This window comes from Lepus europaeus, chromosome 19 (genome assembly GCF_033115175.1).
Source record: "Lepus europaeus isolate LE1 chromosome 19, mLepTim1.pri, whole genome shotgun sequence".
In the NCBI taxonomy this organism is placed as follows: Eukaryota; Metazoa; Chordata; class Mammalia; order Lagomorpha; family Leporidae; genus Lepus; species Lepus europaeus.
The window spans coordinates 2,012,258-2,300,615 of NC_084845.1; the positions used below are offsets into that span (position 1 = coordinate 2,012,258).

Here is a 288,358-nt window from a genome sequence, read left to right on the forward strand (position 1 = left end):
TCTTGAGTTTTTGTTGTGAAAACAGTCTGAAGTGAATTTCAGGAGATCAGACCAAATGCCCCTTCCTCTAGGCAGCAGTTATATTATATATAATTATGTCATTATATATTATATTACATATTTTATTAAGTAATTAAATGTGGATAAGGTAAAACACAAACATAATATTTACCATGGTAACAGTCTTTAAGTGAATTAAATTTATTTTCACTTGGTTTTTCAACCACCACCACCATCTATTTCCAGAGCAGTTTTCATCTTGTAGAAACTGAGCTCTGTGCCCATTCACCAGTAACTCTCATTCCCTGAGGCATGCAGCCATTGGCAACCTCCATTGGGCTTTCTCTGCGTGCATTTGATTACTCTCAGTATTTCACACGAGTGGGCTGATATATTATTTATCTTTTGTGACTGACTTATTTCACTTAGCATAACATCTTCAAGGTTCACCTGTAGTATAGCACATGTCAGAATTTTCTTTTGAAGGGTGAGTAATATTCCATTGTGTAATATTCCATCTTTGGAGCATTGTAAATAGTGCTGCTTTGAATAAGAATGTGCAAATGTACCTTCAACAAACGGTGTTTTTGAGACCCTAGTCTATAAGAAGTTCTTCTGCCCCTGTGGGCCTCGGCCCCAATGGTGCTTCTCGGAACAACCTATTAACTTGTGTGTCTGAGTCAGGGTGTTCTGTCACACGAGAGGTTGATGGACTGAAGGATGGAATTCTTTCCTACTCATCTTTGTGCCCGAGACTCCAAGAACAAACAAGGCCTGAAATTTGGAAAGAAATCAGTCAATTCATGTTGCCCCAAAGGAGGACGGTTCAGAAGCCGACTTTGCTGTCTCTCCTCCCCTCCAGCTTCTACAGGGCATTGCCGAAAAGTATTTCAATGCACTCCTCCAAATCCTCAGAGACCAAGGAGGTCTCCGAGGTCTAGAACTCTGGTGTAACTTGGCCGTCTGCCTCTTCAAGTGTGGATGGCGACACAGAGGATCAAGGGGGTGGGGTGGGGAGAGCCTGGTTCAGGATTAAGTACAGCTCTTTGCAAGATTGGACTAAAAGGCTGCTCTATTCCTGGAATAAACCCCTCTGGGCAGAATCCGAATCCGATTGGGCTTCTGAATCTCCTCCAAGTGCAACATCAGCCAGAAAGCATCTGTGGCACTATCAGGTGAGGAGCAAATGCTGATCTGTGGAGGTGAAGAGGAGGAACAACAGAAGGACCCTTCTTTTAGAGAACACACCAGGCATACCAGGTACTGAGGCTCAGTGTTTTGAATCTCTGAAAACTCGGGAGTAGTGTGTGTGTGTGTGTGTGTGTATTAGATCCAGCTCTCTGCTATGGCCTGGGAAAGCAGTACAAGATGGCCCAAGTGCTTGGATCCCTGCGCCCACATGAGAGACTAAGAAGAAGTTCTTGGCTCAGCTTCTGGCTTCAGATCAGCCCAACTCCAGCCATTGCAGCTATTTGGGGAGTGAGCCAGCAGATGGAAGACCATCTTCTATTGCTTTCCCAGGCCACATCAGAGAGCTGGATTGGAAGTGGGGCAGCTGAGACTCGAACCAGTGCCCATATGGGATGCTGGTTCTGCGGGCGGGGGCTTTATCCCCTGTGCCACAGCGCTGGCCCCTGATCAACTATTTTTAAACTTCCACATATGAAAGAGACTATGCAGTATTTGTCTTTCTATGTCTGGCTTATTTCACTTAACATAATGATCATTACTTCCATCTGTTTTGCTGCAAATGTTAGGATTTTGTTCTTTTGGTGGCAGAATAATATTCCATTGTGCAAGTAAATCACACTTTCTTTACCCATGCATCCATCAGTGGACACCCAGGCTAATTCTGTATCTCGGCTCTAGTGAACGGTGCTGCAGGGAATGGTATGAGTGCGGGTGTCTCTTTTATATATGATTGATTTCAGTTCCTCTGACAGTGTATCCGGGTAGCTTGATAATGTGGTAACTCTGTTCTCCAGAATGACTGTACTCATTCGCATTGTGTTTTACCTTTTCTGTGAGAAATCCTTAATTGGGAAACAGATAGATCCACTCCTCCAGGACTCACAATGGTCTAAACTTTTATAGTCACTCACTATGTGGATATATTCTAAATTTTACTGTCAATAAACCTGCGAGAACAATGAAAATATCGCATTGTGCTGATCTGGAAACGGAGGTTCAGAAAGATGAGGGAGCAGCCCAAGGCTTCATCACTGGGCTTTGGTCTAGCTTCTGCCTCTTAGAGAAAGGCGATTGCACTCACAGCTAGGAAAGAGTCACCACAGTGCAAGTTCTGCTTACAGCTGTGAAAACTTTGGTATGTTCACGTCAGCTCCCCAGCCTGTTGGATCAGTGACTAAGAGTGAACTGAATTTTGAGCCGAAGATTCATATGTCTTTCATGATCCATATGCCTTTGTTTTAACCTTAAGATTAAACTTTTCCTAAATCTCCAAATTGACTTTTCAGGAAACTCTGATTTCCTGAATAAAATGATAACAACTAACTCTTGCTTGCATGCAGATCCTGGGCTTCCTGCGTACAACCATAAGAGAATTTGTCTCAAAACACCTTTCGTCCTTAATATGCTTGTGCAGAGTAGGCATATTCTTATGTTGCACAAATCTCTTTCTCATTATTTATGCATACCAATATTTAAGTTCCTGAAGGGTAAACTCTACTAGAACTGAAGATTTAAAAAGCCACTGGGGCACTAGGGAGTGAATATGCATGAGGCTTTAATTCCATGAGAGCCCATTTTGTATCCCGGTTCTGATAGTCGTTACTTTGCATCTGAAGCAAAATACTTACTTCTCTGGGCTTGGTTCTTTACTTACTGCAAAAAGAGGAATAGCGATAGCTTCTTAATGGAGGTTTTGTGGGGTTTTAGAAAGCTAACGTTTGGAAAACACAAAGGAGTTTAGTCCATGGTGTAGCATTTATCACCATGGCTGCTGAAATCTTTAGAGAGGAGGTAACTGTGCACAGTGATTCAAGTTTGTCTAAATCTTGCTCCCATTTCCACTTTTGGCTGTATGACCTTGGGCAAGACACTTTCACTTTCTGACTTTCCATTGTTTTCCTTGTAAAATAAGGAAAGCAACAGAATTTTTTATGGACGCGGGAGAGAATGGAATAGAATAACACATAGTTGCTATCATCGTAATGCTGAAAATCAAAGGAGGGACTTAGGAAATCCTGCGATGGCTGGCACGTTTTTAGTTGTTGCAGAAGTATGCAAATGTCTTGAAATTCTCACAATCTATGTGAGCTAATCTTTAAACTCACTTCTTTCCTCACCTCCTTCTGCTCTTGTTGCTCACTAAACACAGTTTTGAAGGCCTCCTCGAGATCTGTGATGCCTGCATTTACTGCTGAGTCCAGCGTTTTCCACTCGCTACTGCCTGCATGCAGGAGGCTGCTCCCCTCAGCACCCCACACTCCCTTCAAGTCACCTTCTCAGGGTCAGCTTTTCTCACAGCTAGAACTCATGTAGCCAGTTGCCCCTCACCATATACGTTCTCTAGATTTATGTTTGAATTTAGTCTTTGTATCATAAATCCTATTTCCACCTATGGATTCTGAAACCCAATGGAACAGGCACGTGGCCATTAAGTGCCCAGCACAGCCATTTCTCAATCAGATGATGTTGTAGGTTCGACCCCACCGGAGTGTTTGTTATGAATAAATGAGGTAACGCGTGGGCATTCTTAGCATGGGGCCAGGTGCATATTAAGTGTCAAATATATTGCAGTATTGCCTACAAGCCTTAGTGCTTGTTAAATGGACCCCAAACTATATCACATCACTTTGTATCCAGGCACCACACAGTGTGAAGTCAGATTATTTCCTGGTAAACTCTTCACATTGGTTCATTTATTTTCATCAAAATGTAGTCCTCACACCAGACACTGTATTGCGCTGGCTCCATGATCCTTATGCTATCGTGGGAGAGCAGAGCAGATCTCTAGACAGGGACTGATAACCACAGTGCATCCACACAAGGAAATACTCTGCCTCTGCTTGGAAGAGAAATTTCAGCTCTGTGATGATATGGAGTTCATTTCAGTACACATTATTGGTGAAAATGTTGAGGTGTGGAATGCATGTGTGCTACCATGCACATCAGACCCCTATATTGATATGAGAGAGTTCTGAAGGAATTGTCTCTTGAGTTGCAGCCAGAAATTGGGTTGGGAAATTGCACATTTGAGTAGCAAGGATGTGAGCAACATTTACTTGAATTTTTTTTGGTTTACTGAAAATGTATTACATCTCTCCTGTGCAACAGAACCAAAAAAATAACTGTCATATGTCCATTTTCTGACACAAAGAAGGGGGTTTGATGAATCTCAGATGATTTTGTGAGAAAATTATATACTCTAGTTTGTATAAAAATTTCCTCTATAAGCCTCAGCTTCCTCAATTATAAAAATAGACAAAAAATATGGTAGTGGATATGTGATCATATAGATTGAGAAAATATCTTCACAGGTATCCATTTGCTGTACACAGAGGAAACGGTCCTTTTGTTCTCAAATATTACCGTTGGTGACCCACAGAATATAATACAATTGTAGAAAATAATATTGGATTAAAGAAAGAAGAACATATTTTAAATTAAGAGACCTGACAGTTTTACTCTACTTTGTAAAACTCTTGAATTGCTGTGAGGAGTATAAAAAGGAAAGAAAAATAATCTAAATAGATCATCATCCTGCAAAGCTGAAAGGAGAATCATCCTAGTTTCTTACTTAGTTTACTAAATTTCAATCCATCCTTTCACTAATTTTATGAGAAGCCAATACTATTCTCTCAACTTGCAAATGGCCAATTTTTTCCCTCTAAGGTCACAGATTTAGTAAGAGCAGTAACTAGAATAACCAGGTTCAAATTTGTCTCATGAACCTACAGCACCTCTCCCCCCTTAATGGTCAGTTTCTAGCAGAAACACACTGGTTTCTCCAAACACTGTGCATATCCTTCCAACTTTTTATTTTTACGACTTTGCCTCTGCACAAAACAGATGCCAACTGTGTTGTTTGCTTCTCTGCAGATGGAGAGGTCCCTGGAACTGGCCAATACGACCAGGGTCCAGCAGTTTGTCTTGCTGGGTTTGTCCACAAGGCCAGAGATAAGGGACGCCCTGTTTGCCATCTTCCTGACTCTCTACCTGCTGACTCTCTTGGAGAATGCACTCATCATCTACCTCATCTGCAGCCACAGTGAGCTCCACAAGCCCATGTACTTCTTCCTGGGCAACCTCAGCGGCCTGGAGATGTGCTACGTGTCAGTGACCATGCCCAGCCTGCTGGCGGGGCTGTGGACTGGACCCTACCAGGTGCCCTTCACAGCCTGCATGACTCAGCTGTTCTTCTTCATTGTCCTCATCTGCACAGAGTGCACCCTCCTGACCTCCATGGCCTATGACCGCTACGTGGCCATCTGCCGCCCTCTGCACTACCCACTGCTCATGCGGCCCCAGGTCTGCCTGGGCTTATCTTTGTCCTCATGGCTTGGTGGGCTGGTGGTCTCAGTAGCCAAGACCACATGTATAGCCAGCCTGTCTTACTGTGGCCCCAATGTCCTCAACCAATTTTTCTGTGACGTCTCCCCTCTGCTCAACCTGTCCTGCACCCATGTGGCCCTCACAGAGCTAGTGGACTTCATCTCTGCCATCGTCATCTTCTGTGGAACTCTGCTAGTCTCCCTGGCCTCCTATGCAGCCATTGGGGCGACTGTGCTCCGCATGCCCTCAGCGGCTGCCCGGCGCAAGGCTTTCTCCACCTGTGCCTCCCACCTGGTGGTGGTGGGCATCTTCTACTCGGCAGCTCTCTTCATCTACTGCCGGCCCAGCCGCATCAAGTCCATGGACCTCAACAAGGTGCTGTCAGTCATCTACACGGTGGTCACACCCATGTGCAACCCTGTCATCTACTGCCTGCGCAACAAGGAGGTCCACGCAGTGCTGCGGAAGACTCTCAACCGTCCTTGACTCTGGTCTTCCAAACCTTGAACTCTCACTTTCTGATTCAAATCTTACATCACTCTCAGACACCTTAAATTACCTTCAAGGACAAGTGAGAAAATGTTTTGCTGCACAATATGCAGTGAGCACAAACTGAGCAGTAAGTAAATCCAAACTGCCAAAGAGAAAAACAAGGAAAAGTCTAGGAGAAAGCACAACACCCAAGATAAATTACAAGTATCTGCTAATCCCCACGAAGAGATGTTTAACCTAGCTTCCAAAGCAACAAATCTATGTTTAATATGAATATTTAATTTAATATGAATTTTAGTACTACACTTCTTATTCCTACAGGACTAATAAAACTTATCCAATGTATCTGCAAGTTCTCACAAATACAGATAGACACATGTCTAATATTCATTGTCTGTAATGAAAAAATCAAAAGCAGCCTAAATGTTCACAAATATTGAATGGTTTAGATGATAGTATGTAAACTATGAGATAAACAATCTCTTCTTAAATAAAAATAAATGTACTTGTGTGTTTTGACATGGAAATAAAGGAAAGGCAAATTAATTAAATTAAAATCAACAAACACATTATAAAATTTTTCACTTTATATTTTCTTGACTTTATTACTATATTAAGATATAGTTGGCAAATAAAGTTCCATATAGTCAATGTATACTGTGATGATTTGAGGTACATGTATATTGTGACATGCCTACCATTCAAGCAATTTCCACATACATCACCACACAAAGTTACTTTGTATGGTGATAATACATAAGGTCTACTATCACATAAGATGTAAGGTATACATTATTCATAACAGTAGACTTCATGCTCTACATGAGTTTTAGAAATTTTTTTACCTCCTAATTGCAAGCTCATGCTCTTTAACTAATATCTTCTCATTTTTCCTACACTCCAATCCCTTGCAGCCACTGCTCTACTCTCTGCTTCTAAGAATTTGATTCTTTTAGATGTTATATATATGTGAGATTATGTATTTTTTTCCCTCTGGGTTATTTCACTAAGCATAACGTCCTCCAGTTTGATCCATGATGTCACAAAATAGATGTTATCTTCTTTTGAGGTAGAATAACATTCCAGCAATATTCCAATATTCACAGGTTCCTTACTCATTCTGCCAATTGACAGATAATGAGGTTGTTTCCACTTTGGCTATTGTGAGCAGTGCTGCAATATCATGGGAAACCAGATATCTATTAAATATATTGGCTTAATTGTCTTGTATATATACCCACTAGTGAGATTTCTGGTTTATATTTTCTGCTAGTTCTATTTTTATTTTTTTTATTTTTTTTTTTTTATTTTTTAACTTTTATTTAATGAATATAAATTTCCAGTGTACAGCTTATGGATTACAATGGCTTCCCCCTCCCATAACTTCCCTCCCACCCACAACCCTCCCCTCTCCCGCTCCCTCTCCCCTTCCATTCACATCAAGATTCATTTTCAATTCTCTTTATATACAGAAGATCAATTTAGTATAAAGATTTCAACAGTTTGCACCCACATAGAAACACAAAGTGAAACATACTGTTTGAGTACTAGTTATAGCATTAAATCAAAATGTACAGCACATTAAGGATAGAGATCCCACATGAGGAGCAAGTGCACAGTGGCTCTTGTTGTTGACCCAACAAATTGACACTCTAGTTTATGGCGCCAGTAACCACCCTATGCTCTTGTCATAAGTTGCCAAGGCTATGGAAGCCTTCCAAGTTTTCCGACTCTGATCATATTTAGACAAGGTTATAAAAGACAGAGTGAGGATAGTAACCAATGATCCTAAGAGTGGCATTTACCAGGTTTGAACAGTTATACAGCATTAAGTGGGGAAGAGGACCATCAGTACACACAGGTTGGGAGTAGAGCCATTGGTGGTAGAGTAGAGGTTATGATTACAAAGGAAAGAGGCCCAAGTGCGCTAGACAAGGTCTAGAACAAAGGACAGAGTCATTATTAGAGGAGCTAAGAAAGGTGCTGTCTAAGCTACAATTAAGTTTTCTGATTGAGAGGCAAATAGAACCTGATAGAAGGGGCTTGATAATAATCTGGTGGGCTTTAGGCCTTGTAAGTTAAGAGGCCCAGACCTATCTATCTCTTCACATGGGGTATATCCTAAGGGAGGTGTGAACCTCCTAGGGGAAGGCACTCTGTTGACTTTCATTACTTGGCTGGCCTGGGAGGAGAGCTGGCCAGGTAAAGGCAGGGGGCATCTCTAACAAGAAATTTACAGTTCTGCCTGCAATGTTGCTGACCCTACTTGACCATACCCTCAGCTGCGGTGGTCACTTTGGAAGTTGGGCTGAGTGAAGGGCTTTTCAGCTTAGAGCCAATAAGATCTGTGGCTCTGACCTGGGCATCCTTCGACTCCAGGGCAGGTCCATTTCCAGTGATCCAACTCTTGGCAGAGCTGCCAGGGCTCTTCACAAGCTGACTTCTGCTGAAGCCCATGCTTACCACATTGAAAGCCACTGCAGTGGACTGGCCTGTTGGGTCTCCTTGAGGGCGGATCACTGTACAGATCAGCCATTAATAGGCCTGCCACCCATTGCTTCTGATGCCTAGCTTTCTTTTCCTCCTGGTTTGTGTTAAAGCAGGCCAGAGGATGCAAGTCAAGGGAGTGCCTGTAACCCATCTCTAATCTTCAGTGGCCTGAACTACAAGTCTATAGTCACAGGCATGTTCTGTAGAAGTTTTTCTAAGGTAGACAATGCCCATGAGGAAAATTATATTCTCACTTTAAAACTTTCTTTCCCTTTGGTCTGAAAGGGAGGTTTTTTCTACTTACTGTATACTTCGCTGATGGCGAAGTGAATCTAGCTATGAGATTATTATTTAAGTTCTTATTTTGGCTATGCTATTACAGAAAAATGTTAGCCATCTCTTTTATAAGGTCTAAAGATTAAATTGTGCGTCCTACAGATTCCTTCATAATAGAATTAGTTTCCTACCTTGAAGAGAATAGAGAAATGAAAGAATAAGTTGGGCTTAGAATAGAGAAATGAGGGAGCAAGTCCTAGATCGCTTGCTGACAATAGCAATGTTACCTGAATACTTAGCAAACCGTTTCAACCATTAGATTACAACTTAAGAAAACATTTACCAGAAGGTCCAATGCCTTCTATAAATTTTAAGAATCATGTATTTGAAAACACCTCTTAAATATCTAACATGGTGTAGTTTGTTTAGCCAGTAAACTTAAGCACAACCATCTAAAATGTTTTTAGTTTCTTTCTACCAACAAGTTTAAAACATATGATACACAGATTCAGGTCACACGAATTAAAATGTATCTTTGATTGATTTTAGCAGCTTAAATTTATGGACAATCTTATCTATAAGCCATTTAAAATAAAACTCTTAATAAAATTTCCTATGTGGACATACAATATGTACACACATATAACATAGCATAATAGACCAATATAGCAATTCTAATAATAGCTTTTAAAATCTTTAACTCTTTTTGTAGATTGCCAATTGATTTGAATTGCTTTTTGTTGTTAGATTACTTTAACACATTGCTTTAACAGAGCATCAGAGTTTAATTCTATGACAAAGAGAAATTTTGCTTTCTGTGATTTTTTGCTGTGAGGTTTCCTTCCTTTACCTTCTTTCATATTGGTGACCATGTTTCTGTGTTTCTGTGTGTAACACATCTTTAAGCATCTTTTGTAGGGCAGGATGAGTGGCAACAAATTCTTTCAGTTTCTGTTTGCTATGAAAAGTCTTAATTTCACCTTCATTCAGAAATGAGAGCTTTGCAGGATATAATATTCTGGGCTGGCAGTTTTTCTCTCTTAGTACCTGGGCTATATCTCGCCATTCCCTTCTAGCTTGTAGGGTTTCTGATGAGAAGTCTGCTGTGAGTCTAATTGGAGATCCTCTGAGAGTGATCTGACGTTTCTCTCTTGCACCTTTTAGAATCTTTTCTTTATGTTTCACTGTGGTGAGTTTGATTACGATGTGTCGTGGTGAGGATCTCTTTTGGTCATGTTTATTAGGGGTTCTATAAGCTTCCTGTACTAAGATGCCTCTGTCCTTCTCCAAACCTGGGAAATTTTCTGCTAGTATCTCACTGAAAATGCCTTCTAATCCTTTCTTCCTCTCCATGCCTTCAGGAACTCCTAGAACCCGAATATTAGGTTTTTTAATAGTATCCTGTAGATTCCCGACAATATTTTTTAGATTTCTAATTTCTTCTTCTTTTCTTTGGTTTGCCTGTTTCCTTTCCTGTTCTCTGTCTTCTAAGTCTGATATTCTCTCTTCTGCTTTGCCCATTCTGTTTTTAAGGCTCTCTAATGTGTTTGTCATTTGATCTATTGAGTTCTTCATTTCAGTGTGGTTTTTTGTCACTATCACAGTTTCATGTTCTACTAGTTGTTTCATTTCATTTTGATTCCTCCTTAATATTTCATTTTCACGAGAGAGATTTTCTATCTTGTCCATTAAGGATTTCTGTAGTTCAAGAATTTGTTTTTGAGAACTTCTTAATGTTCTTATCAATTTTTTGAAATCCGTATCTTGCATTTCTTCGATCTCATCATCTTCATAATCTTGAATTGGGGTGTCTTTTTCATTTGGGGGCGTCATAGTGTCTTCCTTGTTCTTGTTACCTCGGTTTTTGCATTTGTTGTGTGGCATGTTGGAGATATTTGGTTTCTTTACTGTGGTGTTTTTTCTTGTTACACTATGGCTCTATATTAAGTGGACTGTCTGCTTTCGGTGGAGCCTTAGAGGCTTGAGATAAGTGTGGACTGAGAGCTGGGTTTGGTTCCTCAGGGTTAAGGGTGTGTCAAAGATGACACTCCCAGGTTAGGCGTGGTAAATCTCTTTCTTTTTTTTTTTTTGCTTCAAAAGGGAAGTAATTCCGCACAGCTGAATGTAATTGGAGGTAGTTAGCAGGTAAATGATATACCCACAGGAGCCAGAGATCGGAAGCTCTTTCCCAAGGACCACACAGGGAATCTCTGCTGCCCTCGTTGTGGGCTCCAATTCTCCTGCAGTCTCCCACTGGATTGCCAAGTTAGATCCTAATCTCCTGTTATTTCACCCCTCCCCCCAGAGTCAGGTTTTTCTGCTAGGCTCAGGGCTGGTGCAGACCTGAGGTCGCCCTGCTTATGACGTATGTCCAAAATGGCGCCTGCTCTTTGTCTTGCTCGCCTTTGAGGGGTGAGCGGAGAGAAACTCGTGTCCGTATCGGTTACTTTTTTTTTTTTTTTTCCCTCTCTCTCTTCTAGTTAGCCTGGTGAACTTTTCCCCACGGAGTTTCAAGCCTCGTTCCCTCTAGTCTCCTCTTTCTGCTTTCCCGCTGGTGTCTCAGGCTATTGAGATTCGGCTCACCTCGCGTTCCAGCGCTGGTGCGTTTAGTCTGCCGCTGGTGTCCCGAACTTGGGCTCCCACGCTCTCCACGCAGGTCCACTGTGAATCACTAGTTCCGGAAGAATTTCCGCTGCTGTTTCTTCCCCTACTCTTCCTTGACCCTGCAGTATCTCCACTTTTATTAACCTGTGTGTCTTGCTGAACTATCAATGTGCTCCTTCCTATTCCGCCATCTTGCCGCTCCCCCTGCTAGTTCTATTTTTAATTGTTGGAGGAGATATCACACTGTTTTCTATAATGGTTGAACAAATTTACATTCTCTCTAACAACACACAGTGGTTCCAATTTATTCACATCCTCACCAACATATTTTATCTCTTACCTTTTGATATTTAGACATTTAATCCTTTTTGAGTTGATTCCCATGTATGTTATGAGTCCAATTTAATTGTTTTGTGGGTGGAAATCTAGTTTTCCCAAAACCATTTATTAAAGAGACTATCCTCCCTTCCCCATTGCGTCTTCTTGATGTTCTTGTCAAAAAGTAATTGATTGTTTATTTCTGGTCTCTCTTTGTTTTCTTTTGGTCAGTGGTCTGTTTTCACATAAATACCATGCTATTTTGATTAGTGTAACTGTGTAATATAATTTGAAGCCAGAAATATAACATTCAGCTTTGTTTTTCATTTTCTTTCTCCGTTTTGAAGTTAATTTATTTTTACTTTTTAATGAACACATAATTGTACATGTTGATGGGGTACAGGGTTATATTCAACACTTACACTCAGTGTGTACTGACCAAATCAGGGTAATGAGCATTTCCATTGTCTTATCTTTTGTTTATATTTTTCTTTCTCAAGATTGCTTTGGCTCTTCAAAGTCTTTTGTGGTTTCATACAACTTTTTAAATTACCTTTTCCGTATCTGTGAGGAATCTCATTAGAATCTGGATAGAGATTTCATTGAATATGCAGATAGCTTGGGATAGTGTGTGAATATTTTGATATTTTTAATCCTTCCAATCCATGAACATGCTATGTCTTTACATTTGTTTGTATCTTCTTAAGTTTCTTTCATTGATGTTGTATAGTTTTCAAATTATAGATATTGTTTAAATTTATTCCTGGCTCTGTCATGCAATGGATAGTGCATTGGACTTCTAAATTTATTCCCATATATTTTATTCTTTTTGATGTTGTCATAAATGGGATTGTTAAAATTTCTTTTTTGGATAGAACATTACTGGCATAAAGAACTAGAACTTCTTTTTGAGTGTTGATTTTGTAACCTATTTCTTTCCTGAGTTCATTTTTAGTTCTATCAGTGTTTTTGTTGGAGTCTTCAGGATTTTTACATATAGGATCTTGTCATCTGCAAGCAGGGACAATTGTACTTATTCTCTTTTTTGAGATAATTTTTCATAGTAATGCTAATGAATACAAAGAGAACAGATTCAATGTAGTTAATAGATACATCTAAAAATATAAAAATACTTCCTTCCTCCCTTCCTTCCTCCCTCCCTTTCTTCCTTCTTTTCTTTCTTTTTGTGATAACATATTTTTAATTTACATTGTAGTCAGGGGCTTAATGCTCTGCTAAACAAAGAGTTCAACAAATAAAAAGTTAAAAAGCCCTAATTCAGCGACAATATAGGCGAGAGCTATAGACAATAATCAAATGAAAATATAACAATTTTCCCCATATACAATAAATTTTAAAATAATGATAGGACCTGTACTGTGGTACAGTGTGTTAAAGCCCTAGCTTGCAACGCCAGCACCCCATATGGACACTGGTTCGAGTCCTGGCTGCTTTTCTTCCTATCCAGCTCTCTGCTATGGCCTGGGAAAGCAGTGAAAGATGGCCCAAGTCCTTGGACCCCTGCACCCATGTGGGATACCCAGAAGAAGCCCCTGGCTCCTGGCTTCGTATCAGCTCAGCTCTGGCCATTGCAATCATTTGGGGAGTGAACCAGTGGGTGGAAGACCTCTCTCTCTGTCTCTACCTCTCTCTGTAACTCTGTCTTTCAAATATATAAAATAAATCTTAAAAAAAGTAATAACAGATAATTAAAACCATTGGTTAGTCAAAGATACAAAACAAAGTTTGATAAAACTCTATGTCTTCCACTTCCTTTTCATGTCTGAATGCTCTTGCTCGTATTTCCAGTACTGTTTAACAGAAATGGTTGGAGCGGACATCTTTGCACTGTGCCAGACTTGAGAGGAAAAGCAGTTTTCCTCCACTGATTACACTACCACCTGTTATATTTCAATAAATGACCATTCTTTTGCTAAGGAACTTTTCTTCTATACCTGTTTTTTTCCTGAGAGTCTTTTATCAGTAAATGTTAATGAGTTTTGTCCAATGCTTCTGCTGTATCTGCTGAGATGTTCATGTGTTTCATCCTGCTAGTGTGGTGTATCACACTGATTTGCATTTGTTAAACCAAGTTTGCATCTCAAGCATAAATCCACATGGTCATGGGATATATTCTTTTCGGGTTGGTAAATAAATTTGACTTTGTTAGTATTTTATTGAGGATTTTTTACATCTATTCTCATTAGGGACATCAGCCTGTAGGTTTCTTTACTTGTCTTATCTTTGATTTGGGCATTCAAGTGATGCTGGCTCCATAAAAAAGTTTGGAATTACTCTACTTCCATTTTTTTCTGGATGACTTGAAAAAGAATTGATACTAATCCATTGAACATTTGAGAATTCAGTCATGAAGCCGTTTCAGCCTAGGTCTTTCTTTGTTTGGATATTGCTGTTTGAATTATTTTGCTTGCTTCAGCCAATTTTTTCCAGACTTATTATCAGTAGGTGGTTAGTGTCCAGTAATTTAATTAATTTCCTTTTTATAATCAAGCTTTTAGCATGCGGTTGCTCATAATGGTTTCTGATGATCCTTTTTATTTCTGGTATGTTCATTGTAATGTCTTGGACTTGTTGTAGCATGCAAGAGAATGTCCCTTTATTAAAAGATGGTCACAGAGGCTGGCGCTGTGGCATAGCAGGTAAAGCTGCCACCTGCAGTGTCAGCATCCCATATGGGCGCCGGTTCAAGTCCCGGCTGCTCCACTTCCAATCCAGCTCTCTGCTGTAGCTTGGGAGAGCAGTATAAGATGGCCCAAGAGCTTGGGCCCCTGCACGCATGTGGGAGACCCGGAAGAAGCTCCTGGCTCCTGGTTTCGGATCGGCACAGCTCCAGCCATTGCAGCCAATTGGGGAGTGAACCAGCTGATGGAAGGTCTCTCTCTCTCTCTCTCTCTGCCTCTCCTTCTCTCTCTCTCTCTCTCTCTGTAACTCTGACTTTCAAATAAAAATAAATGAATCTTAAAAAAAAAGATGGTCACAGAAACCAAGACCTGGGTGTTGTCTCTATTCATTGCTCCTAAGATGTCAGTGTTTCTAGATCTCTCAGGAGACAGACATAGGAAATACAAGAATACTTCAAAAAGTTCATGGAAAATAAAATTGAAAGATTACTTTGGTGTAAATTTCTTTGAAATCTGTGCAGTCTTTTCATAATACACAGTTTTCGTGAACCTTTTGAAGATCATTAATGTGCAGATATTTCAAAAATTTTAGCACCAAAAAGTGTGCATATGTGAACATAAAAAACAGATTTGTACACATGATTATATATACATTATACACATGCATATTTGAAGTACACTCTCATGCATATGCATATCTAGAAACTCTCAAACATGAACACATATTTCTCATTACCAGTTCCATTTCAATACCACAGAGTATAATATAATCTTCTCTCTTTCCTATGCTGTAACTCCTCTCACTTTATCTTTGAGAAACCTGATCTCCATTATTTTTAATATTTAATCATTTTCTCAGGTTTAGAACTTAGACAAACTCATTGAGAAATTTCTAACTCACACCATTTGGAAAAACAAACCTAATAACTAGAGTTCAATATGTGTTTTCAGCTCTTTTTCTGTAAAATTTGCACACAGCAAAATATACTAATCAAAATTATGTAATTGAATAAGTTTTGAAAAAGGTATGCACATATACACATATAATACATAGGACATTTATTTCATTTAGGAAACACATAAATGCACAAAGACAGTTCTTGCCTCCTTTTCTAAGTTATCATATAAATGGAGCCCCAAATATGTACTCTCCTTTAAACTTTCCATCACCATATATCTGTGAGATTTATCCATATTGCAGTCTGTATCATTGGTTTATTTTATCACTAAAATGTCAACTTTAGGTTTATAGTTGTCCGGTATTAAGTACATTCAAATTGTTGTCACAATCAATCCATCCATCTCCAAAACTTTTTATCTTCTTTCAAAACTGAAACTCTGTCCATATTAAATAATAACTCCCCATTTCCTATGGTTCCCAGCCACTGGCAAATACCCTGGCACTTTCTCTGTGAATCTGAATGCTTCAAGAACCTCATATGAGTGGAATGATACAGTACTAGCTTTTGGTGATAGTTTAATTTCATTTAACATGATGCCTTCACTGTTCACCCATTTTGTAGCATATGTCAGCATATTAAGGCTGAAGATTATTCTACTATATGTGTATAGTAGAATGGTTTTGTTTTTCTAGTCCTCCATTGATGGGTACATGGGTAGTTTATAAATTTGGCTATTGTGAATAATGCTATCATGAACAAGAGGTACAAATATCTATTTGTGTTTCTCTTCTAAATAAGAAGCACTTTATGAGCCTTTAGCTTCTACCAGAAGATTCTCTGTTGTGGTCCTCAGTTCTATCAGAGCTCTATCAGTGTTTTTCAAAATGAATTAAAACTTGGTGTATAGTTCCATATTGCTGTTCTCCCCTACACCTAAGATGGATCAGCTGAATGTTAGAGCTGTTTTGAGCTAATGTTAGTACTCCAGGATCAAAGCCCAGGGACTCATGTTGTGGAAGAAATTAGCCAATACATGCTAACTTGAACTTGGGATGGTTTAGAGGCAAATTCTACTTTGCTACCATTCCCCTTAAGGCTCTGAAGAGCATGGGGGAAAAAAAAAAAAAAGCTTTCTTTTCCACTCCTTATGTAACTCCACAGAGACAGGATAGGTCTCTGAGACCCAGAGCTCCTGTTTAACCTCACCTCCCTGTCTGTTTCTCACAGTGTGGACAGCCAACTCAGCAACTCAGTGGATTCAGAACCACAGAGAATCAAGAGTGGCACGCGTTTGTGTCAGGACCACGGACAGCTCCTTCCACAGTGTACTGAAAAGCTGTTCTTTCATTCTGGGCAGAAACTGAATCCACCTGGGCATCAGAGTCTCCTCCAGGTGCAGCACCTGCCAGGAGGGGTCTGTCCCCATTGTCCTTCCACCATCGGGTGAGGAGAGCAAAGGCTATTCTTTGGGGGTGAAGACAAGGAGCAGAAAGAAACTTTATAGAACACCCAAGGTAAACCAGATACTGACTTTAAATACTTACACACATTAACTAATTTCATACTCAAAACACCTGATGAGGAAATATCAGCATTACTGCTTGTCTGGTTTATGTGTTAATCACAATGCATGGCTAATTCAAGTGGCTTCTAGAGGCTCGTACAACCAGAAAGGGAAAGATATTCTGTTTATCGTGCCTATCTGACTACTGACTACAAAATTCTTCCTATTAATTCTATTTTCTATAATACAAAGTGTTCTCACATGTAGTAGCTACTATTACATGGAATATATTAATTCTAAGGGAATAACCATCAATCCTTCATACAGTATGCAAAGAAGTACCAAACAGACTAAACAAATCGCCTAGAGTTATGGTGCTTCAAAGTTTTCAAAATTCTTTGAGGCCAAAACCCAGATTTTTTCATGTTTGTGTGTATGAAGCTCCTGGCATTCTAATTTTCTTTGTGTACAAATGCATTTCTTGGTAAGTGTTTGTGGAATTGACAACAGGATTAAAATCCAGTCGCATATAAATCCTAACCTGATGCGTTAACCTCCACATTGTATTCTGTCTGCTTCTTCAGGAGAAAAAAAATACCTACTCAAAGTAGGAATGATTTTTAGTGTTGTTCTTTCTAATTTTTATTAACAATAATTGTACATATTTAAGGGATGTAATATGCCATTTCAATATTTGCATAAAATGCATACTGATTAAATCAGTGTAAACAACACTTCTCATTTAACATTACCTTTTATTAGAGCCTTAGAGCTCCTTTCTTCTATTTCCTCACAAAATATCTAGATTGTTGTGAACTACAACACCCCCACTGCACTGTGTAACACTAGGAACATTCTTTTTCTCTAACTCTGATTTGACCCTTATAATCTAAATGCTCCTTATCCCCCTACCTCTTCCAGCCTCCAGTAATCACCATTCCGTGTTCAAATTGAGTTTTGTTAGTTTGCATACATGCGTGAGAATGTGATGTATTTGTCTTTCTGTGTCTGGGATATTTGTTTAACATGATGTCCTTCAGTTCCATACATTTGTCTGTGAATGATAGGCTTTTGTTCTTTTTATCTCTGAACTGTCCATTGTGAATATATATAACACATGTTCTTTATCCATTCATCTGATGATGGGCACCATGGTTGATTCCATATCATGGCTATTGTGAATAGTACCTAAATAAACACGGTGGCATAGGTATCTGTTTCATATAATGATTTAATATCTTTGGATAGACACCCATAGTGTGATTATTGGATCATATAGCAGTTCTATTTCTAGTTTGTAAGAAATCGCCACACTCTGCTATCTCACATCCCAGTTACTTCTCCTTTGTCTACATTCTCATTGGATTGTGTTACTTTCTGTCTTTTTTGATAATAGGAATTATAACCAGGTAAGGTGATATATCATTGTGGTTTTGATTAATATTTCCCTGAAGGCTAGTGATACTGATCATTTTTCATATGTTTGTTGTCTGTATTTCTTTAGAGAACTGCCTATTCAAGTCCATTGAATAATATAAAACTCAGACATGAAGAGGTTAAGTAGTCTACTCAAGGAACAGAACTAGAAAATACCACAATGTAAATCCCTCTGAGTTATAATCAGGCCTTATTCATCACTTTGTCTCCAGTTTAGCTGGTGGAAGTATTGACAGGTAGGAGCAGTAACTGTGTTCAGATTTTGTCTCACAAATCTACAGTATCCCTCCCGCTCTCTTAACAATAAGTCATCAACAGAGAATGAGCTAGCAAAGTCACTGGGCTCTTCAAGCACAGTGGACACACTCCAAGATTTATTTTATTATTGTACCTTTTCAGGAATCAGAATTCAACAATTTTATTTTCTTCTACATAGATGGAGAGGTCTCCGGAGTTGGCCAATGTGACCAGAGTCCAGCAATTTGTCTTGCTGGGATTTTCCACGAAACTGGGTATAAGGGACGCCCTGTTTGCCATCTTCCTGACTCTCTACCTGCTGACTCTCTTGGAGAATGCACTCATCATCTACCTCATCTGCAGCCACAGAGAGCTCCACAAGCCCATGTACTTCTTCCTGGGCAACCTCAGCTGCCTGGAGATGTGCTACGTGTCGGTGACCATGCCCAGCCTGCTGGCGGGGCTGTGGACTGGACCCTACCAGGTGCCCTTCACAGCCTGCATGACCCAATTGTTCTTTTTTGTCTCTCTCATCTGCACAGAGTGCACCCTCCTGGCCTCCATGGCCTATGACCGCTACGTGGCCATCTGCCGCCCTCTGCACTACCCACTGCTCATGCGGCCCCAGGTCTGCCTGGGCTTATCCTTGTCCTCATGGCTTGGTGGGTTTATTGTCTCAGCAGTAAAAACAAAATGCATTGCCAGCCTGTCTTACTGCGGCCCCAATGTCCTCAACCAATTTTTCTGCGACGTCTCCCCTCTGCTCAACCTGTCCTGCACCCATGTGGCCCTCACAGAGCTAGTGGACTTCATCTCTGCCATCGTCATCTTCTGTGGAACTCTGCTAGTCTCCCTGGCCTCCTATGCAGCCATTGGGGCGACTGTGCTCCGCATGCCCTCAGCGGCTGCCCGGCGCAAGGCTTTCTCCACCTGTGCCTCCCACCTGGTGGTGGTGGGCATCTTCTACTCGGCAGCTCTCTTCATCTACTGCCGGCCCAGCCGCATCAAGTCCATGGACCTCAACAAGGTGCTGTCAGTCATCTACACGGTGGTCACACCCATGTGCAACCCTGTCATCTACTGCCTGCGCAACAAGGAGGTCCACGCAGTGCTGCGGAAGACTCTATCCTGGCTCTGATCCTCATCTTCCAAGCCTGTGCTTCTCACATCCAGATTCAAACTGCAATCCGTGTGAAAAGATGCTTAACCTAACTCACAAAAGAACAAATATTTAACAATCTCATGAGCCTGGATGTGTCCACAGTACTGATAAGATAATGTGTACAAGGATATTGTTGCATAATTGTTTGCAATAAAAAAATTAGGAACAACTTAAAATTTCACTGATAATGGATGGATTGAATGTTATTTGATATACATTATGTGATAACCCTTGATCTATTTTAAAAGAAATCGATGTTTATGAATTGATTTGGAAATGCCAGAGTACTTCAAAAAGTTAATAGAAAATGGAATTAAAATGCTAGTTAATCTTGATGCACAAACGTTGACATCTGTTGTCCAAATAATGAGTACCGAAATTAACTAGATTGAATGAGTATGTTCCTAATGTTACACAGTATAGTGGGTGGCTATAGTTCATAATAATCTATTGTAAATTTTATAAGAAAATAGAAGAAAGAAGCCCAAAGTTTCCAAAAATAAAGTAATATTAAAGAAGTGGAAATGTTGGTTGACCGGACTTGATCAATATACATTGTATACATGTATTGAAAATGTTGCTCCCTGGCCCATAAACATGAACAATGATTATTAATTAAAGAAGAAAAATATTGAGATCCATGGGTAGTTTTCCCACAGGATTTCGCATGAAATGGGAAACTTATAAAACAGAATGCAGAACTGTCATATTTTTATATGACTTGTTTCTTCACTTGTTTTCTGGGGAAATTAGTATCTTTTGGGAGACTTGGATCAAGTGCCCTTTTGTTGTGCGGCAATTTACATTATATGAGTAATTAAATTTGATTGAGATAAAGCATAACATTTACCTAAGATCACAATCATTTTTATGTGCATAGCTACTATTTACACTGCTGTGCAATCATCACAATTCTTTTCCAAAATCCCTTTCACCTGGCACAAGCGAAACTCTGGCCATTAGACAGCAAGACTCCATTCCCCCCTTCTCGTCTGCTGGCAACGACTGTACTTCCTAGTTCTATCATTTGAGAATTCTGTGAGTGGAATGATTGTTTTTCTCTTTCTGTGATGACTTGTTTTACTCATTATAATGTCTTCACGATTCATCCATTTCATAGCATGTGTGAGAGCTTCCTTCCTTTTTAAGAGTGAATAACATTGTATGTTTCTGTGTACGCCACATTCAACTCATCAGCTGTCATCTACCTGGATAGTTTCCACATTGCGATGCATGTTACTATGTACATGGTGTACAAACATCTGCTGTGTCTGATTTCAATGAGCAGCGTTTTCCGAGCACCAAGTCTGTTCTAAAAGCTCTCTGTTGTGGTCCTCAGCTCCACTGGTGCTTCTCCAAACAAATTATAAACCTAGATTCCATGCTGGTGTGCTAAAGCACACACAGAATTGATAAACTGATTTTATTTATCCTGATACCCAACCCGAGCACCTTGTGTTTGGAAAGACACTCTCAGTGCGTGGGGACTTGCACTGCAATTTGCTTGGAGGCCAACTTGCCTCTGTCCTTCTCCCATCAGCCTCCTTAGAGCCCCGGTTTAATAAAAACTTTCTTCTCCTTCACTTGCTCTAATCCACAGAGATCAGAGAGGTCTCTCAGGGCCAGAGCTCCTGTTTAACTTACCCTTCTGTCTCCTTCTCAAGTGTGGCTAGTCACTTCAGTAGCGCCTGGAATGCAGAACCACAAAGAGAATCAAGGGGCCGGGGACAGTGTGGTACCTATTCCAGGACCAAGGAGAGTTTCCTCCGAGGCACACTGAAAGCCTATAGTTCTATTCCTTGGATCTCCTTTGGGCAGAAGCTGAATCCTCCTGAGCTTGAGTCTCCTCCAGGTGCAGCATCAGACGGAAAGGATCTGTGCCCACCGTCTTTCCACCATTAGGTGAGGAGACCAAACGTGATTCTCGGGAGGTGAAGACAAAGAGCAACAGAAAGAACATTTCTTTTGTAGAAAACTCAGGGATACCAGGTACAGACTCTAAATACTTTAGAGATATTGACTGATTTAACTCCCAGGAGTGGTAGATAGATACAGGTATATATGGCATATGTAGGTCAAGTGGCTTCCTAAAGACCCTAACGGTAGAAAGGGAGGGATAGCCTCGTAGTCTGACTTGAAATGCTTTCAACCACAAGTGTTGCCACTCCAAAGAGATCTGACATGTGATGGATACTGATATATACAGTCAATCAATTCTAAGGGGGTAACAGTCACGTTTTCATTACAAAGCAAAGGGGGATGAAGTATATTTAGTAACTTTCCTAGAGCCACACTGCTTCAGTGTTTTTAAACTCTTTGAGGCTAAAATCCAGGTTCCTTCATGCCCGTCTGTCCACTGGTCCTGGCTCTGCTTTCTTTGCCTACAGCATTTACTTGCTATGGAGTGGAGGTGGGATTAAAGTCTGTTAAAGTCTTTTTTCCAATCAAGAGTCTGCTTTTATGAGAGAAACCCTGGGTTTCATTTAGGATAAGAGGTTTCAAACCCATATAACATATAACTTCTAAGCACAAGCCTTTAAATTCACAGTGTGTAACCCTCCTCTCCTAACAGATAAAATATTTTAAGGTATAAGAGGATTGTCCTTGATTTGGAAATGCACAACTCAAGCCTGAAAGGGTTAAGCGCCCTGTTCAAGACCTAGAGCTAGAAAGCATCATGGCCCAGATTCCTCACAGAGCAGTAACCAGATCCTGTGCACACAGTAACTATGCATCTGAAGGATTCAATTAACCATGTCCCTCATGCCTTTGTTCATAACCTTAAGATCATTTCCCCAAATCTCCAGCTCCGTGGATCTCTCAGATGTAGAAATTCGAATTCTCTGTAATGAGAATAAAATGGCAGCAACAAACTCTTACATAATGAAACTCCCATTTATAACACCTCAGAGGTTCTCTCTCAAAACTCCTTTCATCCTTTATATCACTGAGTACTGTAGGAATCTTTCTCCTAAAAACGTGTCACAAATATGTTCTTGTTGCTAGTTTTTCCAACTCAGTATTTGAACAGGATATGTGAAAATGATCTGACTTAAGTCACAGGAAGGGGGTATGGAATTTTGATCCAATTAGACTCCAATTTGCATCCTAGTTCTCATACTATTACTCTCTGTCTTGGAAAAGTTGCTGATTTCTTGAACTTTGTTCCTCACCTGTAATACCAAGACGACAAATATATCTTCACGGTGGTTTTTTGAGCTTTAAAGAGCTAAAGATTGAAGGCATAACACAAAGCTACACAAAGGAAGAGCTTCCTAAATAATCATTGTTATTACTGCCACAACAATTTAGTTTATGATGCTTCCATTTAGAATACTGAAAATCAGAATTATAATAATAAGAAGAAAGCATGTGAGATATAAGAATTAGAATTAGTCCAAGATTTCTTCCCAAAACATGGGCAAATAACTTTTATTGTTAACCCTGAGTTGTCTTTCTTAGAGCATTTTGAGAATTTCCTTGAATTGGGAGAGAATGGGGGCGGAGGGAGAGAGAAAGATAATTAGAATGGAAAACTTCAATGAGCGCTCTCTGAACATCCATAGCTGTATCCCAATCTGTAGTCTGAACTCCGAAATATCAGCCTGGAGTTGTCCAGGAGAGAGTGGCCAGGTGGAGCGAAGTACAGTGATTTTGTTTGTTGGGGAACAGTTTGTTGTGCAAAACTTTGCACATGATAAATGGGCCATTAATTAGGGAGTTTCCCCCAGAGCAGGGGCTATGTTAAGAACCAAAACACAAATATGTGAGTACGGGGGAGAACCAGGTTCATGTGGGCATCAGAGGGAGGTTCCTTGCAGCTTCAGACCATTGCAAGTGCTGCCGTCTTGTTTGGAATATTCTTCCGCATTTAGTCCCACGTTGGGGAGCATCTGTCGCCTCGTGTTACACCTTCAATCATTTTGGCATAAGTAACCTTCTCCTATGAGCTCTTATGGGCTCAGGATATGTTTCTTCATGGTTCCAAGCCCTTCTGAAATTTCCTAGTCCTTCTTGTTGTTCGCACGAGTACCTCTATCTCACAAAGAGCCTGCTCCTCACAGACAGCTGGTGTTCCTGGATCTCACCCATGCAGTCCCAGTGCCAGCAACAAAGGGAACTCAATAAGTGGCCTCCAGTGAATGCAGAGGACGAAGCCCTCTACTCAGAAGGACTCTCCAGGTTGGGTTACTTAAGCTCTCCGATCCCCAAGCCTCAGGTGTGGAAGTCTTTTCTGGATCCTCTGATTTGGCACAGTGCTGACGGCCACCCCAGCTGACTTTTTTCTCTGTTCAGTTTGCTCCCTGCTGTGTAGTTTATGCTAGTGACTAGGTTGTATAGCAAGTTCTGGACACAGAGTTGGAGTTCAATGTATAGAAATTTTCATTAATAGATTATGTGCCTCAGTTTACATCAGCAATTTCTTGTCTGAATATGAAGAAAATCATATATGAGAATATACAATCATATAGGTTTGGCACAATAAATGAAATGTCCAGCCTTATGCTGAACAGTGCACCAACTTTTCTGCAATTTGGACTGGACACTGCCTCTTTCCCTTCTTGAACGTTACCAGTTATGACTCGCAACATAATATAATTCTATAAATTAAAATAGAATTAAAATAAAACATTTTTTAAACAAGACAGCTTTCAAGCTAACTCTACTCTGGATCTTATAGAATGGCCTGAATTCATTTGTGAATGATAAAAGATAAAAACTCTGAAGAAATCACATTTTACAAAACAAGCACAGCAATCATTCTTATTTCTAATTTGTTCTTAGGTATTGCTCTCTACACTTGATTTATTATAGCAAACTCATGGGATGGAAGTGTTACTCTGCCAAATTTCCTCAGTGGAATTGTTTGTATAAGGTCATAGGTTTAGCAAGAAGAGCACACAAAGAACTCAGACATCTGAACTCACGCTGAGTTTCCCCTACGAATATGCAACATTTCCCTCTACAACAAAAGAATTCCAAAGAAAACCAGTTGCCAAAGGCACTTGGTCTCCAAGCACTGTCAGAATAGCCTCAAATTTCAAAACAAAAGTTGTGAAGTTGCACATGTTGCACATGTACACCCTACGCGGCTTCCACTATTGTTAACATATATTAGAGAAGATTTGTCACAGTCAATAATCCACTCTCGGTTTTGCCCGTTATTAACATCTCATATTAGTATGATATACTGTCACAATTAATGAATAAAACCCAGCTGTCCCCTAAGCCTTCCACCACCCCCAGCCTCTAGTAATCAGCATTTTACTACTGTGACTTTACAGGAAACAGAATGTTAACAACTTTGTCTCCTCACAGATGGAGAAATCCCTGGAATTGGCCAACATGACCAGAGTCCAGCAGTTTGTCTTGCTGGGTTTGTCCAGTAGCCCGGGCATAAGGGACGCCCTGTTTGCCATCTTCCTGACTCTCTACATGCTGACCCTCCTGGAGAACACGCTCATCATCTACCTCATCTGCAGCCACAGAGAGCTCCACAAGCCCATGTACTTCTTCCTGGGCAACCTCAGCGGCCTGAAGATGTGCTACGTGTCAGTGACCATGCCCAGCCTGCTGGCGGGGCTGTGGAATGGCATCTACCACATTTTCTTTGTGGCCTGCATGACTCAGCTCTTCTTCTTCATAGTCCTTGTTGGCACAGAGTGCATCCTCCTGGCCTCCATGGGCTATGACCGCTATGTGGCCATCTGCCACCCACTGCACTACCCACTGCTCATGCGGCCCCAGGTCTGCCTAGGCTTGGCCATGACTTCGTGGCTGGGTGGGCTTGTAGTATCTCTGGCCAAGACCACATGCATTGCCACCCTGTCCTACTGTGGCCCCAATGTCATCAACCACTTTTTCTGTGATGTGGCCCCTCTGTTGGATCTGTCTTGTACTCATGTGGCCCTCACTGAGCTGGTGGACTTTGTCTCTGCCATCGTCATCCTCTGGGGTTGCCTTATTCTGACTATGACCTCTTATGTGGCTATTGGTAGGGCTGTGCTCCGCATGCCATCAGCTGCTGCCCGCTACAAAGCCTTCTCCACCTGCGCCTCCCACCTGGTGGTGGTGGGCATATTCTATTCAGTCACAATCTTCATCTATGCCCGTCCCAGCCACATGGAGGCCATGGACCTCAACAAGATGCTCTCTGTCATCTACACGGTGGTCACACCCATGTGCAACCCTGTCATCTACTGTCTGCGCAACAAGGAGGTCCAGGCAGCTTTCTATAAAACCCTGCACTGGTCCTGAGGTTGACCAGCTGACCAGCATCAGGAGAGATTTCAAGTTATCAATATCCTACTTTTTTATTTAAATATAATTCACAAGTTATAAATTTCATCTTTTCAACATGCACAATTTAATGGCTTTTTGAGTATATTCACAAGGTTGTGCAAATATAATCACTGTCTAATTCTAGAACATCTTCATTATCTCTACCACCCATAGCCCTAAGAAACCACCCACCTACTTTCTATGAGGGTTGAAGTAAAAATGGTATCTGCTATGTCAAAATGTATGAGCATTTAACTATGATCAATATTGGTTAACTGCTTTGCATATAATATGTCTCAGTGTACATTTCCATACAAAGAGTGTGTTTCCTCCACGTCTTACAACTTTGCATCTTCTCAGATGATTTCTTTTTCATTTTGATATGTATGAATTTTACTTTGATTTTCATTTCTTTACAAGATGGTAGAGGTGACTATAGCCTAAGCTTGTGGGTCATGTTGGTTACCTTTATTTGAATGAACTACTAGGTTGTCTTTGTCCAAATAGCTTTGAATAGGCATTTTTGTTACTCAATAACTTGACCATATCATAATCTTTTTGCTCCATGATAAATTTATAAAGAATGCAAGGGCATTCAGATTCTTAAGGATTTTTTTATTTATTAACAAATAACCCTTCTAAAATGTGCCCATTTATTCTCTCTCTGAAAAAAAAAAAAAAGAACATGCTCATTTCCCTTGAGGTATCATTGACATAATTTTAATAAAAGTTAAAAGTATTTCAGTCTGAACAAGTCATTCCATTGAAGGTAACTCCATTAATTTGTTTTCTTTTATGTTTATTTATTTTGTTATACAAGGGCATTTTTTTTTACCATTAATTCACATAGTACAACACATTAAGGACAGAGCTCCTGCATGGGGAGTAAGTGCACAGTGACTCCTATTGTTGATAACAGTATCTTAAAAGTTAATGGAAATATAATTAAAAGATGAGTTAGTTTTAGTGAAAAATTTCTTGAAATCTATACATATTAAGAGTCTTCAAAAAGTTCATGGAAATGAACATTATAAAAAAAGCACACGTTTCAAATTTTTTACCAAGTTAATTAATTAATTGCATTTTCCATGACACTTTTTAAGCACCCTAGTAAAAGTGACACAATCTTAATACAAAATATTCAATATGTAAAGTAGAGTATGAGCCCCTGTGACTCCATACCCAAAAATTCCTGCTGATAATAGTTGATATACCCACTCTCAGATTCTTTTCTGGGTGTATATTAACAGAATAACATTTTAATAATTATTATTTCATCACAAGTTTACAAAATGTTAACATACTCATATAATCGCTTCTTTTATTTTTAACCCAACAACCTGGCTAGGACATCTCTCATGTCAGTAACCACAGGTCTAATCTAACCTCTTTCATGGAGGCATATTATTGCACAGTATGTATGTAACATTTAAATGGTCTCCTGTTTGTGGCCACTTGAATTATTTCCAATAATTTCCCCAAAACATTGCCTATTCCAAATTTCTCAATTTTGCAACAAGTATTATATATATGTAAGTTATGCACCATATAATTATATACATACACATCTATGAATACAATAGTTTTATTGTGTAACTAATAGACTGCTGTTTTCGATTTTTAATTTCCTGGATTAACAGATGTTGCCAATCCTTTGTAGCTGATCAACCAGTTATATTTCCTTGGCAATAGCCTTTCTGGTCATGACCATTTTCATTTTGGAATATTTCCATTTTTTAAAAGCCATGTTCCGGCCGGTGCCGTGGCTTAACAGGCTAATCCTCCGCCTTGCGGCGCCAGCACACCAGGTTCTAGTCCCGGTTGGGGTGCCGGATTCTATCCCGGTTGCCCCTCTTCCAGGCCAGCTCTCTGCTATGGCCCGGGAAGGCAGTGGAGGATGGCCCAGGTCCTTGGGCCCTGCACCCACATGGGAGACCAGGAGAAGCACCTGGCTCCTGGCTTCGGATCAGCACAATGCACCGGCCGCAGCGGCCATTGGAGGGTGAACCAACAGCAAAAAGGAAGACCTTTCTCTCTGTCTCTCTCTCTCTCTCACTATCCACTCTGCCTGTCAAAAACAAAACAAAAACAAAAAGCCATGTTCCTCCAGTTTCTTTTCTTTTTTTTTTTTTAAGATTTATTTATTTATTTGAAAGTCAGAATTACACAGAGAGAGAAGGAGAGATAGAGAGAGATCTTCCATCCGCTGGTTCACTCCCCAGTTGGCCACAATGGCTGGAGCTGCGCCAATCAGAAGCCAGGACCCAGGAGCCTCCTCTGGGTCTCCCACATGGGTGCAGGGGCCCAAGGACTTTGGCCATCTCCACTGCTTTCCCAGGCCATGGCAGAGGGATGGGTTGGAAGTGGAGCAACTGGGACCCGAAACAGCACCCATATGGGAGGCCAGCACTGCAGGCGGTGGCTTTACCTGCTACACCACAGCATCAGCCCCCCTCCAGTTTCCTATTTGCCTTTAAAATTTAGGTATGTGTTTCAGGTGATGAAAATTTTCGAACCAGGAGTGAGAGGGAGTCAGTTCTCAGCAGAGCTCAGCGAGGGTGGCGGGTCTTCTGCAGCACTACGTGGACCTCCCTGTTGCGCAGGCAGTAGACGATGGGACTGCACATGGGCGTGGCCACTGTGTAGATGACTGACAGCATCTTGTTGAGGTCCGTGGATGCCGTGCGGCTGGGACGGGAATACAAGAAGAGGACCACTGAATAGAAGACGCCCATCACTACCAGATGGGAGGCACAGGTGGAGAAGGCTTTGCAGTGGGCAGCGGCTGGTGGCATGTGGAGCAGGGCCCTTCCTATGGCCACATAGGAGACCAGAGCAACGAGTAATGGCCCCCAGAAGATGACAATGGCAGAGACGAAGTCCACCAGCTCTGTGAGGGCCACAGGGGTGCAGGACAGGTTGAGAAGAGGAGAGACATCACAGAAGAAGTGATTGAGGATATTGGGTCCACAGTAAGACAGGCTGGCAATGCATGTGGTCTTGACCACTGAGACCACCAGTCCACCAAGCCAAGAAGTCACGGCCAAGCCGAGGCAGACCTGGGGCCGCATGAGCAGTGGGTAGTGCAGTGGGTGGCAGATGGCCACGTAGCGGTCATAGGCCATGGAGGCCAGGAGGGTGCACTTGGTACCAATGAGAGAGATGAAGAAGAAGAGCTGAGTCATGCAGGCTGTGAAGGGCACATGGTAGGGTCCAGTCCACAGCCCCGCCAGCAGGCTGGGCATGGTCACCGACACGTAGCACATCTCCAGGCCGCTGAGGTTGCCCAGGAAGAAGTACATGGGCTTGTGGAGCTCTCTGTGGCTGCAGATGAGGTAGATGATGAGCGTGTTCTCCAGGAGGGCCAGCAGGTAGAGAGCCAGGAAGAGAATGAACAGGCCACCCCTTACACCTTGCCTGGCAGACAAACCCAGGAGGATAACATCAGGGCCACTGGACATGTTGGCCAATTCCATCTAAGAGAAGAAGAAAAGAGGTTTGTAAAGACCCTGCTCCTAGGGTCGGCGCTGTGACTTAGTGGGTAAAGCTGCTGCCTGCAGTGCCGGCATCCCATATGGGCGTCGGTTCGAGTTCCAGCTGCTCCACTTCCAACCCAGCTCTCTGCCATGGCCTGGGAAAGCAGTAGAAGATGGCCCAAGTCCTTGGGCCCCTGCACCCATGTGGGAGACCCAGAAGAAGCTCCTGGCTCCTGGCTTCAGATCAGCGTAGCTCCGGCATTGTGGCTAACTGGGGAGTGAACAAGTGGATGGAAGACCTCTTTCTCTCTACTTCTCTTTCTCTCTCTGTGTAACTCTGACTTTCAAATAAATAAATAAATAAATAAATAAATAAATAAATCTTACAAAAAAAGACCCTGGTCCATGCAGAAGTGCAAAGATTAAGTTGGGTGGACTGTATGTGGTTGGGTTCCAATGGAGATGACATAGATTTGCTGTTGGTTAACTATTGTCAGGAGGGATAATGGGAAGCAATTGAGCAAATTGCAAATCTGGAAGCAGAGAACTTATACTTTTATTCCCCAAGTTTAGAATCTTAGGCAACACATTCAAACTTTGGTATCCTTATCTGTGAAGTAGAGGAGAAATATATCCCAGTAAAGTTTTTAATCCTTATGACTACTAAACACAGTAATCGTGAGAAGATACTTCTTAATGTAAGGAATATTTGTTATTTTCTCACTTTTGTGAGGAAATAAACTTTTGATCTTTCTAGGTTGGTTATCTTTTGTTTTTCTCAAAATTTCCCAGGACTCAAGGAGTTTTCTGTACTATTTTTAAAGATTCATTTATTTATTTGAAAGCGAGGGAGAGGGGGTGGGGCAGGGAGGAGAGAGACAGACAGACATCTTTCATCTACTGATTCACTCCCCAGATGTCCACGACAGTCAGGGCTAGGCCTGGTCAAAGCTGAGAGCCAAGAACTCCAGCCAGATCGTCCTTCTTTACTCTGAGGCACACACATAATTGTGTGAATTTTTTGGAAGAAATTTGCAACTGTTTATGAGGAAAAAGTTCCAGCTACAATAGTTTTTCTAAAAAGAGGGTCTGTGCTGTGGCTCACTAGGCTAATCCTCCACCTGCGGTGCTGGCACTCTGGGTTCTAGTCCCGGTTGGGGCGCCAGATTCTGTCCCAGTTGCTCCTCTTCCAGTCCAGATCTCTGCTGTGGCCCAGGAAGGCAGTGGAGGATGGCCCAAGTCCTTGGGCCCTGCACCCGCATGGGAGACCAGTAGAAGCACCTAGCTCCTAGCTTCGGATTGGCGCAGCACGCCAGCCATGGCGGCCATTTGAGGGGTCAACCAACGGAAGGAAGACCTTTCTCTCTGTCTCTTTCTCTCACTGTCTAACTCTGTCACAAAAAAAAAAAAAAAAAAAAAAAAACCAAAGAGGAATTTCCTCCCTGAATCTTTCTAAAAACAACTCCCTTAAGAAAGATAACATATAAGGATACTTCAAAAAGTTCATGGAAATATGTATTATGAAAAAATATGCACATACTTAAACATTTTTACTCTTATAGTTTTTTTTTTTCCAAAAACGAAAGAAACTGAACATGTTGAGCATCAGTTGTGTGCCTTGGGCCGGGTTCTCTAAACATATAGAAATCTTTTCTTTTTCACGACCTTAGAACCAAATCAGCATCCTTTTCTCCCTTCATACACATGACTGGACTGAAGTTCACAGGCAACAAGTAACTTATTCAAAGGGCTGGGTGGTACCACTAGGGTCTTTACTTCTGCCGTTAACACTGGGGATTCACCTTGACTTTGGGTGACTGACATGAGGATTAGACCGTTTCCCTTAGCATATGTAATCAATAGTAGAGAGCTAGTCAATAGATATCAGGTATCAGGTGCCTGAAACAAAGCAATGAACAGAACCAACACTGGTGACTCTTACATAATGAGGGATAGAGAAGACAAAAGAATAAATATAAAGATAAGGAAATTTCAGTCTCAGACTTAGAACAGGGACTAGTCGGGGCTGGGAAGGATCATGGGAAACAGAATAGAGGGGGTTTAGATACCTTGTACTGAAGCAAAGGTAGATAAACATAATAGGTTCCAGTGTTCGCAGCAGAGCAGGTGACCACAGTCCACTGTAATGTGGTACCAAATGGGCTCCAAATGTGAAGAAGAGATACGGAAACGAGCATGACCACTGTTGGACTTCATCTGTTTGCATTGTATGCATGTGTATGAAATGTGGCCTGTGCCCATGAAAATGTACAAGTAGTACATGTTAATAAAAGATGAAAATAAAATTATTTCCATAATCTAGAACTCTCCCCCAAAACCCCAAATTTGTCTAAAATATTATGTCAGATGCCATTTCTAGCAACACTATGAGGTGTCTTTTTAAGGCTATCCCCATCAACTCCGGGGAGTACAAACTTTTCATCTGTTGCCAGTCTGATGGGCAAACATGTTCACAGAAACTTTATTTATGACATAACTCGTACCCCAGAACAGCTGAGAAGAGAATGAACTTTGCACTAAACGGTCCATGGGTAGTCTTCATGGAAAAACAAAATAGAAAGGAGCTCCTAAGTTTCAGTCATAATGTATAAGAAGGGGAAATGCTGACTTCCTTAATATGATCGCTATACATGGTATACATCTATTGAAATGTTGTCCTATAGCCCACATATGTATAACTATTTTTAATAAAAAATCAGTAAAAGCTTTTGTAGTAAAGTTATCCTCTAAAAGAAAATTGAAAACCTGTATCATACCACATGCTCAAAGAATCTATTTCAGGTGAATTAGAATTGTAAGCATGACGGTACGGTTAAACCTATAGAATTTCAGAAAACAATGTGGAAGTGTATTCCCATACCTTAACTGTTTTGAAAACAAAAACCCTAAAGTAAAAGAATTTTAACCTTGTTCACTTTAAAATTTAAAAATTAAAATGATTGAAATAAATTCTGATGTCCACAAATCTTAAGTCATAAACTAAAAAATATGTTTCCAATAAATATAATAGTAATTCAAAAAGCTTATGGAAATGTAATTAAAAGATAATTTGGTGCAAAAATAAAATAAAATCCATGCATACAAGTTGTTTTCAAAAAGTTCATGCAAATGCATATTATGAAAAAAATGTATTTCAAAAATTTTTACCAAAATTAATTTATCTTTTAAATTCACTTTCCACCAACTTTTCAAAGTACCCTCATATAAGTGACAAGGGTTCACCATATATAATCAATTAATAAATTTTTCAATGTAGAAGATAGTTTTTTAGTAAAAAAAAAAAAAATGGACAAAAGACCTAGGTATACTCCCCACCAAATAGTAATTAAAGACAGAACACATAGAAATATACTCATCTCATCAGGAACCAAGGAAAGGGAAAATAGAGCCAATGTGAAATACCATTTCATACCCACAGAATTGGTACAAATGTAAGCATCTGAAAATATTTAGTTTAACTATGAGAACTTTTGTAAACTGCTTCTCGGAGTCTAAATTGGTATGATAATAGCAGAAATAAATTCATAAAATTTAAATAAATAAACAAATAAAATCAGAAATAAATTTTAAGAATGTGATATGTCTCAAAAATTCTGTCACAGCATGTGCCCAGAATCATGTTTATAGCAGCACTATTTTGCTGGCATAAAAGAAAACAAAATCTGTAAATAAACATCCAAGCTACCCAATAATGCAATTGTTAAGTAAACTGTGATCCCTTAAATAATGGAGTAGTATTCTGTAAACACATGAATGAATCGCATCTAACATCACCGATGATTCAGCTTCAGAAATATAATCTTGAACAAAAAGAAAGTTACAAAATATGTAAACAATATTATTAAATGTATATAAAAGACAAAGTATGCAAAAGTCCTTTAAAACATATTATTAGGAAATACAAGAGCCGTTAAAAGAGATAAGGAGAATGACGATGGACTGAAACTCGGGACGGAATTATTTCTTATGGTGGAGGAGCTGGGTGGGATAGGCATACAGAAAGCTTCTCCTATAAGTAGCGATGTTCTTTATATACTATACCTGTGTTTCACATTTCCATTGATATTTATATAATATAAAAGTCATTTTAAAATGTAGCTTCTACAAGTGTTAAGATTCATATGTACACCAGAGACATTTGTGACTAGCATCTCGCTAGCTGGGTGACCACAAGCAAGACTCTTAAACTCCCACGGCTTAAATTCCCTACTACTTAAAATGACAACATTTACATCAGGAATAAGAAGACAGTACGCAGTTATAGCTTTGATCTGTTGCCTGCCTCCTGGGTACTGGTCAATTTACTTGAGGTAGAGCATAGCACATTCCAGGATCTTTGCCATGGACCATCAAGAGACATACTTGTGGTGGTGAGCCACAGAGACACAGCTACACAATCACCACATTTACAAACAACGCAGAAATTTAGGATAGCAGTGCTTACCCGTATTTTATGTGAATCCCTTTGATACTTCCTTTTGTTCTCTATCCCCTGTCATTTTAAGGGTTAGTATTGACCGATAGGTTGACTTCATGAATCTCAGTTTGAAATGGACTGCCATCAGCTTACGATCAGAGCCTTGAAATGAGGCTGAACTGATTCTAGCCCGGGATCTTTCTACAATCTAGAGAAGTGCTCTGGTCTTCTGGCTGACCTTCATCTCCTGTGTGGATCATCTGGGGATTAATTAGTCTCTATGGCACTGGCAGTGTCCAGCATCCCAAGGTGTCCTAGGGAACGTAGGATTTGTCTTCCTTTCTTCTTCCCCACATAAAGTGTTTGTAGCTTCTTAGCTCTAAGCTAAGGTGAAATGAGTCTTGCTTTTCCTCCCTGAAAGAGACTCTGGGAACAAAAATACTTACTTTCTGCCCATGGAAACAGGTGAAGGTGCTGGTGACTTGAAGAACTGGGTAATGCATTCACCGACCTCCAACCAGCTCATAAATATTGAGAGAAGTTGGTCCTGAGGATTGATTTATCCCCTTGCCTCCCCTCGTTCATCTGCTCTGTGCTCTCTGCGCTGCCAAGAGAGCTCTGTCCTGCGTCCAGCTGCAAGCAGAAGGACCCACTTAAATCCAAGAGATGGACCTCAAAGGGCTATCCTAATCTCTGTGGGCTTAGAGAAGTAGGGAAGAGAAAACTTTTCATGAATGTGTACTGGGACTTGGGAAGGTGGCTTAAAGGTAGCATAGCTTCCAAGACGGTCCTCAGGCATTTGGAGCCCTAACAGGTGCTGGGACTTTGTGTCGGAGGTTGTCATTACAAACTTCAGGAGATTTAATTTCTGTTTTCACTGTAGCCCCAGGATGCTGACCATAAAACAGGAAGTTACAATATCTTAGAGCAACTGACAAGCAACATGTCAGTATGCAGAGGAGGGGAATCTGGAGATTTAAAAAGAAGACATATCATAGGTGGGAGAGATGATGTCATTCCTCAGAAATGTTTCAAGATTCCCTCTGCTTGGTGTAAGACAAGAAGAAGCAGGTAAACAGAACAATGCACAAATTCATTCTACCAGAAAAGTAAAATGCTTCCTTCCCATGGCCTGCTGGGTGTTTAAGCTCCCACGGTGGCATTCAACAATAAACATTAGATGCGTGCAACACAAATTTTCTTCTCCACTCAATAGATATTTTCTCCACTTTGAAATACCCAATGCAAATTTGTATTGTAAAATTAAATTAATTGTCAAATTTAATTTTTGGTCTTTTCCTCTTTGTCCAATCAAATGAAATAGATTTCAAATCATATGTCCATATTTCTAACATAGCTTTCTCTCAGGAACAATATGCACAGTAAAAAAATAAAATAAATATAAACATAAAATATAAAAATAAAAATATAAAATATTTAGGAGCAAATTATATGACTCATATCCTTCCCAGCATATCCTCTTATCCTCTAATCTTAGAGGGTCAGTTTCCACACATTTGACAAACTCGTAAGTGTATATCCGTATCTTTTCTTACGATCACACGCAAAGTGCATTTGTGCACTTTTCTGTATGTACTCACAACAGTCTCCCTGTCCAGAGCATTCTCTCCCAGGCCCCCACCAAATAATGCCCATGACTCCCTCAAGATCACATTGCCTCCTTAGAGAGGTCTTCATCAATTTCCCCATTTTCCAGATACCAAGAATGACCCCCTGTCCTCTTCTGAGATGGCCACACGCTGGCACGGAAACGGCTCCATCACTAGCAGTTACTCAGAAACTAGACTGAGTGCATGGCTCCAAACCAAGCAATAGAAGGTGGAGCGTGAAAACCTCAATTTGAATTCCTGACCTCCCCGTGAAGCGTGTGTGGCCTTGGCCTCCATCAGTAAAAGGGTGATGCTGAGGTCCAGCTGGAAGAAATTTCTTGAATACCCAACCCTTTGTCTTGTGGGGGCACCTGTTATGACTCTTTATACCTATTAGGTGTCAGCAAGTTGTAGCCATTGCTATTATTGGTATGTGTTAAATGAGTGCTGCATCTCAGAAGTGGGGTAAAATTAAATATCTGTAAGATCTGGCATAGGGACACAGGAAATGCTGCCAATGAATGTTAAGACTTCTTGACCCTAGGTCTAAGCACTGCTTAAACTTAAATATATAGCTTTTGACCCTTTTATTTGAACACTTACTTACTTTTCTTCCTCACCACTAGACTGGGAACTCATTCAAGGCAGGGCTAATATTTCATTTCTGTGTTCTTGAGGCCAAACAGGTGCCTGGTTCATGGTAGATGTTTGGAGTTTTTCTGGTTCGGAATTTAGAAGTCAAAGACCAAGAAGAAGGTTCTGCTTTAACATGATTAATTTTGGCTTGGAAATATTTGATCATGAACCATAGAGGGATTCTGACACAGTAGTCGGGGAGCAGAGTCTTGCAGGTGAACACCTGAAGTCAAGCCTCCGAGGAATGGACTAGAAGTCACCTGTGAATGAATATTTGTATATTTTTCCAGTTTCTGTCATTACAAATACTACCGCACTAGACTTCTTGGCACAAGTGTCTTTGGCCCTGTACAGAAATGCAATATATGCCAACAATCTCATGGGAAGATGGAATTAGAAGATAAGTTTATTTTGTGCAAAAATTTTTGAAACCCATGCATAGGTTTTTCAGAATACAAATTTTTCAATAAATTTTTGAAAACATCTCATAATTCTAAAAGACACATACATAGAAAAAATGTAGGGTTAACTGGTCACTAGGTATTTATATTTTTTAAACATATTGCAAAATTGAAATTGAGAAAGATTGTTTTGCTTTGCACTCCCTTCATACACATCTAAGAATGCCAGACTTATACCCAGTCAACTACACTGGTTCTCCCAAATCTTTTCAATATTTTTTTATCTCATAGGTAAAGATGACAGCATTGTTTTCATGTGCATTTGTTTGCTTTTGATGATGTTACAGTCAGGAAAACCCTCCCTCCTTCACAAGCCACTGGACTGCATCTCCAAGATCCCTAGCATGTTGGTATGACAATGTGACCAAGTTCTGGCCAATGATATGCGAGGAGAGAGATGTATGGAGATGCCAGGCCAGGTCTTCAACCCTTAGGTGGTGCTACTCATGGGCCATGAAATGGGTAACATATGCAGTAGATAAAGTTTGACCTCCATGGGTAGTAGTGAAATGAAAATTAAAGTGGCAAGTAACACAACAAATTGAAAAAAATATATAATTTGATAAGACTAAATACTGATTGATTGTGGGGAAAATGCAATCTTTCTGACTGTGGGAACACAAATGTAGCCAAAGCATTTTACCTCTAAAGATTATATTTTAAATTCTCATATACAATGAGAGAGGAATTACTGTCTTATCTTCATGCTACAGATAACTCTGCCTTTTTGGAAAAGCCCTCTGCTGAAAAAAAAAATTCCTGGTGCACTTCTAGCTTTGTCTTTACCTACATCAAATCAATGCTGCCATTTATATTATTTTACTCATTTTAAAGAAATGACGTGAACATGAAGAGAGGTTGGGACATTAGGGAGACAGGAGAGGATTCAATGACCTTGCTGATCTGCCTTCTACCCCGGGTGCCAAGGCTCCGGCCTGGGGAGGGCTCCCTTGGGTCTGACCTGGATTATGCTCCTGGACATACTCATGCCTCCTCTTTCCATGGGGATCCTCGTGCCTTTCACAGGCTCAGCCAGCTGTGTACCAGCTTTTTCCGGCCAATGCTGATCGCCCCTGGTTTGTGTTCTTCCTCAGTTCTTCCATTCTCGGTTGCTCCTTCCCAAGTCATGGAGCAGTCATTCTGGCTCTCAGTGCACACACAGTGGAGATTGGGATGCTCTACCTAATGACTGCAACACTTGCTGGGGCGGGCACTGTGGCGTAGTGGGTAAAGTTGCTGCCTATACTGCCGGCATCCCACATGGGTACCGGTTCGAGTCCTGGCTGCTCCACTTCCGATCCAGCTCTCTGCTATGGCCTGGGAAAGCAGTAGAAGGTGGCCCAAGGCCTTGGGCTCCTCACCCATGGGGGAGCATGGCTTCGGATTGGCACAGCTCCGGCCATTGCGGCCAACTGGGAATGGAAGACCTTTCTCTCTCTACCTTTCCTTCTCTCTGTGTAACTCTTTCAAATAAATAAATAAATCTTTAAAAAAAAAAAAACAAAAAAACACTTGCCTCCCCTAGATCTTAGAACTGTTCTGTTGGCCGGCTCCGTGGCTCAACAGGCTAATCCTCCGCCTTGCGGAACCGGCACACCGGGTTCTCGTCCCGGTTGGGGCGCTGGATTCTATCCCGGTTGCCCCTCTTCCAGGCCAGCTCTCTGCTATGGCCCGGGAAGGCAGTGGAGGATGGCCCAAGCTCCTGGGCCCTGCACCTGCATGGGAGACCAGGAGAAGCACCTGGCTCCTGGCTTCGGATCAGTGAGATGTGCCGGGCACAGCGGCCACTGGAGGGTGAACCAATGGCAAAAAGGAAGACCTTTCTCTCTGTCTCTCTCTCTCTCTCACTATCCACTCTGCCTGTCAAAAAAACAAACAAACAAACAAACAAACAAAAACAACAAAACTGTTCTGTGTGGCTCCATCCTTGGCTGAGAGTTGGCTGATCCCTTGTTAAGAACTATGAAGAGCTGATGCTGAGAAGATTAGCAATCATAACCTCAATACCTCCCTTAGTGAGACTTAGCCTTGATAATCTACATAAAATATGTTGTGGCGAGTCTCGAGTTCAGCAAGTTCTCCGGAAGCTATTCGTTTATTCAACTAACTTTAGTAGGCACCAGGCATTGCTCTTCCATGCAGGCTTGAGGGGCTCCATTCTTGTGCAGAGCTCTCATTCTGTTCCTCCTCTTCATGTTGTGTGAACTGAGGACCTCAGAAGACTGGGAGAGGGAGAATTGTACTGTGCATGAGTTTCAGGGCCATCGGGCGCCACAGAAAGTTTTCTGTGTTGAAAGGGAGAAAGGGCGCCATATTCCCAGCAGACGAACAGCCCCCCCAGTCACCCACACAGGCAGAGCAGGAGACACCCAGGTAACGTGCGATCGAGGGCAGCTGAAACCAGAACATAATTTGTCTTCTTGATTTCCTGCTTAAGGAGACTAAGCTCCATCTAATGGGCAAACGAGACATCAAAGTGACTTTTAGAATGGCAAGATAAATTTGTATTACGAAAGGAACATAAGCTTACACAGAAATTGGTAATGAAAAGTAGATCACTGCCAGGGTCTTCACACAGCAGTGACTATCAGCAACGTTTCACGTGCGGATTTCCAAATGTTCACACCGCACGTACGCACACGCGCGTCGCTTCTGGAAGATTAAAACACACTTACATTGTACATGCTGGTTCTGAAGCTGACTTTTACACCTCATCACACATAATTGGCATCTTTCATGGAGTCGATGAAGATGACTTCAAATAACACTCTAGAATTTTTTGTGTGGATGTGCTATAGTTTAAGTCTCTATTGTGAATAGAGCCTTCTTCCAATATGTCTCCATTACAAAACAAAACATTACAAATATTTTCACAGCTGAATTGCTGCAATTATGGTAAATTATTTTCTTGGCAAAAATTACTTATAATTATATTCCTTATAATTATATACATATATAATTATATATTATTATATATTATATATTATATAATATAAGATTATTATATAATATATTACGTATATTATATATCCTTATAATAATATATATAATTCTTATATTATATTCCTTATATAGTATTCTTACAAGGTTCACATACAATGTGATTTTTAAATATATTGCCAAAATGCCTCATACAACTTTCAGTTAATAACTTTTATTGTTACAGAAACTTCCAAAATATGTTCTAGTGCTCCCTAAATTTGTTAAATGTTTAGTTACTTGTTTTCACCCACTTCAAAAGCAGAGTGACAGAGAGACAGAGACACACAGAGAGATAGTTACAGAAAGAGGTCTTTGATCTGTGAGTTCACTTCCCAAATGCCTGCAGCAGCCAAGGTTGGGCCAGGCCAAAGCCAGGAGCCTGTATCTTGATCTGGGCCTCCCATGAGTGTAGAAGAGACACAAACACTGAACCACCACGGAATGCCTCCCAGGCTGCACTGCAGGAAGCCTGGCTGGAATCAGAGGCGCTGGGACAGAACCAGCACTCCAGACCGGATGCAGCTTTTCAGGTAGTGGCTTACCCTGCTGCACCACAATGTTCACCCCTGCCTGAATGTGTGTGTGTGTGCATCTCAGAAAAACACACGCATACATTCACAGACATCTGGAGGGTTTCTGATTTTAAGTAAATATTTTATTTAAAAATTTCCCTAAGATTTAATTTTATTTTACAAGTATACTTTCATGAAAATACATATACAATTCTTCTTTAATAACTTCTTACTGTCTCACAATATGGAGGCACTATAATTCATTCAACTATTATCTTATTTATAAATATTCACATTCTGTGCAGTTTGGGCTAATTAAGACATTGCTACAGCAAACATGCTTCTACATACAATTTTATGGACCAGTGCTTTTAATATCCCTCTGAAATTCTTGAAATGTGGAGATACTGAGTCAAATGTTTATACTGGCAGCAGCAGTGTATAAGAGGGCTAACTTTCAAAGTTTCCTCAGTTTTAGGTGTTAACAAGCATTTGAAATTTTCCTAATCTGATATATTGATGGTGTGACTTGTATTTTGTGTCTTCCCCTCATACCAGTGAAGTTACTAGGTTAATTGATCATTTGCATTGTTTCATCTATAAATTGCCTGTTTGAAACTACCCTATCTGCTCATATACCTGAAATATTGTAAAATTTTATCTTAAAAAATTTTTTTAAAGATTTATTTTATTTATTTGAAAGACAGAGTTACAGAAAGAGGTAGAGAGAGAGAGAGAGAGAGAGAGAGAGAGAGAGAGAGGTCTTCCATCTGCTGATTCACTCCCCAGATGGCCCCAACTGCCGGAGCTATGCCGATCCAAAGCCAGGAGCCAGGAGCTTCTTCTGGGTCTCCCACATGGATGCAGAGGCCCAAGGACTTGGGCCATCTTCCACTGCTTTCCCAGGCCATAGCAGAGAGCTGGATCAGAAGAGGAGCAGCCAGGACTTGAGCCGGTGCCCATATGGGATGCTGGCACTTCAAGCCAGGGCTTTAACCCACTGTACCACAGCGCTGGCCTCAGTAAAAATTTTTAGAAACAGGGTGCCCCTTATGCCCAACTCCAGGGACATCTCCATCTAAGAAAAAATGCAAAATATTGTCTACATCTACATCGATCTCTCTACATTTTGCTTCCCCCTAGATGCAGCCATTATCTCTTGGCCAAAGCAAACAACCTCTTGTTGGGAGCGTCTGCTTCACAATTCTTTAGGGAGAAGATTTTTGAAGATTTATTTATTTATTTTGAAAGTCAGAGTTACAGAGAGAAAGAAACAGAGAGAGAGATTTCTTCCCCTCAGAATCCTTTTGTTTAAGGTATACAAACTTCATGCATTTCATAAATACAACTTTAGGGACATTTAAAAGTAGAGTACCATCACTTTGGAAAACTGCTTGGCAGGTCCTCAAAAAAGCTAAACATAGGGTTAACATACGATCTAGCAATTCCACTCCTGGGCACAAAGTTAAGAGAATTTGAAGCAGATGTCCACACAAAAAGTGTGCACAAATGTTGACGTAACATTAGTTCACACTAGCCAAGAAGTGGAAATAATACAAAGAGCCATCAGCCGCGGAATGCAGAATGTCAGTTATCTGTACGACAGAATATCAAGGGCTCTACAAGACAGTGAGGCGCTGATAAGGACGAACTTCAAAACCATCTGCTAACTGAAGAAGCCAGGCAAAACATGTCGTCCATTATCAGTTTTTATGAAATGTGCAGAACAGGCAAATCTATAATCATATAAAGTGGATAGATTTTTTTTTTTTTGACAGGCAGAGTGGACAGTGAGAGAGTGAGACAGAGAGAAAGGTCTTCCTTTGCTGTTGGTTCACCCTCCAATGGCCGCCACAGTCAGAGCTCTGCGGCCGGCACACTGTGCTGATCCGAAGCCAGGAGCCAGGTGCTTCTCCTGGTCTCCCATGTGGGTGCAGGGCCCAAGCACTTGGGCCATCCTCCACTGCACTCCCAGGCCACAGCTGAGAGCTGGACTGGAAGAGGAGCAACCGGGACAGAATTCGACGCCCCAACCAGGACTAGAACCCAGTGTTCCAGTGCCGCAGGCGGAGGATTAGCCTAGTGAGCCGCAGCATTGGCCAGATTGTTTCTTAAGGCTAAGGATGGGTGACCGAGTGCAGTTACTGGTCTTTCTATGTGTATGGGTTCCTTTTGCAGATGGTGAAATGTTCTGAAGTTAGGTAATAGTGAGGTTGCACACAACTTTCTGAACATGCTAAAAAACACTTAATTACACATGCTTAAAGGGTGAAATTTATGGTATATGAATTACATTTTGATAAAAAAGTAGGATATTGATAACTTGAAACCCCCCCATGCTGGTCAGCTGGTCAACCTCAGGACCAGTGCAGGGTTTTATAGAAAGCTGCCTGGACCTCCTTGTTGCGCAGACAATAGATGATGGGATTGCACATGGGTGTGACCACTGTGTAGATGACTGACAGCACCTTGTTGAGGTCCATGGCTTCTATGCGGCTGGGACGGGCATAGATGAAGATTGTGGCTGAGTAAAAGATGCCGACCACCAGCAAATGGGAGGCACAGGTGGAGAAGGCTTTGTGGCGGGCAGAAGCTGATGGCATGCGGAGCACAGCCCTACCAATGGCCACATAGGAGGCCATGGCCAGGAGCAGGGAACCCCAAAGGATGACAATTGCAGAAACGAAGTCCACCAGCTCTGTCAGGGACACGTGGGTGCAGGACAGGTTGAGCATAGGGGAGACATCGCAGAAGAAGTGGTTGAGAACATTGGGGCCACAGTAGGACAGGCTAGCAATGCATGCTGTTTTGATGACTGAGACCACCAGCCCACCAAGCCATGAGGACAAAGATAAGCCCAGGCAGACCTGGGGCCGCATGAGCAGTGGGTAGTGCAGAGGGCGGCAGATGGCCACATAGCGGTCATAGGCCATGGAGGCCAGGAGGGTGCACTCTGTGCAGATGAGAGAGATGAAGAAGAACAGCTGAGTCATGCAGGCTGTGAAGGGCACATGGCAGGGTCCGGTCCACAGCCCCGCCAGCAGGCTGGGCATGGTCACCGACACGTAGCACATCTCTAGGCAGCTGAGGTTGCCCAGGAAGAAGTACATGGGTTTGTGGAGCTCACTGTGGCTGCAGATGAGGTAGATGATGAGCGTGTTCTCCAGGAGGGTCAGCACGTAGAGAGTCAGGAAGACAAGGAACAGGGCGTCCCTTATGCCCAGCTTGGTGGACAAACCCAGCAAGACAAATTCTTGGACTCTGGTCGTGTTGGCCAGTTCCAGGGACTTCTCCATCTAAGAAAAAATGCAAAATATTGTCTACATCTACATCGATCTCTCTACATCTTGCCTCACCCTAGATCCAGCCATTATCTCTTGGCCAAAGCAAACGACCTCTTGTTGGGGGCGTCTTTTTTGTAGTTCTTAATCTAGCGGCTAGCGGGTTCTTTCAAAATCATGTATCACATAGGAACACTGCTCTGATTTAAACTCTTCCTGGGGCTGACATTATTCCCAGAATAAGCAACTTCCTTCTCAGGACCTTCAGTCCCCAGTGTTCTGGCCCCTCCTATTGCGTCATGTTTAAGTAGCAACCTGCTCCCTCTTCTCCCATCTGCTGCCACCCCACAGCACCCCTCCTCACTCAAATGCGCACAAGGTCCTGCCAACCTTCCACTACTATCACCGTGAACTTTCATTATGTTCTCAGAATATCCGCAAAAACACATTGAATCTGCTAAAAACTAATTAAAAATTTAAAAAAAAAAACATAAAAAATACTGTGGAAAGATGACCATAATATTTTTTCATCTATTTATGTTCCTTTTGTAGGAACCTTTTAACAAAAGCTTCCATTCTTCTCAGTACTCTGGAAAGTGGGCATCATTTTCCTCGTTGCTTAAGATGAGTTTCCAAAGACAACAAACAAAAAGAGAGGACGTTGGAGCTTTTCAGATCAGCTCTCCCCAGTCCCGCTACCCAACACAGTGCCTTGCGTGAGATTGTATTATTTATGAAAGGGGAATACATGACTTGCAATGAATGGGGAAAGGTCATTCAACTTTGGGCTGTGGAGATGTGGGTGTCTGGCTTACACTGAAGATGGGGTGCTGGGCCTGCGTCTGGGCTCCACTCTCAACTCCAATTTGCTGCTAATACACAACTTGGGAGGCAGCAAGTGATGGCTCAAGTAGTTAGGTCCCCATTATCCATGTGGGAGACCTATATTGAGTTCCCAGCTACTGGCTTCAGCCAGACCCAGCCTTGTGTCTCATAGTGAATTTGGTAGTGAGCCAGCATGTGAAATATCTCCCTCCCTCTCATAAATAAAAAAAAATTAAACGTTCACTTGTGGGCCAGCAGCATCAGCATTACCTGGGAGGGAGGTAGACAGAAATGCAGAATCCAGATACCACACTCCCTGCCTGCCAACATGGAAAATCAGAATTCTAACAAGCCCCCCAGGTGACATCTATGCACATGAGAGTTTGAGAGACTCCAGTACAGAAGAGAGGGAAAACTCCCAGGCTGTGGCCAGTACCACGCCCTAGCCACACAGAGGCTCATGAGGACAGGAGCTTCCTGGTGTGGCGGTCGCAAGCCTGAACACATACGACTTAACTAATGTTTGCAGTGGGTATAGTGAGTATCTACCATTCGCCAGGTGTTTTACCCAATTCTCTCATTTAATCCTTAAAATGACATTGAAAGAAAAGTTGTTTTCCCATTTTATGCACTTTACATTTTGGTTGCTTGAATTTAAAAGCGTTTTAGCTTATCTATGTCGAAATGGCAAGCGTTCAATTGGTGTCAAGAGACGTACAGGGAAGGATAATTTCCCTTCCATTTCTATTCTACTTTGCAGAAGAAACTCTTCTTACTAATGTCTTGCATATGTTCCCTGAGGTATCCTCTCCTTAATCAAAATTATATGTGTGAATTTTGTAAAATTTGTGTGAAAATGAAGAGAAATTACATGCAGTACATACGCATGTATGAATAATATATTTACATGGGTGTGCTCTTTTCCCATTTGCACAAAAGTTTTGCACACTATATACCTTGTTCTGCATCTTGCACTATTTGACATAATATATGCATATACTGGATCCTGTTACATTTAACAAGCATTTTCTGCAATGTTCTTTGAATATCTGCAGTTAGTGGTTACATCAATCTTATTTACTAGTCACTCATTGCCATCCACAATGTCATGCAAATAGTCTTGTGCGTATCTCTATGTGCATTTGAATAAACATTCATGGAAACCAGCCCAAGAAGTGGAGTTCTTGTCATCATTTATGCTCATTTAAACTTTTGAGAGATAGAGCCAGATTTCCATCCGCAAGAAGTTGTCTGAGTCACATCACTACCCAGAATATAACACAGTGCCTCTTTCTCCACATCTCTATAATTAATGTATACTACCTACTTTCTGATCTTTGCAAACGTGATCAGTAACAGTAACATCTGTTGGTGGTTTCCAATGTATATTTGCTCAGTATTTGTGCTTAAAATTAATTTGCAATTTCTTGTCCTTTTCACTTTATTTCTTGGGTTGAGTTTTCTTAACAATGTGTTACCATAACTGTGTTAAATAGAAAGAACTGAGTCTCAAGGGGCTGAGTCATTTGCCTTGGCTTTTGTGATATGAAAATGAAAACGCTGAAACTGTCACTGAAGACAGGGGCTGCCTGGGTGCCTTCTGCTTCCAGGGAGTGGGGGAGGGTCCTAGGGAGCAGCTGGGATGCTTATGATTGGAGTCAAGAATGTGTGGGAGGGAATGGAGACAATGAGAGGTTTTCTTCATAGGATTTCAGACTGTTGGTCCTGGAAGCATCTTCCCAACTATCTATTCCAACTCCCTAAAAGGGAACAAGTGTAGAAAATGAGGCTCAAGCCAAAACAAACAAACAAATAAAACAAAAAACCTATTCCTGCTGAGAGTCTCTATAGCCTTTTTCCACCATTGCTGTCTGAGTTTTTCTCTCTTTCATCTTTAACATGAGCTTTGGGTTCTAATCCCCATGGAATTTCTGTCTCCAGATATTCTACCTTCAACTCTAGCAAGCCAAGCCCCTCAGCATTCCCAATCACCGATTTCTCCATATAGACAATAGGGATTAGTATAACCTAACTCACAGAGCTTCTGCAAGGATCCCAAGCAGAGAGGGGATGTGTCTTGTGGGTTACAAATGGAGATTTACATCCTGGAGTCATGTTGACCTGGTTACCCACTCTCCTGAGCCTCAGTTCTCTCGGTTCTAAATCTAACTTCACAGAAGGTTAAATGAGGCAGTGAGAGTAATACACTTAATGTTCAACTGAAGTTTGCCCCTGCAGTCCGATGGAGGTGGAGCTGGAAGAAGTGTCTTCCCTGGGCCCAGAGGACCCTCAAGCCGAGGAAGCTGTCGTTGGCCAGGCGTGTTCAGCACTGGGTGGTGGAGCTCCCTTTGGTTCTAAACAAAAGCCTCCCCACTGCCCTCTTCCCTTTGTCTTTCCTTCCTCTCACTAGAGCTTCCCAGCTTCACTTCCTCCCTGCTCCTTCTTCTGTTTGTCATTCCTCCCTTGTCCCTTCTCCAGACCTGACCTTACAGGAGGTCTCTCACGACTCAAGCCTCACAACTGGTTATGCTAGATGCCAAGAGGTGGGTGGGGGGGGTATTTTCTTATCTTCCATAAGAACAAATAACTTAATTTTAAGAAACCACTTTGAAATCCTTTAGTCCAGAACCAGAGTACTCAAGCACTAAAAATGTTGATCAAGTATCCACAGTGTACGACCAACCATGACAGGCAGAGCACAGTAATGTGGAGATGAACAGGACCTGGTCTGCTCAGGGAGTTTTCTGCCTGCCACTCTCTCATTGATCGACTTGGACACGTTAGTTAACCTCTCAACAGCTTCTTCGGAAAACTATAGTGAAGGAATTATCTGCATCTCAGATTAGATAGCGCCTTCACTGTTAAATTAGAGTCAGACTGGGCTCATTATTCATAATGATTGAATTTTGTCCTGCGAATAGATGAATTATCTTTATAATATGTATACTAGTTCATTAATCTAGATTGCAAAGCATTTTGGTGTAGGGGTTACTGCTTACATATGGCAAGAAAGAGAAATTGAAGCTTGAAGAGGTGAGGAAATTTGATCAAGATTATATAGTTTGCAAGTGGAAAATACAGAAATCAAACCTCAATCTACCCAATTCTGAAACAAGTGGTCTTTTCTCTCGGCTCTGCTGTCTCTCTCTGAACACGTGGCACAATTTGAATCCATACAGTGAAGCTATCCTTTTGCCTGACCCACTAAATGGGATTTCAGTGCTGGCATATTAACCAAATCTGTCCTACGAGGAGGGAGTCACACCAGCAACGAGCTAGGCAGGGTATAGGTTTCAGGGCCTGGTAGTTACTTCCAAAAAGAACGGCTTGGCAAATCTCAGGCAGGATCTCACATGTGTACTGATATTGAAGGGTTAGTAGAATTCTGAAAGTTAAAAAATGGGTAGAGTAACGGACAATCCAGGAAGAAGGAACCGCATCAGCAAAATCACAGATGTGTGACCGCATTTTGTCCAAAGCCATTCAACTAGTTGGGAATGCCAGGCTTCCATCTCCCAACCCAGACACCCTTTCCAGCCATTCCTGAGAAAAATGTCCGTGCTACAGGAAGAATTAGGGCTTTCCAATCACAAAGATCTCGACTCAAACCCCAAACCCTCGGCTGCTGAATTGCATGAAACCAGGCGTTTTCACAAACTCTTACTGAGCCCTGGAAATAAGCCCTGCATGTATGACTACGTCAAAGGATCACTAGGAGGTTAAAGCAGAAAAGAACAACAGAAAGCATCCACAAAGTGCCTGGCAGAGATGGTTTCACTGCAAGCTCCATTTCCTTTTTCTCATCTTCTCCTTCTCCCTTCTGTCTTCCCCACCGCCCCACAAACGGGCCTTCCGGTTATCCTACCTGAATAGTGAGGGGGAGATGGCAGGTCTGCTTGGTCCTCCTTCTCTGGTCCGTGGTCAGACGGCCTGAGCATCCACACTGGGACACAGTTTTCAGAAATGGAATCAGTGGGACCAGTGCATCTCCGTGAGCCCACCCCAGTCTGGAAGGACCTTGCCTCGCTCTGAGCTCAAATCCTTCCTCTGACCTTCACTCCTCCACCCACCACATGCTCTGAGCTGAGTGTTGTCTGGGCACTGACAAGTTGTCTCTGACCTCATGGAAGCAGAGGGGCTGGTTTAAGCCAAGCTTAGGCTCTCTGAGACTTGCCCTAATCTCCGTGGAATTAAATAACAGAGAGAGAGAGAAAAAAAATGGGAATTTTTTCTGAATCTATTGGGGTTGAAAGAAGAGGGCAAAGGAACTGTTAACTTGTGTTGCATCTTAGGTTGTATTGGTAGGCGTGCACTGACACTGTACTGCGTGACGGAATGTGTTTTCAATGCTGTGAACATGACAATGACTCAGACTTTGCTCCTGCTTCCAGAATCCATGGTTAGGGCAGGTACAGAAGCAGATCAGAGTCAGATACTGAAAAAGCAAGGAAGATGGGAATTGACAGATGTTCTGGGGGATATGGTAACTGAACTGAATGTTTAGGAAATCTTCTGAAATTATCTTCATTCAACGTAAGCTGAGAAATACTCCATGTGTACACTGTAGGTCATACTTAAGATTTTAAAATAAACACTCTCCTTGTTGCATTCTGTACAGATACAGAATAGAATATGCTAGCAAGTCACTTCTGGCCCCACACAGTGTGGATCCAAGCTAATGTTTCCTTATTTGCTATGGTTCTCCACTGCTCCAAACGCCTCTCCATGCTAAAAACTCCCTGTTCACTCACATACTTCTGCATCTTGGCTCAGCCCGATCCTCTGCTGGATGCCCTCCCCTCTCCCCTTTCCCACCAGAGAAATGTGACCCAGATTTGGAAGCTGAGTAGACTGGAGAGCTTATTGTTTGTTTCCTGTATCACTGACTTCAATCCCTACCTTTCTCTTTCTTTTGAATTAAAAAAAAAAAAAGTGATAAACACCCCAAAGCTAAGTGTTCAGTTCAGCAGCACTGAGTTCATTCACTTGTCCTGCAGCCATCAGCACCCATCTCCTGGGTGATTTTCACCTTGCAGATCTGAAATGCTGCACCCAACAAATAATAATTCACAACTTCCTCACCCCTGCTTCTCCCTGGCAATCACCATTCTGCTTTTCCACCTGTGAATGTGTCTACTCTAGATCCCCCATGCAGGTGGGATCCTACTGGATTTTAACTTTTGTGACTGGCATATTTTATTTAACATAATACCCGGGACTCATCCACGTCAGAGTATGAATCATAAGTTTCTCCCTTTTTAAAAGCCAACTAACTTTCTATTTTATGTACTTATCTCTTTTTTATTCACTCATCTGTCAGCACACACTTGGGTGGCTTCTGCCCCTTGACTGTTGTGAATAATGCTGTGTGAACTATGAAGATACTTCAAAAAGTTCATTTAAATAGAATCAAAAGTTCACTCCGGTGCAAACAACTGAAGTCCACCCTTAGACTTTTCATAATATGTGCTCTCCACAAACTCTTTGAAGATTACTTTTCTCTCTTTGAGATAATTTTAATTCTTCTGTGGCTTCCTTCCCTTTTTGGTCAGTGCTACCTGGGGCTACTTGAAGTTTTTAGATCGGGAGTCTGCAGGGCTGCACCTAGACTGTCGGCAGTGGAGAAGAGAATCGGGAGCCCCTCGTTGGCACTGGCGAGGGAAATCATGGTGGCTGGTCCTGCCCAAAGGCGCTCAGCTCAGCCAGCGCAGTCAGGGAAACAGGCATTCATACGGCAAACTGCCTATCGGTCAACTAACCGTGAGAACGGGTGCTTTTGAGAGACTCAAGTCAGAATTCTGGATGGATACTACTTTGTGGAAAAGCGTCTCCTGTGATTATCTTTTGCATTAAATGTAGTTTGATCTTCATGCTGTAGCAGGTGAGAGTTGGCACGGATTTTCTACTCAGCCAATACCTACAGGTGCAGTTGGAGAAAGTTTTTAATTTTTTCAACTATAAAAACATGTATTTTTATCAGAAGTGATTATAATGAAAATAAATTCAGGTAGACTATCCCTAATCATACAGTCCAACATTTGAAATTCTTTGATACCATGAGTGGAAAATTCCATGACAAGGAACTGTTCCCTGCTCAGAATTATTTAAAATATCATATGAAATTACCTTTGGGCTATGTGTATAAGGTTGTGCACGAAGCATAAATGAACATAACCATAAAATCTGTGCTTCATTAGTAATCTCACACACATTACCAACAGTGAATGAGGAATGGGACACTCTTAAGACTTGACTAGTGCCTGAATATTTGCTTTCTTCCCTCATCACGTGTCGAAACTTCAATACCCAACGTGATGGCGTTTGAAGATGAGGCCTTGGGGAAGCCAGCAGGGTTCAATTAGGTCGTGAGGATGGGGTCCTCATGACTGAGTTATGTTGTGTTCTGGATTGCCCAGATAGAAAGAACCAGTGAGACTCACCATAATGCAAAGAACAAAGGGACTTTATTTGTAGGTCCAGCATGCTGGGGCCGCAGCTTCCCGTTCGGTGTAGTGCTGGGAGACCAAGACCCCTTCTCTTTGTTCTCAGGGTTTTTATAGTTCCCAGGCAAACAAGTATTACGTTCGCATTCCTTCCTTCCCCTGGCCCTGCAGGACCAAGGACGGCCCACCTTATTGGTTGCCTCCACCTGGTCCTGCGGACTGGACCAAGGACTGCCCGGTGTCAGGTTTCATCTTCTCACCCCAGGCGCATCCTGGGCCTAGGCAGTTTTTTTGTCTTGTGAGAAGCCTGTCATGGCGTGGCTCTGGCCTCTCACAGTTAAAGCCCTTATGCAAAGAGGAAGAAACACGAGAACTCCTCTTGCCATGTGAGGACACAACAGGAGGTGGGTGTCTGCCAACCAGGAAGCAGGTCTCCTGGTTGAACGAAATCTGGCACGTGGAGCTGGGAGCTCCATCCTCTGAAGTGTGTGAAATGAACACCCACTGTCTAAGTCGCTCAGTCTGTGATGTTGTGTAAGACTGTGCTGCCCTAAATCCTTGAAGACAGGATATTGTCTTAGCCATTTCTTAAGTGTGGAACTCAGATTAGGCCTACTAAGCATTGGAAGGGGGGGAGGGAGGGAAGGAGAAATGCAGGACATTACTGGGGGGGGGGGGCGGTGCTGTAGGATGAGCACAGCTCTCAGTACTGGGAATTGGGTCTGGAGAAGCAGCAGGAACCCCCAGCTCTGGATGCGCCCAGCAAAGTCCATGCACTGAGGTTGGCCTCTTCCCCATTCCCCCCCTTTCAGGAGGACACTTACCACCTCCTAGCCTTGTTGGCACCACCGCCTAGGCATGAACAAGTTGTCCTATAAGATTGGGAAGACCTGCAGGATGCCTGGGGGCTAGCTCCTAAAGCATGAAGGAATGCTGTTTTTTTTTTTTTTTTTTTTAAGATTTATTTGAAAATCAGAGTTACAGAAAGAAGGCACAGAGAGAGAGAGAGGTCTTCCATCTGATGGTTCACTCTCTAATTGGCTGCAACAGCCAGAGCTGTGCCGGTCTGAAGCCAGGAGCCAGGAGCTTCTTTCATGTCTCCCACACAGGCACAGGGGCCCAAGGACTTGGGCTATCTTCTACTGCTTTCCCAGACCACAACAGAGAGCTGGCTAGGAAGTGGGGCAGCCAGGACTCGAATTGGTGCCCATGTGGGATGCCGGCACTGGGGGCTGCGGCTTTACCCACTATGCCACAGTGCTGGCCCCAAAAGAATGCTGTTCCTAAAAGTTTCTGCTCCATATCCCTTTTAGGGATGTAAAATAGCTTTCCCCTCTGCCACTCTCAACAGAGAAAAAATAGTGTTGCTGTAGCGTCTGTTCAGGTCTCCCTCTGCCCATCCTGATCCCCACAGGCAAGTTGCCCTAATAAAATCTTTGATTCTTTATGGAGTTTCCTAATGCGTGCACTGACCTCAAGATTGCTTCTCCATTCAAGGGGCATTGCTTTCTCCCCTGTCGTTCAGAAACCGGCTCCAGGGACGAGAAACGATTCTGGGGGCAATGGCTCCTGCAGAGCAAAAACCTTCAGGGGCCAGGAGAAGGGCAACTGGGTGATGTGGAGACCGCACTACAGGAGTGCCCCAGTTGTCTCAGGCCATGGTGCCAATGCTTGCCGCCCCGTTGTCACTCTGAAAGGACACCTCGGGACTCCTGAGGAGACAGCGCCCTGAGAAGCGTGCCTGTACTCCTCCTTGATTCATTCTCTCTGTAAACATTCACTGGGTGACTGACACATACTAGACGTACTGACAGAAACCACAGATTTGGAGTTCAGTGAGTGGCAGATGTGAACCGTTGTGAGGAGTCAGATGGGTTAATAGGTAGTCAAGAGATCCCAATGTTGCATCCACTCAGCAGCTAAAACAGAGTATTACAAAAACCAGTGACAGTCACACATGAATTTTATTGAAAATGAGACGCAAATGAGAGACAAATGAGAGGCAAGGTAACCAATCGGGGCCGGTCACTGATCGGGACCGACACTCCTTACCAGAGTGCGGCCCCCAACAGTGGGTTACACAGGTTTTTATAGTATTCTATCCACTAGGGCTCACAATTTCGAACTGGACCCCTGGTATGCAGTGAACAATAAAAAGAAAACCAGAATATGGTTGTAAGATAACAGTTAACTATAACAAACCCAGTAACAGATCCAAGATATGATTGCAGGATAACAGTGAAGGACACGTTTCGGTCAACCTAGTTCCTGGGAATTTGGGCCCACAGAGTTTCACAAGAGACACCCTTAGTCATCGGCGAGCAAAGCTAATATGTACAGAAGCAAAAGATCTGCAATTAGCTTTTAGCTGTCACACTCACTCCATTTTGATTCTGATTCTACATCAATGAAATTTGGGGTGTAAAGTATTTGCTTCCTTCCCCAGCTGGAGCGGCATGGAGGAGGCTTCCAAGAGAGGAAAGAACCCAAAAAGTCTCATAGCATTTGGGTTTTTAAGTACAATCTTGGAGACCAAACTGTCAATCATAAAGTGGAGATTAACTCAACAAAGGACCTGAATTACAATTCTCCATCCTGTCTGGCCTGCTACTGTGCGGTAGGCAACTTCTTTGCACCTTAAGCTGCGAGCTCAGGAACAGCTCCCTTGCTATTTTCATGGTAAATCTGGAGATTCCAAGGAGGGTGGCCTGTTTGTCCTTGATTCTAATAAATACTTTTAAATCTCTGTGCCGTCTGCTTGGAAATTCTTCTTTCGTGTGAGACAAAGAACTCACACATGTCCTCAGAGATTGCCGTTGTGACAGTTCTAGAAGTGGGATGCGGAGTTGGGAAAGTCTGGGGTAGATTTCGTTTAGAGGTTGGGATGTTTACCCGCAGGAAGTGCAGGAGACCACAACAGGCCAGGTGCAACACTTTCCAAGTGCTCCCATCACAAAGTACTGCAGGCTGGGTGGTTTACATGACAGAAGTTCACTCCTGCTGTTCTGGGAGCTGGAAGTTCAAGATCAGGGTTTGGAGGCACTACAGGTGTGAATATTTCTTACAGCAGCTGCAGGAAATCAACACACTTCCAAGTGCGGTCGCCCAACGGAGTGCAGGACATCCAAGTGAAATTCTACCTGCAGAGAAACAAGCTGCTCTGGTCGCTGTCTCCTAGCAAATGTGGGACATACTTACACTCAGAAATCATTGCAAGAAGGCAGAATATGGGAGGTATTTCCCACCAATTTCTTGCTCAGCTGAGATCAAAGCTTAACTAGGTGCTGTGTTTTTGTTCACCCAAGCTGGCAATGCTGCTTCTACAGAAACTGTGTTGCAGACCGCGGCTGGAATGCGGATCTGGTTCGTGCTCCAGCAACACAGAGGGACCGAGCGTCCTCCGTGAACAGAGCTCACGAGAAGGATGACTGGGCTGAAGGCAGACATTCAGGGGCGTGGCGCCATCACCCCAGGCCAGCAGGAGAGGCACAGGAGGAGAAAGAGAGAGAGCTCCCTCCAGCTGCTGTGCCTGGAGGTGCTCCCAGACCACTCCGGAAGGCGTGCCCGGCGATGGCCGGATAAAGCCATTGTGAAGGGTCACAGAGCACAGGGGCTTCTCTGAACACACAAGCGCCCCAGCGCAGCCCTCACCTCCTTGTTCCGCAGGCTGTAGATGAGGGGGTTGAGCATGGGCGTCACCAGCGTGTAGGACAGCGACACCACCTGCTTGCTCTCTGGGGAGTAGCTGGCCTTGGGTCGCAAGTGGATGACCCCTGTGGTGCCATAAAACAGAACCACCACGATGAGGTGGGAGGCACAGGTGGACAGGGCCTTGTGGCGCCCGGTGGCCGAGGGCATCTGTAGGACTGTGGCCAGAATCAGGACGTAGGACGCGGCTATCAGACAGAAGGGCACCATGATGACCAACACTGTGACCACCAACATACAGCCCTCGAAGACCCTGGTGTCCGCGCACACCAGGCTCAGCAGGGGGGCGATGTCACAGAAGAAGTGGCGGATGCCACGCGGCCCGCAGAACGGGAAGCTGAAGAGCCAGACGGTGAGGACCAGCGCCACGGGCACCCCCGCCAGCCAGCAGGCGGCGGCCAGCAGGCGGCACAGCCGCGGGCTCATGATGGCGCCATAGCGCAGGGGCCTGCAGATGGCCAGGTAGCGGTCCCAGGCCATGGCGGTCAGGAGGAAGCACTCGGAGGTGACGCACGACAGCACCAGCAGCAGCTGCAGGGCGCAGGCGGCGGGGGCCACGCCGCGCCCGGGCCGCAGCAGCGTCAGCAGCAGGCGGGGCGCCACGTCCAGCGAGAAGCAGATCTCCAGCAGCGCCAGCTGGCGCAGGAAGAAGTACATGGGCGCCCGCAGCCCGGGGTCCAGGCCGGTGAGCGCCGCGATGAGCGCGTTGCCCAGCAGCGTGAGCAGGAACATGGCCAGGAAGAGGGGCGCGAGCAGCGGCCGCAGCGCGGGCACGTGCGCGAAGCCCAGCAGCACGAAGTCGCCGGCCAGGCTCCCGTTGGCCCAGGACTCGGGCATGGGGCCCGGGGCGCGTGGGGGCCTCGCCTGGCCGCGGCAGGAAGGAAGCCTGCGGGAGGGCGCGGAGGGAGAGGCCTGTGAGCCGCCGGGGGACTGCGCCTGCCTGGCCCTGTGCCCGTGGCGCCATGGCGCGGGCCTGAGAGCCTGGGAGGGGTCGTATGCAATGGCAGATCTGATGGTGACCCGGGTAGGGCGCCCCTGAACGGCCTGGAGACGTGGGACGAAGTCCAGTGACCACATCTGCTGGCCTGGCCGCTGCGCGTTTCTCTGATCCATGCACCAGGGTTTGTCCCACCTTGGGGCCTGGCACGTGCTGGTCCCTCCTTGTGGGACCTGCTATTCCCTGAGTCTCCCTGTGCGAGGATCTCTGTGCCCGACTTTCCTGCCTCGTCTAGCCTGTGGCACATGGAGAGCGCCTGGTACGCGGACAACGCCCAGTAAAATCCGTGTCCCTACAGGGCTGAGTCTCTTACCGGAGCAGCGGGGGGGGGGGGGGGGGGGGGGAGCGCCTTCTCCCACACAAGTGGAGGGAACTGGGAGGTCTTCCCGGGGAGGGGAGGTCTGGCCGCGGCCTTGTGAGGCCTGGGAAGTGGCCGGTTCGGGCCCTGTGCAGGCAGCTGCAGGCAAGCCTCACAAACCAGCGCGCCTGCAGCAGGCTCGTTTTTAAGTTGCTGATGTTGTAGGGCGCAAGAATGATGTGACAAATATCCAAATGGCCCTGGGCAGAACAGAACATCTCTGAATGGAGCCGAGGCAGAGAGGGGCACACCTCCGGGCGGCACTGGGGCAGGTGGGTGTGGGTGGGTTTGCCCACCTCGCTGCCCCGGGACAGAAGCCACCCTGAGCTGCGGCCAGGCAGGCCTCACTCGGCCTCCAGGCTTTGCTGTGGGCTGGAGCCGCCCTACAGCTTCTGTCCAGCCGGTTCAGCCTGGACTTGTGACCAAGTTCCTCATCCCTCTGAGCCTGATGCGGGCGCCCCCTGCTGGCCTTAGCGAGAATCGCAAGTCAGGTCAGCCACAAACCCCTCCCCCAGTGTTTCTCCGAGTCACCCCTCCCCACCTGTTCCCTGGTTGTGAATCCCCTCCGCGTGTGTGCCATGCTCAGAACCGAGCCCGTCCTGTCCTGAGACCTCGTTCCCTCTGCTCCAGTCTTCCTCCAACTGCTGCCCAGCGCTGCTTTTCCCGCGGCACCTGCGGGACCTGTGGCGCGGCTCTGAGCTGTGGGAACGAAGCTGCACGCGAAGGCAGGCCGGTGTGAGGCAGAGGAAGAAACGTGGCCTTCCCCGTGACCCAGGACACGCCTGCTTCCTGGTCCACATGGAGCTGACACAGAAGTCCACGGTTACTGTGTACGGTGAATCTGGGAATTTTATGTTCTCTTTCGCTCTAATCTATTCTTCTGTTTTTTAAAAGACTGATTTCACAGGGAGTTCTTGTTTCCTTTCCTTCTTTCTTTTTTAATAATTGAGACAACATGCTTTTAATTAACATGACAGCCAAGGGCTTAACACTACACCAAATAAAGAGACCAGCACATAAGAAGTAAGAACGTGGGGCGGGTGCTATGGCATAGTGGGTAAAGCTGCCACCTGCAGTGCTGGCAAGCCATATGGGTGCTGGTTCGAGTCCCGGCTGTTCCAATTCCAATACAGCTCTCTGCTGTGGCCTGGGAAAGCAGTTGAAGATGGCCCAAGTCCATAGATCCCTGCAAAAGTATGGGAGACCTGAAATAAGCTCCTGGCTCCATTGCAGCCATCTGGGAAGTGAACCAGCAGATGGAAGACCTCTCTCTCTCTCTCTCTCTCTCTCTCTCTCTCTCTCCCTCTCTGAAACTCTGCCTTTCAAATAAACAAATCTTTAAAAAATAAAAATTAAAAGAATGAAGTCAGAAGGCCCTAGCCCTGCAGAGGGAGGAAGGTACGTTATTGTGCACAGGGAAATGCTTATAACTATCCACATTGCACACAACAGGCCCCTCTAGGTTGACGGTTCTTGGCTGGCTGTGATTTTGTCCCCAGGGGACACTTGGCACTCTGGTGACATTTCTCTTTATCACAACTGGGGTGCTACTGACACCTGGTGGATAACAGACAGGGAGGCTGCTAACCGTGCTCCAGGTCAGACAGGAAGCCCCTCCCTCACCCTCCAACTCCAGCTACACAAATATCGATAGGATCCAGGCTAAGAAATCCTGCTCAAACTGGATTTGAGGTCCTGACCTGAAGTTTCAACAGAAACACCCCTGGGCTGGAGGGAAAGATTGGTCAATTAATCAACTGGGAAAATATATGAACGTGACCTGGGGTGGCAACTGTGGTGTGGGGCCTCGGTGACAGAAATTCAGGTGTGTTCAGCTGGGAAACGGGCGAGTCCCATCACCTGTGTGCCTGTGTTCTCACCTGGGAAGCGGTGGTAATAAGGTTTCTCCCGCCTGGAGCACGGAGTGACTCACTCCTGCCAATGCACGTTGTCTATAAGCACAAGACAGCCCCCAAGATCTTAAAGAACCAAATCCTGCCGGGATGACGGGGCAGCAGGTGCCTGGATCCTTGCGCTCCATTCCAAGCGCACAGGAGACACTCACAGTGGGAGCAGTTATAGCCCAGCACCGTGGAACAGTGTGCGGTGGTCAAAGAGGAAAAATGGAAACTATTCAGAAAGTACTACACCTACAAAAAAGAGTAAGTTGTGAAGCAAAGATGGTACCAGACAACTTACAGAAAGCAGCCACCATGGATGGGTGTTGTGGTGTAGCAGGTAAAGCCGCTGCCTGCAATCCCGGCATCCCCTAGGGGATCCAGTTAGTATCCTGGCTTGGATCCAGCTCCCTAATGGCCTGGGAAAGCAGCAGATGATGGCCCAAGTGCTTGGGCTCCTGGATCTGCATGGGAGACCTGGAAGAAACTCCTGGCTCCTGACCCCTGGCTTTGGCTTGGCCCAGCCCTGGCCACTGTAGCCATCTTGGGAGCAAAGCAGCAGGTGGAAGATCTCTGTCTCTCCCTTTCTGTAACTCTGATTCAAATAAATACATAAGTCTTAAACATTAAATGGCTACCCAGAGTGATGCTGTTTATTTTCTTCAGATGCCCTGGGTCAAAACCTGCCTTTATCAAGAGGTCCAGGCTGTCTGAGTGCATGGGGAAGTGTGGGAAATGCTGTACCTGCATTGCTTCTAGTCTGTGCCCTTGTGAAGTTAGAATGAGAAGAGTACCCACACTCTGCCTGGTGGGACTCGCCTGCAAGCAGTAGCTACCAGTTATAGTTGCCGATCTATCTACATTCCAGATAGATTGAGTGACAGATGATGGATGGATGGGGAGAGAGAGAGAGCGAGAGAGAGAGAGAGCGAGAGAGAGAGAATGAGAATGAATGAAAATCCTGGTGGATCTTTGGGGAACTTCCCTGCAGTAAAGTAACCATGGGTCTGAGAGCAATAAGACCATTTTAATACGACAAAGGCTCCCAGTCTCTTTGAGGGACCCTCTCTGCCTTGGCCACCACCGAGCCCCAAGTGCCCACCTCCATCCCCGACATGCAGAGGCGAGCTCTCTAGTTGAGAATGCTCTCGCTGGAGGCATTCCTCCTGCCGTCTAAACTTGGGGCACAGACTGTGAGTGTCCCTGTACAACACCCCATCCTTGCCCATGTCAGGGATGACAGAGCTCACATGTGGATGGACACAGCCCAGCATCTCCTGCCAGGCAGCCCCAGGCACACCTGGGATGCTCATCCGTGGGCAGAAAAGGAGCTGTGGCCTTGGCTCTGTTTGCCTAAACAGAGGTTTGTTGCAAACAGCATCAATGGTACAATGCTCCCTATGGGGGGATGGAGGTAGAGAGCTCCACTCTCCAGACAAATGCTGTGGAGTGAGACGCACAACCCTGGGCTGGTGACTTAACCCTGCAACGACCTCCGTTCCCTCATCTGCAAAAGGGAAGTCATAATGTATGTCCACGGGCAGGTTCCCCCGGGGGACATGGAAACTTGCCTTTGAGCTTGCTGCTCACTAGCTGTGACAGTGACTTAAGCTCTCTGACCCTCTCTTCCCTCCCCTGAACACTGATAATAAGCATAATAGCCACCGCTAACACTGAGTAATTGCCAAGGTCATGTACTAGCCGTGGGTACTGTGACACAGCAATTATTCAGCAGAAGTTGGTAGTTATCATCTCGTCACCCACATCACCACTGTCATTACCACCATGGCCTTCATCCCCACCACCACCATCCTCACCCTCATCCCCATCATCACAGTCACCAACACCATTCTCATCATCCTCACCCTCATCACCACCATCAAAGAATAATCACCGGTGACTCACGGTTACAAACTATCAACAATGTCTGGAGAGGGTGTGTGGTCATCTCAGCACCATGCAGACAGATAGAGTCCCAGCCCCTCGTCTGCCCAGGAGCCTGGAACCCTTTCCCTCCTCAGACGACTGCTTACCGTCCGCTTCTCAGCCCAGCTGGAACTGAGCTGGAATTCTAACTACAATCCAGATCCAGGCACTCCCGGGCAGACAGGGACCCTGGGAGCCTGGAATTTCTACTCAGGCTCTGGCCACAAAACGAGAGCGCTCAGAGGATTTTGCTCATTACCAACGCCCAGCCTCTGTGCCCCATGAGGAGGCAGGGGGGTGGGGATGTGAAACCTCTGCTTCCCTGGAGACTGTGGTCTCCTGCATTTCCCTTTCTCTGGGCTCTCCCACTCCAGGTCCCACGGGACCTCCTTCTCCAGGGCGTCCCAGGGGGGCTGGAATCTGACTGCTGTGTCACTCACGCTGCTGTCCCTGGCATTCAGGCCCCTTAGAATTTCCTTTGCCCGGCTCCCCAGCCTGTGTCTCCCCATGTCCTTGCCACATCCCTCTGTCTCCCATGCCAGGGAACCTGCACTGGGGCTGGGGAACGTGGGGACGAGGACACGGACCAGGTTCACGGACAAGAAGCCCATGGCACAAAGCTCCAGTTCTGCTGGTGACCAAATAGAGGGAACTTACGGAAGGTGTGGGAGGAGACAGGCTCATGGTGCGTGTGATGCTAAAGCCCCGGGCTTGGGAAGACAGGGCCTGGAGCAGGTGCATGTGGTTTTGGACCCTGCTTTCACCATGTCTCAGCTGTGTGACCCTGGAGAAGCTGCTTCAGCTCTGTGGCTCAGTTTACTCTCCCACAAAATGGGATTCAAATAGGGCAAACTTCACAGGGTTACTGAATGGGTTCAATCAATTGATCCTTTGAAAATTCCTGGGAAAGGACCCATAAATCGTGCTGTGCATGAGTAGCACGTGCCTGGTTCTCTTCGTGCCGCTGATGACGTTTGCTAGTGGTCCCAATGCTGCTCATCTAGCCGCAGAGCTGCGTCCCAGAACCTGCAATCTTACACAGCATCTCCTGAGCACTCAGTGGGCGTTTGTAGATTGAAGGCGTGAGTGAGCGAGAGAGCAGACTCTGGGCCACTCACAGGGCGCTCACTCTGTACCCGAAGCCCGCCAGACTTTCCCAGCTGTGAATCAGTGTAGTGAGCCCCGGACAGTGCTAACCATGGAGAGCAGGGACTAGCAGCGTCTCAGGATGGAAGGATGGCATTCCTCAAACCTGCAACGTCACCCCTTCCTACTTCTATCCACATCCATTTCCACATCTAGTCAGCAATGACATCAAAATCAATATCTATGTCGATGTGAACATGATACCCATACATTTAGATAACTACAAGTACTTGAGAAAGTTCATGGATAATGGAGATCATTTTTTCATAATATGCACTTTCCATGAACTTTTTGAAAGCCCCTTGTATGCATGGATTTCAAAAAAAATCCTGCAGCAAAATACACATTTTTCTTTTTTAAAAAAGTTTTTTATTTAATGAATGCATTTTTACATAGATACAACTTTAGGAACATAGTGGCTCTTTTCCCCATACCCCCCAGTTCCCATCCCACCTCCCTCTCCCTCTTCCATCTCCTTCTTCATTATGGTTCATTTTTAGTTTGACTTTATATACAGAGGACCAACTCCATGCTAAGCATAGCCTTCAACAATTTGCACCCACGCACACACACAACGTAGATACAGTACAGTTTGGAAAGAAAACTGGCAGTCAATTCTCATAGCACAACTCATTAGGGACAGAGGACCTACATGGGCAGTAAGTGCACAGTGACTTCTGTTAAAACACACATTTTTCAATTGCATTTCCATGAACTTTTTGAAGTTTCCTCACATAGAAATGGAGGGGGGGAAAAGGAGATGGCAAAGGAAGAAAAAGAAGATGAGCGGGGAGGGGGAGGGATGGGAAGGGAGGCGAAATTAAAGACGACGAGGGTTGGCTGCAGGAGTTCCTTATTTGCGCCTTGGCTGTCATCTAAGAGGAGGGTCACAATGGCGTCCACCTCGTGAGGTTATTCTGAAGTCTGAGTGACAGCACACAGACCCTCCTAAAAGTGCTTGACCCATGACAAGCTCTGCGTCCAGGTGACAATGGGCAAGGAACATCTCTCACTGGACAGCGGTGACAAAAGGCTGGGAGTCCCCGGATGAGATTCTGGATTTAATCCCGACCGCTGGGTCAGTCCCTCACCCCAGATCAGGCTCCGGCAAACCGTGGCCCAGGGACTAAAAGTGATTTTCACGTTGTTAAAGGTTGAAAAAGTTAAAAATAATATTTTGCGGCACATGAGCGTTATGTACAAGTCAATGTCCGTGTCCATGAATGCAGTGTTTTGGGACACAGTCACGGTTCTCTGCTGCCTCCCACAGCCACCGAGATCCTGCAGCTGGCCAGGCTATAAATATTTACCACCTGGTCAGCTGTATGTGTGCCTACAGATAAAATCTAAGGACTACATGGAATCTGTTCTCTTTATATTAATTTAAAGATTTTAAGTCAGATTCCTGACTTCCGGTTAACCAAAGGCGCGCAGCACAGCTCTGGGAAGTGGAAATGCCTGCACTCAAGAGGCGCGTCCGGCTCTGCGCTCCCAGCGCGTCCGGGTCAGCGCAGCGCGGTGCGGGTTCCCCGGAGCCGGGTGAGCGCGTAGCGGGCTGCGGCGTGGACCTCGCGGTTTCGGAGGCTGTAGATGAGGGGGTTCAGGACGGGCGTGACCACAAGGTAGAACACAGCCACCAGCTTGTGATGCCTGGCGGGGAGGGCGCTGGAGGCGCGAGGGCGCAGGTACATGGCCGTCACCGTGCCGTAAAAGAGCCCCACCACGGCCAGGTGCGAGCTGCAGGTGGACAAGGCCTTGAGGCAGCTCTTGGTCGAAGGCAGCTTGCGCACGGCAGCCAGAATCAGGACGTAGGAGGCAAGGATGAAGGCCAAAGGCACCAGGAGGATGGGCGTGCCCAGGCCGTACACCAGCAGGTGGTTGGCAGTGGTGTCTGCGCACGCCGTCCTCAGCACAGCCGGAAGCTCGCAGAAGAAGTGGTCCACCGGGGGCCTCCCGGGGCAGTAGGGCAGGCGCAGCGCGGCCGCGGCGTTGGGCACCGACAAGGCGAAGCCCAGCACCCAGGCCGTGCCGCCCAGAGCCGCGCAGCGCGCCGGAGTCATGAGCGCCGCGTAGCGCAGGGGCTGGCACACGGCCAGGCAGCGGTCCAGCGCCATGGCGGCCAGGAGAATGGCCTCGCAGCTGCCCAGGGAGATGCCCACGTAGAGCTGCGTCCCACAGCGCGCCAGGGAGAGGCGGGCCCGGCGCGCCACCATGTGCCCCAGTGCCTGTGGCAGCGTGGTGCTCACGTAGGCTGTGTCCAGCAGCGCCAGGTGCGTCAGCAGGCGGTACATGGGCCGGTGCAGCCGCTGGTCCAGCGCGATCAGCCCCACCAGCGCGCTGTTCCCCAGCACGGTGGCCACGTAGGCCAGCAGGAGCGCTGCCCACAGCAAGGGCCGCAGGGCAGGCGGGGCCCACAGCCCTAGGAGCACGAAGTCGGGGGTCCCGCTCCCATTCCAGGCAGCTTGGCCCATCCTGGGGGGAAAGCGGAGGTTAGAGAGTGTGGCTGCCTCTGGGGCTGGGGTGTCGGAGCTGGCGCTCTCTCCCCCCTCATCCGCCCAGTGGTCTTTCTCCAGCCCCTCAGCCTGCCTCCAGCCCTCAAAATCCTTGCTGCCCTCCTACCTTCGTCCTCCTGCCCGCCCTCCTCAGGACCAGCAGCTGGTGTCGTCCATCTTGGGGTCGGCTGGCCCCGGGCGCCTCCACTCAGCACCAGGGCCTGCTGTGAATGGACACACGGATAAATCTGGCCGTTGCTCTACAGCAGAGTTCTTCCAGGAAGACTGAAGAGGGCGCCTCCTCTCCTCTCCAGAATCCCAGGCTCTGCTCTGTCCGCAGCTGGGTGCCCAGGGCTGACCTCAGGACCTGGCATTGAACAACATGCTTGTTGAAAGAACAGATTGGGACCGGCGCTGTGGTGCAGCAAGTTAAAGCCTGCAGTGCCGGCATCCCATGTGGGCACCAGTTTGAGTCCCAGCTGCTCCACTTCCGATCCAGCTCTCTGCTGTGCCTAGCAAAGCAGTAGAAGATGGCCCAAGTCCTTGGGCCCCTGCAACTGCATGGGAGACCTGGGAGAAGCTCCTGGCTTTGGATAAGCCCAGCTCTGGCCATTGCGGCCATCTGGGGAGTGAACCAGTGGATAGGAGACCTGTCCCTCTCTGTCTCTACCTCTCTCTGTAACTGCCTTTCAAATGAATAAACAAATCTTCAAAAAATGAAAAAGAGAACAGAGGATCCTGTTTAGAGGGTTGGGGTTTCTCTGAAGTGTCACAGAAAAATGGTGCAGCCTCTTTGTGTGTTAGTTTATTCCTCCGTGAGACAAGAACAACCTGCACATAACTTCCAGGCTCCCTTGAAGACTGAGTTAACACACCTCAGGGCTGGCATCAGGTGCACCCAGTTAAGCTGCCGCCTGTGACACCGGCATCCCTTATCCGGCTGCTCTGCTCCAAGCTCCCAGCTAGTGCGCCTGGGCAGACAGCAGAAGACAGCCTAATACCTGGTCCCTAGACCCACCTGGGAGACCCAGCCAGACTCACAAGCCTTTGGCTTCAGCCTGGCCCAGCCGCAGTGTGGCAGCCGTTTGGGGAGAGAACCAGAGGATGGAAGATTTCCTTTCTCCTCTCCTCTCTCTGTTACCCTGCCTTTCAAGTAGATAAAATAAATCTTTTTTAAAAATGCACGAAGCCCTTAGGAAAATGCCTGTCATGTTGCTTAGGGACTTGCCGTCACACAGCTGTATTTGCAGTCATTACCCTGGTTGCTGCTGTGGTTATCACTATATGGGCATTGTTATTGTTGCTGCCATCTCAACACAATAAACCATGACCGTTTGCTATTTTTCTATTTTGTGTCAGAGCTCCTTTTGCGGGCCTGAAGAAAGACAAAACTTTCCACCGGAACATACTCTGTGCAAGGGATTTTCAAACTCGGCGAGGACGGCACCAGGCCTAGGGGCGCGTGAGGAAAACAGTACGCTCAGGGCGGCGGAAGCTTGCCCAGGTCACAGACGAAAGGCTCCAGCCTGTTTAGATGGCTGAGGGCAGCGTCCGGGGAAGAGGTTACTTAGAACACTCACCGGGATTTCTCATCAAGCAGCGGCAAAGCTTTCTCTGGGGTCCTGGAAATAAGGCCCTAATGACTGTTGTGCCTCTGAGAACGATGCAGGACGCTAGGCTCCTGGCCTCTCTCTGGTCCTTGAAGTTCTCCTGGGGCATTCGCTCCAGAGCCATCTGCTGCAGTAGCCACTTGTCTGGCCTCCCTGCCTCCAAGACTTCCAGAAGGGCCGACCTGCGTTGGCTGATTGTCATAGGTCCTTGGTCTAATGCAGTGCGGATTCCTTAATTCCTACACAGCCTTTCATAGCTCACTGCCTCTGCCTGCCATCCCCGAACCTAGCACCGGACTGCAGGTCCCACTTAGCTGTTCACCCAACTCCACGCACACTTACTAAGTGGCTGCTGAGCCCACGATGGGACCTCCACAGGGCACTGGGTGCCCAGGGAGTTCATAGATTCTACCCCCCTCTCAAGGAGACGTGATTAGCCCTAGGTTTGCAGAGTGACTGTGTGTTACAAAGACAGTGCGATGGGCAGGCGGGCCAGAGAACGTGACCCATGAGTCCTGAGGATGAGGAGCCAGCAGGGCGAAGGTCTGAGAAGGCAGTCCAGGCAGATGGACGGTGAGGGCAAGGCCCTAGGACAGGAAGAGCTGCCACTGGCGTAACACCACAGGCAGCGGCTGAAGGGCTGTGGACGGTGGACAGGCTAACGCCAAGGAAGGCAGAAAAGCCACAAGGGCCAGGCTGCAAGACACTGCCCCGGGAATCTGCCAGACGCCCCTCCTCTCAGCAGCCTCGTACCTCCTTCCACAAGCAGCTCCAGAGCCTCACTTCCCCACCCCAGGGCGTAGCCAGAGGCTTCTCTACGACGAGAGCAGGTGCGTCCAAGGTTCCTGGTGCCTAGACCCGGAAACTGAGATGACAGCAAAGTATCCAAATTGGTCTCATCACAGATGATGTTGAAGTCCTCTAACTGGTCCCGTGGAGAGCCCTGTCCCCGAGGGAGGGGGAGGCAATTACCAGACTCCCCGCCCCGATCACCCCACCGCCCCAGGCCAGGGCTGTCAGGACCAACCTGGAATCACACGAGAACCCCTAATTGGCCATCACTAATGAGGGTTTGGTGAGGGGATCGTCACCCCAGAGCACAGGCCCTGCCCAGCTCCCCTGAGACCTCTGCAAGTCCTCTCTGGATATGAGAAGTGAAGGCAGATGGGAGAGAAGCTACAGCACCTTCTCCACCTGCGGTCATTCCTCCCTCTCGCCTGTCCTCTCTCTTTTCTCCTTCTTGATCTCTCTCTCTCTCTCTCTCTCTCTCTCTCTCTCTCTCTCTCCCTCTCCCTCTCCCTCTCCCTCTCCCTCTCCCTCTCCCTCTCCATTTCTCTAAGATTCTCTTCTGTCTCCCCACAACCCATTGCCATTTCTCTCCCCCCTTTTTCTGTCTCTCTTCCCTTTGGACCTGGTCTTCCTCTGTGGCACTCTGTCCAAATGTCTCTACCAGTCTCCCTGCCGCCACATCCCTGTCCTTACTGTGTCGCCAGCCCTCTTGGCCAGCCTCTGGATTGACCTGCCCTCTCCCTGCCTCTGCCTGTAGTTCTCCCCCTGGAAGATCCAGCTCTCTGAATGTACTATGTCCCCTCCCTCTGACTTTCCCTCCCTAATTTTTCTCTCCATTCCACACATTTTGTATTTATTTCTTCTTACCTTTCCTTCAATAAAGTGTGGCTTTAGGGTCTCCAGAAACCCCACTTTCTTTTAAATTAGCACATTTCAGCATCAGTCTTCTCTAGCTCACTGGAGAAACAAGAAGAAGAACAGGCCGGCGCCGCGGCTCACTAGGCTAATCCTCCGCCTTGCGGCGCCGGCACACCGGGTTCTAGTCCCGGTCGGGGTGCCGGATTCTTTCCCGGTTGCCCCTCTTCCAGGCCAGCTCTCTGCTATGGCCTGGGAGTGCAGTGGAGGATGGCCCAAGTGCTTGGGTCCTGCACCCCATGGGAGACCAGGATAAGCCCCTGGCTCCTGCCATCGGATCAGCGCGGTGCGCAGGCCGCAGCGCGCCAACCGCGGCGGCCATTGGAGGGTGAACCAACGGCAAAGGAAGACCTTTCTCTCTGTCTCTCTCTCTCACTGTCCACTCTGCCTGTCCAAAAAAAAAAAAAAAAAAAAGAATAAGAACAAGGCAACAGTCGGTTTGGTACCTCCTGATGCCTGTAGACTGGGAAGGGGCATTGGAAATATTGGAGACATGTTTGGTTGTCACAGCCGGGATAGGAAACAGCTATTGAGAGGCCAAATGCCCAGGACAGCGCCTCCATTGTCTCCTGTCCAGTCAGTACCTGCTGCCCTCTACTGCTCTATCTTAAACTCCCGCCACTTTATCACTATCGCTTGGTTGCTACTTCCCTGATAAAGGTATCAACAGAAAGAGATTTTTAAAATCTTGTTGGACAGGAAAACAGGTCCTGTTGTTATTTGGAGTATTTCAGTCTTCAGTAAGGAATCTGAAGAAGGCCGGCACCGTGGCTTAACAGGCTAATCCTCCACCCTGCGGCGCCGGCACACCGGGTTCTAGTCCCGGTTGGGGCGCCGGATTCTATCCCGGTTGCCCCTCTTCCAGGCCAGCTCTCTGCTATGGCCCGGGAAGGCAGTGGAGGATGGCCCAAGTACTTGGGCCCTGCACCCCATGGGAGACCAGGAGAAGCACCTGGTTCCTGGCTTCGGATCAGCGCTATGCGCCGGCTGCAGTGGCCATTGGAGGGTGAACCAACGGCAAAAAGGAAGACCTTTCTCTCTGTCTCTCTCTCTCACTATCCACTCTGCCTGTCAAAAAAAAAAAAAAAAGAAAGAAAGAAAGAAAGAAAGAAAGAAAAAGAAATCTGAAGAAGCAGAAATCCAAATCTTCATATCTGTTCTTTCCACCACATGCTAATTTGGTGGAATTTAATTTAATTTCCATGGAGGCAGAACAGTACAAAAATGCAAATAAAGTAGCTTCGAAGAGTGGGGATTTGGTCTAGTAGTTTAAGAACCCTTACGGAGTACCTGGCTTTGATTCCAGCTGCGGCTCTAGACTCTGGCTTCCTGCTGGTGCAGACACTGGGAGGTACCAGGGATGGCTCAAGTACTTGGGTCCCTGTCAGCCATGTAGCTGGATCGAGTTCCTAGCTCTGGACCTTGGCCCAGCCCAGTCCCAACCATGGCTAGCATTTGGGGAGTGAACTAACAGGTGGAATCTCTCTTTGTCTCTCTCCATCTCACTCTGCCTCTCCCCTCTTTCCCTCCCTCCCTCAGCCTCTTGAATACATTTTATGAAAAGATGCCTCAGTCTCATGATGGACTGAAGGTAGTGAGCCCGTCAAGAGTCTCAGCAGTCATGGAGGACTTCCCTGAGAGGTGGCTTCTTAGTAAAGTCATAAATAGAGACAATATGGAGTCATGGAATAAACAGCAAGAAGATTTTGGGGTTGATGCATTTAAGGAAAATACAGAAAATAATATGGCTGGAGCTAAATTGTCCCCCACCATTTCAGTCCTAGAATGCTCTTCTGTCAGAATACATTCTTTCTTTCTCTGAGTTTCTTTCCTTCTCTGAGGAGTTTTGAATGTGGGATCCTCTGTGTTATTTCTGCTTTGCTTCCTTGTCCCCAAGGCTGTCTGTAATATATGACACAGGCTAGCTGATTTTGAGTGAAGAAATGAATACAGGGGACCAGCACTGTGGTGTAGCAGGGAAAGCTGCCACCTGTAGTTGCAGATCTTCCAGGTCTCCCACGCTGGTGCGGGGGCCCAACACTTGGACCATTTTCCACTGCTTTCCCAGGCCATAGCAGGCAGCTGGATCGGAAGTGGAGCAGCCGGGTCTCGAACCGGCACCCATATGGGATGCTGGGGCTTCAGGCCAGGGCTTTAGCTCACTGCACCACAGCACCGGCCCCAAGACAATTTTACATATAATTAACAATAATTGTATTCTTCAAGCAAAAATTAGTGACAAAAGTGACTTTGTTTTGTGTTTTTAAAGATCCTCTGAATGTTCTCCTTAAGAGAAAAAAGAGAAAAAAAGAGAAAAAAGAGGAAAGCTCCTTAATTCAAACATTCCCCATACCACATCAGGCAGAAAATTGGCAAAGGAAACAGCAATATATCAATGCTCTTCAAGAAATAGCTTGGAGCTTACCAACCTCCCAAAAATATGTTGATTCTCCCAGGAATTCTTGCATTTTGGAAACCATTGGACTAAGAGATATGCAAACAATAAGCATGACGCTATAAATGGAGGAACTCTGAACACACAAGAGAGGTTATCACAATGTAAGGAAGGGCCTCATCACTCATTCTCTGCGGCTGCCCTTGGCTGGGGCAGGACACCCGCCCCCACTGCCTGTTCTCACCTCACTCATCCCCAAGGACACTGAGTGTTGCTTGGCAACCAGACCAGCTCCTGCAGTCACACCTGCCACATCCTGCTCTTCTGTCCTGGCCACTTTGAACTTGAGGGAGACCCGGCCTTGTAGCCCAGCTGGCACCACAGGGACCACGAGCTCCCAGGATCAGTTTCAGCACTGGGCCCCTCTGCATGCCCTTTGCTGGCATCACGTCTTTGTGATGCTGTGAAGAAAGACAAGAGCCACACGAAAACCGACGTGCGTGGGGAAACGAGGGAGGCGTGCTTCAGCCTCATCCCAAGGTCTGAGGTGTGTACGACGCCCAGCAGACACCTACATCCACTATAAATTGTCATTCCTGAAGAATGAAGAACACTGTATCTTTAAAAAAAGCTTTATTGTAAAATCTATGTAACATGAAATCTGCTATTCTGATCATGTGCCGGGGCACACGTAGGTAAGCACCAAGCGCGTTCGTACTGTTGTGTAACCACCAGCACTGTCCACCTTCAGATCCTGTCCACCCTCCCGAACAGAAACCGTACCCGTCAGATCATAGCCCCGCACCACTGTTTTACTCTCTGATTCTTTGAATTTGACTCCTCTGGGTACCTCGTGTAGGGGGACTCATACAAGCTCTGTCCTTTCGTGCCTGGCTTAACTCACTTAGTGAAGTAGGCAGGCACACAGGTTAAAATCCATTAGATTTGTGAGCTGAAAGACCACGCTTTCGCCACGCCCCTGTGTGACCTCACACCCTACCTGGCCACACCTGGGTGCCCACTGGCCAATCAGGTTAATTAACCACTCCCCTTTGGAAGCGGGTTAAAAGCCTGTGACTCGGTATGGCCTGCTCTTCTCTTCTGCCCGGCCTCTTGCCAGGAGGGGGCTGGCTGTAGCCCTGCGCGTCCAGGGTGCGTGGCCTTCGGGCTGCCCGGCCTAGGCTTCCTGGCCTGGATGCTCCTCCACGTGGAGGGTTCCTGGTGCTCGGTATGAACCCAGATCTACCCCTCTCTCTTAGATAAAGCTCTCACTCTCCTACGTATCTTTCTCACTAAATAAAAGCCTAAAATGTACCGTGCTGCCTCGTTTATCTGTGCCGGTATTTAGGATTCTCTAAATATTAGGCAGGAACCCTCTCGGGCTTATTAATATTGGGGATTTATTAATAAGCATATGGTGATATCCTATGACACCCCAAATTCTGATAGCCTATGTGGCACCCCAGATGGCGCTTCTGGGGAATTTTAAGGGCCACATTTTTGTATATATTTTAGGGGGTCATTTCCGATATCATTAGCACAATGTTTCCAATGTTCATCCGTGCTGCAGTATGTACCAGAATATCATACCTTCTTCTTTTGCTTTCTTCCTCCTTTCAAGCATTTTATTTCAGATTAGCTTGAAATTGACAAGACAAACATTGTGGGGTGGTAATACAGAGTTCCCATACACCTCTCCCTCAGTCCCCTACGAACATCTTATATTTGCATCTTTGTCAAATTAATGAGCCACACTCGGCTTCCCTTTCTTTCCCCCAAAGCCTTTTTGTCTCTCCTGTCCCTCTGAGCCTCTCCTAACCAACACCCTGTGTTCAGGTTGAGCCAAGTTTTTCATGCTAGAAGCATTAATGTGTCTATACAACAGAAAGCAGAATTTTGCTCAGAGCAAAGAGTGACATGACGCAGCCACCGGAAGACAGTCCAGCAGGTCCTCAAAAGGCCAAAACCAGAATGCACAGAGGCCCCCAAAGTGCCCCCTCTGGGTGAATTCCCAGAACTGGCAGCAGGATCCTGCAGAGAGAGTTAAACCCCTGCTGGAGGCAGCGTTACTCACCATAGCCAAAAGCAGGAGCAACCCAGGCGTTCACCCAAGGTTGAGTGGGGAAAGCCATGCATACGGACAACGGGAGTAACCGACTTCTCGTGGGTTATAAATAAAAAACCAAGCAGGCTTTTATTCCACCGACCTGTTCCATGTTCTCGCCTTAGGAAGCTCGCCGCTCTGCTCCCAGCCAGCGAGAGCTTCTCCTCCGTTTGTGGAATGGAGGCTGCCCTGACCGGTGAGCTTGAAACAAAAGCCAGTTTGATCTGTAGCTAAATTTGCTGTCCTTTGTCTCTTGCCACTAGGGCAGTCAGTTCATAGAAGCAGAAGGTCAGGTGGCAGGCAGGGGAGCCTTGAGCTGCTGTGTAAGCCTTATGAGCCCAGTCTGATTCTGCCCCTGAAGCAGCATCACAGACCGGGTAATTTATGAACAGCAGACATTTCTCTCTCAGGCCTCAGGGTAGGAAGACCCAGATCAAGATACCAGCAGAGCCGCTGGCTGGCGAGGGCCCGCCCGCCCCCACGGAGGTGTCCGGTTAGGGAGTTTTCACAGGACGGGAGGCAGGGAAGGGCAGAAGGGACCAACCCTGCATCCCCGTCTGGTTCCCTCTGGGCCTCCTGTGAGATGCTAATCCGCTTCCAGGGATGGAGCCTCAGGGCGTAGTCAGTCACTTCCGCAAAGACCCCACCTCTCAATACACAGGATGGAACCCCACAGGAGACGGGGTTCAATCGTGCATCTGGGGACCTGCTCAGGCCCAGCAGTGACACCTTCAGTTCTGCAAGGTGCAGGGACACTGGGGACAGACAGTGAGACCAAGGCAGAACGCAAATGACTTAAAAATGAATATTGTGGTAAATATTCGCATTTAAAAAAAATTTTAAAACAAATATTTTTAAAAGTCTCAAATTCTTCATTACAGAATTAACGTTAGTGAAATATTTCTCAACAAAGTAAGTTTTAAGCTACACGTATTTTGCTACAACTGGAAATTGAAAAGGCAAAGTACTGTTTTTAAAGGCGTGCCTGTTCACTACTTTCTACGACTCAAGGTTGCCACCTAGTGACGGAAGAGACCCTGGACAATTTCATAGAAGATGAAGCAAAATCAGACCCTTTTGTTTCGTTTAATAAGATTCTTCGCAAGGTACAACAACCTCCCACAGCCGGGGCTGGCAGTGCGCCTCGGATACGTCGGTGTGTGTCGGCTCTGGCAGGATCAGCAGCCCTGGTGTGGACACGGCTTGGCAGGAAGGAGCAGACTGAGTGCAGAGGAAAATGCACACTGGCACCCCCAGCAGCCCCAGCTGTGAGTGAGGTCCTGACAACACCGGGCTCAGAGCGGGAGAAGGGGCGGGGCCAGGGTGGGTGGCTCTGAGCCCATGCCCACCCCTCCTGCTCCAGGGGACACTGCCCTGCACACCTCTGGAGGGCGATTCCAGTCCTGTCCCTTCTCCACCCTTGGCCTTGGACATTTGGGGTTTGTACAGAGTGTTTTAGCGGGGCTGATATGGGAAAGAAAGTGGCCTGAAACTCCAATTCTTTTTATTTATTTATTTATTTTTTATCTTTTATTTAATGAATATAAATTTCCAAAGTACAGCTTATGGATTACAATGGCTCCCCCCCCCCCATAACTTCCCTCCCACCCGCAACCCTCCCCTTTCCCGCTCACTCTCCCCTTCCATTCACATCAAGATTCATCTGAAACTCCAATTTGATTGTCCACGGAGCTGGTCCCCGCATCTGCCCTCAATAACACACACCACATATTCACACACACACACACACTCACACATATTCACACACACATACACATTCACACACCATACACACTCACACACATATTCACACACACACTCACACATATTCACACACACATACACATTCACACACCATACACACACATACACACTCACATATTCACACACACACTCACACATATTCACACACACATACACATTCACACACCATACACACACATACACACTCACATATTCACACACATCACACACACACACATGCACACACTCACACATTCACGAGGGGATGCACTGGTTCCCACAGGACTTGAACAACACAGAGAGAGAGTGTGGCAGGGGCCCAAGCACTTGGGCCATCTTCCACTGCTTTTTCCTAGGCCTTTAGCAGGGAGCTGGATCAAAAGTGGAGCAGCCAGGACACGAAGCAGTGTCCATATGGGATGCCGGCATCACAGGTGGCACCTTTGCCCGTTACACCACAACACCGGCCTGGAACGATTTTCCACGTACACTCTAGTACAGGCACCATATGTGCAACCATCAGGATAACTGAGTTCAGGGACCCCCTCACTGGCCTGAATGCAAACTCCTGTTGGTAGTGAGGACCCGTGTCACCCCCTCCTATTAATCTGCTCTCTGTCCCTAGGGATTTCTTGCCTGCAAAGGGCCTTCTGCGTCCGGCCTCTTGGCTCCTCTCTGCGGGAGCGACGCTGCAGTGTGGGGGTATACCACGTGCGCTTCATTCTGTCCTCTGTCAGTGGACAGAGCTGGTCTGGGCTGTTTTGAATGTCCTGCTACCTTGCATAATGCTGCTAGCAGCACACACACACTCCGTCGCTTTAGTAGCAGTTTCAACAAATTGTGGGTCTTCACTCCAAGAAGTGGAATTGCTGGGTCGCACGGCGTTCCCCTGCCTACCCTGTTGAGGGAAGGCCAAGCCCTGCTCCACACAGGCTGCACCGGCGACATCCCCGGCTTTCTCCTTGTCCTTACCACCTGCACGTTATTTCCCTTGCTCTCTGGTCTTATTGTTAGGGTTCACCCTTCTCACTCCGGGCCAGGCAGCCCCAGGCACACCACTAACCGAACACCAACCACGGTGTAGCCCCGAGCTCTTCTCTCTTCCTGGACCGGCTTCCCACTCCTCCTCCCTGACGCCCCTCCCCCAGGGCACTTCCGAGCCCCGACGACAGGAGGGACCCCTCGCTTGTAGCTCTTCTCACTCCCTGTTCACAAGGTAGCTGCCCTTCACGAATCTTCCCAGGCCTGCCCCTCCCTGTACAGGGTGAGCAGTCACCAGCTGCCCTCTGAGTTCAAAGCCGGCTTCCCAGACCCACAGGGCAGCACGCCGGTGGGGCTGTCGGCGTCCTTGGCGATCACTCTCGCTTGCCAATCAGCACGTGCGTCCAGGACACATCCGCTGCCTGGGGATGGGGCAGCCTCGGGCCTCTCCCACGCCGACATCTTCTGATGAGCAGTCAGAATGGACTTCCTGGGCCTTTGGGTTGAGGATGCTGGCAGGGCCTGGAGCAAATTCCCCTTATTCGTGGCAATAATCACCTTGTTTCGGGACACTGAAGGGTTTGCTTTGTGAGTGGTGCAGGAGCGCCACCTAGTGACCCCAGCTGGTGGAGACGCTCACACAGCAAACGCGACACACACGTGCCGTACACCCACCCACAGTCCCTCAGCCCTTTCAGACTTATTTTACTTGGCTGTAATCATCTTTTACCCAAGACCCCAGCAGCCCTGCCTGTGTGCGAGGTCAGAAGGAAGAGCTCTGGGCGCTGTGGTGCAGTGGGCTAAGCCTCCGCCTGCAATGCTGGCATCCCAAGTGGGTGCTGGTTCGTATCCTGGCTGCTCCACTTCCGATCCAGCTCTCTGCTACAGGCTGGGAAAGCAGTAGAAGGTGGCCCAGTGCCCGGAAGAAGCCCCCACCTGTGTCTGCCCCAGTGTCTTTCTGCAGGAGGCCCTGTTCTTTCTCCAGCACAAGCCAGCTGGACCCACTGAGGCAGCCACAGCCTGAGTAACAGGGACGGGACATGATGCTTCCAAGACATTGGGGCAGGGACTGCATGCTATGCCCGTGCTGGGGACCCTAATGGGCCACCTTGGGCCTGGAGAGCTGCCTGTGGAGGGGGCACCCAAACTGAAACTGGTCTGGTTTGGCTTCCACTGCTGCATAGGGCCCTGCCTGTACCCCCTGGTTCTGGGGCTGGAAGCACAAAGCATGGGTGCCAGCAGGTCAGGTTCTGGGTGGGGCCTCCTCCCGGGGCAGACGGCTGGCTGCTCCCTGTGTCCTCACACGGCAGAGAGGGCAGGCCCTTTGTCTTTCCTTAGAAGGACCTTTGTCTTTCCTTAGAAGGACGCCAATCCCATCAAAAGGCCTGCCCTGAGGGTCGGTGCTGTGGCGTAGCAGGTAAAGCCGCCACCTGCAGTGCCGGCATCCCATTTGGATGCTGGTTTGAGTCCTGACTGCTCCACTTCTGATCCAGCTCTCTGCTGTGGCCTGGGAAGGCAGAGAAGACAGCTCAAGTCCTTGGGCCCCTGCACCCATGTGGGAGAGAGACCCAGAGGAAGCTCCTGGCTCCTGGCTTCAGGTCAGCACAGTTCCGACCATTGCCACTGATTGGGGAGTGAACTAGTGGATGGAAGACCTCTCTCTCTCTCTCCCTCTCTCTCTGCCTCTCTGTAACTCTGCCTTTCAAATAAATAAACAAATCTTTAAAAGAAAAAAAAAAAAAAAGGCCAGCCCTCATGGCTTCCTCATCACCTCCCAGACTCCTACCCCCGACATGAGCACCTGGAAGTGTGAGATTTCAACATGAACTTCGGGGGTGGGGAGGGCAAGATCCTGTCCACAGCACCAGGTTCAAGCCTGTATTTAGCGCTGAGAGGTTCCTGTTTTCTGAACTTGTGTTCCCAGGAGGCCCAGGGCAGTGTCTGCAGACACCTGTGAGGGCCACAGCAGAGCGGCTACTGGAGTCCGGTGTGTGGAAGCCGGGGTGCCGCCCAGCATCCCCCCCAGGCACAGGAAGGGCCCCTGCCGAGGGTTGTCCCACCCCAAGTCTGTCATCGGGAAGCCCGGGTCCCGGGCCGAGTCCGGTCCAGCAGATGAGAGCGTCTGATTTATTTTCTTTCAGACGCAGACGCTCGTTGAGATCCAAGCAGCAGCTCCAGGAGCAGGGATGCCAGGGTTCTTGAGCCTCACCCCGCAGCCATCCCAGGTGGGAGGACCCTGGCAGCAGGAAGCCGGATTCCAAGACCCCCAGGAAAACCGTCAGAAGCGGGAGGACCCTGCAGGGGACAGGGTCCAGGACAACCACAAGAACCACGCCAGGTCAGGCTGCTGCCCAAGCCTTCACAGGCATCACGCGCCCGATGCAGCACCCGCGAGTCCACCCCAGGGCACTCATCCAGAACCACCTGGCGCACACTGGGGAGCAGCTCTCCAGGTGTGGTGAGTGCGGGGCCACCTTCAACCAGGACTCCTCCCAGACGCTGCCCCAGTGCGTGCACACAGGAGGATGAGCGGCCCTAACTCCTGCCACCAATGCAGCAAGGCCTTGAGCCGCCGCTCCCTGTCCACGCCGGAGCCCTCGAGGGAGGCGAAGCCTGCCCACAGTGGTGGCCTTGCACAGCCTGACCAGACCTGCAGGAGAAGTGGAGCTCAGAGCTCAGGGCCTCTTACAGGCCGGGCACTCCTGAGGTTGCACAGGCTGGGAGAGGGCTCGAGACCGCTGGAACGGCCTTCAACGGGACGGGCCTGGACTCAGGTATAGGAATCCGGGGGAGGAGGGCTCCAGGCCTAGCGGCTGAGCAGAGATGGAGAGGTGGGTTGAGGGGGGAAGCGCCCCAAATCCCTTCTGCAGAAGAAAGGGGAGCTCTGAGCTTGGCGACTGCAGACGGAGCTGGGCCCCTGCAGAAGCTATCAAAAGTGTTCCTGGAGTTTTGAAATGTAAGGACTGACAATGATAAGGGGAACGGGGGTTGGTATTTGGGGTCAGCACTGCCGCCGCCTGCAGTGCTGGTGTCCCATATGGGCACCAGTTCGAGTCCTGGCTGCTCCACTTCCAATCCAGCTCTCTGCTGTGGCCTGGGAAAGCTGTGGAAGATGGCCAAAGTGCTTGGGCCTCTGCGCCTGCATGAGAGACCCAGAAGAAGCTCCTGGATTCGGAGTGGCACAGCTCCGGCAGTTGGGGCCATCTGGGGAGTGAACCAGCAGATGGAAGACCTCTCTCTCTCTCTCTCTCTCTGCCTCTGCCTCTCTAACTCTGCCTTTCAAATAAATAAATAAATAAATATTAAAAAAAAATAGGTTGGTATTCGAGGAGCCCACCGCCGCGCAAGACGCTGAGGCTGCCCCTTGGTGGCAGCGTGCAGGCGCCCCATCAACCCCCTACCCTCCCTGCAGCCTTCAGAGCTGCAAGTCCCCGGCCACAGGTGCCTCCGTAGGCTTCCAGACCTGTCAATATCCCCCTGCGCCACGCTCCCCAGGTTTCGATACCAGCCTGGGTCCATTGGGGTGGGTGGGAGGGGCCGCAGCTCCACCGTGCCCTCCTCCCGATCTGCTCCGTGGAGGCCGCTGGCGGGAGAACGCCGTGAACTCCACCTCTGCCGGGCACCGGTACGAGCTGTGAAGACCAGGAGAGCGTGACCCGTGCAAGCAGGAGCTGCAGTCGGGGGAGCCCTCTGGGGAGGGGGCTCTGGGGCCCCGGAGTGTCTGCAGGAGCAGCAGCCAGGCAGCGAGAACAGCCAGGGCTGAGGTCCCGGGGCAAGCGCTCGGTGGGCACTTTCCAGTCTGGCTGGGAGGGGGGAGCAAGAGAGATGGGCGGAGGGGCCCACGCGGGCCAGACTGGCCCAGATGGCCATGTGGGAGGGGCTTCAGTGGTTTCATGGGACCTGTCTGGCCGTGAGGGGCACCACGGGGCTCCAGGGGCTTCCGTGGATACTCACATTCTCTGTGGAATGAGGTCCCAGTTAGGCCGTGGAGCCCACACGAGTGCCCACTGCTAAGCTGACTTCAGTTACTATCACAATGATCTCAACGTCCCACAGAACCGATTCAGCCCCGGGGCACTGTCTGAGCGGAGCTGATCACCGCGCCCTTGTCTGAGCTGATCACCACGCCCTTGGCTGAGCTGGTCACCGCGCCCTTGGCTGAGCTGATCACCGCGCCCTTGTCTGAGCTGATCACCACGCCCTTGGCTGAGCTGGTCACTGCGCCCTTGGCTGAGCTGATCACCGCAACCTTGTCTGAGCTGGTCACTGTGCCCTTGGCTGAGCTGGTCACCGCACCCTTGTCTGAGCTGGTCACTGCTCCCTTGTCTAGCTGGTCACCGCACCCTTGTCTGAGCTGGTCACTGTGCCCTTGTCTGAGCTGGTCACTGCGCCCTTGTCTGAGCTGGTCACTGTGCCCTTGTCTGAGCTGGTCACCGCTCCCGTGTCTGAGCTGGTCACTGCTCCCTTGTCTAGCTGGTCACCGCACCCTTGTCTGAGCTGGTCACTGTGCCCTTGTCTGAGCTGGTCACCGTGCCCTTGTCTTTGCTGGTCACTGTGCCCTTGTCTGAGCTGGTCACTGCGCCCTTGTCTGAGCTGGTCACCGCGCCCTTGTCTGAGCTGGTCACCGTGCCCTTGTCTGAGCTGGTCACTGCGCCCTTGTCTGAGCTGGTCACCGTGCCCTTGTCTGAGCTGGTCACCGTGCCCTTGTCTGAGCTGGTCACTGCTCCCTTGTCTGAGCTGGTCACCGCTCCCGTGTCTGAGCTGGTCACTGCTCCCGTGTCTGAGATGGTCACCGTGCCCTTGTCTGAGCTGGTCACTGTGCCCTTGTCTGAGCTGGTCACTGTGCCCTTGTCTGAGCTGGTCACTGCGCCCTTGGCTGAGCTGGTCACTGCGCCCTTGGCTGAGCTGGTCACTGTGCCCTTGGCTGAGCTGGTCACCGTGCCCTTGTCTGAGCTGGTCACCGCGCCCTTGTCTGAGCTGGTCACCGCGCCCTTGTCTGAGCTGGTCACTGTGCCCTTGTCTGAGCTGGTCACCGCGCCCTTGTCTGAGCTGGTCACTGCGCCCTTGTCTGAGCTGGTCACTGTGCCCTTGGCTGAGGTGGTCACTGCGCCCTTGTCTGAGCTGATCACCGCGCCCTTGGCTGAGCTGGTCACTGCGCCCTTGGCTGAGCTGATCACCGCAACCTTGTCTGAGCTGGTCACCGCGCCCTTGTCTGAGCTGGTCACTGTGCCCTTGTCTGAGCTGGTCACCGCGCCCTTGTCTGAGCTGGTCACTGCGCCCTTGTCTGAGCTGGTCACTGTGCCCTTGGCTGAGCTGGTCACTGCGCCCTTGTCTGAGCTGATCACCGCGCCCTTGGCTGAGCTGGTCACTGCGCCCTTGTCTGAGCTGGTCACTGCGCCCTTGGCTGAGCTGGTCACTGCGCCCTTGGCTGAGCTGGTCACTGTGCCCTTGGCTGAGCTGGTCACCGTGCCCTTGTCTGAGCTGGTCACCGCGCCCTTGTCTGAGCTGGTCACCGCGCCCTTGTCTGAGCTGGTCACTGTGCCCTTGTCTGAGCTGGTCACCGCGCCCTTGTCTGAGCTGGTCACTGCGCCCTTGTCTGAGCTGGTCACTGTGCCCTTGTCTGAGCTGGTCACTGCGCCCTTGGCTGAGCTGGTCACTGCGCCCTTGGCTGAGCTGGTCACCGTGCCCTTGTCTGAGCTGGTCACCGCGCCCTTGTCTGAGCTGGTCACCGCGCCCTTGTCTGAGCTGGTCACTGTGCCCTTGTCTGAGCTGGTCACCGCGCCCTTGTCTGAGCTGGTCACTGCGCCCTTGTCTGAGCTGGTCACTGTGCCCTTGGCTGAGGTGGTCACTGCGCCCTTGGCTGAGCTGATCACCGCGCCCTTGGCTGAGCTGGTCACTGCGCCCTTGGCTGAGCTGATCACCGCAACCTTGTCTGAGCTGGTCACCGCGCCCTTGTCTGAGCTGGTCACTGTGCCCTTGTCTGAGCTGGTCACCGCGCCCTTGTCTGAGCTGGTCACTGCGCCCTTGTCTGAGCTGGTCACTGTGCCCTTGGCTGAGCTGGTCACTGCGCCCTTGTCTGAGCTGATCACCGCGCCCTTGGCTGAGCTGGTCACTGCGCCCTTGTCTGAGCTGATCACCGCGCCCTTGGCTGAGCTGGTCACTGCGCCCTTGTCTGAGCTGGTCACTGTGCCCTTGTCTGAGCTGGTCACCGCGCCCTTGTCTGAGCTGGTCACTGTGCCCTTGTCTGAGCTGGTCACCGCGCCCTTGTCTGAGCTGGTCACTGCGCCCTTGTCTGAGCTGGTCACTGTGCCCTTGTCTGAGCTGGTCACTGCTCCCTTGTCTGAGCTGGTCACTGCGCCCTTGTCTGAGCTGGTCACCGCTCCCTTGTCTAGCTGGTCACCGCTCCCTTGTCTAGCTGGTCACCGCACCCTTGTCTGAGCTGGTCACCACACCCTTGTCTGAGCTGGTCACCGTGCCCTTGTCTGAGCTGGTCACCGTGCCCTTGTCTGAGCTGGTCACCACGCCCTTGTCTGAGCTGGTCACCGCGCCCTTGTCTTTGCTGGTCACTGTGCCCTTGTCTGAGCTGGTCACTGCTCCCTTGTCTAGCTGGTCACCGCACCCTTGTCTGAGCTGGTCACTGTGCCCTTGTCTTTGCTGGTCACTGTGCCCTTGTCTTTGCTGGTCACTGTGCCCTTGTCTGAGCTGGTCACCGCGCCCTTGGCTGAGCTGGTCACCGCGCCCTTGTCTGAGCTGGTCACCGTGCCCTTGGCTGAGCTGGTCACCGCTCCCTTGTCTGAGCTGGTCACCGCTCCCGTGTCTGAGCTGGTCTCTGCTCCCGTGTCTGAGATGGTCACCGTGCCCTTGTCTGAGCTGGTCACTGTGCCCTTGTCTGAGCTGGTCACTGTGCCCTTGTCTGAGCTGGTCACTGCGCCCTTGGCTGAGCTGGTCACTGCGCCCTTGGCTGAGCTGGTCACTGTGCCCTTGGCTGAGCTGGTCACTGCTCCCTTGTCTGAGCTGGTCACTGCGCCCTTGTCTGAGCTGGTCACTGCTCCCTTGTCTAGCTGGTCACCGCACCCTTGTCTGAGCTGGTCACTGCGCCCTTGTCTGAGCTGGTCACTGCGCCCTTGTCTGAGCTGGTCACTGCTCCCTTGTCTAGCTGGTCACCGCACCCTTGTCTGAGCTGGTCACTGTGCCCTTGTCTGAGCTGGTCACCGTGCCCTTGTCTTTGCTGGTCACTGTGCCCTTGTCTGAGCTGGTCACTGCGCCCTTGTCTGAGCTGGTCACTGCGCCCTTGTCTAGCTGGTCACCGCACCCTTGTCTGAGCTGGTCACCGCGCCCTTGTCTGAGCTGGTCACCGTGCCCTTGTCTGAGCTGGTCACTGTGCCCTTGTCTGAGCTGGTCACCGCGCCCTTGTCTGAGCTGGTCACTGCACCCTTGTCTGATCTGATCACCATCCCCTTGTCTGAGCTGGTCACTGCTCCCTTGGCTGAGCTGGTCACCGTGCCCTTGTCTGAGCTGGTCACCGGGCCCTTGTCTGAGCTGGTCACTGTGCCCTTGTCTGAGCTGGTCACTGCGCCCTTGTCTGAGCTGGTCACTGCGCCCTTGTCTGAGCTGGTCACCGCGCCCTTGGCTGAGCTGGTCACTGTGCCCTTGTCTGAGCTGGTCACTGCGCCCTTTTCTGAGCTGGTCACTGTGCCCTTGGCTGAGCTGGTTACTGCGCCCTTGGCTGAGCTGGTCACCGTGCCCTTGGCTGAGCTGGTCACTGCGCCCTTGGCTGAGCTGGTCACTGTGCCCTTGGCTGAGCTGGTCACTGCACCCTTGTCTGAGCTGGTCACCGCGCCCTTGTCTGAGCTGGTCACCGTGCCCTTGTCTGAGCTGGTCACCGTGCCCTTGTCTGAGCTGGTCACTGCGCCCTTGGCTGAGCTGGTAACCGCGCCCTTGGCTGAGCTGGTCACTGCTCCCTTGGCCCCGACGTGAAGCCCATGGACACCTGAGATGTCTCTGCACGCACCCCCCTGCTCCGCCCCTGCCCACTACCTGGGTGGCTCCGTTCCTGCCCCCAGGGGCTCTGCCCCTGAATTCAAGACTCCTGCCCCAGGGCAGAGCAGGGGCGGGTACTGCGAGGCCTGTGAGGAGAATCTGCCCAGTCCGGCTTTAACACGCGGAAGGAGTGGTCGTGAGTCTGATGGCAGCCATCGCTGCAATCACTGGGAAGAAGAGGGCTCACCCACAAAAGCGGCTTCATCTGGGCCGTCAGCAAAGAGAAACAGCCCCAGTGACAACTGTGGGACCCTGGGGTGAGCTACACCTGAAGCCAACGGCATCCCAAACTTCGGTGTGGCAGGAACACCAATAATTAGCCTTTTTCCTCAAGCGTCTGAGCAGATCTGTTACTGACAGCTAATAATCACAGTAGATCTAAGGGTCAAGGCCCATGTTCCATGGATGGAATCAACAAGCCTGGCAGATGCCTGGAGAGAGAATTGCACACTTCTCCTTGCTAATCCCTCCGGCAAACTCAGGAGAGGCCCCTGGGGGTCGTGTTGAACAAAATAACACAAGGAGGGATTAACGGTCTGCACACATGCACGCGCGCACACACACACACACATTTGAAAATAGCATGTCAGTATCAGCCCATATTAGAAAAGGTAAAATTTAAGGCAAAGGGTTAAATTGGTTCAAGAGAATCATATTGTATTTGACAAAGGATCCAAAATCAGGCTTTAACTAACATTTATTGAGTGCATAGGATATTCCTGGAACTGTGCTTGGTGTTGTGCATATGTTATTGAATTGAAAAAGACACAACAGTGCTGCACTTGTCTGCATCAAGTTACACAAAGGAAAGATTATAAAAATATGTGGGAAGACAGGATCGTCAGAATAGATTTTTATATAACCTTATTAATTTTTGACAAATGAGTAGGCCAAAATTAACACAGGAGTCTGAACACTATATTTGAGAGACTGGATCAATGAACACATATGCAAAGTTTTGAGTTCTATAGACAGAGAATACATATCCATCTTAAGTGCTTATGGAATAGTTGCAAAAACTGGACATGTTCTAAGCCATGGTAAAAGCTTTTTAAAAGGTTTTGAAGCAGATATATTATAGGCCACAATCTCTGTTCACAGTGCAGTAAAACAAGAAAATAGAGTTATTTTAAAAAAATAAACCAAATGACCGAGTTTCTAAGCACTCTTTAGAAACACAACAAAAGAGCAACATAAACAAGGACATGAATTATCAAGTTTCAAGATGTGGCCAAGGCTACATCCGGAAGTACTTTTACGTTAATATGGGTGCTATTATAGCAAATATCAAGAGGACGTAAATTTTCAGCTTAAAAAATGAGACAATGAACCAAAGTAATCAATATAGTACATATTATTGGAAACAACAACAAATAAGAGAAATCATAACGGATGTAAATAAATCCCAATAGTAGTTATTCGGAAAAACAGTAGTAAACTAAATAAACCTTTGGGGGAAAATCTAATAGTGGGCAAAGCACAAACAGCAGTGGAAAAAGAAAGGAGATGGAACAAAATAAAAAGAAAGATGTTGGTTAATTATACATAACGTGAGTAATTTAGGTAATAATCTGAAAAACTCCATGGAATGAAGAATTCTCATGAGATTAAAAAAACATTGTAGCTACCAAAATGAATTCAAAAAAGAAAGAAGTATTACTGAAATGATGATGGGGGGAAACTGAGAAAGTTGCCCACTAATTCACTAAAACTTCCCCTCCATGGCTCTAGGACTGAACTACATTACTGGTGATTTCTCTTAAAATGCCAAGGAATTGACACTTCTCAAGCTTTGTAACTACTCAAAAGCATAGAAAATGGTAAGTCCTTCTATGACGTAAGCTTAACCATGCTACCAAAACTTCACAGAGATAGCACCAATCTCATATATGAAGATAGAGGAAAGGACTACATAAAATATCAGGAAGTAGAATTCAGAATACGAAAAGACTGGTGCACCATGGTCCCAAGAATGCAGAGATGGTTTGATACAAGGAAATCTATCAGATTTCACTCTGCCTAAACTGCACATTTTTTTCACCTTCCCTAAAGTGAGGAGGCATCTTCCAGTTGGTGATATCTTGCAAGTAATTAGCATTTTTCTTTCTCAGTGGTTACAAAAGAGTATATATTGCAATCAATGATGTCTTAATTTCAAAGGAATACAGTAACGCAAAACCTCACACCAAAAAGTTTTAAAAAATTATCGCAATGGATATTTGAAAGGCATAAGATGGATACTCAATACCCATTCCTGATTTTCAAACAGGCTACTTCCTCACCATGACACTGGGCATCCATTCCCAACAACTGCCACCATTGTCGTCAAACGTAGAGCATCATAGGCATTCCCGTTAGAACCAAGAACAAGAAGAGCACGCACACGATCAAGACTATTGTCGTCTGCTGTGGGGACTTCGACCACTCAACAAAGCCCTGGAAGAGAAGAAAGGGAATCATTGCTGGGAAGGGAGGAGAAGCAGGAGGATATGATTGGAATGAAATGTCATAGCAGCAGAAAAGCTGTTTGGATTCAAAACTACGCAACAGGGTCACTAGACCCAAGATACATGTACAAAAGTTAATGACACACCTTTGCTTTGTCAGGGGAAATCTCAGAAGAGTGGGATGAAAAGTTTTAAATGTCATTGGTGTATAAAGCACCACAGTTTCTAAATATCATGTGTTTTGCAATGCTCTCCCTCAAGAAAGATACTTTTATGTGCCTATTTCCTGACCCAACACCCCTTTTGAATTCCTAGTTGTCTCATTGTCTACTTGCCAGCTCCATTTAGATAGCTAGTAGACATCTTGAACATATCCCAAACAAACACCCTGTTGAAAAGCGCCCCTCTCAAATGAATGAATGAATGAATGAATGAATACATAAATAAATAAAAATGGGCTCCTCGTATAGTTTTCCCAGGCACATTACTACCCAGGGCTCCCTGGGCCTCCATTGCTGACTTTCTCTCTCTCTCTCTCTCTCTCTCTCTCTCTCTCTCTCTCTCCCTCTCTCTCTCTCCCTCTCTCTCTCTCTCTCCACCTACATCCAAGCCATCAGCAAGTGCTGTTGGCTTCACCTTTGAAGCTGACCACTTCCATCCCCTTCATTGCCGCCACCCTGGTCAAGGCCTCCATACTCCCTCTCACACTCTGGCTCCAGACTCCTGTGTCCTATCTTGGCGCTCCCAGGGACGAGAGAATTCCTTCTGAAGTGGAGATGAGACACCACTCCATGCCCTGTTCTGTGCTCTGTTAATGTTGCATCAACGACCTGTGCCTGGGTGAATGAGGGAAGGCTGCCGCTCGGGCCTCTTGCAAGACATCTAAAACTGATGTCTTCGTTATTTCCGAACTTCCCCTTGATTTCTGCTAAGGATTGAATATGTCCTCCAGAAATTCGATGTCCAAAGCCATAGACTAATGGTATTTGGAGGCGGGGCCTTTAGGAGATCATGAGGATTAGATGAGATCATGAGGGCGGAGCTGTGTAAGAAGAGGCCCGAGCTTGCTCCAGCTGGCCACATGGTGCCCCTGCCTTGTTGTCAGGCAGCTAGAATAGCTTCCCGAGATGCCAACACGTTGGTACTGGACTTCCCAGAGCTGTGAGCCAAATAAACGTGTGTATTCTTTATAAATTATCCAGTTTGCCATGTTCAAGTACAGCCAGAGGAAATGGACTAAACCAATCTCCTGTTATGGATGCCAGCACCTCTGTACGCCCTGTCCCCGAGCCAGCAAGCCCAGGTGCCTTCACCTTTATGGGCACAGATCCGGAAGTCATTGAGCCCACCGGGTCCACATCTCCTGAGTCCCACTTCCACCACCCAGTCTACTACCATCGTTCCCTCACAGCCTGGTTCTGCCCTGGCTATGTCACCTGCTCACTGGAGCGAGACACTGAACTTCTCCCTGCCTTGGCATCCTTATCTGTAAGGGAGAAACCACATTAACTGCTTCACAGGACTCCCGAGCTAATCACGAGAGTGAACGAGTGTTGAGCTGACAAATGGGTTAGCAATGCGACACATGGAAGACAGCATCGAGCTTACGATGCACACAGTAAGCAGCAAGACTTATCGGTGTTGTTCCCACCCATTTCTTCTACTGGAGGTTCCTGCCTGGCTCCTTTTGTCCCCATTGCATTCAATCCACCTTTCTTCCACGGGGGCTGTCAGAGTGATTTCTCTACATCCTCAAATCCCTTCCACGCCCCCCACTGCCTGGATGCCTACAAAACACAGCCAGCACCCCTGGTGTGACGGGGCAGTGAGAGGAATGCTGCTAACATACAGATCAGACCCGATGCTCCTCTGCCCCGGATTCTGCTTTGGCTCCCACCCCCTTGGAACAAAAGCCAGAGTTCTGTCATGGCTCTCAAGATCCTGGGTCCCCACCCACATCACCTCCATGCCCTCACCCCCTGTGGCCCCCTCCCACTCTCTTCCGGACACACAGACCCCCTCCTGCTGTTCCTCAAATCTTCCAGGCACGCTCCTACCTCAGGGCCCCTCTGCCTAGAGCCACCTCCCCCTGGATACTGGCTGGTCTCACTCCCTCATCCCCTTCAGGGGACCTCCTTGGACATCTTAGAATAGCAACTCCCAACCTCGACCTCATACACCCAACCCCCATCCTTGCTTTATCTTTCTCCAGAGCACTGATCCCCATGTAGCATAATTCATATTTTGCTTATTGTCTGTGAAGCCAGTGAAGGCAGGGATTGTCTCATTCATGGTGGTACCTTCCATTGAACCTTGCTCGTTGCATAGTAAGTGCTCAATAAGTAGCTGTGGAATGAATGAATGATCTCATCCCAGCGGGAATTTCACCCACATCTCCCATTGCTCTGCCTTCACCTCCAGTGTCTCCTACAGGTGCCTTGTTATACTGTGGCCCTGGCCTTTGCACATACTGTGCCCTCAGCCCTGGAGGAGGAAGACATGCCCCTCCTCTCTGGGATACTCTGGGTGCACCTCCTGCTGTGCAGAATTAACATCTTCCTTCTTCTGAGCCTCCTCACTGTGGCCAGCACTTGCTTCTGCGCTGATCTAACTTGTTACCCAGTTTGCCTTCCCTCTGTGACCTGTGAGTCAACAAATCCGTTTTCTGAACTGAGCCAGTCCAAGCTGGATTTTCGATGTGTGATTGAGATAAGGGACCCTTGTATGCTACCAATAATAATTATGTGATTTTCTCATATGTAAAATAAATGTATAAATAAAATAACTATCATCATTATTTCATATACTAACATCTTATGTCCCCAAAAGAAAACATTAGATTTTTGGGTGAAAGAAATAAACTTGATAATTCCATTCATGGAATAATCCACTCATGGCTGATGGATTAAAACCTGCTAGGTGTCTAGTAGATGAGTAGATGGATGGATGGATGGATGGATAGTGAATGGATCAGTGAATGGATTGGTAGATGGATTAACAAATGAATGGGTGGATAGACAGAGGTGAGTGGATGCATAGTAATATGGATGGATAAGTAGTACTGTGGCCACCAGCTAGTTGGTAAGTGAGGAGGTGAGTGTACAAGAAGAAGGGTATATATGTGAATACGGGGATGAACTGAATGGAGGATTGATAGAATATGGATGAAAGGGTGGACAAGTATGTATAGGGATAACTGGATACACGGATGGATGGAATGTGTACACGGATAGACAGGGAAGAAAGGTTGGGACTATGAATTAGTAGGCAGGTGAATTGCTGGTGGATATTTTGAAAGGTAGATGAGCAGATCGATGGTGGGGATGAATGGGTAGATGGAGGAGTGAGTGAAGGGGGGATTGATGGATGGATCCGTGGATAGATGAGGTAAATGGATGGATGGATGGATGGATGGATGGATGGACGGGCGGATGGATGGGTTCATGGGTGAAGAGTTGGAGGGTATGTGTGGTAGAGTTATACCCACCACATGGAGACCCTCCACCCTGTGTTTGAACACCATAAGAATATGCTCTATTTCCACGGGAGACTGCTTGGCACTTCTGTGGGGCGGGTAAATTCCAAGCTGAGGAAGGACATGTGACATCCATTGAGACCTGCACTTGTGGGCAAGGAGAGCACTGCCCCTCACAAAGTACCTGGGAGTCCTCTGAGTCGTCGTCGTCCTCTACAGAGCTCCACTCGTGGGAAAGCCCGGTGTCTGGGGAAGACAGGTCTGGGTGGGGACAGGAGTGGAAGAGAACAGAGCCGTGAGTCAGTGATCATGTTCTCCCCACCGGCATCCTCTCCCTTCTCTGCCAAAGTCCTAAAACGCACATGCGCACATGGGCGTGCACATACACACACATGAACACACACACACACAATCTGACCCATGTGGTTCAGGTGGAACTGAGAGCATGTGACACCTGAATTCTGATCCCATTTCTGTCACTAACTGCCCGGAACTACCTGAATGTCTTAATCTGAGTCACCTTAGCCTTCACTCTGCTGGTGGAGAAATGTCCCCACAGTGGGAACTGCAGCACCTTCTCACTCCTGGCTGGAGGGCACCGCGAGTCAGGTCAAAGGCTGCCATTTCCCACCATTCCCAGACTCCAGTCCCTGCCGGAACTCCAGACCTCGTCCTCACTACCAGAGCTGACCTCTGTGGCCCACCTCTCCTTTTCCAAGCCACCCATGCCTGCAGGAAAGTCCTGGGGACTGCGTCATGGCACAGCAGGTGAAATGCAGCCTGCGATGCTGGCGTATGACAGCACCAATTTCAGGCCTACCTGTTTAGTTTCCAGTCCAGCTTCCTACGAATGCACCTGGGAAAGCAGCAGATGGTGCCCCACGTGCTTGGGCCTCTCCCACTCATGTAGGAGACCCAAACGGAGTTCCAGGCTCCTGGTTTCAACATGGCACAGCCCTGGCCTTTGGAAGCCATTTGGGGAGTGAACCAGTGGATGGAAGATCTTTCTCTATATGTCTCCCCACAGACCAGTGCATGGTCATTCAAATAAATAAAATATTTTTTTAAAAAAGAAGATGGTCCCCACAGGTTCAGCCTTTTCCAGTGTATCTTTCAAGCATTCACATCTCAGCAAATGGCACCACATCTTGTCCACACCAACATTCTTCCCTGATATCTTTCTTAGTTCCCTTCCCCCATATCCATTACCAAAACCTGATCCCTCCTCTCCCCCCCCCAAATGCCTCCCCAATCTCTCCACTTGTGTCACCTCTCTCCTGGGGAGGTGCAGAAGTCTAACTGACCTCCCACTGTCCACTCTCGACCTCCTGACCCTACAATCCATGCTAACGTGCACTTAGAGGCAGGGTTTCTGAGCCCTGGGACAAGTGACATTTGGCAGGGGTCTGTCCTGTGCAAGCTGAGAACTGTTAAGAGGAATTGTTTTGAAATAAATATAAAGGAGACCATTTAACCTTCCAGTTGTTCCCAATCCTTCATCGTGCCGTGGTCTGCTGATCTCTCTCTCTGCTTCATTCACCAAAGCTTCACTAGTCTGCTCACAGCCCTCTCCACGTGTAGCTCTGGCTGCCCACAGCGGACTGCTCCTCACGGCCCTCTCCACGTGTAGCTCTGGCTGCCCACAGCGGACTGCTCCTCACGGCCCTCCACGTGTAGCTCTGGCTGCCCACAGCGGACTGCTCCTCACGGCCCTCCACGTGTAGCTCTGGCTGCCCACAGCGGACTGCTCCTCACAGCCCTCTCCACGTGTAGCTCTGGCTGCCCACAGCGGACTGCTCCTCACGGCCCTCCACGTGTAGCTCTGGCTGCCCACAGCGGACTGCTCCTCACAGCCCTCTCCACGTGTAGCTCTGACTGCCCACAGCGGACGGCTCCTCACAGCCCTCTCCACGTGTAGCTCTGGCTGCCCACAGCGGACTGCTCCTCACGGCCCTCCACGTGTAGCTCTGGCTGCCCACAGCGGACTGCTCCTCACGGCCCTCCACGTGCAGCTCTGGCTGCCCACAGCGGACTGCTCCTCACGGCCCTCCACGTGCAGCTCTGGCTGCCCACAGCGGACTGCTCCTCACGGCCCTCCACGTGTAGCTCTGGCTGCCCACAGCGGACTGCTCCTCACGGCCCTCTCCACGTGTAGCTCTGGCTGCCCACAGCGGACTGCTCCTCACGGCCCTCTCCACGTGTAGCTCTGGCTGCCCACAGCGGACTGCTCCTCACGGCCCTCCACGTGTAGCTCTGGCTGCCCACAGCGGACATGGCCCTCTCCACGTGTAGCTCTGGCTGCCCACAGCGGACGGCTCCTCACGGCCCTCCACGTGTAGCTCTGGCTGCCCACAGCGGACTGCTCCTCACGGCCCTCTCCACGTGTAGCTCTGGCTGCCCACAGCGGACTGCTCCTCACGGCCCTCCACGTGTAGCTCTGGCTGCCCACAGCGGACGGCTCCTCACTGCCCTCTCCACGTGTAGCTCTGGCTGCCCACAGCGGACTGCTCCTCACGGCCCCCTCCACGTGTAGCTCTGGCTGCCCACAGCGGACTGCTCCTCACGGCCCTCTCCACGTGTAGCTCTGGCTGCCCACGGCGGACGGCTCCTCACGGCCCTCCACGTGTAGCTCTGGCTGCCCACAGCGGACTGCTCCTCACGGCCCTCTCCACGTGTAGCTCTGGCTGCCCACAGCGGACTGCTCCTCACGGCCCTCCACGTGTAGCTCTGGCTGCCCACAGCGGACGGCTCCTCACTGCCCTCTCCACGTGTAGCTCTGGCTGCCCACAGCGGACTGCTCCTCACGGCCCCCTCCACGTGTAGCTCTGGCTGCCCACAGCGGACTGCTCCTCACGGCCCTCTCCACGTGTAGCTCTGGCTGCCCACGGCGGACGGCTCCTCACGGCCCTCCACGTGTAGCTCTGGCTCCCACAGCGGACGGCTCCTCACTGCCCTCTCCACGTGTAGCTCTGGCTGCCCACAGCGGACATGCTCTACCTCGTTTTGGTGTCTGGATAGTGCCATTACCTTCCTCTTCACTTCCCAACTCCTTGCCTGCTTCCTCTGCTAAAATCTGAGTCCTACCAGGGCTACCTTGCTTCCTGCCAGGTTCTGGGTCCCTAGTATATTGCCTGGCACACAACAGGTGCTTCCAGCGGGTTTCTGTACCAGGCGGCCCCCAACTTGCTCATTTCTCCCCATTCTACACTCTCAGGTAGCCCCTCCCTCACTGAGTGTGGGCTTGATCACATGGCTCATTCTGACCAACAGCCTGTGCATAGCTGAACTGTCACTATGGCCTTAGACCGTGCAGTGAATGGGCATGCTCCCCTTCTTGCTCTTCTTGAGACGCCTACGTGCACCCTCAAGTAAAGCCGGGCTAGCCTGCTGGAGTCAGACGGGCTACTGTCTGTGCCATCTGGGTATGCCTGGGCAAGACCACCTGAGCTTAACCAGGTGCCTGCCGGTTCTCTGTAAAGGCAGCAGGAGAAATCTGCTCTCGGCCAGGTCAGATGGCCAATCCACAGTCGTGAGCTCATGCGTGATGGTTGCTTCAAGCCACCAAGTTTCAGAATGACTTGTTATGCAGCGAAGCTGGCCAACACGTGCTTTGTAAACACCTGTTGAATGAATGCGTGAAGGATGAATATCCAGTCTTTCCCTAGGCTCGGTCAAGACCTTCCTTACCCACTCACCGCCAGGAGACCCCTACCCCCTCACCTTTCTCATCACTGTCGCAGCTGGAGGTCCCGACCTCCACAGCCTCCCAGTCCTGGGTGATGGTAGAATGGGCCGCCTTCTCCCAGGCCCTGCTCTCCCGAGGCAGCAGAGACTTGGCCCTCTCTGGTTCCAGCAGCCCCCATGTCTGCTCAGGCCTGAGACTCTGCATGTCTCTGAGAGGAGGTGGAGCTTCCACAACAGGCTCCTTCTTCTCCTGTCTGAGGGTCCTGTCTGGTTCTGCAGGCACAGGATTCAAAACCTGAGGATGGACAGACATTTAGTCATTCAATGAACAGTTGGAGTATAACAGTTGGGCACTCTGAGTGGCCAGAAACACAGCACTGATCAAAATGAAGATCCCTGCCCTTGTGGGGTTTATGTTTTAGTGGAAAGAAAAAGAGAGAACAAACTACACAGAAGGCCAAGTGGCGTTGATGTGTTCTAGAGACACATGAAGTGGGACAAACAATGAGAGCTGTATGGGGGAGTGCACGCATGCACAAACACACATGTGCACATTCAACCCACAGCCCACAGCACAGAGCCAGGAGTTCAGATGGGGGGGTGTCTCCCCCTAAAATCCATGTTATGGTTCAGATGTGTTTTGTTCCTCCAAGGGTTCACTTGTTGGAGGGTTGGGCTGCAGTGTGGTGATGTGGAGTGGAGGTGGAACCTTTAAGAGGTGGGGCCTAGAGAGAAATTATTAGGTCATTGGGAACACTGGCCTCAAGGGATTAAGATTAAGGAGGTTATCATGGGACCCTGGAGAGTCTCCTCTCTCTCTCTCTGTCTCTCTCTCCCACCCCTCCCCGCCCCCTCAGTTGCTAAGAAAGAGTGAACCTCTCCCCTGTCTTCCAGTCTCCTCTCACAGGTGGTCCTGCCATGATGCTATGCACCATGTGACACAGCAAAGGGGCCCTCACCAAGGGGCAGACAGGGTCCACCCATCTGAGTCTTAGCATCTAAAACTGAGCTAAGTAAATCTCTTCTCTTTACAGAGCACCCAGCCTCGGGTACTTTGTTATAGTAGTGGAGAATAAACCACTGCCACCCCTCTGGCTACAGAGCAGAACCCTAGCCTCCTCACACCCAAGCCCCTGCAGCCCCAGTTTTCTCCTTCGCTGCCACAAAAATTCACCCCCCAGGCAGAGGTTAGACGTCTACATTTAAATGAAGTATCGTCTATCTGGCCAAACTCAAATTCAGTAGCTGGGTTTCAAGGTCTTAACTGAATAAGAATGACTTAATGAGGTTGTGACCTCTGCCTGAAGACTCAAAAGCTGAGCGTTCGCTCTTGTTTACAACACTGCACATACCACCAGCTGAGCATTTATAAGCCACTGACTGCCCTTGGGAATAGTAGCTTTTGAAAACAGAAAATAATTTCTCTTAGAAAGAAGAAAAAAAAGCTTGAACACGCTTTTTCTTCTTTGCTTAGGTTTTTGCAAAAAGAAAATGTTCTGTGCTTGAAAACCACAGGGCAGATATTCTAGAGTCAAAGAAAAGTTAGCAATTTAACAACCAAAACCATACGGGGACCATATGTGGACTCATATTTAAAAATGAATAGTATTCCATTGTACGAATCAATTGTAATTATCTCTCCATTCTCTTGTTGATAGACATCTGGGTTGTTGATGTTTCTGTTGTGTATATGAGTAGTGGTGACCATGACTATGACAGCATTGCCGTTGTGAATCCAGGAGAGTCCAACACCCGCGTGCAAGTGTTTGTGTGGATGTGGGCTCTCACTGCTCTTGGGGAAGGGCCGGAAGTAGAACCACTGCACCCCGGGGGCTGTGTGTGCTCAGCTTCAGTGGAGGTTGCCAACAGATGCTCCTACGAGCACATGAGTCGGCCACTTCCAAAATCTAGCTCCATGAATCTCAAAGGGAAATGTTGTCACCACTGTTATAAAGGAACAACCAGCTTCACTTTTCTTGAGGGCAACCACAAGAGTAAACACAGGGAAACTTAACCTGTGTCCACAGCTGCTGGCTGATGCGTGGCCAACTTGAGCCTGAAGTTGCTCTTCCCATGCTGGAATGGAGACTGGGCGGAGCTACGCCAAAGGCTTTACTAGTGCTGTCCTGGCCAAGACCAGAAGGATCAGAGGGGGCTGAGGAGGGGAGGTTTCTCTCCCAGGGATTCAGTTTATCTTATTCAGCCTCATTGTGTGGAATTAAAAGATAAGTTTATTTTGGTGTAAAAAGGTTTTGAGGGGTGCATGTTGTGGAGCAGTGGGTTACGCTTCAGTTTGGGGCTCAGCATTCCTGATCTGAGTGCCGGTGCAAGTCCCAGCTGCTCTGCTTCCAGTCCGGCTTCCTGCTAATGTGCCTGGGAAGGTAGCAGGTGATGGCCCAAGGACTTGGGCACCTGCCACCCACACGGGAGCCTCAGATGGAGCTCCAGGCTCTGGCTTTGGCCTGGCCTAGCCCTGGCCTTTGCAGGCATTTGGGGAGTGAACTAGAGGATGGAAGATGTCTCTCTCTCTCTCTCTCTCTCTCTCTCTGTATGTATATGTGTGTTTCTGTCTCTATTGCTTTACCTTTCAGAGAAACAAACTTTTTAAAAATATGCTAAAATACAAAGTTTTAAAAACAATGTCAAAATTCATGCACACAAGAGGTCTCCAAAAAATCTCAAGAAAACATGTGTTATGTAACAGCTGTGCATGAATATACACTGAGTGAAAACAATGACACAAAGGAGTACACACACGGTTCTACTGGTATCAAAAAGTCCTGAGTGGTATGGATCAACGTTGACGTAGGTCAGCAGGGTGGGAGACTTGAGAAGGGTGTGGGGAACCTTCCAGGGTTGTTGGAATGTTCTACCTCTCAACGCCAGTGGTGGTCACACAGTGAGCACCTTTGTGCAAAGCCATTGAGCTCTGGCTTCACTGAACTGCAGAATTCCTGCACATTACTCTGTTTTTTAAGATTCACAAAGAAGAGCATGTTTACATTTCATGTAACATTATTTGCAGTTTGCTGTGTGTGTCTGTTGCAGTAAACGTGTGAAAATAAATGTTGGCTTTGGGAATCGCATCCTGTACATACCTCACTGCATTGTTTAAACCTAGTTCTGGGACTGGCGCTGTGGCATAGTGGGTAAAGCTGCTGCCTGCAGTGCCAGCATCCCATATGGGTGCCGGTTTGAGTCCTGGATGATCCACTTCAGATACAGCTCTCAGCTGTGGCCTGGGAAAGCAGTGGAAGATGGCCCAAGTCCTTGGGCCCCTGCACCGTGTGAAGTCCTTGGGCCCCTGCACCGTGTGGAAGACCCGGAAGAAGCTCCTGGCTTCTGGCTTTGGATCAGCACAGCTCCAGTCATTTCGGCCAATTGGGGAGTGAACCAGTGGATGTAAGACCTCTCTCTCTCTCTCTCTCCCTCTCTCCCTCTCTCCCTCTCTCCCTCTCTCCTTCTCTCTCCCTCCTTCTCTCTCTGTGTAACTCTGACTTTCAAATAAATAAATAAATCTTTAAAAAAAATAAGTAAACCTGGTTCTGCTGCATCATCGGCAGCCCTGTGGAGTATATTATAAAGTTCCCACTTAAAAGAGCCCTTGAAGGCAGTATATGAGTTTTCTATGAGCGCTATTGCAAATTATCATGAATTCAACAGCTAAGACAATGCAAGTTTATTTTCTCACAGGTCTTTAGTTTAGAAGTCTGGGTGTATACTATAATGAAACAGCTGAGGCAGGTTAGCTTCCTGAAGAAAAGGGGTTCGTTTAGCTCGCAGTTTTGGAGGCTGAATGCCCAAACAGCTTAGCTCTGGAAAGGGGCCCCAGCGCCACAGTGGGTGGCAGGAGAGCTGGGCGAGCAAGAAATCGCACCACAAAACTGGGAGCCAGGAGGCCAGGACTGTGGCACAGCGGGTTAAGCAGGTGCCTGCAATGCCAGCATTCCTTGTGAGTGTCAGCTTAGGTCCTGGCTGCTCCACTTCTGCTCCAGCCCCCTGATAATGTACCTGGAAAGAAAGCAGAAGATGGCCCAAGCACTTGGGGCCCTACCCTCCTTGTAGGAGACCTGGATGGAGTTTTTGGCTCTGGCTTCAGCTTGGTCCAGACCTTGGGGCCAGTTAGAGAGTAAACCAGGAAATGAAAAAACTCTCTCTCTCTTTCTTTCTCTCTCTCCCTCTCTCTCTCTCTCCCTTTCCCCCTCCCCTTCCCCCTCTTCTCTTCTCTCCTTCTCTATATGTAAGTCTAAGTCTATCTTTCAAATAAAATAAACAAAACATTTAAAAACATTTTAAAAATATGGGAAACCAAGGAGCAGCTCAGGGCTCAGTCTTGCACTCCTAGCAACCTGCTCTGGAATGGCTTAAGCCCTTTCCTGAGTGACAGAAGTGCCCCTCAAAGGGTCCACCACCTTCCACTCTGCCACCCTGGGGACCAAGACTCCAACACGTGGACCCTCAAATCACACCCAACCCATCGCGCTGCTGTAAGACAGAGACCTGGCCAGGACTGAATTCCTTCTGGAGGCTCCAGAGGAGAATTCGTTCTCACCTCTTTTCCAGCTTCCGAAAGCCACCTGCACTGCTTGGCTTGTGGCCCCTTCCCCCACACCCTGAGCCAGCAAGGGCTGGGCGAATCCTTTACTGCCTCTCTCACTCTACTCTTCTGCATCCCTCTTCCACTTTTAACAACCCTTGCAGTGATCCTGGGCCCCTCCAGGTAACCCAGAATCAACCCCCCATCACCAAGTGGGTGGACTGAAAAGCTTAATCTTACCTACAATCTTGTTTTTTTTAAATGTTTATTTATTTTCTCCTACTGGAAGGAGAGGGAGAGAGAGAAAGAGAAAGAGAGAGAGAGAGAAGAGAGAGAGAGAATGAATCACCCTTCCATCTGCTGGTTCAGTCTGGAAATACCTGCAACAGCCAGGGCTGGGTCAGGCCACAGCCAGGAGCCAGGAGCTCCAGCCAGGTCTCCCACAGCAGGGACCCGAGCACTTGAGCTGTCCTCCCTCGCTGCCTCCCTGAGCAGTAGCAGGAAGCTGCATCAGAATCCAAGCAGCCAGGACTTGAACCAGCATTCCATTATAGGGTACAGGCCTCCTCAGCAGCAGCCTAACCCACGGGGCCTCAATGCTCATGCCTCACCTGCAGTCTCAATTCTCCTGTATGAAGTGATCTAACATAGTCACAGGCTCTGGGAGTTAGGACATTGGCATATTTGGGGAACCACTATTCTGCCTATCACAGGAATTAGAATAAAAACAGAAGAGAGAAAAACAGGGGAGGTGATTTTAAGGAGAAATCAGTAGGCAAGTGTTAGTACAGGTGTTGTTAGAGTGAGCAAAAATACTCATGAATGTTGGGAGAGATGGGCTGGTGTTAAAATGCAGGGCCGGCACTGTGGCACAGTGGGTTAAAGCCCCAGCCTGCAGTGCTGGCATCCCACATGGGTGCCAGTTCGAGTCCTGGCTATTCCCCTTCCAATCCAGCTCTCTGCTATGGCCTGGGAAAGCAGTAGAAGATGGCCCAAGTCCTTGGGTCCCTGTACCCGTGTGGGAGACCTAGAAGAAGCTCCTGGCTCCTGGCTTCGAATCAGCTCAGCTCTGGCTGTTGCAGTCATTTGGGGAGTGAACCAGTGGAATGGAAGAACACTCTCTCTCTCTCTCTCTCTCTCTCTCTCTCTCTTTCTCTCTGGCTCTACCTCTCTCTGTAACTCTTTCAAATAAAATGATTCTTTAAAAATAAATAAAATAAAATGCAAACAAATGGCGCCAGCAGCAGGGTGGTTTAACAAGGCATGGAGGTGACTGCATAGGCATGAATTTCAGCTCTGCCACACACTTGCTGGGTGACCTGGGGCAGGTCACTTGAGCCTCACTGAGGATCAGTTTGTTCATCTGGGAAATGGACACTTTCTGCACAGGGGTGCCATGAGCTTTCTGCAGGGACAGAACATGATTTCAAACACAGTTTGAGTGCTCAGTGAAGGCACTGGCTCCATGGGTGCTCCACGGCTGAGTTTATGCACCACCTCCGTGGGGCTCTGTGAGTATTTGCCACCCACAGGAACTTGACTAGACACACATTTTCCCAACCATTTCTCAGCCAGAACTTGGTGCCAGAACTTTGCTCTCCATGGGGGAGAGCAGACAAAATGAAACAAAGCAGCAGGCCCAGCACTTCAGCAGACGCCTCAGAAGAAAGGATTGGAACGCATTCACAGGGGAGACTGCAGATGGCACAAACGGGATAGGTGTTAAAACAAATGAACAGGGGCTGGCGCTGTGGTGTAGCAGGTAGGGCCGCTGCCTGCAGCGCCGGCATCCCATATGGACAATAGTTCAAGTCCCGGCTGCTCCACTTCCGATCCAGCTCTCTGCTATGGTCTGGGAAAGCAGTAGAAGATGGTCCAAGTCCTTGGGCCCCTGCACCCACGTGGGTAAACCTGGAAGAAGTTCCTGGCTCTTGGCTTTGGATCCACCCAGCTCCAGCTGTTGTGGTCATCTGGGGAATGAACCAGCAGATGGAAGACTCTCTCTCTCTTCCTCTCCTTCTCTCTCTGTATAACTCTGACTTTCAAGTAAATAAATAAATCTTTAAAAAGAATGAAAAAAACAAAAACAAAAAAAACTCTCTGGCTTTTACTTTCTAAGAGTGAAGATGAAATAAGGTGTCACAGAAATGCTTCTCAGTTCTAAGTAAATGGCCACTGTTGTATGATGTGGGGAGAGACAGTAGGGGGTGGGAGGTTGTGGCAAAAGAGGGAAGGGGAGCTGTGCCTGAAGAAGCCACCCCAGTCAGCCCAGGCAATATTCGCTGAGCCACCAAATGGGAACAGCTGTCTTCTCTTTGCTGGTTTCTCAAGAGAACACTGGATATCTGCATTTTCAAATGGCATCTTCTGTGCTTTAAAACGTCAATAATTCTTCAGGCGTTGAAAGGGATGTTGCTCTGTGAAGGTCTTGGGGCTGGGACAAACCCTGTGGCTGTCCCTTTGCGACCTCACTGTGGGTCTGGGAGTACCGGAAGAGAGGTGAGGGGGCTGCCAGCATAGAGGCTGTCTCTTTTTTTTAATTGGTTGTTTTCAAGAAATATATATATATATTGGCCTTGATGGGAAAGAATGTGAGAGTACCACCAGGGAGTAACCGTTCTGTTTATCACTTTGTTTTGTCTTTCATACGGGACAACTAATCGTGGGTTTAGGTTGGGAGAAGACATGGGATGGGAGTAAAGGCAGGTGTGCAGGAGACAGGAACTGCAAGGTCAAGGTCAGAAGAAACGGGATCCTCAGGCGATTGATGGGGGGAGGAAGGGGGAGGACCCCGAGTATGGGGTAGGAGGGGCCTCGACACCTGACTGCCTGAGCGCTTGTGAAACCGCAAACAGGTTATCCCTGAGCAGAAAACACGGGGACGCAGCGACAAGAGCGCCCATGCCACCAACCATAGTAGTAAGAGCAGCACTTGCAGCCGCTGTTTCCTGGAGTGCTTGCTCCTCTGTGCCAGCGCTGCTGAGCGACCCCGTGCCTTCCTAACTGACATAGTCCTCCGTCCCAAATACTGCTAGGGTTCCGCTTTCCAGATCCCGCGCGGATCCCTCAACAAAGCCACACAGCCCTGAACCGGGGCGGGGACTCTACGCAACTGAGACTTCGGAGGCTGCACTCCCAGCCGCTGCAGGATGGCACACACGTGCCCAGACAGACACACAACGCACACGCGCAGGTGCAGGCGCGGGCAGGTACGCGGGGGCCCGGCGAGGCGAGCGCGCTCAGAGACCTTCGGGTTTTGCTCGGACGCACAGATGCGCAGTCCATGCTGCGTCCGGTCTCCCCTCCCTGCGCCAAGGCTGAAATTCACCTGTCACCCACCGGCCGGGGGATAGACCACGGCTTGCGGAGAAAAGCGCCCAACCAGGCAGACCCCTCCAGCCAGCTCCCAGCAGTGGGCTTGGAGACTGTCGCTCCCCAGACCCCCAACCCTGGGGCAGCTCTGCCCCCGCCCTCGTCCGCACACACGCCCACATATCTCTCTTGCGCACGTCTCCGGATCACCGCCCGCGCCCCGGGCCCCCTTTCCCGCCCCTTCCCGCCCTCGGGGGGTCCCTCGAAGGACTCACCCTCCCCAACCAGACCCGTCCGGGCACTGCAGAGCCGGCGCCGCACCGACCGCGGCTGCGCAGACGCGGAGCCTGCCTGTGGGAGGCGGGGGTGGGAAGTGGGGCGAACCCAGGAGGGCGGGCGGCCTTCCCCTCTCCTTCTCCCCTGGGAGAGCCTGCACCCGAACCAAGTGGCGAGGGAGAGCGAAGATGCGGCATAGACCCGGTGCCCGCCGCGGGTGTGCGGGGAGCAGGGGCGTGGTGCTGTGCAGGTCCCGCCAAATGGACTGAACCGTCCATTCCCTGCCACGGCCGACGGCTCCTGCTGCAGACGCCGGCTCAGGCCTACAGCTTTGCGCGCGCCCCTTCGTGATTCGGAGGCGGCGAGGTGGGGAGGGCAGAGGAGGGGGCTGGGGCGTGGCGCCCGGGGATCCGCCTGGCGCCCCAGAGGCTGGTTTTGCTATTTGCTACTGGTGCGCTTAGGGGTGATCCTGAACGTGTCCGGCCTCGGTTTCCCATTTTGCTAAGTGGGCGTGATTATGACTATCGCCTCCCAGGATTGCTGCTAAGGTAGGAGACAAATGTTCCCGGCACAGGTTTGGCTGCCGTCGTTGTCTTCTTCGCTATTCGAATTGTCCGATGTGGCAAGGACAGCCAAGTTGATCTCACGGAGACCACAGGGGGCGGGGCGGAGACGGGTCCCTTGCTCACCGTATTTTGTATTTTCTTTCAATGGTTTCTAGGGAGGTAGCACAAAGTTGTCTTTGTTGCCCAGATTTAATTTCTCTCCTGCGAAGTAGCTGTTTGTCGCCTCTCTGTTACTCTATTTGCTTTCGGGGCGCTTTCTTATTGATTTGTTGGCATTCTTCCCGTATTGAGTATATTAATCCGTTGCCTATTATCCCATGCAAGCCTAACATCTACTTCCGCCTGCTGGCTGATCTGTTCACCTTGTTCACACTGCGTCTAAGGTTTTGAATTTTTACAACAACTCAAGATTTGCATTTGTTATGTTTTTGGCTTTTGGGGTCTTACTCTGCTCACATAAACACACTCTCCTGTCTGATCTCACACTTCACAGTCTTGTTTTACATGCTTGCTTCCTTGAACCTTCCAAATGTATTGGATGCTGCGAGGTAAGGATTTAACTTTCTTTTCAAATGGGTGGACATTGAATGGCCCAAGTTACTCAGGAAAAAAAATAAAAATAACCACCATGTATTCAACAGACACTATAAACAAAGCCATCCTTTGTGCATTCTGCCATTTAATCCCAACAGCCCCTGATGGTAGGTATTATTCCCATTTTACAGAGAAGAAAGCTAGACAGAAAGGCATTAGATGGTTTGCCCAGAGGGCACACAACAAAAGTATAGAAGAATTTAGGTTGAGCTTTCTTGGGAGTTTCTATAAATGTCACATAATTGGAAGGAGACACTTCACTAAGTTCTATGAAAGTCATTTTGATAGCTACTTCAAGACCACATTACATAGTGATGGTCATGGAAGGCCTTTGTGAAGAGGTTACATTTTGAGGTAAAGCCTGAAAGTTGGAGAGGTGCCAGTTTCAAAAATTCACAGCAGAGAAAAGACCAAATAGAGGCCTTGAGGAGCAACGTGGAGGGCTGCATGTCAGAGTGGCAGGCCAGGGAGATTGATGGCTGTAAGACCAGAGGGACATCCAGGTCTATAGAGTCACAGGAAACCATTGCCCCGTGTTGTAGGTGTGCGGGGAGCAGTGGCAGCATGCTGTGGAGGGCTGTGGAGGGCTGTGGTTTACATTTTCAAAGCACTAGCAAGAGTGCTTTACAGAGCATGTGCTACAAGAGGCTATAGGGAAGAGCAGTTAGGAGGCAGCTGCAGGAAACAAGGAGAGAAATCATGTGACCTGTGAGTAAGTAACTAAGCAGTGGGGGTGGGAGTTATGGTGAAATTGAGAACAAGCCATGCAGGTGAAAGAACCCACAGAGGGTGGGAACACACTGGGCCCACTGAAAGTGGGGGTGAGGCAGGAGAGGACAAGACTGCACGAACACTTCTGGGCTGTAGGCCGGGGGCATCTAAGGCACTGTGTTGCACTGTGTAGTGTCAGGTGTTTCGCAGAGAACACGCAGAGACCCCTTTTGAGCAACGATTGTCTTGACACTGGAAGAACACAGGTTAAAGAGATATTGCCATCTCCATACTCTAGGGGGCAGGAGTGGGCTCAGAAGAGCCGTGCGTTTGGCAGGAGCGGCTGCTAAGTCGCTCCTGTGACTGTCTGCGGCGCCCAGGCTGTTCGGAGAGGACTGTCGCGAGCTGACCCAGATGTGGCCACGAGCCACTGAGCCAGCTCCCAGTTACAGCTGTGCGCAGTGCCAAACAAGCTCCAACAGAGCTGTCCGGGGCACCGAACCAGTTCCCTGCAGAGCTGTCCGCGGTGTCAGACTAGCTACTGGTGGAGCTGTCTGAGATGCTGACCCGGCTCCCGCAGAGCTGTCCGCGGTGCTGACCCGGCTCCCGCAGAGCTGTCCGCGGTGCTGAACAACTCCCAGCACTAGCAGTCCATGGTGCTGAAACAACTCCCGCAGCTGCCCGCAGTGTGGGACGACCTGGCAGGTAGACTGTCCTCAGGGTCGCGTCTCTACACAGCGAAACGGAGCGGATTCTTCCTTCTCCCTCCAAGCCCCCCACCAAAGAATTCCCCTCCTGGGAAAATCGCTGATGTTTCCTAGAAGCAAAGCTCTCTGCGCTGCAGGTAGCATGCAGTGAAGGCAGACTCAGTTTTAAGTGGCAGCTTTGGCTGTTAGGACGCTGATCCTGACTCCAAACCAACTGAAATAAGCTGGGGGAAGGACAATACAGAAAGGAAAGCAAGAGGAAGATGTTCCCCAGAATTCAAGCTATTGGTTCCTTGGGTTGGGGAAGTAGGGCAGTGGGGCAGAGAGTGCTACCTAAGTACATGTGAGTTCTTGGAAAGACACAGATTTTTCTGAGGCCAAGTGGGATCACAGGATTGATATTTTTATAGATTCTCAAAATGCAATATGACTGCATTTATTATAAATATTTGATATCATGAAATTTGGTTGGCATTTTAAAGATAATTAGAAACCTTGAAATTCAAAGATTCCTGAAAATGTCGTACTTTTGAGTACAAGCAGTCGAACTGTGTTTGTGGTTTGAGTACAACTTTAGCTGGTGAATGGACACAACCACCAGCCTAACCCTGGCTGATCCAATTATTGATCCAGCTCACTGCCAATGCACCCAGGAAGCAGTTGATAACAGTGTACTTGCATCTCTGCCACCAAGTTCCTGGCTCCTGACTTCAGCCTGACCCATTCCTGGCTGTTGTGGCCACTTGGGGGTACTGAACCAGCATATAGAAGATTCTCTCTCTCTCTCCCCCTCCCCCCCATTCTGCCACTCAGCCTTTCAAATACATAAATAAACATGTTTAAAAAGAGGCAGGCATTCATAGAGAACGCACTGTGTGCCAACACTGAAGGGGACCCCCAGGATCCCTGAGGCAGATCGCCAGCTCCCAGAGGATGACTTCCATGCTTCTTCAAGGGGCAGTGAGCTTTGGGCTCTGACCTTGCATTCTTTGCATAGTTGGAGCTGATGCAGGCATTTGGGGAGTGAACCAGCAGATGGAAGACCTGTTTCTGACTGTTTTTGTCTCTTCCTTCCTCTACTCACATTTCAACTACATAAACATTTTTAAAATGCTGCTATGAAAAGTGAGATCTTTTCAAGACCCTGATTTCAATTCTTTGGGGTGTATACTCAGGACAATTGCTAGATCATACTGTAGATATATTGTAAATTTTTAAAGATTTATTTGAAAGGTAGAGTGACAGAGAGAGGGACACACACACACACAGTGAGAGGAGAGAGAGAGAGAAAGAGAGAGAGAGAGATGGCCGGCGCCGCGGCTCACTAGGCTATCCTCCACCTTATGGCGCCAGCACACCGGGTTCTAGTCCCGGTCGGGGCGCCGGATTCTATCCCGGTTGCCCATCTTCCAGGCCAGCTCTCTGCTGTGGCCAGGGAGTGCAGTGGAGGATGGCCCAAGTGCTTGGGCCCTGCACCCCATGGGAGACCAGAATAGACACCTGGCTCCTGCCATCAGATCAGCGCGGTGTGCCGGCCGCTGCGCGCCAGCTGCGGCGGCCATTGGAGGGTGAACCAACGGCAAAAGGAAGACCTTTCTCTCTGTCTCTCTCTCACTGTCCACTCTGCCTATCAAAAAAAAAAAAGAGAGAGAGAGAGAGAGCACTTCCATCAGCGGGTTCACTTTCCATTCCCCAGATGTTTCAAAGACTAGGGCTGGGCCATGCCCATGTCAGAAGCCAGAAGCTTCATCCCATCTTGGGCCATCTTCCAATGCTTTTCCTAGATCATCTGCAGGGAGCTGGATAGGAAATGGAGCTTTTAGGACACAAATGGGCACCCATATGGGATGCCAGCATCACAGGCAGCGGCTTTACCCACTACACCATAATGCCAGACCCTTGCCAACACTTTTATTTTGCTGTTAGTAGTAGTTGTTCCAACTGATGTAAGATGATCCTTGGCTGTTGCCATTTTTTTTCTTTCTTCCAAGCAAGGCTTTTGTGAATACTTGAGTGAAGGGAGAATGCCCTGCCTCCAGAGTCTTTTAAAAGTTCATGAAAATGCATATTATGAAAAAACTATGTATGAATTTCAAATGTTTTTGCATCAAGGTAAACATTTTAATTACATTTTCCCATGACCTATTTTTTAAGATTTTTATTTATTCAAAAGGCAGAGTGGCAGAGAGGAAGAGATAAGAGATATCTACCACTGCTGATTCACTCTCCAAATGGCTGCAATGGCCAGGGCTGGGCTAGGCCAAAGCCAGGAGGTAGGAACTCCATCCAGGTCTCCCATATGAGTGGCAGGGGCCCAAGTACTAGGATCATCTTCTGCTGCCTTCCCAGGTGCATTAGCTGGGAGCTAGATTCAGAAGTGGAGCAGCAGGGACTCAAACCAATGTTCTAGTATGGGATGACAGCTCTGTGGGTAGCGACTTAACTGACTGGGCCACAATGCCAGCCCCTTCATGATCTTTTTGAAGTATCTTGTATTAGGTATTCACTTTCTTATTTCTTAGATTAGCCTCTCTCCAAACTCTGAAGTGGAGAGAAAAAATAGCTCAGGCTCCTTCCTGTTACACATTTCTCCTCCCCCCTTTCCAAATACTTCTCACACCAACCTCCCTGTTGGAACTTCTCTGCAAAACAGGTGATAAGCTATAAATAGGCATCTATATTCTCTGTGGGCCTCTCTTCCAAAGCAGGCAAATTCTGTTCTTTCTCTTCTCTGTGAGCTCCAGGATTTTCTACCTCAGATATGGTAGAGACAAAAAACAGTAAAATGCAACTCTCAACTTGTTGATCATTTCCTGGGGTCTTTTCCAAATTATTATACTGGAGGCTCCTTTTGCCACTGAAATTAAATGACATGCTATGTGTGCCAAGGATTTATCAGAGGGCCTGGAACATAGTACATGCTCAGTAAATGATATTAGTGGTTCGGGTCATTATGTACTCTGAGAGGAGACACCTCATAAATATCTCCTTGCTCTCCTCCTCTCCCTCAGACCCCTCTGACCCCTTCCCTTTTCGCCTCCTTCATTCTCTTCCCCTCCCAGCCCAAGCCCCACTCCCTCCCCTCACTTCGTCCTTGCCCCGCCCCTTTCAGTGACTGAAGCACCAGTGTCTGAGGCCCTGCCCAGCTTCTGCGCAGGCTGTGGCAAGGGCACCCACCGACCTACCTGCTGAGACCCTCGCAGCAGCTGATCGGGCCGGCTGTTAGGGTCTCCGTGCTGTAGACGAGGAAACTGAGGAGAGGAAGAAGTCCCGCACAGCGATGCGCGCGTGAGTGCATGTGTGCAGCCTTGCTGAGGAAGCTGGGTACAGGACACTGTCCTGCCAGATCCACAGACTCACGTAAGCCCCAGGCGCAGGGCCGATGCTGGCCCTATGGACTGGAGCCCGGCAGTGTGCACCCTGGTGTGGGTTCTGTCGGGGCCACAGTCCCCGAGGTGGGTGCATGCCAGGGAATGCTACAACTTGTGTACTGGGTCATTTCAGTCTTCTCCATTTTAATGCCTCCAAAATTAGGATGTGTTTGACCTCTGATGGCATGTTGTCATTTAATTAGTGATTTTTTTTCTTCCCCTTAGTGACATAAACTCGTGTTTTAGCCACTGGCCTCAGTGTCAATGAAATCCAGTAACTAGTATAGCACACTTGGAAATAGGGTGTCTAGTGGAGTGCATGTGGGAATACAGCATCAGCACATGTCAATGAAATGTGATTTGTAGCATACATGTCAGAGAATGACCCATGTGCATGTACATATATGTGGTAGCTGTATATTAGTGATTCTGTTTTTTTAATATATAGTGTTATGGATTGGACAGAACATGGCTCCCCAAACTCATTCAGATGTTTAAACTCTGAAGTCTTCTGTGAAGAGTTGCTGGGTTAGGGAGACTGGACCTAATTATGTTCTCTGAGAGGCGGGTCTGCTGGGATGTGTTTAGATCCTGCAGGGCTGGCCTGAAGAAGCTGGTTCTCTCTAGAGGGTTGGCTGTTTAAGCTGTTTGAGCCTAGCTTCTCTCTCTGCTTTCGGGCTCACCATCTGGTGCCCTCTCGGCACCCTCTCGCTCAGCCATGGCCAGCCTCCACCAGCTGCCACACTAACGGGGCCCCTGGTCCTGAACTGCGAGCCTCCACACTGTAAGCCAAAGTTACACTTTTCCTTCCCCAGAAACCCCCCTCAGTTATTTTAGTTAAAACAGTGAATAAAACACAGTGTTTAGTACATGTCTTTGTGGACACCTTATTTTCAAGAGTATGTTGCACTTAGCATTAGTGTACCTTACATACATGTATTTAAAGAATTTGGTGTATGTGAACAGTTTACATACCCAAATATATGGTGTTCACAGCTTTAGTATCTGTATTATCAATTTACATATACTTTAGACACATGTATTTATAGCATTTAGTTGCATGATTATATCTTACAGGTATGATATATATTTAATACCACAGTACATATAGAGATACACTCTAATTTACACATACATGTGGTATTTAGTGTGTGGTTATACCATATATTTACATATCTTCTGTATATGTCATATGTCAGCTCACATGTATCTTATATACATGTATTCATGTTATTTAGTGCCATAGTACATGCCAATAGGGTATACATATTTTATACATGGTTATTTCTGTTTCAGTCATGAACATCTGAGTGTGTATGTGGTAACATATGGTTACATACTTCAGCACTGGTATATAATTTGGAAATAAACACCTAGCATAGAGGCTGTTGCCAGGTCCAGATTTCTTTTTTACAGATTGGGATTTATGATCATAGGTGTGTCAGAAGCCAACTGCAGGAACCCCTTCAGGGTTCTCGGCAAAGAGGGGTTCAGCAAAGTATTCAATCCCCGAGCCCTGCAGAAGGCCCTGTCTATGAGGAGTGGGGCCTCACCAGACAATAAGTATGCCAACACCTTGACTGTGGACATCCTAACCTGCAGAACTGTGAGAAGCAGATGCTGGGTATTTATCAATTACACATTCTAAGGCATTTTGTGACAGTAGTAGGAATGCACAATTACCTTCAAAAATGAGTAAGAGTGAGCAAACAGTCTGTGCTGGGGTGTGTACTTACTGAATCCAACAAACATTAAAACCTGAAAAGCAAGCCTGATGGAGTTCATTCTCTCTCGCACATTCCCCCACAATTGTGGAAACTGATTTTTATCAGACAGCCCATATCTGTATCTTTTAACAACTAAAAGATGGCTTAAAATGACACAATCTTCTGTAGTTAAGTTTTATTTAAAAAAAAAAAGTGACAGACTGCTCTAAGAAACTTTGGCATTGGAAGCAGTAGTTATTGTTACTTGCTAACTCTGAAAAAAATGTTTTTATCCCTCTCACAAACAAGTTGCTAGCCTCTACCACTGACTGGCTTCGTGGCTTCCAGTCGAGAGACCAGGGTAGGTGGGAGGCAGGGATGTGGGAGGAATGGAAAGTCCCTCTTGTTCCTAGCCATGGGGAAACTCAAGAGATGGCATGAGAGTACATTGGACTCTGAGGAGTGTGTGACAAAGAGAGTTCACCTCCTCCTCCTCCCCTCCACCTATCACCAAGGAAAAGGAGCTCCAGAGAGCCTCTGTGACCTGCTCAGGCTCTTAAAACAACTTACTGGAAAGCTGGGCTTGACCCTGATGGCCTACGATCCTGTGTTGCATTTCCAGGTACAATGATCACAGCTTGGCTACAGCGAATGTTCCCCAGTACTGTGGATGCCAAGAGTCCTGCACCCTGACACTTAGGAGGACGGTCGCGTATGCAATCAGAAAGCCCTCCCACGAGTCCCACCTTCCTAAGTCTTCCCTGACCCCGAGTCACCCGCGAGCTCCCACGGGAAGATTTCCCACGCCGGCCACGTGGACGCAGCGCCCCCTCGCCGTGGCAGTCACCTGGCAATGCGCCCTCAGGTGTGGATCCGCAGGTGCCGCGTCAGGTTCGTGTTGCGGCTGAAGGTCTTCCCACACTCGCTGCACCTGTAGGGCTTCTCGCCAGTGTGGATGCGCTGGTGCACGGTGAGCGAGGAGTTCTTGATGAAGCACTTGCCGCACTGAGCGCACCTGTAGGGCTTCTCGCCGGTGTGGATGCGCTGGTGCTCGATGAGGTACGCGCTCTGGCTGAAGGCCTTGCCGCACTCGCCGCACTTGTAGGGCCTCTCGCCCGTGTGCACGATCTGGTGCACAATGAGCGACGAGCGCCCCGTGAAGTGCTTCTTGCAGACGTAGCACTCGTAGGGCTTCTCGCCGGTGTGGATGCGCTGGTGCTGCGTGAGGGACGAGTTCTTGCTGAAGGCCTTGCCGCACTCGCTGCACTCGAAGGGCTTGACCCCGATGTGGAACCTCTGGTGCTGGATGAGGTAGGAGCTCTGGCTGAAGGCCTTGCCACACTCGTTGCACACATAGGGCTTCTCCCCGGTGTGGTTCCTCTGGTGCAGCGTGAGGGACGAGCTCTTGTTGAAGGCCTTGCCGCACTCTTTGCATGCATAGGGCTTCTCGCCCGTGTGGGTTCGCTGGTGCTCAGTCAGGTGCATGTTCTGGCTGAAGGCCCTGCCGCACTCGGGGCACACGTAGGGCTTCTCCCCGGTGTGCGTGCGCTGGTGCACGATGAGGTGCATGTTCTGGCTGAAGGCCTTGCCGCAGTCCCCGCACGCGTAGGGCTTCTCGCCCGTGTGGATGCGTTCGTGCTGCGTGAGGGACGAGGTCTTGCGGAAGGCCTTGCCGCACGCATCGCACACGTATGGCTTCTCCCCGGTGTGCGTGCGCTGGTGCACGATGAGGTTCATGCGCTGGCTGAAGGCCTTGCCGCAGTCCCCGCACGCGTAGGGCTTCTCGCCCGTGTGCACGCGCTGGTGGATGGTGAGGGACGAGCGCTCGATGAAGTGCTTCCCACAGGCGCCGCACGCGAAGGGCTTCTCCCCCGTGTGGATCCTTTGGTGCTTTATCAGCGAGGAGCTGCGGCTGAAGACCTTGCCGCATTCGCTGCAGTCATAGGATTTCTTCTCTGCATGGAGTCTGGGGGGCGTACTGAGGTTCTTCCCGTACGTGACAAATGGACAGGCCCCCTTCTCCTCCGTAGGCTCCTGCAGCCTTGGGGGTGCTGGGGTAGAGTCTTGGCTGGCAGAGGCCTTCAGTTCATGGCATCCGGTGACCGACTCCCCGGTGCGTGCGTTCCCCTGTGGAGTTCCTGGGTGGTCCCAAATGGCCCCTGAGCATCCCCTCAGCCTCCCCTGCATCCATGCTCCTCCCAGGGTGGGACCCCAGGCACCATTTCTTGTGGGTCCTCTCAGGCCCACCTGGATGCATGGTTTGTCTTCAGAAACACTAGCCTTAGCATCCAGCTCTTTCATTTCGGGTCTAGTCTCCCAGTCTGAAAACCCAAAAGAAAAAACAAAGACAAAACAAAACAAGCAGATGCAAACAGATGCAGTTAGCAAGGCCAGGTGCAGGGAATTTCTGAGATGGGAACGGGTATAGGCACAGACCGTGCTAGCCACTGACGACCTCTGGTTGCTGAGAGGGTGGGAAGGGAAGTGATGAACTGCGCACCCATGCCTGTGGCTGAAGGAGCTGAGCAGGCAGATCAAGAAGTGTCCCTTCCAGAGAAGGATGCAAAAGAAAGAAAACGTGAGAGCCCCAGCAAACATCAGGGCTCTTGCAAGCTCGAGTAGGGATGACTTGGAACAGACTGCTGTCTGTACCGGCCTTCCCTCCCCAGTTCATACCCTCAGCCATCGGATTTCCTTATAAATAACAAAATAGCAGCTAGCAGTTATATGGCATCTGCTGAGGACTCGCCACCGTCCACGCTCTTCCCCATGCCACAGGGGACTGGCTTTACCCTTCTCCTGTGCATTTGGCAGGAGACGGGAAGGTGGAAGGAGAGAGACGCTGGGGTATTTCTACCTGTGCACTTCCAGCTTCTTAGCCAAAGCCGTCTCTGGTCCTCTAGCTCCTGCTCTTGCTGGTCTCCACCTTCTCACTATGCCCTGCTTGTCCCCCAGCCCTCCTACTCTACATCCTCATAAGTCTCCTCAGGTCTTCAAGGCATCAAGAGCGCCCTACACACCTTCTCTCCCGTGAGCCTCATGAGAATCATGCAACTCGGGGACTGAGCAGCAGGTGTTCCGTGGAGTTTGGGTCTAGACCCTCTTTGTACAACCCTCCCTTGGAAAGCCACATTTATGCCCAACTTTATATCACCTTCTACATATATCTCATTCATTTCTAAATCTCAACTTCCAGCCCAGGTGGTTCTTCTGAAATTCCAGACTTAACAGCAGGGAATTTGTGTGTGGCACTTAAAAACTGGTATCCAGTAGTGGGCGTCTGGCCTAGCAGTGAGGTGACAGTTAAATAATTACATCCCATATCAGAATACCTGGGTTTATGTCCTAGCTTCACTCCCAGTTCTAGCTTCCTGCTGCTGCAGATCCTGGGAGGCAGTCATGATGACTCAAGTAATTGAGTCTGCCAGCCATGTGGTAGACTTGCATAGAGTTCCTAGCTCCTGGCTTGGGCTTGTCCCAGATCCAGCCATTGCAGGCCTTTGGGGAGCAAATCAGCAGGTAGGAGATCTCTCTCTATCTCTCCCTCTCCCTCTCTCTCTCCTTCTCCCTATTCTTCTCCCTCTCAAATGAAAATAAATACTGAGGTCTACATGCTTCCTTCTCATAAAAAATATGAGTACTCAGCCAGATGGAGCTACCATTTCTAAAATGCAGCAAAAAGCTGGAATGGAGCAGTGACTGGTCCCCTTCCCCCATTTAAATGGTCCTCCCTGGTCCTCATGGCCACTTCAGTTTGAGGTCTCTCCCCTGAGCCATGCCTTGCACTAAGGGAGACTGGATTTAAACATTACCCATATGCTAATCTGTCTGATGTGTGTCTCCAGTTCATACCTCCTCTCTAAGCTCCACCCAGGAATATGTGAAACTCTACTTGGCATCTCTCTTAGATATCCCAGCTAACATTTTGGATACGAAACCTGAGAGTTCAGGGGCTGGGGTTGTGGCATAGTGGGTAAAGCTCCTGCCTACAACTCCAGCATCCCATATGGGTCCTAGTTAAAGTCATGGCTGCTCCACTTCTGATCCAGCTCCTTGCTAATAGACAGGAAAAGCAACAGAAGATGGCCCAAGTGTTTGAGCCCCTGCCACCCACATGGGAGATCCAAAAGAAACTCACGGCTCCTGACTTCAGCCTGGCTCAGCCCTGGCCATTGTGGCCATCTGGGGAGTAAACCAGCAGATGGAAGATCAATATCCCCAGAGGAAAAGAGTTGAGAAATACTTTAGGTGGAAGGATGGTGGAGGCTGAGTGAACTCGAGATGCAGCACAAGGCCCAGATGTCAGGGCCAATGGTGACGATGGGCACAAAGGGTTGTAGTGGATGTAGGTAACTTTTCAGTAGAGAGAAGAAAGGAAGAGCGGTGGTGAGTGGGGCTTGGGGTTAATGGGGTGGTGATGTTCTGGGATATAAACTGTGTGGCTGAGGACTCTTGGTTGGGGACAGGGCTGGAAGCCTCTTGGAGTCAACAGAGCTAGAGACATGTTGCCAGCTTCCCTTCAGTGGATTAAACCCCCTCCATATAGATCACTTGCAAAACAGCAAACACACCAGGAAAAGCTGTGAAAACACCACTCCATGTCAGCCTGAGCAAAGCTACTCTCACCACACCACTCTCACCAATCACCAATCAGATCAGCAAAACAACAGTTATGTGCTTGACTGATGATGTACTTGACTGGCAGGAGCACATGTTCTTGGCATGCCTGCCAGTGTGAAGGGGAATGTTACCAGGTCGACTTCTGCAGACTGACAAAAAGCTATTAGCGGGGCTGGCACAGTGGCGCAGCAGGTTAAAGCCCCAGCCTGAAGCACCGGCATCCCATATGGGTGTTGGTTCGATACTGGGCTGCTCCACTTCCAATCCAGCTCTCTGCTATGGCCTGGGAAAGCAGTAGAAGATGACTCAACTCCTTGGGCCCCTGCACCCACATGGGAGACCTGGAAGAAGCTCCTGGATCCTGGCTTCAGATCAGCTCAGCTCTGGCTGTTGCGGTCATTTGGGGAGTGAACCAGCAGAATGGAAGACTTCTCTCTCTCTCTTTCTCTGGATCTACCTCTTTCTGTGACTCTGTCTTTCAAATAAATAAAACTAAATATTTAAAAAAAACTATTAACATCCAAAATGCTCTTTGTTCCTTCTGATATAAATGTGGTGTGCATTTTCATCATGCTAAATCTGTTGTCCTTTAGTGTTTCTTTTTCCCTTTTCTGTCTTTCTATAATTGTTCCTGACTACAAAGTAATTCACATTTTTTATTAAACCATCAAACATAAAAAAACTTAGGAGAAAATGGAAATTTCCTGTATCTCACTGATCAGAGTTAACAGTTTGGTTTATATTTTAAGATTCTCCTCCTTCCATATGCACCTTTTAAAAAATACACACAATACATCTATACACAGACATGCACAATCACATAATCTGCCTCCCCAAAATAACACTCAGTGGGGCTCTAAGATAAGAGTAACTAGGACAAGATTCCCTCCAGCTTTAAAAAAAGGACAAACTACATAAAACAATGGTTTTTTTTTTATAAACAGTAGACATCAAGCAATGAAGGGCAATAATTCCTAAGAAATGAAAATCAAATAACGTAGGCTCTATGATTGCCCAGAGGAACTGTGACACAGGAGGAGGAAACTGAAGCACAGCCTGGCAGACAGAGACCAAGGCAAGGAGAGGTCATTTCAGGATAGAGCAGTGGAAATAGGATGCTGCCCAGACAGCATTCCAGGGATCTGTGAGGGTCGCCCAGTATCTGAGACTACTGATCACAACATGCAAGGAAACAACCCAACTTTGGGGAAAACTTTCCAGAAGAATGTGAAAATGGTGTCTGGCACAGAAAAGGGCTGGAGTGCCTTTTTCCTCCAGTCAGTCTGGAAAATCTTATAATCCATAGAACACTGGACAGAGCACTTAGAAGTGGCTGTGGAGACAGTATTGAGCATGAGTCATGCCAGCAAGACCAGAGAGATCAGACTGCATGCTTCTAGACTAAGGACAGACAGATGGACAGAACTGGACCCACACACATGCACACAACTGATTCTTGGACCTAAAAGTTTATATTGCAAGGTATTGATCATAGGGAAAACCAGTGTGCAGAACAGAGTCAGAACTGGACCTATACACATGTACACAACCGATTTTTGGACCTAAGAGATGAGACAATCAACAGAATCAACTGGATCCACACACGTGTACACAACCGATTTTTGGATCGGAAATGTAAAATGGCACAACCGCTCTGGAAAACTATTTGGCAGTTTCTTAAAAAGTTAAATATGTTTGTACTTTACATCCAGCCATTATACTCATGTTCATTGATCTAAACACGAATGTTCATGGCAGCTTTATATGTAACAGCCTGAATGTTCAACAGGTAAGTGGGTACACAAATTATTATATACTCTCATAGTGGGACAATACATAGAAAAAAAAGAAATCCACGACTGGTTAATGCAACAACACGGTGAATCTCAAGATGATAATGCTGAGTCAGGGAAGTCAGACTACCTGATTCCGTGTGCATACATGCAAGCACATGCACCTACACAACAGTGACATGAAGCAGACCAGTGGTTGTTCAGGATGTGGGTAGGTAGTGGGGGTGAGATTATAAGTGGGTATGCTTGCTATCTTGATCCTGGTGATGGTTTCCTGAGTATGCATATATGTCAAAATGTATAAAACTGTTCACTTTAAATATGTGAAATTAATTGTAGGTCAACTATACCTCCAGAAAAGTTGTTAAAGTTCTGAAAGTGAGTGTGTTCACCTAACAGTGTATCGTGGGACATCTTCCTGTTCAGTGTCTACAGAGAGCCTTCAGCTTTGAAGAGCCACAGAGTTTCCATCACATTGGAACCCCTTAATGTACTTAATCAGTCTGGTAAGACTGGGAATTTAGGTTGTTTTCCTTTATTTTTCTTTCCATGTAAAAGTTTGTACACTTATATGAAAATTGTTAAAGGATAGATCCCTAAAAATAGAATCATTCAAAATTGGATGAATAATTCCAAACTGCCCTCCAAAAGACTTGCCCAAACTGAATACTCCTAAAATGACACAGTCCCTTTCACTAATTTTTGTGTACTTCATTAGCAAAACTAATCTCTCAATTTGTATTTTATTTAGCCAGGTTACTTTTATGAAGTATAACCTTTGTATTTCCATATCTAAGAATTGCCAGTTCATAATTTTGGCTCATTTTTAATCATACATTTAATCTCTTATATAATCATAACCCTCTGGCCATTATACATGCATGAAATCATTCCTATATCATCGTCTATCGACTTTATTCTTAGCTCTGAATAATTTTTTAAGACTTTTAAAAAACTTTGCAATCAAGCCTGTCAATCTTTCTTCTTACTTCTTTGTGGTCCTTAAGTCACAGGCCTCCAGTAAGCAACTGCACAAAGCTGCCCTTACCCAGCGAGGCCAGATTCCTGTAGTTCTCCAGCATCACATCCCTGTACAAGTCCTTCTGGGCAGGCTGCAGCTGCTGCCACTCCTCCTGGGTGAAGTCCACAGTCACGTCCCTGAATGTCACTGACTCCTGCAAGAGGAAACCCACATCCACTCACTGCTTATGGAGGCCTGGAGAAGTGGCTGGAAAAGCCGAGAGGATTTAAAAAAGTATCTGAAAGTGATTTTGACAAGGCACAGGGTTCTCAAGTTTTCTTGGTGACTAACTGAATTCGGTGCTACTCTGACAGAAATAAAACAAGTATGAGACAGTGTGGAACAGAAAGCCATTGATTTGTGTAGCACACAGAAGGGAACCAAAGGCAAACTGATTACAGCCCAGTATGCTGACATGCGCTTGAGGGCATAGCAGTGCAGAATCCTGGATGGAATTCACCATGCATCTCACTTCCCCAAGCCTGCTAAGCACCAGGCACTCAGCTAGACACTGGGATACGGACAGGAAAAGTTCAAGAACTAGTTCTTCATTAGAGAAGCAAAGACCAAAGCACATGTAATTTGGTGAATTCAATAATGAACAAATCAACAGAGCTCATAAGGCACCTAAGTAATAGAAGCGTTGGTGTCCAAGAAGACTTTGAAAAGGTGACACTGAGTACAGTGAGGAAAATTAATAAGGTGTCCTTGCAAGGAGATTCTTTTTTTTTTTAATTTTTGACAGGCAGAGTGGACAGTGAGAGAGAGACAGAGAAAGGTCTTCCTTTGCCGTTGGTTCACCCTCCAATGGCCGCTGCGGCCGGCGCACTGCGACTGGCGCACCGCACTGATCCAAAGGCAGGAGCCAGGTGCTTATCCTGGTCTCCCATGGGGTGCAGGGCCCAAGCACTTGGGCCATCCTCCACTGCACTCCCGGGCCATAGCAGAGAGCTGGCCTGGAAGAGGGGCAACCGGGATAGAATCCGGAGCCCTGACCAGGACTAGAACCCGGTGTGCCGGCACCGCAAGGTGAAGGATTAGCCTATTGAGCCACGGCGCCAGCCACAAGGAGATTCTTGTTAGAGGTTAGAGCCTGGATTAAGACCTGAGGCTTAAAAGGCAAACCAGACTACTGGAAAATTACAAGAAATCCATGTGGTAGAAGCTGTGCCTTCCCAGTAGACATCATAAACCAATGTCTAAATGAATATGACAGCATGGGAGACACTGATGACACCCACCTCTCACTTATTATTCTAAATGGATGTTATGGGTTGAATTATGTGCCTTTCCAACCCATATGTTGAAGATATGACCCCAGAACCTCAATAATGTGACCTGATTTGCAAACAGAGGCATACTGTTATGGTTTGAGTGGGTCCCTTGATGTTAACATTTTAGCAGCTTGGACCCCATTGTAGTGGCATCAAGATGGGCTGTTTTTTTTTTAATATTTATTTATTTTGAAATAGTTACAGAGAGAGAAAAGAAGAGACACAGGGAGGGAGAGAGAGAGAGAGAGAGAATCTCCCATCTGCTGGTTTACTCCTTAGATGGCTGCAATGGCCAGGACTGGGCTGGACCAAAGCCAGGAGCTTCATTCACGGGTTGCCTAACACCTAAATTCATTCATGGGCCTAACACTTCTCCCAGGCCATTAACAGGGAGCTGGATTAGAAGTGGAGCAGCTGAGACATGAACTGGCACCCATATGGCATCAAAGGTGGCAGCTTTACCTGCTATGTCACAGTGCCTGCCCTGTTGATGTGATCTTTAAGAGGCAGGGACTAGTGGGAGGCCATTAATTAGATCATTTGGGCACCACCCTTGGAAGGCATTAATGCAGTTCTCTTGGGAACCTGATTCTGTTCTTAACAGATCAATAATAAAAGATAATAAAGGAGCAAATAAGGGGCCAGTGCTGTGGTATAGTGAGTAAAACCACTGCCTGCAGTGCCGGCATCCCATATGGCGCCGGTTCGAGTCCCAGATGCTCCACTTCTGATCCAGCTCTCTGCTATGGCCTGGGAAAGCAGTGGAAGATGGCCCAGGTCCTTGGGCCCCTGCACCCATGTAGGAGACCCAGAAGAAGCTCCTGACTCCTAGCCTTTGATCGGCACAGCTCCGGCTGTTGCAGCCAACTGGGGAGTGAACCAGCAGATGGAAGACCTCTTTGTCTTTCCTTCTCTCTCTGTGTAACTCTGCCTTTCAAATAAATAAATTAATCTTAAAAAAAGAGCAAACCTGCCTCTTCCTGCTGTGGATTCTGTCTTGCTGTGTGATCTCTCCCTACCACCACGATGTCATCTGCATGAAGTGACACAGGTAAGGAGGCTCTCGAGAGCCCTTGCTGTGTTTGTTGGACTTCCAGCCTCCAGAACTGAGAGCTAAATAAACCTCACTTCTTTATAAAGTGCCCAGCCTTAGGTATTTGGTGACAGCAACAGGAAACTGACTAATATGTATACACACAGAGAGAATGCTAGAGTGATGCTGCCACAGCCAGCTGGAACCGAGATGGGGAACAGAACCTTCCTCCATGCCTCAGCAGGAGCTAGGCCCTGCCAGTCTCTTCGTCTGGGACTTTGCCAGCCTCCAGAACTGGGAAATAACACATTTCTGTCATTTAAGCCCCAAGTCTGTGGAACTTATTTATAGCGACCCAGGAAACTAATAGAGTGCTTCACACATACTAGTTCATTTACTGATTCAAGTCAGACCTAGAAGGCAGGTAGTGATACTATTACAATAATATTATGCCAATTAACAAGCTATCGTCTTCCATCCCCAAAGCCTTCCTCCTATGCTCTGTGCTATAATGCAGGGGCTAGCCACGAGTATGTCTGCCTTACCAGATGAATACTCCTTAGGTTTGGCCAAGAAGGGTCACTGGAGGGAGGTAAGAAAGTAGAGATAAAGAAACCTAGGCATGGAGATGGTAGGTCCCTGGACCAGGTCACATAGGCAATGAGTGGGATGAGCTCCAGGGCCTGGCTTCTAATTTCTGCTGGCATCAATTTCTCATGAACAGCCTGTACTGTCCAAATATGGATCTTTATTCTGCCCTCCTATTCCTAACCCTGTCCACATCTGCTCCTCTCCAAACTTGCTCTGCCCTGGTCTACCGGCCTTCCTTTTGCTCTCTGAATACACCCAGGCCTTTGCACTTGTGTTTGCTTTGCCTAGAATGTTCTTCCTTTAGATCTTGGCTAAGCTGACGCCTTATTCATTCTTCTGGAGGTCTGAGCTGGCCAGTGACAGACTCTGATTATGATCTTGGTGAAAGTAGACCCTGCATTTGTAAGCCCATGCTCACAGAAGCATTGTTTCCAACATCTAGAAGATGAGAGCGACCCAAGTGTCCATCGATAGATGAACAGGTACACAAAATGTAGTCTCTTCATGTAATAGAATACTACTGCATCTTGAAAAAATTGATAATGCTACATCATGGATGAAACTTGAGAACATTATTAAGTGAAATAAACCAGTCACAAAGGACAGATACTATATAATTCCATTTACCTGACATACCCAGAGTAGACAAATTTGTAGAAAATAGAATGGTGTTTGCCAAGGGATAGGGAGGAGGGAATGGAAAGTTAGTGTTCAATGGATATAGAGTTTCTTTTGCAAAAGAAGATGGAGAAGGATGGTGGTGATGGTTACACAATATTATGAATGTGTAATGTCTTGAGCTGTACACTTAAAAATGGTTAAGCTAGAAAATTTTAAGTTATGTGTACTTTGCCACAATACAAAGAGAAAAAGTTATAAACACTGCTCTCTCTCTCCCTCTCTGTGTCTCTGTCTCTGTCTCTCTCTCCACCTCACCAGCTGCCATGTTATGAGAAGTCCTGTGGACAGGCCCACCTGTCCAGCTACTGAAGCCTCCCACTAACATGCACATGCATGAACTACCTAGTAAGTGATTCTCAGGTCCCGTGGAGCCTTCAACAGGTCACAACCTTGTGAACACCCTTAAACTATGCAAAATAATAAAATACCTGTTTCTTTAAGCTGCTGAGTTTTGGGTAACCTCCATGCAGTGATGGAAGATGTACTCAGGGAGGGTGTGCACTTCATTAAAAAAAAAAAAAGAAAAAAATATGGGGATATGTCTTCATATGGCATGTTTTTGAGGGGTATAAAGATCAGTTTGCAGACTGTGGCTTGGCCTTTACAAGTTAGGTGAAGGTGTGAAAGTGAAAACCTTCAATTACCTAACCTCTTCACGCTTCTGTTTTCTCCTCTGTCAAGTGGGGAGAATAACAACACCCACTTTGCAGGGAGGTTGTGAGGTTGTCCATCTGCTGGTCCACTGCTGAATTCCCAAACGCCAGAACAGTGCCTGACACATAGTGGGACCTTGACAGAGGACAGAGGCAGCATGCTGCATGCTGGAGCCAGATGTCTTGCTTTGAATCTGAGCTTGGCCATTTAGCAGGAAGCTCTTGGCTCCTGGCTTCGGATTGGTGCAGCTCTGGTCCGTTGTGGCCATCTAGAGAGTGAACCAGTGGATGGAAGACCTCTCTCTCTGTCTTCACCTCTCTCTGTAACTCTGTCTTTCAAATAAATAAATTTTTTTTAAAAAAAGCTTAAGCCAAAAATCCCAACCATGCTGAAATAAAAACAATCAACAAATCCTTCTAAATAATGTAGGTTAAAGAAATCAAGAAAAGAATCACAGATGAGTTAAAAATGAAGACATCATGGAGCGGCCACTTTGGAAAATAATGTGTCAATTCCTTAAATGGTTAAACAGAGCTAACCATGTGACCCAGCAATTCCAACCCTAGATATACTCCCAAGGGAAACGAGAACACATGTTCCAATGAAGACCTGTACACAGATGTTTATGACAGCATTATCCATAACAGCAAAAGAGGACACAACCCAAAGTCTATGAACTGACCAATGGATAAATAAAATGTGCATTTTCATACAGTGGAATATTATTCAATCATGAAAAGAAGCGATATTCTATTTGTGATACCACATGGATGAACTCCATAAACATTTTGCTAAGTGAAAGAAGCCAGTCACAAAAGACTATATACTATATGATTATATGTGTATGAAATGTCCAAAATAGGCAAATCTATATAGACAGAAAGTAAATTAGTATTTGCCAAGAGCTAGAGCTTCGTGGTAGAAAACAGGATTGAATGCTGATGAATACATGATACTTTTAGGGGGAGATGAAAATGTTCTAAAATTGATTGTGTTGGCTGACAACTCTGTGAATACATCAAATATCAATGAATTGTACACTTTGTGGTATGCAAAATTTATCTCAAAAATTGTATTAAACAAAGGAAAATATAACATGCCAACATAACATAGTCAACATAACCTGACTGACACATTTATAGAGCAAAATAAATGCCAGGTGGATTCAAAAGATCATTGTTAACATTCAAATGATAAATGGCATAAAGAAAATATAGATGTTATCTGTCTGTGGATGAAGAAATGTTTTCACAGCTTAAAAACTATGGAAGACACCATAACAGGAGACATTAACAGATTTGATTTTAAAAATACAAAATGCTTCTGTACTGAAGAACAGAGTAACATAATAACTAAGAAACAAAACGCAAACCTGGGAAGAATATTCATCACAAATATTTACACACACAAACGCATACATACACATACATTTCTCTAAAATCTTTAATACTAAGATTTCTGTAGGCTGATAAAGCAAGAGATGGGTCTGCTCACAGAAATGATGAAAAAATAAATACTTAGTAAAAATTGAACCTCACTAATAATAACAACGCTACTGATAGAGATCATTTGACATCATTTGTCACCTATAACACTCAAGTTTTATATCATTTGTCATCTATATCCATCTATCAATATATCCATTTCTCCTTTATATTCTCCAAGCAGAACAACTACCTGACAACTGCCAGTGTAAGTTGGTGGAGGCTGTCTCATTTACATTGCTGGGAATATATACTGCCACAGATAATGTGGAAAGGCATTCAAAGACTTAGGAAAGGCCTCAAACATATTCAACCCATTATTCTTTTTCAAGGAATCACTTCTAGAGAAATCACATAAAATTCAAGAGAAGATAAATGTTCAGTGTGTCCTTTCTAACACCGTTTATACCATGAATACCTGGACACCAATAAATGTCCAACAAGAAGGGAACCATTAAGTAAACCAGGACAGAGCCAATAGGTAAAATTTTTATGTAGCCATCAAGACAGATATCACAGAAGAGTTTTTAATAGGGTGGAGAAGTGCTCAGTATAAAATATTTTATGCAAAAGCAGGATACAAAAATGCTTATCCAGAGAGATTCTATATTTTGCAAAAACAATATGCACATCCAAGGAGGGAATAATCCAAGGTGTAAATAACCCAGAGTGTTTATCCTTTGAGGTAAGACTGTGGGTGAATTTGATTATCTTAGCTATGTTTTTCTGATTTTCTAAGGCTTTTATTCTGTTCATGCTTTTCCTTACCTATCAGAAATTTTCTTTTACTTTTATATTATTTATATTACCATAAAGTGATTTTTAAAAAGTCAAAGTCATGAGTCCTGGATGAACACTGGGGTACACTGATTATGCAGCCCAAACAAGTGATGTTTATAAAGTTTTCAAAGGCAGAAGGACATTTCTACTGCACAAAGCTGGGTGAAAAACACCCCAAGATTAAAATGGCAGAGCCAGTATTTGGTCAACTTTTAAAAATAATCTTCAGGGTGGGGCTTAGTCTAGCAATTAAAATGCTCGTAAAGACACCCAGGTTCTACATGGGAGTTCCTGGATTTGATGCCCAGCTCTTGTTCTTACCTCAGATTCCTGCCAACGCAAACCCTGGGAGCCAACACTGATGGCTCAAGTAGTTAGGTTCCTGCCGCCTATATGGCAGACCACTTGGGTGACCTGACTTAGCTCCTACTTCATGGCTTTGACCCAGCCACAACTTGCCCAATCCCTGCCACTGGGGATATTTTAGGAATGAACAAGTAGATGTGAGGACTTTCTCTCTCTTACATTAAAAAAAATCCTCAGAGAAGGGAGAAAATAAATGAATATTCAAGTGTCCACATGGTTACCCTTAAGTAGGACTGTGGGTGAATTATGTTGTCTTACTGATACTTTATTTTGCCAGTTTTATAGAACCAGCATTTATATATTATTATTTTTTATAATGAAATATTATGTCTGGCAAAGAAGATTTAGAGAAAAATACAACAGTCTCATGGATACTACCCAGAGAAAGATATAAACCTCATGGCTATAATTGAAGATGTCCACGTGCCCTGGCCTTATACCCTTTGCCTCCTCTTCCCTCTCTCTGTAGGTGCCCACTATCTTAGATGAGCTGGGCCCACACACTCTGTTTTCACTGCTCACATGGGTGCTCATAAGGGCCATTTAGTGCTACCTGCCCATTGGTAGACATGACATGTTTAGCATCATCCTGCCTGGGTTCTTTTGCTCACTCCCAGGTACTCCCCCTGTGTCTTCTGAGAGTCCTGAGGGCAGGGATGCCCACTTTCAAGCTACCCTGGCCCCCACAGCCAGGGTCAGGAACAGATGTGGGCTGCTGGCCTGTCCTTCTCATCAGGGCAAACACAGACCCCAGGAAATGAGCTGGGGACATGGGCCCTGTGGGGGTTCAGGCAGTAGAGGGTCCTCTGAGGGTAGAAGCCCAGCCCTTTGGGCTCATGTCTTTGGAAAGGAGGGCAAGAGGGCAACAGGACTCACCGGGGCCTCGTCAGTAAGCAGCTGAGCAGCAATCCCTCCGCTGCCCATGATGGCCAGGGGACTGGAGGATGGGCCTTAGCAGGTGCAGGGCTGTGCGGTGGTAGGCGAAGGAAGGAAGCACATGAGAGAATGGGCTTTGGCCTGCTTTACAAGTGCAGACAGGACAGATACACACATATACATCAACAGCAAACATTTTTGGGAATCACTGCACGCAAGGTACTTGATAAATATATCTCATTAATCTTCTAACCACCCTACAAGATAGATACTGCTATCCATACCAATTCACAGATGAGGAACCTGAGGCCCAAAGAAATAAGACAGTTGTTCAATAAAGAAATAAGACAGTGCCTTGCTAGACACTCGAGTGAGGTAGAGCATGTCCAGCTGAGTGCATATGCTTACCCACTAGGCTAGGCTGCCTCTCAAATGTGTACCCACATACACTGGTACAGATATTACCCAAACACACACACCCAAATGCATTTTCACAGGCAGCTGGGGCAGCAGAATCCATACCTTCCCCTAGCTGTTCTCCCTCATCCCCTCCTTGGGTCTGGGTGCTGGACCAAGGCCCTTCCAGATGACCTAGCAGTGCCCTTCTACCCTCTGGGCACTTCCCCCAAGACTTCATGAAATCATGTGAGGTTCAACTACTAGATACACATAAGGAGCCAGTCCGGGCACATAGTAGGAGCTCAATACAATAATGTACAATCATTATTCCTGTTGATGTTAGTCACATATTTCCCAAAGAGTGGGACACAGCTGTCTAGAGATTCAAAGAGTAGACTCACTGGGTAGAAACATATCCCAGCCCCATTCTCTTTCAATTCTGACAGGCTTGGGAGAAAGTCAGTGGCTACTCGTGTGTCTTATCTGTCACCCCCAAATTCATTAGAACCACATGGCTTTACCCTTTTCACAGTAATGTTCAGTTTCTATTTACAGTAGTCACATAGAGTGTCCTTTTAATCCAAGCTGGATTAAGTTAAAAAAATCAGTGACCAATGTAAATTTTTTAAAAAATGAAAAAGGATAGTTGGCATAGGTTAGGGGCAATTTTAGGAGACTGAAACATGGGGGCTTAGTCTTGGTTCCACAGAGTAGAGACTATCATTTTATTTTATTGTACCTCCAGCATGTAGGACACTATTTGGCACACAAGAGGCACCCAAACATGAACCTGAATAAGTAAATGAACTTCTAGCATCAGCAAGAATGCAAGGAAACATGCCTTTTCACTCGCAGCTGAAGGACTGTGAGTCACTCAACTTTTTCCAGGAAGTGAGTTGGCAACACAGAAACCTCATAACCCAATGACTCTCTTCCTGGAAATCTGCCCATAGCAACAAAAGCTCCATGTAAAAGGTTATACAGAGAAAAAAAGGAAGTTAATTGCAGCACCATTCCTAGAGGCAAAACAAAACAAAACACCAAGCCAAGCATTAAACCAAGCATTAAACCATAAAACAAAATTAACAAACATTTCTAAAGGAAAGAGAGTGAATAAATAGTGGGGAATCCATCCTATGAGCTATCAGGTCACTTCTAGGAAGCAGTAGTTAGTGTCACATCTCTTGACAGGCCTTTGGTTTCACTAAGTGAGGAAAGCAAGTTACATGGTTTTATGCAAAATTTCAACCCTTTGTGAGAAACAAATGAGCGCTCATGGATGTGGCTGCTTTTGGTGAACATTTTTAATCTGGGGAAGGCTGTGACATGAACCCAGGCTGGTGTCTCAAGGGGCTGGAGTGGGAATGACAAGGGAGCTGGAGGTTACTAATATTTTTCTATTCCATTGAATTATTTCCCTGGGAGCTGCAACCCTGTATTACTGCCAAGAATTTTTTTAACAGAACTTAATTTGTAAACAAACTTAATTTGATTTGCAAGTAAATTTAATTTATTCCTTCCAAGTTAGTGGTCTTTCACCCCATTCCATGAGGTCAACAACACTGGCTCTTTATCAGAGCTGACTTACTCAGTAAGCACAGAGATTGGGACCCGTGTCACCTATAGGAACCTACCGGAAGGTCTTAACTTATTTTAAAATCATAAGAAAATGATGACTCTAATCCAGCCTGTATTTTATTTGTCTTTATACTAATGGAATCACAAAATAACATTTTAGTGTTCTCTCTCTCTCTCCTCTCTCTCTCTGTAATAGAGCAGGGGGCCCATGATAGAGCAAAGTGCCCTTAAATGTCATAAAGTGGTCCTGGAAGTGACTTGCCAAGGATGGCCAGGGATCTGAGACCCAGTATGGCCTCAGATTTGTGTGGCTGCCAAGCCAGTGGCTTCCTCCTTCCACTTCCCCTCTGAATCTTCTGTAATGTCCTTCCTTCCTTTTCCATTGTTTCTAAAGGGAGAGTTCTTTGGGGGGAAATCTTGCAACCTAATCTCAGGTAAGCAGAAAGGGGGAAAAAGAAAAAGGGATCTTTCATCCATCTGGTGGCAAATTATGAAGGCTCTGGAAGCCAGGTGCCTGTGTGTAGCCTTGGTGATTCACTTAATATCCTCAAGCCTCAGTTTCTCCATCTGTAGGATGGGGATGACAATGGTTCCCCTCAGAATTACCGGGAGGCCTATGAATGAGGTAGTTACGGCAAAGTGCTCAGAACAGCACTGACTCAAGGCCTGATCCCTGAATAAATCAATCCTTCATTGGTCATAAGGAGCAGGGGTGAGGACTCTTCCAGAAGTCTGCCCCCTCTTTAAGAAAGTCCTGTGAGAAATAGAAGAACCCCCTCCCCCTCCAATCACTCACACACTTCCTGCCCTTCCACAGCTTTCCATGAGCCAGACAGGTTTCTGAGGGCCATGAAAATGCTTGGGAATTGGAACGAGGGGTACCCCAGAAGTGGGGGGTGAGAAGACCTGTCCTTGGAAGGAGCACAAATACATCCACCAGGACACAGCAGGACAAGTGCAAAAATAGGGAGAGACATTGGCGGGGGTGGGCTTCTGGAGGGGTTCACGCCCAGTGACACTCAGAGACAGGTGGGCAGCCAGAGGGCAGACTCACATAGACAGAGATCGAGACCCACAGCACAGACCAGGCCACAGCAGTCGGCAGGAGATGGGCAAGGCTCACAGAGCCGCACTCAGAGGTCCATGGGGACCAGGACAGGTAGGTGCCTGTGCCCACACACAAGATGAGACGACTTTGCAGATGGCGCCCTCACAGTCAGGAACAGCTTTCCTGTCTGCTGCTCTCCCTCGGCTCACACACCCTCTTCCTCAGCCCGCACACCTCTCCCTCTGCCCCCACACCATTCCCTCAGTCCGCATACCCTCTCCCTCTGCCCGCACACCCTCTTCACCAGCACACACACCTCTCCCTCAGCCCGCAACCCTATCCCCCAGCCCGCACACCCTCTCCCTCAGCCCTCACACCCTCTACCCTCAGCCCGCACACCCTTTTCACCAGCACGCACACCTCTCCCTCAGCCCGCAACCCTATCCCCCAGCCTGCACACCTCTCCCTCAGCCCGCAACCCTATCCCCTAGCCAGCACATCTCTCCCTCAGCCCGCACACGCTCTCCCCTCAGCCTGCAGCCTGCACACCCTCTCCCCTCAGCCCGCACACCTCTCCCCTAGCCAACACACCCTCTCCCCTAGCCAGCACACCTCTCCCTCAGCCCGCACACCCTTTCCTTCAACCCACACACCTCTCCCTCAGCCCGCACACCTCTCCCTCAGCCCGCACACCCTCTCCCCTAGCCAGCACACCTCTCCCACAGCCCGCACACCCTTTCCTTCAGCCCGCACACCTCTCCCTCAGCCCACACACGCTCTCCCCTCAGCCTGCAGCCTGCACACCTTCTCCCTCTGCCCGCACACCCTCTCCCCCAGCCCACACACCCTCTCCCTCAGCCCGCACACCCTCTTCACCAGCACGCACACCTCTCCCTCAGCACACAACCCTATCCCCCAGCCCGCACACCCTCTCCCCTCAGCCCGCACACCCTCTCCCCTCTGCCCGCACACCCTCTCCCCTCTGCCCGCACACCCTCTCCCTCAGCCCACACACCCTCTCCCCCAGCCCGCACACCCTATCCCCCAGCCCGCACACCCTCTCCCCTAGCCCGCACACCCTCTTCACCAGCACGCACACCTCTCCCTCAGCCCGCACACCTCTCCCTCAGCCCACAACCCTATCCCCCAGCCCGCACACCCTCTCCCTCAGCCCTCACACCCTCTCCCTCAGCCCGCACACCCTCTCCCCCAGCCCGCACACCTCTCCCTCAGCCCGCACACCTCTCCCTCAGCCCGCACACCCTCTCCCCTCAGCCCGCACACCCTCTCCCTCAGCCCGCACACCACTCCCTCAGCCCGCACACCCTCTCCCTCAGCCCGCACACCTCTCCCTCAGCCCGCACACCCTCTCCCCTAGCCCGCACACCCTCTTCACCAGCACGCACACCTCTCCCTCAGCCCGCACACCTCTCCCTCAGCCCACAACCCTATCCCCCAGCCCGCACACCCTCTCCCTCAGCCCTCACACCCTCTCCCCCAGCCCGCACACCCTCTCCCCCAGCCCGCACACCTCTCCCTCAGCCCTCACACCCTCTCCCTCAGCCCGCACACCTCTCCCCCAGCCCGCACACCCTCTCCCTCAGCCCTCACACCCTCTCCCTCAGCCCGCACACCCTCTCCCCCAGCCCGCACACCTCTCCCTCAGCCCTCACACCCTCTCCCTCAGCCCGCACACCCTCTCCCCCAGCCCGCACACCTCTCCCTCAGCCCGCACAGCTCTCCCCCAGCCCGCACACCTCTCCCCCAGCCCGCACACCCTCTCCCTCAGCCCGCACACCTCTCCCTCTGCCCGCACACCCTCTCCCCTCTGCCCGCACACCCTCTCCCTCAGCCCGCACACCCTCTCCCTCAGCCCGCACACCTCTCCCTCAGCCCGCACACCCTCTCCCTCAGCCCGCACACCCTCTCCCCTCAGCCCGCACACCCTCTCCCTCAGCCCGCACACCTCTCCCTCTGCCCGCACACCCTCTCCCCTCTGCCCGCACACCCTCTCCCTCAGCCCGCACACCTCTCCCTCAGCCCGCACACCTCTCCTCCAGCCCGCACACCTCTCCCTCAGCCCGCACACCTCTCCCTCAGCCCGCACACCCTCTCCCTCAGCCCGCACACCCTCTCCCTCAGCCCGCACACCTCTCCCTCTGCCCGCACACCCTCTCCCTCAGCCCGCACACCTCTCCCTCAGCCCGCACACCTCTCCTCCAGCCCGCACACCTCTCCCTCAGCCCGCACACCCTCTCCCTCAGCCCGCACACCCTCTCCCTCAGCCCGCACACCCTCTCCTCTCAGCCTGCACACCCTCTCTCCTCAGCCCACAAGCCCTCTAGGGGATCCACCCTCTCTGGGACTAGGGTCTGCCTCCCAGGTAGAGGGTGGGCGGGACTCCGCCCCGCCCAGCAGCCGGACTCACCCGCAAGCTCCGCCGCCGGGACAATGACCGCGCCTGCTAGGCCCGCCCGGGCGCAGTGCGCCTGCGCTGGCGGCGCTGGACTACATTTCCCAGCAGGCCGCGCGCCGCCGCCTCCCTTTGAGCGCCTCCTGCTGAAGGGAGCTGGACGGAGCCGAATGGCGCCGGCGCGGGACAGCTGCGCCCTTGCGTCTTCCAGAGGCCTCGCTGGCTAAGACCGAGGGGTCTGGGTGCATAGGAAGCGAGAAGAAACTGGGGAAAGGGGGTAGAGAAGGATGGAGCGGGAGGAGCAGCTGAGAGAGGGGACTGGAGGCGGCCGGGTGGGGGGAGCAAGCGGCAGGAGGCAGACGGGAGGTGATGGGGAACACGTGGAACCGGGCTGAGGAGGAGGAAAGGGAGCGAGGACAGGGGCGGGCCTCTTGCCAGGCGCACCACTCACCCCGCTCAGGTACCTGCTCCGCCCCGACTCCGGCTTCCTGCAGTGCGCACCTGGGAGGAAGCAGGTGATGGCTCAGGCCCTTGGGCCGCCAACGTGGGACCTGCAGGAAGTTCTCAGCCACTGCCCTTGGCCTGGCCCAACGCTGGCCGCTGTGAGCATCTGGGGATGAACCATGGGTGGAAGAGAGAGGGAGAAAGTTAGAAAGGCTAGGAGGGAGGTTGCGCGGTGTGGGGAGGCTGAGAAAGGAAGCTTATGGCTTCTGCAGACAGCGCTGACCGCCCTGAGGGATGACCCTGCACAGCTTTGGGCCTGATAATAATCGTGCATATTTGTTTGCATAGAAACAGATGAGCACAGTGAGTGTTAGATGTGTATGAGGCCAGTGCTTTGGCCTGAGCTTCCGCAGTGAGCTCGGCAGACGAGATCACAGTGGAAATACAGTACTGATGCTGAAGGCACCCAAACTAGGCTGTTTATCTGACCTAATGAGAAGTCAGTGGAGAAACAGATACCTGCTAGCCTAAGAAATCCCCTGTGTTTTAAAGGTTTTTAAAAAAAAAAAAAAAAAAAAAAAAAAAAAAAAAAAAAAAAAACTTTTATTTATTTGAAAGGCAGAATTAGAGAGGGAGAGAGAGTACAAGCTTTTTTATCTCTGGGTCATTCCCCAATGCCTGCAATGCCCAGGGCTGGGCCAGGCAGAGGCCAGGAGGCCAGACCTTTTTCCACATGGTGCAGGGACCAAGCACTTGGGCCACCTTCTGCTGCTTTCCCAGGTGCATTAGCAGGGAGCTGGATTACAAGTGGAGCAGGTGGGTCTTAAACTGGCACCCATATGAGATGCTAGTGTCACAGGAGGCAGCTTAAACCATTATGCCACAATGCCTGCCCCTGTTTTTTTGTTTTTTTTTTTTTTTTAAATAAGACAAGCTATTGTGAAACATCCAATCCACTTTTTATTTTCCATTTCTGCTTTTCTCTACTCTTTTCAGCCTATCAAGATATCTACTTAGATACACCCATCAGGTCCTTCCTACTATATAGAACAAGGTGATGTGCAATTACAAATAAAAACCTATTAGATATTTAACTTTACAGTCAATTTGTTAGTGGTAAACTACAAAGACAAGTAAAAACATTGGATGTGTGAGTAAACACAAAGAAATAAATAACAGCCTTAGTTTTTTTGAAAAGCATTTTGAGATAAATGTAGACTCAGGCACATGAAGTTCTAATATAGAAATAATAGAGCCATGCATATGCTTTACCTAGGCTCCCCCAATGACAACATCTTGCAGTGTCACAGATAGGAGATTGATCCCGTCACGTCAGGATTCAGCACATTTCCATCACTACAAGGATCCTTCCTGCTGTCCTTTCACGGTCATAGCCACCTTCCCCCAGACCCCTGACTGTCTCTAATCTGTCCTCCTGATCTATAATTTTGTCCTCTCAAGAATGTTAGAGAAATGAAATCATGCAGTATGTGCACTATGGGATTGGCTTTTCAAAAATTCAGTGTAATTCTCTGGAGATAGATCCAACTGTTACATGTACCAATAGTTTATTACTTTATCATACAGTGTTACTTCAGGGGATGGATGAACTGCAGTTTGGATGCCACATTTGGGTTGTTTCTGTCTGAGGCTGTTATAGCTGGGGTGTGTGTGTGAGTGTGTGTGTGTGTGTTTGTTGTGGTAAGAACACAATAAAACATCTATTTCTGAGAGAGACAGAGAGAGATCTTCCACCCACTGGTTCATTCCCCAAATGGCTGCAATAACTAGTGCTGGGGCAGGCTGAATCCAGGAGCCAGGAATTCCATCTGGATAACCCAAATTGGTAGGCAGGGGCCCAAGTACTTGGGCCATCATTCACTGCCTTCCCAGGTGCGTTAGCAGGGAGCTGGTTTGGAAGCAGAGCCATGAGTAAGTCAGCATCTGAAATAGGATGCTGGTGTCACAAAGGGCTGCTCTATCCACTGCACCAAAATGCCCGCTCTTGTGTCTGGCTTATTTCACTCAGCATAATGTCCTCAAGATTCATCCATGTTGTAGCATGTGACAAGATTCGCTTCTTTTATAAGTTTTAAAAATACTTCTGGGCAGGTGTTGTGACACAGTGGGTTTAGTTGCTGCTTGGGACTCCAGCACCCCATATCAGAGTTCTTGGGGTCAATTCCCACGGCCGTTTTTTTAAAGATTTATTTACTTATTTGAGAGGCAGAGAGGGAGGTCTTCCATCCATGGTTCACTCCTCAAATGGCCACAGTGGCTGGAGTTGGGCTGATCCAAAGCCAGGAGCTTCTTCCAGATCTCCCATGCAGTTGAGCCATCTTGCACTGCTTTCCCAGGCCATAAGCAGAAGTGCTCCTTCAGTTAGTCTCTCTACAGCACTTCTGACCTACCAAAGAGCCAATATAAGTTTTCAATACCACAGCACTGTGGCATAGGTTAAGCCACTGCCTGCAGCACCAGCACCCCATATGGGTGCTGGTTCACATCTTAGCTGCTCCCCTTCCAATCCAGCTCTCTGCTAATGGCCTTGAAAAGCAGGGGAAGATGGCCCAAGTGCTAGGGCCCCTGCACCCACATGGGAGATCTGGAAGAAGCTCCTGGTGTCAGACTGGCCCAGAACTGGACGTTGCAGCCATTTGGGGAGTAAACAAGTGGACAAAAACCTCCTTCTCTCTCAAATAAGTAAATCTTTAAAATTTTTTAAAAACCCACAGCATAAAAATAGTGTTTTGCTCTGGGAAAGGATGAATACCAATTCAGCAATTCTGTCTTATGGAGTCTTCCTACAACATTACCTACATTATGTCAAGGGATTTCTGGTCTTTGGAAAGTATTATAGGTCAGCATATGTTCACTGGTCACATGATCTAATTCCTAGAACTACAGCAGGTTACTTTTTTTTCTATTCGATAATCTATTACATAAGAAGTATGACCACTTATCCCATGTTGCCAAGACTGTCCCTGAATACCTGTTGTCATAGGCCCTGGGCAGTTAAGTATCTCTTTTACTCTCATACTTTTTATGTCCCAGTTTGGACCATGTAATAAATTATAAGCTTACATGGTAATTGTATTAGCTATCTCAGGCTGCCATAATAAAGTACTATAGATCAAGTGGCTTAAACAACAGAAAACCTATTTTCTCACAGTTCTGAAGATTAAAAGTCGAAGATCAAAGTGCCGGCTGGGTTGTTTCTTGGTGAGGCTTTTCCTCCAGGCTTGCCTGTGAAAGCCTTCTTGCTGTGTCCTCACATGGCCTGTCCTCTGTGCATGTGGAGAGCGCGCTCTGGTATCTCTTCCTTTTATACAGACATCAATGCTACTGGATTAGGGCCTGACCCGACCTGATTTATCCTTAGTTATTTCCTTAAAGGCCCTATGTCCAAATATGGTCATTTTGGATTTGGGGCTTGTAACATGAATTTGGGGAGGACAAAATTTGGTCCTTAACAGTCACTCTTCAATACAGTATGTAATTTGACCAGTATCCTGCTTTAGCAGTACATAAAAGTAATCACTGAATTTGGTATTGAGCAATCCTAACCTTACAACCTCAAACAGAATATAAGACATATTTCAGTAATATTATACCAAACTCTTGTGTTGACTTTTAGTCTTAAAGCTAGAAGTTCAAGAGTTAAGCTTTAGATATCTCAGTTAGGCACCAGCATCACATTCTCTCTTTGAACTCAGTACCCTTCATCCTCTTTAAATCGCCATTATCCAAGACCCCAGATATTTATCCACCCCAGAGTACTACAGCAAATTCAATCAGTGTCTACCCACTGGATACCCCGAGTTGTTATTTTTCTTGGTTGGAAAACAAATAGGAGTTTTACTTGCTCCACCTCATCTAAAAACTAACCCCAACACCTCAAATTTTCCAAAGGTCCTATTGCCAATCTTCATACCAAATTCTGTGATGGGTTAGTCTCTGTAGCTGCAAGAAGCTGCCCAACAGCAGCCAGCAACGAAGTACTGAAATAATAGCAGGTAGTTTCACAAATCATATTTGTGGAAAACACAAGATCCAGGGTGGCTCCAAAGATCACAGCCACAACACTGGCATCATTTAAGGAGCTGCCATTGAATGACACAGATTCAAATGACTTTGAGAATCCAGATCTGAAAATGGGATTGGCCAGGTCAGAACCATATGGTAGAATGTGCGCAATTACTCAGAAGTTAAACGTAAGACACGAGAAACACAGCCAAAGGAAGCAAACAAAGAAACTGGGCAGAAAGAGAGATGCCTTCTCTAACAAATACTTCAATTTTTGGTATTACGAGTTTGCACTACAATGCAGGTATGTTATTTTGTCATTTAGTAGTACATAACTATCTTTCTATGGCTGTTTACATTTATATTGGTTTTTTAAAGTTGTAAAAATTCAACTTAATGAAAACCTTGTAATTAATTTACCCATTACCCTAACTGATGGATATTTAGGTTGTTTCTAAGTTTGCCATTAAAAAACTTTTCTTTTTGCCATTATACATTTACCTATCTCTATAAACTGGTTTCTGAGGAACACTGATTCAAGTGGTATACATACAGCAATGTACATAAACAACAGTGGCACTGTCCTATTCTCTACACATTTGCCAACACAGGATATTATCACTCTTCTGCAATCCAAAATCAATCTTTTTAGGGAAAAGTATGTATTTCACTTTAATTTTCATTTCCTTGACTATTTGGTGACACTGGCTAATTTTCATTAGTTTCCTGTATTTTATCTTCTGTGAACTAGCCATTAACTTTCTCCACTAAGTTGCAGGTGTTACTTTGAATATTAAGGATTATTGTCCTTTGTTCTAATTGTAGCAAACACCTACAGTCTCTCACTTATTGCCGTTTTCCACTGCATAAATTTTATACAGCCAAATATCTACTCCTGTAATAATGCAAGGTTACAGAAATATTCATTTTCTTTGTACTTTAATGTTTTACATTTAAATGTAATTTTTTAGACTTACTTGAGAGGCAGGCATGGGGGAAGAGTCCCATCCACTGGCTCACTCTACAAATGCCTGCAGCAACTGGGACTGGGCAGCAATGAAGCCAGGAGCCAGGAACTCAATCCAAGTCTCAGGTGGGTGGCAGGGACCCGATGACTTGAGCTATTACACCTGCCTCCCAGGGTCTGCATTAGCAGGAAGCTGGTACTTAACCCCGGTACTCCAACGTGGAATGCAGGCATCTTAACTACTAGGGTGAATGCCCATCTCACACATTCAGATATTTACTCTTCTAGATCTTCATTAGTGTACGAGGTCAAGGCCTGTTTTCCAGTGAGTTAATGTCCCAATGGCATTTGAGCAACCCCACTGAAATGAAAAATTCTTTGTATGCTTATATTCATTCGATTTATTTAAATGGGACCGAGGGAGGGAAGAAGGGAGAGAAAAAGAGAGACACTGACTGTCCTATCTGCCCACAGGTCAGACTGTGCCAGGAGCTGGGGACACAACTCAGGTCTCCTACATGGGTGGCAGAGCCCCAACAACTTGAGGCACCTGCTATTGTCTCCCAGGGTGTGTATTAGCAGGAAGCTAGAATATAAGGAGCAGAGCCAGGACTCGAACCCAGACATTCTAATATGGGAGTACGTATCCCAAGCAGTCTTAACTGCTGTGCCAAATACCCACTCCACTTTTACTCTACTTACAGGGAGTTTGAAGGCTTCACATACTGTAGGTAAGACTGCCATGATGATCAACCCCACCCACTCCACCCCCTGCTGGCCTACATGCATCCATCAATAGAAGAGGGAGCCCCAAACCTCCATTTTCCAGTAGTAATTTGCTGAGTAAGAGCTCACCTCACATGGCCCTCTATACTGCCACAGATAGCAGTCAAAAGGGAATACTCCGGAAACTGTCCCTCCATTGGTGGGAGTAGCTACTATAAAACATGGAATTTCTTTTTGGGTCAATGAAAATGTCCTAAAATTGATGATTTTAGGTTACCCAACTTTGTGAATACACTAAGACCACTGAATTGTACACTTCATTGGAGCTATCTCTTCACTTCTGTTGAGGGAGGCAGAGGCTAGGGGGATGCATAGTCTAATCTAAAATTTTGTTATATGAATTATATCACAATAAAGTTATTACCAAAAAAAGAGATACCCTTCCACCAGCCTCTGAATCACCATTATGAGTGAACAGAAACCTCATGATCATTGTTACACCTTCGATTTGCCCATCCTTCAACAATGAAAGTATTAAATATCCACCTTAGGACCCTTATGACGATTCTCATCTGGTCCTTAATGACTGACAGTTACCTCCAGTTCTCCCCTCCCCCTTTACTTTTAATGACCATACATCTGGAGCTAGCATGATACTCCCCATCCAGCCCTCCTTTGCTCCTTCTTTTCGATTATTTCTCTTTCTGGCACATATCATATATTGATCATGGTATTTATTTTTTATATTCTCCCCCTAGATTTGTGAAGTCAAAATTTTTATCATCAGTACTTAAAAGTGCCTGACACATTGGTGTTTAGTCAACAGTCACTGAATAGAGTACTGATTCCCAGTGTAAACTATCATCATTACTATCATCAACCTTACTATCATCATTAATCTACCGATAACCAGAATCGGCTTGTCAACTAATAAATGCATTAGAGTTTTTATTGGAATGTCAGTGGATTCACACACTTAACTTAGAGAAAGATATCTTTACCTGAGCCTTTCTACACAGAGACAAGTCTAGCCTTATTCATGTTTAAAAATAACCTGTAAGTTTTAATATCTACTAATTGCAGAGCATGTTTTTCTGTTTGGGTATGTAATGTCAATCTAATGGAACAAGATAAGAATTTTATTACATTTCTAATGCATGAAGAATAATTTGAACACCAAAGGAATTGTCTGTGGTGCTTTCTTAAAAGGTCAAAGCACTGTTACCCTTTTAATCCATGGTTATGAAAGTCTTCTAGCTTGTCAGTTAATTTTGTTAATAGCTAGCACTACGTTTTATGAAACATTTTTGTTATACTTGGCTTACTCTCTAAGTGTCAGCTGAGGTAAGAATTCCTCAATACCAATGCTACATGTCCTCATACTCATACTCAGGGAGGGGTAAACCCACTATCTAGTGCATCATAGGTATTTCCTGAGAGTATTCATCTGGGTGTAGCATCCTCTGTCCTAAAATCTGTAGCTTCTTAGTCTTGACCTACTGGGTCACTTACAGCTGGAAGCCTTTCACTGAGGAGCTCTGACCTAGCATTTCAGCACTAGCTGTATGCTAAGGATTCTGTGCTAAACCTTTAAAACGGATCTTCTAATATACTTTTCAATGCAAGTAGTTTTAAATGGGAAAATAGCATGAATATATATATATATATATATATATGTGTGTATATATATATATATACTTTTATTTTTAAAAGATTAAATGGCTAGTGTTAAAATGCACTTAGGAACAAGAGGAGTAACAGTTACACTACTGCAGAAATCCATCTTAAGGCTGATGATGGGGCACAGGCAAGGAGAAGAGTAATCTATAGGACTTTGTGGCAGGAGAGGAAGGAGGGAATTGAGGCTGACTCTCCAGTATGAATCTGCTGGTGATGAGCAAGATGGACACTCTGCCGGAAGGCTATTCCACATTCTTTACATTTGTAGGGCCTTTCTCCAGTATGAACTCTCTTATGGAGTGTAAGATGGGCAACCTGGCTGAAGGCTTTGCTACACTCCTTACACTCATAAGGTTTCTCTCCCGTGTGAATTCTCTGATGCAGGGTGAGGGATTTACGATGGCTAAAAGCTTTCCCACAAACATTACATTCATAAGGTTTCTCTCCCGTGTGACATCTTTGATGACAAATCAGAGATGTCCGCTGTCTGAAGGCCTTCCCACATTCAGGACACTCATATGGTCTTCTGCCAGTGTGGAGTCTCTGATGTTGAACAAGATATGAACCATCACTAAAGGCCTTCCCACATTCAGTACATTCATAGGGCTTCTCACCAGTATGAACTCTCTGGTGCTGAACAAGGTGTGCAACCTGACTGAAGGCCTTTCCACATTCCTGACACCCAAAAGGTTTCTCTCCAGTATGTATTTTCTGATGTTGTAAAAGATGTGCATTCTGGCTGAAAGTTTTGCTGCAGTCCTTACATTCATAAGGTTTCTCTCCAGTATGCACTCTCTGATGATGAGCAAGGTGTGTGCTCTGCCGAAAAGCCTTCCCACATTCCCTGCATGCATAGGGTTTCTCTCCAGTATGGACTCTTTGATGGAGAGTAAGGGAGCCCCGGTGGCTGAAGGCTTTCTCACAGACGTTACATCCATACGGTTTTTCTCCTGTATGAATTCTCTGATGTACAGTGAGGGATGAGCCATGGCTAAAAGCCTTCCCACACACGTTACATCTGTAAGGTCTCTCTCCAGTATGAATTCTCTTATGCTGAATAAGTCCTATGTGATCAGTGAAAGCCTTCCCACAATCAATACAATCAAAGGGTTTCTCTCCAGTATGATAATATCGCCGATGACGGATAAGAGAAGCATTCTGCCTGAAGGCTTTCCCACAGTCAATGCATTCATAGGGTCTTTTCCCAGTATGGATCCTTCGATGATGAGCTAAGGATGAGCAATCACTAAATGCCTTCCCACATTCAACACATTCGTAAGGTTTCTCTCCAGTATGAACCCTCTGATGCTGAGCAAGATGTGCAAGCTGGCTGAAGGCTTTATTACACTGCTTACACTGATAAGGCTTTTCTCCAGTGTGAACTCTCTGATGCTGGACAAGATGAGCATTCTGGTTGAACGCTTTCCCACACTCAGTGCATTCAAAGGGTTTTTCTCCTGTGTGTATCCTCTGGTGCTGAGCAAGATGTGCACTCTGGCTAAAGGTCTTCCCACACTCGATACATTCAAAGGGTTTCTCTCCAGTGTGAATTCTTTGATGAAGAGTAAGGGTTGAGAGTCTGCTGAACATTTTTCCACAGTCATTACATTTTAAAAGTGTTTTTTCTCCAAAGGTTTTCTTGTATTTTTTCACAATTGGATGTGTTGATAAACTTTTCTTTTCTATATCAAAATCATGTATTTTCTCTCCCTTGGGAAAAATCTGTCTTATATAAGATAGCTTATTCAGGTGAAAAAACGTCTCTGATTTGTTAGAGTGGTCTCTTTTCTCAGTAAGGGCTTCCTTATGAGTGAAAGTCTCTTGCCCAAAATGTGCTTTCTGACTTACCAGTTCCCTCTCAAACAGGTCTTCACATTTCCAGCTTTCCTGTAATGTGGAACGTTCAAAGTTATAGTTTGTAAGTCTTTCCATTATTATTGCCTGGGATACTTTTTCCATATCAATGTTCTGGTTCGTAGATAATTTCTTGGCCACCCACACATACTCCAAGTCTGAAAGACATTAAGAACACAAATATCACCTTTATTAAATCCTAGAATGGAAATTTCCAAAATGAAACATGTAAATCCAATAGTTATTGAAGCCCACAGAGGTAACAGTTCTTAAGTCAGGAGATAGAACTATTCTTGCATTCCCAGAATAAACCCTCATTGGCTGTAGTATATTATTTCAAAATAACTCTTTAAGATTTTGCATGAATATTCATAATTATACAAATGTCTGGAATTTCCTTTTTTGGTGCTATTTTGATAGATTTGATATCAAGTGTTATGCTGTTTTCATAAGTAAAATATGTATTAAGGTCTCCCTTTTATTTTACATCCTGGAATATTTTAGATAACATTTTCCTTAAATGTTCTATATAATTGATTTGAGAAACTATTTGAGGTTTTAGCTTTTCTTGGGAAGACAGTTTATGGGCAATTTCCTATATTCCTTTGACAGTAACTAGCCTGTTTAAATTTTTTTTTTAACCTCAAGGTGGGCATTTGTCTCAGTGGTTAAGAGGCCACTTGGGATGCCTACATGCCATGTCTAAGTGCCTAAATTTCAGTCCAGGCCCTGCTTCTGATTCCAGCTTTCTACTAATGTACACCATGGGAAAATGCAGTGATGTCTCATGTCATTGGGCTCTCGATATCCACGTGGAGGATGCAAACTGAGTTGCAGGCTCCCACCTTCAGCTTGGGGGAGATCCAGCTGTTGGCAGCATTTGAGGAATGACCAGCTGATAGAAGGTCTTTTTTTGTCTCTCTTTCAAATTAAATGAATTAAACTTATTTTAAATCTTTCTTTGTCTTCTGGAATCTGCTATGGTAATTGATATTTTATATTTTGCTAGAACAGCACGCATCTCATCTAGCTTTTCAAATTAGAGAGTTGAAGAAAATAGATTTATGATCCTTTTAAGTTCTTACACATTTATGTTTATCATTATTTCTTTGTTGTGTTTCCTCTCATTTGCCCTGATAGTTTATATATTTTAATGTTTCTCTAAAGAAGTACATATCTATTTTAATTAGATCTATTGTTTTCTAATTAATTTATTGGTATTTTTAGTTCTAAAAGTGTAACTCACCATATACAACTTATTTTGGTTTCTCTTAAATTCATTTTGCTCTTATTATAGTACCTTTAATTGGATGCTTATTTTAGCTGTTTTTTCATTTAAAAATGCTTGTTTTTTATTTGAAAGGCAGAGAAACAGAGATACAGAGACAGAGATGGCAGGAAGACAGAAATATTCCATCTGCTGGTGTACTCCCCAAATGCCTATGACAGTCAAAATACAGCCAAGCTAAAGCCAGGAGCCAAGAACTCAATCTGCGTCTCTCCCATGGGTGCCAGGGACTGGAGCTGAGCTGTCACCTACTATCTCAGAATGCAGCTCAGGAGGAAGAACTGGTAGCAAACACGAGTTGAATTCATGTAGTTCGACATGGGATGCAGGTGTTTCAAGCAGTGTTTTAAGCACTGTGCCAAATACCTGCTCCAATTATACTTACGTCTTTTTTATTTATTTATTTCTAATGAATTAATTATTTTAGAGAAAGGTCTTCCTTCCATTGGTTCACCCCCCAAATGGCTGCTACGGCCGGTGCACTGCGCCGATCCAAAGCCAGGAGCCAGGTGCTTCCTCCTGGTCTCCCACGCGGGTGCAGGGCCCAGGGACTTGGGCCATCCTCCACTGCCTTCCCGGGCCACAGCAGAGAGCTGGACTGGAAGAGGAGCAACCAGGACAGAACCGGCGCCCCAACTGGGACTAGAACTTGGAGTTCTGGCGCTGCAGGCAGAGGATTAGCCTAGTGAGCCACGGCGCCGGTCAACGTCTTATTTATTAAGGACTACAAGTGACCTGCCAAAACTCCTCTTCAAACTCTGAGGGCTGAAAGCAGGAAAAGACCACACCACAGGTCACAGAATAAACTGTGATAATTGTAGTTGGCTCCTTTCCTCACAATACATACCTGTAGTTTGTATCTAGCTTTTAAAATAATTTATCTTGGCCGGCGCCGTGGCTCAACAGGCTAATCCTCCGCCTAGCGGCGCCGGCACACCGGGTTCTAGTCCCGGTCGGGGCACCGATCCTGTCCCGGTTGCCCCTCTTCCAGGCCAGCTCTCTGCTATTGCCCGGGAAGGCAGTGGAGGATGGCCCAAGTGCTTGGGCTCTGCACCCCATGGGAGACCAGGATAAGCACCTGGCTCCTGCCATCAGAACAGCGCGGTGCGCCGGCCGCAGCGCGCCTACCGCGGCGGCCATTGGAGGGTGAACCAACGGCAAAAGGAAGACCTTTCTCTCTGTCTCTCTCTCACTGTCCACTCTGCCTGTCAAAAATAAAAAAATAAAATAAAATAAAATAAAATAATTTATCTTTTCATGAACTTTTGTAAGATCCCTTCTAAGTGGGGAAATGGTGGACACAGAAGAGGGAGGCAGCATTTGTGAGCTAATTTTTTAATCTTTCATGTGGGTATTAAAAGATGATGTTCAGAAATTCAAGTGGATGAGTTTTAACATAGAATTTTAAATATATAAAGATATAATAAACGTAACAACTTGTAAAACTAAGAACCTTTTCAATTCAAGGAGCAAGGTACTATGAAGGGGAAATAAGAGAAAACAGACAAAGGCAACAAAGCAAGAAGAAAAGAGAAAAATAAGTAAAGGCAGAGGAAAGAATTATTAATACATATTAGGGGTGGGCATTTTGGTGCAGTGGGTTAAGCTGCTGCTTGGGATGGCCACATCCCACACTGGAGTGTCAATTAGAACCCAGCTACTCTATTTCCAACCCAGCTCCCAACTAAAATGCCAGGAAAGCAGATGATGGCTCAAGTACTTGAGTTCCTGCCACGCAGGAAACATGGAGTTCTAGGCTGCTAGCTTCAGCCTAGTCCAGTGCTGGCTGCTGTGGCCATTTGGGGAGTGAACTTCCAGCAGATGGAAGACCTCTGTCACTCTGTCTTGGAAATAAATAAATACATCTTATTAAGCAAACATGTTAACACAATAAACTAACCTTTTCAAGAAAGGAAAATATTTAAATCAGTTCAAAAGTTTAAATACAAGTTTCTTTAAAGAATTCAGAAATGTTTAAGGTCAAGGATGGCTATAAAAATATGGTGCTGGAGTAGAAGTAGGGAGATAGGAGAAAAACATTCAGAAATAGAATCTGGTATGTACGGGAAATCTGGTATGCAATAGCCAAAATGGCATGTCACACCAGTGAGGAACAGAAGAACCACTCAAAAACTGCTGGTAGAACAAGTTTCAACTTGGAAGAGCATTGGAAAGGTGTTTCAGGTTTTTTTTTAAGATTTATTTTACTTGAAATTTGAGTTTCAGAGAGAGGGGAGAGAGACAGACAGACAGAGACAGACATCTGCTGGTTCATTCCTCAAATAGCCACATCAGAAGGGCTGGACCAGGCTGAAGCCAGGAGCCAGGGGCTTCACCTGGGTCTCCCACATGGGAGCAGGGGCCCAGGGACATGGGTCATCTTTTGCTGCTTTTTCAGGCGCATTTGCAGGGAGCTGGATTGGAAGCGGAGCAGCCGGGTCTCCAACCAGCACTCAATTGGGATGGTGGCATCACCATCATAGCTGGTGGCTTAACCCACTACGCCATAACGCCAGCCCTGAGAGGTTTTCTAAAAAACGTCAGAGAGAACAAACATCTTCAGCATGGTTCTCCCACACCTAGTTGTCCTGCACTCACCTGGGTACAGGCCTCTCGTCATGTCTCCTTTTATCACCCAAGGCTCTTTCTCTTGCTCCAGTAGGGAGATCATATCTGGTTTGGAAATACAGAGACCTGCATATAAGAAAAGACAGGTAAACTGGTGGTGCTGCAGGTATTCCAGAGCTATGACTAATTCCAAGTGGCTTTGACAGGAGAGGGGTATTTTAGGGAAATGCCAAGAGCACTGAGTCAAGGGAAGGTAAAAGGACGATTATATTCTTACCCACTGAAACGAGGTTCCTGTAGTTCTCCAACATCACCTTCCTGTACAAACTCCTCTGGGCAAGATTCAGCCACTGCCACTCATCTTCAGAGAAATCTATGGCCACATCTGTGAAAGTCACTGAACCCTAAATTGACACAAATAGAACTGTGTTCAATCAATGCTCATGCCCTTATGTGGCTCAAGGTTAAAGGTTACGCTACTCTCACTTTGGGATAGAAACATTCTGAGTAATCGCACCAAGTGTCCAGAGGGTTCAGGTCAGTTAGGAGTTTTCTGTCCAGTTATCTTGTACATAGTATAAAAAAAGAAGAGACAGTCTCCAGCCTTCAAATATTTACAATTCAATGGCTGTAGTAATACATTATCACATGAAAAATAACGTTGCCTATGTTCAAAACAACTTTATTGGGGCTGGCACTGTGGCATAGCAGGTAAAGCCGCTGCCTGCAGTGCCAGCATCCCATATGGCCACTGGTTTGAGTTCCGGCTGGTCCACTTCTGATCTAGTTCTCTGCTATGGCTTGGGAAGGCAGTGGAAGATGGCCCAAGTCCTCGGGCCCCTGCACCCATGTGCAGAAGAAGCTCCTGGCTCCTGGCTTTGCATCGGCCCAGCTCAATGTGTTACAGCCACTTGGGGAGTGAACCAGTGGATGGAAGACTTGTTCTCTCTCTGCAAGTCTTTCAAATAAATAAATCTTAAAAAAAACATAATCAAGTGCTAAATTATGTTATCTACGTTAGCAGCTGGATCACTTGTTCACATGGACAAATAAAAGAGTTCTGGAACTCTAATGGAAAGTTACAAGGAAGGATGCTGACCTGATGAACACAATTTCAAACTCCATGATATTTTCTAAGAAATCTTAATGCTCTTTACAATGAGCAGTGTGTCTAAAAAAATGAAAGAAAAAATACCTAGCAATATGTTTTCTTTTTATATAAAAATACATTTATGTTAGGAGAGAATTACATGTTTGGAACATTTTTTGATAACTTGCTGAGAAGTATCAGGAGAGATCATGTGATATGAGCACATGTCAAGAAACCTGTGTTTTGTTACATGGGCTGCATTTCCTAACCAATCAGCAAGGTGATGGCATTCATCCATTCCATGGTCACTTATATCAAAACCTAAGTAAAAGAGTTTTAAATCATACCAGACTTGAATAAAACTTGGAAAAAGGTCAGATTAATCCAAATAATGACTGTGATACTGACTACCCAGGTGGTCTTGGCCTAGTTAATTAAATCCCTTGTACCACACTATACTTTCTCTTCTAGTTTTGTGACTATAAGATATAACTGTCAAATATTTTGGTATTATTCCACAGGGCTCCAAGTCTCTAATCTTTTTTCTCTGTTGTTTGTATTAGATGATTTCTATTTATCTACAAGTTACTAATTCTTTCTTCCGTCAACTCCATTCTCTAATTTAGTCCATCTAGTGAATTTGTTTTGATTTTTAATATTTTTCATATCTTATTTTCTATTTCTTTGAGGAGAGTGTTCATCTTCCACTAGTTTCACGACTGTTCAATCTTACTTGCTAAAGCATTTTCTAATACCTGCTATAAAACCGTTATCAGATTAATTCCAACATTTGTGTCATATCAATATTAGCATCTGTTGTCTTTTCCCCTGTGAATTGAGGTTTTCTTGTTTTTTGTAAGCTGAGTAATTTTGGATTATACCCTGGACATTCTGGATATTGTTATGACTGTGTCTTGTTTAAATTCTGTGGAGAACATCAATTTTTTTTTTTTTCCAGGCTGCTGGTTCCAACCAATGTTGTGTGGGTTGTGTTTGAACATCAGTTCCATTTTCAAAGCCTTTGAAGTAATAACCTCTGTCCTGATTGTATACCAAGCAGCAGCCAGCCTAAGAAGTGTACAGTAGTCTATTCCTTAGTTCACTTCTAAAAGCCTCTGATGTTCTTATACGTACAACTGTTGTGTGTCAATTTAAGAAAAAGATTATGGTATGATCTTTAGGGTCAGATACACACATGAGCAGCTCACAGTAAGCCCAGGAGTTTGTAAACAATTTTAAGTGGTTGATTTCCAAAATCCATCCCTCACTGTCCTTCTATTGGGGTATTAAAAATATTAATACTAAAAATGTTCTGAAATTGTGTAAGTCTGAGAAATTCTAATCCACAAGGAATGAAAAGCCAGGATTTAGTCAAAGAAAATAATCAGAGATGAGGGCAAAAATTCAACTAAAAGTATGATCATTTTAACATGCTTGATTAAATAATAGTACATTAACAACAATTTCTTTTGGAACAGCAGGGAGCTGACTAAACATATTACTAAATGACTACTAAGTATTGTAATTACTAATAAAATATATTACTAAGCTGATTAAATATTTTATTAATTATATATATAGATATATAGAACATTCTTTGTCACTTCAATGTCATTTGAAGATTCTCATGACTACAGAGTTAAGTGGGGAGAGAGAAAAAACCTCTACATACTCTGGCCAGAGTGCCATCCATCTTAACTGGACCTGCAGATTTCTTCTACTTCCTTCAAGAAACAATTCGGGAATTAATTATTTTGTGACGTCCTCCCAATCCTTCTTCCCTGCAACGATATGGTTGTGCGGACTATATCCTGCACAGGGATTCTCTCACCAAGGAGGCAAGAAGGGGCTACAATAGACTCCCACTTGCCAGGTTGTCACACAGCTTCACCAGTCTAGAGGACGGGCACTTTCTCTTCTAACTCACCCAAAGGAAGCACGCAGACCATGGATGACACATTCCCACAACATTCCACAACTCACCACTACAGGTGGAGAGAAATACAGGCGGAGCACACTCATCACGTTGTACAATTATTTGCTGCCTTTTCATTTCTCTAACAGGTTGTAAGCTCTCTGACAGTCAAGGCTGGGACTTAAGGACCAGGTAATAGTGGTTCTCAAATATCCTCCAAAGAATCCCGCTCTGTCAGATGCCTATGAAAAGACTACGCACAGGGACAGACGCGGATTGTGTCACTTCCTCTATGAAAAATAAACATCAAGGGGCTGGCGCTGTGGCACAGAGGGTAAAGCCGCTGCCCGCAGTGCCAGCATCCCATTTGGGCGCCAGTTCGAGTTCCGGCTGCTCTACTTCTGATCCAGCTCTCTGCTATGGCCTGGGAGAGCAGCAGAGGATGGCCCAAGTCCTTGGGTCCCTGCATCTGCCTGGGAGACCCAGAAAAGCTCCTGGCTCCTGGCTTTGGATTGGATCAGCCCAGCTCCAGCCACTGTGGCCATTTGGAGAGTGAACCAGCAGATAGAAGACTTCTCTCTGCCTCTACGTAACTTTGCCTTTCAAACAAATGAATAAAATCTTTTAAAAAAATAAATAAATAAGTACCGGTGCTGTGGCATAGAAGGTAAAGCTGCTGTCTGCAGTGCCAGCATCCTCTATTGGTGCCAGTTCAAGTCCTGGCTGCTCCACTTCCCATTCAGCTCTCTGCTATGGCCCGGGAAAGCAGTGAAAGATGGCCCAAGACCTTGGGCTCCTGCACTCATGTGGGAGACCAGGAAGAAGCTCCTGGTTCCTGGCTTCAGATTGACGCGGCTCCAGCTATTGCGGCCACATGGGGAGTGAACCAGTGGATGGAAGACCTCTCTCTGCCTCTGCCTCCCCATAATTCTGCCTTTCAAACAAATAAATAAATCTTTAAAAAATAAACATCAGGTAGGGAGAAGGGACATCTGAAAAGGCACTGGCTGGCTAAGTCTATTCCTGTGGCTCCATCATTCATTAGAAATGGAAGAACTCAGAAACAGCCATACTATGGAACTCTTACGTCGTTTTCAGATGGAAACAAACACTATCAAATCTTGGAATGGGGAGATCACACTTTAGAGACGAGAGAGCACTCTGGTTTACCGGGGTCATGGCTTTAAGAAGTTCAGCTCCTGCCTCTTTTACCTCTTCTTGACTCTTCATCTGGAGAAGGGCTTCACTGTGAGAGGGCAGAGCTGGGGGAGGAGAAAAGAATACGGAGAGACTGACTAGCTCTCACAATCTCACAATCACAGCACAGAAACGCTCGCTGCCCTTCAGCTTCTGCGCCCCCACCCCCACCCCACCCTACTGCCCTCCGAGACGCACGTCCAGGCACTTGTTCTGAGACTGTAATTACTGCTGGGGGTTCCTTGTGTTCTGAACACTTTCTCTCTTGCTCTCCTTTTCTCTCTCAAACCCACACATTCATTACTAACAAAGATACCAGAGGGGCTTTCCAAAAGCTCAAGGAAGATGCACATTGTGAAAGAAAAAATCACCTGGATTTCATTTTTTGCACCAAATAAACTCACAGCACCTCATATGTTTGAACAAGATCTAGTCTGAGGCACTAAGAAGGATGAGGCCTCACTTTACAAACAGTCCCTTTGACAGCAACATACATTTTACTAAAACTGAAGAACAAATACCTAATTTATAGCGAAGCTTGGGTGGGAAAATGGTAAAACACTGATACTTAAGGAAATGTTTATGGAGATAGTGGTCCAAAGAAATCAGCACTTAAAAACAGGCAACTCATTTTAAAAAGGGACCAAATGATGCTGAAGGCAAAGTCTCTAGAAATATACCATCCACATCAACTTGCACAAAAAAATTAACCCTGTGTCCTACCTGCAGACGACTGATGACTGACTACAGAGACAACAGCCAATACCACAACTGGTTCAAAATACATTAAAGTTGAGCCAATTTGCTGCTTGATGGATGCCAAAATTGTTGCACCCAGATCAGCTACAGTTGCATCCAGAACAGTTACAGAAAACAGCAAACCTTTCAATGGAAGTATGTTAGTTTTATTATCTTTTTTAAAAATTTATAAGCAAACACACACACATCGGGGTGGGGTCAAAGGGGGAGAAAGTAAGAGCGGAAAATGGAGAGAGACACACACACGCAGAGTTCCCATCTGCTGGTTCATTTTCCAAATGCTCACAGTGGCTGGGACTGGGCCATGGCTGATGCTGGGAATAGGAACTCCATCCAGGTCTCCCATATTGGTGGCAAGGATCCAACTACCTCAGCCAGGGAGTGCACTGGCAAGAGCTGGCTTCAGGAACTGGAGTGGGGACTGAACCCGGGCATTTATGGGCCATGGGCACCTTAACTGCCAGGCCAAATGCCATCATTCAATAGATACTTTAAACAAGCTCATTCAAGATCCTAAAGCGTTTCTTCAAAAAAAAAAAAAAAAAAAAAAAAAGAGATAAACCGTGGCTGTAGCAGTATGATCCGGATGACAAACCATAATAAAAGCAATGGCTATCAAGAAGCAGAAGAGGTCTAGCCAAAGCAGAAGCAGACCAGTCAAGGGCAAAGGCCACAGCAACATTTTTGGGGGGATTTTCAAGTCCTTTTGCTTGCTGACTTCCCTGAGGGCCAAAGTATGGTAACATCTGCTTATTTTCCCCAAGTTAGTCAAAGATTTAGCAGAAAAATATCCAAGGAAGCTTCATCAGAGTCCTCCATCACAATATTACTGTTGGTTCCCCTCATCAAGCAAGGGCAGTTTTGCAAGAGTTCCAACGGGAAATCACTAGGAAGTCACCATACATTCTTGATTTGGGTCCTCTAATTTCTTTTTGTCCCCTAATCTTAAAATCTTTAAAAGGCTGCCATTTTTCTTCAGTTACTAATGCAAAAATGACTGCATTAGTAGAACATGGCCCAATTCTTTAGGCCCCTGTACCCGTGTGGAAGACCTGGAGGAAGCTCCTGGCTCCTGGCTTTAGACCAGCACAGCTCTGGCTGTTTCAGCCATCTAGGGAGTGAACCAGCAGATGGAGGATCTGTCTCTCTCTCTCTGCCTCTGCCTTTCTAATAAAATAAATAAATCTTTTTCAAAAAATGACTGCATTGACATGTATACTTTCCCAGGACCCTAAGTTCTTTATGGATGGATTTTTTTAAAGATTATTATTTATTTGGAGGAGTTAGAGAGAGGGAGAGAGAGATCTTCCAGCAACTGGTTCACTGTCCAGATGGCTGCAATGGCCAGCACTGAGCCAGGCTGAAGCCAGAAGCCAGGAGCTTCATGTGGGTGGCAGGGGCCCAAACACTTGGGCCATCTTCTGTTGCTTTTCCCAGGCTGTTGGCAGGGAGGTGGGTCAGAAGTGGAGCACAAGCGAGGCCTGGAAGTTCCTGGCTCCTGGCATCCATCTGGCCCAGCCCTAGCCCTGTGGCCATGCAGGGAGTGGACCAGCAGATGGAAAATCTCTGTATGTCTCTCCCTTTCTCTGGAAGCATGCTTTTCAAATAAATAAAAATAAATCTTAAAAAAACAAACAAACAAACAAACCTACCACCTTGGGCACTGGTTTAGGGGATTATAAGACAGCCAGTAGAGAGGGGCACTCTGGATCCGCCTGTCCTGGATCTGAACCCTTGCTCTTCCATTTACTAGCGGGTATCCTCTCTGCTCTGTAAAAGGGAGATGAGGGAGCTCCTAACTCACGACGTTGTCAGGTTCGGTGCTAATACTCCCAAAATGTGTTAGAACTGCGTCTGGCACATAGCAGGCACTCCTTAAACTTTAACTATTATGATTGCGCGCAGTAAGACAAGCAGACAATGTTTATGGGCAGCAAATCTTTTTCCTCTTTAATTACTGAGGAGCGGGGGAGGCAAGGGGACAGAGCTGCGGAGGCGAGATGTTGGAAGAGTGAGAGTCTGTTCTTCCACTGACAAGCAGGTGACTAAGCTAGGGAAAGACTGGAATCCCTCAGCATTTCTCAAGGAAGCTGTGCACCGCGCCTACCTCTTCAAAATGCTGAGGTCCTTCGAAGAGCAGCAAAGCGCCCGGAGGGAACGTCCTAATGTCCTAAGAGGGCAGTATCCTCTCGATCGGGTGATACCGAGACCTGGAGGGTCCGGGTGGGGCGGGCGTGGAGGAGACACGGGTTATGTGACCGGGCAAGTGAAGACCCCTTAGTAAGTCCCCGAGGTCTCCGCCCCTCCGGCAGCCCCCACCCCGCCCTCCGCACCGGCCCAGGGCTGCAGGGGTGCGGCCCACACCGGGCACCCGCACAGGACGGGGCAGGGGGGGGTCTCCTGCAGGAGCGCTTCCAGCTCCGTCACGTCCGTTTCACTCGTTCCCGTGCCCGCCGTCCCGCACACGCCCCTGCTCCCAGTCCCACACCCTCACGTTCGCACACTACCCGTCCCACAGTCGCCAAGTCCCTCAGGCGCCCTCACGCCCGCCCCCGCGAGCCCTCAGCACCTCCTCGGGTCCCGCCCTCGCCCCGACTTCCTGTCCCTGCCGGAAGTGGGTGTGCCCGCCGCAAGGGACCCTGGGAAGTGTGGTTCCCCGACAGAGGCGGGGCTTCCGGAAGTCGGTCGCCGTCTTCTTCCTCACCGTGGGTGACTGGGTACCCCGGCCCCTAGAAGTACACGCCGCCCTCATGACCGAGCCGCGCTCTCGAGCCGTCCGGCGACCTGTGCGCAGGCTCGGCAGGACGAGCCGGGATCGCAGCCTGGGGAGGGCCGGCGCGTGGGGCCAGCGTCCAGGCGCGGCGGGCCGGCGGGCGGCCTGAGGAGACTGACCTGCCCGAGGTGTGCACTTGCTGACTGGATTCGTGGCCTGTTTTATTTCAAGCCTACCAGATACCACTGTGACATAATCTACCCTCCCCGCTGCTAGAATGAGAGCTCAGTCAGATCCTGCTTCGGCCCACACAGCTTCATCGGTCTTGTTCGGGATTACGATTTCGATGACCAAGGAGTATTCAGCACAAAGTGGGTGCTCAGTTAAAAAAATTAAACATTAGCAGCCTCAGATGACACAGCGTATTGTATTATGGGCTAAACGGATCTTCTCAACTCGCAGTCAAGATATGGAGCCTTTGGAGGGTAGGTGGGCTTAGATTAGGTCACGGGTGGGACCCCCGAGGTGGGATTACTGCCCTTAGAGACGAGGGAGGGGACATCGCTCAGCTGGCGCTCCAGCAAGGGAAGACCACCTGAGCACACCGAATGGGTGTCTGCAGGCCACGCAGGGGACCTTCCTAAGAACCGATCTACCGGCCCAGTGATTCTTTTTTAAAAAAATATATTTATTTATTTGAAAGTCAGAGTTACACAGAGAGAAGGAGAAGCAGAGAGAGACGTCTTCAGTCTGCTGGTTCACCCCCCAATTGGCGGCAACGGCTGGAGCTGCGCCGATCCTAAGCCAGGAGCTTCTTCCAGGTTTCCCACATGGGTGCAGGGGCCCAAGCACTTGGGCCATCTCCTACTGCTTCCCCGGGCCATAGCAGAGAGCTGGATGGGAAGTGGAACAGCAGGGACTCCAACCGGCGGCGCCCGCCGGCTTTAGCTGCTACACCACAGCACCGCCCCTCCCCCCGCCCCCTTCTTTGACCTGGCAGTCCCTGGGACTGTGAGAAATAAGCCTCCCGTTGAAGCTCCCGGTGTGTGGTAATGTGTTACAGCAGCCCCAGCTGACAAACACACAGGATCACAGATGCTGGTCCACCGCACATCACCCGGATTACCCTCCCACACAGAGTCACCTGTGTATGCCGGCCTTCCTGGATCCAGTTTCCTTCACACAGACTTCACAATGAAGCCAATTCTAGCTGTTAAGATGCTTTCCTAGGGAATTGCAAATGACATCTTATACTTTTTAAACAGTGTGTGGAGATTTGAGTTGTTTTAACTCTGACATCTAAAGCATTTGGAAACCTTCACTTCCATTCTCACAAACTTAAAATCATTCAACAAACTTAACATCAATGTATCTTAAATGTATCATACTACTGAGAACAGGAAGGAACATAGCCACCCTGTAATCCAGAGACAGGCAAATACAAAAAATCACAGCCAAGATCGGCTTACCTGAAGCAGAAGCTGCTGGAGAGAGAAACTGGCAGGAATTTTAATCAGTAATTTTAATGAATTATTAGAGGCGTAGTGTGGACTCACTTGTGAATTAACTCCTGGGGCCTAGTCTTAGAGGTGTCCCCACACTTCCACACATTTTGCTTCCAGAACCATCAGGTTCTCACAGTGAAGACTGGGGGAAATATCTCCATAATTTTTGGCCAACGGGAAGGGAATAGTAACCATTTTAAGGTACACACAGAAAATTCTCCATAATAAGTGCCTGCATTCAAGGAAAATTTACTGGAGTCTCACTGGACCTGAGGGAAAGGCAACAGGCCAGCTACAGTCCTTCTAGCATGTCTCAGTATGGGTAGGACAGAGAAAGGCTAAGAAGTGCTTCAGGAGATTACAGTAAAAAAAAAAAAAAAACCCTCAAGCCACTTGAAAATGAAAGTTGACAGTAAGATTATAGAATGCTTCCTCTCTGACAACCTCACTATCACACCCATGGGCTCTGGGGTAATAACAACTTGGATTACATCTGGGAAGCTGCAAGACACAAGACTGTTTAATAACTGTAGATATTTTATGAGCAAATAGAAAACAAGAAGGCCAAGACCCTGACCAAAAAGTAATGTGAAAGAGAAAATGCTGACCATCCCCATTTTACATTTCTGTCACATTTAGTGTATTTTAGTGATTTCTCAAGAAATTATAATATGCATCTTTAACTTTTCAATGTATTTGAAGTTAACATTGTATATCTTTAACATGAAATGTAAGCATACTGCCTCCAAACAGTTCTATTTAAGCTATGGTTAATGTAAATTAGACTATGTCAACGTCGTCTATACACACTATAAATTCCACAATACCACAACCTGTTGTAATTTTGACTATGTTCATGTTTTAAACAGGCTGTAAAAAACTGAGAGGATAAATATTAACTTTTTACATTTACCTACATACTTACCATTTCTGGTGCTCCTCATTCCTTCCTGGAGATCTGAGTTGTAAATTAATAATTACCACAAGTCTGAGGAACTTCCTTTTAACACTTCTTTGTCATGTAGCTTGCTAACAACAAATTCATCGCTCTTGTTTACCTAAAAATGTCTTTATTTTACTTTCATTGTTGAAGGGCGTTCTCTCTGGATGTAGAATTCCAGGTTATAAAGTTTTTTAAGCCACCAGTACATTGAAAAACAAACCAACTTGTAATTCCACTGTCCTCTGGGATAATGAAAAACCAGTCATAACCCATATCATTTGTTCCTATTTTTAATACATCATTTTTCTTTGGCTATTTTCAAGGTCTTCATTTTATCTCTGGGTTTAAGCAGACTCATAATGATGTGCCCAGGTGTAGTTTTGCTATTTACCTTGCTTGGGATTTTATGATATTTTTTAATGTGGAAAAAATACTTTTCATTAAAATTGGGAAATTTCTGGATATTATTCAAACATGTTTTGTAGTCTATCTCTTTCCCTCTCCTTTTATAATTCCAGTTACTTGTGTGCTAGATCTTTTTGCATTATCATAAATCACATAAATCACATTCAATCCTTCCAATTTCTTTCAATCTTTTCTCTCTTACCAATCAGATAATTTCTATTTATCTATATTCAACTTCATTGAATCTTCTGCGATTTCCAATTTGCTATAAAAACTTATCTAGTGAAGTTCTATTTTTAGATATTGTATCTGTTTTAGAATTTCCACTTCAACTGATTTATTCATTTGCTGAAATTCTCATCTGCTCATATTTTGATAGCATATATTCCTTTACATCATTCAGAATAATTATAGCAGGGGGGCTTTATCAGTCTTGTTGCTAATGCCAATATTTTTCTCAGGACTGGTCTTGATTGTCTTTTTTCCCTTGATTATAGCTTACGTTTTCTTATTTTAACATATTTAACAATCTTTAACACAAAAATGGATTTTTTATTATACAAATACATTGTAGAGACTCCATTTCGCTCCTCTGAGGACGGACGTTAATTTTAATGAGCAGTTTATTTGGTTGAACTCAGTCTCTAAATTGTACCTCCCTGAGGTAGGTAGTGCTGAAACATTTACTCAGTGCTCTCAACCTTTGCAGGGATGCTTGGAGTCCACCCCGTATGCACAGAGAAGGGATTATCCAAAAATTTTAGAAATTAAGTGCTGGTGAAGGCTTAAAGAATAGTGAGAAAAGTTGTATTAGAAACTTGAGGAAAAAGTTTAGCAAGCCTATTAAGTTAACATGGGAAGAAGAAACAAATGGGTTATCTAGCTAGGGAGATTTTCAAGCAATGCGTTGTGTGTACTGTCTTTTTCTCCCTCTCTTATTGTTGCTTACAGAAATAGGAAAGAGAAGAGAGATAAAATGCGGGAAGGCCTGTTAACAAGAGCCCAAGACATTAGGGTTTTGAAATTTCTCAGCCCCAGCAGAGCACAAAGAATGCTGATGTCAAGAAATGGCTTCCAAGCAAAGATACAATCCAGAAGTACTACTGGGCAAAGTAAGACAGAGAAAACTAAGGATAGGACTGCAAACTCCTGTTAGAACCTCAGAAAGAGCAAAGACAATGCTTCAGCGTACCACGTAATGACACATCAGCTCTGTAGAGAGATTACGGGGAACCCTCACAGATACTGTTGTTCAAATAATTAAGCCTCTACTCAACTCATCTCAAAGATATCGATGGCTTTGGGTTTTACCCAATGCCATGAACTCAAGAGATACACATGAAGCCCACAAAGTTTTCAAGAAAATCAGGTTAGCTCAAACACTGCCAATCTGGAGCGGAAAGGGCAGAGACAATATAAAATGAAGAGAGACCATGAGATTCCCAAAAGTTTAGTATCAGAAAACTACTGAGCTGCAAACATATTTTATGAAAGAAAAAAAAAAGGATGATTCAGAGGACAGAACCAAGAGTACAGAGGATGGAAAATCACTCACAGGCCTGAGACCTAGCTAAGGACTCCCCAAACACTGGGACATTATTTCAGAACTGCTGTGGATCAGTTATTCCATTATGCTAGCAGAGGGCATATGGGGAGAGATAACTTGTTTTTTATTTTCAAAGGTCTGCAGACAGAAAAACAATACCTTGTGAGCCTTATCAGTACCTGGACCTATTTTAGATGACACAGTTTTTTTGTTGTTGTTTTTACGTAATACTTTAGTAAAGTGAAACTCTGGGAAAGGCCTTGGAATTGGGGAAGTATATTTTCATGTTTTAAAGGAAATGAACTTGGGGAGGCCAGAGGCCAAATTATGGTAGGCCACCAGTAAGATGGTTATCAAAGATCCCTGCCAGGGCCAGCGTTGTGGCATAGCAGGTAAAATCGCTGCCTGCAGTGCCGGCATCTCATATGGGCGCCGGTTCAAGTCCCAGCTGCTCCACTTCTGATCCAGCTCTCTGCTATGGCCTGGGAAAGCAGTAGAAGATGTCCCAAGTCCTTGGGCCCCTGCATCTACATGAGAGACCCGGAGGAAGCTCCTGGCTTCGGATCGGCGCAGCTCTAGCAATTGTGGCCAACTGGGGAATGAACTGGTGGATGGAAGACCTCTCTCTCTGCCTCTCTTCTTTCTGTGTAACTCTCTGACTTTCAAATAAATAAATAAATAAATAAATCTTTTTAAAAAATCCCTGCCTCCTGTTGTTCATGCCCTTTTGCAATTCTCTCCCTTTCAAAGTAGGCAGGACCTAATTAAACAAATACAAAGACAGGGGATGTCATGACTAACACAAGGTTACAAGGCTCCAAGTTCCCACCATGGGCAAGGAAGTCACTTGCCATCTTTGAGCTGCCCTATTGAGAGGCCCACATGGAAGAAACTGATGTGTCCAGCCTAAGACCTGTCAGGAATTATAACCTGCCAACAGTTACACCAAAACTTGATTGCAGCCTGTGAGAGACCCTGAGCCAAAGGCAACCAGCTAAGCCATATTTCATAATTCCTTATCCAAAGAAAACTGTGAAATAAACTGTCTGTTTTAAGCTCCTGCTTTTTGCATAAATTGTCACACAACAATAGAAGAATAACCCAAAGCTCCTACTTTATGACTCAAGAACTTAAAATGGGGATTCTATCCACAGTAAAAAATGCCACTGGTGAAAATTATAGTAGCTGATATTACAATTAAAATCCAATATCAATGCCTTTAAATAATATGTTCATTTCTCACTCACATAATAATCCATTGCTGGTGTTTCTGGATGACTGGAAGCTTTCCTTCAAATAGCAGTTTAGAGACTCAAGACTTCTTCCATCTTTCAGCTTTGCCATTCCATTCTATTATGGTCCTTCTCCCAGTTGGGCCACAATCCTGTTCTTAATAACCAAGCTCCAAATAACGTATCACTTCTATTTACACCACATCAATGCAAATTAGCCTAGTGGCTACGACTGGAAGCAAGGGTGATCAGAAAATGCTGGCTGTGCCTGGGCAGCAACATCCCAGAATCAATTCCAGACAATAGAAAAAGCACAGATTTAGTGATCATCAAGTCATCTATCAAAGATAGAGTTAACACATTACATCCAGGCCCTGGGGAAATAAGCAGTGTGGATTTTCAGTCTCAACAGACCTGCTGGAAGGTGCTCTTACATAATTCCTCCATAAGCCCTCACTCTGCATAAAGACAAGTTTAGGAATCCCAGTGGAAATGTTCAGTGATTTTAATTACAGTCATTCAAGAATACCCAGTCCAGGCTGGCGCTGTGGCTCACTAGGCTACTCCTCCGCCTGCAGCACCAGCAACCCAGGTTCTAGTCCTGGTTGGGGCACTGGATTCTGTCCCAGTTGCTCCTCTTCCAGCCCAGCTCTCTGCTGTGGCCCGGGAGTGCAGTGGAGGATGGCACAAGTGCTTGGGCCCTGCACCCACATGGGAGACCAGGAGGAAGCACCTGGCTCCTGGCTTCGGATCAGCACACTGCACCGGCTGCAGCGGCCATTTGGGGGTTGAACCAACAGAAAAGAAGACCTCTCTCTCTCTCTCTCTCTCTCTAAATCTGCCTGTCAAAAAAAAAAAAAAAAGAATACCCAGTCCAACTACAATTGATTCAAGTCCATGTGAGACTTGGATCCATGCCATGGAGTGTTTTTCATTAAACAAAATTTTAGTGCAGCTTCAATCCTGGCGATTATTACAGACAGTGAAAATATCAGAAATAAGTACATTCTGGGGGTTCAGGGGCTTTATTGTGTCTCACTTTCTTCTCATAGTTAACTGCTGCCCTGTAATTTAGCTACTACATATGCCATAGTTCCTACAGAAATCAGATACCCTTTCCAAGTGCATCCAGTCTCGTAAGAAGTCCCAACACCTACAGGATAAGACACTGGGAACATTTAAAAGATATTCATGCTTCTTTTATGTCAAAGGGCCATGGAAAAGCTACAGTGGGGCCCTGGTGGGATCTTGTAAAAATAATTTTTAATTCTCAAAACATGTTTTTAAAAATGCTGCCTAAGGTTTTGATGGCATAACTGGTAAATATTTCTAGATGAGATCAATCTTCTCCATATCCTGTAACTTAAAACACAGGTTATATTCAATTCTTGTTTTTAGTTAATGACCAAGCAATAATGGTGAGGGTAAGAAAGAAGGACAACTACATCTTTAGACACAAGGGACTTAAGCGTTAAAAGAAGGAGTCGCCGGCGCCGTGGCTTAACAGGCTAATCCTCCACCTTGCGGCGCCAGCACTCCGGGTTCTAGTCCCGGTTGGGGCACTGGATTCTATCCTGGTTGCCCCTCTTCCAGGCCAGCTCTCTGCTATGGCCCAGGTCCTTGGGCCCTGCACTCGCATGGGAGACCAGGAGAAGCACCTGGCTCCTGGCATCGGATCAGCACGATGCGCTGGCCGCAGCGGCCATTGGAGGGTGAACCAACGGCAAAAAGGAAGACCTTTCTCTCTGTCTCTCTCTCACTATCCACTCTGCCTGTCAAAAAAAAAAGGAGTCAAAGTTTTCTAAGATCCTTGAATCCTTCCTGACAGCTGCACCCGATTACTTAAGAGAAGTGGCAAAGCTGGGAATTCAGTAGGATCACAGCTCAGCAACGAACTGCACCTATCCTTGTGTTTGGTTTTCACCTATTGTAGTCCTATGCTAGTAAGAGTTTTCTTTCTTTTCTTTTTCTTCTTTTATATTTTTAAGATCTATGTATTTGAAAGACAGAGTTACAAATAAAGAGAGAAAGATCTTCCATCTGCTGGTTCATTCCTCAGTTGGCCACAACGGCTGGAGCTGTGCCAATCCAAAGCCAGGAGCCAGGAGCTCCTGGATAAATCCCAAAGCCTGGACTTGGTCCAGGCTGGGTCAAGTCAAAGCCAGGAGCCTGGAACTACATCCAGTTCTCCCAAGCACTTGGGCCATCTTCCACTGCTTTCCCAGTCACTTAAGCAGAGAGCTGGATGGGAAGTGAAGCAGCCGGACTTGAACTGGCACTCAATACAGGATGCCAGCATTGCAGGCAGCACCATGATGCCAGCCCCACAGATATTGTCATGATTTCAATTTCTTGCTTATGGTCAGAATTTCAAGTAGCCCTAAACTTTAACTATCCAATGTCATTATATATAGCATATAAATTTTCAGAGGAAGCATTCTGTATCACCTTTCGTTTTTGGTGGGAGCTGTATGACCCCTAATGCACAACTGGCATATAGTTCTTCTATAATAAATATCCTTTCATAGTACAAAATAGGATTACGCATTGCTACCATTCCATAGTGCTCTGTTTCTTTACAGCTTGGTAGACACATTCTAGTATGAATATCTGTACTGACTAGCTTTCTTTGGTTGAAAACAAAAGAACCTGACTAACTTAAAATTAGAAATGAAATACTAGAAAAGTACCAAGTAGCAAACCGATTTAAAGAACAGAACAAAACCAGTACATAAGAAAGCAGGGAACACGTCAATGGATTCCCGTGACAAATGCAGAAATCTTTAGGTTGATGCCAAAGGATGATTCAATTCAAACTACTTCCATTTCAGGAGTGATGCAGCCGGGCTTCAGTCAATCAAAATGAACACTAACAGCAAACATCCTCATAAAGCTGAATCCTGGTCATACTCCTATCCCTGCATTTCCAATCAAAATACAAAGAATGAAAAAATCTGTTTAATTTAACTGGAGTTACATGTGACTGTCAGTTCATCCAAATACAGAAGAAAAGGAAAGTGCTCACAAAAAGCTAGGAAAAATGGATGTGTTAAAGACAAAAGCAGATTTCAGTATATATGCTCATGCACACAGAGACACACACATTTGATATTAATGTTGACTCCGCCTAAAAAATCACTTTACACAAAAGGTTCAGAAAATCACATATTTCGTTTCAAACACTGTGGACAACTGTCCACAGATACATATTCGGAGATTAACTTCTTTCTACTAACTGCATAATACAGTGTTGAATAATCACAGTTAAAGCAATCTGCTTGGCAGAATACTAAATTCTTACTTGTAATTAAAACAATTCTGTAATAAACAATTATATATACTTATTCCAATGGAATAAAGTTCCTAGATCTGAAATTACTGTTTCAAAAGGAAGGCATGTTTATAATGTTGGCAGAACATGCCATATTGTCAGACAAAAATGTAGAAGAAAAATTTACACTGCTAACGATAAATAAGTACTTGTTCTCCCACACTGACACCAGAACTGGATCTTAAAACAAATTTTAGATTTTAAGCCACCAAGAAAACTTGTTTTAATCGATATTTTTCTGATCAATGAGGTTCAGAACTTCACAAATCATCCGTATTCATTTGAATTCTTTAGCTGTGACATAACTTTTAACAGGCAGTCCCAGTCTTCCCCACTGCTTTGATTGTGATATCCCTTTTCTAAAGAGTATATTCTTTTATGTAAATTGCAAACATTTTCTGTCAGCTGTTGTGGTTTTGGTACTTATCACCAGGTCAGAGATCTTACTTCACAAGGTCCCTTACTCTCCTCTTTTATACTTTTAGAACCCCACATGCTGTCTGATTAAAGCTCCCTCTTTCCTGTGTTTGCTTTCAACATACTATTTCATAGTTAGAGACATTTAATACAATTTTCCTATATTTTCTGTAAGGTACAAATGTGCTTCTACTTTTTTTTTTTTTTTAGTGAAGGGAGTAGATAACTCCACTGTCTCCCCAACACTAAAATGCCAATACTGTAATACAAAATCTCATATGCAAAGAAAACGTTCAAAAGTTTCCCTGTTATTCTTGTCTAATTACGTTGTTTCAAATAAAACCATCAAAGTAAACATATTCTACTGGGACTCTGGAATAACAATGTACAAACATTAACAATTTTGAGCATTTCTTCTAGAAAAATATCATTTCCCTTTTTGGGCATATTTTCTATCTTTCAATATAGCTTAATAGTCTTCTTTAATCTCTATTTATAAATTATTTTAATTTTTAATTCTTTTTTAATTTTAATTTTTTAATTCTTTTTTTAATGTCAGAGACTTATTATTACCATAAAATTAGAACTATTTGTATATTCTCCTCTACTCCAGAGCAGAAGTTGGCAAATATTCTATGAACGAATAGTAAATATTGCAGGTCACACAGTCTCTGTTGCAACTACTAAACTTTGTCACAGTGGTCTAAAAAGCCACAGACAATAGGTGAACAAATGATCATGGCTTTAGCTTAGGAAAGCTCCATTTACAAAGCCAGGTAGTAGACAGAATTTTGCCCTGTATCTGTTGACCTGTGGTCTACATCAGGGACTGGCAGCATCTTACTGAAAAGGATCAGAGACAGTAGACATTTTTGGCTTCTGGGCTACATGGTCTCTGTCAGAACAGCTCAACTTTGTCATTTTGGCCTGAAAGCAAGACATAGATGATATGTAAATGAAATGTGTAGCTCTATGTCAATAAAATTTTATTTAAATATACAGAATTAAATTTCATATAATTATGTTGAAAATATTCATTTTTACAACCTTTTGAAAAAATTTTTAAAAAATTACCCATGAACTATACAAGAACAGCCGGTGAGACTTTGGTCACAAGTCAGTTTGCTAACCTAAATCAGTGTACCTCAAAGTTAATGATTCCTTAAAAGTTTAATATAATTTATTCATAAGCCAAGTGACTTCAAAGAGATCAAATCTTGACAACCTTTCTACTTCTTCAGTAGCATGTCAGTAGTTATAAACCTTACATATTTCTGTTTTAATTCATTGTCCTAATTGTTTTAATTCATTTGTCTTAGAGTTTCCAAGACTGCCATCAAATGTATATAGTAAAGTTAAATTTTCTCACCACCAAGTTCACAGCAGTTTATATTCATGAAGACCCAATTGAAAGGGCCAACATTAACTCAGTGCTATGTAATAAAATCTTAAAACAACATGGCAAAACCTTAACAACTACCTCAAAAACTCCAGTTCTTGATCTCAAATCTGGTTTCTCCTTGCCTCACCCTATTACATCAGTTTTTTAAAAACCAGAGCTGACTATGCTAACTTTTCAATGCTCTAAATAATAGTTTTTTTAAGAGCTAAACTTACTGAACACTTAGTATGGCCCAGTAACCACGTTAAGCAAATCTTACGCACTAAGCAATTTAAAAGATTTCAACAGTTTTTTATGAGTGAATTAAATACAATTACATCTAAAAAGTCAGTCTGCCTGCAATATAAGGGACAAAAGTAGAATAAAACAAAAGGGCAGGGAGATCAGTTTCCAAACTACTGGAGTAATCTGTCTGAAATGATGTGGTCTTCAGACTATGCTGAAGGAAGTGAGGATGGATTCCAGAGAAATTTGGGAAACAGATCCACAGAACTTGATGTGGAAGGTAAAGAAGGGCGTGTTGAGGACTCTCCAGTGTGCATTCGCTGATGGTGAGCAAAGTGCACGGTTTGCCTGAAGGCTCTTCTACTTTTCTTATAGTTGTAGGATCTCTCTCCAGTATGAACTCTCTTATGTTGATTGAGGTGCCCAATTTGGATGAAGGTTTTCCTACATTCCTTACATTCATATGGTTTCTTCCCAGAATGGATTCTCTGATGCACACTAAGGGACTGGCGATGGCTGAAGGCCTTGCCACATGCACTACATTCATACGGCTTCTCTCCAGTGTGACTCCTGCGATGACAAATAAGGGATGACTTTGTCTTGAAGGCCTTTCCACATTCAATACATTCATAAGGTCTCTGGCCGGTGTGGAGTCTTTGATGTTGAGTACACGATGAGTTATCACCAAAGGCCTTCCCACATTCCATGCATTTATACGGTTTCTCTCCAGTATGTACTCTCTGATGTTGAATGAGGTGTGTGGTCTGGCTGAAGGCTTTACCACACTCCTTACATTCATAGGGTTTCTCTCCTGTATGAGTTTTCTGATGCTGTGCAAGGTGAGCCTTCTGTGTAAATGCTTTACTACAAACCTTACATTCATAGGGCTTCTCTCCAGTATGAATCCTCTGATGAGTGGCAAGCTGTGAACTGATGCTGAAGGACTTCCCACACTCCCCACATTCGAAAGGTTTCTCCCCAGTATGAATCCTTAAATGACTAGCAAGGTGTATATTCTGCCTAAAAGCCTTCCCACATTCTTTACATTTAAAAGGCTTTTCTCCAGAATGCACTCTTTGATGTTGAGTGAGAGATGCATGATGGCTGAAGGCTTTCCTGCAAACATCACATTCATACGGTTTTTCCCCGGTGTGAATCCTCTGATGTACAGTAAGGGATGAGCCATACCTAAAGGATTTGTGACAAACATCACATTTGTAAGGTTTCTCTCCAGTATGAATTCTCCTATGTTGATTAAGCCCTATATGATCACTGAAGGCTTTCCCACAATCAATGCAGTCAAAAGGTTTCTCCCCAGTGTGATAGTATCTCCAGTGACGGATAAGGGATGTGTTCTGTATAAAAGCCTTCCCACAGTCAATGCATTCATAGGGCTTCTTGCCAGTGTGACATCTCTGATGGCGTGCAAAGGATGAACCGTCACTAAAGGCCTTTCCACAGTCATTACATTTATAGGGTTTCTCTCCAGTATGAATTCTCTGGTGAACAGTAAGGGATGAGCTCTGGGTAAAAGTTTTCTTACATTCATTACATTTGAAGAGCTTCTTTCCTGCATAGATTCCTGTTTGTTTTATTACTGCTGAACTTTTTGGGAAAATTTTAATTGAGTCGGGATTGTGAAGTCTCTCTTCTGAATTGTCCAAGTGGAAACACTTTCCAGATTTGTTACACACACTCTCCTTAGAGTGGGTTTTGTTATGAGTAATGGTCTCTTGCCTGAACTGTGTCTCTTGACTTACTAACGTCTTTGCAAACACACACTCAGAATCCCAATTTTCTCTGAAATTGGAACACTCAAGTTTAGTATGTGAAGTTCTGTCCATTATCCTTTCAGCACGTGAGTCCTGCTTTGGAAATAATTCCTGAGTCTCATTTACAGATTGTTGGCCTGAAACACATCAAGAAAACAGGTATTTTCTTTATCATTTGCTAGGGAAAAAAAGGCATCTGATAAAAGGAAAGTTGATGCATTAATTCACTATGGTCATATATTTTGCACCTCTATGAGCTTTTACACTTAAACATGGATTGTATGGTGTAAGACTGCAGATTGAATTCATACAGGGACCTAGAGGAGGTAAGTAGGTGAAAAGGTCTATGCAAAATTAGTTACATACCAGAACAGGCCAAGTTCACAGGCTGTGACAGTCTCTGCCCTTATCTTCCTCTCACTGCATCTACCCTGCTTTGGAAGCCAGAGCAGACACCACTGAATGCAGAGCCGTTACATCATGACAGCTGTTCAAAGGAGCACACCAAGCACGCAAAAGACTTTGTATTCCTTGACACTCATTAGCATTACCTGGAAGCCCACTTACTTTGTTATAACCAGGAAAGGCTGTTTCTATTTTTTTTAAATTATCCAAATTTCTTGTGACTGAAAACTTTTTTGGATGTCTTTTGTTTCTTATTTATTTATTTATTTGACAGATAGTTAGATAGAGAGAGACAGAGAGAAAGGTCCTCCTTCCGTTGATTCATCCCCCAAATGGCCCCGGCGCTGTGCTGATCTGAAGCCAGGAGCCAGGTGCTTCCTCCTGGCCTTCCATGCGGGTGCAGGGGCCCAAACACTTGGGCCATCCTCCACTGCCCTCCCGGGCCACAGCAGAGAGCTGGACTGGAAGAGGAGCAACCAGGATTAGAACCCGGCGCCCATATAGGATGCTGGCACCGCAGGCAGAGGATTAACCACGTGAGCCATGGTGCCAGCTCCCAAGGCTGTTTCTATTAATGATATTTTATTTGGTGCATTGCATCTGAATGAAAGCTACACTGCCAATGGACTGCTGAAGCTCAATAACCACATGAATCACTTTTCTACTTATTTCCACAAGCCTGAAAAAATCCTCACTTCACTGACCATTTTTTACTGGGGCTTTGAAAGTTATTTCTTTTTTCAAAATAAGCATTTTTTCCAGCTTTATAGAGGAAAACTTGTCAAACTAAACTTGTATATATGTAAGGTGTACAACATGTTTAGATATATACATACACTGTGAAATGATTGCAACAATCAAGCTCTGTAACTTATTTATCACTCCATATATTTACTATTTTCTGTGTGTGGTGAGAAGAGTCAAGATCTACTCTCAGAAAAGTGTACAATACATTATTAACTATAGCCCCAATGTGATATGTTAAGTCTCCAGAACTTATTAGTCTTATAACTAAAGTTTGTATCCTTCAACCAATATCTCCCCATTTCTCCCAGCCCCTGACCCTTGGTAATCAACCTTCTACTCTCAACCCCGAGTTTGGCTTTTGTAGATCTCCCACACAATACCTGTCTTTCCATGTCTGGTTTATGTTACTGAGCCTAACGTCTCTATGTTGCAAATGGCAAGACTATTTTTAAGGCCAAATTGATGCCATTGCATCCATGTATCTACTTATAGATATATATACTAGAAGTGTTACACACACACACATATAAAACATATATGTGTGTTTTGTCACATGCCATATTTTACCTGTTCGTCTGACACTGTGCACTCTGGCTACTGTGGCTAACGCTGCAGGGAGTATGGGCACTGGTATCCCCTCGAGGTACTGATTTCTTCTGGATGTATATCCTCTACTGGGCTGCTAGAGCATAGAGTAGCTTTATTTTTACTTTTTTTGAGAAACCTCCAAAGTGTTCTCCATAATGGTTGTACAAATTTACATTCCCATCCACAGTGCATGAGGTTTCCCTTCCTCCATATCTTCTCCAACACTTATTTCTTACCTTTTGATCATAGCTGCCCCAGTATTTGTGAGCAGTTACCTCATTGTGATTTTGATTTCATTTCCCTGCTGGTCAGTGATGCTGAGCAACTTTTCATGTGCGTGTTTGCCATCTGTATGTCGTCTTTGGGAAAATGTCCATTCAGGCCATCTGTCGCTTTAAAATCCTAGTTTTTCTTTCTGCTATTATTTTATGAGTTCCTTATGTATTTTTTATATTATTGGATGCACGGTTTGTAACTATTTTCTCCCATTTCACAACTTTTTTACTTTGACTGTTTCCTTTGCTGTACAGAAATGTTTCACTAGCACCACTTGGTTCTTTTTGCTTTTCTTGCCTGTGCTTTTGGTGCCATATCCAGAAAATCATTGCCAAGACCAATATGATCAATCGAGCTTTGCTTCCATGTTTCTGTGCACTTTTAAAGTTTCTGAGTCCTATGTTTAAGTCTTCAAACCATTTGAGTTGATTTTTACGTACGGTGTAAGACAGAACTCTGTAACTTATTTTGGTATGTAGATACCCGGTTTTCCCAACACTATATATTGAAGACACAATTCTTTTCTTCTTGTGTACTCTTACATTTTTGTCAAAGATTGGTTGACTTTATATTCATGGGTTTACTTCTGGGCTTTCTATTCTATTCCACTAATTTATATATCTTATGTTTTTATGTCAGTAACATGGAACTTGGGTTACTACAATTTGGGTATGTCAGAAAGTGTGATTCTTCTAGCTTTGTTCATATTGCTCAAAATTACGTTAGCTATTTGGAGTCTTCTGAAGTTCCATACGTATTTCAGGATTTTTTTCCTGTTTCTATCAAAAATACTATTGGAATTTTGATAAGGATTGCATTGCATCTGCAATGGTATTATGGACATCTTCAGGATATAAAGTCTTCCAATCCAAGAACCCAGGACATCTTTCCATCTATCTGTGCTACTTTCTTCAAACTCTTTCATCAACATTTTATACTTTTTAGCATTCCCGTCTTTCACCTTCTTGGTTAAATTTTTTCATAAGTATTTCATTTTGTTTGTTGTTATTGTAAATGGGATTGTATTCTAGATGTCTTTTTGGATAATTCATTGTTATCATAAAAATGTAACTGAATTGGCATATTGATTTTTGTATTCTGCAACTGATGAATTCATGTATTAGTTCTAGCAATTTTGGTGGGGGGTTTCTTTGAGGCTTTTCTACATATAGGATCAAATAATTTACACAAACTATTTTACTTGTTGTCTGATTTAGATACCTTATGTTTCTTTCTCCTGTGTAACTGCTCTGGCTAGGACACCCAGTGCTATGTTGAACAGAAATGGTGAAAGTAAACATCTTTGTCTTGTTCCTGATCTTAAAAGAAAATGTAGATTTTCACTGTTAAGTATGATATTAGCAATAGGCTTGTCATATTTGGCCTTTATTGTGTTGAGGTACAATTCTTTATATCTAATGTGTTGAGGATTTTATCATGAAAGGATATTGAATTTCGTGAAATACTTTTCCTGCATCTATTGAGACGACTATATCAATTTCTTTTTGAAGACATTTTTTATAATAATGAGCATCATATTATATTTACTTACACTCATATACCACTGAATAATCATATCTGTAATCTCAGACTATAAGCGCATGGGGGTGATTATGCCTTAAGTCCTTTTGTTAAGTCATTTGGCATATATCATAATTTTGTGCATGTATAGCTATACACCATTAAATATAAATGCAAGGAAATAGACTTTAGGAAGGTGATGGAGAAAGTCAAATATTTGGGAAACACAAATACTCTAAGATTCAATGTTAATTCCTATCAAAACCTCAACTGCATTTTGTGCAAAAGTGGAAAAGATGATATTAAAATTCACACAGAAAGAACAGGAGCAGCATTTGCTACAGCAGTTAAGATACTTCCTGGGACTCCTGTATCCTACATCAGAGTGCTGGTTCAAATCCCAACTCCTCCACTTCCATTCCAGCTTCCAAATAATGTGCATCCAGGGAGGGAGTAGATGATGGCTCAGGTACTTAGGTCTCTGCAGCCCACATGACAGACTTAGTGAAACCCAGGCTCCTGACTTCACAGTGGCCTAGTCCTGGCTATGGCGGGCACTTTGGGGAGTGAACCAGGAGGTTCTCACCCCCAACTCCCTCTTCCCTATAACTCTGCCTTTCAAATAAATAAATAAATAAATAAATCTTCAAAAAATTTTCCATTGCAAATGCAGCCTTTTGCATTCCCTTCAGGAGTGTTCAGGGGTATCAATATCTCCACATCTTAACACTTGTTACCTTTTTTTCCATTTGCTTTGAAAACAGCCATCCTGACAGGCATGAGGCAATACCTCACTGTGGTTTTATTTGTACTTCCCTGGTGATTAGTGACATTAGCATTTTCCCCATATTTATTGGTCATTTATATGTCTTCTTTGGAGAAACAACTGATTTTCAACCAGGGTTCCAAAACTATTCAATGAGGGAAAGAATAATCTCTTCAATAAATAGTGTTGGGACAACTGGATATTCACATTCAATAGAATGCAGCTGAACTCTGACTTCACATCATATCCAGAATGCATGATGGATATGGGGTTTCCTTTTGGAGTGAGAAAACTTTTCAGGAACTGGATAGTAGTGATGGCTGTGCACCCTGTGAATGTGCTTAATGCCCATGCACTTTCAATTTTAGATTAAATTAAATTTTAGATTATGTGTACTTTTCCACAATAAAAATAAGTGAAGACAACAAGCCCATGCAGCAAAATACAGATAAAGCAACAGGTAAGGAAGAAAGGGGAGAATTACAGAACAGAAGGGAAAGTAAGGAGGGAGACAGAAAGAATTAAATAGTACCAGAAACAGGCTAAAGCGATTTGTTATGTGGTCCAAATGAGAATGACAAACATATTTAAAAAAAAAAATTTTTTAATGTTTATTTTCATCTACTTGAAAGGCAGAGTGACAGAGAGAAGAAACACAGAGAGAGAGATCTTCATCTGCTGGTTCACTCCTCAAATGCTTGCAACAGCTGGGGCTGGGACAGGCCAGTCAGGTGCCTGGAATTCCACCCTGGTCTCACACACGGGTGGCAGGGTCCCACGCACTCCAGGAATAACCTGCTGCCTCCCAGGTGCACCAGCAGGTGGCTGGACCAGAGAAGCAGAGGAACTGAGACTCAAATTGGCACTCTCAAATATGGGATGTGAGTGTCATAAGCAGAAACGTAACCCACTGTGCCACAATGCCTCCCCGCTAAGTGAATTCAAATATCTACATTTTCAACATCACAAGTAGTCAGGGAAATGCAATCAAACATGCTTTTCCAGAGCTGGTGCTGTACCTTAGTGGGTTAAGCCATTGCCTACAGTGCCGGCATCCCATATGGGTGCCGGTTCGAATCCTGGCTGCTCCACTTCCCATCCAGCTCTCTGCTATGGCCTGGGAAAGCAGTGGAAGATGGCCCAAGCCCTGCACACACATGGGAGATCTGGAAGAAGCTCCTGGTTCCTGGCTTCAGATCAGCCAACTGGGGAGTGAAACAGCAGATAGAAGACCTCTCTTTCTCTCTTTCTCTCTAACTTTGACTTTCAAATAAATAAATTAAAAAAAAAACATGCTTTTCACCCAACAACTTGGCAAAAATATAAAATATCCAAATTTGTAATGATGTCTAGAAACAGGTATTTTCACATATTCTTCACCAATGTTATAATAAAATATCCATGTAACCTTTAGATATGTATATTTTGCCCAAGCAAATTCATTTCTAGGGATATATTTTATGTTGATTATAGGTAAAAATTGGAAAAGACATAAATGTTCAAATATCCTCAGTAGCAGATTATTTAAATGAATTATGGTATATACATATATTGTAAAGCTACATGTTCTATATGTATGTGATATATGTATCACATTTCTAAGGACACATACAGTAGATAGCATAATTGGAATAACAGACTACACAAAAATTTAAAATTATTTACAGATCACAATTTTGAAAAACCTAATTAAAAGAAAAATTATTATAGTATGTAAAAATTATTTGAAACAATACTGTTAGGATACTTATTTATAAAAGTTATTGGGGCTGTTAAGAAAATATTCAAGAATAGAGGAAAGGAAAAAACCCCAAATAAACTATTTAATCTCTTTCATAATAAAACAAAAAAATTAGGCTATTTAGTCTGTGACTAAATAATGCACAAAATTTGGATTGTAAACACCCAGTGCTTTGAGGATGCCATTAAGTCAGTATATCTAGCTGTTGCCAGAGTCACTAAAAACAAATCAAACTTTCATAGCCTAGTAGATGCTCATGTAAAGGGACAAACAATCCCAAAATGTACCATTTTCACTGACAAATAAACCTATCCTGTTAATCTTTAATACTAAGAAACATGAAGTAAACCAAGTGAGCAACATACATACAACATGGATTGCATATGAAACACGTCTGCACATATAACTGAATGTAGTAGCTATCAAGTTTGAGCATCCCTAATCTGAAAACTAAAAATCCAAAACATGTTAAGTGTTGACAAAAAGGCTAAAAAGTTTTAGATAATAAAGAATTTTAAATTTTTGAACTAAGAATACTCAACCAATAAAGTCTGCGCAAATATTCAAAAATCTGAAAAACTCAGAAATCTTAAATACTTCTGGTACAAGCATTTCTGATAAGGGATATTCAAATTGTAATTTCTACTTGTAAAAAATATGTCATACCACTTCAGAGAGTCCAAAGCTGTCACAACATTTTAACATGTTGTGATCATGGGTCATGGTTTTCCATCTTTTTACAAATAAGTGATGGGATTTCATTTTTTAGAGAGCATTACTTTTGAAGAAAATTTCTTTTCTTTCCCTGGTGTATCACTGTCTGCTTGCAATACAACCTCTGCCTAGCCTCCTAGTGACATAGGAGTCACTGCAGAGAACATCTCCTAAGGCCCTATTTGAAATTTGCAAACTCCAATTCATGCAAGTTCTCCATAAGCATGCTCTCATCCTCTCCATGAGAGCAACTCTGACAGTTTACATCTATACACATATTCTCCCCTTCTCCCATTGCTTGCCAATACCAACCAGAGTGGCTCACTTGCATAACTCTCCATTTTTTTTTTTTTTTTGACAGGCAGAATGGACAGTAAGAGAGAGAGAGAGAGAGACAGAGAGAAAGGTCTTCCTTTTCCGTTGGTTCACCCTCCAATGGCCGCTGTGGCTGGCGCACCACGCCGATCTGAACACAGGAGCCAGGTGTTTCTCCTGGTCTCCCACGCAGGTGCAGGGCCCAATCACTTGGGCCATCCTCCACTGCACTCCCGGGCCACAGCAGAGAGCTGGACTGGAAGAGGAGCAACCGGGACAGAATCCGGCACCCCAACCGGGACTAGAACCCAGTGTTCCAGGGCCACAGGCAGAGGATTAGCCTAGTGAGCCGCGGCGCCGGCCATAACTCTCCATTTGTTGTTCTTACGGAATGGACGTATCACACAGTGAACGAGTCACTGAGACACAGAAGACTCGGTCTTTGGAAAATAACTCAGAAGTACATCAGGGTCAGCAAGAGGTCCCTTAAGGAACTAAGAGGCTGGCTGGTGCGTGTCCCAGTGCCAAGAAAAGAGAACACTCCATGGCCATGAGTTACGATTAGAGAAGGGCACAAACAAGGAAGAATTAATTTTGCAGAGTCAGAGTGTGATTTTCTCTGCAGACCTGGAGGACTCTGAAGGTTCCTACTGCACAACAATGAGGGCTCAGCCTCTCTGATGAAAACTACACTCTCACCTGCACTGGCTTTTCCACACCAGGCTCTCGCACACTCATGTGAGAACAGGCCTCCTGTCACATCTCTCCTCCCCATCCAGGGCTCCTTCCCTTCCTCCAATAATGAGACGAAATCGGGCTTGGAAACACAATGTTCTGCATGAGTGAAAAGAGATAGGATTTGGTCATCCTCTCTGCTTTCCAAAATTCAGGAGCAAGTTCCTTGGTTTTGATGGGAAAGTGCCATTGCAAGAAAATGCAGGAAGACAGGTGAGAAGGATCTGAAAGATATTGGAGATGTTGATACCAACTTTCAACTCCACAAAAGCCAAGCTGTTACCTCAGTAACTGGGAGCAGAAATTCAGGCCAGCACTTGGGAAGACCCCCCTTCCTCCTCCAGAACTCAAAATCGAGGTATGAATATGGGGCCTCCCCAAGACAGAGTTAGATTCAGGAGAGGGACCTCCTTACCTGGAGGTTCCAGGTCACTGTGGCTCTCCCACACTGCACTCTTCCAGGGGCTCTTCTGTGCTGGGTCCAGCTGGGAGGAGTCTGAGGCCATATCTGTGACACTCCCCAGGCCCTGGGTGACACAGACATGTTCTGGATCAAAACACACTCACAAACCGGGCCAGCAGGCTGTGTCTGCATAGTGTGAAACAGGCACTCTTAGGTTCTGAGTGATCCAGGTCAGGCCTAATTACATCATACATGTTTCGGGAGAAAAAAATAAAAGAGAAAACAGGAGACACTGTTTATTCTGGGGAGAATTTGTAATGTTGTGGCAGAGAATGTCCTCACAGGCAGCGTGAATTTTTTAGTGCTGTCTGATGCTTTGTCACATTTTTCAGTGAGTCTGCAGGGTTTCCTCTTGTGTGAACTCTTAAATGAAATGGAGGGGTTGAGACCTTGCTTAAAGCTTTCTCTCATGTATAACAAGTCAAACATTTACGATCTACACAGGTGTGTTTATCACCATTATAATGAAATTTTTCCCTGCATTTCTAATGCTTATCAAGATTATGTAACTCTTTCCTCTAGAGGGATACCGTGCCTATTGGAGATCTTGTGTGCAAGAGGAAACTTTCCTGGAGTCACTGCAGTCCTAAAGGGTTGGGTTTTTGTTGTTGTTTTATGAAGCATATTTTTTGTTACCTAAAGTTTATCTCCTGACTTACCGATCGTGTCTCAAATAGAGCATCATAGTCCCCCAACATAGAGTATTCCAGACTGCAGTTTCTGAGTCTCTCTGTCCTCACTGCCTGGGGTAACCTTTCTTCACAAAAGTCCCTCTTTGGAGGAAATTTCTTACTTTCCTTCACAGTCTTCAAGTCTGAAAGATATTAAGAAAGCAAGCAAATATCTCTCATGTGTTAGGAAGAAGAAAGCCATCAAAATGTAACCAGATGAATTAAAACTCTAAAAAGCATGTAATTTTGGAAGCATTTTTATATGACCAGCAATATTCAATAACCATATACTCCTAAATCTGTGTGGCTACATTCCTAAAGGATACAACATGAGCTTTCCCACCTAAATACTGAACCGCACACTAGGAAAAGGAAATTGAAAATCAAGAGGTGAGATAGCTGACAACATCTGAATCTAAGATAAAGTGCTGCTGATATAAACAAACAGGAAACAGAGGCTCTAAAGAAAACTCCTGTATGATCCGATTATTGAAGCTTTATTAAGTAAAACGCCTTTGAGTCCTTCTTCACTTTAGCAAAAATTTCACCTCTAGCTGTACATGCCTCCTTTTTTTGTTGGAATGCTAAGAATAAAAGCCCAGATCCTGCCCTTAAAAGCACAAGTCTTTGTTAGACTAAGCAGAATCTCAACAACAAATGAAAGTTCTATAGGAGAAAAAAAATAGTCTGTCTCATAAAACTAGCTCAAAGCATGTGATCTAATGAGAAGTTATACTGAAAACCTTCAGCAACGTATCATCCTTGTCTTCCTGTGTGACACAATGGCTCACGTGACCCAGCACTGTGAGCCACCTGCCCTATTCTGTCAACACAAACTGGCCCCTGAGGTAAAATCGGAACAAAGAGGTCTTAAATATGCTCAATTCTTCAGAAATGTTACCATTTCCTATTATAATAAAATCTCCAGAGGAAATCTTCGATTCTGATTCCTTGTCTTACTTGATTATTTGCTGTTCCAGAAATAATGCTGTGGTTGAAATCTCTGTACTCCCAAACAGTACAAATATCACCGCAATATCTGTAAGAATATTCCATCAAATCAGAGTCAGTGTTCTCTTCTCCTGACAGCCAATAACCCAACTGCACTCTGCCTGTAGACACCGGGAAATACACTTGGCCCCCAAAGTAACACAATCCACCCAAACTCATCTCCTCATCTGCCCATCTCCTCATGCTTCTGCTCAAGATTCCAGTCTCATTTCTTATTTCTCCAGTTTAAAACTGGGAATAATTTTACTTTTTTCCCCAAAGTCCCTATATGCACTTGCCATCCACAGAACATCAGTTTCTACTCCATTTAAGTTGCATAAACATGACTCATCTCTCTGTGTAATGCTTTCTTTAACAGCTTATGTTCAGATTACCAACCAGCACCTGACAGCCTTACTCAAAGCCAAAACTCAGCACTAGTGAAAAGATAAGTGCATACATGAAACAGCCATTCATCTGACAAATAAGACAGCAAAAGCTACATCAGAATCAGTCAAAAACATTTTTAAAGATATTTTTAAAGAGATGACTCCATGACAAAGGGAGGAGGAGCCAGGAAAATATGGGATACAGAGTAGAGGAAAATAAGTCATCTTCAGAAGGAAGGGAGCATAGTTAAGGAAAGAGCCAGGCTCATGCTAAAGAGGCCTTGAACTTGCCTCCAGGTCCGTGGGCTCAGGAGTCGTGGTGACGCTGCACGTCTGAGGCAGTGGTTTTGCCCACCCAGTCACTTCTCCACACTCACCTGGGCTCCAGCCTCTTGCCACCTTTCTCTTCACTACCCAGGGCTCTTTTCCTTGTTCCAAAGATGAGATCACAGCAGGCTTAGAACCACAAAGTCCTGGATACATAAGAAATAGGAGGTGGTCACGCTGCGGGTCTGTCCAGACCACGGGGTGGACCCCTCAGCTGACAGAAAAAGGAGAGGAGGACTTTTCGGGCACAGCAGCAGCCTGACAGGGTAGGTGCGAGGGGACAGGAGCTCCCTTACCCAGCGATGCCAGGTTCCTGTAGTTCTCCAACATCACCTTCCGGTACAGTGTCCTCTGAGCGGGGTTCAGCCACTCCCACTCCTCTTGGGAGAAATCTATGGCCACATCTCCAAATTCCACCAAGCTCTGCAATGACACAAGCACGTTCTTACTCCCTCACGACTGGAGAGCTCCTACAGAACTGCGTCCCCCGAATTCCCGAGTTGAAGTCTCCAGCCCAGTCCTTTCGGATGTCACTGTGTTTAGAGAAAGAGCCTCTGAGGAGCCAACGTCACACAAGGCCACATGGGTGCATCCCTGTCTAACCTGACTGGTGTCTTTTAGACACCAGGGATGGGCACGCAGAGTGCAAAGGCCATGTGAGGACACCAGAAAGACGTCGCCAGCAGGAAGCCAAGGAGAGCAGCCCCGGGGAAACCGAACCTGCCCACACCTGGATCTCAGAAACAGAAGCCTGTGGTTGGAGACGGCCAGGATGCCAGTTTGTTAGGGCACTGCCCGAGAGAAGTGACACGGTGGTCTAACTACCTTGTCGTCATTCAGGATAGGGATCATTCGTTTGGTGATCTACAGATTGCTAGCAACCGCTCAGCTAGCTTCATTATGGCACAACCTCCAGATGAGCAAAGGGCCCTTCCTTGGAGAACTTGCAGTTTTGTGGAGGGGAACACACATACAAAAATTATTTGACAGCAAATTGAAACAACCAAGAATGAAGGCTGAGTCGTTCTTGCACAGCAGGTACTAGAACGGTGTGCAACCTGGAGACACGGGCACGACCCAGAGCAAACAAGAATGGGAAATAAACCTGGAGATGCGCCTCAAAGGGGACACAACTCATCCCCAGGCTGAGTTCTACGGGCTTCTTTTCTTACTTTAGTGCTCACTAGATGTTCATAAAAACAAAAGCCCTAGCAGTACTTTTTCCCAAAAAAAACAAAAATGAGTGTGTGATAAGAATGAAAAAGATGATAAGGTGTTGAACTCACAAAGAGCCTTTAAGAGCCCAGGTGTCACCTCTGGGAGCCGGGAAGCGCAGGAAGGAACCGTGGGCGCGCACTGCTGGGCTGGGGCATTGCTAACAGATGGGTATGCGGCTCACTGTCACCCTTCCAGCACACAGCTCTGAGACTGCCCAATACATTTCTAACATGCAGTCACTTCCAATCTGACTGACTCAGAAATCCGTGGCTAACAGAAAGCAGATCTGAATGACTGGTAGCAGTGGGGTTCTCATACTATATACTTAAATCAACAGCAAAAAAGTCAGACTGCCGCAGAGGCGAAATTCAGTATTCAGTAGCTCCAAAACCTCAGGTGGCTCCGAAAAGTGGCAAAAGTCAACAACACTAACCTCACAGATTGCGATGTGGCTTCAATGAGGTAATACACACACATGTACACAGCACGACAATACATATTCAATGCTAACACACACACAGCATCCCATCTTAGACAATCACATACACACATGTACTGATGCAAGGCATGATGATGTCAGTGCTGAATGAACGCCAACGCTCACCTTCCTGACTCGGGCTTACACTGACGCGGCCTCGGCATTCAACCTGCTGTCCTGCCCCTGGCCTGTCACCCTTGACCCACATAGAGTGAGGTAGTTTCCACCCCATTCCCATTTCTGTGTTCTAGATAAGTAAGGAACCACGTCCTGAACCTCTTGACCAACTTACCTGACTTTTGCATTAAGTCGTATAAACCTGAGAATGTAGCCCCCAAGGTGTCTCACTTAACTGCACACTCTCCTCAGATCAGCCAATCCAGCACTGCCTCGGGGAGCCCACCTAAGCAATACCATGGACCCCGGTAAAGGCTCTGGCCCTCCAAGGCCTCCCTCCTCCTGCAGTTCCCCAACTGTTAAACGCATGTCTTCTGGAAGCCACCAACCCTTCCCATGGGCCTGGCCTCATACGTCTCTCTGTTCTCCCTGTGAGCAATAAACTTCATCTGCTCACCCTTCCAATCTGAGTGTCTCTGGCTACCCCACATCTGACAGCACCAAACCTAACTTGAATACCTTGGCAAGTCACAACACAGACCCACAGGCAAATCTTTTAGTTAAAAAATATGGGGTAGGAGAATTCATCTTGCCAGGAAGAAATAAAGTCTAGTTTCTGGGTGATCATGTTTTTGCTATTAGTGATCTGCATTTTGCACGAGCAGTTGTTAAAGGCTTGTGATTGTGAAAACTGGGCCAAAACTCAGCAGTGGAATTCTTCAAGTAGACTGAAACTCAAACATTTTTCTTTTTCCCATTTGAGAGGCAGAGACAGACAGAGAGCTCCCATCTGCTGCTTCATTCATCAAATGCCAGCAATGTCTAGGGCTAGGCAAGTATTAGAGCCAGGAACAGAGAACTCAAGCCAGGTCTCCATAAGTGCCAGGGACCCTGTCACTCGAATCCTCACTGCTGTCTCCCATGGTACCCACCAGCAGGAAGTGGGAGCCAGGGACCCCATCACTCAGGTCCTCACTGCTGTCTCCCTAGTACCCACCGGCAGGAAGTGGGAGCCAGGGACCCCGTCACTCAGGTCCTCACTGCTGTCTCCCATGGTACCCACCGGCAGGAAGTGGGAGCCAGGGACCCCGTCACTCAGGTCCTCACTGCTGTCTCCCATGGTACCCACCGGCAGGAAGTGGGAGCCAGGGACCCCGTCACTCAGGTCCTCACTGCTGTCTCCCATGGTACCCACCAGCAGGAAGTGGGAGCCAGGGACCCCGTCACTCAGGTCCTCACTGCTGTCTCCCTAGTACCCACCGGCAGGAAGTGGGAGCCAGGGACCCCGTCACTCAGGTCCTCACTGCTGTCTCCCATGGTACCCACCAGCAGGAAGTGGGAGCCAGGGACCCCGTCACTCAGGTCCTCACTGCTGTCTCCCATGGTACCCACCGGCAGGAAGTGGGAGCCAGGGACCCCGTCACTCAGGTCCTCACTGCTGTCTCCCATGGTACCCACCGGCAGGAAGTGGGAGCCAGGGACCCCGTCACTCAGGTCCTCACTGCTGTCTCCCATGGTACCCACCGGCAGGAAGTCAGAGCCAGGGACCCCATCGCTCGGGTCCTCACTGCTGTCTCCCATGGTATGCACCAGCAGGAAGTGGGAGCCAGGGACCCCATCACTCAGGTCCTCACTGCTGTCTCCCATGGTACCCACCAGCAGGAAGTGCGAGCCAGGGACCCCATCGCTCAGGTCCTCACTGCTGTCTCCCATGGTACCCACCGGCAGGAAGTGGGAGCCAGGGACCCCGTCACTCAGGTCCTCACTGCTGTCTCCCATGGTACCCACCGGCAGGAAGTCGGAGCCAGGGACCCCATCGCTCAGGTCCTCACTGCTGTCTCCCATGGTACCCACCGGCAGGAAGTCGGAGCCAGGGACCCCATCGCTCGCGTCCTCACCAGCAGGAAGTAGGAGCCAGGGACCCCGTCACTCAGATCCTCACTGCTGTCTCCCATGGTACCCACCAGCAGGAAGTGGGAGCCAGGGACCCCATCGCTCGGGTCCTCACTGCTGTCTCCCATGGTACCCACCGGCAGGAAGTAGGAGCCAGGGACCCCATCGCTCGGGTCCTCACTGCTGTCTCCCATGGTACCCACCGGCAGGAAGTAGGAGCCAGGGACCCCGTCACTCAGATCCTCACTGCTGTCTCCCATGGTACCCACCAGCAGGAAGTGGGAGCCAGGGACCCCGTCACTCAGGTCCTCACTGCTGTCTCCCATGGTACCCACCAGCAGGAAGTGGGAGCCAGGGACCCCGTCACTCAGGTCCTCACTGCTGTCTCCCATGGTACCCACCGGCAGGAAGTGGGAGCCAGGGACCCCGTCACTCAGGTCCTCACTGCTGTCTCCCATGGTACCCACCGGCAGGAAGTGGGAGCCAGGGACCCCGTCACTCAGGTCCTCACTGCTGTCTCCCATGGTACCCACCGGCAGGAAGTCGGAGCCAGGGACCCCATCGCTCGGGTCCTCACTGCTGTCTCCCATGGTATGCACCAGCAGGAAGTGGGAGCCAGGGACCCCATCACTCAGGTCCTCACTGCTGTCTCCCATGGTACCCACCGGCAGGAAGTGGGAGCCAGGGACCCCATAGCTCAGGTCCTCACTGCTGTCTCCCATGGTACCCACCGGCAGGAAGTGGGAGCCAGGGACCCCGTCACTCAGGTCCTCACTGCTGTCTCCCATGGTACCCACCGGCAGGAAGTCGGAGCCAGGGACCCCGTCACTCAGGTCCTCACTGCTGTCTCCCATGGTACCCACCGGCAGGAAGTCGGAGCCAGGGACCCCATCGCTCAGGTCCTCACTGCTGTCTCCCATGGTACCCACCGGCAGGAAGTCGGAGCCAGGGACCCCATCGCTCGCGTCCTCACCAGCAGGAAGTAGGAGCCAGGGACCCCGTCACTCAGATCCTCACTGCTGTCTCCCATGGTACCCACCAGCAGGAAGTGGGAGCCAGGGACCCCATCGCTCGGGTCCTCACTGCTGTCTCCCATGGTACCCACCGGCAGGAAGTAGGAGCCAGGGACCCCATCGCTCGGGTCCTCACTGCTGTCTCCCATGGTACCCACCGGCAGGAAGTAGGAGCCAGGGACCCCGTCACTCAGATCCTCACTGCTGTCTCCCATGGTACCCACCAGCAGGAAGTGGGAGCCAGGGACCCCATCGCTCAGGTCCTCACTGCTGTCTCCCATGGTACCCACCGGCAGGAAGTGGGAGCCAGGGACCCCATCGCTCAGGTCCTCACTGCTGTCTCCCATGGTACCCACCGGCAGGAAGTGGGAGCCAGGGACCCCATCGCTCAGGTCCTCACTGCTGTCTCCCATGGTACCCACCGGCAGGAAGTGGGAGCCAGGGACCCCATCGCTCAGGTCCTCACTGCTGTCTCCCATGGTACCCACCGGCAGGAAGTCGGAGCCAGGGACCCCATCGCTCGCGTCCTCACCAGCAGGAAGTAGGAGCCAGGGACCCCGTCACTCAGATCCTCACTGCTGTCTCCCATGGTACCCACCAGCAGGAAGTGGGAGCCAGGGACCCCATCGCTCGGGTCCTCACTGCTGTCTCCCATGGTACCCACCGGCAGGAAGTAGGAGCCAGGGACCCCATCGCTCGGGTCCTCACTGCTGTCTCCCATGGTACCCACCGGCAGGAAGTAGGAGCCAGGGACCCCGTCACTCAGATCCTCACTGCTGTCTCCCATGGTACCCACCAGCAGGAAGTGGGAGCCAGGGACCCCGTCACTCAGGTCCTCACTGCTGTCTCCCATGGTACCCACCAGCAGGAAGTGGGAGCCAGGGACCCCGTCACTCAGGTCCTCACTGCTGTCTCCCATGGTACCCACCGGCAGGAAGTGGGAGCCAGGGACCCCGTCACTCAGGTCCTCACTGCTGTCTCCCATGGTACCCACCGGCAGGAAGTGGGAGCCAGGGACCCCGTCACTCAGGTCCTCACTGCTGTCTCCCATGGTACCCACCGGCAGGAAGTCGGAGCCAGGGACCCCATCGCTCGGGTCCTCACTGCTGTCTCCCATGGTATGCACCAGCAGGAAGTGGGAGCCAGGGACCCCATCACTCAGGTCCTCACTGCTGTCTCCCATGGTACCCACCGGCAGGAAGTGGGAGCCAGGGACCCCATCGCTCAGGTCCTCACTGCTGTCTCCCATGGTACCCACCGGCAGGAAGTGGGAGCCAGGGACCCCGTCACTCAGGTCCTCACTGCTGTCTCCCATGGTACCCACCGGCAGGAAGTTGGAGCCAGGGACCCCATCGCTCAGGTCCTCACTGCTGTCTCCCATGGTACCCACCGGCAGGAAGTCGGAGCCAGGGACCCCATCGCTCGCGTCCTCACCAGCAGGAAGTAGGAGCCAGGGACCCCGTCACTCAGATCCTCACTGCTGTCTCCCATGGTACCCACCAGCAGGAAGTGGGAGCCAGGGACCCCATCGCTCGGGTCCTCACTGCTGTCTCCCATGGTACCCACCGGCAGGAAGTAGGAGCCAGGGACCCCATCGCTCGGGTCCTCACTGCTGTCTCCCATGGTACCCACCGGCAGGAAGTAGGAGCCAGGGACCCCGTCACTCAGATCCTCCCCGCTGTCTCCCATGGTACCCACCAGCAGGAAGTGGGAGCCAGGGACCCCATCGCTCAGGTCCTCACTGCTGTCTCCCATGGTACCCACCGGCAGGAAGTGGGAGCCAGGGACCCCATCGCTCAGGTCCTCACTGCTGTCTCCCATGGTACCCACCGGCAGGAAGTGGGAGCCAGGGACCCCATCGCTCAGGTCCTCACTGCTGTCTCCCATGGTACCCACCGGCAGGAAGTGGGAGCCAGGGACCCCATCGCTCAGGTCCTCACTGCTGTCTCCCATGGTACCCACCGGCAGGAAGTCGGAGCCAGGGACCCCATCGCTCGCGTCCTCACCAGCAGGAAGTAGGAGCCAGGGACCCCGTCACTCAGATCCTCACTGCTGTCTCCCATGGTACCCACCGGCAGGAAGTGGGAGCCAGGGACCCCATCACTCAGGTCCTCACTGCTATCTCCCATGGTACCCACCGGCAGGAAGTGGGAGCCAGGGACCCCGTCACTCAGGTCCTCACTGCTGTCTCCCATGGTACCAACGGGCAGGAAGTGGGAGCCAGGGACCCCGTCACTCAGGTCCTCACTGCTGTCTCCCATGGTACCCACCGGCAGGAAGTGGGAGCCAGGGACCCCGTCACTCAGGTCCTCACTGCTGTCTCCCATGGTACCAACGGGCAGGAAGTGGGAGCCAGGGACCCCGTCACTCAGGTCCTCACTGCTGTCTCCCATGGTACCCACCGGCAGGAAGTGGGAGCCAGGGACCCCGTCACTCAGGTCCTCACTGCTGTCTCCCAAGGTACGCACCAGCAGGAAGTTGGTGCTGTCTCCCATGGTACCCACCGGCAGGAAGTTGGTGCTGTCTCCCATGGTACTCACCAGCAGGAAGTGGGTGCTGTCTCCCCTGGTTTGCACCGGCAGGAAGTCAGAGCCAGGAGCCAGAGCGGGGAATTAATGGGCGTGCCAACGTGGGATGTGCCATCTTAACTGCTGTGTTGAACGCCAGATCCCTGAACTCAGACGCTTTTATGCGAATGCTGTGTTTAAACTTTGTTCAAACATAAAGCACTCAGAGCCACACTGCTTCTTTGCAGAGATGAGTGCTTCTACCCTAACCTAGTTACAAAAGATGAGTTGCCATATTGCATCCTACAATCCTAACTGCATGTGCCTTGGCAGTGAGTTTTTTTCCCAGCTATTTTTCAAATATTCAAATATTATTCAGGTATTTTTCTCTAGCTGAAACAAGCCACCTCTATGAGATCTTAGAATCTTCATACTATTTTTTTGAAGATTTATTTGAAAGTCAGAGTTACACAGAGAGAGAAGGAGAGGCAGAGAGAGGCCTCAAGGACTTGGGCCATCCTCTGCTGCTTTCCCAGGCCATAGCAGAGAGCTGGATCGGAAGTTGAGCAGCTGGGACTCGAACCGGCGCCCATATGGGATGCCGGCACTGCAGGCGGCAGCCCTACCCGCTATGCCACAGAGCTGGCCCCAGAAATCTTTATACTATTTTTACAAGTCTTTTGGTACAAGAGAAAAGTGTGCCCATTTTTCTAACACGTTACTACTTTGTCATTATTAAGAAAACTAGAAGTTGGTAACTCCTAAAGAGAAGAGACAAAATTAAAATATTTTCTTATACTTGACAACTGTTCTTTTTTTCTGAACAAGAAATGGTCCTTTCTCCCACATCTTTAGTCCCATGTTCCAGAGGGACTGACTCCACACTAACAACACCCATGCACCCTAAGATATGTTCTGTTCACGCAGACAGCTCCTTATGTGCTGAATCAATGACTGCTGCTGGCAAACACGTCACCATAGACAACAGCAGCCATACATAATAGCTGACAGCACTTACAGCATTCCAGACACAATCCTATATGTTTATTTATCAGCTTATTTCTTCTGCAGGACAATGTTAACAGTTGGCATGGCCACTATCACCGCCTTATAGAGAGGAAATACGGCACATCACAAAGGCAATGAACCGCCAAGCCAGGACTTGACCGGGGCAGCCTGACCGCACAGGCCCTGCTCCACGTCAAAGGTCAGCACGGCGTCTCTGTATTTCAGGGTTTAGGGCCACACAGCTGCTGACACAACTACTCAACTTCACCGGTGCAGCACCAAGACAGACAGCACATAAACAAGCGAGCAGGATGCTGTGCTCCACTGAAACTTGATTTTAGGACCCAAAATTGAATTTCTTATCATTTTCACATCATAAAAATACTTTTTTTTTCAATGATTAAAAAAAGTAAAAAAAGTATTGACAGTTTGTACGCCATCCAAAAAGTGATAGGGGCCCGTTCTGCCTCACAGGCCACAGGTTGCCAAGTTCTGTCCCAGGTTATATACTTTTAAAAAATCCCCACCAGGGGCCAGCACTGTGGCGCAGTAGGTTAATCCTCCACCTGAGATGCCGGCACCCCATATGGGCACCGGTTCTAGTCCTGGCTGCTCCTCCACTGATCCAGCTCCCTGCTATGGCCTGAGAAATCAGTGGAAGATGGCCCAAGTTCTTGGGCCCCTGCATCTGCATGGGAGACCCAGAAGAGGCTCCTGGCTCCTGGCTTTGAATCAGCACAGCTCTGGCTGTTGCGGCCATCTGGGGAGTGAACCAGTGGATGGAAGACCTCTCTCTCTGTCTCTCCCTCTCTCTGTCTGTAATTCTCGCTGTTGAAAAAAAAAAAAAAAAAAAGCCCGCCATCTAAGTGGTTTGCTTGTGAAGCGCTACAACCACCCCTTGGGCATGTGGGTGCGAACGGCAACAGCATCGAGCCCTTGCTATGTGCTGGCACTATGCTGTAAGCACTAGATGTGGACTGCCAGCTCCTGATAAGAACTGCTTGAGTGGGGTCCAGCTATTTCTCTCATTAAAATGTTCTACTCCAGTAGCAGCAGTGATACTTGTTGACAGCCATTCATCCTGATGTGAATCATGATCCATTAGAAAACAACACACGCTTCTCCAGCGGATGTCTGCACCAACCTGCTTCCTTAGGGCATAAACCACTCCCAAATGTGCAGGTCCTATTCTTACCCATGCTGCTGTGACATAAACATGCAGATTTCCAAAGATTCACACCACACCGCAGAGAAAACACTACACAGGTACAGAATCTGCACCTGGGGCCTGCCCCCTGCAGTGCCGGTATCCCGTATGGGTGCCAGTTCAAGACCCGGCTGTTCCACTTCCCATCCAGCTCTCTGGCTATGGCCTGGGAAAGCAGTGGAAGATGGCCCAAGTCCTTGGGCCCCTGCACCCCCGTGAGAGACCAGGAAAAAGCTCCTGACTCCTGATCGGTGCAGCTCTGGCCATTGCAGCCATCTGGGAAGTGAACCAGCAGATGGAAGACCTCTCTCTGTCTCTACCTCTCTGTAACTCTGCCCATTAAATAAATAACTAAATCTTTAAAAAAAAATCTGCACCTGAAATAAGCACTGGAACAGTGATTCAACTCCTCATAGATGCTAAAAACACAAAACCAGAAAAAGCAAAAACAATTCTATCCTTACAGAAATATTTTCTGTTGAAATCTTAAAGGAAAAATAAAAAGTATTTTATAGGAAAAAAATTCATTCAAATGGTTTTCTTGGTTCAGTTCAATGAGTCTTTTAAAAAAGATTTATTTGGGGCCGGCGCCATGGCACAGTAGGTTAATCCTCCACCTGCGACACCAACATCCCATATGGGCGCCAGTTCTAGTCCCGGCTGTTCCTCTTCCAATCCAGCTCTCTGCTGTGGCCTGGGGAAGCAGTAGAAGATGGCCCAAATCTTGGGCCCCTGCACCCACCTGGGAGACCGGGAAAGAAGCACCTGGCTCCTGGCTTCGGATCGGCGCAACTCCAGCCATTGCAGCCACCTGGGGAGTGAACCACGGAAGACCTTTCTCTCTGACTCTCCCTCTCACTGTCTGTAACTCTAGCTCTCAAATAAATAAATAAAATCTTAAAAAATAAATAAAAATGATTTATTTGCTTATTTATTTATTTGAAAGGCAGAATGTCAGAGGGAGAAAAAAAGGGAGGGAAGGAGAGATCTTCCATCCACTGTTTTACTCTTCAAATGCCTGCAACAGCCAGGGCTTGGCCAGGCTACTACCAGGAGCCAGGAATGCTGCCTGGGTCTCCCACATGAGTGGCAAGGACCCAGTCCCTGAGCTGCCATCTGCTGCCTCCCAGGCACATCAGCGCGAAGCTGGATTAGGAGCTCAGAGCAGCGGAGGCTTGAACGAGGCTCGGATGTGGGATGTGGGTGTCCCAAGCAGGTTTAACCTACTGGGCCACAACACCTGCCCCCAGGTAATTTTTAAAAATATGAATGAAAGAATATTTGCTAATATTTTTTCTCAGTTTACTGTTTCTGAAAGTATGAATTCTATTTTTTGAGGCTCTACTATTGTTCTTTCTATGTATTTATTTTTAAATTTCTGTCTACACATTTTATTTATTTGAAAGGCATAGAGTCAGAGACAGAGAGATCCTCCATGCACTGGCTGGTTCCCCAGTGCCCACAACAGCTGGGCGGGGCCAGGTCAGCCAGGAGCCAGAGCTCAGTCCGGGTCTCCCATGCAGGTGTCATGGACTCCAGCACTCGCGCCATCACCTGCTGTTTCCAGAGCACACACTGGTAGGCAGCTGGCGTCGGGAGCAAAGCTGGGAGCTGAAACCAGGTGTCACGCGCTGCATCTCCAATGCTCACCAAACGCCTTTCCCATACGTTTAATTTTAGTAGTACTTTGATTTCACCTTAGCTTAAGAAACTCGAGTCTACAAGGAAAAAAAAAAACTTCTAAGAATATATTCTCATTATAATCAGGGATGAGGCATATTTTCACGTTTGGGAGGGAAGGTATATATGGTGGTGGCGCTGTGGCGTAGCAGACTAAGCCCCTGCCTGCAGTGCTGGCATTCCATATGGGTGCCGGTTCATGTCCCAGCTGCTCCTCTTCCGATCTGGCTCTCTGCTGTGGCCTGGGAAAATGACAGAAGATGGCCAAGCCCTTGGGCCCCTGCACCACCTGGGAGACACAGAAAAAGCTCCTGGCTTTAGATTGGCACAGCTGCAGCCACTGTGGCATTTGGGGAGTGAACCAGCAGATAGAAGATCTCTCTCTCTCTCTGTGTCTCTGTCTCTAACTCTGCCTCTCATATAAATAAATAAATCTTTTTTTAAAAAAACTGTATATATGAAATATATGCAATTTTCTCCATTTACATAAATTTGAAAGTTAAAATGAAAAAGAATGGTTATGCTAACACTATACTAAACAGGAAAATGCTTGCCACAGGAGAACTTTAAGATTATATTCAGGAGCCTTCCCCGTGGCATAGTGGGTGGGGCTGCCACCTGCAGTGCTGGCATCCCATAAGGCCACTGCTTGGAGTCCTGGCTGCTCCACTTCCAATCTGGCTCTCTGCTATAGACTGGGAAAGCAGTAGAAGATGGGCCAAGTGCTTGGGCTCCTGCACCCGTGTGAGAGACCCGGAAGAAGCTCCTGGCTCCTGGCTTTGGATTGGCGCAGCTCCGTTTGCTGCAGCCAATTGAGGGGTGAACCAGTAGGTGGAAGACCTCTCTGTTTCTCTTTCTCTCTCCCTCTCCTTCTTTCTCTTTGTGACCCTAACTTTTTTTCAGATTTATTTATTTATTTGAAAGTCAGAGTTACACAGAGAGAGGAGAGGCAGAGAGAGAGATAGGTCTTCCATCTGATGGTTCACTCCCCAATTGGCCACAATGGCCGGAGCTGCGCCAATCAGAAGCCAGGAGCCAAGAGCTTCCTTTGGGTCTCCCACGTGGGTGCAGGGACCCAAGCACTTGGACCATCTGCTATTGCTTTCCCAGGCCATAGCAGAGAGCTGGATCGGAAGTGGAGCAGCCGGGACTTGAACCAGCCAGCGCCCATATAGGATGCTGGCGCTTCAGGCTAGGGCATTAACCCACTGCGCCACAGCGCCGGCCCCATAACCCTAACTTTCAAATAGACTATATTCAAACATTCATGCAATACACATATTCTGTTTCAGGGACTGGGGCAAAACTTCCTGAAGTATGGGAACGAGACACAAGAAAACCAGATAATCTAAGGAAAACAGATGGCCTGTTGAGAAGAGGTCAAAGGAAATGCAACGCAGAACAGGGATGTGAAGAACGGGGGCGGGAGGCTGAGTTCTTGGAGAGGCGGTCAGAAAGAGAGCAGAAGCCCAAGGTGACAGGGGCCGGGACATGTGGCGGCCTGTCTGCCCCTTCCTCCAGGGAAGCCGATGGGCAGTCTGGAGCGCACAGCCCTCTGGCCGCTGTGCTGCGAAGGGCCCAGGAGAGCACAAGTGACGAGCTGAGTGTCACCCCTGGGCAGCTGCCTGGCACACAGCCCTGGCCGCACACACGTCTGCGGCTGCCTCGGCTCTAGGGGGAACAGCCAAAGCCCAGTACACCCATTACCTTGGTGTTCTACAGTGAAAGAGCCATCCCCACAGCTACTTCCAATCCCAAATGACTGTCAAAAGGGACTTAGAATTGAGCCCCATGCCTGGCCACGTGGCAGTCACCAGAGGCCCAGCACTACGGTCTGAGTGTGACTGAAGGGCCCACGTGCTGGACATTTGATCCCTCAGGTGACAGGTGGTAGTGAAGCCGAGGAAGGGGGACAGGCCAGTGCAGCCCGGCCCTCAGGAAGAACTAATAGAGGTCTTGCTAAGACGCTGGCTGGTCCTGCAGAGCAAGTGCTATAAAAAGCACATGACAACCCCCGAGCCCTGAGCGGTGGCTGGAAGCCTTTCCCACCATGTCACCCCTCCCTCCCACATGAATGCCATCTGCCACGTGTGACACAGCCAAGGGAGCCCTGTCCAGAGGTCACACACACGGCGTCACCCCATCGTGGACTTCCGGCCTCCAGATCGGAGAGATCAATAACTTCCACTTAAGACGGGTTAGGATGGTGCAACTGGAAACCAGTACATTTTAAAAAATATCTGAAAGGCAGAGAGATACAGAGATCTTCCATCCACTGGTTCACTCTTCAAATGCCCACGACAACCAGGGCTGGGCCAGGCTGAAGCCAGAGCCCAGAACTCAGTTAGGGTCCCCAAGGTGGCTGGAAGGGATCCAGGTACCTAAGCTGCCATATCCTGCCTTCCAGGGTGTGCCCCAGGAGGAAGCCAGATCAGGCGCAGAGCAGCCATGATTCACATTTTTTTTATTTTTCATTTTGGTTCATATACTTATGAGCTGCCTACTGCATATTTATGAGACGTAGCTGACAGAAACAAATGTATTTAGTAGTATTTCAAGAAGTCTCCAAGTGGGGGCCAGCGTAGTGGCACAGCGAGTTAAGCCGCCACCTGCAATGCCGGTATCCCACATGGGCACTGGTTGGAGTCCCGGCTGCTCCACTTCTGATACAGCTTCCTGCTCATGCACCTGGGAAAACAGTGGAAGAGGGGCCAAGTATTTGGGCCCCTGCATGTGGGAGACCCAGATAAAGCTCCTGGCTCCTGGCTTCCGTCTGGTCCAGCCCCAGTTGTTGCAGCCATCTGGGGAGTCAACCAGCAGATGGAAGACCTCTCTCTCTGTGTCTCCCTCTCTCTAACTCTGCCTTTCAGATAAATAAATAAATCTTTAAAAAGAAAGAAGGGAAGGAAGGGAGGAAGGGAGGGAGGGAAAAAAAGTCACAAAGCCAACTGGGAAAAACGGCTTTCAGATGGTTCCTCCTCTCCCTAAAATGCTGGCCTTCTCTATTCTGCTAGCAAGCATCTCTGCCTTCAAGGCCTGGCTCTACAACCGCCTCCTTGGTAAGCGGCCGACCCTTCCTCTGAGCAGCTAGAAGCCGGGAGCCCCTTCCAGTCCACTCTCACAGTGCTTGGATAAGAACTGTCCTTTCCCACCGTCTCACTGCTTCTGTGACTGTCTGTCAACAGGCCATTAGCTGCTGGGGTGGAGGCCTGGGCTTAACCACTTACTTCTCCAGGGGCTGGCACCAAGTCGGCACTGACAGCCCGGATACTGCACAAGGGCTGCTGGGTTCCCCGGAGGAGTCCACTGACCCCAGTCCTGGATGGGAAGGTAGAGGGAAGGCCAGGTTATTTCACCAGGAAGAATGACACTGGTGACCAGGGAGGAGGAGGAGGCGGGCCGGTGGCCCCGGGCGGGCTGAGCCTGCACCTGTAGTCCATCATTCACCGAAACGTGAGCGCCCAGCACACGTCTCTAGAAACCGCAAATGCTCAGAGATCTAAAGCCTGCATTGCACTCACCTGAGACACGGCTTTCCCGCGGGTCCCCACGGCCTCCTGCCTGCGCCCTCTGTCCAGGAGGTGGGCAGTGTCCCTGGAAGGCAGGGCTGCGAGGGGAGAGGGCACAGGTCAGAGACCCAGGGGTGGGACCCGCTCCCCACCCTTCCCAGGGGCCGCCGGGGAAGGTCTGGCTAGCGCGAGCCTGGACAAGTCCGGGACCCGGCACAGCGGTCCCATCTCCGCCTCCCCGCAAGCCCCCGGCCCCCGAGCAGTTGCGCCCCACGGTCGCGCCAAGCCCACCCTCCCGCACCCCGAGAGGACGACCCCGGCACCGCCCCCGGCTCAGCCCAGACACCTGTCAGCCTCACCTCCGAGCGCAGGCCCCGAGGCCAGGGCTCCGCGCAGCTCCCCGGCCGCGAGCCCGCTCCTGGAGCGCGGCCTTCCGCGGGCGGAGCCCCCCAGCGCTGCCGGAGCCCCCGCCGCTGGGCCGCGACCCGCTCTGGGCTTTGTGCGGGGGCCCTCGCGGGCCCTGGCGCCCGCCGTGGCTCTCATGTCGCCGGAGCCGCGCACACGCCCCGGGGCCCGCCGGTCACCCGCAGACACACCCCCGGCCACACCCGCGGCCGCGCCCAGAGCCGGGCGCCCGCCCGCGCTCCCGCTCGCCCGCCACCCGCGGGGCCGCGCCCCGCCCCGCCCCCGCCGCGCCCCCGGCTCCCGCCCCACAGCCCTCGCCGCCGGAAGCGGGCGGGCCCTGTGCGCGACGCCCGCCGGGAAACGTAGTCCCTAGCCGGGGCTGCGCAATGCCCGCCGGGAAACGTAGTCCCTAGCCGGGGCGGCGACGCGGCGGGCCGACTGCAAGGCGCCCACGGAGCGACGTCCGCGGCTCCCGCATCGGGGCTGCCTCCCGCCAGGCTGTCGACGCCGGAAGCACGGGTCGTTCGCGGGTACACAGCCGCATCCCAAGGGCTCCTGGGAGTCGGAGCTGGGTTTGGGGCGCGCGGGCGCAGCGGCAGGGCTGGAGGAGGTGGACGCCCGAGGCAGCGAGGCCTGGACCCTGGCCTCCCGCGGACGTGTGCCAAGTCGGTGTGATCTAGAGGAGTGGATGAGGCGTCCTCAGACGACCTTTGGAAGGCCCCTCACTCATATTTAGAGCTGTCTCCTGGGCGGCCTTCAGAGCCGTGGGGGCCTCCTCGCCTCAGCTGAGAGCACTGGCGTCACACGCGGTGCCAGGGCTTCATTTCGCTCAAGTCTCGCGACCTCGGTGATGTGACCACGCTGTCTTGGAACCCCGGATGACTGAGCTACACAAGGTCTGCAGTTCCCCCTCCGCCGCTGGCGTCTCACGGAAGAGGCCGAGTTGGACTGAGTCAGGCACAGTCGCTGTGGCAAACGCTGCCAGCTACCTCCTTGGCATCCGCTCTTCCAAACCAGCAGCCCTGGCCGTGGCTCTGTCCCAGTGACCAAATAACCATCCGCATCCCCCAAGGATGTCTTGCCTGAAACTCATTAAATAAATAATGCTAATTTCCCTACTGGTCCTTTGGTTGACGGCAAAAGAAGAACTTTAAAATGAAAGTAAAATTACCAGATATAGGGTGGCAGGGACACGAGTCACATCATGTCTAGGGAGCAAAGCAGCAAAAATCTACATCCCGTCTTTAAGTCATGGTCAAAGGATGACTCATATTCAACTCTTGCCGACGTCTCAAGGAAAATCTGTGTAGCCTTTAACAGATGGCAAGACTCGAGCCCTGGTCGTGGCTCTGCGGCACCCAGTGACCAAATAACCATCCGCATCCCCCAAGGATGTCTTGCCTGAAACTCATTAAATAAATAATGCTAATTTCCCTACTGGTCCTTTGGTTGACGGCAAGACTCATGGAATGACGAAAAGAGCCACTCATCCAGATGCCCAGAGGATTTTTTTGTGTGCATAGTTGTTTATGTAGTTCCCATTTGCATGTTTTCTGACATATTTCTATGTAGTCTTAGAATTTTAACTTTATGGTTCTTGTATGCAATATTAGTTATGAAAATTACTTTCAGTTCGTAAACAGCAAGACATTTGTGTGAATATCTCTTTCCAGTGACTGCGGAATAACCTATTCAACTTTCCATAGTTGATGTGGTAAATTTACTGGTTCTGTTCCAAATTTTTCACAGTTCTATAATAAATGTGATTATGTATCTGTTTCTGTAGTTGCTTTTCAAGAAGTTACTAGATATGGAGCCACGGCAAAGGTGAATACATGCATAATATTGACACATCACATTGCCCTTCCAAGTGGCTTTCCTTTAATGTACCCTTCTAATATATTAAAATATGGCTTCTCATGTTTAGGACAATACTGGCATCATCTAACCTTTAGATACTCATATTCTGCTGGTGTCTGTTAGAGGAGTGGGAAGGACTTTAAAAATATGCACTTACAGGAGCTGGAGCTGTGGCGCAGTGGGTTAAAGCCTGCAGTGCCGGCATCCCATATGGGTGCCAGTTTGAGTCCCAGCTGCTCCACTTCCGATCCAGCTCTCTGCTATGGCCTGGGAAAATGACAGATAGCCCAAGTCCCTGGGTCCCTGCACCTGCGTGGGAGATCCAGAAGAAGCTCCTGGCTCCTGATTGGTGCAGCTGCAGCCATTGTGGCCAATTGGGAAGTGAACCAGTGGACGGAAGACCTTTCTCTCTCTCTGGCTCCACCTTTCTCTGTAACTCTTTCAGATAAATAAAATAAATCTTTAAAAAATACATTTATATGAACATCACTGAGGTTCAAAATTTCTATTTTATCTATTTTGGTTTCTTTCTCCAAGAGCTGCTTATTGATATGGTTTGCCAGACTGTGCACCTTGTCCTGCTTTCCAACAGCTAATTTAATAAGAACTATATCCTTTCGATGTTTAAACTCTCAGCCTACTGCACCCCTTTTAGCTTTACATAGTGTATCGTTCCATGGAAAAGGCTTAAATCTTACATACCTGATCCTTCCTGTCATTCTCCCTCCTGGCTTCTGGAATTTCCTGCTTATCAAAGCTTTCTTGAACCTACCAGTGGTTAGGGATAGCAATATTCTATATTCTCTTCTATAATATTAAAAGCCACGTGTCACTTGGTGGAGACACATTCTGAGAAATGTGCTGACAGCTACTGGTGCCACCATTGTATGCTGTGCCATTGCCTGAAATGTTATGTGGCATCTGACAGTATTGATTCCTACTAGGTCTTTAATGTACACTGAAGGAACTTCTCTAGGAGAGGTAAAATGTGAAGCTATTTCCAGTTGGATAATTATCAAAGGTCATTTTAAAAATATTTGTTGTTTTGGGCCGGCGCCGCGGCTCACTAGGCTAATCCTCCGCCTTGCAGCGCCGGCACACTGGGTTCTAGTCCCAGTTGGGGCACCGATCCTGTCCCGGTTGCCCCTCTTCCAGGCCAGCTCTCTGCTGTGGCCAGAGAGTGCAGTGGAGGATGGCCCAAGTGCTTGGGCCCTGCACCCACATGGGAGACCAGGATAAGCACCTGGCTCCTGCCATCGGATCAGCGCAGTGCGCCGGCCGCAGCACACCTACTGTGGGGGCCATTGGAGGGTGAACCAACGGCAAAAAGGAAGACCTTTCTGTCTGTCTCTCTCTCACTGTCCGCTCTGCCTGTCCAAAAAAAAAAAAAAATTATTGTTTTGAGAGGTTCACACAAAGAGAAGGAGAGACACTGTTCCCATCCCCTGGTACACTTAACTTGCCTGTAATGGCCCGGGGCAGTGCCAGGTTGACACCAGGAGCCAAGAACTCAATCTGGTTCTCCCACATGGGTGGCAGGGACCCAAGTACTGAGCCATCCACCTGCTGAATCCCAGGGTCTGCATTATCACTTCACAAAGCTGGAATTGGGAGCAGAGCCAGGACTCAAACCCAAGCACTCTGATACTAAATATAGGCAATCAAACCTACATCTTAACCACTAAGCAAATCACCTATACTTGTTAAAGACCATTTAATCATGTCTTTCCCACTGATACATCGAAAATGTCACTTTTGTAACATACTAAACTCATGGGTATATGATATTTAAAATTTTTTTTCTTATTTTGCTTGCCAGCTACCACTCTATATGGTTTTCAGAAATGTCAACATATTTTGCAATTACATTGTAGTTGGAATTGAGTAAATTCACCGACACCTTTACAATATTGAAACAAACTTCCAGGAATACATTATTTTCTGTTTATTCAAAAGTTCTATTCTGTCTATAAAGGTTAATCATTTCCTTACTATATATAAAATCCTGGGTATATTCATCTGTAATTTTATTTTCCTCAGTTTGATACTAGGACACTTTTAATCTTTGTTCTATATTCCACAACAACATAATGGATCCTTGGAATTTAAATTCTGTGAACGTAGGTCTTGGAATAGGAATACGCCATGCAAGTTCTCTATTTCTTTAGTTAAATAGTGGTGATTTTTGTTTGCCTTGACTAAATAATTGTGCATCTGTTCTTCCCAGAAAATTCAGTTATAGCCAGAGTTCTGGCCACACCTTAAATCATGTTCTATGTATCAGGTCAGATTTCCTCATCAACAAGGGAAAAAAGCATTAGTCACGAGAAAGCCACTACATTGTTATGTTAAAGTTTAAACATCATATGTGCTAATCATCATCTACCTTAAGATGTTCAATTCCAAAACCCCTAGTATAGATACACTGCTTTCTAGAGTTCACTGTTTAAAAATAAATTTTAAGTACTCTGAAGAACCATGGTCTTAACATCTGCCAAACATTCAGTATGACACAGTGAATTCTTAGAATTTTATATTGTCTCAGCATTTGTCTTAAGTAGACGTTTTAACTTTTCCCTACCAGAATCAAGGCTCACACTTAACACTTTGCAATTCTATACATACCCAGATAAGTCAGGCTAGTGGCCAGAGATACAAACTTAGACTTTTTTTTTTTTTTTGACAGGTAGAGTTAGTGAGAGAGAGAGAGAGAGAGAAAGGTCTTCCTTCGGTTGGTTCAACCCCCAAATGGCCACTACAGCTGGCACTGCGCCAATCCGAAGCCAGGAGCTTCCTCCTGGTCTCCCATGTGGGTGCAGGGCCCAAGCACTTGGGCCATCCTCCACTGCTTCCCGGGCCACAGCAGAGAGCTGGACTAGAAGAGGAGCAACTGGGACTAGAACACGGGGTGCCGGCGCCACAGAGGATTAGCCAAGTGAGCCGCGGCGGCGGCCCAGAGATACAAACTTAGAAACATCTTTCTCACTTAGCAGACTGGGCTATCAACTTTCTGCTATCTCCTTTAAAGAGAGCGCTCAAGGAGTTTGCCCACAGATTTAAAGTGGCCTAAGTGGCCTGTGGAAATATGCCACAGTGACTTTTCAGTCACAGTGTTAGCTCCTGGAAATCATACATGTTCCACTGTAAACCCACCAATTAAAACTCCCCAAGGGAAACGTGCAGATAATACCCTAGTCCAATAACAGCATTTGCCCATACGTCCCTTGCTATCTCCCTGTATTCCCTGAACTCTGTATTTGTGGCTTCCAGGTGTGCTGTGTGCAGATATCTTTCCTAATTACTGGAGGGGTGCTCTCCACCTAGACAAAAAACAGTCATGGTGCTAAGCACTTTTTGTGCATCAAAGAGTTTTAAAATTTAGCAACAAGAGTTTTGAGAGTAATAGAACTACTCATATTTTTAAAAGATCACTGTGGTTCTAATGTGAAAAATGAAATTGAAAAGGGAAAAAAGAAGGTGTGACAGAATAGTTACAGATGACTGGGATAGTGAAATGACTGTTTTGGACAAGGCCAATGGAAAATCAAAAGAAGCAGGTGAATTCCATAATATTTAGTAGATACATCCACAGGAGTTGGTAGCAGGAAAGAAATAGAAAGATGCCTCAGAAGATAACATGAACTAACAATGAGCAATGTAAGTGCTTCTTCTAAAGACTTTTCCACATTCCTTACATTCACTAAGATCTCTCGCCAGTGTAAAATCTTCCACATAAAGTGTCCAATCTGGTTGAAGATGTTCCTAATATTCAAACAGTTTTTCAGTAAAGGACTAACAATGATTAAAGTCTTTGCTATGAGCATTACGGTTAAGGTTTCTTTCTAGTATGACATCTTTGATGACAATTAAGATGTGTATTTGTTCTAAATGCCTTTCCACATTTAACACATATATAGGGCTTTTCACCAGTATGAAGTCTTTGATGCTGAGCGCGGGTAGATGTGTCAGCGAAAGCCTTCCCACATTCAGCACACTTATAGGGTTTCTCTCCAGTATGAATTCTCTTATGCCTTATGAGGCTGGCAGTATGGCTGAAGGCTTTACCGCATTGCTCACACTCATACGGCTTCTCGCCTGTATGAATTTTCTCATGATTTACAAGATACGCCCTCTGTCTGAAAGCCTTCCCACACTGCTTACATTCATAAGGTTTCTCTCCAGTATGAATTCTCTGATGAGCAGCCAGCTGGGAACTGTCTCTAAAAGCTTTTCCACATTCCTTACACTCATAGGGTTTTTCTCCAGTATGAATTCTCAAATGAATAGCAAGATGTGTACTTTGTCTAAAGGCTTTCCCACATACCTTACATTCATAAGGTTTCTCCCCAGAATGTACTCTTTGATGACCAATGAGGGACATACGATGGCTAAAGGCTTTCCCACAAACATCACATTCATAAGGTTTCTCTCCTGTGTGAATTCTCTGATGTACGGTCATGGAAAAACCACTGCGGGAAGACTTTCCACACACATTACATTTGAAGGCCTTCCCGCAATCAATGCAATCAAAAGGTTTCTCTCCAGTATGGAAACGCCTAATATGGGAGATAAGGGGCATGTTGTATCTGAAGGCTTTCCCACACTCACTACATTCATAGGGTAGTTTGCCAGCGTGACATCTCTGATGTTGAGCAAAGGATGAGCTGTCTCTGAAAGCTTTTCCACATTCCTTACACTCATAGGGTTTCTCTTCAGTGTGTATCTTCTGATGCTGAACAAGGTGTGCTGGTTGCCTGAAGGCTTTCCCACATTCCTTACATTTAAACAGTTTCTCTCCAGTGTGTGTTCTGCAGTGTTGAGCAAGGTGATGACTTTGTTTGAAGGCTTTTCCACATTCCTTACATTCATATGGTTTTTCACCAGTATGAATCCTCTGATGAACAGTAACAGATGAGCTGTGGGTGAAGGTTTTCTCACATTCAATACATTTAAACAGTTTCTTTCCCGCATAGACTTTCTTGTATTTTAGTACCTTGGAGTTTTTGGAAAAGCCTCTCTTATTTGACTTGTGACTGTAAACACTGTCTTCCTTATTGTCCATATGGACAAATTTCCGAGATCTGGTATATTTGCGGACTGTTTCCTTAGCGAAGACTTCTTTATGAGTGACTACTTCTTGCCTGCTAATTGTCTGTTGATCTCCCATCTGCCTTTCAAAAAGGTCTTTAGATTTCTCATTTCCTCCATAAGTGGAACACTCAAGCCCAAAGCTGGTAATCTCTTCCATTAACATAGCATCATACATGAACTGCTTCAGAGATGACCCTTGTGTCTCATGTATAGGTTCTCCATCTGAAAGATGTATGAGAACAATTTCCATTATCATGAGCTGTGACAAATGAAACAACTAAAGTGAGGAAGGGGATTCAAAGCTATTTAATGAATCCCACAACATCTATTATGCCCAGGAATCTCAAGTGGAAAATATACAAAGAGATCCCAGATAATGAGAACTTATAAAAGAACATGGGAAAAGTGATTAAGGGAGTAGGTGTTTAGCACAGCCATTTGGATGCTGATTAAAATGCCCACTTCCCACAATAAGGCACCTGGGTTCAATTTCCAGCTCTGGCTCCTGACTCCAGCTTCCTGCTTATGCAGATCCTAAGAGGCAGCAGTAATGACATAAGAGATCTGGATTGGGTTCCTGCCTCCTGCCTTTATTCCTGGCCAAGCTCTGGTCAATCCAAGCATTTGAGGTGATCAAGTTTGGAGTGCTCTCTCTGTCTCTCTGCATCCCAAATAAAAATTTGTTTTTTAAAATGTAAAAGTGATTAAGGAAACCAAGTGTAGGACAATGAGGTCCTGGAAAAGTAGTCTGTAAAAGTAATGTTATTTTATACCTGTATTAACCTAAAAGACTGTAAATTAAGCTCTCTTCCTCTACTCTCTCCCACTACTAATTTATTTTCTTTCATATATAGCCAGGTTAACTTTGTTTCAACACCAGTTTATCATTACTACTGCTCAAAAATCTGTAGAGACCCCAGCAATCATATAACTTATGCACTGTGACTTTCCTTGGGAAGAACATGATACTGTCTGTGGTCCTGAGTTAACCAAACTTGGAACTCAAGACTCCTCTACACCCATTTGGTCTTTCCTAGGTTGAGAGATTCAGTGTCCCAGGACACCTACAATTTACTTGAAACATACCTGGGTACCTCACTTGGTTTAAAGAACTGGACTAAATTCTAACGAAAAGCAAAAAAGTAACAGAGTATGAAGTTAGAGAATTAAAATGAGGCTGATCATGTAGAATATGCTAGTTTGAGTTTTTCCTATTTGCATCAGAAAAGCAAAGAAAGATTTTAAACAATATGAGTTGTAACCAGCATCAAATCCAGAATGAAGAAAAGGCTTAAGAAATACTGAATCGTCATGGTAAAGGGAGTGAGGGAATGGGAAGGAGTTGGATAAAAATTTTTACAAAATACGTTATTAGAAGGGAGTTAAGCAGAAGAGAAGATGCCGAGTTAGTAAAGCTTTACTTTTTTTTTTCCCCCCACAGGCATGTAAGGCTAAAGAAGAATTTCTGAGAAGCTGAGCCATTGTCTAGAAAGGATTTCCCTATTTGGCTCTCCTATACTTACCTGAAAATGAGGTTCTTGTCATCTCATTTTTCATCTTCCAAGGCTCTTTCCCTTGCTCCAATAAGGAGATCATAAATGGCTTAGAAATACAAACTCCTACATGTAAAGAAAATATGAGAATGGGCCATATTTTGGGTCATTTCAGCAGTGTAAGCTAGTTCCTTAATTCTGATGCAATGAAATCCTAGGAATGACTTGATAAAGAGAGAAAACATATTTGAAGGATAAATTACTTAAAACTCTGGAATAGTTTAGCTGGACTGCTAGGAGTGAACTCTGCAAAAGTTAATCTATTTTCTAAGGGGTTGGGGAACAGAAATCTAGACCAGCATTTTCTAAGGCTAATCAGAAAATACTAAATTATGTATTTAAAAGGCCCTTAGAGAGACTAGAGTTTGAGTCATTAAATTCCTGCTTTAAAAAAATAAAAACTAAAAACAATATTGTTCGGAGGAATATGACAAAATCTAGTCTCTAGAATGCTTTATTTACAATGTTTATGATAAAAGCCAAAATTACTAAATATAAGAAACAGGCAAAAATGAGTTATATTCAGAAGAAAAGGCGTGGAGATACACACTGAATAATACAGACTCTGAAATTAGCAGATAGGATTTTTTAAAAAAACATTTATTATTTTTTGAAAGTCAGAGTTACACACTACACACACACACACACAGGAGAGAGAGAGAGAGAGAGAGAGAGAGAGAGGTCTTCTATCCAATGGTTCACTCCCAATTGGCTACAATGGCTGGAGCTGCGTGGATCTGAAACCAGGAGCCAGTAGCTTCCTCTGGGTCTCCCACATGGGTGCAGGGGCACAAGGACTTGGGCCATCTTCTACTGCTTTCCCAGGCCACAGCAGAGAGCTGGATCAGAAGTGGAGCAACTGGGTCTCAAACTGGCATCCATATGGGATGCCAGCACTGCAGTCGGCGGCTTAACCTCCTACGCCACAGCACTGGCTCCCAGAATATTGCTTTTGAAAATCTGTGTCCTTGCAGAAGAAAAACCATATGATTCTCTCAATAGACGCAGAGAAAGCATTTGATAAAATACAACACCCTTTCATGATGAAAACTCTAAGCAAACTGGGTATAGAAGGAACATTCCTCAATACAATCAAAGCAATTTATGAAAAACCCACGGCCAGTATCCTATTGAATGGGGAAAAGTTAGAAGCATTTCCACTGAGATCTGGTACCAGACAGGGATGCCCACTCTCACCACTGCTCTTCAATATAGTCCTGGAAGTTGTAGCCAGAGCCATTAGGCAAGAAAAAGAAATTAAAGGGATACAAATTGGAAAGGAAGATCTCAAACTATCCCTCTTTGCAGACGATATGATTCTTTATTTAGGGGACCCAAAGAACTCTACCAAGAGACTATTGGAACTCATCGAAGAGTTTGGCAAAGTAGCAGGATATAAAATCAATGCACAAAAATCAACAGCCTTTGTATACACAGGCAATGCCACGGCTGAGGAAGAACTTCTAAGATCAATCCCATTCTCAATAGCTACAAAAGCAATCAAATGCCTTGGAATATACTTAACCAAGGTCGTTAAAGATCTCTACGATGAAAATTACAAAACCTTAAAGAAAGAAATAGAAGAGGATACCAAAAAATGGAGAAATCTTCCATGCTCATGGATTTGAAGAATCAACATCATCAAAATGTCCATTCTCCCAAAAGCAATTTATACATTCAATGCAATACCAATCAAAATACCAAAGGCATTCTTCTCAGATCTGGAAAAAATGATGCTGAAATTCATATGGAGACACAGGAGACCTTGAATAGCTAAAGCAATCTTGTACAACAAAAACAAAGCCGGAGGCATCACAATACCAGATTTCAGGACATACTACAGGGCAGTAGTTATCAAAAACAGCATGGTACTGGTACAGAAACAGATGGAAAGACCAATGGAACAGAATAGAAACACCAGAAATCAACCCAAACATCTACAGCCAACTCATATTTGATCAAGGATCCAAAACCAATCCCTGGAGTAAGGACAGTCTATTCAATAAATGGTGCTGGGAAAACTGGATTTCCGCATGCAGAATCATGAAGCAAGATCCCTACCTTTCACCTTACACAAAAGTTCACTCAACATGGATTAAAGACTTAAATCTATGACCTGACACCATCAAATTATTAGAGAGCATTGGAGAAACCCTGCAAGATATAGGTACTGGCAAAGACTTCTTGGAAAATACCCCAGGAGCACAGGCAGTCAAAGGCAAAATTAACTATTGGGATTGCATCAAACTGAGAAGTTTCTGTACTGCAAAAGAAACAGTCAGGAAAGTGAATAGGAAACCAACAGAATGGGAAAAAATATTTGCAAACTATACTACAGATAAAGGGTTGATAACCAGAATCTACAAAGAGATCAAGAAACTCCACAACATCAAAACAAACAACCCCCTTAAGAGATGGGCCAAAGACCTCAACAGACATCTTTCCAAAGAGGAAATCCAAATGGCCAACAGACACATGAAAAAATGTTCAAGATCACAAGCAATCAGAAAAATGCAAATCAAAACCAAAATGAGGTTTCACCTCACCCCGGTGAGAATGGCTCACATTCAGAAATCTACCAACAATAGGTCCTGGAGAGGATGTGGGGAAAAGGGACACTAACCAACTGTTGGTGGGAATGCAAACTGGTTAAGCCACTATGGAAGTCAGTCTGGAGATTCCTCAGAAACCTGAATATAACCCTACCATACAACACAGCCATCCCACTCCTTGGAATTTACCCAAAGGAAATTAATTTGTCAAACAAAAAAAATGGTCTGAACATTAATGTTTATTGCAGCTCAAATCACAATAGCTAAGACCTGGAACCAACCCAAATGCCCATCAACAGTAGACTGGATAAAGAAATTTTGGGACATGTACTCTATAGAATACTATACAGCAGTCAAAAACAATGAAACCTGGTCATTTGCAACAAGATGGAGGAATCTGGAAAACATCATGCTGAGTGAATTAAGCCAGTCCCAAAGAGACAAATATCATTTGTTTTCCCTGATCGGTGACATCTAACTGAGCACCAAAGGGGAAACCTGTGGAAGTGAAATGGACACAATGAGAAACAGTGACTTGATCAGCTCTTGTGCTGTTATGTACAATGTAATACTTTATCCATCTTAGTATTTTTTTTTTTGTTCTGGTACTAATGCTTGAACTCTGTAATTAACACACAATTATTCTTAGGTGTTTAAATCTTAACTGAAAAGTGATCCCGGTTAAATATAAGAATGAGAAAAAGAGAGGGAGGAGATGTACAACTGGGGACATGCTCAATGGGACTTGCCCCAAAAGATGGAGTTAGAAAAGTGCCAGGGGATTCCAATACAATCCCATCAAGGTGGCATGTACCAATGCCATCTCACTAGTCCAGGTGATCAATTTCAGTTCACAATTGATCACACTGATAGATCTAAGAGTCAAAGGGATCACACAAACAAGACTAATGTCTGCTAATACTAACTGATAAAACCAAAAAGGGAGAGAAGGATCCAACATGGGAAGGGGGAGACACAGCAGACTCATAGAATGGCAGATGTCCTAAATAGCACTCTGGCCTCAGAATCAGCCCTTAAGGCATTTGGATCTGGCTGAAGAGCCTATTTTAGGCATGGAAAGCCAAGACATTCTGGAGGAAAAAAAAAAAAAAAAAAAAAGAAGACCACCTAAATGAAGGATCTCAGCGAGTGTGATCCTAATGGAAAGAACGGGGCATCAAGGTAGGAGGTACCTTTCTCTGAAGGGAGGAGAGAACTTCCACTTTGACTATGACCCTGTTGGAATAAGATAGAAGTTGGCGAACCCTAAAGGCTTCCATAGCCTCGGCAACTCATGACTAGAGCCTAGGGAGATTACTCATGCCATAAACAAGAGTGTTAAGTTGTTAAATCAACATCAAAAGTCACTGTGTACTTACGTCCCATGTGGGATCTGTCCTTAATGGGTTGTCCAATGTGAAGTAATGATATAGCTAGTACTGAAACAGTATTTTTACACTTTGTGTTTATGTGTGGGTGCAAACTGATGAAATATTTACTTAGTATATACTGAATCGATCTTCTGCATATAAAGATAATTGAAAATGAAAAAAAAAAAAACTTGGTGTTAAATTGGAAATTACATAAAAAATTAATTTTTAAAAAAAAATATCATGTAGGATCTCTGTCGTTAATGTGCTGTACACTGTTATTTAATGCTATAACTAGTACTCCAACAGTATTTTTTCACTTTGTGTTGCTATGTGAGGGCAAACTGTTGAAATCTTTATATATACTAAACTGATTTTCTGTTTATAAAGAGAATTGAAAATGAATCTTGATGTGAATGGAAGGGGAGAGTGAGCGGGAAAGGGGAGGGTTGCGGGTGGGAGGGAAGTTATGGGAAGGGAAGCCATTGTAATCCATAAGCTGTACTTTGGAAATTTATATTCATTAAATAAAAGATGAAAAAATAAATAAAATAAAATAAAATCTGTGTCTTTGTTAAATTGTAATAAGTAAATCAGTGAAACACAAACTATGCAAATGGCTTCAGGTTTCCACTCTTAGGGAAGCTAACATGCTAACTAACTTCTGGGGCCACCTCACTCACTAAGCCAGATTTTTGTTCTCTAGAGAGGTTTTTATCCTATTTGTGGTGTACTGCAGTTCTTAAAACTGTATTTTATGTCTTTCACCAAATATGGAAACTTTTGGTGATTATTTCTTCAAAGTTGTTTTTCTGCTCTCTCTTATCTTTTTGGGACTTTATTTACACCAAAATTAAATCCTTTGGTAACTGAGGTAACTGAGGATTTGTTCACATTTTAAAACCTTTTTTTCGCTGTTTTTCAAATGAAGTAATTTCTATTGGCTCAATTTTCTATTGACTTTAAGCTCACTGACTCTATACTCATCTTATTTGTTTTGTTAAGCCCTTGGGCCCCTGCCCCCATGTGTGAGACCTGGAAGAAGCTCCCAGCTCCTGGCTTTGGATCAGTGCAGCTCCAGCCGTTGTGGCTAATTGGGGAGTGACCCAGCAGATGGAAGACCTCTCTCTCTCTCTGCCTCTCCTTCTCTTTCTGTGTAACTCTGACTTTCAAATAAATAAATAAATCTTTAAAAAAAAAAAAAAGCAGTATTCTGGATTTATAGCAATCTAGCTACATTCTTAGCAAAAACTTGTTACCACCTAGTGGTGATAACAATAATACTGCAGAACAGACTGAACAATGAAACACAGACTGTTAAGATTTACATTGGCTGGCGCCGCAGCTCAATAGGCTAATCCTCTGCCTGCAGCGCCGGCACCCGGGGTTCTAGTCCAGGTCGGGGCACCCCGGGTTCTAGTCCAGGTCAGGGTGCCAGATTCTGTCCCGGTTGCTCCTCTTCCAGTCCAGCTCTCTGCTGTGGCCCGGGAGTGCAGTGGAGGATGGCCCAAGTCCTTGGGCCCTGCACCTGTATGGGAGACCAGGAGAAGCACCTGGCTCCTGGCTTCGGATCAGCGTGGTGTGCCAGTCACAGCGCACCGGCCGCAGCGGCCACTGGGGGGTGAACCAACGGAAAAAAGGAAGACCTTTCTTTCTCTCTTTCTCTCTCTCTGACTGTCCACTCTGCCTGTCCAAAAAAAAAAAAAAAAAAAGCTTTACATCATGTCCTGTGTTCTCAAGTGCCAAGAAAACATAGCAATAGAATATCTATTATGTCTCAAATTTAGAGACTCTAAATCTGAAATTTTCAACAAATCTCTGAAGATTCTCTTGTTTCCCAGATTCCATTCTGACTCATACATCTTATGTAATAATAAGAGTTCAGGGAGAATCTCAATTTACGCATGGGAAAAAAGGTCCTCACCCAGTGATACCAGGTTCTGATAGTTCTCCAACATCACACTGCTGTATAAATGCCTCTGAGCAGGGTTCAGCCATTCCCATTCCTCCTGGGAAAAGCATATTGCCACATCTTTGAATGTCAACAAGTCCTGAAATGACACAAATACATTCTTGACCAACCAAGTCCACACATGACTCCAAGTTAAAATACTACAGTTGTCTCTACTGTATGTGAGAAACAGTCCATGGAGAAGAAAAAAAAAATAAGCTTCAACTCAAAACTATACTTACTGAAGTGTTAAACTGCCTGGTATACAATGGTGAGGATCTCCACTTTGTGGCATGGGGAAATATGGGTGGTCAGCCACAGGGCAGTAAATAGGGCTTCAGTTGAGGGCATATACCTGTGGCTCAACCAAGAAAACCCCAAGAAGACAAGTACATCTAAATTGATCCTTTTCAAAAGGTCCTCTATGGGATCCCAATGTTTTTTGGGAGGCAGGGAAGAACCAAAAGAGCACTGAAATGATGTGGCCAATTTTTTCCTAAAACAATACAAATAACAAATACATTTAGAATGCAATTTTCTTATGCTATGCCATTTACAACTGGCATGCTATACTCAAGTGAGCTTAAAATAATATGAGATCATGTGGCTTAGGTGTGCAACCCTGCAGCTTGTATACTGAGTTTGAATACAAAGCAATATATACTTTGACTTGTCAAAATGAAAGATATAAACATTCTAAGAAAGAAGCTGATGTCCAGTTATGATAACCAGCAGGTTGCAAGAAATTTTTTTATAAGTATTATGGGTATTTTTCATCGTCAAGTTTATTTCCTTTGAAAACAAAAGTCGTCTTTAAATTCAGTGCCTGATTTGCAAGGTTACCAAATATATTGAGAACTAACTATAGAAGCAAAGCTATGTAGATATCTTAATTTGCTTTTAAACAATAATAGAACAAAGATATGATGTAAAGATACTCAATGTATGAGACTTTAGTAGATGTACATACCTTTCGAAAAATGTTTATTTTTCACATAAAGGCATTACAAAAAATTTTAAGCTTCACCGTGAACTACTGGTTTTCCTGAGTTCTAGTTTTCAGCTTCTAGACAGGTGGCTGAAAACCATCATTCCACACATTCTTACAAAATTAAGAGATTAATTTATCAATGCAAGCAAATGGTGCTCACATTCTATCCAATAGTTGGTATAATTTGGTCATAGGAAAATTAATTTGAATGCTACTGATGCTAGTGCTTGTGGTTTAATAATTTAGTATCTATATTACCCTTTCCCCAATGTTTATGTATTATGTTATCTAACTATCCATATACATACATAGCCAGTGATTTTTTTTTTTTTTTAGCTGTTAATCGTATAATCAATGAAATGAATTCTAAATCAGGTAACTTACAGGATTTCCAGAAAAACCAGGTTTGGATACATACAATCAGAAAAAACATTATATCAACGTTTTGTTTCCTCACCTCCAAAATATCTTATTTTGTAGGGTTAGGTATTTGGTTAAGAACACCTGCAATCCATATGGGCGTGCTCGGTTTGAGTCCTGCTTCCTGCTAAAGTGCACCCTAAGGTGATGGCTCAAGTAGCTGGGTCCCTGCTACCCATGTGGAGACCTGGATTAAGTTCCTGGCTCCTAGTGTTAGCCTAGCCCAGGCCCTCTCAATGAAAACATTTGAGGAGAGAACCAGCAGATGAGAGATCTTTCTACCTCTCTGTCTTTCAAATAAATAAATAAAACAAACAAAAATTCCCATTCCCCAGTATCACTCATAATATGCTGGGTGATCTGACCAATAGCGCTTTAGCCAATGTTGCCCCAGAAGAACCAAACTCCTCTACCAATATGCTGTCCATAACATCCTATCTCACTGCACACAACCTCTGCTTCCTGTTACTTCTGCTTTCTACATCTTGTATCAGAAGCCTTCACTTAAGGTATGTAAATCATACGTAGAACCCTATTTGCAAGGGAGCTTGCATAATGCAGTTTTTAACTTCCTAGTATACCACAATACACCAAAGGGAATTGAAGTGGATACTGAATTTAAGAATCTTCAGTACAGTCACAATATTCAGGCTCAGCCTACTAAGAAGGTATTCTAAAATGGATCTAGTGAAACTACAAAATTGATGGATGTAACAATTTTTATTTCATTTGTAAATATACATAACCCTGGGAAGATGTGAAATTAAAAACAAACATTAGCCAAGTCTGTCCTGGTTGGTAATGATTAAAGGGAGCAGGGGAATTTCACTAAACTTGTCCCTCTACTTTCATTTATGTTGCAAGTTTTCCATTAAAAAATGGACAAAATTTTAAGTCTATTCTGGCATGAAGTAAATCAAGACATAACATAAACAACATATAATGTAATGATTTTAAAAAGCATACGTGATTTTTTGGGGCTGGCACTGTGGCATAGCGGGTAAAGCTGCCACCTGAAGTGCCAGCATCCCATATGGGAACTGGTTTGAGTCCCAGCTGCTCCTCTTCTGATCCAGCTCTCTACTATGGCCTGGGAAAACAATACATGATGGCCCAAGCCCTTGGGCCCCTGCACCCATGTGGGAGACCCAGGGGAAGCTCCTGGCTCCTGGCTTTGGATCAGTGCAGCTCCAGCTGTTGTGACCATTTGGGGAGTGAACCAGCAGATGGAAGACTTTTCTCTTTCTCTCTCTGCCTCTGCCTCTCTTTGACTCTGCCTTCCAAATAAATAAATAAATCTTTTAAAAAAGCATACATTTATTATAGACATATATCTATAATAAATACATAAAATAAATCCATGAAAATGGGCTAGGTTAACAGGAAACCACTAGATGTACTTAGAAGCCAAGAAAAAAACTAAGGCCATTACAGAACTGATTAATTACACTGCTATCTTCAAGAGAGAAACCAATAGAAGGCAAAATGACTGTTGAGCTGTTGAGGTAGAGAAAAATGGAAGTTAAGAATTCAATGATGAGTGACAGGATACGACAGTTTCTCCTATTTTTTTTTTTTTAAGATTTATTTATTTATTTGAAAGACAGAGTTACTCAGCGAGAAGGAGGCAGAGAGAAAGAGAGAGGTTTTCCATCTGCTGGTTTATTCCACAACTGGCTGCAACGGTTGGAGCTGTGCCAATCCAAAGCCAGGAGCCAGGAGCTTCTTCCAGGTCTCCCACATGGGTGCAGGGGCCCAAGGACTTGGGCCATCTTCTACTGCTTTCCCAGGCCATAACAGAGAGCTGGACCAGAAGTAGAGCAGCCAGGACTCGAACCAGCACCCATAAGAGATGCCAACACTGCAGGAAGGCAGCTTTACCTGCTATGCCACAGTTCTCCTATATTCTAACACCACAAAATAGTTCTTTGACCTCTGGTCATCAAGATGTGTGGGGATTTCTCCCCACCAACAACCAATCAATTCTACAGAAAATGTCAGCTGGGTATCCTCTAATTCAATTCAATTCTGACACTATCTAGCTGGAGAAAGTATCAGACGCCACAGAGTGAGGGCTTCGTTTCACATGACCTTGCCCTACTTTCAATGCCAATGCAGGCTCCAGATTAAGGACAGAGATACGCACATTAAACATGGCACCCATCTCACTTACACTGCCGTACCTCTATTCCAGTTACGACAAACCAAATCTTTTCACAATGGTAAACACTTAAAAATGTACATACTCATCATCTTCAGCTATTACACACCCATTGGGTGGTTACTCTGAGAGAAGTAGGAATTGGGCTCTTGCCCAATCAGAGAATGTTCAAAAGAAAATGCACAAAAGAAAAACAATTACTAAGTCATAAGCAGCAAGACGACTTTCAAGAGGAAGAAAAGAAAGACCAACCAACCTGAGGCACGGTTTTCACTAGCTCAACAGCCATTCTGCTTTCTCTTGGTTTCTCTCCTGAAGATAGCAGTGTTCTGTGAATGCAAGGCTGGAAGAAGAGAAAGGACAGTGAGAGCTGAGGCCTTCATGCACAATCAGAATCACAAGTCTAGAGTTTGTCTTACCCTTCTTCTCAGCCTTCTTTGTCCCATGCACACATCACTGGGTAATGATGGGCAACTGTGACTACTGAGGGGGTATAGTCTATACCTCTGTTTCTTATATGATCTAAATTTATTTTTTTCTCAAAAGTTGCTGTCTCATTATTTGGTTTTATTACAAATAAAAATAAGAGGATGGGTATTTGGTGTTAACAGTGAAGACACTGCTAAGGATGCCTACATCCCATGATGGAAAGCCTGGATTTGAGTCCTGGCCCCGATTCCAATTCCATTTGCTGCTAATGTGTACCCTGGGAGGCAGCAGATGATGGTTCAAATACCCGGGTCCCTGACGTTCACATGAGACAGCTGGACTGAGGTCCTGGCTCGTGATTTCAGCCTTGCACAGGCCCAGCTGCTATGGAAATTTGGGGAGTGACTAGGGATACTGTAAATCTCTGTCAGATGAGAAAGAAGAAAAGAAGAGGGAAGGGAAGGAAAGGAGAGGGGAGGGGAAAGGGGAAGAAAATAAAAGAAAAAAAAAGGAAAGGAAAGAGGGAAAGGATTGAGGAAGGGAAATAAAAGGAAGAAAGGAAGAAAAGGAAGGAAAGAAGAAAGGAAGGAATAAAGAAAAAAGAAAGAAAGTAGTAGGTACTTGGAATAGATTATGTCAATTTATTTTTGAAATAATCCTATAAAATAATCACTTCCTATATATTATAGGTAAACGTGGAGAGATTCCTATTTCTGAGCCTTTCAAATTCTGACAGTCTACAGGTCAAAAACCTAACTCCTAGGGCCGGTGTTGTGGCATAGTGGGTAAAGCCACCGCCCGTAGTGCCAGCATCCCATATGTTCCAGTTGCTCCACTTCTGATCTCGCTCTCTGCTATGGCCTGGAACAGCGGTGGAAGATGACCTAAGTCCTTGGGCCCCTGCACCCATGTGGGAGACCCAGAAGAAGCTCCTGGCTCCAGGCTTCGAATCAGCACAGCTCTAGCCATTGCGGCCAACGGGGGAGTAAATCAGCAGATGGAAGACCCCTCTCTCTCTCTCTCTCTCTCTCTCTGCCTCTCCTTCTCTCTCTGTAATTCCAACTTTCAAATAAATAAATAATCTGAAAAAAAAAAAAAAAAAACCTGACTCCTAAATACCACCAGAGGCCTCCTCCTCTCCCGTCGTTCCAAGGGCCTTCACTCTGCTCTTACTTTGAAGAACAGTGCAACCTTTAGCACAGTTCTGCAACCTTCTTTCTCTGTCCTCAGCTCCTTTACTTCCCTTCCTGCACTTAGACTTGAGGGTGTTCCCTATTCTAGTCAGGATCTCCAGTCACCTCAGCTTCTGCTTCTTAATGGAACTCTTAGCCTGGAAGCAGGGAATTCTATTCCAGGATTCTCATCCCAGCAACTCAAAATTCCAAACAGCTCTACACATAAAGAATCCAACATTATCAGTCTTCCAGATAGTCTCCCCATACACATCTCAGCCATACAGCGACAAAATTTCAAGCATAAAGATGACACACAGATACTAACAAAAGATCCTTATATATGAGAGTACTTCAAGTTCATGGAAAAATAGAATAAAAAGGTAAGCTCATTTTGTGCCCAAAATACTGAGATTCATGCATATTTTTCATAGTACACATTTTCCGTAACCTTCTGAAAACCCCTTGTATGCATGGGCTTAAAAATTTGGGGAGGGGTGGTAGCCTTGTGATGAAGCAGGTAAAGCTGCTGTCTGCAATGCAGGCATTCCAAATGGGCACTTGTCTGTGTTCCAGCTGCTCCACTTTGTATCCATCTACCAGCTAACGGCTTGGGAAAAACAGCAGAAAATGGCCCAAGTATTCTGGGCCCCTGCTACCCATGTGGGAGACCTGGCTTCAGCCTGGCCCAACCCTAGCTGTGTGGCCATCTGGGGAGCGAACAAGTGGATGGAAGATTGATCTCTCTCTCCCTTTCTCTGTAACTCTTTCAAATAAATAAACAAATCTTTAAATAAAATTTTGGCACTAAAGTAGACATCTTCGAATTCTATTTTTCTAGAACTTCCTGAAGTATCCTCATACTTCCTGATCATATAGAAGATATAATCACAAGCATACCATACACAGTCACATGTGCCATGGTCTCAAAAAGGATCTAGGTACAAGTATTTACGGTGACTTATAAACAGATTCCCATATATTCCTGCCCCTTACTCTCTCACACACACCCACACCACACCCACATCTGATGAAACACCCTGGTTTACACAGTCTTTTTCTCACCCATTTTCATCTCACACAACCACAAGTCTTCTTCCCCTCTCCTCACACACAAAACATAATGGCCTTTCACACACATACTCAATAGTATCTTTCAGAGATACACTGATTTTCCACATACTCTAGTCTCTCACACATAGAGGCAAACGCATCCTGTCTTTCATGTTCCAGCTGGTTTCTCTCACACACAATATACATACTGACTGTAGCACTCCAGTCTCTCATGCTGGGATGCACACACACTTTCACACAATCTCACAGGCCAGACAGACACCCTCCTGTCTCCCAGGCTCACTGGTGTCTCTCTCACACTAACTGAACTCTACCAGTCTAGTATTGTGGTCTCTCACACACACACACACACACACATTCTCCCAGGCTCTCCAGGGAGCCTCACATAGTTGCTGCTTTTTCACATACAAGCACAGCTATTTCTCCTTTGCATACAGAGCTCAGTACCACTCTCAATTTTCACAATCCAGTCTCTGAAATACACACGGACGACATAAAGGAAAAACAAGCTCAGTTTCTCCTCTTACAACACAGAACACTTACGATACCAGATACCTGGGAGTTTTTCCAGCCATCAGTCCTACAGCAACCTCCAGCTAGGTATCCCCTAACTCAATTCAATTCTGACAGTATGCATTAGCAGATAATGTCCGATCGCACAGGTTAAGGGCTCAGTCCCCAAGACTGCCCCCTCTCCCCCGCCCCCATATGCCAAGAGTGAATCCCAGATTATTCTACCTGTACTTCTCACTAATTGGCTATAAATCAGTTTCTAAGACTCCCTCCCTGAGTGTGATTAATCCGCTAGAGGCTTACGGAACTCAAAGCAACACTTAGGTTTGCTGGTTTATTATAAAGGGCATTGCAATGGATACAGATGAAGAAATGCATAGAGCAAGGCTTTGTGGGAAAGGACACGCCATCCTCCAGGAACCCCCGTACGTTCAGCTACCTGAAAGGTCTCCGAACTCAACCCTTCGAAATTTCTATGGAAGCTTCATTCCGCGAGCATTATTGGTTCAATCACTGGTCTCTGGTGATCATGTTAACCTTCGGCCCCTCTCCCCTCCCAGAGGCAGGGATGAGGTGGGGCTGAAAGTCCTAACCCTTCTAAGCCTACGTTAGTCTTTCCTGTAACTAGTCGCCACCCGGAAGCTACCTCGGAGATGCGAGCCAACAGCAAACCACTAGCATAGCAAACAGCTGCAGTTTGGAGATGGGAAGCATTTCAGGAGCTGGTCTGTGCACTCCCAAACAACACCTGTGTGAGCACAGCACAATTGTCACGGAGACACAGCCTTCGCTCTGCTCTCGCACATTCACCCACAGACTTCGGTCTCGCACTGGACTCTCCCAGCCCGCGCTCTCACACTCACCTCTACTGGTCTCTCTCACACACACACACACACACACACTCGGCCCCCCCCCCCCAGCCTCACACACGGACCGGACTTCCACACACGGCCGTCTCTCGCGCTCACTGGTCGCTCTCGCTGACACCACCTCCCCCGGGTCTCACTCCGGACCCCCACGGTCACGCACAGGTGCACATCCCCGCTCCAGCCGTCCCAGTCACCTGCCGATCGGAGCCGGGCCTCCGCGGCGCCGCGCCAGCCTCAAGGAAATGTCGGCCCGGAGACGGCGGGAGCCCCCGGGGCTCCCTGAGCCGGGGTCAGAGCAGCCTGCGCGGCAGATCCCCGGGTTCCGACTCCCAGACAGCGCACGGCGACTCCCTAGCCCGGTCCGGAAGCCACACACTCAGCCCACAGGAGTCAGGAGCCGACGCCGGAAACTACGGTGCGCAGGCGCCTGGAGGAGGCGGGGAAAGAGGAGGACGCCAGCGGGTGGGCGTGGCTTAGCGGAGAGGGGCGTGGCTTCAGGCGGCTCGGCCCAGGCCGCAGTAGTGGATGGCGCAGAGGGGGCGGGGCCCAGGATTTCGAGGGCCTGGCGGGAAGGGCGGCAGTGCGCGCATGCGTATAGAGTACGCTGTCCAGCTCCGGTCTCCCGCAGACCTTAGGCGTCCCTGGTTACTGCGTTCCGCGGGCGTGCGTCTGCGCCCCTGGGTGCGGCTTTGGGACCGCGCCGTCTGGGGCGGCTTGGAACCCGAATTGTGACTCCAGCCGTGGAGCACCCGTAACTCCAGCTAATTCGTGCCTTTTTCTTTCTTTCTTTCTTTCTTTTTTTTTTTTTAATTTTTTTGACAGGCAGAGTGGACAGTGAGAGAGAGAGAGAGAGACAGAGAGAAAGGTCTTCCTTTTTGCCGTTGGTTCACCCTCCAATGGCCGCTGCGGCCGGCGCACCAAGCTGATCCGATGGCAGGAGCCAGGTGCTTCTCCTGGTCTCCCATGGGGTGCAGGGCCCAAGCGCTTGGGCCATCCTCCACTGCCTTCCTGGCCACAGCAGAGAGCTGGCCTGGAAGAGGGGCAACCGGGACAGGATCGGTGCCCCGACCGGGACTAGAACCCGGTGTGCCGGCACCGCAGGTGGAGGATTAGCCTAGTGAGCTGTGGCGCCGGCCATTCGTGCCTTTTTCACTTGCAAAATGGGCACGCCACTGTGTCCAGGTGGGCGTGTTGGGAGCCACGCCGCTGGGATGGGACCCCGGGCTGCGCCTCGTCCCGGTGGAAATGGTCCCGGTTTCGGGACTAGCGCCTGACTTGGGGGGCACAGCAGAGAAGAGACGCAGTTCCCTGCTTCTGTTCGGGTGGAGGGGGCGGACCACACATCAGAGTCAAAGCAATGCTACAAGGAATGGAAGTGCAGAGAACGGTTCACGGTGCTGTTCTTTTTTTTTTTTTTTTTCTATTTTCTATATAATTTGATGTTTTGACATCTTAAAAGTCACTTCTAGGGCTCAGCGTTTGGCACAGCTCCTGGGACTCCCATATGGCATAGGCATATCAGAGTACCTCACTCAAGTCCCAGCTCCGCTCCTGATTCCAGTCTTCTGCCCATGCCGCCCATATTGGGACACCCAGAGTTCCCAGACCTTGGCTTCCACTTGGACATGCCATGGTGCAGCAAGGGATGGGCATTCTTTCTGTGTGCCTGCCTGTCTCTCTGCCTTTTAAATAAAATGAAAATAAATATGTTTTAAAAAGTCTTTCTGGGGCTGGCATTGTGGCATAGCAGAGTGAGCTGCCGCCTGCCAAACTGGCATCCCACATAGACATCATCTCGTGTCCCGGCTGCTCCACTTCCGATCCAGCTCCCTGCTAATGGCCTGGGAAAAGCAGTGGAAGATGGTCCAAGTGTCTGAGCCCCTGTCACCCATGAGGGAGACTGGAAGAGGCTCCTAGCACCTGACTTCACCCTGCCCAGCCCCAGCCCAGGCGTTATGTGCATCTGGGGAGTGAACCAGCAGAAGGAAGATTCTCTCGTCCTCTCTCTCAATCTGTCTCTCCCTCTCTGTGTAACTCTGACTTTCAAATAAAGAAGTCGTTAAGAACGTCTTTCTGCAGGGGACACTGGCTACGTGTCTACACTGTCGACCTGGAGGCAGAGGCAGGTCCCACAGGTTGAGGACTGAGTCCCACAAGACTACTGCCCCACCTCCCCCAGTTCTGATGCCAATCTCAAGTTCCACTTTTTTTTTTTTTGACAGGCAGAGTGGACATTGAGAGAGACAGAGAGAAAGGTCTTCCTTTTCCGTTGGTTCACCCCCCAATGGCCACTGCGGCAGGCGCACTGTGCTGATCCGGAGCCAGGAGCCAGGTGCTTCTCCTGGTCTCCTGTCGGGGCCAGTGGCCCTGGCCCGACATGAGATGCAGCAGGCTGAGGCTATCCCTTATCTAATCCTGTTTCCAAGACTTTTCGTCCCATATTCCTGCAGGCAGGATGTGACTTCTGATGAAGGTTTATGATGTTCTTTGCTCTATCTGCAGAGCTTGTACCCTGACCATTGCTACTTTGTAAACTTGCTCTGTTCCTGTGCTATGCATGATTGCACACAATGAATGTTATCTGTATGGGGTCTGGGGTATATAACCTTGTCTTTCTGTGTGCTCGGGGCTGGAGGCTGAAGAGTTTCTTCAGGGAGACTGCCTTCAGTCCCTCTCGCCGGGCCCCCTACTTTGGCCTGGAACGCGATGAGGCAATAAACGTGGTGATGAATTGACTGAGTGCTGCGTGTTTCCATGTGGTTTGTCGGGTGGCCTCCGACAGTCTCCCATACGGGTTCAGGGCCCAAGCACTTGGGCCATCCTCCACTGCACTCCCGGACCACAGCAGAGAGCTGGACCCAGAGAGGAGCAACCGGGACAGAATCCGGCACCCCGACCGGGACTAGAACCTGGGGTACCAGGGCCGCAGGTGGAGGATTAACCTATTGAGCCGCGGTGCTGGCCAAGTTCCATGTTTTATCTTTGCATGTGGCTGATAGGCTATAAACTGAGGTTCCTATGACCCCCTCTTTGGGCTCAGTAATTTGCTAGGGTAGTTCACAGAACTCGGGGAAGCATATGCTTACGTTCACCAGTTTCTGATAAAGTATATTTTAAAGGACACAAATGAACAGCCAGATGAAGAGACATGTAAGCTGAGGCCTGAGAGCTTCCATCCCAGGGAGTTAAGGTGTTTCACACTCCCTGGACCTGGCTATGTTCTTGTTCACCTTTCTGGAAACCTCTTGATCTCAGTCTTCTAGTTTTTGTTTTAATTTGTACAGAGGTTTCATTACATAGGCAACACAATTGGATCATGGGTCACTTTCAGCACTACCCTCCTCCCTGGAAGTGGAGTGGGTGAGGCTGTGAGTACCAACCTCTGCACCTCTTGGTCCCCCTGGCAAACATGCCCCATCTGAGGTTAGGATGGTTTCTACGCACTTCCAACAGTTAACTCAGGTGTGGTTGAAAGGAGCGCACTTCTGGCAATAGCAAAAGACTGACTTTCATCTTTGTTGCTCTGGGACTATCCAAGGGGTTATTTCAGGAACCTAGGAGAAAAGGCCAAATATTTTAACAGAAAATACTTATTCTTCCAGTGACTTAGGAAATTACAAAGGTTATAGGAAATGTGGACCAAAACCAATACATATAGCTATATATAGGATATATATATATATATATATATGTTTTATATTCAACATAGTTAGGCCAACAATGGCTGCATCTGTATTCAATAGGTACTTTTATCTTACCACTATTCCCTAAATGATATAATAAAACAACTACATATGTAGAATTTATATTGTATTAGGTATTATAAGTAATAATTTAGAGAGATTTAAAATATGTGGAAGGATATGCGTAGGTTACAGGCAAGCATTCTGCCATTTTACCTGTGCGTTTCTTAACTTACAGCAGGTCTTGGAACCAAACCCTCAGTGATACTAAGCGGATTCTTGTATGGGAATACTGGTTCAAGGCCTGGCTCTCTGCTTCTGATGAACATTCGTGATAACGTGCCTAGAAAGGCAGCAGAAGGGGACTCAAGTACCTGAGCAGAGGATGGCCGAACTGCTTGGGCACCTGCACCTATATGGGAGACCTAGAAGAGGTGCTGGCCCCTTGACTTTATCCTGACCCAGCCTGAGCCACTGCAGCAATGCAGGGAGTAAACCAGCAGAGGGAAGATCTCTCTCTCTCTCCCTCTAACTCTTTGAAATAAATAAATAAATCTTTAAATAATAATAATAACATGGAAAATTAATGACCACTGATTACATATTATGCTACAAAGAAAACCATGCTAAGTTGTCAACATATATAGAAATAGCATAACATCTTTGGAATTTCTTGAGATTTATTTACTTATTTGAAAGGCAGAGATAGAGGGTCTGGCGCTGTGGTGCAGTGGGTTAACTCCCTGGCCTGAAGCGCTGGCATTCCAAATGGGTGCTGATTCAAGACCCAGCTGCTCCACTTCCAGTTCTCTGCTACAGCCTGGGAAAGCAGTAAAAGATGGCCCAAATCCTTGGGCCCCTGCACCCACGTGGGAGACCCAGAAGAAGCTCCTGGCTGCTACTCATAGAATGGCAGATGTCCTAAACAACACTCTGGCCTCAGAATCAGCCCTCAAGGCATTCGGATCTGGCTGAAGAGCCCATGAGAGTATAGTAGGCATGGAAAGCCAAGATATCATGGAAAAAAAAAAAGACCTAAATGAATGATCTCTGTGAGTGAAATCCCAGTGGAAAGAACGGGGCCATCAAAGAAGGAGGTACCTTTCTCCGAAGGGAGGAGAGAACTTCCACTTTGACTATGACTCTATCGGAATAAGATCAAAGTCAGCGAACTCTAAAGGCTTCCATAGCCATGGCAACTCATGACTAGAGCCTAGGGAGATTACTGACGCCATGAACAGGAGTGTCAAATTGTTAAGTCAGCAACAGGAGTCACTGTGTACTTACACCCCATGTGGGATCTGTCCTTAATGTGTTGTCTAATGTGAAGTGATGCTATAACTAGTACTGAAACAGTATTTTTATACTTTGTGTTTCTGTGTGGGTACAAACTGATGAGGTCTTCACTAATTATATACTGAATCGATCTTCTGTATATAAGGAGAATTTTAAATGAAAAAAAAAACTTGGTGTTAAATTGGAAATGGCATAGAAAATTAATTAATTTTTTAAAAAAACTATTATGTAGGATCTCTGTCTTTAATGTGCTGTACATTGTTATTTAATGCTATAATTAGTACTCCAATGGTAGTTTTTTCACTTTATGTTGCTATATGGGCAAACTGTTGAAATCTTTACCTAATATGTACTAAACTGATCCTCTGTATATAAAGAGAATTGAAAATGAATCTTTATGTGAATGGAAGGGGAAAGGGAGCGGGAAAGGGGAGGGTTGCGGATGGGAGGGAAGTTACGGGAGGGGGGAAGCCATTGTAATCCATAAGCTGTACTTTGGAAATTTATATTCATTAAATAAAAGTTTAAAAAAAAAAGAAGAAGAACTTCCTGGCTGCTGGCTTCGGATCAGCACAGCTCTGGCCATGTGGCCAACTGGGGAGTGAACCATCAGATAGAAGACCTATTTCTCTTTCTTCTCTCTAATTCTCCTCTGTCTCTGTAACTCTGACTTTCAAATAAATAAATAAATAAATAAATAAATCTAAAAAAAAAGAAAGGCAGAGATAGCGAGCATAGGAGAGAGAGAGAGAGAGATATCTTCCATCGGCTGGTTCACTCCCCAAATGTATGGAACAGCTAAGTTGGGATAGGCGAGGCCGAAGTCAGGATCCGGGAGCTATTTCTGGGTCTCCCACATGGGTGTCAGGGGCCCAAGCACTTGAGCCATCTTCTGTTGCCTTCCTGGCAATTACCAAAGAGCTGGATCAGAAGTGGAGCAGCCAGGACTCAAACCGGCACTCATATGGGATGCCAGCTTTACAGATGTTGGCTTAACCTGCTACACCATAATGTCAGCCCTGGGTTTTCTTAGCAATGGCTACAAATCGCCAGAAAAAAGAAAGTACATAAACAAAAGGATCTTCCATCTCAAAACATCTCAAAGCATCACTTCCTAGAGTCTTTGATGTACAAATGAAAATACTTTCTTTGAGTTTAAAAACAACTCCAAAAGGGTTTATGTCTGTACACACACGTGTCTGTTCATTTAGCAGACATGTGGACATATTTTCTAGCTGTTGTTGGAAGGCAGAGAACAATTCACCCCAGTAGCATAGAATGAGCTTAATGCCCAATCTTGATGCATCATTTCATCCTGCACTGAAGGCAACCAAAGTCCTCCGCAGTTCTTGATCCTAGGTTTGGGTCAGGCCAAACATAAGGTGATTCTGGAACATCCTGTTATCCCATAAAGTCAGAAATTGCTCTTAAAAAAAAGTTGGGAGGGACCAGCACTCTGGTGTGGTGGGTAGGACTGCTGCCTGTAGTGCCAGCATCCCATGTGAGCATCATGGATTCTCTGTTGCTCTTCTTCCAATCCAGCACTCTGTTGTGCCCTGGGAAAGCAGTGGAAGATGGCCCAAGTGCTTGGGCCTGGCACCCACATGGGAGACACGGGGAAAGCTCCTGGCTTCAGATCAGCACAGTTCCAGCCATTGCAATCATATGGAGAGTGCATCAATGGTTGGAGGACTTTCTCTCTCTCTCTCTCTCTCTCTCTCTCTTCCTCTCTTTAATTCTGCCTTTCAAGTGAATAAATAAATCTTAAAAAAAAGTAGGGAGCACATGACAGAAAACAAAAAGACAGGTTGAAGGATTTCCTGGTGGTTAAATGTTGGGAACACTGAGCACCAAGATTTAACCATCAGTCAACTTCATAGATAATGAGGAGCTTCTGACTTTACAAAGTAAATGAATTAACAAATGAATACAGACAGACAGGGAGGGAAGCTGTGTCCTATAGTTTGTTGCCTATTGCCTGTAAATGTGGAGAGAATGTTGCAGTTGGAACATTTAAATAATCATAGTAAAGACTGATTTGGGTTCCAAGTTATGGATGAAAAATCTGGTTTTAGAAAATTTGATGAAGTAGTAGGATGTTTACATCTCTTCAAGTGTCTCCTCACAGAATGACTATATATTGCCAAGGAAAAAGTTATGAAATAATAGAGAAATGAAAACAATAGATAGGGAAATGGACAGCCCCTTGTCACAGGGATCAAAGTTAACACCAATGAGTGTTAGATGAACATGTGCTAAAACTGTGACACTTGGAGAAAGATTCCAGCCCTGAATGCTAGAACAGCAAAATCAATGTAAGGATCACTCAGCTGACAAACGGTGTGTGTACAGCCACCACCTTCTTTAAAATGTCAAGGGACAGAACGTTAAAAGAAAATGAAGAGAAAGTTATGCTGCTTTCCTCGCTGACCAAGACATTTGGAAGCCCATTTCCTTACATCAACATGCCAGGTTCTGGAAACATTATCAGTGAGGAGTTTTGTGGGGATGCAATGGATCTTGTGCTACTGTCTGAATGATCGTGTTCCTCAAACTCATATGTAAAAATCTGGTGGAAGTCCCAGAGACCTCCTGGGGAGGTGATTAGGTCATGGGTGAGGGTTTTGAAGAATGGATACCTGCCCTGAAAAACCAGGCCCCTGGGAGCTTGTGACCCCGACCCAGTGTGAGGACACAGTGAGAAGGCACCCTCAGTGAATCCAGGCTCGAGCCCACATGAGGCACTACAGCTGCCAGCAATTCCAGTCTCTAAAACAGGTGGCAGTAACTTTCTGACTTTTTAAGCTTCTTGTCTCCTGGTATTTTCTTGTAGTGAGCCAGTGGACTGAGACACTTTGGGTGTGAGGCCACATTGGCTCAGAGATGCCCTCTACCTTGATTCAGAGAGTGGGATACCGGGAAGTACTCTGTTGACCCAGGAGCCCTCCAGCCTCTCACTTCACTCAGGACCCTTCAAAGCCAAAACATGGCTTCAACCTGTTAAGGACACAACATGGCCAAACAGCCTCTGGCTCAGGGGAGCCACAGTCCTGGAGTCTTGATGCCCAAGGGTCTAATGACATTGACACAGGAAGACATGGTATGGCAAACACCAAACATGTTTTTTCACTTGTGTTGTTCACTGGGAACCGAGACGCAGATTCATGACCTCAGGGCAAACATGGTCCCAGGTCTCCTATTGGGGGATTGCTGCGAGATGACTTCCTAATATCCAAGTGCCATTAAGGGGCGAAGAAATAGTCACATCTTAAATATTCCAGCTTCCTGTACTCAGGACTACCCGGACCTGGACAATGGTCTAAAACACATTGTCCTCTTTTTCCACAACTGTGTGTTGGGCACCTGCTGCTTCATCCCAGCCCAAGGTAGTCAATGTGAGCTCCACCTGCGCCTGCTTGACCACATGCCTGCATCTCTGGCTGTGGTCTCTAAAGACAAGTTGGGCATGCTGGCTGGTCCTTTCCTTCTTCTGCTCCTGCAATTCCCACTCTCTCTGGGCAGCTTAGACATGCTCTCCTGCATTAACCGCATGAAGCCCGGCCTGTTCAAGGATGGGGATCTGATTGTTGGGGTTTTTTTTCCACTTTATTTAATTGAATATAATACAGATCACCAAGAGTTCGCTATCAAACCAAAGGCATTGAAAGAACTGTATTTTGACAGGTAAGTCTCTTATCCATCTTTGGTTATTTTAGGAAACCCAACTCTACTTATCTCCAGATGATTCTGTCAACAGACACAGTGTGGTAGGTCAACTATGCCATGAATCTGCATGCTCCTTTGCTGCCCTTATGTACCACACTGCTAGAGTTTAAATATTGTGGCTGCTGCCAGTAGCTGGTGGCTCCTCAAAGCTGAAGATAGAGTAACTCCTCTTGCTTAGATTCCATCTGCCTTCTACTTCTGCAACCCTCACCCCTTAGCCTGGAGTCCATGCCCAGAGCTCTTGCTTTCCCCCATGGCTGGGTATAAACAAAGAGAGACTCAGACCCTGGCGTTTGAACGGTAGCCTCACTTTGGTGGTTATCCCTGAAATGGTGTCAAGTCAAGTACTTCAATGCCAGACCGGCTGATAGGATAGCAGAAGAGCCTGGAGCAAAAGTTCCCTTCCATTGGGTATCACGCAATTGTCAGAGTTCCCGTCCCACAGCTGGTCAATGCTCTCACCTAGCACAGAGACCAAGACATCCAAGATCTTGCCCCTAGCAGGAACAGACACCTGCTAAGGTCCTTCAAGCTGTAAAGTTCTGGAATCCATTCCTGCCTGAGGTCTGTGTACCTGCAGTGCTGGAAGTCCGGCTAGGACACAGCACTGCTCCCCTAGCTGTTTCTTATTCCCTCCATGCGGCTGCTCTCAGAGTGCTGGGGACTTGAATTTCTTCTCTTTTGTATTTAATTAAGTGTACGTCCGTCTTATGTCCTGGCCTTTGAATGTGTCCTTGATACAATTATTGTGTGTGTTGGTGGGTGTTTCCATCTATCCTTTGTTGCTGCTTTGTTTTGGAGTGTGGTTTCTCTTTCTTTGGCCATCCCCATAAGAATTCTCTATAGGACACCATCAAAGTGTTTTGGGGGAAGATGGAGAAGCATCTTTGTAAGTAAGAGCTGCAGTGTTTTTGGTTGCATGACATGCTCTGTTCCAATGTGCTACTATGTTCTCTAGGTTTCCCTTTATAGTTCATCAATCATTAGCTGTTTTGTCCATTTCTTCCTATCCTTTCTTCTCCATGTAACTCCCAGAGGGCCCTTTAACATAACGTTGTTCTTGTTGCTGTTACTACTGTGTGGAATTATGTTTAAACACCTCTCAGGTTGTGCTGTGGCTGCTGATGCTGGCATTCTGCTGGGCCTGGGTTGAAGATCCGAGGAAGCTAAAGCAGAGTGCTTTCCTGTATTGGACTATATTTGCACAGGGTTGTATGATGGCAGAAGAGACGAGTTATTTTTCCAAGCCATGAGATAGACCTTAGGATACTCTCCCATGGTCTAGGAGGATGCCTGAGGAAGGGTTATGTGCATCTCAAGGCCTCCTGGAATTCCAATAATCTTGAAATTACAGGAAACTTTTACCTAAATTTCTACATATACATGTCAGTAATGAACCAAAACAGGGTGGTTTTCAATACAATTCCTTTAGTATGGTTTTCTTTTCTTTTTTTTTTAAAGACTTTTTATTTATTCATTTGACAGGTAGAGTTACAGACAGAGAGAGACAGAGAGAAAGGTCTTCCTTCCAGTGGTTCATCCCCCAAATGGCCACTATGGTCGGAACTGCGCCGATTTGAAGCCAGAAGCCATGTGCTTCCTCCTGGTCTCCCATGCAGGTGCAGGGGCCCAAACACTTGGGCCATCCTCCACTGCCTTCCTGGGCCACAGCAGAGAGCTGGACCAGAGGAGGAGCAACCTAGACTAGAACCTGGTGCCTACATGGGATTCCGGTGCCGCAGGTGGAGTATTAACCAAGTGAGCCGGGCCCCTAGTATGGTTTTATTATCTAACATCATACCATAAGTATGTGTTGTAACAATAAACATTAATGTTATCAATTTTAGAGTTTGTCCAACATACTTTTTGGATAATAGGGTAACTTTTAAAAGAAGATTTATTTTATTTGAAAAGCAGAGTTAACAGAGAGAGAGGGAGAGACAATCGTCCATCTGCTGATTCACTCTCCAATGGCTGCAACAGCCAGGGCTTGCCAGATGGAAGCCTGGAGCCAGGAGGCTCCTCTGGGTCTCCCACATGGGTACAAGGGCCCAAGGACTTGGGGGCATCTTGTGCTGCTTTCCCAGGCCATAGCAGAGAGCTGGATCTGAAGTGGAGCAGCCAGGACTAGAACCGGCACTCATACGGGTGCCAGCGTTACAGGTGAGCTTTACAAACTGCGCCACAATGCCAGTCCCTTGAGTGACATTTTTGGTGTTTTATAAATAAAAGTATCAGCAGCATACTTGGTGACACATCTTTGCACACTAATAAGAGCACAGGAAATGAACTCTTAATAGAGCAGTGAGGACAGTAAGCTTCCTTCTGACTTTTTACAAATAGGCTAAGTCTTCCTAGATGCACTGTTTGACATGCTCACTAGGAGCACTTATGAGTATCTGTATTCTGTACTAACAGGAAGTCATTACTCATTTTATGTTCGCCAAATCTGTTACATGATGAGGGGAGAACCATATATACTGTCGGTTCCCTTTGTCATTTTTTATCATGTAGTTCCTGACTTAAGACTGATTACTCATGACCTACCTTTATTCCCTTAACCTATGTCTGTTAGTCTCAAACGTGTTGCTTTCTTTTTAAAAATCCATTTGAGAGACAGGCATAGAGAGCATACTCCCATTCACTGATCTATTCCCACCCACTATATCCAGGGTCCTGAAGTTGGGAGTGCAGAACTTAAGCCAGCCTCCTAAGTGTGTGGCTGGAACCCAATTACTTGAACCATCACGGTGCCTCCCAAGGTCTGCATTAAGAGGAAGCTGGAGGCAGGAGCTCGGGCCAGGAATTACATTTTAGTAGTTTAATGTGGGATTAGGTGTTGTGTAATCTTTAGATTAGATGCCCATCTCACACACTTTTTGTTTCTATGAGATCAGTTTATATATTTGTTTTATTTTTATTTTTCTTTTGACAGGCAGAATTAGACAGTGAGAGAGAGAGACAGAGAGAAAGGTCTTCCTTCAGTTGGTTCACCCCCCAAATGGCCACTACAACCGGTGCACTGCGCTGACCTGAAGCCAAGAGCCAGGTGCTCCCTCCTTGTCTCCCATGTGGGTGCAGGGCCCAAGCACTTGGGCCATCCTCCACTGCCTTCCTGGCCACAGCAGAGAGCTGGCCTGGAAGAGGAGCAACCGGGACAGAATCCGGCGCCCCGACCGGGACTAGAACCCAGGGTGCTGGTGCCGCAGGTGGAGGATTAGCCTAGTGAGCCGTGGCACCGGCCTGAGTTTATATATTTGTACAAGAGTCACTTGTATATGTCCAGCAAGTATTTCACATTCTTTTGTCAATTTATGTATTCTTGGTATCTTGATAGCACAGAACATGCCATCAATTTGCATGTAGAATAAAGTATATACATAATTTTTTTTTGTTCCTCTGGCTTTTTGGGTCAGAACAAAGATATATGTTTAATTTAAGTACCTTGAAACAACTAAAATTTGGTTTTGTTTAATCTGTGAAGTAAGAATATAACTTGGCTTAATATTCCACATGTTTAATCTTTAGGATTAGATGACTTTTCCCCACTGAAATAAAATATAAGCTTTGTTAAAAATGCAGAAATATTTTCAAGGCCATTTTACTGGTCTGTTTTATTGCACTTTTTAAAGTAATTCCACTGACACATTTACTTTACTGTGAGGGTCAGAGGACATCAAATATTCTTCCAGTTCATAGTTATCATAGTGCATCTGGTAAAGACATTTCCCCTATAATGAGTTTTCATTATTTTCCACTATGCCCCCAACACTGCATTGATTTTCTTGGAATGAGAGTTGAGTGTACAGGAGATGTTTCCAAAGAACAAGGTGTGAACTTGTTTGTGAGGTCTGGGTATGCCCTCCTTGCAGGTTGCAACCTAAAAGTTACCAGTATCTTCTGGCCTTTATATTTGCCACTGAAGAGGTCAACAGGAACCCACACCTGTTACCCAACGTGTCCCTGGGATTCGATCTCTACAACGCCATCCATAGTGAATGGAAGACCCTGGAGAGCACCCTGACCTGGTTGTCTGCAGTGGGCAAGGCCATTCCTAATTACTCCTGTGTGAGGAAGAGCAAGTCTGTGGCAGTCATTGTGGGAATCACCTGGGCGATTTCAGCACAGATAGGGACGCTGTTGGAACTCTACAAATTCCCTCAGGTAAAGGGAAAAAATATCTTTCCTCTTCAGGTGCCTTCTTAGGTGGCTTCAAGAGCACAAGAAGTGAATGGATTTATGTGTTTTCATAGCTCCAGAATATAACTGTGTATGTTAGTGTGTGTGTCTTCATTGGAATTTTACTTTTATATATTGCTTTATTAGAAAGGCAGAATTACAGAGAAGGGGAGAGAGAGAGCTATAGAGAGAGACATACACACACACACACACACAGTCTTTCATCTGCTGGCTCACTCCCCAAATGGCCACAACAGCCACGGTGGGGGCAGGCTGAATCCATGAGCCAGGAGCTACTGCTGGGTCTCCCAGCTTGATGGCTGGGACCCAAGGACATGGGCCATTTTCCCTGCTTTTGCAGGCACATTAGTAGGGAGCTGGTTCATATGTGGAGCAGCCAGGAATCAAACAGGCACACATACAGCTGCCCCACCACAGCATTCCTGGTGGAGAGGAGGATAGGGGTAAATGGCAGCAAGAAATAATTGGCTATGCACTGCCATACCTTGAAGTGCTGACTGCAAAGCTCTCTCAGTCTTCCAGAGAACCCTAGAGGGAGAGTGAAGTCCTGTTAACTGACTTCCAACACTTTCTCAAATCAACATCCAGCAATAACTGAGTGAAATCTTCTCAGAGCTAAGGGTGTGCATGCAGTGTGGTGCATCCCTGCATACATTCCGAGGTCTTGCTTCCACAGAACTCATTTGATACCACATCTTCATTCTCACTCTAGCTCACCTATGGTCCTTTTGATCAAATTCTGGGAGAAAATCATCAGTTTACCTACCAGATGGTTTCCAGGGAATCTTCTCTGGCCCTGGGCATGGTGTCCTTGATGCTGCATTTCCACTGGACCTGGGTGGGGTTGGTCATCTCTGAGGACACCAGGGGCATTCAATTCCTGTGGGATATAAGAGACAAAATGAACAAGAACGAGGTCTGTGTGGCCTTTGTGGAAATGCTCTCTGTCATGGGCAGGACGTATGCATCACTTGATTGGCACTACCACTTCAGAATCCTAGAATCAACTGCAAACGTGGTGGTCATTTACGGTGACACAAACTCATTAATGAGCCTGAGCTTCTCGAGACACGGGATCCTGGTGACGTGGAAAGTGTGGATCACGACATCACAATGGGATTTCATCACCAGTGAGGATGAACTCATGATGAACACATTCCATGGGACTTTGAGTTTTTCACACTCCCATGATGAAATCCCTGGTTTCAAGCATTTTCTCAAGACAATGAATCCTTCTAAGTACCCAGAAGACTTTTACCTCAGTAAATTTTGGTATCTCTATTTCCCCTGCTCGATTTCAATGTCCGACTGTGAGACGTTGCAGGGCTGTCCCGCGAATGCCTCTCTGGAGGATCTGCCAGTGCACGTCTTTGACATGAGCATGTCTGAAGGGAGTTACCACATCTACAACGCCGTGCATGCCGTGGCCCACACCCTTCATGAAATGCTTCTTCAGCGGGTAGAGGTGCAGCCAGTGAGGAATGGAGATGGGTTGACGGTGTACCCCTGGCAGGTACTGTATCTTGTCTGGGCATTTTTCCTGTGTTCCTTGTGGACCTGTCACAACACAGAGGCTGTGCTGATACTTAGCTATGTGGTGAATTGCTTTGGGGTTTGATGGGAATGACAGCGAGCTCTGTTGTTACAAAGTACGCAGCACGTGTGGCCATTATTCCCTGGCATTTTCAGTGTGCCACATCTATAGCTCTTCTAGCACTGAGCAATTTTACACTGAATGGCATTACAGAAGCTGGGAAGCTAGTCTGTTCATGACAACATGATGCCAGGCATCAACAAGGCTAATAAACAAAACTGACCTTAAGGAATTCTGCAAGTGTTTTAGGCCATAAATGTTATGATGTAAACTTGCACAGAAGGTAACCAAACTCTAATAAGTGGGTGGTGAGGGATTTAACTTTATTATAGAGACGTTTCTGAATTCCATATACAGTGATCATATTAATGTTTCATAGTATAGACTGGGTAGTTTAAAGAAAAAATTTCTTGTCTTATGGTTCCGGTGGTTGAAGTCTATGACCAAGTTGTCAGTAGGGTTGATTTCTTCTGAGGTCAGCCCCCTCGACTTGCAGAAGGCTATGCTACCCCTGTGTGTTCATAGTGTCTTCCCTGTGTGTACTGTGTCCAGACTTCCTCTTTTTCTGAGGAGACCAGCCAGACTGGATTAAGGACCCCACCAAGACGTCATTTTAACTTTCTGTGTCCTTGAGATTGTTTCTAAAGAAGGTGGTGGCTGTACATACACCATTTTGTCAGCTTAGTGATCCTTATGTTGTGTGTTCTAGTGTTCATGACTGGAATCTTTCTCTGAGTGTCATAGTACAGGCACATGTTCATCTAATACTCATGGGTTTAACTTTGATCCCTGTGAGAAGGTGCTGTCCCATTTCTCTATCTGTTGTGTTCATTTCTTTATTATTTTATAACTTTTCACCTGGCAATATATAGTCAGTATGTGAGAACATACTTAAAGAGATTTAAACATCTACCTACTCATTAAATATTACAAGACAAGAATTTAAATATTTTATTTATTTGATATGAGAGCTAGAATTTTAGCGAGATCGAGAGAGCAAGAGCGAGAGAACGAAAGTGAGAGTGAGAGCAAGAGAGAGAGAGAGGGAGGGAGAGAGAGGTTTTCCATACATTGGTTCACTCCACAAATGAACCAGGAGCCAAGTGCTTCTTCCCGGTCTCCCTGTCCAATCCAATGTTTGCACAGCCAGAACTGAGATAATTTGAATACTGGAGCTACTCCGGGTCTCCCACGCAGGTGCAGGGGCCCGAGCACTTGGGCCATCTTTGCTGCTTTCCCAGGCCACAGCAGAGAGCACGATTGGAAGAGGAGCTGCTGGGACTCTAGCTGGTGACCACATAGGATGACAGCACTGCAGGTGGCAACCCTATACCCCATGCCACAGCACAGACTTCTCCCTACCTTTTTTAAAAGAGCAACTTCTGAATTTATGGGATAACGTTATATTACAGAGTCACCTTATGTTTGGCCTGACCCAAACCTAGGATCAAGAACTGTGGAGGACTTCGGTTGCCTTCAGTGCAGGATGAAATCATGCATCAAGATTGGGCATTAAGCTCACTCCATGCTACTGGGGTGAATTGTTCTCTGCCTTTCAGGAAACAGCTGGGAAATATGTCCACATGTCTGCTAAATGAACAGACACGTGTGAAACCCTTTCAGAGTTGTTTCTAAACTTGAAGAAAGCATTTTCCTTGTCTTTGTTATACAAAGTGGAAGTGATGACTTAGTGAACAGACTTAAAAGCGATGGATAATGAGTTGCTTTGCTTCACTCTGCCTTCCCTCCTCCTTGGAGAGCCTCCCCACTGACTGTTAAGCAGGATGTGCCCTGGTGATTTGTTACAGCCCCTGTTAGTGCTCATTAGCTTTCTCCTTTCCTTTTTCTTCTCTGGTCAATAACTTGCCATAGCTCGTCCTACCCTTTCTATTTTGCGCATTGTTGCACAAGGTGGAAGTGGGTGGTTATCTGAAGTATCATAAGTTTCCACTTTATCTTTGTGTTTATATTTTTCTGTTGGTAGTAATTCCTTTACTTTACCACTTACTTTTCTTATTTCTCGATCTTCCCAGTTTTTCTTCCAGAAAGAGTTTTAAGCTTTTTGTTGCTTGGAGATGGAAGATCCTGTTGTGTATGCACTGTTTCTTTTCTGGTAATTTGTAGCCATTGCATTAAGAAAATCCAGGGGCTGCTAGTGTGGAGTAGCAGGCTAGGCCTTCATCTGCAATGCTGGTATCCCATATGGGTGCAAGTTCAATCCCTGGCTGCTCCACTTCTTTTTTTTTTAAAGATATTTATTTATTTATTTATTTATTTATTTTAGAGGTAGAGTTATAGAGACTTTGAAGGAGAGACAGAGAGAAAGGTCTTCCATCCATTGGTTTACCCCTCAACTGGCCACAAGGGCCAGACTTGAACCAATCTGAAGCCAGGAGCCAGGAGCTTCCTCCAGGTCCCCTGCATGAATAAAAGGGCACAAGCACATGGGCCATCCTCTGTTGCTTTCCCAGGCCATAGCAGAGAGATGGGTAGGAAGTGGAGCAACTGGGACTGGAACCAGCGCCCATATAGAAAGCAGTGCCACAGGGGGAGGACTAACCTACTGCGCTACAAGAACAGCCCTCTTATCTTTGAACTTAATGATGCAGAGTGAAGTTGGGTGTGGAGAAATGAGACCAAAGTGTCTGTTGGATAAAGAGGTCTGCAGTTGCCAGAGACAGAGTCAGAAAACCTGACTGGCCCTTTGGCACATTCAGCTCCCTCTTGCCCATCCTTCATTCTGCCACCAAGATGATGTTAATGATGCAATGACTGTGCCTGACTCACAGCTCTCTCAGGCTTCCATCCACCATGGAAGAGAATCCAAGAGCCTGAACGCAGCCCAGTAGGAAATATCAATGTGTTCCCATTTCTCAGGAGCATCTCCCATCTCTTTTGCTTCAAGCTTTGCAAAATTGCAGCAAGACCATGCTGCTGGGATTCTGTTCTTTGGGGCAAGGTGTTTGTTTCACCTAGAAAGACCATTCCTCTACTCATTTTCCTGGTCAGCCTCGCACAGATATATACCCACAGTGCAATTTTCTCTGCTATCCCTGTACTTGGTAAATCAAATTAGTGGATTTTGCCCCTGCTGAATAAGAAAATAAGTGATTTCTCATTAGATGTGTCATCTTTACTGGACCCTTGGTTACCCTGACATTTGATCAAATACTACTCTGCGGTTTCTGGTTGGTTGTTTTAGATGAGATGAGTGTTGAAGTTGGTGGACTTTGAGCAAAGAACGTTTCGCTTGCTACTCTGGCTGGGTCTCCTGTAGTCAGTGGAAGGTCTGAATTGAAAACCAAGACAGGAGACTTTGCAGCAGGCAGCTCTGGAATCTCATCGACAACTTCAGCAGGACACTAGACAAGGCCTGCAGCCTTGGCCTTCCTGCGCTCTGAGCCTCCTGGTCTACCCTGCAGATGTTGGACATATCAGGCCTCATAATGACATGGTCCAATTTCTTGGACTCAACCACATTTATTATGTTGTCACAAATAGAATAGTGTTCCTGTGGCTCCTGAGGTCAGGAGAAGGAGGAGTGTGGAAAATAGGTCAGAGGTGACAAATGTGTAGTGAGTGAAATGAGTAAGTCTGGAAATCTGATGCACACAGGATGACTACAGATAATAGTCTATACCGGAAATGTGTTAGAAGTGTGACTTTTAGTTACCTTTTTGGTGCACACACAAGAAAATACAACTACACAAATGACGCATATGTGACTTTGTTTGACTCAACTCTAAGATCGCTTTGTACAGGCATAAAAAAACATCATATTGTGCAATTTAAACCTGTACAGAAAAAGCACTTCAAAAGTAGTTGACATGATAAGTATTAAAAATTTTAGGTTATAATAGAAAATTAAATTTACACAATCAAAAATGAAAAAAAAAAGCTACATGTTATTAAGATGGATGAAAAGAAAGAAGGTTGGAGTGTTCTGAGCTGTTACAAAAATGAAGGAAAGCCTCCTGTCCAATGAGATGGTACAGTGTTCTGCTCTATCTATTCCTCGCTTTCTCCTTTACTCCTTGGAAAACATTCCTCTTCGGCTGGACCAGAAGGATGTAGCACTTGGGGGCAAAGATGCAGCCCAGGAGTCCCACACTGGAGGCCAGGATGGAGAAGACCTCCACAGCCACCATGACCTTCCCCTTGGTGCTATTATACACGGGAATGAAGGTCACCCACACACTACAGAACACCAGCATGCTGAACGTCAAGTGTTTGGCTTCATTGAACGTATCAGGCAGACTCCTGGCCAAGAAAGCCACTGAGAAGCTGCCCAGAGCCAGGGACCCCAGGTATCCCAGCACGAGGTAGAAGAGAGTGGCAGAGCCCTTGTTGCACAGGACCAGGAGCTGCTGAGGCTCAGCATGTGTGTCTGTGTCAATGAAGGGAGGACACGTTCCCAGCCAGATTCCACAGAGCATCACTTGGAGGAGGGAGCAGATGGGAATGACGGAGTTAGGTGCCCCGGACACCAACCACTGCCTCATCCTCTTCCCCGGTGCCGTGGCCTTGAACGCCAGGACCACGGTGATGGTTTTAGCCAAGATGGTGGACACAGCCACTGTGAACACGATGGCAAACGTGGTCTGCTGGAGGATGCAGGTGGCTGTGTTGGGACGGCCAAGGAAAAGCAGGGAGCAGAGGAAGCACAGACAGAGGGAGGCGAGCAGGGTGTAGCTGAGGTTGCGGTTATTGGCCTTGACTAGGGGAGTGTTTCTGTGCTTCACAAACAGCCCGAGTACCAGAGCAGTGAGCACAGAGAAGCAAAGAGCCACCCCGGCCAGTGCTGCTCCTAACGGGTCTTCATAGGCCAGGAACACCACGACCTTGGGCAGGCACCGATCTCGTGCAGGATTTGGGTACTGGTCGTCTAGACAGCGCACACACTGCTCCACATCTGGTGAGACAGGCAGGGCATTATTTGGCTGGCAGTGATTGTCTGTATTCACTCATCCCAGTCATGGAAAATGTTCCTCTCTAGCAGTGTTGCCATAATTAGACGGCTACCCGAAGAATATTACATGGAGTATAATTTCTAGCTGATTTCTGACCTCCTCTCTTTTTCTCCCTCTTTTCTCTTTCTCACTCTCTCTCCCAACAAAAATCAATAATGCATCAAATGCTGTGCTGTTGTGGTAGTCATAAGCCCAATTAAATTTTAGATTACATTTTACAAACTACAGACAATTTGAATTCTGTACCTGTCTCATTAGAAATCTCATTCTCTGGACAAGGGGTACAGTCATAGCAACAGGCAGCCTGTCCCTCCTTGTGGGTTTTCCGGAATCCTGGGCCACAGCTCTCACTGCACACAGAATGGGGAATCTAAAACAAATCAGAGTAGGCTTGAGAAGTGTCTTGATGGTCATCTGATTCTGTTTCCACTGTGCTTTTTCAGAATGTCCTGTTGGACAAGAAATCGGCACACTCCATTTGTGGCCTGGGCACTCTGTTTGATAAGGTGACACTCAGTTATCCACAGGGAAACATTTTCTTGGCCATTCAGTGGAAATCACCAGAGTAAGGAAAATGGCAGTGCAGAAGGGAAGTTAGCATGCACTTGTGTACTGCTCTGCCATGCTCTCAGGACCTGCAGAATTCCCAGCATGGAGCTCTGTACTGAGATCTCTCTGTAAGCACAAACTGGAAAAGTGTTTTGCAAAAGACTTATTTATTTGGAAAAATGTTTTTGGAAAAGACTTACTAATTTCTTTGAAAGGCACAGGTAGAGAGAGAGATAGAAAGAGAGAGAGAGGGACAGAGAGAGAGGGAGAGAGAGAGAGAGAGAAATTTCCATATTCTGGTTCACACCCCAAACATTTGCAATGGTCAGAGCTGATTTGATCCAAATCCAGGAGCCAGAGCTTCTTCCAGATCTCCCACAAAGATCAGGTGCGCAAACACTTGGGCCATCTTCTGCTGTGTGCCCAGGTGCCTTATCAGGGAGCTGGATTGGAAATGGAGCAGCAGGGACTTGAACTGACTCCCATATGGAATGCCTGTGCTGCAGGTAGCACCTATACCCTCTATGCTACAGTGCCAGCCACAGACCTGGCATTTCAACTGCACAACCAACCTCTTTAAACTCCACATTCCACTCTATCATCTCCTCAGATATGGAAAGACGGTGACCATGTGGAGCCCGTGGTGAAAACTTTCCAACCTTCACCTGGAGTTGAAGGCCTTGAGGGAAATTCCAGTAGTTGAGAATGTCATAGTCTTTCCTAGAAACTCGTTGCTGATCCAGATTCACTTCATCACCAACACTGTTGTTAAATTTGATGGTCTTCAGAAAGGAGTTAAGCTTAAAAAAAAAAGAAGCACACTTACATAACAATGTTCTCAATTTAGATAGAGGAATATTTGATTAGAGTCTTACTATTTTAGCTCATCAGAATTATTGCTTTAGATTGTTTCTGCTTAAAAATTATTAAATTTATAATTTTTCAAAGGAGATCATACATTTATAGCACATGGTTAAGGAGACTACATATAAAGTACAATATATACTGCATATTTGTGTCTCATTGTCTATTTTTTTTTTTTTTTTTTTATTTTTTTTTTTTTTTATTTAATGAATATAAATTTCCAAAGTATAGTTTATGGGTTACAATGGCTTCCCCCCTCGCATAACTTCCCTCCCGCCCGCAACCCTCCCCCCTCCCGCTCCCCCTCTCCCTCCATTCGTGTAAGGATTCATTTTCAATTCTCTTTATATACAGAAGATCAGTTTAGTATACATTAGGTAAAGATTTCAACATTTTGCCCACATAGCAACATCAAGTGAAAAAACTACCATTGGATTACTAATTATAGCATTAAATCGCAATGTACAGCACATTAAAGACAGAGATCCTACAAAAATTTTTTTCAAATTAATTAATTTTCTATGCCATTTCCATTTTAACACCAGGTTGTTTTTTTTTTTTTCCTTCCTTTTTTTTTTTTTTCGTTTCCAATTCTCTTTATATACAGAAGATCACTTCAGTCTATAATTAGCAAAGACCTCATCAGTCTGCGCCCACACAGAAACGCAAAGTATAAAAATACTGTTTCAGTACCAGTCATAGCATCACTTGGCTTTAAACGACACATTAGGGACAGATCCCACATGGGGTGTAAGTACACAGTGACTCCTGTTGCTGACTTAACAATTTGACACTCCTGTTCATGGCGTCAGTAATCTCCCTAGGCTCTAGTCATGAGTTGCCAGGGCTATGGAAGCCTTTAGAGTTCGCTGACTTTGATCTTATTCCGATAGGGTCATAGTCAAAGTGGAGGTTCTCTCCTCCCTTCGGAGAAGGGTACCTCCTTCTTTGATGGCCCCGTTCTTTCCACTGGGATCTCACTCACAGAGATCATTCATTTAGGTCTTTTTTTTTTTTTTTCCATGGTATCTTGGCTTTCCATGCCTGCTATGCTCTCATGGGCTCTTCAGCCAGATCTGAATGCCTTGAGGGCTGATTCTGAGGCCAGAGTGTTGTTTAGGACATCTGCCATCCTATGAGTCTGCTGTGTATCCCACTTCCCATGTTGGATCTTTCTCTCCCTTTTTGATTCTATCAGTTAGTATTAGCAGATACTTGTCTTGTTTGTGTGATCTCTTTGACTCTTAGGGCTATCAGAGCTATCAATTGTGAGCTGAAATTGATCACTTGGACTAGTGCGATGGCTTTGGTACATGCCATCCTGATGGGATTGTGTTGGAATCCCCTGGCACATTTCCAACTCCACCATTTGCGGCCAGTCCGATTGAGCATGTTCCAAATTGTTCCTCTCCTCCCTCTCTTTTTCCACTCTTAGATTTAACAGGGATCTCTTTTCAGTTAAATTTAAACACCTAAGAATAATTGTGTGTTAATTACTGAGTTCAACCAACAGTACTAGAACAACAACAATAACAGCAAATACCAAAAAGGATAAAATATTACATTGTACATCTAAAGTCAGGACAGGAGCTGATCAGTTCATTGTTGCTTATAGTGTTCATTTAATAGGTTTCCCCTTTGGCGCTCAGTTGTCACCGATCAGGGAAAACAAATGATATTTTTCTCTTTGGGACTGGCTTAATTCACTCAGCATGATGTTTTCCAGATTGCTCCATCTTGTTGCAAATGACTGGGTTTCGTTGTTTCTTACTGCTGCATAGTATTCTATGGAGTACATGTCCCATAATTTCTTTATCCAATCTACTGTTGATGGGCATTTGGGTTGGTTCCAGGTCTTAGCTATTGTGAATTGAGCTGCAATAAACATTAATGTGCAGATGGCTTTTTTATTAGCCAAATTAATTTCCTTTGGGTAAATTCCAAGGAGTGGGATGGCTGGGTTGTTGTGTCTCATTGTCTATTGCAATACACAGTGTGATAGTGAAAATAGCACAGAATTAAAGTGATCCCTAACCTTTCTATATTGACATCCTGAATTCCTAGAACTTCAGAATTGTGATTGTCTCTGCAAACTGGCTTTTTGTGGAGAAATTGAAGTAAAAATGTTGTCAGTGTGGGGGTTCTGTATGCAGTGTGGCTGGCCTCCTCAGAGGAAGAGGAAGTCTGGACACAGGGCACACACAGGGAAGACCCGATGAAGACACAGGGGTAGCATAGCCATCTGTAAGTCGAGGAGGCAGACGTGAGAAGAAATCAACCTACCAGGCAACTTGGTCATAGATTTCAGCCACCGGGACCGCAAGACAGGAATTTTTGTTCTTTAAACTGCTTAGTATATGCTACCCATTAATATGATGGCTATATAAGGAATTCAGAAGCATCTCTGTAATAAAGTCAAGTATGTCATCACCCACTAACTTAGTGTTTGGGTTGCCTTCTCTACAAATTTAGGTCATCACATTTACTGCTTAAAACACTTGCAGAATTCCTTAAGGCCAGTTTTGGTTTTCAGCCTTTTTGATGCCTGGAAAATGTTGCCATGAACAGACTAGCTTTCCACCTTCTGTAATGCCATTCAGTGTAAAATTGCTCAGTGCTAGAAGAGCTATAGATGTGGCACACTGAAAATGCCAGGGAATAACGGCCACACGTGCTGCGTACTTTGTAACAACAGAGCTCGCTGTCATTCCCATCAAACCCCAAAGCAATTCACCACATAGCTAAGTATCAGCACAGCCTCTGTGCTGTGGCAGGTCCACAAGGAATGGGGGAAAAATGCCCAGACAAGATGTAGTACCTGCCAGGGGTACACCGTCAACCCATCTCCATTCCTCACTGGCTGCACCTCTACCCGCTGAAGAAGCATTTCATGAAGGGTGTGGGCCACAGCATGCACGGCGTTGTAGATGTGGTAACTCCCTTCAGACATGCTCATGTCAAAGACGTGCACTGGCAGATCCTCCAGAGAGGCATTCGCTGGACAGGCCTTGAACATATCAGAGTCGGACTTTGAAATCGAGCAGAGGAAATAGATAGACCAAAATTTACTGAGATAAAAGTTTTCTGGGTACTTAGAAGGAGTCACTGTCTTGAGAAAATGCTTGAAACCAGGGATTTCATCGTGGGAGTGTGAAAAACTCAAAGTCCCATGGAATGTGTCCATCATGATCTCATCCTCACTGGTGATGAAATCCCATTGCGATGTCGTGATCCACACTTTCCAAGTCACCAGGATCCCGTGTCTCGAGAAACTCAGGCTCATTAATGAGTTCGTGTCACCGTAAATGACCACCACGTTTGCAGTTGATTCTAGGATTCTGAAGTGGTAGTGCCAATCAAGTGATGCATACGTCCTGCCCATGACAGAGAGCATTTCCACAAAGGCCACACAGACCTCGTTCTTGTTCATTTTGTCTCTTATATCCCACAGGAATTGAATGCCCCTGGTGTCCTCAGAGATGACCAACCCCACCCAGGTCCAGTGGAAATGCAGCATCAAGGACACCATGCCCAGGGCCACAGATGATTCCCTGGGAACCATCTGGTAGGTAAACTGATGATTTTCTCCCAGAATTTGATCAAAAGGGCCATAGGTGAGCTAGAGTGAGAATGAAGATGTGATATCAAATGAGTTCTGTGGAAGCAAGACCTCGGAATGTATGCAGGGAAGCACCACACTGCATGCACACCCTTAGCTCTGAGAAGATTTCATTCAGTTACTGCAGGATGTTCATTCGAGAAAGTGTTGGAAGTCAGTTAACAGGACTTCACTCTCCCTGCGAGGGTTCTCTGGAAGACTGAGAGAATTTTGCAGCTCAGCACTTCAAGGTATGGCAGTGCATAGCCAATTATTTCTTGCTTCATTTACTCATCTCCTCGTCTCCACCAGGAAAGTTGTGGTGGGGCAGCCATATGTGTGCCTATTCCATTCCTGGCTGCTCCACATCTGAACCATATCCCTATTAATGTGCCTGCAAAAGCAGGGAAGATGGCCCAAGTCCTTGGGTCCCTGCCAACCACAAGGGAGACCCAGCAGAAGCTCCTGGCTCCTGGATTCAGCAAGCCCACACCCTGGCTGATGCAGCCTTTTGGGAAGTGAACCAGCAGATGAACATATGAAAGAATCTCTCTCTCTCTCTCTCTCTCTCTCTCTCTCTCTCTCTCTCTCTCTCTCTCTCCTTCTCTCTATGTCTGCCTTTCAAATAAATTAATCTTAAAATAGGAAAAGTCAAATGAAGACACACACACTAACATACACAGTTATATTCTGGAGCTATGAAAACACATAAATCCATTCACTTCTTATACTCTTGAAGCCACCTAAGAAGGCACCTGAAGAGGAAAGATATTTTTCTCCGCTTACCTGAGGGAATTTGTAGAGTTCCAACAGCGTCCCTATCTGTGCTGAAATCGCCCCTGTGTTTCCTGTAATGGCTGCCACAGACTTGCTCTTCCTCACACAGGTGTAATTAGGAATGGCCTTGCCCACTGCAGACAACCAGGTCAGGGTGCTCTCCAGGGTCTTCCATTCACTATGGATGGCGTTGTAGAGATCGAATCCCAGGGACACGTTGGGTAACAGGTGTGGGTTCCTGTTGACCTCTTCAATGGCAAATATAAAGGCCAGAAGATACTGGTAACTTTTAGGTTGTAACCTGCAAGGAGGGCATACCCAGGCCTCACAAACTAGTTCATAACATGTTTTTGAAAACATGTCCTGTACACGAAACATAATCATTCCAAGAAAATCAAATCAGTGTTGAGGGCATTGTGGACAATAATTAAAACTAATAAAAAGGGAAATGTCTTTACCAGATGCACTACGATAATTATGGAGAGAATATTTGATGTCCTCTGATCCTTACATTAAAGATAATGTGTCAGTGGAATTAATTCAAAAAGTGCAATTAAACTGACCCATAAAACAGCCTTCAAAATACTTCTTTTCCTTTTGAAAACACTAAGCAAATTTGGCCTAGATGGAACACTCCTCAACTTGATTAGGCAATTTATGACAAACCCATGTCCAGCATCCTATTGAATGGGGAAAAACTGGAAGCTTTCCCACTGAGATCTGGGTCCAGACAAGGATGCCCACTCTCTCCATTACTATTCAATATAGTCCTGGAAGTTTTAGGTAGAGAAATGAGGCAAAAAAAAGGGATTCTGATCGGTAAGGATGAAGTGAATAATTCCTTATTTCCACATGATAGGATTATACATATAGGGGAACAAAAATCTCTACTAGGAGAATCTAGAACTCATAAAAGAGTTGGTAAAATAGCAGTATCTATATATACACAAAAAACAACAGCCTTTTACACAGAGACAATACCATGGCTAAGAAAGAACTTCTAAGATCCATTACATTCACAAAAGCTATAAAAAATTAAATCCTTGGGATAAATTTAACCAAGGAACTCAAAGATATCTAATGAGAATTACTAAACTCCAAAAAAGAAATAGAAGGAGATTTAAAAAATTGAAAAACTTCCATGTTCATAGATTGGAAAAATAAATGTCATCAAAATGTCCATTTCTCCAAAAATTATTTTCAGATTGAATGCTATACCATCAAAATATCAATAACATTCTTCTCAGATCTAGAAAAAAATTTGCTGAAATTCATTTGGAAATATAAGAGGCCTAGGATAACTAAAGCAATCTTATAGAACAAAAAGCCATTCAAAATGGTTAAAAGATCTAAATCTAGGTCCCTACACCATCAAATTACTAGAGAGCATTGAAGAAACCCTTCAAGACATTGGCATAGGTGCAGAGTTCCTGGAAATGACCCAAGAGGCACAGGCAATAAAATCCAAAATTAACATGTGTGATTATATCAAACTGAGAAGCTTCTGTAGAGCGAAAGAAACAGTCAGGAAAGGAAAGAGGCAACCAACAGAATGGGGGAAATTATTTGCAAACCATGCAACTGATAATTGATTAATAACCAAAATATATAAAGCAATCAAAAAACTCAGCAATAGTAAAGCAAATAACCCAGTCAAGAAGTGGGCAAAGGACTCACATAGACATTTCTCAACAAAAAAAAATCCAAATGGCCTACAGACATATGAAAAATGAACAACATCACTAGCCATCAGGGAGATGCAAACCAAAAGCACAATGAGGTTTCATCTCACCCCAGTAAGAACAGCTTTCATACAGAAATCAACAAACAACAAATGCTGATGAGGATGTAGGGAACGGTACATTCATCCAATGTTGGTGGGAATGCAAACTTCTAAAGCCAATATGGAGACAGTTTGGCAATACTTCAGAAATTCGAATATAGCCCTACCATACCACCCAGCCACCCCACTCCTCAAAATTTACCCAAAGGAAATGAAATTGGCCAATAATAGAGTCCTCTGCACCTCTATGTTTGTTGCAGCTCAATTCACTATAGACAGGAAATGGAGTCAACCTAAATGCCATCATGTATCAGGGATACATTCAAATGCCAGGGCTACATGACTGACACACACTTAATTAAATACAAAAGAGAAGAAATTCAAGTCACCAGCACTCTGAGAGCAGCCACATGGAGGGAATAAGGAACAGCTAGGATGGAAAGAATGGGCCATCAAAGAAGGATGTACCTTTCTCTGAAGGGAGGAGAGAACTTCCACTTTGACTATGGCCTCATCTAAATAAGATCGGATTTGGCAAACTCAAAAGGCTTCCATGTCCTTGGAAGCTCGTCACAATAGCCTTGGGTGATTACTGACATCATAAATAAGAGTGTCAATTGTTAAATGAACAACAGAAGTCACTGTGCACATACTCCCCATGTATGATCTCTGCCCTTAATGTGTTGTACTATGTGAATTAACGGTATATGTAGTAATTTATACTTTGTGTGTCTGTGTGAGTGCAATGTTGAAATCTTTACTTAATATATACTAAATTGATCTTCTGTATATAAAGATAATTGAAAATGAATCTTGATGTGAATGGGATGGGAGAGGGAGAGGAAGGTGGGAGGGTAGTTATGGGAGAAAAAGCCCCTATAATCCTAAAGTTGTACGTTGGAAATTTATATTTATTAAATAAAGTTTAAAAAAAGAAACAGCTAGGGGAGCAGTGCTGTGTCCTAGCAGGACTTCCAGACACTGCAGGTACACAGACCTCTGGCAGGAAGTGTGTAAATGGATTCCAGAGCTTCACAGCTCTAAGGACCTTAGCAGGCGTCTGTTCCTGCTAGTTGCATGATCTCAGAGGTTGGTCTCTGTGCTAGGTGAGAGCACTGACCACTGGTGAGAAGGGAACTCTGACAATTGCATGATACCCAATGGAAGGGAACTTTTGCTCCAGGCTCTTCTGCTATCCTATCAGCTGAAGTCTGGCATTTTGTTCTTGACTTGACACCATTTCAGGGATAACCATCAAAGTGAGGCTACAGTTCAAATGACAGGATCTGAATCTCTCTTTATTTATACCCCTTCATGGGGGAAAGTAAGAACTGTGGGCACGGACTCCAGGCTAAGGAAAGAGGGTTGCATGAATAGAAGTTAGATAGAACCAAAGCAAGAGGAGTTATTCTCCCTTCACCTTTGTGGAGCCCAAGGCTACTGGGAGCAGCCACAATATTTAAACTTAGCAATGTAGTCCATAAGGGCAGGAAAGGTGCATGTACATTCATGGTATTTTCTGACCTACAGCACTGTGTCTTTTGACAAAATCATCTGGAGATAAGTAGAGTTGGGTTTTCTAAAATAAAATAATGGATAAGAAACTTACCTGTCGAAATACAGTTCTTTCAATGCCTTTGGTTTGATAGGGAACTCATAGAGATCTGCATGATGATGAAAAAAATAAAGTGGGAAAAACCCTCCAACAATCAGATCCCCGTCCTTGAGCAGGCTGGGCTTCATGCAGTTAAAGCAGGAGAGCATCTCTAAGCTGCCCAGAGAGAGTGGGAATTGCAGGAGCAGAAGAAGGAAAGGACCAGCCAGCATGCCCAACTTGTCTTTAGAGACCACAGCCAGAGATGCAGGCATGTGGTCAAGCAGGTGCAGGTGGAGCTCACGTTAACTACCCTGGGCTGGGATGAAGCAGCAGGTGCCCAACACACAGCTGTAGATACAGAGAGCAATGTGTGTCAGACCATTATCCAGGCTGGGCAGTCCTGAGTACAGGATGTAGGAGTATTTAAGACATGAATATTTCTTAGCACCTTAATGGCACTTGGATATTAGGTAGTCATCTTGCAAACTTCCACCAGCTAAGAGACCATGGGACCATGTTTGCCCTGAGGTCATGCATCTGCGTCTTGGTTCTCAGTGAAAAACACAAGTGAAAAAATATGTTTGGTGTTTGCCATACCATGTCTTCCTGTGTCAATGTCATTAGACCCTTGGGCATCAAGACTTGAGGACTGTGGCTCCCCTGAGCCAGAGGCTGTTTGGCCATGTTGTGTCCTTAAAAGGTCCAAACCATGTTTTGGTTTTGAAGGGTCTTGAGTAAAGTGAGAGGGCTGGAGGCCTCCAAGCTCAGCAGAGAACTCAGCATCCCACTCTCTGGGTCAAGGTTAAGGGCATGTGTGAGCCAAGGCTGGCCTCACACCCAAAGTGTCTCAGTCTACTCTGGTCACTACAAGAAAATACCAGGAGACAGGAAGCTTAGAAAGGCAGAGAGTTATTGCCACCTGTTCTAGAGACTTGATTGCTGGGAGCCGTTGTGCCCCATGCGGGCTGGAGCCTGGATTCACTGATGGTGCCATCTCACTGTGCCCGCACTCGGTGGTAAGGGTCACAAGCTCCCAGAAGCCTGAATTTTCAGGGCAAGACCCTCACTCACGACCTAATCAGGACTTCTACCAGTATATGCAAGTTAGGATTTTTACATATGAGTTTGAGGGACACAATCATTTAGACAATAGTACAAGATGCATTGCAGTCCCACAGAAATCCACTTCGTTTCTGTTCCCAGAGCTGCTGTGTTGATGTAAGGAAATGGGCTTCCAATAGGCCATGGTCAGTTAGGAGAGAAACATAATTTTCTCTTCATTTTCTTTTAACTTTCTGTGTCCTTGACATTGCTTATAAAGAAAGTGTTGGCTGTAAACACACCATTTTGTCAGCTGGGTGATCTTTATGTTGTGTGTGCCGTTGTAGTTTCCATGGCTGGAATATTTCTCTGAGTGTCACAGTATGAGCACATGTTCATCTAACACTCACTGGTGTTAACTTTGATGCCTGTGACAAGGTGCTGTCCCATTTCTCTATCTATTTCTTTCATTTTCTATTATTTCATAATTTTTCCCTGGCAATACATAGTCAGTCTATGAGGAGGCCATTGAAGAGATCTAACCATCCTACCATTCATCAAAGATCTAAGACCACATTTTTGTAAAGATTTTATTTATTTTATATGAGAGGTAGATTTACAGACAGTGAGAGAGAGGAGGAGGAGGACCACACTGTTGTATGTTGGCTTCCATTCTGCCCTTAGTTTTTCCTTAGTCTGCTGATGACCACTGGATATTAAGGCAGATGTTTCCAGTCTTAATAAGCTGCGTGTCAGACCATGGAGCAGGACACTCAGTTCCTGAATGAAATGTAATGTCTTGTAGTCTTCCTAGATATCCTGGAATTGCTCAGTTATAACATAGAATAACATTTGTGACACCTTTAAGACTTCTCTGATTTCATTTAGAATCCCCGCTCTGTGTGCAGTGAGAGCTGTGGCCCAGGATTCGGGAAAACTCACCAGGAGGGACAGGCTGCCTGTTGCTTTGACTGCATCCCTTGTCCAGAGAATGAGATTTCTAATGAGACAGGTACAGAATAAAAAGATTTCATTTGGGTTAACTTGAGCTCAAATTTAATGAAGCTTGGGGCTACCACATTGGACCTGAAAACCTTAAATACAGTGTTGTTTTCTGGTTGCAAGTCTTGTGGCACAAGAACTTGGAGTAGGCTATGTGCTGTTGCCTTTGGTTTCTCTCTGCCCTGCGACAACCTTGTGCCCTTGTCTCCTCTCGGTCATGTTGGACGTGTGAAGAACACGAATGACTGCTAAATCCAGCCTGTTCATCCCCTTTGATTGTCCCTCCCCCCACCATGACATTTTCAGACAGCCAGGTATAATTACTCCTGATTCTGTTCATTTATGTCCTTTTTTCAACCAGTCTACTTGGCCTCAGTCACAATTTCCCTTACAACAGATTTCCATAGTTCACAGAGAATACAGGTATATTTATGATAATGGGAAAATACTGCTTAATCTGCTCATTATTATGCTATTACAGTTTATAACGTAGGGATTTTCCTTTGGAGGTATGGAAAAATATCCCATTCTTCATTCTCTCTTCAGAGAACAAACAAGTAAGGAAAAAGAGAGGGGCTGGCACTGTGGTACAGCATGTTAAAACCCTGGCCTGAAGTGCCGGCATCCCATGTGGGCACTGGTTCTAGTCCTGGCTGCTCCTCTTCTGATCCAGCTCTCGGCTATGGCCTTGGAAAGCAGTAGAAGATGGCCCAAGTCCTTGGGTCCCTGCACCCTTGTGGGAGACCCGGAAGAAGCTCCTGGCTCCTTGCTTAGGATCGGCACATCTCAAGCCGTTTCAGCCATCTGAGGAGTGAACCAGCCAATGGAAGACCTCTGTCTCTCTCTCTCTCTCTCTCTCTCTCTCTCTCTCTGTAACTCTGTCTTTCAAATAAACAAAATAAATCTAAAAAAAGAAAAAGAAAAACAAGAAATAAAATGTGTACAGTGAAGTAAGCATGGAGATCATGTAAACTACATATTTATATTTCTTAGCCTGTAAATGTAAAAATTTGTTAAAGTGTAGTTTTTCCTAATCAATTAAAACACAAAGATAGAATACACATTTTATCACTATTATTTAATATTTTTCCAGAAAATCTATATAACACACACTATAGAGAAAGGGAGCAAGAATCCCAATTACAAGATGATAAAATTACCATTTCCCAAATTCAAAACCAAGAGAATCAAACTAATAGCAATTGGAATTAGCATTAGAGACCACGTAGGTTTTTACTTACTCAATCAGTATAATACATACAGGTTCATATTATATGAGTAATAGATTTGATTTTAAATATTGGAGAAAAATGATTCCAGTGCTATAACAATAAAACTATAGCAATTTTCAGAATAAAATTGATTGCTCAAATTTGCTAGTGATTGTAAAATGAAAAATTAATCATGATGAGGGTAATGTACACTTTATTGCTATAACCAAAGCTCGAGACTAAGAGAGCAAGAGTGAGACAGAGAGATTTTAAAATTTTCATAGATTAATTTACTTATTCGAACGAGAGAGAGAGAGAGAGAGAGAGAGAGAGAGAGAGAGAGAAATATCAGTCTTCCATCAACTTGTTTATTCCCCAAGTGATCCCAATGACCCAGGTTGGTTTAGGTTGAAATCGAGTCCAGAAGCACATCTGAATCTCCCACCTTGGGAGAATTCTTCTGCTGCTTTTCCAGGTCTATTAGCAACAAGCAGAATCCAAAGTGGAGAACAAGAGCATTCTCAACAAGAGAATCCAAAGTTCAAGACAGGACTTGAACTGGTGCTCTGATATGGAATGCTGGCCTCACAGGCAGCAGCTTAACCTGCCATGAACTCTAGCCCCAGAAGACTTAGAAATATTGTCCATGTAATTTTTCTTTAGATGCTGTATTATTATGGCAATGCAGCTAAATCTGAATATTTTAGGTGCCAGGGATGAGAGATTGCAGGGAATCACTGCCAGCCAAATAATGCCCTGCCTGTCTCACCAGATGTGGAGCAGTGTGTGCGCTGTCTAGACGACCAGTACCCAAATCCTGCACGAGATCGGTGCCTGCCCAAGGTCGTGGTGTTCCTGGCCTATGAAGACCCGTTAGGAGCAGCACTGGCCGGGGTGGCTCTTTGCTTCTCTGTGCTCACTGCTCTGGTACTCGGGCTGTTTGTGAAGCACAGAAACACTCCCCTAGTCAAGGCCAATAACCGCAACCTCAGCTACACCCTGCTCGCCTCCCTCTGTCTGTGCTTCCTCTGCTCCCTGCTTTTCCTTGGCCGTCCCAACACAGCCACCTGCATCCTCCAGCAGACCACGTTTGCCATCGTGTTCACAGTGGCTGTGTCCACCATCTTGGCTAAAACCATCACCGTGGTCCTGGCGTTCAAGGCCACGGCACCGGGGAAGAGGATGAGGCAGTGGTTGGTGTCCGGGGCACCTAACTCCGTCATTCCCACCTGCTCCCTCCTCCAAGTGATGCTCTGTGGAATCTGGCTGGGAACGTGTCCTCCCTTCATTGACACAGACACACATGCTGAGCCTCAGCAGCTCCTGGTCCTGTGCAACAAGGGCTCTGCCACTCTCTTCTACCTCGTGCTGGGATACCTGGGCTCCCTGGCTCTGGGCAGCTTCTCAGTGGCTTTCTTGGCCAGGAGTCTGCCTGATACATTCAATGAAGCCAAACACTTGACGTTCAGCATGCTGGTGTTCTGTAGTGTGTGGGTGACCTTCATTCCCGTGTATAATAGCACCAAGGGGAAGGTCATGGTGGCTGTGGAGGTCTTCTCCATCTTGGCCTCCAGTGCCGGACTCCTGGGCTGCATCTTTGCCCCCAAGTGCTACATCCTTCTGATCCGGCCGAACAGGAATGTTTTACGAGGAATAAAGGAGAAAGCAAGGTCTAGGGGACTATAAGCAGACTGCGCATTTACTCCTGAGTTATATAAAAGGAAAGTAAGGGCCTGCATCTAACCACACCACCCTAGTACACGTGACCGAGATAGAACGGAACACTGCACCTTCTCATTGGACACAAGGCTCTCCTTTGTTTCTGTAACAGCTCAGGGCACTCTAACCTTTCTTTTCACCCTGAATATTATGTCAGTGTTTTACATTTTAGACTGTGTAAATTTAATTTTCAATAACAACCTAAAATTTCTAATCTTTTTTTTTAAATTTTTAAATTTTTTTTGACAGGCAGAGTGGACAGTGAGAGAGAGAAACAGAGAGAAAGGTCTTCCTTTGCCGTTGGTTCACCCTCCAATGGCTGCCGTGGCCGGAGTGCTACAGCCGGCGCATTGCGCTGATCCAAAGGCAGGAGCCAGGTGCTTATCCTGGTCTCCCATGGGGTGCAGGGCCCAAGTGCTTGGGCCATCCTCCACTGCACTCCTGGGCCATAGCAGAGAGCTGGCCTGGAAGAGGGGCAACCAGGACAGAATCCAGCACCCCGACCGGGACTAGAACCCGGTGTGCTGGTGCTGCTAGGCGGAGGATTAGCCTGTTGAGCCACGGCGCCGGGTTAAAATGTCTAATGTTGTCACATAAGCTACTTCTAAAGTGCCTTTGTGGAGTAAATCAATGTATGGAATCTCTCTCTCTCTCTCTCTCTCTCTCTCTCTCATTAAAGTACATTAGAGAATCCATACTGGTGAAAAACCCTCTGTTTTCTAGGAATGTGTGAAGACCTTTAGTCATCGGTCTCAGCTGATTCAACACCAGGCTGTTCATACTGGCAAAAACTCTACGAGTGTAAGGACTGTGGGAAGGCCTTTAATCAGGGCTCAACACTTATTCGAAATCAGAGAATTCATACTGGTGAGAAACCGTATGATTGTAAAGTATGTGGAAAGACATTTAGAGTGAGTTCACAGCTTAAGCAGCATCAGAGAATTCACACTGGAGAGAAACCCTACGAATTTGAAGTCTCACAACTTACTGTGCATTATAGAATTTATACAGGTGAGAAACCATATGAATGTAAGGAATGTGGGAAGGCCTTTAGTCATTGCTCACAACTGATTCAACATCAAGGAACTCATACTGAGAAAAGACCCTATAAATACAAGGACTGTAGGAGGACCTTAACTCACGATTTAACTACTGTTCAACATCAGAAACTGCGTAACAGAAAAACACATGTGAATATAATAAATGTAGAAAGGCCTATCAGCACGTATCCCTTATTAATTATCAGAGAATTTATGTTGGCAAGCAGCCATATGAATGGAAGTAACAAGGAAAGCCCATTAGCTTAGGCTGATCCAAGCTAACACCTGTGTCTTGGAGAAAGTCTTCAGGACTCTAATACAAGTGAGAATACATTCGCTTAGAGGTTATCCTATGTCAGAAAATTTCTATCCCAAGAAACATTTTATGGTTGTAAATAGTTTAACCATGGCTGCCTAAGCAGCAGAGGGAGAAAGGAAAAAGATGTTTAATATGTTTCAGAATCACATTTTCTAACCACATTGTAATAATCTTAACAAAAGCCTCAAGTTTTCTTGGATAGAAAACAAAAAGCCAAATTACTCTGTTTATTTAAAAAAATCAGAATTACCATGGATGATAATGAATAGCTGCCAAAAGATGCACCCAGACCTACCCCCAGAGGAATCTTTACAGCCAAGGTCATGTATCTACATGAAACCTGAAAGACTATATCAAATACACATTAAATGTATTATTCAAGACTGCCAAGCACCCAGGAAATGGAAGAACGAAATAAAGACAGAGAGTGAGGGTAGTCCAGTCCAGGAATCTTAGTTTTAATTACTTTGTGGTTCAGGAGCGGTCTACGTTTGGGAGTGTTTCTTAATTGGGGTTATCAGGAATTCCATGGCAGACAAATGCTGGTTGCCTACCCAGCACCCATGCCCTCTTCCCCTTAATGGAAGCGCCTGCCTTGCCTTAGTCTGAAAATATCAGATACTAACTTTGTAGTGTGTGCAGCTTCAAGTGGCCATATGCCCCCCGGTGTTGGCCAGTGTGGTCTGCTGAGGGTTTGGGAAAAGATTTCTCATTCAGAAGAGATGTGTTGGAAGACTCCTTTTCTCACTTCTTGCTTGTAAACATCTTGCTATGCGAGTGTGATGCCTGCAGCTATCTTGGAACCAGGAGGAGAAAACAGGATTCAGACAAGCTGACCCAGATAAACAACACTCAGCTAGAACTGCTTCTTTGGTGACTTGTTATAGGAAAACTAAACCTTTATTGGTGAAATTTCTGTTACTTGTGTATTTTGTAAACTCGTAACCAATAGCATACTAAGTAAAATTTTACTTTATTATGATTGATAAAAGTGGCCTGAAGATACCTACTGTTTTGAATTTTACATTTTTTTTCTTTGTGGCTCAATACAGGATTGATTTTTGTGTATGTTCCATGAACATTGAGAAAATACATATTTTAGGGTACACATTTCTAATAAGTATCAAGCCACTGAATTATAATGATAAAATTCTCCCATGTTTTACATAATTTGAATTACAGGCTCGGAATTTCTTAAAATTGAAGTTTTTTGAACCTAGATCTTGAACTTCCAGAGACATTTGCTTTTTAATTTATGTTCTTTGCCTATAAAATACATTACTAACCCTTCATTATGAATCGTAGGTTTTATAATTACATAATAACCAATTTTGCCTATCACAGAGGTTTGCCAGCCAAATCCAGCCTGCTGCGTCTTTGATGAATAAAGTCTTACTGGAACACAGCCATGTTCATTTGTTTATCGTCTGCATCTGCACAGCTACATCACAAATGAGTAGGCACAGCAGTTTACATGACCACAAAAGCATATTTAGTCTCTGACTCTTAAAGTTTGCCAACCCTTGGCCTAGAGCAGTTCTTTTGGTACCTGATGTTTGTTTGCCTGGTACACTTGCCCATCCATTTGTTTTCAGCTTGTCACTTGATCTGAGTTATTTCTTATTAAAGAAAAAAATTAACTGAGTTTTAAAACTCAAAGGATTAATTGGAATTTCCACTGTGCCCTTAGGATAGTGGTTATCTCCCCATCTTAATAGTCATTATTTGATCAGAATGACCTCACACTTTCTAACACACTGAATTTTATTGGCTACTCTCTTGCCAGAAGAAACCAATCTTAGATTTCCTTTCCTTCTTTCACCAAAAGTTTGGTCCTTCTCAATGGTGCCAAGTCAGTATAAATGAGGAAAAGGTTAAAGGACAAATGAAAGAGTTAACCTACAGGTGGGTGAGGAGATGAACAGACTAGGCTCTCAAGAAGTACAAAAGGGAGTTTGGGCTGCGGAGGATGTGACTAATGGCAAGTCAGGAACAGATAGGTGCTGGAGCTGGTTGTGTGCCTGATAATGGTATTTTGTTAATCACGGATGTCAACATAGTTCATTGAAAAAGCTGCTTGATGGTTTTATCGTTAGGAGGCAATAGCGGGATATTATTTGTCTGGCGTGTGAAAGGTGAAAAATACTGTGTTAGGAGCTTTCAGTGTTTTGTTGACTGGGACGAGGCCTGTTCAGCCTAGATGGCAGTGCTTCCTGTGCTCTTAGTTATTTGTACCCCTTTACAGTCTGTTACAATAAATTCAGTCCTCTGGTCATGCTGCCTGGGCTAATCATTGCTGGTCCTATTTTTCAATGTTTTCCAGTTTCAGTTCATATGCTGTTTCTGGACTAATTTCTTAGTTATTCATAGTTATTCAGTAAATGGTCATTTGTGACTCTATATTCCAGCAGTTTCTTGCACAATCAGAAGTTATATCTTAGGTGAGAACAACAGTCTTGGACTGCAGGGTTTTTTTGTTATTACTCTACAGATGTCATGTCAATAAATTCAGGCTTCTTGTCTTGGAGAAGCCCAGAAGTTATCTCGGCCTATGTAGGTATATTTGTTTCCTATTGCTAATATAACAAAGAATGCAAATTTAATGGCTTAGAACATATTCATTGAGGCTGGCGCTGTGGCATAGGAGACTAAGCCTCTGTCTTTGGCTCCAGCATCCAATGTGGGTGCTGTTTGGTGTCCATCTGCTCCTCTTCTGATCCAGCCCTCTGCTGTGGCCTAGAAAAGCATTAGAAGATGGCCCAAGTGCTTGGGCCCCTGCACCTGCATGGGAGACCTGGAAGAAGCTCCTGGCTCCTGGCTTTGGATCCCCTGAACTCTGACCGTTGCAGCCATTTGGAGAGAGAACCAGTAGATGGAAGACCTTCCTTATCTCTTCCTCTGTCTCCAGATCTACCTCTTAAATAAACAAATCTTTAAAAGAAATACTATTTAAAAATAAATGGAAGGGGAGAGGGAGCAGGAAAGGGGAGGGTTGCGGGTGGGAGGGAAGTTATGGGGAGGGGAAGCCATTGTAATCCATAAGCTGTACTTTGGAAATTTATATTCATTAAATAAAAGTTAAAAAAACTAAAAAATATAAACATTTAGCTGGAACTCAAAAGTCTGAATAGGTCTCAGACAAAAATCAAGATATTGGCAGCTGTGAGTTCTCCTTAGGAAGTAGAATGGGAGAATCCTTTTCCTTGGCTTTTTCAGCTTCTAGAGGGTAACCCCATTTCTTGGCTTGGTGTCACTCTTTCATCTCAAAGGCAGAAGTTACCAGACAAGTCGGATGCTGACCCTTCTGCCTCTTTCCCACTTTTAGGGCCTCACATGTGTAATTCAGGATTATCTGACCTTAAAAGTCGTCTGATTTATTTAAAAAATGTGTCCACATCTAAGGCAGAATTAGATAGAGCTTCCATCCACTGGGCCACTTCCCAAATAGCTGCAATGTCTGTGACTGGGCCAGTTTGAAGCCAGGAGCTTCATTCAGGTCTCCCACGTAGATGGCAGGGGCCCAAGAATTTACACCATCTTCCACCTTCCAGGTGCATTAGCAGGGACCTGGATAGGAAATGGAACAGCCAGAATTGTAACTGGCACCTATTTGGGATACTGGCATTGCAGGCAGCAGCTTAACCTCTTATGCTACAGTGCTGGCCCCAAGAACCTGAAATTCTTACCAGCGAATTAATTCCTCCTTGCTATGTGGCATATTTACAGATTTCTGGGATTAGTTGTTGTAGTTGGCTGGCTGTAATTGGCTATCTCATTAAGAAAGTATTTCTGTCTGGCACTTGACAAAAGTTTATCTTTGAAATTTAGGAGCATAAGTAGGATATGCAGTTTGGAGCCTTTAAAATTTTCATTTCAAGGAACTTTTTTCCTAAATATTACTTAAGTAGTACTTCTCAATTATTTCACTTCTATTTTAAAGTGTTAAAATTTTGAATACCAGTATGACCTCACCATTCAAAAACTTGAAGATGTATAAAAGATGTGCAGTAAAAAACATTGTCCTGTTTTTTCTAACTTTTATTATACCAAGAAAGAAGTATCTCCCTGTGTTCTGATTCTCGAGGTGTGAAATTCAGCCTCTGTGTAACATCTCTCTTAATCCCACTAATCAAAATTCCTCAATACAACACTGTGGTTAAAATTTTTAAAAAGATTTATTTATTTGAAAGGCAGAGTTACAGGGAGGCAGGGAGAGAGGTGTTCCATCTGCTGGTTTGCTCCCCAAATGGGAGCAATGGCCAGAGTTGGGCCAATCAGGAGACAGGAACTTTCTTCAGGTCTCCCACATGGGTACAGGGGCCCAAGGAGTTGGGCCATCTTCCACTGCTTTTCCAGGCCATAGCAGAGAGCTGGATCAGAAGTAGAACAGCCAGGACTGGAACTGGCACCCATATGGGATGCTGGCACTTCAGGCAGTGGCTCTAACCTCTATAGCACATAGCCAGCCCCTAGATGATTTTTTTCTTATTTGTAGGAGAAAAAAACACAGAAGAATTAAGAGACTTGCTGAGGAGTTCCAAGCTGGATGAATAAGGAAAAGATGCACTGATTTTGATCATGAGAAGACACTAGTAAAATGGGAGGATCTACTTTCCTAGGAGACAGTTGGAGAGAAGTTTTGAGTGAAAAGTCTGCAGAAAGAAGGGTGCCTCCATGGAGCAGTGGAGATTGTAGAAACACACAGCAGCTCCCAGGATGCCAGCACTGACTCCTGTGGCCAGCAGCAGGCAGGGGAGCCATCTTCCCAGAACAAGGTAAGAGGCAGGTACAGAATCCAGTGCCCCACTGGTGATCTTGTCTGGGGGAGAACCTTGTGAGCCCCACTAGCTGAGTCCAGACAGACGAGTTGGCAGAGAGAAGGGTGCCACTTAACAGTGAATGGAGGGCACTTGGCTCCCCTCCCCCCTCCCAGCAAGGTGCCCAGCAACCAGAGTGGGAAGCACCATCTTCCAGAATAAGGCTAGTGGAGGCGGCTGCAGCCAGCATACCTCAGGTGAGTTTTGTCACAGGGAGAAATTCGAAGTCCCCACTGACTTTGAGTCTGGGCAGATGACTGGCTGGGGCAGGGTGGCCACTTAACTCTGTGGACAGAGGGCACATTGTTTCCCTTCCCCCCTCCAAGGTGCCTGGTGACCAGCGGGGTAAGCACTACCTTTGCAGAAAAAGGTGAGTGAAGACTGTGGCCTGTGCACCTATGATGGATGTTGTCAGAAATCCACAGTCCCCACTGACTTTGAGTCTGGCTTGGAAAGCTGGACATGGGGTAGGTTCCCACTTGGCACATTGCTCCCCTCCCCTCCTCCCACCAAAGTGTCAGACTCAGCTTGCCAATGTGGATCACCTGCCACCTCTGTTGGATAGTTGGCTGGCTTCAGGGATGGAGTGATTATCTCTGGACCGATAGGCTCAAAGGGCAGAGAGTAGATCCCCTGCATCCTGCGACTGTGGGAACCCTGCATCTTGTGACTGCAGCAGTCCTGTGACTGTGCGATAGGCTGGGAAACCAATAAAGATGTGAGGTGTTGCCAGGTCTTTGGGCAATTACTGAGTCTGAGCCCAGATGCTCAGAATTCCCTGAGGGCCGAGAATGGACATGGTGGAGGGCTCCATGCTCACACTATGGGGCACATAGTTCATGCATCTGAGGTGAGATGGGAAGGGGGTCGGTGCAGCCACAGTGAGCTCACCCTAGGCACTTGTTTCACCTTGGCATAGAGAAGGATAGGGGCAGTGATCATGCCAGCCAGAGTGATCATCCTATCTTCTCTACTGACTATAGAGATCTACCACAAATAACTTGGGTGTCACCCTGGGCTCTTTCTCACTCAAAAATGCTGGCCAGAACTCCCTGGTCCCACCCAACACACACCTCTGGATATCCACCAAAGGTGGTGGTATTCCACTGCCTATGGGTCCTTCCCCTCAGAAGAGATATCAACAAGTGTTTGTCCAGAAGAAAAAATAAACATAGAAATAATAGAAACATGAACAAAGAAGACACTATTACTCCCCAAAATGATCACAATAATACTTCAATATTAAGCTGTGAAGACAAGGAGATTGATGAAATGCCTGAAAAGGAATTCAAAAGAATGATGGTAAGATTACTCCAAAACACTGAGTAGTTATATGAATTAAATAAGTCTGAAAGTGACATGGATAACAAATTCTTGTAAACACAAATACTAATGAAACACTGAAATAACAGAACAGTTCCCTAATGTGGACAAAGATATGAACATCCAGGTACGGGAACCACATAGAAACCCAAATAGACATGATCAGAGAAGATCTTCACCATGACACATTATACTCAAACTTTCAAAAGTAAAGCATAAAAAGATTCTAAAATGTGCAAAAGGGAAATACCTGGTTACCTTTTAAGATTCTCTAAATAGATTGACAAATTTCTCATAAGAAACTCTTCAAGTGAGGAGAGAATGGAGAAAGATAGTCCAAGTCCTTAAAGAAAATTATCAGCCCAGAATACTGAACCCAGTGAAGCCCTCATTGATAAATGGTCTGTAATAAAGACCTACCAGAACAAACAAAAATGGAAAGAATTTGAAACCACATAGATTGCTGTATAAATGATATTTAGGGGTGTAATACACAGAGAAACAGAGAGAAAGATAATCAGCATCATGAAAGAATATGAAGACAGACAACCTCTTGGTAACAGTACAAAGGAGGTCCAAAACAAACAGTAGAAATATTTATGGAAACTGGAAAGACAAGACATTACTTTTCAATAGTAACCTTAGGTGTAAATGGACTAAACTCTCCAATTAAAAGAGACAGATTGGCTGAATGGATTAAAAAGAAGACCCATCTGTATTAAGCCTACAAGAAACACACGTTACCAGCAAAGAGGCACACAAACTGAAAGTGGAAGTAGGGAAAAATATACTCCATGAAAATAGAAATCAAAACCAAGCAGGATCTTAATATCAGACAAAATGGACCTTAAGACAAAAACTGTTAAAAGAGACAGAGATAGTCATTAAGTAATGATTAAGGGACCAACTCAACAGGTACATGTGACTATAGTAAATGCATATTTCACCCCATGCTAGAACATCCAACTATTTAAAACAAATGTGAATGGAACTAAAGGGAGACCTATGCTCTAATATGATAAAAATGGATATTTCAACATCCCACTTTCATCCATGGACAGGTGAACTAAACAAAAATCAATAAAGGAACTCAGAACACATATATACTGTCAACCAGACGATGTCATTGATATCTACAGAACATTTCATTAAACACCTGCAGAATATGCATTCTTTTTATCAGTGCATGGAACATTCTCTAGGATATACAATACACTAGGCCATAAAACAAGTCTGAACAAATTAAAAAATTGAAATCATATCTTGTATCTTTTCTAACCACACTGGACTAAAGCTGGAAATTAACAACATAAGAAATTCTAGAAAATATATAGCACATGGACACTGAACAACATGATCCTGAATGAACAGTGGGCCTTAGAATATATCAAAAGAAATTAAAAAATTCCCTGACATAAATGAAAATCACAATGCAATATATCAACATTTGTGGTATACAGCAAAAGTGTTGTTGATTAAAGTTTATAACAATTAGTTGTCTACATCACGAAGTTGGAAGGAGATCAAATAAATGATCTAAAATCCATGTCAAGAACCTAGAAAAACAAGAACAAACCCAAAACTAATAGGAGAAAAGAAATAATAAAAGATAATAAATGCTGGCAAGGATGTGGAGAAAAATGTAACCTAATACATTGTTAGTGCAACCAATACTGAAAACAGTATGAAGATTCCTCAGAAAACTAAGTATAGATATACCATATGACCCAGACCTAGCTATCTCATTCCTGGGAATATATCCAAAGGAAATCAAATTGGGCTATTTATGAATTTTTTGTACTCCCCTGTTTATCACAGCTCAGTTCACAATAGCTAAGATTTAGAATCCACTTAGATGTCTGTCAACTGATGATTGGATAACACTACATATATACACACACACTCACACAAAGTGGAATGTTACTATGACTAAAAAAGAATGAAATCCTGACATTTGCAACAAAATGGATGCAACTGGAGGTCATTATGCTAGGTGAGTAATCCAGTCCCCTCAAAATATCATGTTTTCTCTGATAATGTGTTAGTCAATATAGAATACAAAAAGCCCCAGTGTAGAAGAATGAAACTAACATGACTTGATTATAGACCTTGTGTACGTTCCTGTGGAACAGGGGTATTTCTACTTTTTACTTGTTGAATATTATGGTTAATGGTGCATTAAGCCTGTGATTATAAAGTAAATTGAAAGCATGTAATTGCATAAATTAAAGTGTAAAAAAGAAAAGGAGAGGGCCTTGAGAGAGGGATGAGGGAAGTATAGTTATCTTCTTAGAATTTTATCTATATTATTGAAATCTCTGTTTACAATAATATTTGTAAAATTTAAAAAGATGCTTGCTGAAAAACACTGCTAGAAGAAAGATTGATCCGAATAGACTTGTTCCTGTTGAATAAATGAAATCTTTCCAAAAACAGAAAGCACAAAGCCCAGTTGGTTTACCTGGTAAGTTCTAAAATGATACCAATACTCTGCATACTCTTCTAGATAATACATGCTGAGGGAACACTTTCTAACTGCTAAGTTCATAATTACCTTAATACCAAACCAGACAATGACATTACAACAAAGGAAAACTACAGATCAATATCTCTCCTGAATAGAGATCTAAAACTCTGCAACAAGATTATAAATCAGATCCAAAATGAAATAAAATAATTATAGGGGTTGACACTGTGGTGCAGTGAGTTAAAGCCCTGGCCTGAAGCGATGGCATCCCATATGGGCGCAAGTTCTAGTCCAGGCTGCTCCTCTTCCAGTAAAGCTCTCTGCTATGGCCTGGGAAAGCAGTAGAAGATGGTCCAAGTGCTTGGACCCCTGCACCCATGTGGGAGACCCAGAAGAAGCTCCTGTCTCCTGGCCCTGAATTGGCTCAGCTCTGGCCATTGCGGCCATCTGGAGAGTGAACCAGCAGTTGGAAGACCTCTCTCTCTCTGTCTCTACCTCTCTCTGTAACTCTCTTTCAAATAAATAAAATAAATAATCTTTTTTTTTGACAGGCAGAGTGGACAGTGAGAGGGACAGAGAGAAAGGTCTTCCTTTTGTCGTTGGTTCGCCCTCCAATGGCTGCTGCAGCTGGCATGCTGCGGCGGCGCACCATGCTGATCTGAAGGCAGGAGCCAGGTGCTTATCCTGGTCTCCCATGGGGTGCAGGGCCCAAGCGCTTGGGCCATCCTCCACTGCACTCCTGGGCCACAGCAGAGAGCTGGCCTGGAAGGGGGCAACTGGGACAAAATCTGGCACCCCGACCAGGACTAGAACCTGGTGTGCCAGCACCACAAGGCGGTAAATAATCTTTAAAAAATAATTATAGTGGGATTTATTCCAAACATGCTGGAATAATAAATAAATAAATGTTTGCTCAGCATTTGAATATCAAATAAGGTACTCCATCACAGTAAAAAAGCTCAAGAAGAAAAATTATGATTATGTCAATAGATACAGAAAAACTATTTGACAAAATCCAATACCTATTCATGAGAACAACTCTCAGAGGAGGAGGAATAGAAGGAAATTTCCTCAATCTGATAACATCTATGGAAAAGAAACCCTACAGTAAGTCCCATATTTAATAATGGCATGCTGATTGCTTCCTCGCTAGGTTTCGAAACAAAGCAAGTATATTCCCTACTACTACTATACAACATAGTCCTGGAAGTTGTAGCTAATGCAATAGCATAAGGTAATAAAAAGTATAAACTTTGAGAAGGAAAATATTAAATCATCCTTGTGCACAGATAACATGATTTTCTAAGTGAAAAATCCAAAAGAGTTGACAAGAAAAACTTCTTAGAACTAATAAGTAATTATAGCAAGTTTGCAGGATACAAGATTAGTGTAAAAATATATAGGAAAATGTCACTTTCCCAAATATCCCAAAGAAAAATTAGAAATTGATGGACGTGTGATAACTAATAGAGCACCTAAAAGGCAATCTGTAGAAGTGAAATTGACACTTTGAGAAGCAATGACCTTGAACAGCCCTTGTCTTGACTGTTGAGAAATTTTTTTCCTCATAGTATTTGTTTTTACTTAACATAGAATTAATCATATGTATATAAAGTTAATTTAAAATAGATCTAAATAAAAATGAGAATGGGAATAAGAAAGGGAAGAGGAAGTAGGTTGGGGGTGTAGGCGGGATAGCGGGCATGGTGGCAAGAGTCACCATATTCCCAAAGTTGTAATTATGAAATGTATGAAACTTGTAATATGAAGCTATATAATTTGGCATACCTTCCTATGTACTTAATTCTAAGGGTACAGTTTAAAAACTTGCCATGGGATGCCAAATCCCCATAAGTGGGGGGGGAGCATTTTAAGTGTTAAAGTGATCATATAGATAGGATTAAGTGTCAAAGTGATCAAACAAATAGATTAAGTGTTTGGTAATAATAATAGAATTAAAAAGGCATGAACACTACAACATTGGAATCAGTCTACACAGCAGGCTCATAGAAAGACAATCACTGAAAGTAGCACTCTGACCTCAGAATCGGCCCTCAAGGCATTCTGGTGTGGCTAAAATGCCCACAAGAGCATTTCAGGCATGGAATGCAAGACACTGGGGAAAAAAGTGTCCTACATGAAGGATCTCTGTGGGTAAGACCCCAGTGGAAAGAAGTGGTCATCAAAGAAGGAGGTACTTTTCTCTGAAGGGAGGAGAGAACTTCCACTTTACTTATGACCTTGTCTAAATATTGAAGGAATCTGTGGATTCCAAAGGCTTCCATAGCCTTGGCAGCTCATGTCAAGAGCCTAGGGTGATCGCTGACATCATACATAAGAGTGTTAATTGTTTTTTAAATATTTAATTTTTTTATTTGAAAGAGTTACAGAGAGAGGTAGAGACAGAGAGAGAAGTCTTCCATCCACTGGTTCACTCCCCACATGGCCACAATGGCCATAGCTGAGCCGATCTGAAGCCAGGATCAGGAGCTTCTTTCGGGTCTCCCCTGTGGGTGCAGGGACCCAAGGACTTGTGCCATCTTCTACTGCTTCCCAGGCCACAGCAGAGTGCTGGATCAGAAGAGGAGCAGCTGGGACTAGGACTGGTGCCCATATAGGACGCTGGCACTTTAGGCCAGGGCTTTAACCCGCTGCGCCACAGTGCTGGTCCCATTAGTGTTAATGGTTAAATTAACAACAGCGTTACTGTTCACTAACTTCCCATGCAGGACCTCTGTCTTCAAAGAGTTGTATTATGAGAGTTAATAGTAAAAACTTGTTCTCAAAGATTTATTTTGTTTTAGTGTATTAAGTAGAGGATATTCTTATGTCTCATAAGTTTTAGATTATCCTAAGGGCCCAGCGCTATTGCTTGTTTCCTTAGGTGCGTCTTCAGTTAATGACAAAACTTGTTCTCAAAGAAAAAAAAGTATTTTTATTGCAAAAATGAAAAAAAAACAAGAAAGGAGGTAGGTAGAAAGTTGGAAGTGAGGGGGGAAGGGAGGATGGGTGGGAAGTATCATTGTTTTTTAAATTTTTTTCTTTTTTTGTTTTTAAAGATTTATTGATTTGAAAGGCAGAATTACAGAGAGGCAGAGACAGAGAGAGAAGTCTTCCATCTGCTGGTTCTCTCCCTAGATGACCGCAATGGCCAGAGCTGGGCTGATCCGAAACCAGGAGCTTCTTCCAGGTTTCCCGCATGGGTGCAGGGGCCCAAGAGCTTGGGCCATCTTCTACTGCTTTTGCAGGCCACAGCAGAGAGCTGGATTAGAAGAGGAGCAGCCAGGACTAGAACCGGTACTATATAGGATGCTGGTACTGCAGGTGGAGAATTAACTTACTGCGCCACAGTGCCAGCCCCTCAGTATAGTTCTTAAAACTATATATATAGGGATGGCGCTGTGGTGCAGTGGGTTAAAGCCCAGCTTGCGGAGTCAGCATCCAATATGGGCGCTGGTTTGAATCCTGGCTGTTCCACTTTGAAAAACAGAAGTTGCCCCAAGCCTTGGGCCCCTGCACTCACATGGGGTACCTGGAAGAAGCTCCTGGCTCCTGGCTTTGGATCAGCCAAGCTCTGGCCATTGTGCTCATCTGGGGAGTGAACCTGCAGATGGAAGACACTTCTCTTTCTATCTCTGTAACTCTGTCTTTCAAATAAATAAAATAAATCTTTACCAAAAAAACTATATGTACAAGATACATGAAATTTGTCCCATTTATATAAATTTTAAAACAAAACCAAACCCGTATGTTCCTGGAAATAAAGTGCTAGAAACTCAAAAAAAAAATAGGAAAAAAAGAAAATTCATGTTTAAAATGTGATTTATTTTAAAACCAGAAAAAAAAAACTTGAAATAATAAGGCACAAATACATTCACATATGCATGGGATCTAAAAGAGGAAAAGTACTAAACTTCAAAGAAAATAATGAAAGATCTAAATAGGTGGAGAGGTATTTCATATTCATAGGTAGGAAGACCCAGTGTTGTTAATAACTCAGTTCTTCCCAATTTCATCTACAAATTTAATTGCATCTTAATCAAAATCCCTGCGTGTTAATTCATGAATGTTGAGAAACATGGAATTTTGTGTGAAAGGGAATATAAATGAAAATGTCCCAAGCAAAATACTAGAAGGATGCAGTAGTATACTAAAGGGTGCTGCTTATACAGCAGGAACAAGTGATATTTATTCCAGGAATGCAAAGGAGATTCAAATGCATCACATTATAGAGTACAGAAATAATGCAGCACATTAGTAGATTAAAGGAAAAGACGTCATCTCAATTGATGCAGACACTAAGTTGCTAAAATTCCATCCCCTTTCCTGACAAAAGTGCTCAATAAGCTGGAGATAGAAAGAAGCTCCAGCCACACAATCAAGGGAGTGAGTATGTGAAAAACTGAGTGCTTCCCCTGTAAGGTCAGGAAAAAGACAAGGATGTCCTCTTTCAACTCTTGTATTTAACATCTCATTCAAAGTTCTAGTCAGAGTGGTCATAAAAAAAGAAAAAAGAAAGAAAAGCCACCAAGATTAGAAAAGAAGAAGTGAAACTATTTTAGGTGGCAAGATCATATACATCAGAAATCCTAAAGACTCCACACTAAACCATTAGAACTGATAACAAAGTTCAGCAAAATTACAGGATATGAAACAACACACAAAACACATCGCATTTCCGTAACAACAATGAATACAAAACATAAATTAAGAAAGTAGTTGCATTCACAATAGCATCAAAGTGGATAAAATCTTGGGAATAAACGAGAAGGTACAAGACTTGGACATTGAAAACTACAAATCATTGCTGAAAGAGAGTGAACTTACTTACATGAAAAGAGACCCCAATATAGGGATTAGAAGACTCAACATTAAGATGGCAAATACTCTCCAGAGTGATCTACTGATTCAATATGATTACTATAAAAATTGAAATGACCTCTTTTAACAGAAATAGAAAGGTGTTCTAAATTCATATGGAAGTGCAAAAGATCTCAACTAGCCAAAACACTCTCAGAAGCTGAAGAACCAACACTTCCATATTTCAAAATTGATTGCTGACATAAAGACAGACATATAGCAAATGGAATACAATTAAGAGTTCAGAGGTAAACCTGTACCTCTATAATTGGTATATTTTCTTTTTTAAAAAACATATTTTATTTATTTGAAAAGCAGAGTTAGAGAGAGAGGGAGAAAGGGAGAGAGGGAGAGAGAGAGAAAGCTTCCATCCACTGAAGAGAGAGAGAGAGAGAGAGAGCGAGCTTCCATCCACTGACTCACATCCCAGATGGCTGCAGCAGCTGCGGCTGGGTCAGGCTGAAGCTAGGTTCCAGGAGATTTTTCCAGGTCTTTCATGTGGGTGGCAGGGTCTCAGGGACTTGGGCCACATCTTCCATTGCTTTTCCAGGCAGAATAACAGGAAAGTAGAACAGCCAGGACTCAAATGCTCATATAGGATGCTAGCATTGCAGGTGGTGGCTTTACCTACTATGCCACAGTTTCTATTCCTCTCAATTGTTGCAACAAAGGTACAAGACTAATGGAGGAAACATTTTCTCAACAAAAAATGCTGAAACAACTAGATATGCATATACAAAAAAATAAAAACGTTCCCTTACCTTATGGCACATGTAAAAACTAACTCAAAATGGATTAAAGATCTAAATATAAGGGGTAAAAATCAGGAAAAATCTTCCTTTGGATATTGCAATGGTTTCTGATACATTACATCAACAACACTTAACAACAATAAAAGATTAAATTGGACTTCTTCAAAATTAAATGGAATGGAAAACAAACCCCAAATAGGCAGCAGTTAATAAAAGGATGTGTGTAGAGGACCTATATTCTTTAAAACCAATCTCAAAGACTGAGATGATTAATATAAATTAGGCCGGTGCAGTGGCTTAACAGGCTAATCCTCTGCCTTGCGGCGCTGGCACACCGGGTTCTAGTCCCGGTTAGGGTGCCGGATTCTATCCCGGTTGCCCCTCTTCCAGGCCAGCTCTCTGCTGTGGCCCGGGAGTGCAGGGGAGGATGGCCCAAGTGCTTGGGCCCTGCACCCGCATGGGAGACCAGGAGAAGCACCTGGCTCCTGGCTTCGGATCAGCGCGATGCGCCGGCCACAGCGTCCATTGGAGGGTGAACCAACGGCAAAAAGGAAGACCTTTCTCTCTGTCTCTCTCACTATCCACTCTGCCTGTCCAAAAAAAAAAAAAAAAGAAAAAAGAAAAGAAAATAGAGGGAAAGTGTTGTTTCTTTCCTCGCTGATCATGGCCCACTGAAATTAAGGGGCCGTAAAGCCCAGTGTGTGTGCACATCAGCATGTCGGCTGTTGAAGCCAGGATTCTGGGAACCAGGACTGGGAGGATCTTTGTGGTGCTTCAGTGAGTTTCGTGTGAAAGGTCCTGTCCTCCACATTTATATGTGGAAATTCTAACTTGCACAGTACTGGTGGTAGGCTATGGGGCCCCTGGAGAGGTGTCCTGAACACAGGGTCCATGGCAGCTTGTTCACCCCTTCCACCATGTGAGGACACAGAGAGAAGGCGCCATCAATGGAGCCATGCGTGGAGGAGCCTCATGGACCCTGGACCTGCCAGCACACTGAGCTTGGGCTTCCCATCTTCAAGAACGATGAGCAGAAATTGTGTTTTATTTAAGCTTCCCTAGTTCATGGTGTTTTGTAGTAGTGATCCGAGTGGACTGAGGCACTGTGTTTGTGTGTGAGGCCAGCCTTCCCTCAGACATGCGCTCTGCTTGGCCTTGGAGAATGAGATGCTGGAAAATGGTCTGATGGGCCAGGAACCTTCTGACCGTGACCTCACGTGGGACTCTAAAGGGCCAGCATCCAGATCTGCCCTGTTAAGAACACAAAATGGCCAGGAAGCCTCTGCCTCAGTGGAACCCTGGCGCTTGCTGTCCAAGGAGTGTGATGACAACCTCACATCTGGGCATCCCACGGGGCCTCCAAGCATGTTTTTCCACTTGTGTTTTCCACTGATCTGCAGGTGCATGACCTCAGGGCAGAAACGGTCCCTGGGTCTCCTAACTGGAGGAAGGGCTGGGAGATGCCTTGCTGATCCACAGGACCTTGATGGTGCTCAGACATTTCAAAAGCTTAGGTCCATGGGCCTCCTGCACTCAGGTCGTCCTGGTCCTGGACATGGTGTGAGGCACACTGTTCTGTATTTTATGAGAGAGAGGGGCGGAGGGGCGGTGCACCTGCTGTTTCCCCCAGCCCAGGGAGATCCTCACCGGCCCAGCCTGCACTCGCCTGCACCGCACACCTGGACGTCAGGCTGTGGTCTGTGCACACCCCTAGGATGCTGCCTCGGGTTTTCCTTGTTCGGCTCCTGCGTTTTCTACTCTTGCTGAGAGGCTCTGAGGAGCTCTGTGTGGAACGCATGAAGCCCGGCCTGCTCAAGGACGGGGATCTGATTGTTGGAGGGTTTTTCCCACTTTATGTCTTTCAAAATCATAATTATCACAGTTCGTCAGTGTTTAAACAAAATCCTTTTGTAGAGTTACGTTTCCAAAGGTAAGCTTCTTTTTTGCTTTTATTACAAAAAGTATGCACCCTGTTTATATCTTGAGATTCTTGTGTTGACAGACACCCCAGGTGCAGTAAGAGGTCAGACCGTGTCCCAGAGTCTTCATGGACTACCTTTTCTAAATTCTAAATATTGGATCTATGAAGTAGCCATTTTCCCTTCAAACAGGAAGAGAGAAATAGAATATTTTCCTGTGGATTTCTTCCTCGCTTCTACTCCTGCAGCCGCCCACACAGGAGTGGGGTACATCCCCACAGTTTTTGCTTTCCTCTACAGCTGGGTGTAAATGAGGAGAGAGAACTCAGCCTTGATATTTGAGCCCTAGCCTCCCTTCTCTGATTATACTAGAATTGGGGTCAAAACTCCTTTCCTCTGCTGTCAGGATGGTGCAAGAGCCTGGAGTAGAAGTTCTCTTTCCCTGGATAGTGTCGGTGTCCCCTTCCCACAGATCAGTGCCCACCCCCTGCACAGAGGCCCAGGGCATCGAGCCCCTTCCCTGCAGGAACAGAGCGCTGCCAGGATCCCCTTGACCTGTGAAGCTCTCGTGTTTGCTGCGTCAGGTTTCCTGCAGAAGTCCCTGGGCTGGCATGTGGAAGCTGGGTCGGGCACTGATCCCTGCCTCCCAGCTGTTGGATTCCTACTCCCCAGGCTGCTGCTGAGCCCTGGACTCCTCTTTTTTGCATGTTTGGTTAAGTGTGTGTCCCTCCAGTGTCTTCTGATAGTTCAATCTATCATTGATATAATTATCTGAGGGAGAGTTTCCAGCCATCGTGGTTTGCTTGTGTTATATGAGCAGTGGATTTTGTCGGCTCAGTGTGGCCATCCCTGTAACAGTTCCCCATAGGACATGATCCAATTCATTTGGGGATATAAGAAAGTGTCTTTGTAATAAGTGTTGTGGCTCTGTCGGCTGCATGAGGTCCTCCTTTTCAATCTTCCTGTTATTTCCTAGAGGTTTGTTTATGGTTTGTTCATCATTGGCTCCTCTCCCATATGTTTTCATCTCTCTGTAGGTCTTCCAGTCATATTGTTCTTGTTGTTGTTGGTATTGCTGTGGAATTCTGTTTACACGCTTCCCAGGCTGGGCTTCTGCTGCTGACACTGACAGCTGCCAGGCCAAGGCTGAGGATTTGAGAAAGCTAAAACAGAGTGGTTGCTGCAGTGGTCTAGACTTGGACAGCTGTGTACAATGGTAGAAGTGGATCATGACTTGTCCAAGTCACACTAGAGACCTCAGGGAAGTCCCCCTCCTTGGCAGGATGCCTTGTTAAGAAATATGACCATCCCAATGCCTACCTGAGCTAAAATAGCAACTTTTTGAAGCTAACAAGTTTTTCTCTGTCCCATGTTCTATGTAGAGATATATTTATTTAATAAATCTAAAGAAGATAGTGCTCTATATAATTACCTGGTTTTCTTATCTAATATTACATCATCCATATATTTTCCTACCAGTAAATGCCAATATAATCACTTTCATAGAGTTAATCCAAAACTATTTTTCAGTAATTGGGAAACATGTTTTTGATACCATAAATTAATATATCAGCAGTATCCTTTGGGATATATATTTACTCTCTCCTAGGACTGCAGGAAATGATTTCTTAGTAGTAGCACAGTAAGGACAAGGTAAGCCTTCTTCTAAAACTTCTCATATATATTGTAAGCCTTCGTGAGATGTACCTATTGACATGCCCACTAGAAGCACTTGTGAGTATACATATTCTTTCTAATTATAGGATATCATCATTCATTTTATGCTTTGCCAAATTTGATATGTGATGAAGGGAATGGCATTTTTATCGATGCTTATATTTTTTATTTTCCTGGCCTTAGTCCTGATTCCTCATGACTTACCTTTTGATTCTCTTTGCCATATTTGCTGTTAGTCTCAGCTATTACTGTTTTAGCAAAATTATTTGAGAAGACAGACAGGGTTGGAGGAGAGGGATAGAGAGAGCTCCGATCCACTTGCTCAGTTTCCTAATACCCAGTACATACAGTGGGACTGAACTTAGGCGCCCAGAAGGCAATCCAGGTCTCCCAGGTGTATGGAGGTACCCAATTACTTGAACCATCACCACCGCTTCCCAGGGGTCTGCATGAGTGGAAAACTAGAATCAGGAGCCAGAACTGAGTACTGAAGCCAAGTTCTCTGATGTGGGTACAGGTGTCCTGGTCACTGGGCTAAATGATGTGGGTACAGGTGTCCTGGTCACTGGGCTAAATGATGTGGGTACAGGTGTCCTGGTCACTGGGCTAAATGATGTGGGTACAGGTGTCCTGGTCACTGGGCTAAATGATGTGGATACAGGTGTCCTGGTCACTGGGCTAAATGATGTGGATACAGGTGTCCTGGTCACTGGGCTAAATGATGTGGGTACAGGTGTCCTGGTCACTGGGCTAAATGATGTGGGTACAGGTGTCCTGGTCACTGGGCTAAATGCTTACCATCCAGACCTTTTACTTTTATAATATCAGTTTATATTAACACTGTTTAATATATCCTACAAATATGTTGAGCAGTTTTATGTATTTTTAATAAGTTTTTACATGGAAAACATCATGTATAAAGTAATTTCATAGTTTCCTTTGTTGCTTCTGCTTTGGGATCAATAGATAGTATATATTTAATTTTAGTTATTTGAACTAAGACCTGTTTTTACTTAACAGTGTGGTAAAAATTTAACTTGTCTTTATATTCCCTTTAATTTTTATGATTTATTGGATGATTTTTCCCCTCTGACATAAAACATAAGGTTTTTTATTAAAGCACTATTTTTGAAGGCACCAGCCTGTTTTCTTCATTTTTTTCAGCCATTGCACTGATATAGTTATCTCTGATTTGAAGGCCAGAAGATAGCAAATATTCTTTTTTTAAAAAATATTTATTTATTTATTTGAAAGTCAGAGTTACACAGAGAGAGGAGAGGCAGAGAGAGAGAGAGGTCTTCATCCACTGGTTCATGCCCCTGTTGGCTGCAATGGCCAGAGCTGTGGCAATTGAAAGCCAGGAGCCAGGAGCTTCTTCTGGTTCTCCCTTTGGGAGCAGGGGACCAAGGACTTGGGCCATCTTCTACAGCTTTCCCAGGCCACTGCAGAGAGCAGGAAGTGGAGCAGCCAGGTCTCAAACCGGTGCCCATATGGGATGCTGGAGCTTCAGGCCAGTGCGTTAACCCGCTGCTCTACAGCACTGGCCCTGCAAATATTCTTGTCAATGATTATCATTGGCACATCTCGAGAGAACATTTCCCCACTTAACTGTTTTCCATTTTTCTTAACAGTGTCCTGATTATTGAATTTCTGGATTGCATGTGAAACTTTTTGTTATTCTGATTAGTTGGTTGGACACTGGACCATGTTAATTTTTATCATCTTATTGGAGTTTAATTTTTAAGCACTTCTCATTTCCCGCAGTGGAGGTTACCTGTGTTCTCTTTGCTCATTTTCAGTTAGATTGTCTTTTAGTTGTTGAGTTCTGCAAGGTCTTCAGATGTTGTGAATCTCAACCCTTAATGAGATGTATTATTTGCAGCTATTTTATCCCATTCCATTGGCTGTCTTTTTGCAATATTGATTGTACCCTTTGATGTACATAGGTTTTACATTTTGGTATAATACAACTTATCTAATTTACCTCCCCCTGCTTTGGATGTCATGTCCCAAGCAAATATCAAAAGGCAAAATCGTGGGGTGTGATTGATGTAAAGTGAAGTTATGTAACTATGACTGCAATAGGTTGAGATTACCATGAGACAGCTGAACCTGGGCAGTGGTCAAGCCTTGAACCGCCTGCAGCCAAAAATCCAGAAAACAAACCAGACATTACAGACTGAGTGGGAGAAGGGAAAAATAGCTGCTGTCCATTGCATAATTCTTTATATGGCGAACGCAAGGCTTCCTGCTGTAATCTGTTGTTGTTGTTGAATCTGGCATTTCAGGGTCGGCATTCAGTTCCTAGAAATCAAAGTTTTACATTTCCTTGCCTCTCATCTTTCTTTGTCAGTTACATAAGATTCAGCATTCATTTCTCCTACTGGTAGAATCAGAGTTGCACCCCACACCTGAAGTTAGAATATACATCAACAAACCTCCGTGTTTCTCAGCATCACATTGTGTGAAGTTGAGGAATATTAAAGAACACTCTTTCACATCTGAGATCCCATAATTAGTGAAGCAACAGGATGGCAAAATCTCACTGTTTTCATTCTGTGTTACTGTATACCTGAGTGTCTTTTTTAAAAAAAAAAAACTTTTATTTAATGAATATACATTTCCAAAATACAGCTTATGGATTACAATGGCTTTCCCCCCCCCCCATAACTTCCTTCCCACCCGCAACCCTCCCCTCTCCCGCTCCCTCTCCCCTTCCACGCACATCACGATTCATTTTATTTTTTTTTCCACAGGCAGAGTGGACAGTGAGAGAGAGGACAGAGAGAAAAGTCTTCCTTTTTGCCGTTGGTTCACCCTCCAATGGCCGCAGCGGCCGGCGCACCACACTGATCTGAAGGCAGGAGCCAGGTGCTTCTCCTGGTCTCTCATTGGGTGCAGTGCCCAAGCACTTGGGCCATCCTCCACTGCACTCCCGGGCCATAGCGGAGAGCTGGCCTGGAAGAGGGGCAACCGGGACAGAATCCGGTGCCCCGACCGGGACTAGAACCCGGTGTGCTGGCGCCGCAAGGCAGAGGATTAGCCTATTGAGCTGTGGCGCCAGCACGATTCATTTTCAATTCTTTTTATATACAGAAGATCAGTTTAGCATATATAAAGTAAAGATTTCAACAGTTTGCACCCACACAGAAACACGAAGTAAAAATACTGTGTGATTACTAGTTATAGCATTAAATCACAATGTACAGCACATTAAAGACAGAGATCCTATATGAGGAGTAAGTGCACAGTGACTCCTATTGTTGACTTAAATTGACACTCTTGTTTAAAAAAACACTCTTGGCCGGCGCCGCGGCTCACTAGGCTAATCCTCCGCCTTGCGGCGCCAGCACACCGGGTTCTAGTCCCGGTTGGGGCACCGATCCTGTCCTGGTTGCCCCTCTTCCAGGCCAGCTCTCTGCTGTGGCCCGGGAGTGCAGTGGAGGATGGCCCAAGTGCTTGGGCCCTGCAGCCCATGGGAGACCAGGAGAAGCACCTGGCTCCTGGCTTCGGAACAGCGCGCTGTGCCGGCCTCAGCGCGCCTACCGCGTTGGCCATTGGAGGGTGAACCAACGGCAAAAAAGGAAGACCTTTCTCTCTGTCTCCCTCTACTGTCCACTCTGCCTGTCAAAAAAAATAAAAATAAATAAATAAAAGAACACTCTTTCACATCTGTGGTCCCATAATTAGTAAAGCAACAAAATGGCAAAATTTCAATCAGTGTTTTCATTCTGTGTTCCTGTAGTACTTGAATGTCTTCACAGATGACATGGAGCTGGCATTGCCTAAGACAATCCAATGGTAGTACAGTAAGGAAAGGAAACGTATGCATTCATTGACAAATTGGAACCACTTACACTTAACTGAACTGAAAAATCACATCAGTACGTACACTACTTACCAAGCAATAGGACTTAAAATAACATAGGAAATGTAATTAAGATTATAGGAGTATCAGTTTGGATAAAATTCTCTGCTTTGTGACAACAAAGTTTAAAACCTTTTTCCTAATTATTCAAAAGGCTTTTGTATGGTGTTGTCATTGAATTGAACCTGATTTACAGCCTATACCCTCTTAAAACCTTTAATGAGTTTTCTGTAAAAAGAAATTATATATTTGAGCTCTCTGATGGAAAGCTATATCAGAAAAATTAATGACTTAAAAGTTTGTAGAAACACATTTAGGGAATTGGAAATCTAAATATATAAACTTCACTTTATGGCAAGTTTCTATTACATGTGAAATAAATAGTTCAAGAAAGTATTCATAGTGCTATTTAATAATAAAATGAATAATAGAAATATAAGCTTTCAATTTTACCTTGATTTTGTGAGGACAATGTGACACCCAACATACACCAACTACCTTGGCCAAACCCAACATCATACATTTTTGAGTGCTAATGGGATGTGGCTCCACATAGTTTAGAGAAGGCTCTTCCTCCCCCAGAAACCCACTTTGAGTATAATCTGATTAGTTAATCCCACCACCCTTGGATGCTGATTTTACTCCATGTGAGAGTCTTCTGGAAGCTAGGGGTCTGTTTCCATAAGCTCTACTTTCTAAGATTTAAGGACAGTCAGGGAGGTCCCTCCACTGAATGAGTTGGCTGTGCTTTTGTTTTCCCACATGGATCTTATTTTTGGATGAGGAAATATTCCTAAGGCACAAGGTATGGCCTTGTTTTTGAGGACTGGGTACGTCTTACCTGCAGGTTTAATTCCAAACAGTACCAGTATCTTCTGGCCTTTATATTTGCCATTGAGGAGATCAACAGGAGCCCCCACCTGTTACCCAACGTGTCCCTGGGATTCGATCTCTACAACGCCATCCATAGTGAATGGAAGACCCTGGAGAGCACCCTGACCTGGTTGTCTGCAGTGGGCAAGGCCATTCCTAATTACACCTGTGTGAGGAAGAGCAAGTCAGTGGCAGTCATTGTGGGAATCACCTGGGCGATTTCAGCACAGATAGGGACGCTGTTGGAACTCTACAAATTCCCTCAGGTAAGGGGAAAAAGAAATCTCCCTCGTTTTTCTTTTCTTTTCTTTTTATAAAGCCACCCTGTACTTCCTTTTTTTATTTAAAAGATTTATTTATTTACTTGAAAGTCAGAGTTACACAGAGAGAGAAGGAGAAGCACAGAGAGAGAGAGAGAGGAAGAGAGGTCTTCCATCTGCTATTTCACTCTACAAATGGCCGCAATGATGGAGCTTTCCCATGCCATGCAGAGAGCTGGATCAGAAGTGGAGCAGCAGGGACTCAAACCTGTGCCCATATAGGATGCTGGTGCTTCAGGCAGTGGCTTTACCCATTGCGCCATAATGCTGGCCCCTGAAATCTTCCCTCTTCAGTGACTATGTTAGGTGACTTGAACAGCACAAGGAGGTGACTTGGTTTATGCAACTCTCATTGTTTATACTGCCAGAACTATATATCTGCATATATATGTATATGAATAAATATATACAGGATGTGTGTGTATGTGTGGGTGAATCTGTGTGTGTGAATGTGTTTGTGTACATGTGTATGTGTGTGTATGTGTGTGTATGTGTGTATCTCTGTGTGTGTGTGTTGGGCTCTTTCTTGTAGAGGAACAGGAGATGAGAGAGAAGAGCAATGGCTGTAAGATGTAATGGGCTTGATGTTTGCAAAGTCATACCTTGAAGTGCTGAGTTTGCATAGCTCTCAGGTTTCCAGAGAGCTCTCCCAGGGCCAGAGATCACAGGTAAGTTGTTTTCCAGTATTTCCTCCAAACTTTATTCAGCAAACTGAGTGAAACAATTGAGGGGTAAGGATGGGGAAGCAGTGTAGTTCTTCATTGCAACCCGGTTCAGTCTTTTACTTTCCCAGGACTCATGTTGGACCATATCTTTCTATTCCAATTTAGCTCACTTATGGAATTTTTGATCCTGTTCTGGGAGATGATACTAAATTCGTCTCTGTATATCAGATGGCTCCCAGGGAATCATCTGTGGCCCTGGGCATGGTGTCCTTGATGGTGCATTTCCACTGGACCTGGGTGGGGTTGGTCATCTCTGAGGACACCAGGGGCATTCAATTCCTGTGGGATATAAGAGATGAAATGAACAAGAACGAGGTCTGTGTGGCCTTTGTGGAAATGCTCTCTGTCATGGGCAGGACGTATGCATCACTTGAGTGGCAATATCACCTTAGAATCCGAAACTCAACTGCAAATGTAGTGGTCATTTATGGTGACACGGACTCATTAATGAGCCTGAGCTTCTCGAGATACAAGCTCCTCGTGACGTGGAAAGTGTGGATCACAACATCACAGTGGGATTTCGTCACTGGTGAGAATGAGGTCATGATGAACACATTCCATGGGACTTTGAGTTTTTCACACTCCCATGATGAAATCCCTGGTTTCAAGCATTTTCTCAAGACAGTGACTCCTTCTAAGTACCCAGAAGACTTTTACCTCAGTAAATTTTGGTATCTCTATTTCCCCTGCTCGATTTCAATGTCCGACTGTGAGACGTTGCAGGGCTGTCCCGCGAATGCCTCTCTGGAGGATCTGCCAGTGCACGTCTTTGACATGAGCATGTCTGAAGGGAGTTACCACATCTACAACGCCGTGCATGCTGTGGCCCACACCCTTCATGAAATGCTTCTTCAGCGGGTAGAGGTGCAGCCAGTGAGGAATGGAGATGGGTTGACGGTGTACCCCTGGCAGGTACTGTATCTTGTCTGGGCATTTTTCCTGTGTTCCTTGTGGACCTGTCACAGTACAGAGGCTGTGCTGATACTTAGCTATGTGGTGAATTGCTTTGGGGTTTGATGAGAATGACAGTGAGCTCTGTTGTTACAAAGTATGCAGCACGTGTGGCCGTTATTCCCTGGCATTTTCAGTGTGCCACATCTATAGCTCTTCTAGCACTGAGCAATTTTACACTGAATGGCATTACAGAAGCTGGGAAGCTAGTCTGTTCATGACAACATGATGCCAGGCATCAACAAGGCTAATAAACAAAACTGACCTTAAGGAATTCTGCACGCGTTTTAGGCCATAAATGTTATGATGTAAACTTGCACAGAAGGTAACCAAACTCTAATAAGTGGGTGGTGAGGGATTTAACTTTATTATAGAGATGTTTCTGAATTCCATATACAGTGATCATATTAATGTTTCATAGTATAGACTGGGTAGTTTAAAGAAAAAATTTCTTGTCTTACGGTTCCGGTGGTTGAAGTCTATGACCAAGTTGTCAGTAGGGTTGATTTCTTCTGAGGTCAGCCCCCTCGACTTGCGGAAGGCTATGCTACCCCTGTGTGTTCACAGTGTCTTCCTGTGTGTACACTGTGTCCAGACTTCCTCTTTTTCTGAGGAGACCAGCCAGACTGGATTAAGGACCCCACCAAGACGTCATTTTAACTTTGTTTTCTCCACAAAGAGCCAGTTTACACAGACAATCACAATTATGAGCTTCTAGTAGTTAAGGATGACAATATAGTTTTAATTGTGAAATATTTCCACTATCATACTGTGTATTGTAATACACAAGACACATATATGATGCATAGTGTACTTTATATATAGTCTCCTTAACCATGTGCTGTATTTGTATTATCAATTTAATAATTATAATTTTAACAATTTTTAACAGAAACATTTTAAAGCAATAATTCTGATGAGCTTCAATAGTTTGACTCTAATCAGCGATTCCTCAATCTAAATTGAATACATGATTATGTAAGTGTGCTTTCTTTCTTTCTTTTTTTTTTTTTAAGCTTAACTCCTTTCTGAAGACCATCAAATTTAACAACAGTGTTGGTGATGAAGTGAATCTGGATCAGCAACGAGTTTCTAGGAAAGACTATGACATTCTCAACTATTGGAATTTCCCTCAAGGCCTTCAACTCCAGGTGAAGGTTGGAAAGTTTTCACCACGGGCTCCACATGGTCACCGTCTTTCCATATCTGAGGAGATGATAGAGTGGAATGTGGAGTTTACAGAGGTTGGTTGCACAGTTGAAATACTAGGTCTGTGGCTGGCACTGTAGCATAGGGGGTACAGGTGCTACCTGCAGCACTGGCATTCCATATGGGAGTCAGTTCAAGTCCCTGCTGCTCCTTTTCCAATCCAGCGCCCTGGTAATGCACCTGGGCACACAGCAGAAGATGGCCAAAGTGTTTGCGCCCCTGATCCTTGTGGGAGACCCAGATTAAGCTCTGGCTTCTGGCTTTGGATTGGTTCAGCTCTGGCCATTGCAAATGTCTGGGGAGTGAACCAGAGTATGGAACATCTCCCTCTCCCTCTCCCTCTCCCTCTCCCTCTCCCTCTCCCTCTCCCTCTCCCTCTCCCCCTCCCTCCCTCATTCTCTCCCTCTAACTGTGCCTTTCAAATAAGTAAATAAGCCTTGTCCACAACTATGCCAGTTTGTGCTTACAGAGAGATCTCAGTACAGAGCTCCATGCTGGGAATTCTGCAGGTCCTGAGAGCATGGCAAAGCAGTACACAAGTGCATGCCAACTTCCCTTCTGCACTGCCATTTTCCTTACTCTGGTGATTTCCACTGAATGTCCAAGAAAATGTTTCCCTGTGGATAACTGAGTGTAGCCTGATCAAACAGAGTTCCCAGGCCATGAATGGAGTGTGCCGATTTCTTGTCCACCTGGACATTCTGAAAAAGCACAGTGGAAACAGAATCAGATGACCATCATGACACTTCTCAAGACTCTCTGATTTGTTTTAGATTCCCCATTCTGTGTGCAGTGAGAGCTGTGGCCCAGGATTCTGGAAGACCCACCAGGAGGGACAGGCTGCCTGTTGCTATGACTGTACCCCTTGTCCAGAGAATGAGATTTCTAATGAGACAGGTACAGAATTTAAAATTCTCTGTAGTTTTGGTTAATTTAAATTAAATTTAATTGGGTTTAGGAGTACCGCAACAGCATAGCATGGGATGCAAATTTGAAATTTGTTGGGGTCTAGAGACAGAGAGCTTAGCGTAGATCATGTGTTGCGGGCTTGAAGGCTTCCCAGAACCATCTCAGCCTGACTGTCCTTGGCACTGCTCACTCATATTGCTCATGAGGGATGCAAGTGAATCCAAACTCTGGCCTGTTTCATCCCCATTGCTCAGCTCTGTGTAGTCATGACTGTAGGCACGCAGGTACAACAGTCCCTGTTTTTATTAATTTATTTTTTAAGCAGCCTATCCTAGCACTCTTCTCTTCCCCCTACAACAGGTCCCAGCACTTCCCACAGAACACATGTAAGCTTACCTGAATGGGAACAGAGAGTGCTGGAGACTGCTTACTCTCCCAGTGTGCACAGCTAGAAATCATGATGGTGGGATTGGTCATGGGAAAATAGTCTAAATGAAAGAAGTAGCAGAGAAGAGAGAGACCTCCAGTGGTTGTCGGACACAGCTGCTAACTCATGTTGACATGTCTGCATTTCTACCAGAATGCTTGGTTCCAGTCTCAGCTCCTCCACTTCCAATCCAGCTCTGTGCTGTTGTGCATGTTTTAGATTTCTTTATCTTCTGGAAAATGAGAATACAGAGGGAGAGGGAGAGAGGAGAGACAAAGAAAGAAGTCTTCCTTTATTTGATTCACCTAAACACCATGATGGCCCGGACTGGGCCACGCTGAAGCCAGGAGGCCAGAACTCCATCCAGGTCTCCCATGCTGGTGCCAGGGGCCCATTACTTGAGTCCTCTTCTTCTGATCTTCCAGGCACATTACCTGGTAGCTGGATTGGAAGTGGAGCAGCTGGCACTGGTATAGGCACTCATATAGCATGCCGGCATTGTGGGCAGCAGCTTGACCAGCTCTGGCATGATGCCTTCTGCCTCCAACCCCTGTTTCCTATCATGCATACCCTGGAAGGAAATAGGTAATTACCTGATACTCAGATCCCTGCCACCCATCTGAGAGATCTGAATTCACTTTTAGGTTCCTGACTTCGGCCTGTTCTGTCCGTGTCAATGTCGGGCTATGGGGAATGAACCAGCAGAGGGCAAAATCTCTCTCCCTCCTTATTTTTCTATCTCTTCCCATTTATGTGTCTCTTGCCATCTCTTTCTCTCTCTGCCTTAAATTAAGTACCATTAAAATTATTATTAGACTTCAGAAAGGTTGCCAGGTAGCTAATCAGTATAGTAACTAAGAGTTTCAATTTATGCAAAAAACACACATCATATTAATTATAGCAGAAAGCAGTGATTCCGCTGACACCAAGAAACATTCCTATAGTAACTTCAAGCATGAAATGAAGATTACCAAAAATTGCTAATGCCTATAAAAGAATTGATTAAATGGAAGTGAGTGAAACAGGGATGAACTGCTAAAATGATACTCTATTTAGTGACAAGAAGACTCTAAATGTTATCAGTTCCTGTCTTCTAAAGGTGTCCACTGTGACATCCTAACAAACATTTGGGACTTGACAAAGTGTTCAGAAGGTAAAATGGAAGGAAACAAGAGGACTGGAACCCAGACCACGTTCATAGAGGGGACATTTATTGTCACCTGTGAAAATGTATGTTAAATCTGAGACACTGTTTCATTCTTGCCTTTTGACACCCCTATGACCTCTGTATTCATATTGTGAAGTGTTTTATAGTTATCATGAATATCCTAATTTATCTGAGGGATTTCAGATATGCATCATATGCGTAGTTGTGTTTTCCTGTGTGTATACCACAAAAGAAGCTAAAAGTTACTCTACCAACACATTTGCAGTATAGAGTATTATTAGCTGTAGTCATCATGTGTGCATCAGATTTCCAGATTTACTCATGGTCATTGAGCAACATAGGTATAGATGAAGGTTTTATTGTGATACAGAAAACTACACTTTGAACATAAAAGCAAATCACAAAGGGGAAAAGGGAATTTTATTGCTATTACCAAGCAAGGGAGAGAGTACATGCATGTGCTCAATGAGAGAGAGAAAAAGGAAGTCAGAGAGAGGGATAGAGAGAGAGAGAGCAGATAGACAGAAAAGAGAGAAAAAGAGAGAGGGGTGGAAACTGACATGAAAACATACACTGCAATAATCTCGGGTTGGTGTCTATTATGGCAACAGAGATAAATATGAATATTTTCCATGACTGGGATGAGTGAATGCAGAGAATCACTTCCAGCCAAATAATGCCCTGCCTGTCTCACCAGATGTGGAGCAGTGTGTGCGCTGTCTAGATGACCAGTAACCAAATCCTGCACGGGATCGGTGCCTGCCCAAGGTCGTGGTGTTCCTGGCCTATGAAGACCCGTTAGGAGCAGCACTGGCCGGGGTGGCTCTTTGCTTCTCTGTGCTCACTGCTCTGGTACTCGGGCTGTTTGTGAAGCACAGAAACACTCCCCTAGTCAAGGCCAATAACCGCAACCTCAGCTACACCCTGCTCGCCTCCCTCTGTCTGTGCTTCCTCTGCTCCCTGCTTTTCCTTGGCCGTCCCAACACAGCCACCTGCATCCTCCAGCAGACCACGTTTGCCATCGTGTTCACAGTGGCTGTGTCCACCATCTTGGCTAAAACCATCACCGTGGTCCTGGCTTTCAAGGCCACAGCACCGGGGAAGAGGATGAGGCAGTGGTTTGTGTCTGGGGCACCTAACTCCGTCATTCCCATCTGCTCCCTCCTCCAAGTGGTGCTCTGTGGAATCTGGCTGGGAACGTGTCCTCCCTTCATTGACACAGACACACATGCTGAGCCTCAGCAGCTCCTGGCCCTGTGCAACAAGGGCTCTGCCACTCTCTTCTACCTCGTGCTGGGATACCTGGGGTCCCTGGCTCTGGGCAGCTTCTCAGTGGCTTTCTTGGCCAGGAGTCTGCCTGATACATTCAATGAAGCCAAACACTTGACGTTCAGCATGCTGGTGTTCTGTAGTGTGTGGGTGACCTTCATTCCCGTGTATAATAGCACCAAGGGGAAGGTCATGGTGGCTGTGGAGGTCTTCTCCATCTTGGCCTCCAGTGCGGGACTCCTGGGCTGCATCTTTGCCCCCAAGTGCTACATCCTTCTGGTCCGGCCGAACAGGAATGTTTTACGAGGAATAAAGGAGAAAGCAAGGTCTAGGGGACCATAAGCAGACTGTGCATTTACTCCCAGGTTTTGTAAAATGAAAGCAAGGGCTGAATCTAAGCACACTGCTCTAGTCCTCAGGACTGAGATAGAGCAGGACACTGCACCTTCTCATTGGACACAAGGCTCTCCTTTCTTTCTGTAACGGCTCAGAACACTCCAACCTTCTTTCTTTTCACCTTAATAACATGTAGGCTTTTTTCTTTTTGACTGTGTTAATTTAATTTTAATATCATAAATTAAATTTCTAGTTCTTGTCACATAAGTTACTTTTCCAGTGCTTTTACTGTACATGTTTAAATAGCACAATATGATACTTTGATATGGCTGTAAAAGTGAACTAATGACTAGAGTCAAGCAAAGTCACATATGCATCATGTGTGTAGTTGTATTTTCTTCTGTGTGCACCACTAAAGCAGATAAAAGTTGTGCTAATAATACATTTCCGGTATAGAGTGTTGTTAGCTGTGGTCGTCCTGTGTGCATCAGACTTACTCCTTTACTCACTACACATTTGTCACCTCTGACCTATTTTCCACACTCCCCCTTCTCCCGACCTCAGGAGCCACAGGACCACTATCCTATGTGTGACATCACAGATAAATGTGCTTGAGTACAGGAAATTGGACCATGCCATTATGAGGCCTGATATGTCCAAAATCTGCAGGGTAGACCAGGAGGCTCAGAACTCAGGAAGGCCAAGGCTGCAGGCCTTGTCTAGTGTCCTGCTGAAGTTGTCGATGAGATTCCAGAGCTGCCTGCTGCAAAGTCTCCTGTCTTGGTTTTCAATTCAGACCTTCCACTGACTACAGGAGACCCAGCCAGAGTAGCAAGCGAAACGTTCTTTGCTCAAAGTCCACCAACTTCAATACTCATCTCATCTAAAACAACCAACCAGAAACCTCAGAGTAATATTTGATCAAATGTCAGGGTAACCAAGTGTGCAGTAAAGATGACACATCTAATGAGAAATCACATATTTTCTTATTCAGCTAGGGCCAAATCCACTAATTTGATTTACCAAGTACAGGGATAGCAGAGAAAATTGCACTGTGGGTATATATCTGTGCGAGGCTGACCAGGAAAATGAGTAGAGGAATGGTCTTTCTGGTGCATCAAACACCTTTCCCCAAAGAACAGAGTCACAAGAACATGATCTCACTACAGTTTTGCAAAGTGAGAAGGGAAGAGATGGGAGATGTTGCTGGGAAGATGGACCAAATTGGTATTTCCTACTGGGCTACATTCAGGCTCTAGGATTCTCTTCCATGGTGGATGGGAGCCTGCGAGGGCTGTGAGCCAAGCACAGTCATTACGACATCAACATCATCTTGGTGGCAGAATGAAGGATGGGGAAGAGGGAGCTGTACGTGCCAAAGGGCCAGTCAGCTTTTCTGGCTCTGTCTCCGGCAACTGCAGACCTCTTTATGCAACAGACACTGGGGTCTCATTTCTCCACACCCAATTTCACTCTGCATCATTAATTCAAAATCCAGGGGCTGTCAGTGTGGTACAGTAGGTTAATCTTCCACCTGCGACACCAGCATCACATATGTGTGGGGAAATTAGTCACATGAAACTATTCGAAGATGGTGCCCAAAGGAAGTAAGGTGGGCGGAATCCAAAGTTGTTTACCACTAAAACTAATTGGCTGCGCAACATCAGGGGAGGTAACAAAACTAGTAACAAGTGTATAGACATATGGCTAGTCCTATAGAAATCCCCCCGTAAAATGACCGTTTAAGTGATTGGTTGGTCCTTAGCCCTACCCCAATGACTCTGCAGTTTTGTGCTATAAAAGGTTCTGTTTCTCACGAAGTAAATGAGTCCTTGCTAGACTTGGCTCCCCGCTGCGTCTGATTGTCTCTGGGATTGGGAGGCTGGGGAACCGGCGAGCGGCGCACTCACCTTTCCTCGGACCCAGTCCATCCTGTACGGGTGGACTAAGACCCAGCATCTGGCGCCCAACGTGGGGCTCGAGCAGTTACTTTTCGGCCGAGGCCAAGCGGTCTCTCAGGGTAAGTGAAACCCTAGTATGGGTAATGCAGTTTCGTCCATTATGGACTCGGCCTTAAAGGCCTTACAGGACTTGGGAGAGCCCAGAGACTCAGAGGAAGATGGCGGGGAAAGAGAACGGGCTAAGTTTAATCAAAAAGCAAAAACGAAAGTAAAAGTCACCCGGCCTAGCCCATCCGCCCCAGAAGGGCCGGAACCCCCCCCCCATACCTCCTGGGGGCAGAGACGGCCTCCCCCTATGTAAAACTGCAGAGGGAGCTACCTGATGGGGACCCTTCCGATTGCCCGGAGGAGGGAGGAGAAATGAGGTAACCTATGTGGGAGCAGCCGCTGGCATGATGGCAGCCATGCCGCTCGCTCTGCTGGTGCTGCTGCTCCTGGGGCCAGGCGGCGGGGGCCAGGCAGAGCCCCCACACAACACCCTGCGGGAGGATCACCCCGCTGCCTTCCGGGGACGTGGCTGCCGCCTTCCAAGGCCCCTGGGCGCACCTGTGGTGCTGCCTCGCCCACCCGGCCGAGGGCTGCTGCACGCTGGCTGGCCCAGACCCCACGCGGTCACCGTCGGAGCTGTGCGAGGAGCTGCGCCTGACCGTGGAGCTGGGCGGCACCGCAGCCCCCTGGCACCTGGACGAAGCAGTGCAAGTACTGCGCTGCACCGCGCAAGGCAGCGCATGGAGCCCTGCGGGGACCAGCGGAGCCAGAGCGGCGGCGGCAGGGGCGGCCCCGGGCCAGCAGTGGCCTCAGCACGGGGCGGACAGCTGCTGCCCGCCGAGTCGAGCAGCGGCGCGGACCGGGAGGATGACGATGGTGGTAAACGTCGGGCCGGTGGCCTGGGCGGGAGCCCCGACGTGGCGGGAGGGGAGGGCTGAGGCTCCAGGCCCCTCTCTCCACCGCGGAACAAAGCGGGGGATGTGGGGCCGGGAGAGGAGAGGCTGGGGCGACTCTCAGAGAGGCTGCGACAGGAACGCGGGCGGGCCGCGGACCCCGGTCCGAGGGCGCCCAGAGAGCACGTGCCTTGCAGCCCCGCGGCGCTCCCACCAGGTATGGGGCGCTCCGCGGCCGCCTGAGGCTGGGGCCTGGCCCGGCCTCCCGAGGCCCGCACGCACCTTGCTCCTGGACACTCGCTGGACCTGGCCAGAGGCAGAGAGCAGTACGTCGCAGGACTGCGAGGGCACCAGTTCAGAGCGCGGCGAGCAGGTGCGCCCCATGGATACCTGTTCCCGGCCCTCCTGCTGCACGGGCTGGGAGAGGGTTGAGCACCCTGCTATACAACACCCACCCGTACCACGCCTTCCCCATGCTGCTGCTGGACACTATGCCCTGGTCTACGTGCCCATCACGTCCAAGGGCAAGGAGACCAGCCTGCCCAGGACTGCCTGCAGCCCCACCTCCTGGAGATGCTCATTCAGCTGCCTGCCAGCTCCGTCACCAAGGTCTCCATCCAGTTTGAGTGGACCCTGCTCAAGTGGACTGAGTACACTCCAGACCCCAGTCATGGCTTCTATGTCAGCCTGTCCATCCTCAGTGCAGCTACTTCGTGAGACTGTACACGGAACTGCTGCTGGTGAGCCTGCCTACGCAGGACTTCAGCATGCCCTACAATGTGATCTGCGTGTGCTACGGCTCCTTCTCCACATTGAGGAGCCTAGCACCAGCGGCCTGGCCAAGAGGCTGGCCTAAAGGAACAACTTTTAAAACAAAAGGGGGGCACCAACCCCCCTCTCAATGGGTGTGTGAGACTACAGGGATGGGTCATTGGATTAAAAAGGGGGCACCAACCCCCCTCTCAATGGGCGTGGGAGACTACGGGGATGGGTCATTGGATTAGTCAAAAGGTTCTCAGGAAAAAATCTGGAATGGATGTCAAATTGTTAATGAGACTTTGGGCCAATGGGTGGCACCCCAGAAGGGAGGGATGTTTTTGTTATGCAGGGCTACAGACTCACACCTTGTATTTCCATAGGGGTACTGGTACACAATGATTCCTGCATGCTAGTGTCCCTCATCCCCCACGTACTGTATCCACGCTCCCATAATTACAAGTCACGTGACACCCCAAGACGGGGAAAGCACCCAGCGTCCTGTACCAACCTAAGACAGGGCTCATGGCCAAGTTGCCTGGGTTACCAATGACGGGTAAGGGCAAGGACGGCTGGGGTCAACCTAAGACAGGGACCCCATGCTAAAACAAAAAAGGGGGAATATGTGGGGAAATTAGTTACATGATGGTGCCCAAAGGAAGTAAGGTGGGTGGAATCCAAAGTTGTTTACCGCTAAAACTAATTGGCTATGCAACATCAGGGGAGGTAACAAAACTAGTAACAAGTGTATAGACATATGGCTAGTCCTATAGCAATCCCCCCATAAGGTGATTTTTTAAGTGATTGGTTGGTCCTTAGCCCTGCCCCAATGACTCTGCAGTTTTGTGCTATAAAAGTTTCTGTTTCTCAGGAAGTAAATGAGTCCTTGCTAGACTTGGCTCCCCGCTGTGTCTGATTGCCTCTGGGATTGGGAGGCTGGGGAACGGGCGAGCGGCGCACTTACCTTTCCTCGGACCCAGTCCATCCTGTACGGGTGGACTAAGACCCAGCACATATGGGTGCTTGTTCCAGTCCCGGTTGCTCCACTTCCTTCCAACTCACTGCTAAGCCAGGGAAGGTTGCAGAGGATGGCCCAAGTGCTTGGGCCACTTCCTCATGCAGGAGACCCGGAGGAAGCTCCTGGCTCCTGGCTTCAGATTGGCTCAAATCCAGCCATTATGGCCATTTGGGGAGTGAACCAATGGATGGAAGACCTTTCTCTCGGTGTCTCCTTCTCACTGTATGTAAATCTACCTCTCAAATAAATAAATAAATATCTGGAAAAAAAGAAGTGGAGTGGCCAGGGCTCAAACTGGCACCCATATGGGAGGCCACCATTGTAGATGATGGCTTAATCTGCTACACCACAATGGCAGCCCCTGGATTTTCTTAATGCAATGGCTACAAATTGTGAGAAAACAAACAGTGCATACACAACAGGATGTTCCATCTCAAAGCAAGAAAAATCTTAAAACTGTTTTCAGTAGAAAACTGGGAGGATTGAGAAATAAGAAAAATAAGTGGAAAAGTAAAAGCATTACTACAAGCAGAAAACTGTAAACTCAAAGATAAAGTGGAAACTTACGATACTTCCGATGACTCCATACTTCCACCTTGTCTGACAAAACACTAAATAGAAAGGGTAGAAAGAACTATGGCAAGTCCTTGTCCAGAGAAGAAAAAGGAAAGGAAAAAGCTAATGAGCACTAACAGGGGCTGTACCACTATCACCAGAGCACATCCTGCTTAGTAGTCAGTAGGGAGGCTCTCCAAGGAGGAGGGAGGTAGAGTGAAGCAAAGCTACTCTTTATCCATAGCTTTTAAGTCTGGTCACTAAGTCATCACTTTCTAGAGTCTGATATACAAAGGAAAATACCTTCTTCAACTTTAGAAACAACTCTGAAAGGGTTTATGTCTGTACCCACACGTGTCTGTTCATGTAGCAGACATGTGGACATATTTCCCAGCTCTTGTTGAAAGGCAGAGAACAATTCACCCCAGTAGCATGGAGTGAACTTAACGCCCACTCTTGATGTATGATTTCATCCTGCACTGAAGACAACCAGTCGTCCACAGTTCTTGATCCTAGGTTTGGGTCAGGCCAAACATAAGGTGACTCTGTAATATAACATCATCTCATAAAGTCAGAAATTGCTCTTTAAAAGAAGGTAGGGAAGGGCTGACGCTGTGGCTGGGGTATAGCGTTGCCACCTGAACATAGATGCAAAAATCCTCAATAAAATTCTAGCCAATAGAGTGCAACATCACATTGGAAAGATCATCCACCCAGACCAAGTGGGATTTATCCCTGGCAAAACAATAAACATGATACACCACATTAACAGGCTGCAGAACAACCATATGATTCTCTCAATAGACGCAGAGAAAGCATTTGATAAAATACAACACCCTTTCATGATGAAAACCCTAAGCAAACTGGGTATAGAAGGACCTTCCCTAATAATCAAAGCAATTTATGAAAAATCACTGCCAGCATCCTTTTGAGTGGGGAAAAGTTGGAAGTATTTACGCTGAGATCTGGTACCAGACAGGGATGCCCACTCTCACCACTACTATTCAATATAGTTCTGGAAGTCTTAGCCAGAGCTATTAGGCAAGAAAAAGAAATTAAAGGGATACAAATTGGAAAGGAAGAACTCAAACTATCCCTCTTTGCAGATGATATGATTCTTTATTTAGGGGACCCAAAGAACTCTACTAAGAAACTACTGGAACTCATTGAAGAGTTTGGCAAAGTAGCAGGATATAAAATCAATGCACAAAAATCAACAGCCTTTGTATACACAGGCAATGCCACGGCTGAGGAAGAACTTCTAAGTTCAATCCCATTCTCAATAGCTACAAAAACAATCAAATACTTTGGAATATACTTAACCAAGGACATTAAAGATCTCTACGATGAAAACTACAAAACCTTAAAGAAAGAAATAGAAGAGGATACCAAAAAAATGGAGAAATCTTCCATATTCATGGATTGGAAGAATCAACATCATCAAAATGTCCATTCTCCCAAAAGCAATTCATACATTCAATGCGATACCAATCAAGATACCAAAGACATTCTTCTCAGATCTGGAAAAAATGATGCTGAAATTCATATGGAGACACAGGAGACCTCGAATAGCTAAAGCAATCTTGTACAACAAACACAAAGCCGGAGGGATCACAATACCAGATTTCAGGACATACTACAAGGCAGTAGTTATTAAAACAGCATGGTACTGGTACAGAAACAGGTGGATAGACCAATGGAACAGAATAGAAACACCAGAAATCAATCCACACATCTACAGCCAACTTATGTTTGATCAAGCACCAAAAAATAATTCATAGAATACGGACAGTCTATTCAATAAATGGTGCTGGGAAAATTGGATTTCCACGTGCAGAAGCTTGAAGCAAGACCCCTACCATTCACCTTACACAAAAATTTACTCAACATGGATTAAAGACTTAAATCTACGACCCAATACCATCAAATTATTAGAGAGCATTGGAGAAACCCTGCAAGATATAGGTACTGGCAAAGACTTCTTGGAAAATACCCCAGGAGCACAGGCAGTCAAAGCCAAAATTAACACTTGGGATTGCATCAAATTGAGAAGTTTCTGTACTGCAAAAGAAACAGTCAGGAAAGTGAAGAGGCAACCAACAGAATGGGAAAAAATATTTGCAAACTATACTACAGATAAAGGGTTGATAACCAGAATCTACAAAGAAATCAAGAAAATCCACAACAACAAAACAAACAGCCCACTTAAGAGATGGGCCAAGGGCCTCAACAGACATTTTTCAAAAGAGGAAATCCAAATGGCCAACAGACACATGAAAAAATGTTTAAGATCACAAGCAATCAGGGAAATGCAAATCAAAACCACAATGAGGTTTCACCTCACCCCGGTGAGAATGGCTCACATTCAGAAATCTACCAACAATAGGTCCTGGAGAGGATGTGGGGAAAAAGGGACACTAACCCACTGTTGGTGGGAATGCAAACTGGTTAAGCCACTGTGGAAGTCAGTCTGGAGATTCCTCAGAAACCTGAACATAACCCTACCCTACAACCCAGCCATCCCACTCCTTGGAATTTACCCAAAGGAAATTAAATTGGCAAACAAAAAAGCAGTCTGAACATTAATGTTTATTGCAGCTCACATCACAATAGCTAAGACCTGGAACCAACCCAAATGCCCATCAACAGTAGACTGGATAAAGAAATGATGGGACATGTACTCCATAGAATACTATACAGCAGTAAGAAACAATGAAACCCGGTCATTTGCAACAAAATGGAGGAATCTGGAAAACATCATGCTGAGTGAATTAAGCCAGTCCCAAAGAGACAAATATCATTTGTTTTCCCTGATCGGTGACAACTAACTGAGCACCAAAGGGGAAAACTGTGGAAGTGAAATGGACACTATGAGAAACAGTGACTTGACCAGATCTTGTGCTGACTGTTGATGTACAATGTAATACTTTATCCATCTTAGTATTTTTTTTTGTTCTGGTACTAATGCTTGAACTCTGTAATTAATACACAATTATTCTTAGGTGTTTAAATCTTGACTGAAAAGTGATCCCGGTTAAATATAAGAATGAGAAAAAGAGAGGGAGGAGATGTACAAATGGGGACACGCAAAATCGGACTGGTCCTGAATGATGGAGTTAGAATCGTGCCAGGGGATTCCAATACAATCCCATCAAGGTGGCATGTACCAATGCCATCTCACTAGTCCAAATGATCAATTTCAGTTCACAATTGATGGCTCTGATAGATTTAAGAGTCAAAGGGATCGCACAAATAAGACTAGTGTCTGCTAATACTAACTGATAAAACCAAAAATGGAGAGAAAGATCCAACATGGGAAGTGGGAGACACAGCAGACTCATAGAATGGCAGATGTCCTAAATAGCACTCTGGCCTCAAAATCAGCCCTTAAGGCATTTGGATCTGGCTGAAGAGCCTATGAGAGTATTTTAGGCATGGAAAGCCAAGACACTCTGGCAAATAAGAAGAAGCAGCAGAAAGAAGGAAGAAGAAAGAAGGAAGAAGGAAGAAGAAGAAGAAGACCTAAATGAAAGATCTCAGCAAGTGTGATCCCAGAGGAAAGAATGGGGCCATCAAGGTAGGAGGTACCTTTCTCTGAAGGGAGGAGAGAACTTCCACTTTGACTATGACCCTGTCGGAATAAGATCAAAGACGGCGAACCCAAAAGGCTTCCATAGCCTCGGCAACCCATGACTAGAGCCTAGGGAGATTACTGACGGCATAAACAAGAGTGTTAAATTGTTAAATCAACATCAAGAGTCACTGTGTACTTACATCCCTTGTGGGATCTGTCCTTAACGGGTTCTCCAATGTGAAGTAAAGCTATAGCTAGTACTGAAACAGCATTTTAACACTTTGTGTTTACGTGTGGGTGCAAACTGATGAACTCTTTACTTAGTATATACTGAATCGATCTTCTGTATATAAAGATAATTGAAAATCAAAAAAAAAAAACCTTGGTGTTAAATTGGAAATTACATATAAATTAATCATTTTTTTTGAAAATATCATGTAGAATCTCTGTCATTATTGTGCTGTACACTGTTATTTAATGCTATAACTAGTACTCCAACAGTATTTTTTCACTTTGTGTTGCTATGTAAGGGAAACTGTTAAAATCTTTATATATACTAAACTGATTTTCTGTACATAAAGAGAATTGAAAATGAATCTTGATGTGAATGGAAGGGGAGAGCGAGCAGGAAAGGGGAGGGTTGCGGGTGGGAGGGAAGTTATGGGGAGGGTAGCCATTCTAATCCAAAAGCTGTACTTTGGAAATTTATATTCATTAAATAAAAGATAAAATAAATAAAAATAATTTTAAAAAAAGCTATGGATAAAGAGTAGCTTTGCTTCACTCTACCTCCCTCCTCCTTGGAGAGCCTCCCTACTGACTACTAAGCAGGATGTGCCCTGGTGATAGTGGTACAGCCCCTGTTAGTGCTCATTAGCTTTCTCCTTTCCTTTTTCTTCTCTGGACAAGGACTTGCCAGAGTTCTTTCTACCCCTTCTATTTAGTGCTTTGTCAGACAAGGTGGAAGTATGGAGTCATCGGAAGTATCGTAAGTTTCCACTTTATCTTTGTGTTTACAGTTTTCTGCTTGTAGTAATGCTTTTACTTTTCCACTTATTTTTCTTATTTCTCAATCCTCCCAGTTTTCTACTGAAAACAGTTTTAAGACTTTTCTTGCTTTGAGATGGAACATCCTGTTGTGTATGCACTGTTTGTTTTCTCACAATTTGTAGCCATTGCATTAAGAAAATCCAGGGGCTGCCATTGTGGTGTAGCAGATTAAGCCATCATCTACAGTGGTGGCCTCCCATATGGGTGCCAGTTTGAGCCCTGGCCACTCCACTTCCTTTTTTCCAGATAGTTATTTATTTATTTGAGAGGTAGGTTTACATACAGTGAGAAGGAGACACCGAGAGAAAGGTCTTCCATCCATTGGTTCACTCCCCAAATGGCCATAATGGCTGGATTTGTGCCAATCTGAAGCCAGGAGCCAGGAGCTTCCTCCGGGTCTCCTGCATGAGGAAGTGGCCCAAGCACTTGGGCCATCCTCTGCAACCTTCCCTGGCCATAGCAGAGAGCTGGAAGGAAGTGGAACAACCGGGACTGGAACAAGCACCCATATGTGATGCTGGTGTCGCAGGTGGAAGATTAACCTACTGTACCACAGTGACAGCCCCTGGATTTTGAATTAATGATGCAGAGTGAAATTGGGTGTGGAGAAATGAGACCCCAGTGTCTGTTGCATAAAGAGGTCTGCAGTTGCCGGAGACAGAGCCAGAAAAGCTGACTGGCCCTTTGGCACATTCAGCTCCCTCTTCCCCATCCTTCATTCTGCCACCAAGATGATGTTGATGTCGTAATGACTGTGCCTGGCTCACAGCCCTCGCAGGCTCCTGTACACCATGGAAGAGAATCCTAGAGCCTGAATGTAGCCCAGTAGGAAATACCAATTTGGTCCATCTTCCCAGCAACATCTCCCATCTCTTCCCTTCTCACTTTGCAAAACTGTAGTGAGATCATGTTCTTGTGACTCTGTTCTTTGGGGAAAGGTGTTTGATGCACCAGAAAGACCATTCCTCTACTCATTTTCCTGGTCAGCCTCGCACAGATATATACCCACAGTGCAATTTTCTCTGCTATCCCTGTACTTGGTAAATCAAATTAGTGGATTTGGCCCTAGCTGAATAAGAAAAAATGTGATTTCTCATTAGATGTGTCATCTTTACTGGACCCTTGATTACTCTGATATTAGATCAACAGTATTCTGGGGTTTCTGGTTGGTTGTTTTAGATGAGTGTTGAAGTTGGTGGACTTTGAGCAAAGAACGTTTCCCTTGCTACTCTGGCTGGGTCTCCTGTAGTCAGTGGAAGGTCTGAATTGAAAACCAAGACAGGAGACTTTGCAGCAGGCAGCTCTGGAATCTCATCGACAACTTCAGCAGGACACTAGACAAGGCCTGCAGCCTTGGCCTTCCTGAGTTCTGAGCCTCCTGGTCTACCCTGCAGATGTTGGACATATCAGGCCTCATAATGGCACGGTCCAATTTCCTGTACTCAAGCACATTTATCTGTGATGTCACACATAGGATAGTGTTCCTGTGGCTCCTGAGGTCAGGAGAAGGGGGAGTGTGGAAAATAGGTCAGAGGTGAGAAATGTGTATTGAGTAAAGGAGTAAGTCTGATGCACACAGGACGACCACAGCTAACAACACTCTATACCGGAAAAGTATTATTAGAGCAACTTTTAGCTGCTTTAGTGGTGCACACACAGGGAAACACAACTACACACATGATGCATATGTGACTTTGCTTGACTCTAGTCATTAGTTCACTTTTACAGCCATATCAAAATATCATATTGTGCTATTTGAACATGTACAGTAAAAGCAATGGAAAAGTAACTTATGTGACAAGAACTAGAAATTTAATTTATGATATTAAAATTAAATTAACACAGTCAAAAAGAAAAAAGCCTACATGTTATTAAGGTGAAAAGAAAGGAAGTTTGAGTGTTCTGAGCCGTTACAGAAAGAAAGGAGAGCCTCGTGTCCAATGAGAAGGTGCAGTGTTCCGCTCTATATCAGTCCTGAGGACTGGAGTGGTGTGCTTAGATTGAGCCCTTGCTTTCATTTTAGAAAACCCGGGAGTAAATGCACAGTCTGCTTATGGTCCCCTAGACCTTGCTTTCTCCTTTATTCCTCGTAAAACATTCCTGTTCGGTCGGATCAGAAGGATGTAGCACTTGGGGGCAAAGATGCAGCCCAGGAGTCCAGCACTGGAGGCCAAGATGGAGAAGACCTCCACAGCCACCATGACCTTCCCCTTGGTGCTATTATACACGGGAATGAAGGTTACCCACACACTACAGAACACCAGCATGCTGAACGTCAAGTATTTGGCTTCATTGAATGTATTGGGCAGACTCCTGGCCAAGAAAGCCACTGAGAAGCTGCCCAGAGCCAGGGACCCCAGGTATCCCAGCACGAGGTAGAAGAGAGTGGCAGAGCCCTTGTTGCACAGGACCAGGAGCTGCTGAGGCTCAGCATGTGTGTCTGTGTCAATGAAGGGAGGACACGTTCCCAGCCAGATTCCACAGAGCACCACTTGGAGGAGGGAGCAGATGGGAATGACGGAGTTAGGTGCCCCGGACACCAACCACTGCCTCATCCTCTTCCCCGGTGCCGTGGCCTTGAACGCCAGGACCACGGTGATGGTTTTAGCCAAGATGGTGGACACAGCCACTGTGAACACGATGGCAAACGTGGTCTGCTGGAGGATGCAGGTGGCTGTGTTGGGACGGCCAAGGAAAAGCAGGGAGCAGAGGAAGCACAGACAGAGGGAGGTGAGCAGGGTGTAGCTGAGGTTGCGGTTATTGGCCTTGACTAGGGGAGTGTTTCTGTGCTTCACAAACAGCCCGAGTACCAGAGCAGTGAGCACAGAGAAGCAAAGAGCCACCCCGGCCAGTGCTGCTCCTAACAGGTCTTCATAGGCCAGGAATACCACGACCTTGGGCAGGCAGCGATCTCGTGCAGGATTTGGGTACTGGTCGTCTAGACAGCGCACACACTGCTCCACATCTGGTGAGACAGGCAGGGCATTATTTGGCTGGCAGTGATTCTCTGCATTCACTCATCCCAGTCATGGAAAATATTCATATTTATCTCTGTTGCCATAATAGACACCAACCCGAGATTATAACAAGGAGTATGTTTTCATGTCAGTTTCCACCCCTCTCTCTTTTTTTCTCTCTTTTCTGTCTGTCTATCTGCTCTCTCTCTCTCTATCCCTCTCTCTGACTTCCTTTTTCTCTCCCTCTCATTGAGCACATGCATGTACTCTCTCCCTTGCTTGGTAATAGCAATAAAATTCCCTTTTCCCTTTGTGATTTGCTTTTATGTTCAAAGTGTAGTTTTCTGTATCACAATGAAACCTTCATCTATACGTATGTTGCTCAATGACTATGAGTAAATCTGGAAATCTGATGCACACATGATGACCACAGCTAATAATACTCTCTACTGCAAATGTGTTGGTAGAGTAACTTTTAGCTTCTTTTGTGGTATACACACAGGAAAACACAACTACACATATGATGCATATCTGAAATCCCTCAGATAAATTAGGATATTCATGATAACTATAAAACACTTCAGAATATGAATACAGAGGTCATAGGGGTGTCAAAAGGCAAGAAAGAAACAGTGTCTCAGATTTAACATACGTTTTCACATGTGACAATAAATGTCCCCTCTATGAACATGGTCTGGGTTCCAGTCCTCTCATTATCCTTCTGATTAACCTTCTGAAAACTCTGTCAAGTCCCAAATGTTTGTTAGGATGTCACAGTGGACACCTTATAGATGACAGGAACTGATAACATTTAATTTTGAGTCTTCTTGTCACTAAATAGAGTATCATTTTAGCAGTTCACCCCTGTTTCACTCGCTTCCATTTAATCAATTCTTTTATAGGCATTAGCAAATTTTGGTAATCTTCATTTCATGCTTGAAGTTACTATAGGAATGTTTCTTGGTATCAGCGGGATCATTGCATTCTGCTATAATTAATATGATGTGTGTTTTTTGCATAAATTGAAACTCTTAGTTACTATACTGATTAGCTACCTGGCAACCTTACTGAAGTCTAATATTAATTTTAATGGTACTTAATTATAAGGCAGAGAGAGAAAGAGATGGCAAGAGACACATTATTGGGGAGAGATAGAAAAATAAAGAGGGAGAGAGATTTTGCCCTCTGCTGGTTCATTCCCCATAGCCCAACATTGCCAAGGACAGAACAGGCCAAAGTCAGGAACCTAAAAGTGAATTCAGATCTCTCAGATGGGTGGCGGGGATCTGAGTATCAGGTAATTACCTATTTCCTTCCAGGGTGTGCATGATAGGAAACAGTGGTTGGAGGAGAAGGCATCATGCCAGAGCTGGTCAAGCTGCTGCCCACAATGCCAGCATGCTATATGGGTGCCTATACCAGTGCCAGCTGCTCCACTTCCAATCCA

General features: G+C 45.7%; 12 protein-coding genes across 23 annotated transcripts in view; 5 read left to right on the forward strand and 7 right to left on the reverse strand.

Annotated features, from left to right (window-relative positions):
• Positions 1 to 5,049: 5,049 nt before the first annotated feature.
• On the forward strand, positions 5,050 to 6,003 carry LOC133748821 (olfactory receptor 6Z7-like). The gene has a single exon (XM_062177829.1). It carries the CDS (start codon positions 5,065 to 5,067, stop codon positions 6,001 to 6,003), a length of 939 nt encoding a protein of 312 aa, XP_062033813.1. The 5' UTR covers positions 5,050 to 5,064.
• A 12,600-nt stretch (positions 6,004 to 18,603) lies between these two features.
• On the forward strand, positions 18,604 to 19,557 carry LOC133748653 (olfactory receptor 6Z7-like). Its single transcript, XM_062177585.1, has one exon. The coding sequence runs from the start codon at positions 18,619 to 18,621 to the stop codon at positions 19,555 to 19,557; it is 939 nt and encodes a 312-aa protein (XP_062033569.1). The 5' UTR covers positions 18,604 to 18,618.
• Positions 19,558 to 24,900: 5,343 nt separating this feature from the next.
• On the forward strand, positions 24,901 to 25,839 carry LOC133748817 (olfactory receptor 6Z7). Its single transcript, XM_062177826.1, has one exon. The coding sequence runs from the start codon at positions 24,901 to 24,903 to the stop codon at positions 25,837 to 25,839; it is 939 nt and encodes a 312-aa protein (XP_062033810.1).
• A 2,573-nt stretch (positions 25,840 to 28,412) lies between these two features.
• On the reverse strand, positions 28,413 to 29,339 carry LOC133748654 (olfactory receptor 6Z7-like). Its single transcript, XM_062177586.1, has one exon. The coding sequence runs from the start codon at positions 29,337 to 29,339 to the stop codon at positions 28,413 to 28,415; it is 927 nt and encodes a 308-aa protein (XP_062033570.1).
• Positions 29,340 to 42,335: 12,996 nt separating this feature from the next.
• Positions 42,336 to 43,274, reverse strand: LOC133748819 (olfactory receptor 6Z7-like). The gene has a single exon (XM_062177827.1). It carries the CDS (start codon positions 43,272 to 43,274, stop codon positions 42,336 to 42,338), a length of 939 nt encoding a protein of 312 aa, XP_062033811.1.
• A 10,850-nt stretch (positions 43,275 to 54,124) lies between these two features.
• Positions 54,125 to 55,348, reverse strand: LOC133748655 (olfactory receptor 10A7-like). The gene has a single exon (XM_062177587.1). It carries the CDS (start codon positions 55,346 to 55,348, stop codon positions 54,125 to 54,127), a length of 1,224 nt encoding a protein of 407 aa, XP_062033571.1.
• Positions 55,349 to 62,065: 6,717 nt separating this feature from the next.
• Positions 62,066 to 63,031, reverse strand: LOC133748657 (olfactory receptor 2A7-like). Its single transcript, XM_062177588.1, has one exon. The coding sequence runs from the start codon at positions 63,029 to 63,031 to the stop codon at positions 62,066 to 62,068; it is 966 nt and encodes a 321-aa protein (XP_062033572.1).
• Positions 63,032 to 83,168: 20,137 nt separating this feature from the next.
• LOC133748806 (zinc finger protein 470) lies at positions 83,169 to 209,712 on the reverse strand. Of its 12 annotated transcripts, XM_062177788.1 has the most exons (11): positions 209,515 to 209,712; positions 205,520 to 205,606; positions 201,665 to 201,791; positions 186,922 to 187,007; positions 172,576 to 172,702; positions 172,330 to 172,425; positions 170,562 to 170,716; positions 169,855 to 169,966; positions 169,404 to 169,538; positions 160,283 to 161,768; positions 133,846 to 137,051 (listed from the first exon to the last, which is right to left on the reverse strand). In XM_062177788.1, the coding sequence occupies exons 2-11, from the start codon at positions 205,550 to 205,552 to the stop codon at positions 135,614 to 135,616; spliced, it is 3,795 nt and encodes a 1,264-aa protein (XP_062033772.1). In that variant the 5' UTR covers positions 205,553 to 205,606; positions 209,515 to 209,712; the 3' UTR covers positions 133,846 to 135,613. The 12 variants fall into 12 exon arrangements, with proteins under 12 accessions (XP_062033771.1, XP_062033767.1, XP_062033770.1 ...); XM_062177779.1 differs by lacking the exons at positions 160,283 to 161,768; positions 169,404 to 169,538; positions 169,855 to 169,966; ... (5 more) ...; positions 205,520 to 205,606; positions 209,515 to 209,712 and adding exons at positions 141,210 to 141,305; positions 141,457 to 141,583; positions 145,355 to 145,446; positions 148,248 to 148,350; positions 148,710 to 148,743 and having other exon boundaries at positions 133,846 to 137,481; XM_062177776.1 differs by lacking the exons at positions 160,283 to 161,768; positions 169,404 to 169,538; positions 169,855 to 169,966; ... (5 more) ...; positions 205,520 to 205,606; positions 209,515 to 209,712 and adding exons at positions 141,210 to 141,305; positions 141,457 to 141,583; positions 145,355 to 145,446; positions 148,248 to 148,350; positions 148,635 to 148,702 and having other exon boundaries at positions 133,846 to 137,481.
• Positions 209,713 to 209,845: 133 nt separating this feature from the next.
• On the forward strand, positions 209,846 to 223,843 carry LOC133748659 (vomeronasal type-2 receptor 116-like). Its single transcript, XM_062177590.1, has 3 exons — positions 209,846 to 210,048; positions 221,898 to 222,189; positions 222,938 to 223,843. Exons 1-3 carry the CDS (start codon positions 209,846 to 209,848, stop codon positions 223,841 to 223,843), a joined length of 1,401 nt encoding a protein of 466 aa, XP_062033574.1.
• A 3,980-nt stretch (positions 223,844 to 227,823) lies between these two features.
• On the reverse strand, positions 227,824 to 233,779 carry LOC133748660 (vomeronasal type-2 receptor 116-like). Its single transcript, XM_062177592.1, has 4 exons — positions 233,021 to 233,779; positions 229,911 to 230,138; positions 229,036 to 229,159; positions 227,824 to 228,731 (listed from the first exon to the last, which is right to left on the reverse strand). The coding sequence occupies exons 1-4, from the start codon at positions 233,762 to 233,764 to the stop codon at positions 227,824 to 227,826; spliced, it is 2,004 nt and encodes a 667-aa protein (XP_062033576.1). The 5' UTR covers positions 233,765 to 233,779.
• Positions 233,780 to 268,043: 34,264 nt separating this feature from the next.
• Positions 268,044 to 274,165, forward strand: LOC133748661 (vomeronasal type-2 receptor 116-like). The gene is given in 4 exon segments (XM_062177593.1): positions 268,044 to 268,802; positions 269,858 to 270,085; positions 270,824 to 270,947; positions 273,252 to 274,165. Coding segments are annotated over 4 exon segments (2,010 nt in total). The 5' UTR covers positions 268,044 to 268,058.
• Positions 274,166 to 286,005: 11,840 nt separating this feature from the next.
• The window catches only part of LOC133748662 (vomeronasal type-2 receptor 116-like), a 6,185-nt gene continuing 3,832 nt past the window's right edge, over positions 286,006 to 288,358 (reverse strand). Inside the window, exon 4 of the mRNA XM_062177594.1 lies at positions 286,006 to 286,919. Coding sequence (XP_062033578.1) covers positions 286,006 to 286,919 — 914 coding nt within the window. The remainder of the gene's footprint in view (positions 286,920 to 288,358) is intronic.

Bases quoted from the DNA above. Each gene is read 5' to 3' on its own strand.
- LOC133748821 (XM_062177829.1), top strand. From the start codon at position 5,065: ATGGAGAGGTCCCTGGAACTGGCCAATACGACCAGGGTCCAGCAGTTT.
- LOC133748653 (XM_062177585.1), top strand. From the start codon at position 18,619: ATGGAGAGGTCTCCGGAGTTGGCCAATGTGACCAGAGTCCAGCAATTT.
- LOC133748817 (XM_062177826.1), top strand. From the start codon at position 24,901: ATGGAGAAATCCCTGGAATTGGCCAACATGACCAGAGTCCAGCAGTTT.
- LOC133748654 (XM_062177586.1), bottom strand. From the start codon at position 29,339: ATGGAATTGGCCAACATGTCCAGTGGCCCTGATGTTATCCTCCTGGGT.
- LOC133748819 (XM_062177827.1), bottom strand. From the start codon at position 43,274: ATGGAGAAGTCCCTGGAACTGGCCAACACGACCAGAGTCCAAGAATTT.
- LOC133748655 (XM_062177587.1), bottom strand. From the start codon at position 55,348: ATGGATCAGAGAAACGCGCAGCGGCCAGGCCAGCAGATGTGGTCACTG.
- LOC133748657 (XM_062177588.1), bottom strand. From the start codon at position 63,031: ATGGGCCAAGCTGCCTGGAATGGGAGCGGGACCCCCGACTTCGTGCTC.
- LOC133748806 (XM_062177788.1), bottom strand. From the start codon at position 205,552: ATGGCTGTTGAGCTAGTGAAAACCGTGCCTCAG. The intron at 187,008-201,664 runs GTGAGGACCTTT...CTCCCCTCGCAG, and splicing joins TCAGAACCTGGTATCACTGG to CCCTGCCTTCCAGGGACACT. The intron at 169,967-170,561 runs GTAAGTCAGGAG...TGTGTCACCCAG, and splicing joins CTCTATTTGAGACACGATCG to GGCCTGGGGAGTGTCACAGA.
- LOC133748659 (XM_062177590.1), top strand. From the start codon at position 209,846: ATGGCGCAGAGGGGGCGGGGCCCAGGATTTCGAGGGCCTGGCGGGAAG. The intron at 210,049-221,897 runs GTGACTCCAGCC...CCCTCCTTGCAG, and splicing joins GGCGGCTTGGAACCCGAATT to GTTGCAACCTAAAAGTTACC. The intron at 222,190-222,937 runs GTAAAGGGAAAA...TTCTCACTCTAG, and splicing joins AACTCTACAAATTCCCTCAG to CTCACCTATGGTCCTTTTGA.
- LOC133748660 (XM_062177592.1), bottom strand. From the start codon at position 233,764: ATGGTTCCCAGGGAATCATCTGTGGCCCTGGGCATGGTGTCCTTGATG. The intron at 229,160-229,910 runs GTTGGTTGTGCA...GATTTGTTTTAG, and splicing joins GGAATGTGGAGTTTAAAGAG to ATTCCCCATTCTGTGTGCAG. The intron at 228,732-229,035 runs GTACAGAATTCA...CTGTCTCACCAG, and splicing joins TGAGATTTCTAATGAGACAG to ATGTGGAGCAGTGTGTGCGC.